General features: G+C 38.4%; 10 protein-coding genes and 1 long non-coding RNA gene across 17 annotated transcripts; 2 read left to right on the top strand and 9 right to left on the bottom strand.

Moving 5' to 3' along the window:
- Window positions 1-3,641: 3,641 nt before the first annotated feature.
- LOC118827228 lies at window positions 3,642-14,853 on the bottom strand. Its single transcript, XR_005008848.1, has 3 exons — window positions 14,731-14,853; window positions 8,004-8,131; window positions 3,642-7,867 (listed from the first exon to the last, which is right to left on the bottom strand). It is a non-coding gene; the product is annotated as an uncharacterized LOC118827228 (long non-coding RNA).
- Window positions 14,854-17,113: 2,260 nt separating this feature from the next.
- Window positions 17,114-30,708, bottom strand: ckap2l (cytoskeleton associated protein 2-like). Of its 2 annotated transcripts, none has more exons than XM_036599016.1 (9): window positions 30,527-30,708; window positions 28,747-28,813; window positions 28,548-28,611; window positions 27,356-28,449; window positions 25,880-26,078; window positions 24,349-24,504; window positions 18,527-18,584; window positions 18,168-18,327; window positions 17,114-17,839 (listed from the first exon to the last, which is right to left on the bottom strand). In XM_036599016.1, exons 1-9 carry the CDS (start codon window positions 30,570-30,572, stop codon window positions 17,539-17,541), a joined length of 2,145 nt encoding a protein of 714 aa, XP_036454909.1. In that variant the 5' UTR covers window positions 30,573-30,708; the 3' UTR covers window positions 17,114-17,538. The 2 variants fall into 2 exon arrangements, with proteins under 2 accessions (XP_036454909.1, XP_036454910.1); XM_036599017.1 differs by having other exon boundaries at window positions 17,551-17,768.
- Window positions 30,709-40,559: 9,851 nt separating this feature from the next.
- On the bottom strand, window positions 40,560-91,651 carry LOC118827161 (metal transporter CNNM4). Of its 2 annotated transcripts, XM_036598401.1 has the most exons (8): window positions 90,114-91,651; window positions 64,901-65,044; window positions 63,509-63,643; window positions 60,766-60,935; window positions 50,033-50,129; window positions 48,332-48,394; window positions 42,346-42,521; window positions 40,560-42,122 (listed from the first exon to the last, which is right to left on the bottom strand). In XM_036598401.1, the coding sequence occupies exons 1-8, from the start codon at window positions 91,528-91,530 to the stop codon at window positions 41,856-41,858; spliced, it is 2,469 nt and encodes an 822-aa protein (XP_036454294.1). In that variant the 5' UTR covers window positions 91,531-91,651; the 3' UTR covers window positions 40,560-41,855. The 2 variants fall into 2 exon arrangements, with proteins under 2 accessions (XP_036454294.1, XP_036454295.1); XM_036598402.1 differs by lacking the exon at window positions 48,332-48,394.
- A 3,928-nt stretch (window positions 91,652-95,579) lies between these two features.
- LOC118827103 (SEC14-like protein 2) lies at window positions 95,580-117,041 on the bottom strand. Of its 3 annotated transcripts, none has more exons than XM_036598317.1 (12): window positions 116,686-117,039; window positions 116,202-116,277; window positions 110,849-110,892; window positions 108,077-108,139; window positions 107,462-107,650; window positions 103,692-103,787; window positions 103,445-103,505; window positions 103,229-103,312; window positions 102,849-102,955; window positions 100,561-100,700; window positions 98,276-98,445; window positions 95,580-98,181 (listed from the first exon to the last, which is right to left on the bottom strand). In XM_036598317.1, the coding sequence occupies exons 1-12, from the start codon at window positions 116,737-116,739 to the stop codon at window positions 98,036-98,038; spliced, it is 1,230 nt and encodes a 409-aa protein (XP_036454210.1). In that variant the 5' UTR covers window positions 116,740-117,039; the 3' UTR covers window positions 95,580-98,035. The 3 variants fall into 3 exon arrangements, with proteins under 3 accessions (XP_036454210.1, XP_036454212.1, XP_036454211.1); XM_036598319.1 differs by lacking the exon at window positions 116,686-117,039 and adding an exon at window positions 116,554-116,661; XM_036598318.1 differs by lacking the exon at window positions 116,202-116,277 and having other exon boundaries at window positions 116,686-117,041.
- Window positions 117,042-117,740: 699 nt separating this feature from the next.
- Window positions 117,741-139,671, bottom strand: LOC118827481 (SEC14-like protein 2). The gene is made up of 12 exons (XM_036598851.1): window positions 139,502-139,671; window positions 138,936-139,011; window positions 133,429-133,472; window positions 129,627-129,689; window positions 129,000-129,188; window positions 127,838-127,933; window positions 127,592-127,652; window positions 127,336-127,419; window positions 126,923-127,029; window positions 121,566-121,705; window positions 119,802-119,971; window positions 117,741-119,507 (listed from the first exon to the last, which is right to left on the bottom strand). The coding sequence occupies exons 1-12, from the start codon at window positions 139,553-139,555 to the stop codon at window positions 119,362-119,364; spliced, it is 1,230 nt and encodes a 409-aa protein (XP_036454744.1). The 5' UTR covers window positions 139,556-139,671; the 3' UTR covers window positions 117,741-119,361.
- A 542-nt stretch (window positions 139,672-140,213) lies between these two features.
- Window positions 140,214-155,056, bottom strand: tctn2 (tectonic family member 2). The gene is made up of 18 exons (XM_036599158.1): window positions 154,930-155,056; window positions 152,494-152,607; window positions 151,931-152,004; window positions 151,454-151,646; window positions 150,227-150,327; window positions 149,612-149,811; window positions 149,379-149,499; window positions 148,385-148,523; window positions 148,185-148,265; window positions 147,924-148,064; window positions 147,639-147,713; window positions 146,090-146,179; window positions 145,758-145,875; window positions 144,876-144,979; window positions 144,446-144,593; window positions 143,680-143,823; window positions 141,493-141,581; window positions 140,214-140,807 (listed from the first exon to the last, which is right to left on the bottom strand). The coding sequence occupies exons 1-18, from the start codon at window positions 155,024-155,026 to the stop codon at window positions 140,686-140,688; spliced, it is 2,151 nt and encodes a 716-aa protein (XP_036455051.1). The 5' UTR covers window positions 155,027-155,056; the 3' UTR covers window positions 140,214-140,685.
- Window positions 155,057-159,936: 4,880 nt separating this feature from the next.
- Window positions 159,937-164,272, bottom strand: LOC118827540 (C-C motif chemokine 20-like). Its single transcript, XM_036598937.1, has 4 exons — window positions 164,117-164,272; window positions 162,090-162,213; window positions 161,571-161,685; window positions 159,937-160,913 (listed from the first exon to the last, which is right to left on the bottom strand). Exons 1-4 carry the CDS (start codon window positions 164,211-164,213, stop codon window positions 160,875-160,877), a joined length of 375 nt encoding a protein of 124 aa, XP_036454830.1. The 5' UTR covers window positions 164,214-164,272; the 3' UTR covers window positions 159,937-160,874.
- Window positions 164,273-168,360: 4,088 nt separating this feature from the next.
- Window positions 168,361-175,896, bottom strand: LOC118827646. Its single transcript, XM_036599082.1, has 7 exons — window positions 175,791-175,896; window positions 174,642-174,762; window positions 174,068-174,176; window positions 171,017-171,161; window positions 169,792-169,915; window positions 169,356-169,470; window positions 168,361-168,672 (listed from the first exon to the last, which is right to left on the bottom strand). The coding sequence occupies exons 1-7, from the start codon at window positions 175,849-175,851 to the stop codon at window positions 168,634-168,636; spliced, it is 714 nt and encodes a 237-aa protein (XP_036454975.1). The 5' UTR covers window positions 175,852-175,896; the 3' UTR covers window positions 168,361-168,633.
- A 28,781-nt stretch (window positions 175,897-204,677) lies between these two features.
- Window positions 204,678-209,625, top strand: ube2l3b (ubiquitin-conjugating enzyme E2L 3b). Its single transcript, XM_036598239.1, has 4 exons — window positions 204,678-204,807; window positions 206,422-206,517; window positions 206,816-207,002; window positions 207,926-209,625. The coding sequence occupies exons 1-4, from the start codon at window positions 204,781-204,783 to the stop codon at window positions 208,078-208,080; spliced, it is 465 nt and encodes a 154-aa protein (XP_036454132.1). The 5' UTR covers window positions 204,678-204,780; the 3' UTR covers window positions 208,081-209,625.
- Window positions 209,626-212,646: 3,021 nt separating this feature from the next.
- ydjc (YdjC chitooligosaccharide deacetylase homolog) lies at window positions 212,647-223,839 on the bottom strand. Of its 3 annotated transcripts, none has more exons than XM_036598237.1 (7): window positions 223,759-223,839; window positions 217,866-218,155; window positions 217,047-217,225; window positions 215,972-216,128; window positions 215,074-215,173; window positions 214,704-214,881; window positions 212,647-213,689 (listed from the first exon to the last, which is right to left on the bottom strand). In XM_036598237.1, exons 3-7 carry the CDS (start codon window positions 217,208-217,210, stop codon window positions 213,356-213,358), a joined length of 933 nt encoding a protein of 310 aa, XP_036454130.1. In that variant the 5' UTR covers window positions 217,211-217,225; window positions 217,866-218,155; window positions 223,759-223,839; the 3' UTR covers window positions 212,647-213,355. The 3 variants fall into 3 exon arrangements, with proteins under 3 accessions (XP_036454130.1, XP_036454129.1, XP_036454128.1); XM_036598236.1 differs by having other exon boundaries at window positions 217,047-217,222; window positions 223,759-223,838; XM_036598235.1 differs by having other exon boundaries at window positions 217,047-217,271; window positions 223,759-223,837.
- sdf2l1 (stromal cell-derived factor 2-like 1) lies at window positions 223,377-227,607 on the top strand. The gene is made up of 3 exons (XM_036598238.1): window positions 223,377-223,670; window positions 225,164-225,360; window positions 226,798-227,607. Exons 1-3 carry the CDS (start codon window positions 223,493-223,495, stop codon window positions 227,074-227,076), a joined length of 654 nt encoding a protein of 217 aa, XP_036454131.1. The 5' UTR covers window positions 223,377-223,492; the 3' UTR covers window positions 227,077-227,607.
- Window positions 227,608-244,812: the final 17,205 nt, after the last annotated feature.

Genomic DNA, 244,812 nt, shown 5'->3' with positions numbered 1-244,812 from the left:
CTCCACTGATCCACTGACGGAGAGGCTACAGCGGAGAGGACAGTTCAAGGGCATGTAATACCGTGCTGGGCAGCGTGCCAGTGGCAGAGGAGATTATTTCACATCCTGTGGCCTCCTGCCGAGATGAGGATAAGATACGAACTGACCAGCACAGCTGTCACTTATTCGTCCATTTAGATATAGACCCAGAGGTTCTCACTACACAGGGCTCTACAGTAGCGCTGTGCCTGATCCAGGATCAGCTTTCATCAAACACATTCTAGCCTTAAAGGAATACTCCACTTTTTCAACCTAATCTCTATTTGATGTACCTGTAGCTTACAGCCAGTTACCACAGCCAGTTATTACCCTGTACTTAGAATACAACAGAAAACCTTTATCTCCAAACAGGCTTTACAATCGAAGCAGGTGCTGAATCTATTCTATTACATTGTACTCCATAGTAAACGTGTATTGAGGCAATGGTACAGGGAAATGCATCGGTAAGGGTGGACAATATGACAATATTTTATTGTATCATGAGAAGTCAAGCTATGTTATATACTTTTCTGAGCATATTGTGGATATTGTTTGTACTTAAAAATGCTGACCAACTACATATTTCATTAAAATCGAGCAGATTGGGTCGTGTTTAATAGGATTTAATGCAGCATAGTATATTAAATATAGAACCCTCAGGAAAAAATTATGCTGGGATGTATGTTGTGTATAGTGAAAATGTCTGCATGAAAAGTATTGTGATATTATTGTATTTTGCCATATTGTCCAACCTTACGGCAATATTTTTCTCCTTGACAACTGATCATATGCTACAGAGTCTAGAGATTGAAAAATGCTGGAAAGTTTCTTTATACTTAATACACAAAAACATGACACCCAAATCACCCATTTTTGCAAGACTTCTATGTCTCAAAATATATAAAAAAAACACTGTTGATCTCAGGTCAGTGCAAAAGAATACAATCATACCTACAATATGAAACACTACAGCATTTCAATACTGAACTTCAATGCTAATATACATTGGCTATCAGTTAAAATGCAATGACTAGCCTGAGTCAAAATGCGGTAGCACTATTTAGATTTACAGCAATGATATAGGGCTGGAGTCGGCAACATGCTGCTCCGGAGCCACACGCGGCTCTTTACTGTCCTGTTGCGGCTCCACAGCAGAACTAGATTTTTAGGTAAAAATAAAATAATCCTCCTTTGCAGTAAAATAAAGCTCTGCTGATCTTTCAACACAGTTTTCACAATAAATGGCCTTAAAAGCTGGAGTTAATGTAGAACTGCTAATTCATCCTTTAATCCTGAAGGTTGGCATAAAGACTGCTGGTCACATAGCAACACAGACAACAATCTCACCTAGCTAGTAGGTAACGAAATGGCAAAGAGAAATATTTAAGAAAAACATGGATAATTTAGAGACAATTGGACTTATTTCCATTCATGAGCACTTCAGCTGGTTTCCTGATACATTTAATCTGCAGCGAGAAACTGTCAAACACTAAAAAGTTTCCTGCTGGAGATGCGAGAAAGCAGCTATAGCTGAGCTAAAGCTTAAAGCAGAGCAAAGTAAGTCTGCGTTTTCATTTATTTTATATTTTTTTAGCCTTTTCTAGAACATTAGCACATACTGAGAGATTTTTACAGCCAAGATAATAAAATGGACATAAAATGTTGTGGCTCCCAACTTGGTTTGATTTTTGTTGAAAAGACAAAATGGCTCATCTTAACATTTGGGTTACCATGCCCTGATATAGGGGACAGTTCATTCTGTCCTAGCTAGTTTAGCTCTTTAATTCAAATTAATCTACCATGCTGTAGCAACTGATGTTGATGTGCTGATGCAAATCATTTTCCCCTCATGAATAGTTAATGCAAATAAGTACTGCCATGATGCACCGCAGTTTTTAATCCAGTATTTGTTACCTATTTTCTGGCTGCTCAGCTTTATACAAAATACATTGCACACTGTTTTTATTGATGAATGTGTGCTTGAGTGAATGTTCATTGGAACGGATGTCTGAATGGGTGACTGCATGAAGCATTCAGGAATGGAAGTCAATATGACTGCACAAGTGAAAAAAATCCTATTATCAGCTACTGAGTGATTCTTCTATGTGCAGAGATACTTGGCCTGATGCTGATTCTGACTGCTCTGCTGTGAAACATGAGAATCTCCGCATCAGCAAAAAGAAAGAAAGACCCAGAGACACGGGGCTACTCGTTTCTTGGAGACTGTTTTATTCACAGGAACGAGTGAAAGAGCAGAGAGGTTTCCCTGCTGAGTCGCTTCTGTGTGTCCCCCAATTACGGCTCATATAAATCTAAAGCTACCCATGGCAACAAGGTCACCAATCCGCGCTCTGGATCAGAGAGAGAGAGAGATAGAGAGAAAGACGGGGGTGTAGAGGAAAGCAAGATGGAGAGAAAAAGGAAAGGAGAGAGAAAGACAGGAAGAAATGGAGACAGAAAAAAAGGAGAAACAGAGGGGAAAAGAACGATAATGAGTGAGAGAAAGGCAAATAGAAAGAAAGGGAGAAAAAAGGACAAAAATGAAAGAGAGAGAGAGAGAGAGGGAAAAAAGAAAGGAGAAAGAAAGAGAAGGGACAAAGAGAGAAAGAGGAAAGAGACATACGGAAAGAGAAAGTGGACGGAGAGAAACAGTGAGGTGGGGAGAGAAAAAGAAAGAGGGAAGGAGAGAGAGGAAAAAGACAAAGAGAGGAAACAGATAGAAAAGAGAGGGAGAAAATAATGAAAGAAGGAGAGAGGGAGAGGTGAAAGAGGGAAGAAGGGAGAGATTTGAAATGATGAGAGCTGAAGCAGGGGGGCGCCAGAGGGGGATTTTGTGTGGTAGAAAAGATTTGACTCACATAGCAGAGAGAGAGAGAGAGAGAGAGAGAGACCTATATTTAGACTCAGTGTTGCTATGTTGCCATAGGAAGCTAAAGATATACTTATGTGTTTCTACACACAACTTACACACTAATTTTTTGGGTATGTGGAGGAAAAAGATAACTCCCTAACGGAAGACATTCACAGAGAAAGCACAGAAACACGTCAATCACAATTAACGGTGGTACATGCTGAAGGAAGGTACTGCTGTGTAATCTGTTTAGTGCTGTGTTATATATTTGTTATTATATTCAGTACTGTGTGTTGAACCATGTATTGTACCTGGAACATTCTGTTCTGCCTATTTTTGTCTAGCCCTATATGGTCATGTCTGTCACACCTGTCACGTGTCATGTATACGCTGGGCCTAATCTTGGCATCAGTCCAGCCTATATAATTGTGACCATCTACTGTTTAACAGGCTGGCAAATGTGTGGTACCTGCGTGCAAGAAATAAAAATTCAATTCCCCAGACATCAGACTTTATGGTTTCCACCTCTGTGTTTTACAGCAGCCTTAGTGCAGTCTGGTTAGAGTTTTTCTCCAGACTTTCTCCACACAAAGAGTCCACCATCTACTTGATGTGCTAAGTGTTTTCTCTGAAACAAATATCATTTTCTTTAAACATTTTATCAAGCAAGCTAAAGAACTTCATTACAGAGTTTACCAACAGTTCCAGTGTCCAAATACTTTGTTGTGCCACTGTACACAAAAAATAAAAAGGCATTGTAAAACACTGTAACTGTATTTGCCTTGTTTAATGCATTTATGTAGACTCAAATTAAGCATAGATGGATAAAGATGAAAAAGGTAAACACATAGACCTCCAAGCATAAAGTGCTGAAGTTAACAGATTTGGGTCATATGGTCATATCAGCAAACCAATTTTCCCTCGCTTTCTAAAATATAGGTAAGTTAGTTGTAGTATGTAAACACTTATAAAACTTAGTTAACATTTTAAATCGTACCATTCACTCCCCAGTCCATGTACGGAAATTTGTCTGCGTGATGTCATAATATAAGACATTTGCATATTTGTCTGTTTAACCCATTTAACCCAACATAAAGTTTTTAGCCCCGACTTCTTTTTGAGCTATGAACAATGCAGGACAGCCCATCAGAACAGACCTTGATCTAAAAGAAGACCAAGAAGACAGTAAATGCAAGCAAGCAAAATGTTGCAGTACAAAAAACCCTCAATAAACAATCAATGAAGTGATTGTTTATTTAGTGAATATATATATATGGGCTTTTTTCAAAACCAATAAAACCAAAATATCAATGATGTTTTATGAATAATTGCTTTATTAGAGAAATAATATTGTGTTTTCCACTATACAACAGCTGTTATTCCAGCTGTTTCCTTCAAAAACTACAAAACTATATGCAAAACAAATAGAGAACACTAATTACCAGTGGAAGTAGACCAACCTTTATCAGACAATAAACTGCCATCAATGGAATAACTCACAACGTTTATAACAGGAAAAGATAAGCCAAAGCCAAGCCTTGTTCTTAACCTTCATATTACTTGATACTATACGTGCACTAAAAAGGTGCTTTATCAAACCGCCAATAGTTTTAAGCCTCTGATACTGTCCATCTCAACAGGCATTCCTTTCATGTTTACCAAAGTGATCTGGTTGAGTAGTCTGAGAGCCTATATGTTTGGGCTCATTCTCAACGTGAGCTGAATCATTCCCATCAATCTACGACAGCACTACCAATCTGAAAGGACAGAGGCAAATATACAGCTTCTCTGAAGTGTATGAAACCTGCCACTGTGTCTATTTAAAACTACAATAACGTATTCAGTTTAGTAACCCCTGAATCAGTGTAATTACCTTTGAAAGCCTATCCCCTTATTGTCATGTCTTTACCATGGCATGTAGGGCAGTGGGTGAAGTCTGTGGAACCTAATAGAAAGCAGAAATACAATGATCACTTTTTGGCAAAGGCCAAAATGTTGGATTATAGTAATGCTCTCCTTTCTGGGCTTCCCAAACAACATCAATCAAGATTAAGCACAAACACTGTGGGCTGGTTTCCGGGACAGGGAGTAAACCTACACTTTAGACTCCAAAAAGCCGTGTGTGTGTGTGCAATTAAATGCCTGTGTCAACAATGGGTGCACCTTAAAGTGACTGCTAATTGGAAGTGGTTTCAGGATCTATTTGGACATATCGTATATCAATCCTGTGTTGAAAGATTTACACTGGTTGCTTGTGTTTAAAAACACAACGATTCAGCACCTGCAAACTTAACTCCAAGTCTGTCTGCACACACTCCATTACATGATCACAGTTTAGTAAATGCTGGCCTACTTCAAATATCCAAACTAAAAAACAGAAGTAGTGTAAAGGTAGCTTTGTTTTTCTGCACCAAACTATGGAATGCACTGCTTCTATTTATCAGACATTAATCTGTAAGCATGTAAAAAGGCAGCTAAAATGATATCTCTTCAACTACTAATATAGTTGTCTGCAAAATGTCAGGCAGCCCTGGGCAAATACTGGGCAAATACTCCATACTTTTCTGAAGTGAAAAGAAATAAATACATCCTCTGCAGCAGACTATTAAAAAATAACATTTTTCTGCAAGTGTGAATCAAATATATAGTGACTGCTGCATTAAGTTAAAAAGAAAAAATGGCATGTGAAAACGTTTAGACGCTCTTACAGTTGTAAAGTCTCAGAACGTAACTCAATAGGCCTTCACTGACTTGTTAGGACTGGTTAGCCAGGCCAGGAATTTTTACCTGAAAACAATTTCAGAGTGTAATAAATTGTCTGATTCTTCTCTGATTCTCTGAATCTTGTGCCAACACTCAACAAGAATGGGCATCTCTAAGCAGCAGGCTCAGTCCCATTTCACCCCTTGCCCCTACCCCTCCGTTTTGCGCGTTCATGCCTAGGGGTAGGGTTTCCTGATTTTTGTTGAGATAGAGAGGCAGGGTGAAGTGTTAGGGCTACATGGCCCTCCAAACAGACGTTTTCCAGAGTTACACTCCAAACAGAGTGTTATGAGAAAAAAAGAAAAACCGGCAAGATGGCTGCGCAAGCGACCAAAGAAACCCACAAATGTGAGAATTTTCTCTGTTAAAAAAATATGATAACCATTATATTATCTTAGGTTAATGTCGTTTCAATATCTTATGGCCCTTTTCTTCAAAACAAGCATAAACAATTGCTAATATTATGCTGATGTCTTGGTAGCCAACTGCCTAAATTTCCCATTCCACCTTAAATAGTCCAGCGGTACTGGCACCTGAAGCACTAGAATGTAACTTCTGGAATAGGAAAATTCATACGAGAAGCTGGCAAATAGCTGACTTCAGCTTCATATCACCGAAGAATTAGGGGTGGGCGATAATAAATAACTGTCATATCCCCCCTCTTTGAAGGCATATGATTCCCTAAATGTAACTAAAGCCCAGCAGCGAGGTTGCTGAACTTCACCCTCCTCTGCTATCACTGAAGACTGGCAGGGTTGCCTACAGGGCACTGCTAGTAGCCTGTTAATGAAGTAATGCTCTTTTTATTTGTGGGTCGTCCCATTTTGTAGGGGAAGATTTCAACCATTACCCCTTGTACTCAGTTCCAAGGGACAAGGTGACACTCGGAAACAAGGGGTAGGGGTAAAAATAAGAAATGGGATTGTGCCTAAGGATCTGAAAACGAAGCTAACTGATGCTTATAAAGAAGGGTAAGGCTATAAAAGGATCAAAGCGCATCCAGTTTGCGATATCCACTGTCCGAAATGTCATCAAGAGGAACTGCGGAAATAAAGGTAAGATCTTGAAGGCTATGAAAATTCTCAGATAAAACTGTTTGTATGCTGACCAAAAAGGCAAAGAACAACCCCCTTTTGACAGCATGAATTAAACCTTACAAGCCTTAGCAAACCTTACTGGCGACTTCTAGACATCTAGGACTGATGAAGTAAAAAAAGTAACCCTTTGGCCACAATCACCAGACGTATGTTTGGGAAAAAAGGAGCGGTGCTGATGAAAAGAACAACTTGCCAGCTGTTAAGCATGGGGTTGGATCTATTATGCTTTGGGGTTGTGTGGCAGCCAGTGGCACAGGAAACATTGCATGGGTAGATGAAAGAATGGATTCCACTAAATGTCAGCAAATTTTGGAAGAATTCTATGACACAGCCAGTCAAGAAACTGAAGCTCAAAAGAAGTTGGCTTCTACAACAGGACAATGATCCAAAACATACCTCAAAATCCACCATGAACTACTTCTAGGCTGAACACAAGCTGAAGGTTTAGAACGGCCCTCGCAGTCCCCCGACTTGAACATCATTAAAAATCTGTGGGTAGATCATTTATACATGCTGTGCATGCAAGATGGCCCAAAACGACGTAGTACTGACTTAGTATGGCATTCAAACAGAGGCTGTGTTTCCTTCTTTTCACTTGAAAAATCAGCCAAAATTTGGTGAGGAGTGCTTAAACGTTTGGATACAACTGTTTATACAGTGAAAAAATGAAAATATGGTATATGAATACGCTTGGCATTTTTGTCTGGCATAGTAGAGACAGCTAGTCTCTTAAAATCTACAATACAAAGTAAAGTAAGTGTGCATTATGTGTGGTTAGTACAGAGGCCTACTTGTGAAAATAATCTTCAGGTTAGATATTTTCAGGAGTTACACTGCATATAAACCTGTTAATAATGCCGTTACATGGTTACATGTAAAGATGTACTGACGTGCTGGCTAGCAACAAAAGAAAAAAGAAATTAATCATTTTTTTCTCTTCATTTGATTCAGGCGGATGCTGGATTTGAATCTGAAATGAATTGTTGGTGTGGTGGTGAGGGTGAACTGGTTTCTATAGACAGACAAGTACTGGCTAGGGTTCTGCCACAGAATTCAGGAATTTCCAGCCTCCTTTTGCCTCAGTCCACCTGAACAGGAACGAATCGTCTAAAGCGTTTTCATCATTCAGCAGTTCCACCTGTTAGGGTGGAGAAAGGAGCACTGTAATAAGCAATATTTCAAATGTTAGTATGAAAACTATTTATTAAAATGAGCAATGCACAAATGAAAAATACACACTAGAAATAAAATTAAGCAACAGAGGCGTAAAATACCTGGAATTGGACAGGAGCTGTTGAGTCTCCTTGCTTCTTTACTACAGGAAAATACTTCTTGTTTTTCAGTTCAAAGCAGAACGCCACGTAGACGTTGTTATCATTCTCGCAACTCCTATAAACAGTAACTGAAAAAAAATGTAAAAATTAAATTGAGAATTACTTTGCAAGAAGTACAGAAAAGTACTTACAATTGTACGCAAAACTTTGGGCACTCCTAGCCAAATTACACATTTTGTTGATTTCTGAGGCAAAATGACACAAACTATTCTAAAAATATATTTTTTCCTGCAAATGTTGAATGTAGTTACTTTATATTTAGTATAAAAAATAGAACAATACATCAAAAACTAGTAATTGTGGCATTTGCAAAACTTTGGAAAGGCCACTAAATCAGTAATTACACTATATGGCCAAAAGTATGTGGACACTTGACCATCACTCCTATATGTGTATGTTTGACATCCCATTATAAAACCATGGGCTTTAATATGGAGTTAACCTCCAATGACTAAATGTCTAAAATGTCTTTGTATGTAATAACATTAATATTACCTGTCACTGGAACTAAGGGGTCCTGCCTAAACCCTGAATAGCAGCTCCAGACCATTATCCCTGCTGCATCAAACTTTACTGTTGGGACTATACATTTCAGTAAGCAGCATTCTCCTGACTCTGTAGTGAGAGTGATTTGTACATGCTACGCACTTAAAAACTTGGCAGCCCCGCTCTGTGTGTTTGTGTGTTCTACTGCTTTGTGACTGAGCTGTTGTTTTTTCTAGATGCTTCCATTTCACAATAACAGCATTTACAGTTGACCCAGGCAGATCTAAGAGGGCAGATATTTCACAAACTGAATTCTTTTACAAAGATCATGTTCTGAAACACCACATTAAAATCCCTGAGCTCTTCAGTACGAAACATTCCACTGCCATTTTGGTGTTTTGGGGGCAAGCAAATGATGTGTAGTAAGGTTAAATTAAAAATGGTCCTTATTAGCATTTAGCTCATATGATTAGTTTTGTTTTGTTGCCCCAGCTCCTATCTTGTTGGCATCCAACTGAATCTTAAACAGCCGATCAAATTGTGGAGGCTTCAACACAGAAGCTGAAGCAAGAAGGGTTTTAACAGTCTCAAAAGCAGACTGACAAGCCATGGTCCAAACAAATTTGGCACCCAACTTTAATAAATCAGTGAGAGGTGCAACTAGTGTTGAAAAACGTTCGCAGAAACCCCTGACAGTATCCCACCATCCCAAGGAAACGTATCAGTTCCCTTTTGGTCGTTGGAGGTGGGTACTGAGCTGCAGCCTGCACTTTAGCCTGCAAAGAAGGCACTTGGCCCTGCTCTACCCGTTTGTGTAGACCAGTCACCGTTGCCATGGCAAACTCACTTTTTGCCAGGGTAATGGTAAGATGGCGTCAGCCAAATGATTAAACAAAGAATGCTGTAAATGTTTCTGCCATGTTTCACTGAATATTAAAACATTACACTTTTCATCCCTGCCACATGAATCATCAAGGGCTGAAATGTCATAAATTCATAACAATGTATAAATGCAACACCACAGCATAATAAAAGCAGAAACATCATGTGCAAGCTCAGATAAGGGTCTTGCCAATAGCTTGTCAGGAAAACAAAGCTGCTGACAAACATTTTGTCCTATCTTTATGGACTTCCCAGGACTTGGGATGTGAAGAATGATGGATGGGACTTCACCAAGAACAATAAACAGTACATTTCCTTTGCACATTTGCAGTGGTTGGTGGTGTATGTGGTTCATTTTTGTGTTAGGTATGCCAATACTTTTTTTGAGGGAGGGGGTGTGTTTGTTGCAGGCGAAATTCGAGCCCTTTTTTCTTGGAGCCCTTTTTTCTTTGTCTGTCATTTCCGCAGGTAAAATTTCCACCCATCTTGGGGTTTATGCGGTCAGGAACCCAGTGAGTTGGCTTTGCTGGAGTAGAGTTGAATCCCTTCAGTAGTGCCATCTTTACAGGCTGCAACCTGTTTTTAAATAACCTAATATTTACATTTACAGCATTTGGCAGACGCTCTTATCCAGAGCGACTTACAATGTGATCATTTTTACACAGGTAGGCGAAGATGGTGTTAGGAGTCTTGCCCAAGGACTCTTATTGGTATAGTGTAGGGTGTTTGCCCAGGTGGGGATTGAACCCCAGTCTACAGCGTAGAAGGCAGAGGTGTTACCCACTACACCACACCAACCACTAATATGAAAAATAAAGACAAATTCTTTCATCTCCATCAATTGTGTGTTATGAAGTGGCTTGTAATGAAAGTGGTCTGTAACCACATAATCAGCCTACAGCACTTCCCAACTTCCAAAATCCCTCTGGCTTATCTAAACGATGTTTTGCATATTTCAGATGTTGATTTTTCAGATGCTGAGGTTGCAGGTAAGGTTTTATTCTGATCACTTCCATGCAAATCGTGTATGTACTTGCTGAATTGAACATAATGGAAAATATAAAACACAACATATTAGATGTGCCATAACTTTCATGCCACGTTTTTCCCCCCAGTGTGTTAAATTCAGCAAATAAACAGCAACTGTGCATTGAAATGTGCAGAAGTATGTTCTTTGTAGAGAATGTGTACTTATTGCCACAGACAATCAACAAAAACATGACCAAGGGTGCTCACACTTTTGCAAATGACTATATAAGCAGTTCCAGATCTTCGAGATCCTCCCTTGACTTCCACAGTTCCCCTTAACAGCCATTTTCTAGTAAATGACATTTTAGATAGTGGTTCAAGCACTTTACAGCCTACCCCACTTGTGCAAGTGCAAATTTACTTCATTTTCAGTTCCTTAGCCAGCTGCTTAGAGAAGTCCATGGTTGTTGACTGTTAGCAGAAGATTTGAAGAGTCAGAGAATTTAATTTACTCTGGAATTGTCAGTAGCCGACACTTTCTTATAACGATTCATGACCTGCCTAACCAGTCCTAATGAGTCAATTAAGTTCTGAGACTTGACAACTAGAAGGATGTCCAATTTTTTGTATATGTCACAATTGCTATTTTATTAATAATATAAAGTAATTAACAGCAAGCAAGCAAGCAAAGTTTATTTATATAGCGCTTTTTACAACAGGTGTTGTCACAAAGCAGCTTTACAAGGAAATCAACATTACAGAAAGAAATCCGGGTCCAAGCCCCCATGAGCAAGCCAGAGGCGACAGTGGCAAGGAAAAACTCCCTAAGAGAAACAAGAAGAAACCGTGAGAGGAACCAAGACTCAGAAGGGGAACCCATCCTCCTCTGGTCGACACCGGATAGTAAACATTGTTAGTATAAAGTATTATAGCACAAAAACAGGGAAAACAGGTGGAGCAAATGATTAATTTGATTAGTTTAGTTCATGCAGCATCAGTGGGGTCAGGTTGTGAGGGTGAGGTTTGCACGGCGAGCAGTGGCACCTGATCAAGGCAGAAGAGGCAGCAGCATCAGACTCACAGGATGGGCAGCTGTTCAACTCGGCAAAGAAAAGAAAGGAAAAACACACAGAGAGTCGGTTCTGTAATGGGTGACTGATCACAGATTACAGTGTTAGCAGAGCAGCGGAGACTCCGGCAGGTAAAGAACTGACAGGGAAAACGAATTACCAAAGGCTTGACTATACAATGTAAGTTTTTAGCCTAGACTTAAACACTGAGGCTGTGTCTGAGTCCCGAACATTAACAGGAAGACTATTCCAAAGCTGGGGGGCTTTGTATGAGAAGGCTCTCCCCCCTAACGTAACTTTATTAATTCTAGGTACTAATAGTTAACCAGCACCTTGTGATCTAAGTAGGTGTGATGGTTCATAGTGAGAGAGACGTTCACTCAGGTACTGAGGGGCAAGTCCGTTTAGAGCTTTATAAGTCAGTAAGAGAATTTTATAATCAATGCGAAATTTAACTGGTAACCAGTGTAAGGTTGATAAAACTGGGCTGATATGGTCAAACTTTGTGGTTCTAGTAAGAACTCTGGCTGCAGCGTTCTGGACTAACTGGAGCTTGTTAAGGCTTTTGCTCGGACATCCAGCCAGCAGGGCATTACAGTAATCTAGCCTTGAAGTAATAAATGCATGAACTAACTTTTCTGCATCCTGTAGAGATAATGCATTTCTTAATTTAGCAATATTGCGGAGATGCAGGAAGGCTGTTCAAGTAATATTAGTTATATGTGCGTCGAAGGACAGATCAGGGTCTATAATGACACCAAGGTTTTTTACAGATGAACTTGATGCAACTGAGAAATTATTGAGTGTAAGTGTTAAATTAGACAGTCTGTTTCTAGCCGCTTTTGGACCAAGAAGCAGAACCTCTGTTTTATCCGAGTTTAGAAGGAGAAAGTTACTCGACATCCAGTCTTTTATGTCTTTTATACAGTTCTCAATCTTGCTAAGTTTAATTTTATCATCCGGTTCGCTTGCTAAATATAACTGAGTGTCATCGGCATAACAGTGGAAATTTATGCCGTGTTTACTAATAATGGTGCCCAGTGGTAGCATATATAATGTGAATAATACAGGTCCTAAAACAGAGCCTTGCGGAACACCATACTTTAATTAATTAACATGAACATCTGTGGAACAAAATCTACCAAATTTTTTTTACATCACTTTTAGCAGTTCCTCTATCTGTACTACCAACTATGATGATATTAATTTAAATGGTTATTTTGATTTTTGTGTCGATTTGCCCATGGTTTTCTGGCTGTTATTTCAACCTATACTACGAAAAATCTAAACTTGATTTCTCAATAACGTCTCACTTTAGATCAATTTCAAATCTGTCTATCCTGAGCAAAAGTAGTAGTTTTGAAATACTTATAGAACCATGGTGGACTACTGTAATGGTCTCTTAACAGGACTTTCCAAAACGACTATTAAACAGCTGTCATTCAATCAGAATTCAGAGTTTTAACCAGGATCAAGGGAGCAGAACACATTACTCCAGTTCTACAATCTTTAGATTTTCAAGTCTCTAAATCACTGAATGGTTTAGGCCCAGACTAAATCTCTGATATGTCAAAAGAACGTAAACTGAGTAGGTCTGTAACATTCGTAGATACAGGACAGCTAGTAGAACCCAGAGTACAAACAAAACGCAGTGAAGCAGTATTTAGCTGTTAATCCAGGTTTTAAATATGTGCCTGTAATTGAGCTCTAAGACTTGCACTTTATTCTTACTGCACTTTATTTTTATCATTGCGCTTTTAATATCTTTACTAACAATATTATAATTTCAGTAACACTTTTACCTTTTGTCTTTAATTTCATTTTTATGCTTCCTCGTTATTTGTTTTATTTACTTTAAGCTATGGCACTTTGTATCTCAGAGGCACTACATTTTTTATTTTTATTGTGTTTTCTCTTAGGCATTTCCTCTTTATGTGTTCCTTTGATGTTCTTTTCCGTTTTTTTAAGTAAAGAACATTGAACTGCCTTTGTGTATAAAATGTGCTAAATAAATAAACATGCAGCTCTTCTGGGGTACAATGAATACCATTCATCAAATATCACTGTAAAACATCTGTAAAGTCTACACAGCTGTCTGATGCTGATATTTTTTCATACACTCTTGGTTCTTTAAGGGTTCTTCAGCAAAGAAAATGGTTCTATATAGAACCACGAGCACTCAAAAGACCCTTTGCATGATTAACCCCTTAAAATCCCAGGCTTATTACATACTAAGGCTTCATATTCAGTAACTACAGGGAGTTCAATGCAAACTGGCTGAGCTATTCTTAGGTTATAGAAATGTGAAATAAAACTGGGCCCTGGCCTTTTAAAGGGTTAAAGAGTTCTTTGCATCATGAAACGGTTCTTCAGATTGATGGAGGATGTTTTGTTTATGGTTCTATACAGCACATTTTCGAAAAGGGTTCTATACAGCACCAAAAAGCGTTCTTCTATTGTTACAACATCAAGCTTGCAACAACAGAAGAACCCTTTTTGGTGCTGTATAGAACCCTATTGAAAGAGGTTCTACACAGAACCACCTACAGCACATCCTCCAGCAATCTGAAGAACCTTTTCACAATGCAAACAACGTTTTAATCATACAAAGGGTTCTTTGAGTGCTCATGATTCTATGTAGAACCATTTTCTTTGCTAAAGAACCATGTTTTTTAAGAGTGTAGGCAAATATCTGCCGACACAACATCACTGTACGTCTCTAGGTGACACCCCATCTCTAGTGTATTTGCTCCAGTGGCACTGCTGACAGCCAAGTCAGGTTACACCTTCTACAAAAATGTGATCAATGACTCAAGCAAGAAGAGGAAGAACACCCACACTTTTCTTGCATCATTTCAATTGTTGCTTCATCTCTATATAAGTGATTATGTGTTGGAAGTTTTTAAGGCTATAAGGAGTTTGGGTAACACTGTATTTGGATATCTGTAGATGCTTTGTTGGGGCTCAGTAACTCTTTAACTAACATTCAAATAAATATCTACTAAATGCAACTAAACTTGAAGTTGCATGTGAAAGATACTATTAAATCTGTCCCTAACCCAAACCCTAACCCTAACCTCAAGGCAAAACCTACACCTACTCCTAAACCTAACTCTAACCATAACGTTGATGATAATAAACTGAGTATCACCAGAAGGTATTTATGTACCATAATCCACTGCAATGATATTTTCATTGTAAGATAGTTGTAAGATAAGTCTTATCCACACAGACAAACAGAAAATTGCACTGTTACTTACTATTAGACTGATTTCCTTGATTTTGTTTAGCAACTATTGTCGCTCCCGTCCTCTTTGTTTCAATCCTGGCATACTTTCCAGTGCTGGTTTCCAGCTGGCCCTTCTCCGTGAAGGTCCGCTTCATGCTTTAGTGGGACAGAAAGTTAAAAAACCAGCGGTGCATGGTAAGTTTTTACATTTATGCAGTTATCTGCACTTAAGTATTTTTTAAAGAGTTCTTTTGGAGTTGTACTCTAGCAAATTATGTTCAGTTCTAATAAAAAACTAATGCAAGTAATGTTTTTTTTACACTCCTACACATTCCTAATTCACTTTCATTTAATATCATTCTGTTGGTTTAGCTTCTGCATGGCTTTGCTGTTGCTCTTACTTCCACCTCACTATATTTTATTTTATTTCAGACCAAAAGCTCCCCCAAAAGAGAAGAAAGGAGTCTAACACGTCTCAGTTCCTATGCTGACAGATGCTGGATGCACTACAATCTTCCCCTGCAGCTTTTATTTCACTTAGAGGATGGATTTAGGGTGAAAAAGATGGTTCTACAGTAAAGGCAATGGCTCTATTTAGAATGGTTCTTCAAGACTGATGGAGAATGTGTTGTATAAGGTTCTATATATCACATAGAGCCACTCTAAATGGCAAGCTTGTAATAATGGAAGAAGCCTTTTTTTGGTGCTATAGAATAATTTTCAAAACCATACACAACGCATTCTCCATCAATCTGAAGAGCCATGTCACCATGCAAAGAACCATTTAAGCACTATACAAATAGTAGAACCATTCCCTTTACTACATCTTTTTAAAGAGTGTACCCCACACAGTAGTAAATAAGCAATCATACATCAGCAGCTGAGCTGCTTCACAAGTAACAAATGCGCGCTGGACATCGAGTCTCTTTATTTTATCGGATAAAATCATTATGCTTGCTCTTAAAACTGCCCGAGACACCAGAGCTTAACTTTAGTTTTACTTGCCTTGTTCCCACAGAATCAACACGGTATCAATATGGTTATGAACGTGTCCGACGGAGGTTTCTCTTCAGGACCTGCAGACCGTTCCGACGTGCCAGCAACACCGAGTTCATCAGCCGGTCCTGAGCCGCTGACTTTGCCTCTGCAGGTTTTATGATACTGCGCGTGCGCATGCGCACACCGCCGCCCCCCTCACATAGACACACTTACCACTCAGTTATTTTCATGGCCCGTAAACTGGCAGCGTTGCCTAATCCAGCTTTCCTTTTTTGTCCCCCACAGCCCATCCAAAATAACACATCTTTCTCGTCAGAGATTAAAATGTTTATTGGTAAAAAATAAGACTTTATTTACTGTAGTGAATAAATACATAAAATCCCAAGCAGTACCAGCAATCTGAATCTTATCAATACACTGATTGCTTTCTCGCCTCAGTCCACAGTCCTTAACTTGGAAGTTAACTTGGGTAAATCTTTGGCGAATCCAGTCATCCAGCCTGCTCAAGGTGTGTCCAACGAGGGCCTTCACACATGCCTGCGAGGACGAGCACTTCTGTGGTGCTTGGAATTCTAGATAATTGTTTTTAAAAGCCAATATTGCTAAATTGACGGCTCAAGAAGGTGAATTTGTAAAATAACTGTTCTATTTTAAAAAATAAATAAATTGTAACTCTTTTGTATTTTTTTTTCCAAGTGTAATATATCTGTAAACACTAGGGACACAAAAATGGATGTTTCTGTAGAATGACCCCAATACCAACACAATAACACTACTGAAACTTTTCAGTAGTGTTTCAGTAGTGAATGTTTCAGTAGAGGCAACTGGAGCTCACTCTGAGCAGAACTTAAGCAAACAGCTTTGAACTGCTGCACACACACAATCATCAATCTTAATAACAGAAAATGAAAAAATGCAGCTTTTTTTGTGAGCTGGGTCAGACAAGTGAGAGATAGATCTGAACTTTATACTATGATAAGCTAGTGAATGTTAAATCCAAATCTGTTAACTTCACTTTAAAAGAAATCAAAAAGATCTTTTTTAACTTCAGGGGTTAGGGAAAGCACCCTATAAATGATTTTGAATATATTTAGCTTATTATTATTATTATTATAATATGTATTAATGCACTTAATTCAAATAGATTATACAATTTTTGCAAATATCCAAGGTCTTTCTATTTTTTTTTTTACTCCACTATGGGACTAAATAATTTGGCAGAAGGGACCATATATGACAATTATTTAACCAAATATAGTCAAATGTTCTTAAATGCAAATACAAAAATCTTGATTTGAAGGCTGTTTACTTTATTTGTATATGGTTTTGTTTTTCACCTCATTCCATCCCCCCCCCACAGCAAAACGTTTGGCCACCCTGACCCTTTTGGGTGTATACATGGTCTCAGACAATTGTTCGTTAGTGAATATTGTTTATTGATTAACTACGACATACACTCAAACACTACCACAAAAGAAATCACAAAAAGCACTGTATAACCATAAAAACATTATTTATTTCACTCAAAAGTGCACTGTTGTCCCACAGACAAGTCACCCCCAAAGCTTTGTACAGAATTACATACTCCCTGTAAAGGATTAAAAGAAATCAACAATGTACAAGACCCTCCTCTTTCCCATTATTGCTCTGAGCAAGACTTGGGATATCTGGGCTGGTTACGACATGACCTTTCACTCATTACCGCTGAATGCGAGTCACTAGGAAGTATGAATCATTTCCCTCCTTCAGTGATTGTTCAAACCTACTGCTTAGTTCAGACATTCAGGCTGACGTAGAAAATGCAGTTTTAAAGCAGGATGACATCTATTAGGAATCATAGTTACACCTCTGCCTCCTCATAAACCAGTTCAATCTGAACATGCTCTTTCAGGGCTTCGTTCTCACGGTACACATAGAGCGGGGAGTCTGGTGGCTCTACTGCATGTGTGCCGTCAACCTCACTTTCACCATCAGTCAAAAGGTCTTGGAGAGAGGTCACGCAGGGGTCGTGCTCCTGCAGGGCCGCTGGGTACCGAGGACCAGTTTTCTCGATTCGCAGTGAACGGCGTACTGGAGTAAAGAAACGAATTTCATGGCCATTAACCCGCTGCAATTTCTCCCTCTGCTGACTCCTTTTTCCGCTGAACACAAACCACATTCATATTAGTTATGACCACTCATACAATACAACCCTTACAACTCCAACAACAGGGACTAAAGGAAATGGCAGAAGACTAACATGCACTGAAAAACCACTTCGTATGTAGGAACCAATTCTGTGTCCAGTAATCCTTCATAAGATTGTCAAACACTACGAAATGTGCTGTTCATTTTTAGCAACTCTGATTTGCATTTATGACCATGATCTTTTATGACTATGGCCTTTTTCATATTTCACCAATGGTTCAAGCAACATGATCTACAAAAGAATGGTTCATATAAGATATCAGTGCACAAAATTAGACATACCCTGGAGTAGCTGTGATCTTGTATTTTATTACAGATGAGTCTCCCTTTGCACCACGGATCAATGCACCAACAGGTTTTGGGGTTTGCATGTCACAACGGGACTTTCCCTCTTCCTCACTATGCACTTCCTTCTCTTTCTGTACCGGAGTGGAACATGAACCTGCAAAAAGGAAGAGCAATACAATAGGATTAGCTTCTGATCTTTTTTTTGGGGAAAAAAAAGTCACACCTATAAGGCAAACTATAAAACTTCTAATACTTAACACTGAAGCTGGATAAGTTAATTTTCCAGAGAAATTCAGAACAAAAAGAGAAATGGAAATGTAGATTAAAAATTAAATATTCATTTCCCTCATTACCTTCTGCCTCTTTCTTTTTCAGGATCTCAAAAACCACAGAGCGCAGTTCGTCCACAGGCTGTGGATAAAAGGCAATAAATTTTATTATTCACAGTGCTGTAGGCAAATAAACATCATTTTACATCCAAAAGTACTCAGACTGCCTTTCATGTTAGTGGATTCAAACTATTTAAGGTAGACCCCTTTCTAGCACGTGTTAATCTGCATGCATGCACGCACATGTAATTGAAGAACACTGGCAGCAGAATTCAGCATTATAGTTAGATTACTGATTTTTGATGCAGTAACATAATACAAGGTCTCCTTTTCAATTTTTTTTGCTGCTACAGCTGCACATATATTTCACACGTCTCTTTAAACAAATCACTATATCATTGCAAACTGCCTCTGGGAGCAACGACAGCGAAAAAAAAAAAGTTATAGAAAGCTAAACAAAATAGTTTTTCATTATTGTAAATGTGACGTCAAAACCTAATGCTACAGTATACAATAACATTCTGGACATCATTGTTCCTCATACTTTGTGGAACCAGTTTGGGGAAGGGGAGAGAAGGGGGAGGGGGGGGGGTTCATATACCCTTTCCAAAATGTACAATACAGAGGCCTGCACTGAACAAGGGACTAAACAAGATGTTATAGCCGCTTAAACCATTTTCTTTGATTTTTGAGGCTGACACATTAAACAAGTGTCAAACCACTTACGAGCTATGAGTTTTATGAGCAAAACTTGCAGTGACAGACTAAGGTGAAGGGTTAAACAAAACATTTCATATAATGCAGACAAAACAAACAGAATATATTAATCATAATTGTCATTTAATATAATTATATAATATAATAATACACAATGGGAGTAAGGTTGAATTAATCACATCTCGTATGAATTCAAAATGCTTCCCACTTTGGGGAACACCTTAAGCTGTAGGCTTGGGTGAAAATCAATATTTTATATATTCATTTTTTCATACTTTCCTATCTTCCTGACATTACACCGGGGAATATGGTATATGAGGGTATTTGTGGAAAAACAACCAAACAAAAATATATTACAGCTGAGCTGCTGGTGACAGAAGTCACTTAAAGTGCTTTTTGCCGTTTCGTCTAGTGTTATTTCAAAATTAAAAAAAAAAAAGGGAATGGACGATTTTCAAGCCATCATTCAATAAATGTCAAATCATCTATCAAACTGCTAAATGTTAAACATTAAAAATGATTAAAATCTGAGAGGTAAGTCAAGCTGTTGAAGGGACAGAAAGACAAAATTGTACCTATTCTGTGGTGTGTGGCATTGTTTGGATCTGTAGCCTGATAGGCTACCTTAACATGAACTTAGCGAGCTGTTGCTCACACACCACCAATGAGCCCTCAAAAACAGAACTTTGACGTCATCATTTTTGAATACCATAATTTTTAAATAATCATTACATACCGCGGTATACTGTATTACCGTCATACTGCCCAACATTTACTAAGCTGATTAAGCATAGCAATGTATACGTCCAGAAGTGATGTCCCTTGAACACTGAACACAGCTGGGATTAAACTGGGAGCTGGCACATCTAACTGACCAACATTTGTACTAGATCTCACTGAATGCTCCTGCAGCTGAAAGGAATCAAATTGCTGCAACAATGTACTCCAACACAGACAAATACCTTCCCAGAAAAGTAGTGGCTCATACTGAAACAAACTGAGAAACTGATCCCCTGAAGACATAATGCACAAATACCCATTTGGATGTTCGTTACAGACCATTATCTGCAAAAGCTTGGGTGCCCCTGGACAAACTACATGTTTTGTCAATTTCCAAGTCAAAATAAGTTAATAGATCCTCTACAGTGTGAAACCAACCAAACCAAATGAAAAAGATACAATGCCACAAAAACCCAAACACTGCTGTGGACTTTAGAAAACAAGTTAAGCGTGAAAACAGCCTTAGCTTACTGGTATGATGTCCCCTCATCCAATTTCTTTCATTTTCGGTCATTGGTCACATTTAAATTTTGCAGATCAAAACAAAAAAACAAAAAAACAAAAAAAAAAACACCAACAGTAAACACAAAATGCAGCTTTTAAATGATCTTTCCATTTAAGACAGGTTTTAAATAAATCCTTACCATCCTTACCGTGTGAAAAGGTATTTGCCCCCCTAAACATAAAAACTGGGTGTGCCATCCTTGGCAGTGACAACTGCAAGCAAATGTTTGTGATAACTTGAGATGATTCTTTTACATTGCTGTGGAGGAATTTTGGCTGATTCTTCTTTGCAGAACTGTTTTAATTCAGCCACATTAGAGGGTTTTCCAGTATGAACTGCCCATTTAAGGTCTTGCCACAAGATCTCAATGAGATTTAAGTCGGGACTTTCTCAGCCACTACAAAACCTTAATTTTGTTTCTTCTGAGCCATTCAGAGGTGGACTTGCTTGTGTGCTTCAGATAATTGCCCTGCTGCATAACCCAACCATGCTTAAGATTTAGGTCACAAACTGATGGGCGGACGTTCTCCTTCAGAATTTTCTGAGAGCAGAAATCACGGTTCTATCAATTATGACATGTTGTCCAGATCCTACAGAAGCAAAGCAGCCCCAGACCATCACATCACCACCACCACCACCACCACCACGTGTGACTGTTGGTACGATGTTCTTATGGTGGAATGTAGAGTTAGCTTTATGCCAGGTGTACTTTGTACATGTACATGTCTTCTAAGAAATTCCACCTTTGACTCATCAGTTCACAGAATATTATGTGAGAAGAGCCTTTGTTCTTTTTGGTCACTAGTGGTTTGTGCCTTGCAACTCTCTCATGAATGCCATCTTTGTCCAGTGTCTTCCTTACTGTGGAACCGTGTACACTGACCTTAACTGAGGCAGGTAAAGAATGCAGTTCATTAGATGGTCATCTAGATACTTTTGTGACCTCATGGATGAGTCACTGATGCATTCTTGATGAAATTTTGGTAGGCTGGCTACTCCTGGGAGGGTTCACCACTGTTCCCAATTTTCTCCATTTGTGGATAATGGCCCTCGCTGTGGTTTGCTGGAGTCCCAGAGCCTTAACAATGGCTTTGTAACCCTTTCCAGACTGGTAGATTGTAATTACGTTGTTTGGCATCTATAATTGAATCTCTTTAGAACGTGGTATCATGTTCTGCGGTTTGAGACCTCCTAGTCTGCTTCACACTGCCTGACAGGTTCTATTTAAGTGATGCTTAGATTCAACAGGTCTGGCAGTAATCATGCCTGGGTGTGGCTTCTGAAGATTCGTTTGAAGTACTGACCAAATTATGCCAACAAATAGAGGAAAAATCTCAATGGCTGGCAGATTATAAGAGGTCAGTTTATATGTAATAATACCAAAAGATAAAGTGTGGCAACTATTGCACAATTTTACACCACACGCAGTAAAATTATGCTTAAGATCATTCAATGAAGATTAGAGTCTTACACTGAAAGAGAACTGCCAGACATGCAAGCAGAATTCAGGAAAGGCAGAGGAACAGATATTTTTGTGGATCTACACTGGTCACTGAAAAAGCCAAGGAGTTCAAGAAGGAAGTCAACATGTGTTTCACTGACCACAGCAAAACCTCCAACTGTGTTGAGCACGTTAAATTATGTAATATCCTCAGGACAAATGGGAATACCAGAGCATCTCTAGTGTTCTAATGACGAATCTCTTCACTGATCAACAAGCTACTCAGGACAAAAAATGGACAAACAGAATGGTTCCACATTGGCAAAGGAGTTAGACAAGGCTGCATACTATCACCATACCTGTTCAATCTGTATGCAGAACATATAGTGAGAAAAATATGACTGGAGAAAGATGATCAAGGTTTCTGGATTGATGGAGAAAACGTGGACATGGCAAACAGCTTTTGCCGACTTGGATCAATTATTAACACCACAGGATCCAGCACTCAAGAAACGTGACACAGATTGGCGCTCTGCAGAACTTGGATGAAGGAGCCTGGAAAGATCTTTGAATGTAACGTTTTCTCTCTAGAAAGATCACAATTGTCCAGGCTATGAGTTCCTCTGTGGTTCTTTATGGATGTCAAAGCTGGACAATAAACAAGCGTGTCAGGAAAAATATAGATGCCTTTGAACTTCAGTGTTGATTAAAGACTTTTGAGAGTATCTTGGATGGCAAAGAAAACAAATAAATGTATTCTAGACCAATCCAGCCTCAACTCTCACTCGAACCCAGATAACCAACTGAAGGTCTCTTATTTTGGACATATTTTAAGAAAAACTAGTTCATTGGAAGAGACCGTTATGCTTGGAAGAGTTGAAGGTAGAAGAGGAAGAGGATGATCAGTTACAAGATGGATAAACACAATTAGAGGAATCATGAGCCAGCTACTGAGAAGCCTGAAGACCCAAAGAGAAGACAGGATATTCTGGAGAAACACTATCCATACCGTCAGTTTCCCCACCCCTCCATACAGAGTTCTTTCAGCCGTGTGATGTTTGAGGGGTTTCTTGTATGCACAGCCCATTAAAATCACCCCAAAGTATCTCAACAGAATTAAGATTAAGCTTTGACTTGGCCATTCCAGCAATCTCCATTTCTTTCTTTTGAGCCATTCCTTGGTGGATATAGTGGAATGTTTTGGGGCACTGTCATCTTCTTCTGTCCACCTCAACTTTAGCTTCAATTTTTAGACAGATGGTCTCACATTTTCTTCAGGCACCCTCTGATAATAATAGATATATATAATAATAATAAAGAATTCCTAGCAGATTCTACCATGGGGAGCTTGCCAGGCCCTGCTGCAGCAAAGCAGCCCCTAACCATGACATTTCCAAACCCCACGCTTCACAAGTGGTATGAAGTTACTGTGCTCAAATGCTGTGTTTGGTTTACATCAAACTACTGCTACCTGTAGGTCCGGTGATGACATTTTAGGATTGTTCTTCACACATCTTGCAGTCAGCTCTTGAACCTGCAAGGATGGCCTGAACTGGCATGTCATATGCATCTACAACCTTCTTTCTGAAGGCCTCAAAGAGATCTTTGGATTATGCCATGGTGATATCACTCACTTCAACAATCAAGAGCAAACCAAACTAAATGTCTGAGGTTTAAATTAGACAGGGTCCTCCAAAATTCTCTCTTATGATGTTCTGATCATTTGCAGCTGATATGGTGCAGCTGATTCTAATTTCAGGCATTTTAAGTAGGAATTACTTTCTACAAATTGTTTTTCTTCAGTTTTATTTGTTTAGTTACATTACCACCATCTCTCAATGTTGTTAAATAGAAGATCAAATGTCCATATGTTAAAAAAGACCAAGGTTTTCATGGGGTGTCCTATTTATTTCACAACGCCCAAAAGTATCAACACTGGAATTAGGTCATTTATTCAGTAGGTGTGTCTCTTTCTGCTTGCTGCGCTGGACTTTGCTCCGTCTTTGAGAAGCACTGTTACCTGTTGTTTGTGGGAAAAGTGATGCATTCAACCTTCAGTTTTAGATTTATTGCTATTATGTGTGCTATGCAGATAGATTCAACCACTGCCAAAACAAAATGCTGGTCTGAAAAACTGCAGTTTTCCCAAATAATACACCACTGTCTGCCTTTGAATTCTTCATTTCAAACTGAGCCAAGATTTGGCTCAAGAATACACTGGGCTGGAACAGTACAAACCATTATTGGTATCAAGGGAAAAGGAAAGTTCCAGTACTTGGCAGTTCTAGGCCTGATGGAAAAGTTGAAAAGTCAGAAGACAAAGCTATGCTAAGAATTTTTGTGCGAAGGAGAGGCCATATGAGACTTTACGAAAAAGAATAAAAGGAGATTGATATAGCATACCTCTCTGACAACACGAACAGCCTCCTCAAACGTTGGCAGAACGTCAAGGTTTCCCTCTCTCTCCATCAGCCTGACTTGGACTATCCAGTATTTGGCAAATTTCCTTGCCATTGGCAGCCGAGTCACAACATCTCTCACTTGGTCCACAGGACAACCCTGTTGTATAGCACACCAACACAGAGAAGGAGAGAAAATTACAGGAAAAAGGCACAACATGAAGCAAGCAACAGACTTAACCTGACAAGACTTTGAAAGAACTAGACCTGGGTCAGCAATAACGTTCTTTAACCTCATGCTATCTTTCAGGTGAAATGCTAAAGCAAACCACTTAATACATATTAAAACAGTGATTTTACGAATCACTGTTTTTCATTAGTGTGATAGACTGGAATTCCAGTGCAGTTAATCGTAAATCTTTAATCATGTATTGTCAAAGAGGCTGCATCAGTTTAGGGAAACACTTCTACTGTTGAATTGCAACATGATGTTTAAATGACGTAAACAGAGCATTGAAAGTAGTTGAAATGCACTCAGAGTCAAAACTGTTCCCGGTATTAGTGACAGGAACCAGATGTCTGAAATGTTTTAATACCTCTCAAAGCTACATCACGGAAAGTTAATATATGAAACGATTACAAATACTTTGCCTGATATCCAAGACATTGCTTTACAAAAGTTTAGTTATAAGCTTCTGGCCAAAAACATAGTGGTACATGTACAGTAAAACAATACACAAAGAAAACATCTTCATTCTGCTTTACCAATGAATTATCATAAACGGCATTATATGCACACAACTCAGAACATGTGTAGGTTCAGTAGTCATTTTGGATAAGAAATAACAAGGCTTTATTTGCATTGTAGACACTGATCCTGGGCCTCATCATCACCAATGTAATGAAATCCAAGCTGGTAAGTTTCTCTACAGCTCACCACCGACGGTGTTGCAGCAGCATACTGCTTTCATGGTATACCATGGTATGAAAATTGATGGTTATCATACCATGTAGATTGGCATATTACTGGTATTGAGGGTTTGTTTAGTCATTACAATAACTAAAACTAATATTTAAAATAACTAAAGTAACTACTGTGATAATCATTTAGAGCACTTGTGATGACATTTTTCACTATTTTCAGAATTTTTAAAAACCACCAAAATCAACTGATTAATGGAGAAAACAAATCAGCAGATTAATCCATAATGACAACAACCATTAGTTTGGTACAGAATAGTTTAAAAATGCTCCACCTCAAGAAACTACAACAGTAAAATCCTGCTTTTACTAACTGTGAAGTACCATATTCTGTGATGTTTTCTAAGACAGTTATTATACTACAAAAATCTCATACGGTTGCAACCCTAATCACCACATCAAACCACTCCAAGTTATTTAGGTCAACAAATTGAATTATGCATTTTTCTGTGGCATTTCCATGCAATATATATTTTTTTACATTAGCTATCCTGAATACAAGCAGTTACCTTGGATGAAAATTCCTTGAAGTCACAAAAGCAGCATAATGTTACCTGCTGTAGAAGTTTGATGCAGTCGTTCAGTGACTGGTCCACAGCACAGACGAAGCCGTGGACCTCATCTTCCTGTTCTATAGTAGTCCAGTAACTCTGAGGAAGAATAGCAGTAGTCTTCCTCCTCACTGGCTTAACAGGCATCGGAGGACGCTTATATGTTATGCCTCTTGATTCTCGCCACTCCTGCAGTTTACGCCTGTTTAAGATGTAGCAAGTCACACAATTAAGAATTATGATCTCTTTATACACATTTAGAAATACGATCTCTTTATACTCTTTATATCATATTTGATAAAGGATGGGAGGGTAGTTTCTAGAAGAAAACTTATGCAGTATTAAAAGGGTAATTCCAATGAGTCTCAAGATTTTGGCATAATTAAATGCTTAAGGTATAAACAAAGGCGTTCAGATTGGTACAACATGGAATGGTGCATTGCAGAAGATAGTTCCAAGTCAGAATTGTCCACAGTTGTGGTAATACGAACCAGATGTCTGAAGCATTTAATTTCTCTAAAAGCTGCCTCACAGAAAGCTATTACAAAAAAAAGGGTTATAAATACTGATATAAATTCCTGATATCAGACACATTGTTTTATGGTTGTTTTAAGACCTTCACAGAAGTACATGCAGGGCATTGTAAGCCAGTCCCCAAATAATATAAATATTAATAATATTAATAATAATAACGACAACAACAACAACAACACACCCACATCTTTCTGGGTCACGGGGGTGCTGGAGCCTATCCCAGCAGTCACTGGGCAGATGACAGAACACACCTTGGACAGATTGCCAGTCCATCACAGGGCAGACAGACAGACATATACATTCACACTCTCACACACACTCATACATAGGGGCAATTCAGTATGTCCAATTGGCCTGACTGCATGTCTTTGGACTGTGGGAGGAAACCCATGCAGACACAGGGAGAACAGGCAAACTCCACACAGAAAGGACCCTGGCCACCCAGCCGGGGAACTGAACACAGGCCCTCCTTGCTGTGAGGCAACAGCACTACCCACTGCACCAACATTAATAATAGTAATAAAACACAATAATAATAATAATAATAATGATGATGATGATGATACTACCACCACCTCAACCCCCCCTAGAAAACCTTTCTTGGATTTACCAATATCTACTTTAAATATAAAAAAACTTAAACAGCACTTGTAAGTTCACTGATAATTTTGGATGGTAAATAAAATGAATATATTTGTGTTGTAGGCATCACAATTCTTGGTTCCTTTCAACACCACTGCATCATTTCATACTAATACATTTCAATGTTTGTTTACATGTTAACTGTTAAATTGTGCAGAAACTTTGAAACAAAGGTGGAATTCCACTTTAAGTTCATGACAATTCATTTACCCTTATCCCTCTGGATTTATAAGGAAATAAAAATAAAACAAATTAAGCATGGTCCAATTGGAAAAAAAAGTCATTATAAAAACCTAAACTCACAGTCTTTCTTCCTGAGCAGCAGATGGCTTTTTTCTTCCATCCAGAGGGACAGTCCTAACACCCTGGGTCCCAGGGTTGAACCTTGATTTGGGGGTCTTGAGCTGCTCTGTCCCCTTGGTGTTGCTGGAGTCCTTGGACTGGTGTGGAAAACTCTGTGGCACTGAAGCGTGAACAGTGGGTTTTGGGGGCAGTTTAGCCGAGGTGCACTGTTGACGTGGAAGTGCATTTTTACTGTCTGCTGCGGTCAATTTTGTTGTTTTGGAAACAGCTGCAGTACTAGAACCTTTTTTCGAAAGACTCAATCTTTGCTTATCTGTGGTAGATAATGTTATTTGCGAAACAGTGCAACCTGTTTTTTTTCCTGGCTCGTTTGTTTGAGAAAGTGACTTATTCCAAGTTGTTTTTGACCTGCCTTTTCCTGCCTGTGAATTCCTGACCAGAGGTTTATTGATCTTTACAGTGCCACTGCAATCTTTGCCTAAATCATGACTAACCCATGGTCTTGCTACACCCATCTTACTGGTGGACATCTGTGGGAATCTAGTCTGTGCTTCTGTCATTGCTTTTGCCTCAGTCCTGCTTGACGCCATGTTTCGCAGTGGCTCTGCTGCTGTGGGACATTTAATCTGACTTCTGGAAGTCACTTTATCAGAACAAAATTCCTTTCTATGAACAAACTGCTTCTTTGGCTGGTCTGTCTTGGCAGTGTTTGTATGTGCTCTGATAGAAGAGATCCCATGAGTGGTTTCTGCTTGTCTAATCTGTGATTCTCGAGTGATCTTAACAGTCTGAGAGTGTTTGTGTGTCCCAAAAACTGTGTGAACAGTTGTTTTTGTTTGCTGGTCTTTAATAGAGATATTCCTGATAGTAGATGTTCCTTTGGAATGTGTTCTGCAATGTTGCATGGGTCTTTTAGACACAGTGGATTTGAGGGTGGAATGCTGAAGAGTGCCAGAAGGAGCTTTGGACAGGGTTCTCAACTCCTTTTTTGAAGCATCAGTGTTTTTATTCTTCTCCGTCAGGGCATCTCTCATCTTTACATCTTTTTTCACACCTGTTTCACTTGGGGCATTGTTCTCCTTTCCTTTGCCTGACTGAGAAAAGCAGAAAGGTCACAAATGGTAGCTGAAGAACCTACCTCTCTATCAACCAAAACAAGAACAGCTTTCAGAACTGTGGTCTGTAAACTTACAGCCTGAGACCTCTGCATAGCTCCTGGAGGCTTCTTCAGAACTGCACTCTCCTTAAGATAAGGCCTTGAAGAAAAATGAGAAAAATCATTCAATCAATCACTGGCCACTTCTCTGTTCTATTGTCTAAAATTCAGGTTTGACATCTGGGGAGAAAAAGAAAAAAAAAAAAAACTCTTAATAATGTGAGTACGGACTTACTTTGGATTGGGTGGTTTAAACCTGCCTTTCGCCAACAAGTACTCTGCAAGCTTCTGCTTGCGTAATTCTGTGAATTAACAAATCACTTGATCACACAATTAATAAAACTTTATCCAGCCAACACATTGAATATCAAGGCTGTGAAATGGTGAAAAAGGGTGCCTGAAGTAAATTCAATACAGCTGTACTCAAACCGAAATAAAAGGAGTGGTGATGACACATTGGGTAACAGCAATAGTGTAAACTTCAGATTAGGCAATATCACTTGTAGCACTGCAATCTGAACTTTGCAATCTGAAGTCTTTTCAAAACAGTCATGTTTCTCACTTGACATCGTAAAATGTGACAATTTCTTTACACTCTTTACATGGGTGTGATGTTAGACTCAGCCTACAACTTGATTCAATTCATTATAGTGGGTTCACAAATCAGTATTTTCACAATATTTTGAACAAAATTCAAATGAAGAAAATGATGACTATATCACATTGTTGTACAACTTAGTAATGACACGACTGCTGAAAGAGGGGTGTTGGAGAGTGATTAGTGCTAACTGTCTGCAAATGGATGCCATAAATAAAAGGCCCATGTCATGAAAAAACAAACTGTCCTTGCCTTCTCAATATAAAAAGTCTGATGAAGTATGTTAACAATGCAAAATATTAAAAAATGTAATGTTTACTCCCCTAGGAATATTGTACATATATAAAAACTAAGCTGCAAAAATGACCCAGTTTAAATTAACTGTTTTTACTGTTTTTTTAAAACATATATCAACAACGTTTTCAGCCTCAATCATTTTAGCCTCCATACAGACGTAATACAGAGTGTTTCAGCCTGGAATGCTTTTATAAATGAGGCACAATACAGGGCATCCAGTTACACCAGAGCTCATTTACACATACCAGTCAGCATATTTATTTATGAAGGTAAAGTTGGAAAAAGGTCATGTAAAAAATAATTAGGACTGTTTCTGGTACATAATCTCACACAAATATCGTGAGCAGACCTCAGGGGAAAAGACAAACAAACAAAACAAAACAAAACTATCAAACAAGATACATGTAGGATGTGGGCCCATTAATATAATGTCCATACTCCACGATGCACTGTCACAGTTCTGCATTGGGACATCACAATGCAGACTGTGTATCTACCGTGAAGCAGCAGTTAACTAGTTAGTTAAACTAGCTCCACCAAATTTTCAAAATTTCTACGTCATTGAATGGTTAAGATGTAAACAAAGTCATTCGGACTGGTTTGGTAGGTTATGAAATTCTTGGTTCTAGAGAAACATACCAAATCAGTATAACTTTCTTTACAATTTCCATTTTACATCAAACCACTCTGATTAACTTTGTTAACATGTCAAGGACGGAATTACGCTACAATTTTAAAAAATCGGTAGAATTTCCTTTATAATGCAGGCGTGAAATAGTTATTTAGCTACATCCAAGAATAAAGAAAGGGCAATAATAATGACCTAAGCTAACATAAGTCTAGGCAGCTAGGTTAGTTAACGTTAGCTAACTAACGTATTTGAGGCAAGGCAGTCTTCTTTTCATTTTCAGGGTACGACTTCAACACGTCATTCCATATAAGGTTCTTACAAAATGATTTTCATATGTTCTGTACATTAGAAATACTATCTGTAGTCACATATTTAAGCTAAGGAGCACTGATGAGACCTGCTAAGGTAGCTAGCTAATGTTAGCACTAAGCGAAAAGACAGCAAGCCGCAGTACAAACAGTTGAACAGATAAAGGTATATCTAACTTACCTATCCGGGATAGTTTGGATGCGTCTTCATCCGTTAACGTTCCCATCGTTGTCCTGAAAAATAACGTTATCGTACTTATATTTTGTCTTATTTTACTGAGCAATTTACGATTAAAACAGCCGAAGCGAGGATTTCTTCGCCAGCACGAAATCGCCAAAACAACTGCTCACGGCTGCTTGAATGTTGCGGGGTTAACGCCCCCTTCAATCTCATTGGTCCGTTCAAAGATTTGAAAATAACGGTCACTTCCGTGCGTGCCGGACTTCATTCACGGTTTTCGGCTCCGACTCTGGATTTCTGTTGCTGGAATCGCTGGAGTCGACTCCTTGATGGAAATTCGTAAGAGTATAACCGGTATCAGGTGGCGTGGTAAATGATTACAGCTAATTTTATTTCAACACATATTCATTGAGCCAATTACAACGAAACAGCCACGAAGTCTGTGGAAACTACGCTGAGTCGATAGAGTCGACTCCAGCCATTTCGAGTCCAAGAGTCATTAGCCAAGAAACGATCCTGACTTCCAGTCGTGCTGGAGTTGAAGGATCGATTCTTTTGGAATCGACTCCTCATCATCTACACTAGAAACATCACATTGGCATTAGCAATGCTGAACTAATCCCAGTGGTAAATAATAATGTTCTTTCAACTCGTGGGCAAAATTTGTTTAAACAAAACTTAAGGATTCTGTAATTCTGTTTTGTATGTAATTGATAACCTTAGTTCCAACACGTGCTGGGTCCTAAATGGCTTGCTACTGGACACATAGTGCACTTGAGACTCAGCCTGAACTATTAAGGGGGAATTTCATCGTTTTTTTGTTTTTTTTTCAAAATTCTTGCATAATTCAGTCATTTAGATGTGAACAAAGTCATTTAAGTGATTGGTGCTGATTCTTTGCAAACTTTGGTGTTCAAACAGTGCAACAGCAGTGGATGGCACAAAGAGCCTACGTCATGGAAAAAGAAATTGTCCTCACTTTTTCAATATAAGAATTTAAGGTATTATGTGAACATTGCAAAAGTTTTAACAATGTAACGTTCACGCCCCAGTCCACACAGTTCATACGTGAAAACTGCAAAAAGAGCGCAGTTTTAATTAATTGTTTTTGTGATGTCACAAAAAAATACATTTACATATATGAATCTATCCAGCCTACACCAGTTTAGCCCCACCCATACAGAAGTTTCAGCCCGGAATGGCTTTTCAATTGGGCGCAATGTAGCCTAAATTATTAAAGATTTTTTGAAATGTTTGCATAATTCAGTCATTGAGATGTGAACAAAGTCATTCAGAGTGTTTTGAAAAGGAGGCAAGAGGAGTGTTGGAGAGAGAAGTGATTGGTGCCGAGCATTTGCAAACTTTGGTGTTCAAACAGTTCAACAGCAGTGCATGGCACAATTAAAGAGCCAATGTAATGGAAAAAGAAGTTGTCCTCTCTTTTTCAATGTAAAGGAGTTTGATGTATTATGTAAACATTGTCAAAGCTTTAGCTGAACACTCTCAAGACTTTGAGGATGACTGTGGACCCCCGTCAGCACTGCTTCCCCTCAAAATATCCAACAGCCCTTTGTCGGCTATGGAGACCTTCAACTTTCCCATTTTCCAAGACAGCAGAGGTAGTACTTTCTGCGGCAAATGAGAAAGTTAGGTCTACCTCAGGAGCTGTTGAGCCAATTCTACACTGTGGGCATTAAATCTGTCCTGTGCACATCCATTACGGCCTGGTTACGAGCAGTAACAGGAACAGACTGAAACAAACAGAAAGCAGCTGAAAAAATCATTATTACTCCCCTGCCTACCTTTCAGGAGTTGTACTCTTCAGGAACCAGGAAATGCACAGAAGAAAAACATTCTTTCTTGAGATTGTTTAAGAAAAATAAACCAGATCTCAATATTATATTAATGAAGAAGCATTGATTTCTGAGCTGTTTCTCCTGGGCACCCCTTGGGAGAAAAGAGGAGAATAACATCAGCATTTCACTGTGAGAAGTTCTGGTGATAAATGAGAAAAGCATGAGTTCTCCTTTTGCACTGACAACCTGCTGAAAGAGTTCTGTGACAGAGAACAGAGCTGTATAAGAAAGCAATGAGATCTCACACTTTTCTTATGGAAATATTACTGAGCTGAGACTAGTGTCTGACTTATCTCAGCCCAAAAAGTTAAGCCATGTGCATGACAACATTTTGATCAAAGTGAGAAAATCTGTGTTATTTCTCAGGAGCCAAATTTCAGAAACAGGAGAAAACAGCTTGAGTCTCACTCTGATTTCAAACGGGAGTTAACTGTGTGTAGGAAAAGTCCCTGAGATGAAGAGGAGATCTCATTTAGAACATTCTTTCCCCTAGGATAAGCAGGGAAAATCATTACATTCCTTTTTCAACTTCTCCTCTCCAGCAGGCACTACAGAACCCTGTATACTAAGACTACCAGACACACGAGTAGTTTCTGTCCTCATGCCATCGCCCTCATAAATAGCTGACCAGTAATATTATCTGCTGGGCCATAGCCACTCCTGTTATATCCAGATAGTTATTACACTCTGCTTCACTTCCATACCAATATTATACACCACAGTTTCATTCCCATACATGATGTACACTACTGTTGTTTGCACTACCACACACACTTATGTACATTGCTTGTGCCTACGTAATCTGTATGTTGCTTCTATATTGTGTGTACTGTCTGTAAATTATATGTACATTGTCTGTTTATTGCATATAATACTAGAGAGATACCATCAGCCAGAACCAAATTCCTTGTGTGTGTCAACATACTTGGGCAGTAAATCTGATTCTGATCATTTTGGCTTTGAACACCTTGCATGCACCTTTCTGCCATGAGCTGATTAAAAAATTTTAGGCTAAAACGGTCATAAAACGACATTTCTGGCATCAGGCAATGTCTTATTCATAACCATAGGTAGCTTTTAGAGACAAACACTTCAGATGTATAGTTTCTGACACCAACACTGTGAACAATTCTGACTCAGTAAGTTTCTCTAGAATGGCACAATTCACCACAACCATTTCAAATCACTCTTATTGATTCGTTGACATCTAAACTATTAAATTATGCTGAAATTCTAAGAAAGAAAAAAAAAAAAAAAAGTGTTTTGTCGCTGACCTTTTATTCTGAAATGCTTTGAAGAATGAGGTCACACAATTCTGACTTTTATTAGAATTACGCAATTACATTGTTTTGTTGGTTAGTAAAATTATATTTTATTATAATCATTAAGTTAAAAAGCTACCACTTGTGACTTAAAGCTAAAAAGTTGCTTGATGCTAATTTTATGGCCTATAATCTACTGTATTTTTGTACTTTTACTTTTTTTGTAGTATATTCATTACTTGAAGATTGTGTACCGTCTATTTAATGTGTCTGTATGTATATATATATATACACACACACACACACACACACAGTCAAATGTAAAACCTTGAACACCCCCTGGTCAAATTACACATTTTAACTCAGAAAATCAACAAAATAAGTTAACACATCCTCTACAGAGAAAAACCTTAAATATGACACTTCTTATTCCCCCCAAATTCTATTGCACAGTTTCTGTTTATCTGCTGGGAACACATTTCTGCATATTTTAATGCACAATTACTGTTTATTTGCCAAATTTCTAACATATTGGAAGTAGAGAAAACATAAAATATGAAATGTGCAATAACATTTGCATAGGCCACATTTTGTTAAAATTTGGCAAATGAACAGTAATTCTGCAGGGGCGCCAAAACATTTTCATGTAACTGTGTGTTTGTGTATATACACAGATTATGTCATTTTATATTGACACCTGCACCAAGAGAAATTCCTTGTACATCTTGTGATTTTGATAATAAAGACTGACTAAAGTATTCATTACATTTTTACACTTTTTACACAATTTCAAATCTGTACTATTAATAACAGACTTTATGGCACCAAGGCACTTTCATGCATTAGACTAGAATCTACATTAATTTTCACAATAAAGGATTTCATGGTTTTAAAAATTCATTTAATAAATAACTGGTATCTGACCAGATATCTCCCACCTAGAAATAAATGACAAAACTAAACAATCAAAAACAAAGGTAAGGTGAGAAAGAGAAATGGTGCAGGAGGAAGAAAACGTGCTTTGGTCTGTTTTCATGAATTGGAAATCTTAATGCATTTTCCTTCCATTCTGATTTCAAATTTGACTTCATACCAGCAAGCGTCATCAGCAACACTAATTCTTATAAACAGTCAGTAAGAGTGAAAATGACAATACCTTACACACAGAGCCCTAGCAGCAGCCATAACTCCTAGCCTCCACACACACACACACACACACACACACACGTTTTTCTTGCTGTGCATATGAGGACATTCCTAGATTTCTATTGATTTTTGTGTCACTGTAGCTAAATAATACTACACCTAAACCTAACCCTAACCTTAACCTCAGTATGCAAAAGGCAATTTTTCTGCTCTTTTAGTTTTTTAAATAAAAAAGTAATTGTGGTGAAATCAACACATGCTCAAGTGAGGACCAGCAAAATGTCCGCAAAAATTTCATATAGTCCTATCGTAGTGAGGACATGGGGTCCAAGTATACAGTGGGGCAAAAAAGTATTTAGTCAGTTCTCCTACTTAGAAAGATGAGAGAGGTCTGTAATTTTCATCATAGGTACGCTTCAACTATGAGAGACAAAATGAGAAAAAAAATCCAGGAAATCACTTTGTAGGATTTTTAAAGAATTTATTTGTAAATTATGGTGGAAAATAAGTATTTGGTCACCCACAAACAAGCAAGATTTCTGGCTCTCACAGACCTGTAACTTCTTCTTTAAGAAGCTCTTCTGTCCTCCACTCGTTACCTGTATTAATGGCACCTGTTTGACCTCGTTATCTGTATAAAAGACACCTGTCCACAGCCTCAAACAGTCAGACTCCAAACTCAACCATGGCCAAGACCAAAGAGCTGTCGAAGGACACCAGGAAGAAAATTGTAGACCTGCACCAGGCTGGGAAGAGTGAATCTACAATAGGCAAGCAGGTCGGTGTGAATAAATCAACTGTGGGAGCAATTGTAAGAAAATGGAAGACATACAAGACCATTGATAATCTCCCTCGATCTGGGGCCCCACGCAAGATCTCATCCCGTGGGGTCAAAATGATCATGAGAACGGTGAGCAAAAATCCCAGAACTACACGGAGGGACCTGATGAATGACCTGCAGAAGTAAAGTAACAAAGGCTACCATCAGTAACACACTACGCCGAGAGGGACGCAAATCCTACAGTGCCAGGCGTGTCCCCCTGCTTAAGCCAGTACATGTCCAGGCCCGTCTGAAGTTTGTCAGAGAGCATATGGATGATCCAGAAGATGATTGGGAGAATGTCATGTGGTCAGATGAAACCAAAATAAAACTTTGGTAAAAACGCAACTCGTCGTGTTTGGAGGAAGAAGAATGCTGAGCTGCATCCCAAGAACACCATACCTACTGTGAAGCATGGGGTGGAAACATCATGCTTTGGGGCTGTTTTTCTGCAAAGGGGACAGGACGACTGATCCGTGTTAAGGGAAGAATGAACGGGGCCATGTATCGTGAGATTTTAAGCCAAAACCTTTTTCCATCAGTGAGAGCATTGAAGATGGAACGTGGCTGGGTCTTCCAGCATGACAATGATCCCAAACACACCGCTCAGGTAACGAAGGAGTGGCTCCGTAAAAAGCATTTCAAGGTCCTGGAGTGGCCTAGCCAGTCTCCAGACCTCAACCCCATAGAAAATTTGTGGAGGGAGTTGAAAGTCCGTGTTGCCCAGCGACAGCCCCAAAATCATCACTGCTCTAGAGGAGATCTGCATGGAGGAATGGGCCAAAATACCAGCTACAGTGTGTGCAAACCTGGTGAAGACTTACAGGTAACATTTGACCTCTGTCATTGCCAACAAAGGTTATGTTACAAAGTATTGAGTTGAACTTTTGTTATTGACCAAATACTTATTTTCCACCATAATTTACAAATAAATTCTTTAAAAAATCCTACAAAGTGATTTCCTGGATTTTTTTTTTCTCATTTTGTCTCTCATAGTTGAAGTGTACCTATGATGAAAATTACAGACCTCTCTCATCTAAGTAGGAGAACTTGCACAATCAGTGGCTGACTAAATACTGTTTTGCCCCACTGTAGCACTACCAATCACACACACACACACACACACACACACACACACAGTGAAACTCTTTTTCCTCTTTTATGACAAACAGACGCTGCAGATTCCAATTCAGAGGCTTTCCAGTATTTGGTCACCCACAAACAAGCAAGATTTCTGGCTCTCACAGACCTGTAACTTCTTCTTTAAGAAGCTCTTCTGTCCTCCACTCATTACCTGTATTAATGGCACCTGTTTGACCTCGTTATCTGTATAAAAGACACCTGTCCACAGCCTCAAACAGTCAGACTCCAAACTCAACCATGGCCAAGACCAAAGAGCTGTCGAAGGACACCAGGAAGAAAATTGTAGACCTGCACCAGGCTGGGAAGAGTGAATCTACAATAGGCAAGCAGGTCGGTGTGAATAAATCAACTGTGGGAGCAATTGTAAGAAAATGGAAGACATACAAGACCATTGATAATCTCCCTCGATCTGGGGCCCCACGCAAGATCTCATCCCGTGGGGTCAAAATGATCATGAGAACGGTGAGCAAAAATCCCAGAACCAACAGGAGGGACCTGATGAATGACCTGCAGAGAGATGGGACCAAAGTAACAAAGGCTACCATCAGTAACACACTACGCCGAGAGGGACTCAAATCCTACAGTGCCAGGCGTGTCCCCCTGCTTAAGCCAGTACATGTCCAGGCCCGTCTGAAGCTTGTCAGAGAGCATATGGATGATCCAGAAGATGATTGGGAGAATGTCATGTGGTCAGATGAAACCAAAATAAAACTTTGGTAAAAACGCAACTCGTCGTGTTTGGAGGAAGAAGAATGCTGAGCTGCATCCCAAGAACACCATACCTACTGTGAAGCATGGGGTGGAAACATCATGCTTTGGGGCTGTTTTTCTGCAAAGGGGACAGGACGACTGATCCGTGTTAAGGGAAGAATGAACGGGGCCATGTATCGTGAGATTTTAAGCCAAAACCTTTTTCCATCAGTAGCCACGTTTACATGCAGCCTGATAATCCGTTAATAATCCGACTAATAGCTCAATCGGAATAGAACACGTCCATGTAAACACCTCAATCGGAATAGACTAGTCCGATTGAAGCCATTCGGAATACAATTTCTATCCGATTGAACGAGGTGGGTAAACCTCTAAATAATCCGTTAAATAGAAGAATAATAGCCATGTAAACGCCTGAATACGATTACATTCCAATCGGAACGTGTAAGTATGTTCTGCGCATGTGCGTCGCGTCATGGCGAAAGTTTATACCGTTCAGCATGGCGGAGCAGAAACTGGTCTGCAGAGGAGACGAAGTTTATGCTCTGATCTTTAAAAGACGGCGGTGGGACGGACGTCTAGCTTATGAGTCTCAGAACACGACGTCTTCCTCTCGCCGCTTCCTTTATAAGCACATCTGAAGCACGTTTTCCTGAGTCTGACATCATTTTAAAGCAATTAAAACACAAGCGCGCCAACTGGAAACTCATATCACGCGGACTGGACCTCACGTGATGTTCGCTGTCATGGTAACGTTTACTCTAAACGCTACTTCACGCATGCGCGTCATTTTGCATCGGATTACTTGTAGTGAGCATGTAAACGAAGATTTTCCATCAAATCGTTGAATAGAGTGTGCATATAAACACCTCAGTCTGAATCTGTAATCGGATTGTATTCAATCGGATTGGCAAAAATCTTTGCATGTAAACATAGCCAGTGAGAGCATTGAAGATGGAACGTGGCTGGGTCTTCCAGCATGACAATGATCCCAAACACACCGCTCAGGTAACGAAGGAGTGGCTCCGTAAAAAGCATTTCAAGGTCCTGGAGTGGCCTAGCCAGTCTCCAGACCTCAACCCCATAGAAAATTTGTGGAGGGAGTTGAAAGTCCGTGTTGCCCAGCGACAGCCCCAAATCATCACTGCTCTAGAGGAGATCTGCATGGAGGAATGGGCCAAAATACCAGCTACAGTGTGTGCAAACCTGGTGAAGACTTACAGGTAACATTTGACCTCTGTCATTGCCAACAAAGGTTATGTTACAAAGTATTGAGTTGAACTTTTGTTATTGACCAAATACTTATTTTCCACCATAATTTACAAATAAATTCTTTAAAAAAATCCTACAAAGTGATTTCCTGGATTTTTTTTTTCTCATTTTGTCTCCCATAGTTGAAGTGTACCTATGATGAAAATTACAGACCTCTCTCATCTAAGTAGGAGAACTTGCACAATCAGTGGCTGACTAAATACTGTTTTGCCCCACTGTAGCACTACCAATCACACACACACACACACACACACACACACACACACACAGTGAAACTCTTTTTCCTCTTTTATGACAAACAGACGCTGCAGATTCCAATTCAGAGGCTTTCCAGTATTTATTAGGCTAATCTTCAAAAAGGCTGCTTTTCGTCCATAAAATAGTGTTCATCTGCATACGGTTCGTTGAAGATGATTTCCAGATTTGGTATAAAGCAAAACTCCTCACAGTGGAAAAAAAAAACAGAAAAAGGAAAAAAGCTCAATATCCTCCAGGACCCCTGTCATATTTTACATAGGTAAAAAGTTTGGCTTCGAGGAAACTACAGATTGTCTGAAAACTGGAGCACATTCTTACACATACATGAATCAGTACCGAGACACGCTTCTTGATTTAAAAGCATTAACCATGAAACAGAATTAGAGATTATAAAACACAGACAAAAAAAAAGGTACATTTCACAAAAAGACCTCAAAAATATACAACTTGAATCTTATGCAAAATAAATACAGTATTTATATATATATCTTCTTCTGGTTGGTTCACTTCAAGTCCAATAGCTAGTGAACCACAAAGTCTTAAAGCTTTTCGCACACACGCAAACGTTTTCATCCGAAGTGGAGAAGAATTCCACTTCCACAGAGACTGCCTTACTAGAATGGCTTGTTCACTTTGGGGTATTTACAATGACCGTAAGTTACTTCATAACGACTACGCACAAGCTCACACATACACAGACACTGATTCACACGAGCATGACTGCACAGAAAGCCAACAGATGCTCAAAAAACCATTAGATAGTTGACTTACAGTAATAATACGTGGAGTCAATATGCTACGTCTTTCTCTATGTCTTGAAACGAGATGAAATTGTACAACATGCTTCAGTTTTTTTGTCATTTTTGGTCACTTGTCCTCTGGTTGTACATTTATAAACAGAGAAAGGTCAAAAGTCCTTTGAAAATTTTTAACATGTTGGTTTGTTGTATATGGTGCTCAGTGTCTCCCTGAGATGTGTCTTGGTACGACTAAAATGATAGGTTAAATAATCTGTTGATTCTTTAAAGCAGGCTTTTCAGGAACACATGGTTTTATTAAAGGGGAATTCCACCGATTTTCAAAAATTTCTGTGCAAAGAAGTGGTTAAAACCTTTTTAACTCTGTGGAACCACCGGTGGTTGACCCATTTTTCCACAAATCTGAGCTATAAACTGGATCTCAGATGGTGTCTCTTCAGTGATATGCACTGTAAAAAATTATTTTTATAAAAAAAAATACAAAGAGCATCTTTTTGGGTTCAGCAGTAAATTGTAAGCATATATCATTATGTTTATGATCATAAAACACATACCCTGGAGAATAACTGGTTACCGTGTGAACAAAGTCATTCGGGGAGGTTTGATGGGAAATGCTCTGTTCTAGAGAAACTTCGAGTCAGAACCTTTTACAAAAAACTAAATCCTAGGAATTCATTACATGAAATGGTTACAGATGCACTGAATAATGCCAAAGACATTAGGAGGTCTAAAATATATTTTTGAAATCCATTCATGGTGGAAAGGTACATGCAGGGTGTTGTAAGGCAAAACGGTACACAAAGAAAGTCAGATTTACCACTATTTTACCATTATACATATAAACTCAGAGGACAGTTGAAGGGTCACTCGTCGTTTTGGATAGTAAATAAAATGGCTATATTTGCATTGTACACACTGTGGCACCTGGTTCCTATCACCACCACTGTAAAGAAATCAGTACGTCACTGAGTTTCAATACAATGGACGCATCAAATAAAACCACTCTGAATGACTTTGTGTACATCTCAGTGAATAAATTATGCAGAGAGAAGATAAAAAAATAGTGGAATTCCCCTTTAACTTACTTGTATGCACTCTTTTTCGCTCACTTTCACCTACTCACACACTTACTTTGCCTCACTTGTCCGTCCCACACATGCATGCACGTTTTCCCTTACAGTTTAGATTCAAAGCGGTTTAAAGCGATAACTTAAATAATCTTCATTTTACCCCAAATGTAGTCGATTAGCAGTGTTTGCTTCTTTAGTTCTTCACTGGAGCTATAAGGCTAATGTAGCTAACAAGCAATGGAAGATTATACAGCACCAATTTGCACTGTACACACTGCATCATACACTTAACTGTGTCAAGCTGTTAAATAATCTTAAACAGACTTGCTTATGTGGTTTCAGACACTGTATGACAAACACTGACAGAAATTAGGCTTCAAGGTTGCTGGCATAAGTTTCCATTACTTACTAGCTGAAGTGTAAAAACTAAATAAGCAATTTCGGACATTAAACATGTCAGATCGGCTATGTTTGACGAAGGAGGAAAACTGTGTAAATTTGACTGTTGCTTTAATGTTAACAACTTGTCTCACGGAGAATCACATTGACACTCTGTGAGCATTCTTTTTTTTAAAAGTGCGAAAAATAAAATATCTATGTTTTGGTTTATAAAGAAGCATCCCTCCTCCAATTTGTGCAATTTTTAAAAAACGCCCCAAGGATTGTGTTTGGAGAGGGAACCCTTTCAGTTCACACTAACACTGGTCAGTTAAGTGGTCATCTCTTCCAGGACCAGAAAACACACACTCTTTCTCTCTCTTTGTCTCTCTTGCACACCCAGACAATTCTGTCTCCATCCTTTTGTTGGCAACTGTTATGGCGCATGTACTGTGAGTTTGTGTGGCTGGAGAATATCAGTTGTCAAGGTCTGAGTGAGTGTGTATGTATGTGAGTGAGTAAGTGAATAAGTCATATCTTCTCCTGGATCTGCCAAGCTGCAGACACAGTACGTGTATAGCAATCACTGTTATTGACGTCAGTCTCTGTGCACATATAGCAGTCTGTTTGAAATGTGCGTGTAAGTAAGTGTGCGTCAGATGGCGCTATCGCTGTGTATATTGTGGCCCGCCTGGCGCGCAGGCAAGCAGTTCTGCTCGTTCAGGAGCGACGTGTGTTCGTCCGGGGGTGTGTCTGTGAGGGGCAGTGTGAGCGTGTGTTCTGAAAGAGACTGAGGCACTACAGGTGTGTTGTTCTCCACAGGTGTGTTCTGGTCCACTTGTGCGTGTCCGCTGTCTGGAGACTGGGGTGAGCTGTCCAACCGTGACGCTATGAGACCATTCTGATACTGTGATCGAGTGATCTGAGTGAGAGAGACAGAGAGAGAGAGAGAGAGAGAGAGAGAGAGAGAGAGAGAGAGAGAGAGAGAGAGAGAGAGGGGAAGAGTGAGAGAGTGTAGATGCTGAATTGATCCCTCATCCCTCTGAGGTGTCATCTATTAAACTTTACTTGAGCTAAAAGTAACGGAACAGCCTTTAACGTCAAAGTGAACTGCACTGTACAGGGGCAAAACAGAAAATTCTTACCTTGACAATCTGAAGGTCTGTCAGTGCGCGTACGTTGAAGTCGGGGATGTACTGTGGAGAGGGGGCACTGTTGAGCTGTGTGTTGCTGCCGCTGATGGACTGTGACTCAGTGCGGTCAGTGTAGTTCAGAGATGCTGAACGGTTCAAACCGCTGAGATGAGATGGCGAGCGGAACTCTGAAATACACACATATACAGAAGTGCAGAATGGTGTGACACCGAAATAAACACTATACTCACCTGCTGTATAATAATACTACTAAAAATTATTTGAATTCCAATAACAGCAGCAACAATAGAACTATATTTGCACAGCACATTATAACACACAGAAATTGGATTAACCAAAGGAAGAAAAAAAAAAATCTGCATCCACACATGCATGCAAAACAGACAGAACAGGCCCAATATATATATGCTCTGATGTGTGAGTACGTATGACGTTAACTTTTTTTAAAGAACAATAAATAAATAAATCAATAATTAATTACATGAAATAAAACATAAAAACTTGCCACTTATGGATAGGAGAATGGGGTGAGGGGATGAGGGGAATGGGGTGAGGGGAGGGGAATGAGGGGATGAGGGGAATGGGGTGGGGTTAAGAGAAAATGGGAAAATGGAATGCAACACCATTTCAACAACCATTTTATGATCTTGTGGAAGAAGGTCGAAAGATATTAACTCAGGTTAGGCATTGCCAACGTACCAAGGTTCTCGCATCACATCCCACCAACACACGAAAATATACACTGCCCACCCACTTCATTAAGTACACCTCCTTGTTTCTACTCTTTGTCCATTTTATCAGCTCCACTTACTATATAGGTGCACTTTGTAGTTCTACAATTACAGACTGTAGTCCATCTGTTTCTCTGCATACTTTGTTTCCCCCTTTACCCTTTTTTTGAATGGTCAGGACCCCCACAGGACCACCAAAAAGCAAGTATTATTTGGGTGGTGGATCATTCTCAGCTCGTGGTGGTGATGTTTTAGTGTGTGTTGCGCTGGTACGAGTGGATCAAACACAGCAGTGCTGCTTGAGTTTTGAACACCTCAGTGTCACAGCTGGACTGAGAATAGTCCACCAAGCAAAAATATCCACCCAACAGCTTCTTGTGGGCAGTGTCCCGTGACCACTGATGAAGGACTAGAGGATGACCAACACAAACTGTGCAGCAACAGATGAGCTATAGCTCAGTAACCACCTCCAACCACCAAAAAGGAACTGATGCGTTTACTCGGGATGGTGAGAGAAAGTGGGGGTTTTGTGAAAATGTTTCAACAGTAGTTGCACCTCTCACTGATTTACTGAAGTTGGGTGCCTAATTTGTTGGGGACCATGGCTTGTCGGTCTGCTTTTTTGTTAAAACCCTTCTTGCTTCAGCTCCTGTGTTGAAGGCTCCACAGCTAAATCAGCCGTTTAAGATTCAGGTGGATGCCAGCAAGATAGGAGCTGGGGTGGATTTGTTAGAGGCAGATGATCAAGGTGTTAAACACCCAGAATGTGTTTTTATCAACTTCATTACTTGATAATTGAAAGGTAAGTTCTTGCTTTAGTCTGGGTTCTGCAAAATTCCGATGTCTATTTTGGACGAGGCTGGTTTCTGTTGGTGGTCTTCTGTGATTACAACACTCTAACATTTCTTTTTCCTCTGCAGAACCCAAATCAACATTTGATGCGCTGGTGTCTGTTCTTGCAGCCTTTGCTCTTGAGATTTACCACATCAAATTGTGGATAATGTAATAGTGGACGCATTGTCACGGGTACCAGTGTCTTCATATTAAAGTCAGTTCATTACTGCTGTTTTGGCCTGTCTTTGTTGTCTTTAAATTTCCCATGGCACGGGTTGTGAAGGATGCACTGGATGGGGCATGATCAAGAATAATAAACAATAAGTTTCCTTCACACATTTGCAGTGGTTGGTGGTGTATACAGACCATTTTTGTGTTTGGTATGCCATTTCTTTTTTTTGAGGGAGGTGGGTGTGACGACCCTCTTGGCTGTCTGGTTTGTTTTGCTCTGAGTTTGTTGCAGGTGAAACTGAGAGGCAGAGCATGGACCTGACTGGCTACTGAGACACACCAGTGTGCAGGTTTTTGGTCTGATTTAAAAGGCTTTCTGATGTGAATAGCTGGAGCCCTTTTTTTTCTTCATATCCCTCTTCTGCAGGTAAAATTTCAGACCATCTTTGGCGAGTTGGCTTTGCTGGAGTGGGCTTTAACCACTAGTAGTCAACTCACTTTAGTAGTGCCATCCTTGTGGTTTGCAAACCATTTTTAAACAACTTAATGTGAAAAATAAAAGATACGTTTTTTGCTTCCACTCGCCGTCTCCCTCAATTGTTTGTCATGAAATGGCTGAACGAGGACCAGCAAAGTAGGTGTGTCTAATAGAGTGGACAGTGAGGTGATAGTGTTTAAAAACTCCAGCAGCACTGTTGTGTCTGATCCACTCATACCAGTGCAACACACATGAACACGCCATCACCACGTCAGTGTCACTGCACTGCTAAGAATATTCCACCACCCAAATAATACCTGCTCTGTGGTGCTCCTGACCAGTAAAAAATAGGATAAAAGGGGGCTAACAAAGTATGTAGAGAAACAGATGGACTACAGTCTGTAATAGCAGAACTACAATGTGCACCTATATGTTAAGTGGAGCTGATGAAATGGAGTGCAGACACAAGGAGGCGTACTTAATGCCTCATGAAGTATCGGTTTGATGTAAGTACACCAACATAATACATACAGATATATTTCAGGAAAAAAAAATTAAAAATACAAAGCAGTTTGGCCAAAAATCAAACTCAATTAGCCCAGACATGTTAAGTGTCTGAAATATGCTTCTTTATCTTTGCATTGGAATGAGCATGTTGAAACACTGTTAAGCAACAGTTGTACAGACGCCCGATTTTTTGTTCTTTTGTTCATTTCTATAGATAGCACTAGATCATATCACAAACCACATAAGCACACCCACTGAGATTACTCAACAGCTCAGAGGCTTATGTGTAATGAATTAAGCATGCAGTTTGCACAAGGTTAACCGGTTGCCATAAGCTTCCATTAATTATTAGCTACATAGTCACATTGTCACAGATGCCATTTTAGTCAACGTTATAGCAACACAATTTTCCCTTACTTCTAATGTGGTTCATCAGCCAAGATATATTTGATGTATGAAGTTTGCACTGAAGCTACAAGGCTGTGAGGAAGTGTTCCTGAGGTCAGCTCTTTATATGATACATCATACCTCAACACGATACATTAAAGGAGTGTTTTGCTGCTGTCGTAAGAAAACCTCCATCTCCATTTTTGTCATTTTTCACAGTTTTTGACATAATTTGAAAATGCCTGTTGCCCATACAATGTGTGTAAATTTCATGAAGAATGGACCCAAAGAAACAGCCCAAAACGACTTGGGATAACGTCTGGTTCTACTGACTTACATTAAAAGTAAAGTATGTTTTTTCCTTCTCCTGTATAGTCATCATTTATTAGTCATCAGCGATATGAAGGGGTACCTAAGTTCATAATCAATGACAATGGGTCATCAAAGCTAATATAGAGAACAATGAGGAACAGATTTTTCAATAAGAATGCACTTCTTATTAAGCAAACTTGTAATTCAAACCATTTTTCAGAGTGCAGAATACAAAAACTTGGTTTAGGTGTGGTTCACTGCCCTTCTTTTGTTGTTGTGGCTGGTTGTGCAGCAGTTAGCTTGCTCACTAGCAAGTTAGCAGAATAAAGTAACAAGCCTGAGACGGGGGAATGGTGAGGGGCAAGCTGACAGGGGCTGGAAGATTCCATTGCTACCATGAGTGCCAACTTTTGTAATACTTTGCAATGTTGTTAATATTGTTTTCACTCTTGTTCACTGAAGTGTTCAATCAGAAAAGCAATTTGTCTGAAGCAATTACCAAGATGGAACACAGAGCCTGGGAACATAAGGACCTGAGATGACCTCTAACTGCATGATGTTAACCAGTGGCTATAAGCTTCCATTACTTGTTAGCTACATTAGCCTCACATAGCTTCAGCTGCAAAACTAAAGTAGCACATTTTGGACACCAAATATGTCTTGGCTGATGAACTATATTTATTTTTGATATTTTGAAACCTCATAAGACCTTTTGTACATGCAGAGCAGCACTTATGCAGAGCAGGCAATCATTTCAAACACAGGAACACGCTGGATAATTAGGAGCCTTTCACTGTACCTGTGATATGGGTGAATTTGAGATAATGGGGAAAATGTGTATTTTAAAGGGGAATTCCACTTTTTTTTTCCAAATTTCATTGTCACGCGGAGTGATTTGCACTGCAGAGAAACTACTCCATTTTTTTAACAATGGTGGAGACAGGACCCAGTCCCTATTTTATTTGCCCAAATTTACCCAAAATGACCACAAAGTCATTTATTTGGAATGTTAATAATGATAACATATGGTAAACAAGCTTTGTTTGTGTACTATTTTGCCTTACAACAGGTTTTAGGCCAAAAGTGAACACAACACAAGAAAACAAAAGTTAAAGCAACAGTCTTCTAGGAGAACACTTTATATGGGTCAGAAAATAGGTCACAACTATATTTACACAAACCATTACGCATAATGCAACATATTGGCAATTATTTCTATAATAGCTTCCTGTGTTTCTATGAGATAACTTTTCGAAGCACTAAACGCTTCTTGCCAATCACCTCATTGTGAAAACTAGTGGAATTCCTCTTTAATCTAACAGGTAGGAGTCTAATTAAACCTTTAACTGGCATGTAAACAGTGAATCGGTTATTGCAGTTGTCAACTGGCTCCCCCTCCTGGCAGACTCCTGATAAACAAGCAAACTGTGGACTTGACCTTATTAAGTCACAGGGCACAGACCAGGAAAACTTATCCAGTCACAATTTTAAGGATCCATTTAAGTCAAACTATGAGGAGGCTAACTAATGAGGGGCACTGGAAAGTTCAGTGATTTAGCTCAGATGGAATGCTCCACTGTGATGGTCCTAGGGGTCAGATTTAAGAGCATGACCAGAATTTTCCCCTCTATAATTACAGTGGTCTGCACCATCACCTCTTAGAACTGGTTACAGGGGTATTCCACCCATTTTTCAAAATTTTTGGTTAATTAAATGGTTAGGATGAAGACAAAGGCATTCACAGTAGTTTAATGTGAAATGCTCCGTTCTCGAGTCAGAGTTGTTCACAGTGGTGGTGATAGGAACCAGATGTCTGAAGTGTTTCATGCGCCTAAAAGCTCCATCAAAGAAAGTCATTACATGAAACAGTCATTCTGGCTGAGACATTTTTTACAAGAGTTTTGAGGTTTTGGCCTAAAAGGTTTTTTTTTTTAGGGTGGAGAGGTACGTACGGGGGTGTTAAGCAAAATAGTCAGCAAAGAAAAGTGAATTTTTTCAGGTTTTCCACTATTTTATCATTATCAACATTACATATAAAAAACTCAAAAGTCACATTCTTAGGTGGTTTTGCATAGTAAGTAAAATGGCTATATTTGTGTTGTAGACATCTCGACTCCTGGTTCCCATCACCGCCACAGATACAGTAATCTAAGTCAGTAAGGCTCTCTCAACTGTCACGTAAACAGTGAACTATTTCACATCAAAACACTCTGAATGCCTTTGTTTACATCTCAATCATGTAATGATGCAGATACTTTGAAAAATCAGTGGAATTCCCTATTAAGGAACTAACCATTGCTCTAATAAACACAACTGAAGTCAAAGCAACAATCCTCCAGTAGAAAACTTGATATGGGTAAGAAGATAGCAGTGTGGCCATGCTAACTGCCTGTCTTCCATCATTCACATTTAATTTAAGTTACTGACATTGCTTAATGCCGATTTAGAATCATCATTCTAAACCTTCATTGCCCTTGTTACTAATTTTAACCATTAGGTGCTGATGCAACAGTTATTTCAGCCTGGGGTTAGAGTAACCCGACATGCCGATGGTTACCTGGGAAACGGGAGAAGAGAGAAAGCCTCTTTAGAGAGAAATGACGAGGGCGAGAGACTTTCACTGGGGTGGAGGTGAAAACAAAATGACAAGCCATTAGAAAGGGTGGATGTTTAAAAGAAATAGAAGTGAGGAGAGAGAGAGAGCAGAAAGTTTAAATGAGAATAACACAAAGCAAAACAGACTGTGGAGCTTGGAAAGAAAGAGAAGAAGAAAGAGGGAGAGAGAAACTTAGAGCATATGAGAATGAGAGAGGGCAGAAAGACAGAAAGAGAGAGAAAGAGAGAGTGCATGAAAATGAGTCAGAGCACAGAGAAAGAGAGAAAAGACACGAGAAGAAAACAAAGCAAGACAGACTGTGTGTATATGTGAGAGAGGGAGAATGTAATATATATATTATATATATATACACATACACATATACACACACACACACACACACACACACACACACACTGATCAGGCATAATATTATGACCACCTCCTTGTTTATCAGCTCCGCTTACTATATAGGTGCACTTTGTAGGTCTACAATTACAGACTGTAGTCCATCTGTTTCTCCGCATACTTTGTTAGCCCCCTTTTACCCTGTTTTTCAGTGGTCTTGACCCCCATGGACCCTCACAGAGCAGGTACTATTTGGGTGGTGGATGATTCTCAGCACTGCAGTGACACTGATGTGGTGGTGGTGTGTTAGTGTGTGTTGCGCTGGTCTGAGTGGATCAGTGGTCACAGGATGCTGTTGGCTGGATATTTTTGGATGGTGGACTATTCTCAGTCCAGCAGTGACACTGAGGTGTTTAAAAACTCCAGCAGCACTGCTGTGTCTGATCCACTCATACCAGCACACCACCACCACCACATCAGTGTTCCTGCTGAGAATGATCCACCACCCAAATAGTACCTGCTCTGTGAGGGTCCATGGGGGTCCTGACCATTGAAGAACAGGGTAAAAGGGGGCTAACAAAGTATCAGAGAAACAGATGGACTACAGTCTGTAATTGTAGAACTACAAAGTGCAGATAAAATGGACAATGAGCGTAGAAACAAGGAAGTGGCCATAATGTTATGCCTGATCGGTTTATATATATATATATATATGTGAGATGTAAGAATATACCCAAGAATAAAATACAGAACCCAAAAAAGACAAGCACAACCAAAGAAACAAAACTAACTAAAAATACAGTGCTGACCTCTCTGCAATGGAGAGCAGAATGTAAAGAGTAACTATCACCACTAGGTGGCAGTGACACAATATGATTTCATACATAAACATTTCCAGCACTGTGGTTCTTCCCATGGTCTGAAGCTGGGTGGCCCTTTGAACGGATTACACACGTATTATTCTATAAAATTACTGTTGTAGGTTGAGCTCGGCAATATTGACATATGCTTTAATCGCCTACATAAAAACTTTCTGATCTTATTTTAACAACGGACGTGCACTCAGTTGACTGAGTCAGATAACCGTTAGCGATGCACTACAATTATACGATCTACTTCAAATAATGTTTATGTAAACTCTTTGCTTTTTGTCTCCAATTTGATGCAATTTTTGTTACTGCTGTTGACAACAGGCTTTAATTTTTTGTTGTCCTTTCTGTTAAAAAGCAATAGAACACATTTTTTTAAAAAAGGAAACAGATTGTGACAAGACAAGGTGAAGAAACGTTGGATATCTGTGTGTGAGTGTCTTACCTAGTGTGGGGGCACTAAGTGCCATGACACCGTAGTAGGAGAAGGGACCTGTCTCAAACTTCATATTTTCATTACCAGCCTCCACTTCCACACGACCCTGTGGACCACACAGAGAACACAACACAGTTTATCACAAACAACTGAAGTAAACATCACAACACTCACATCTGACTTTGCTGAGATAAACAAAAACAGCGTAAATAAAATGAAACTTTGCCACTCTCCTTATGATGTCCTGAGATAAAAGAAAAAAAAAAAACGTGCAATTGCAATTTGAGGATATTTTCCATGACTTTCAGAGCATAAATAAATTAAAACAAAACAACATAAAAATAGAATAAAATATAAGGCAAACAAAACCATACTACTGAAGTGTACCTCAAACACTATGCATGACTATGCTGTGATAAAAATCCACACAAACTGAATACAAATATTAATAAAAATGTATAAATAAAGAAAATTTTACATAATGATAAGAAAAAAGGAACATGCAAATTCGCCATTTTACATAAATCTCAGTGCATAAATAAAATAATGTATAATATAAATAATAACATAATAAGATGAATAAAATAAAAAATAATAATAAAATAGTTTTAAATACATAATAATAATAATAATAATAATAATAATACTAAAACAAATATAAATAATAAACAGGAAATAAAACCAAACCACAGAACACAAAGCTACCACAATACTGTGCTGAGATCATCAACATTCATGCTAAAAAATTAAGGATGTTTTAAATAAAGCTCATGAAAAATCCCACAGGCTGTGCTAAGTGACCAGCAGAACACAGTGGAGCGGAAGGAGGGATAGACATACGGATGGGTAGACAGAAGAAAGAGATGGGTGGATGGACAAAGAGGCCATTGACTGATTCAGTAGGGGTCTGTGTGTGTGTGTGCGAGTTTGATTCAGTTTGAAGGGATTGTGAGAACTGCAGTTAGGAATGTGAGAACTGCAGCATCGACACAGCACAGTTAATCCTTACTGAGACAACACACTGCTCTCTCACTCACTGAGAGAGAGAGAGAGTGAGTGAGAGAGTGAGAGACAGAATGATCTCTGTCCTGTCATCAAAGAAATGACCACAAAGATCTTAGACACTGTCAGAAAGATGATCACAGCTGGAATAATGTATACATGTGCATAATATTCATTAGCACAATTTACCATGACCTGAACTTAAATATGTAAATACTGACCTGCTTTCAAGCACACATAATAAGCTTAATGTAGTTTAAGTCTATTGTAAGCTTTGTAAATTATATACATTTTTATAGTTTTACATCGTTTATACACTTTGTGTAGCAGTTAAAGGGGGATTCTACTGCTTTTTTTCCTTTTTCCCAAATGTCTGCATTGTTCAATCATTAAGATGTAAACCAAGTCTTTCAGAGGGGTTTAAAGTGAAACATACCGTTCTATCCAAGTCACAGTTATTCACAGTGCTCGTGATGGGAACCAGACTTCTGAAGAGTTTAATACCACTAAAGGAAGGTTATCACATGAAATGGTTAAGAATATGTTGCCTGGAGCCTGAGATATTGTTTGAAGATAGTAAAACATATTTTTTTTTAAAACACATTCATGGGTGAGAGATACAAAGGGAAAAAACAAATCATTAACATTACATAAAAACACGTGTAGGTTTACTGTTTGATTTGTACTGTAAATAAACTGGCTATTTTTGCACTGAAAACACCAGAACCCCAGTGGTTCCTATCAGCACCACTGTAAAAATCTGAATAAGTTTCTGTACAATGAACCGCTTCGCATCAAACCACTCTGAATGATATTTTTTTATATCTAAAGATCTGAATTTTTAAAAATGGTGGAATTCCCCTTTAGGGCCAATGACAATTTTTGTCAATATTAAGAATACAAAGCAAGGTATAACATTATCCAATACACCTACAAAGCAGGCTAAGGCCCAATCCCATTTCACCCCTGGCCCTTACCACTTAGTCCTCACCCCTTTGTTTTGCGTGTTCGTGCTTAGGGGTAGGGTGTCCCGGTGGTTGTTGAGATAGAGGGGTAGGGCGAAGTGTTAGGGCTACATGGCTCTCCAAACTGAGTTTTTTTTTTTTTCCCCAAACGGAGTGTTATGAGAAAAAAGAAAAAAACAGCAAGAAGACTGTGCAAGCGACCAAAGAAACCCATAAATGTGAGTATTTTCTCTGTTAAAAATTCCAATATCCATTGTATTATGTTGTCTAATGTTGTTTCAATGTATTATGGCCCTTTTCTTTATAACAAGCATAGAAAATCGCTAGTAGTATGCTGATGTCTTGGTAGCCAGCTAGCTAAATTTCCCATTCCACCTTAAATGGTGTATCAACTACATTCTGGCGCCTCAGGTGTCAGAACTGCAGCGTCATTTAAGGTGGAACAGGAAAATTTGATTGAGAAGCTGGCAAATAGCTGACTTCAGCTTCATATCACCGAAGAATTAGGCGTGGGCGATGCTAATTGTTGTTGAATCCCCCTTTTTGAAGGCATATGATGCCCTAAATGTAACTAAAGCCCAGCAGCGAGGTTGCTGAACTTCACTGTTCCTCTGCTATCACTGCAGACTGGCAGGGTCGCCTATAGAGCACTGCTAGTAGCCTGTTAATGAAGTAGTGTTCTTCTTATTGAGGGTCGTCCCATTTCATAGAGGAATATTTCAACCACTACAATTTGTAACTCAGTTCCAAGGGGCAATTTGACTCTCGAAAACAAGGGGTAGGGGTAAAAATAAGAAATGGGATTGGGCCTAAGTGACCTCTACTTTTCTCACCCACCAAATGCTTAATGCTATGCTGAAAGTGTCAGAATAAGCTGTCACATACATATCCACAGAGGCCTGGAGTACTTGACATACTGTCTGTATGAATAAGGCAGCGAGTGTCCTTTAGGTTTTTGGTGCGTCACCTCAGCCTGTGAGCCCTGAAGTCACAGCATGTCAACTGCCCATCAGTCAGCGAGACAAACAACAGGGGGCCGAGCTAGCACTAAACACATAGGGCACAAAAAATGTGTGGCTTGTGTGCATAACATAAGCTTTTATATGAGCACCATATTTATAATAATATAATCATAAAAGCATTAACAGGCCAATAAAATCTATTCCAAGCTCAAGATGGTAACTGATGTACATAGGTTTGACGTATGTTAGCTACACTGGCCTTGTACTGCCAGTGGAAAACCGGCTATGTCTGAATGACTACAATAAACTCGAGTTACCACTTTAATGCCAGAATGTGCGATTTTATTGTTTGTGAGCATAAAAAAGCTTTTATATGAGCCCCATATCTATAGCACTGCTGTCATAAATGCATTAATAGGCCAATAACGTCCACACCAAGCTCAAGATGCAGCAAGCCAAACTCTCTATATTCCTGGCTTCTCTCTCACTCTTCTCACTCTCCCCCTGCCTTTTCTCTTTCGCCTTTCTCTTCTGTCTGTCTCTCCCTTGCCCTCTCTCTCACATTCCCTTTTCTTTCTGTCTTTCTCACTTGGTCTCACTCCACACTATCCCAATCTCCGTCTTCCGTCTTCTCTCTGTTTTCTCTATTTTCTTGTCTTCCCTCTCCCTTGTCCTCTCGCTCCACTTTCCTTCTCTCTCACTCCTCTTTCCTTCTCTCTCTCTCTGCCCCTTGCTTTCTCTCTTTCTCCCCCCCTTGCTTTCTCTCTTTCAACCCCCCTTGCTTTCTCTTTCTCCCTCTTTCTTACTCTCTCTTCTTTCCTTCTCTCCACCTCTCTTTCTTTTTCTCTCGCTCCCCCTTGCTTTCTCTTTCTCCCTCTCTCTCCTCCCCGTCGCCTTCTCTCTCCTCTTGCTTTCTCTTTCTCCCTCTCTTCTTTCCTTCTCTCTCTCTACCCCTTGCTTTCTCCCTCTCTCCCCCTCACTCTCTCCCTCTCTCTCTCTCTCTCCCCCCCTTGCTTTCTCTTTCTCCCTTTCTCTCTGTCTCCCCCTTGCCTTCTCTCTCTCTCTCACCTTGCTTTCTTTCTCCCTCTCTCCATCTCTTCTGTTCTTTCCTTCTCTCTCTCTCTACCCCTCGCTTTCTCTCTCTCCCCCTCGCTTTCTCCCTCTCTCCCTCTCTCTGTCTCCTGCTCCCTCTTTTTCTCTCTCTCACTCCCTTGCTTTCTCTCGCTCTCTCTGAATGCCAGTAAAGGTCAGTGTGAGAGGTTATTAAAACTCCTGAGAAGCACCGCTGTGAGCTGCTGCTGCTAAGCTCCTCAGCCCTCCACCCGTCTTCCTCCTGTTCCCTCGCTCTGTTCTTTCATCCTCTAGCTCACTCCTCCCTCACTTCTGCTCATGAAGTAATTGACCTATCCATGCCCCACCCACAAATGCATTTATATGTAGCAAAAGCTGCTAGTTGGACACGCTTTAAAGAATGTTTGCAAAAATCCCATTAACTGTAATGAGAAATTACAGCTCTTTGTTTAGAGCTGCTACATAACGTTATGTTTCCGGTTTAAAGTGCTACATTACCGAACTGGACTAACAGAAACTGGGCAGGTTGGAAACGAGAAATTTGCCAGCATACTAACATTAGCTGGATTACACAACAAAAAGACCACTCCCAATCTATCCTAAATGTGTGACCGTTCACATGCACACAAACCAAAAATTATTTAAAATGAATAACACTCCGCGTCATGTATTCTAAGACAGTCACACGCTGCTATTCCTCACACTGCTAAGTCTGTCCAACCTCACAGTGGTTGCTATAAAAGAATGCATTTATGGACAGTTCAATTCACAAAGCACCTCCATTACGAACCCCCTAGCTTTGCCTTTCATTTCTCCTCTCACCCATTCATTTTGCTCCTTTCTCCCCCCCACAAAGTTTGTTATTCATTTTCTCTTCCTCCTACATTCTCCCTTTCTACTCTCTCAAACCGACACATAAATATACACCTAAAATGAATAACAGTGGAAATAAACAGTTATCCAGATAAGTGTTTCAGGAAAGCGGTAATTACAGACAGTTTAGACCATCTCAGTGCTTTATTCCAGCAGGCTCTCCCATTCAGGGTATCAGCGCATCAGCCAGAGGAAGTATTAAACTCGGCGCAGCCCAAAATAAACATCAGCCTGGATCAATTTTCTCCTGCTGCTATTTTCGTTTGACTACAAAATGCATTTTTGCTTTTGAAGAGGGGCTCCGTAGACAGAGCAGCAGCCCACTTGAAACAATGTCTGAACGAAAACCAGGGGGAGATAAAAACAGCTCCTGTGGATCTTTTTCACAAGCTTTTTACTACACTTTGATTTCTGAAGGGATACTATTGCAGGCCTTCTTCTTTCAGCCACAGAGGGTCCAGATTAGGGCGGTCATTGTTGATTATATTAGTAATCGAGTAAGCTAGTGATTATTTTGATGAGTAATTGAGTAATCAGAGGTTTAAAAATGAGGCCAAACTATGAAAATGAACACAATTGAGGGATAATAAACAATGCATACCCTTTCAAAGACTGCAAAATGCTTTATAAATGAGGAAGCCTTTAAAAAAACTTAATATTCATGCACTTTTTACCACTATTTAGTTAAAAAAAAAGCATGTAAATGCATCATGTAAGTAAGTATATGCATTAGCATTGGACAAATTGCCCACTAATCAGTGCAAATCCATCAAGAAGATAAATTTTAATCAGTTTTCTTTTTCCCCAGATTGAGTTCAAGTGAGCAATCACAGCAGCCCTAGCCCTCAGATCCCCAAAAAAGAAAAAAAAAAGTACATGAATCTTTTATGAAGGTCACTCAGAAAACAGCAAGAGTGCGAGCTAATTGTCTTCCTTCTCCCAGGGGTCTTACGAAAGTCATATGGGAAAAATGAGCAGGTACTGTACCTGCTAATAACTGTACCGAGCCATAATTGGAATAAACCTTCAAGAGCTCTCAAATCGTCACTAATTAGTCTTACCCAACATACCCATTAACTCTACGCAGTTTCTACATCGTACATCAGTATTACTGTACCCCAAAGAGAGATAAGCAATGATGTAGGCACTAATTGAGCCCTATCAGGGCGTCACCTTATAGCTTGACGATGACCTCACCCCGCCGAGTAAATGATCAACAGAGGGGCACGACTCAAAGCAGACATTGACGGCTCTTACGCATGAGGACAGACACATCCGCACGCAAACCATGTACATGTGTGAATCTTCGTCCCGCTGCTTAGGTCAGACCTGTTTACACTTTAACCAGAATTGTGGTGAAGGGACTTCGGTGCTTTGCAACCTTGTTATTAGCCTGTTGTGGGGTGTCTGGCTCTGGAATGTTTACATGTAAACAGCCCAGCCCCCTCCTCCAGAGTCTACATGGAACGCTCCATCTGTGAGGTCTATAATTTACCCCCCAGCTTAAGAGCAGACCACTAACACCACTTAGGGGGATGGGGCTTTGTGGCTAATGAGTATTTATAGGCCAGTATTGACATCACAATCCCCATGGTAGAATGCCTGTGTGTGTTTCTGTATATTTTCATGACTTTGTAAGAAATTCATGAAAGAAAACCAGGAAAAACAGGGCTGACCTGAAACAGAAGATGTTTTTTTTCAGTCACTGAGGTTAAAGGGCACACATTACAAAAAAACTGAATTTAACTTGCTTTTTTGGAATAAATGAGTCTGAAATAATACATAAACACACCAAAGTTTTAAAACATACAGCTCATACAGCTCCCCAGTCCATACAGTCCATATATGAGCTGAAACACTCCTATAAAAAACAGCCTGTTTCTGTTACTGTTCCTTAAACTTGTATATGTAAATGGACTCTGACTGACTGGCTCATTCACAAAAACAGGCAAAAACAGGGACAAAGAAAAAATGCTCATGTAAAAAATTAATTATGGCCATTTTTGGTAAATAAAACCACACAAATGTTATAATTGGAAGAGAAAAACAATAAAAATAAAATTCAAGAAAAAGCAGGATATGGGCCCTTTAAGGTTAAGGTAATTTTAAGATTACACTCAGTAACACTTTACCAAGGGCCAGTATTTGGAAGGCTACCTGACACCAACATAAACCTTTAATGAGAACATAAACCTAAAGTAACATTTATAAAAGGTGTATGAATTATTATAAAGGCTGCTTTTGTCAGTTTTAAATGTCATTTCACTGCAGTAACTGTTATGACAACTGTTGGAATAAGCCTTTATGAAGGTGTTAGTTGTCATGAAAACATCTGTAGGTGTCACATATGTAGGTGTTGTGTAGCCTTACGAATCCTGCCCTTCAGTAAAAAATAAATAAATAAATAAAATATACATATATACATACACATACATATATATATATATATATATATATATATATATATATATATATATATATATACACACACACACACACACACACACACATATATACATACTGACATTGTTAATATATATATATATATATATATATATATATATATATATATATATATATATATATGTATTTTAACAATGTATGTCATGATATTTTTTTTTCTGACATCTGATAAGTTGGAACATACAAAGCAGTCCCATATTTAAAAACACCAAAACTGAATCCAATTATTTGTATTTAATATTTTACATACTGTGCTGAACTGTTTCCAATTAAACAGGGCTAATTATACATTCTTTGTAATAAAACATGTAGTTGGAAAGTGTTGAGTACTAATGATATCCACAAAATGCTCAGAAAAGGATACTGTGACATGTTGTGACATAATTTATCACAAGAACAATTAATATTAACATACTGCCCAGCTCTACTTTGTCAGTTCTAACTTATCAAAAAGAAATTTGTATCGTGAAATGCTCTTAAAATATAGTTTTATTATGACACTATGTCATGGTGTCATGAGGAAGGGGGCAGACAGAAACACATGAAGAGCTTACCTTAAGAAGGAAACACGTACCAACATGTGTGTAAATAGCAGCTCTTCTAAGTAAAGCAGCAGCCCTTCTTAGTCAACCAGTATTACTGCCCCACGAGATTGCTTTATACATATACCATCACTGACAGTCCCTCATATTTCAAAATGTAACAAGGTTTATGATCATTCCTGCTGATCCATTCTTTGTGAAAGGTTCTTTTCAGCAAAGAGTGAAACCTTCAGGGTGAAGGGATGAGGACATAGAACCACTTCTGACTGACATCTACTCAGAGGGAGTGATTAGGAATGAGCAGTAGCAGCACCCATAAGGGCACATCACACTTAAGGCAAGATACTTGTGATTTATTTATTAGACTTCAGAGTCTGTTGAGCCAGTGCACAGCTGTTCTGTACCTACTGCGAGGCATTTAACAGCGGAAATGCCCCTTGTCTCTGCCCAGGCAGTCTGGGACTCTAAGAGAGGGCAAACACTTTCTACAGGCTCACACCACAGGACTCCCCCTGCTACTCATTCTGCCTTCAGAGCAGTCAAAGGAATAGTTTGGTGAACAATTAAATTACTTAATTTTCCCCCTTACCCCAATGTAGTAGCACTGAGCAAAATGCACGCAAGTAATAAAAAACAGATTTGTTTACATGGCATCTGACCCTGTACAACAAACTGTGTACAAAATTTATATTTATCAAAAAATCTGTTTAGAATTCATGTTTGCAACTACTGCCAACAATATACAATATACTTTTGTCCATTTTTACAAGAGCACTTAACATCTATACGCAGTTTAAGGCAAGTGTGTGATAAATTTCGAATGCAGTTTGATGCTAATAGGCAGGCTCTAAGCTGCTATTATTTGTTAGCAAAAAGTCTGTGACTTGGACTCACACTCACCCTTAACTGACTCTATTATCAAGACCAAAGACTTACTCAACCAGAGGAAATAAAAAAAACACAAAAAAAAACACAAACAAAACTGACTACATTGGCACTGCCAACCTTAATGCAGCAATGAAACCTTCTGTGTCCAACCCTACGTGCGTAACCATGCCAGAGATTGGAAAACTCAGCTCGCATTTTCATGAATCAACTCCTGACCATCTCTGATTGTTAGCTACCTGAGCCTCTTAGCTCTAAAAAAACTAAAACAAACAAACAAACAAACAAACTTTAGACACCGAACAAATCTCAGCTGATTGACTACATTTGAGGTAAAAGTAAATTTGAGGAATTGCTTTAATGCCAGTTTCTGTTTCCTAAAATTATTATTATTTTTTTATTTGTGTTGGTTTAACCTCTATCACAACTTAATTAAAACATACCTGTTTCTATCGAATGACAAGAAAGTGCATTAATGACCTTTATTTCAAATGCAGAATTTCAGCTCCACTTATTAAGGTTAAATTAAGAACCATGTATTAAAGCCAAACAGGATTACAGACCATAGATCCAAAGTCTTGCTACAAGGAAACTTGATCTTCAGGGCTTCATCTGCTGGAAAATCTGCTGATTAAGAGAATGGTCTTCCTTCTGACTGCTGAGCCAAAGTGTAATGTTAACCCCTCTATCTGGGTCCAGGCCAGAACCTGCTTTCTTAACCTGCCTGCTCAGGGCATCCCGTTGCCTAACTGGCTCCGAGTGCTCTTCAAATGTTGACTGGCAGATTGGCTCTTAGGTGGCTCTTGGCTTGGATGTCAGCTCCAAGAAAAACCTTTAATAGGAACCCTTATATTAAATATGAAATATTCTAACTGTGAAATATTCTGAGGAGATTTTTTTGCACACAAGATGCAACACTTTTTTTGGAATTTCGGATTGTTGTTTGCACTGCAAAAGAAACTATCAAACTGGTAAGATATCAATTGCTCACAAAAAGGGCAAACAGGGACACTGAGCAGGACACTTTCCTTTTTGGAGAAGTGAAAGTCGAACACCTCATTCAGGAGCTAAAACAGAATGACTGCTTTCACGCATAGCTCGGACATCCCCAGCCCATTCTGAACTGATTTTGGAGACGATAGCACCACATGTGACAAAGCAGAGTACAAATTAATCCTTGTGATGCTTGTCAAAAAGGTTCAGTTGCTGATCGGTCAGCTGGGTTGTTGCTATGCCAACAAAAGAACTGGATAGCAGTGATGGGTCAATGTTTATGTTGCCTGAGAAAGAAAACTGCGGCAAAAACTGAACAGAGGGCGAATAATGTAATGCTGCGCTCTCGTCTATCTGAAGAATTGCATATCATATGTCAGGTATCATCAGTCACACACATGCACACAAATTTAATGACATCCAAATAAATTGCACAAATAAAAGAAAAGTCTTAAAGGGTTTTAAGCAGCCTTCATTTATCAAGAAAAACAGGTTTCGTGCATGCTGCAGCCATTCACCTGAACAGAGACAGGGAACCGAGACAGGGGACACGCAAGCCGCACCACACAGCAGCAATGTAGTTTCAATTGACTAAACTTTGACTTGAAATGCACAGTCATTGATGGCAGGCATTACTTTTGCATCTTAAAAATATAGGGACTATGGAAAAATGCCTATTCTGTAGATCAAGTTTTTTTGAATTATACACTCTAAGTACCACACAGCGTTTGGAATACTGTTTTGAGTTCTGATGGGTGGCTCTGAAAGTAAATCTGGCAACTTTACAAAGTGGCATTCAACAACTATTTTCTGTGAAGTGAATGCTGCTTTAGTCTGAAGCTGGTGGCACACATGGGTCAAGGTGTTCTTAAAACTAACACTAGCAATGTCTCTGTCAGGCCAAAAGCTCTGATCCTCTGAAGCTCTGAGTCACGGAGGATTAGGTAAGATATAGGTAAAGGCAGTTTGTGTGTGTGGGCTGCTACCTGCAGTATGAGGACGAAGTAGTCGACGGCTTTGCCGCGCTGGTAGACGTAGTGCTGGGGCGACCGTTTGTCGTTCTCATTGAATTTGATATCCTGGATCACGTCTGGGTGCTTCAAGATCCTCAACAGAATCTTCTCTGAGATCTGAGACTGACAGAACAAATTCACCTCTGTAGGGGTGAGAGAGAGAGAGAGAGAGAGAGAGAGAGAGAGAGAAGAGGAAGATGGAAAGAGAGTGAGAGAGAGAAAGAGAGAAAAAAGATGAAGATGGAGTGCAAAAAGAGGAAGATGGAGAAGGGAGGGAGAGGGAGAGAGAGAGAGAGAGAGAGAGAGAGAGAGAGAGAGAGAAGGAAAGAAAAATGGAGAGAAAAGAGAAATGGAGAACAAGAAGGAGGAAGATGGAAAGAGTGAGAGAGAGAAAGAGAGAGAGAGAGACACAAACAGATAGAAAGAGAAAAAGATGGAAAAAGAGAGAGACAGGAAAAGAGAAAGCAAAGAGAAAAAACAGGAAAAGAGAGAGAGAGAGAAAGTAGAGGGAGAAAGAGAAAGAGACAGAAATAAAAAAGGAAAGGGAGAAAGAGGTTGACCGATAGAAAGAGGGAAAAACAGGAAGAAGAGTGGAGAAATGCATGTGGACAAAATTAATGTTGGTTGAAATTCATTAAAACACAGACACTTTAAAAGACTCGTGTGGTTTCTGCTTTGTCTGATGGGCCTTTTTCTATTCACTCTTCACTCAGAGCCAAGATGCTGACCTCACACTCCTGACCTCCTCCAGACCACAGAGCCTTTTACCCACACTGCCTCCCTCTTGCCTGCACCAGTCCACTTTACTCAGCACCATGACTCCATCTAACAGACGGCTTGTTACTGCCAGCAGCCCACTAACCATCTAAGGCTCAGCAGGGGACGGCGCTGCATGGGAGGGCCTCATAAGCAACGGCCACAAATACCACAGTGCTGCTGTAGCACAGTAGTGTCCCCTGGAAACTCCTATTTTCCCAGGTGCCGTGGCTGAAAAGTAGACTATTCATTTGCATCAAGGTCAGAACTATTATGTTAAAGGGTCCATATTCTGGAAAAGTTATTTCTCAGCAAAAGATTTCACTGCTTTGTTAAAAGAGTACTATGTAGGGCCCGTCAGAAAATTTTAGCCAATGATTGTCAAATGCATAATTACGATTAACAATTTAATTGTCTTTTCGTGTTCCTTGTATGTATCTATTAAAGTAACCAAACTTTAATAGCTTTCCTTAACTTAGTAGCTAACATTGGTACTACCATTGAAAAGACACACTACACTGTTTGGCGTGTGCACACACTTTCACACACGTCTCAGATACACAGAATCAAAGCTTCTGTTTTTTCTTTAGAGTAAAATTATATTAAAAAGCACTTATTCTGTTGGCATGCAGGCAAAAAAACACCAGAATTAGCTACACAGCTAACAAATAAACAAACATTACTTAGACTGCCCCCTAAATATGTTAGAGCACCATTAGAAGTCAGATGTTTTTTGGTTTCATAAGCCCCATAATGCATCTCAAAGAATGCATTTAGTGCTTTTTTATTTACGTTTATTGGCCAAACACACACAATTCACATTTTGTTTGCTATGGCTTGTTATTGTGAAAATCTAATAACTGCAAAATGATTGCAGTCAGCTTAAATAACTGAAACCATCTCAAATAATTGTGATTAGGCAATTATATAATTTTTAGGTCTAGTACTATATAAACATAGAAGCAGAATTATTGGAGTGAAACATGGTGGAAGAATGATTAAACATTGTGCTGTTCCTGACTGTCAGGAAAAAAAGTATCACTTAAGCCAGATCCAGGATCTGGACATCCAAAGGAGAGGATGAAGTTTATTTTTCTTGATGTTGTTGAGAAATTCAGTTTAAACTTATAAACATTTACGGTTACATTTTTAGCCCAGACAGATTTTTGAATGAAGCACAATACAGCGCTGGCAGTCAGAACAGAGATCACTTACAAACAGTGTCAGTGTCACTGCAGTGCTGAGAATGATTCCCCAAAATAACACCTGCTTGGTGGTGGTCCAGTGGGGGTCCTGACCATTAAAGAACGAGGTAAAGAAAGGCTAAAAAGTAATGCTGAGAAATGGACTACAATCTGTAATTGGAGAAATGTAAAATGTACTGCCTTTGTATGCAGATGTTTGAATAAATTACAGGTTTTGTTGATTTAAGTTAAAATAACATAGCATTTCTCCAGCGAATAATGCAACAAGTAGTGCACAACTTGTATTTATTTGCTGAGTTTAACATATTGTAAAAAAATTAAACATAAAATATAAGATGTGCCATAACAGGCCATATATTATGTTTTAATTGGTTCCTCAATGTATTAAATTTACCTAATAAACAGTAACTGTGCATTAAAATATACACAAGTATGTTCTCTGTAGAGGACGTGCTCACCTACATTCACGTAAAAAATAAGCAAAATGTCATTTGATCTGGGGTGCACAAACTTTTGAATATAACTGTATATGATAAGTGGACCGGATGAAATTTACGATGAGCGTATATACAAGGTGTACCCAATCAAATGGCCAAAAATGCAAGCCCTTTTTTCTAAAGCGATTCCTTATGTGAATAAAGGCTGATTAACATTTTCACTCGAGTGGAATCGGACCACCGCACTCCACAAGCTCCCCCAAACTCCTATCTTTTATGGTATGCAGTTCACTGTGAGCCCTGTGATTAGTTATGTACCTGTGGCTAGGAAGCGGTGGGCAGCCAGCAGCAGCTGAGGAGAAATCTTGACTTTAGATTCACTCTCGTGCTTGAAGGCGGAGAAGTCTCGCTTGTTCTTATTGGGCGCCACTTTTTTCCTGGTACGATTGTCAGCTAGAATTGTAAAAGACACACGAGTGTAAATGATTGAACACATTTCTCAAACACAGATCATAAAACATCATTCAGTAACAGGTGCTCAACATGGTCAGGATATTAATTATCTATAAGAACCAGTCAGGCTACAAAAGATTAAGGGCAGCCAGTCGAGCTGTAAAACACTGCTAATCACTAAATATTAACCTTTCATTTTAACTCTGCAGCTTAAACTTCAACCACTGCAGTGAAAAACTGTTTAAAAACAAAACATACAAAGATATGAGTCAAAGGTCTGTTTCACCAAACAGTCAACAGCAAAACATGAAGTATCATTGCTGAGGGTTTTTTTAAGGACGTATGACACCACAACATACACTATTGTTTGCGATTCTTTGTTTGTGGAGGTGTGTGAAAGAGGTGTCTTTTCATGATGACTGAGTAAATGAAGTATGGTATTGAGTGTTGCAAGGGATTATGCAAGAAAAACAGGCTGTGGGCTTGTGTGCAAGCTTAAAGGAGACCAAGTTATGCTTTGTCATTATCAGATAACATATGCGTTACTAACCACTGTGTATTCCATTCAAGAAATCGTGAAACGTCTCTGCTGTTTTTGCATATACTCCTTTCAAAAAAGCAATGCGATTCAACAGGCCATTGGGATTTCTTTCTGCTTTCTTCACAGCCAAGTACAGCATCCCAGCAGAATAACCACACCCACCAACCCCGCCTTCTTCACAGTAAACAGTATTTCAGACATAAACAAGAATAACTGTGTTGTTGTTGGAGGCCAGGTTTCCAGAGAATCATGTTTTCAAGCACAGGCAAGTGAACACCTCAGTTTCTGTACTTCTAACATACCACCATACAAACTCATGTTGGTACTCTGCGACTGACTGCAAGCACCGTTCAGTTTCTCAGCACCTGACTCGGCATTTTGTCATTACTACATTAAACTGAGGCATATTGAGACCACAGAAAGCCACAGTAGATCACATATGGCTTGAATACTACACAGAGAAAGGAAGTCTGTCTTTTAGATAAACAGACAAATGTTAATGGCCTGTTATCTCCACTAATGTTAATAGGTTAGCCCCCAAGAAAGACCCTTTCTTCACAGATGAGAAAATTCTAGGTTAAAACACACTACACAAAAACTGAATTAAAGAGTTTTGCCCCCTCAGTCATCACAGATGTATTAAAAGTGCAGAAGGAAGCATACTGAACTGAAAAAAGGGGTCTCCTTAAAATGTTTTCTCTAAAAGAGTCACTCACTGTAAAGGTCCGATTCATCCAGGATCTCTGATTTGATGATCTCCTCGATGACGTCCTCCAAAGTGACCAATCCCAAAACCTCATAGAACGGATCCCCCTCCCCCTCATTATTCACCTTCTGGACGATGGCCAGGTGGGATTTACCTGTAAAAGAAATACAGATCATTGAAATCAATCAGTCTGTCGTCACAGTCCTCCCTTAGCAGTGCGATTTGTTAGGGAATGATTTAATGCAGAATAAAATCTCAAATTTCAGCACGACTTGATTGAAATATTTTGAATTGTTTTCAGAATTATCTTAAAAATACACTAAAGACACAAATGTGACTAAAGGAATATTTTACAAAGTGGTGGAATACAGCCAAAAATAATACAAAGCATTTTTCCCTCATCTGAAAATAGCCTGAGAATTTTACTATGGCCAAAAAAAGATAGCAGCAGATAACATTATTAAAATCCATTACATTGTTTGTAACATTCCAAATTTGATGCAGTTAGATTATGACCTTCAGATATATGCATCAATGCATTTTCACTTGTGGCAACTACAGACTGTCAGTTTGGGTCATAGATTTCGAAACTCATTCAAAAACAAGGAAAAAAACATTACATTTCAAACTTTTAAAAGATATTCTATGTTATTTTAACATAGACAATTATGTTATTTATTTGAAGTGTGTAACATACATTAACATTTATTTTACCTTGTAGCACTCTGACAGTGAATCTTTCAGTAAAGAGCTCTGGCTCAGAGCTGCCACTATTTTCTGTTTTCCATTCATATCTGACTGAAACACATTGGTCGGGCTACCACACATGATCAGTCAGTGACGTATCTACTTCCAAAAGCACTAGAGTGATATTTTTTCCCCTCGCATAAATGGTCCCACCTTGTAAATCAGAACGTTATTAGTTGATTCCTCTGTCAGTTTCTGATTATTTTAGTTGTAAATCTGACACATTTGGCCTTCATTTCAGCTCTTTAAGGCCAAACCAACAGGGGAGCATACTTGGCTCTATACAACAAGCATGATGATTCTATAAAATAAAATGGACTTAAAAATTACAGCTATGTATTTTTTTTGTGTCACAGAAATTATTAGGCCTTCCCTACAGGCTTAGGGAGTGCTGAGGATTTCCCATTGTGTTTTACACCCGCACATCCTACAGTTGAGATTCAGGCTGAGGTCCGGGATGTGCTTACTGGCCAGACTGATAAGACAGTGCTTTTCCCAGCTTGGTGATAACATAGCAGGTTTGGCTAATACTCAGCTCCAACAACTAAGACACATCCAGCTGCAGCCATTATCACTTAAAGAAGCAGAGGCATCCAGTCCAAAAATCAGTTTTTAAACTTTCACTATTCATCAGTATATATGTTACGTTCATAAGTAGAAGAGGAGATATTTATTTTTTATTTGAGTTACTTTGAGTTGCATCTTGTTTTGTGGAAAGAATAGCCACTGCATGTTTATACTTACAAAAACGCACTAGACTCTAACCTTTCAATAAATTACATAATTATATTTAAATATTATAGGAAAAGGGAAAAGGTAATACCTAAGGGTTGAAGATACTAAACTGAAGTCTGTACATGTTACATGTAATGTAATCTAACAGTGAGCATTCAGAGGCGTGTCTCTCACATTGGTTATGGCAATTAGGCTTCTGATTCAAAGATGATGACAAAACTGCTTACTTTATAGAAGATAAGCTCTAGCAGAGACTTTATGTATTGTTTTCAATGATATATAAAGCAACCATTTACTATGTACAGCATAAGGCCTGAACATACTATGTATTATTATCTACATGATAGCACATACTTACAACGGAAAGAAGAGGAAAAATCAAAAACAAAACAGGCAACTTTTCCAGTAATACAAAATAGAGTGCAGATAAACATAGTTACAGCACAGTAGCAGCATGTGGCCTATTGGAAGTATTAATAGCAAGCAGGTCAAATTGCCTGAGTTTTTCTGGCTTCTAGTACATCACTTAAGTGTGCACTTTAAATGTCATATTTGTTATTAATCATATTGGCCGTTCTTGGACTTTGGCCGCTGTTTGAAACTGTAAGTGCCTGATAAAGTGGAAGTCGTCAGAAATGCTTAATGCAACTCTGTGCCTGGATACAGCTTATCAGGGCTGGGTGAGTCTCGCTGTCACATACTCGTTTGACACATACACTAACACACACAGACACACACAGACACCAGACTTGGCGTCACAATTATTAAAAAGAACGGGCCTCAGATATTTTTTGAGCTGACACATTACGTTGATTAATATTTTCCCAAGAATAACACGATCTATCCAATGTATTTTGACACATTCAGGATTAGTAGGCTATCAAGGCCTATAGCTTTAGCAGACAGAGAAATAATGAAGAAAATAAAACAAACACTTGGTGTAAAATTACTTCTAGTAAATATCAAAAGTGTTCAGTCATGTCTTGCTCATGCACTTTCAGTTTAAATGACCAGACCACTGAATAACTTGTACATGTTCAAATCAGAGTCTTGAACAGAGGTAACTCTGCAAACATGACAGCGTTAAACTCCTCCTCTTCAAAACAGTGATCGATTACAGGCTAAAATTAAAGACAAATAATGCACATTACACCAACCAATACTGACACCAATACAACAATATCAACCAATATTTTTCAGCTAGTGCTCACCACATCAAGGATGGGTCATACTGGGTCATACACCAACTTGACATACCATTACATATGCTTCTGCTATTTTATCATTATCATATTTAACCTATTTTTTTTTAAAAGATAAACAGAGAATTAAAAATAGAGACTTGTCAAAGTCTTAAATGCATACAAATACTGGGCTACAATCGTAATAATATGCTGATAATTATTAGGCTACTAAGCCTATATAGTTATAATTCTGAAGTAACTGGAGAAACAGAATATGAGCACATTTACCATCATTTGAGTGAGAAACGTACTATATGCACATGTAGGTCAGAGTGTTGCAAGGTAAACAAGTTCTACTCTACATTAAATCATATAACAGCTGATTTTACGTATTATTGTAGTATGTTGTACTACTCGATTCTCTGATCTCCAAATGTGATGTGTGTAAATGTGTTTGATCATGTTGGCTGCTTTGAGTGAACTCATGTGAGGAGTGAGGAGTGAGTTGTGAGGAGTGAGTTGGCTCGTGTAACCCTGTGTTCTCATTAGCGATAGCATGACAGGCAACCAGTCATTTCCTATGGAAGTAGGCGATTTGTAACTGCAATTTAGCAACAAGGGACACAGTGACAGGGCGACAAGCGACAAATCGAGTTAGGATTTTCTCAGCGCTGAAGTGATAACCTAAATGATTGGCTCGTGAATCGTAGACGCTGGGGTCCGAGGTCCCCTGCCTCTGCTCTCTGAAATTCTGTCTCTACAGACGTTCCACTTCTTGTCCTAACAGTATCATGCAAAAAATGTAAGAAAAACAACTATTTTTCTTGTCAGTAGCTGGACAATGTACACCCTCACACACGACAACAAGCACTCCTCGCGGACTCCCGCTAGAGATAAACTTGGGTTGACATTAGCAACTTCTCACCTCCTAAAGTGAATATATGGTAAGAGAATCTGTCTGACAGAGAGATTCTGCTGTACTGTCAGGCAGGAAATATCAGTAATGTGTCAGTAATATATCAGTTTCAGTGCATGCAGCAAACTAACGAACAAATCTGGAGGTACTCATGCATGTGATCACTATAAATATTCAATATTAATACTGCACATTCACAGACAGGAACCCTGAGGGCCTTCTAGGCCATCAGATGCCACCTAATGATTTCTGGGAAGTAAACAATGCACGCCTGTCATTTTTAGTCTAGTTCAACAGAATCATGCTTGTATTTAAACTCATTCATTGTTTAGTACAAGATGGAAACAAACGGGTTAAATTCATAACAGCCAACGGAAAATTGTTCCATCAAGGATTGTGTTCCTCTGTGGTATCTAGGTAGAGTTAAGTGAGCTCTCGTATTGGTTTGGACTTTAAGAGCTGAAGAGAAGAACTTTCAGCATTTTTACAAAGTGACAAAGGAATCAGTGAATCATGTTTTCATTTCTAACGATTGGGACCAATTTCATAAGAAAAAACAGCACTCTAAGCCTTCTGGAAGTCCTAGATACGTTGCTGACTGTATACTGTAAATGACAGCTTAATCAGTGGATTGTTAGAAACCGAAAACAGCAGCAGCAGCAGCAGCTCTGTACCAGGCCTCTTTACTGAGTCACTGTGATACTGTGTAAAATATTGCCAAAATTTGTCTGTCACAAGCTTTTAGTAAAACACAGTGTCTTTTAAAAGCTTCAAATGTCCGTGTTAAATCTACACTCTTAAAAAAGATGGTTCTTCAAGGGTTTTTTAGTAAAGAAACGGTTCTCTATAGAACCATGAACACTCAAAGAACCGTTTGCATGATTACAGGGTTCTTTGCATCATTAAATGTTTCTTCTTTAAATTAATGGAGAATGTGCTGTACATGGTTCTATATGCAACCTTTTTTGAAAATGATTCTATGAAGCACCATATAAGATTGTTCTATTGTTACAATATCAAGCTTGTAACAACAGAAGAACTCTTTTTGATGCTATATAGAACCCTTTTGAAAAAGATTCTATATAGAGCCATCTATAGCACATTTCACCATCCAGAACCATGAACACTCAAAGAACCATTCGCATGCTTAAATCGTTCTTCAGATTGATAGAGAATGTGTTGTATATGGTTCTATATGGGACCTTTTTTAAACATGGTTCTGCATAGCACCAAAAATGGCTCCTCTTTTGTTACAAGCGTAACACTGTAATAATAGCAGAACGCTTTTTGGTGCTATATAGAACCATTTTCAAAAAGGTTCTATGTAGAATCATATACAACACATTCTCCATCAATCTGAGGAACCATTTTACCCTGCAAAGAACCATATAAGCATGCAAATGGTTTGAGTGTTCATGGTTCTATATAGAACTTCTTTACTAAAGAACCTCTGAAAACCTCTTAAGGGCGTAGAACTTTTTTCAAATTTTCCGTCCCACCTGAAATGGTGCAGGCCTAGCTTTAACAGTCACGGTTTGCCACTGCATTTTCATTGCCAATTAATTATTCTTTATATTTTAAATAGACCTTACAACACAAAATGATGCAAGGCTGTGTGTATGCATGTTTGTACATTATAACAGGCCAAATATTGGCATATCTTGAAGATGTCCCCCAAAAGCCAGGGTGTCATTCAACCACTGGCATCTATGCATCTACACACCCTTCCTTTTATGGCTTAAATTTATGTAGGTCAGAATTTAAAATAAGAAATATAGAAATAGACGCCTCACACTGATGCACCTTTTCATGCCACTAAAGCTCTGAAAAGGAGCTCAGTGTTACTTCGGTCTGAGAGACCAAGAGAGGGAGAAACTCATAACCAACCTGACAGAGGAGGTAACAACGAGAGGCCTATTCTCTTACTGGAAAGGATGAAGAAGAGATAAAATGCAGCTTTGTGAATAGTGGGCAGGATTTAGTTTTCATTTACCGAATCCCCCCCAGCCAAGTCCTTATGTTTCAAACCACCGTTAAATCATTAACGAGACAACTACGCTTGGCGGCAGCATTGTAAACTATACAGTGGCTTAAGTATAAAGTGATTTATCAGACAAAGAACGTTTTCTTCCAGAGTCTTGTTATTAGCTTTTGCTGCTGTTTTGCTAGTGCAACAATTAGCCCATGTCTTAACAAGCCTGCTAGCTGCATTCCTGCGGTATAAGAGCAAGTAAGCGGGCGAGAGACAGACAGACAGACAGACATGCCTAGCTGTCCTAAACTTATAAGCAACAGTCAACTCAAACCATCAGGTTCTGGTAAATTACACCGTGAGGAGATTTAACTACATCCATATGAGCATCATTGAGGTCAGGTACTGATGTTCTTGATCACAAACAGCACGAACACCAATTCCAAAGATATTGGATGAAGCTCCATCACTCCAGAGAATGCAATTCCACAGCTTTACAGCCCAATGCTGGGGGGGCTTTATGCCCCTCTAGCTGATGCTTGGCATTGGGCATGGTGAACTTAAGCTCATGTGTGGCTGCACCAGTGCACCCCATTCTACTGATATGAAGATTATATAAGCGGTGTGTGCAAAATCTGAACAGCTATAACAGCGATGGGAGCACCCTAAAGTACTAGGGTGTAGGGTGTAGATACCTTACTACACATTGTGCACACATCTGCTCACTAATGACAATGTATGTATGAACGCTGGGTGAAAACACCCATGCAGGCATATGCGATATGGACAACATACTAGCACTGCTTTATATTGCAATATTGTAATATTATAACACTATTAAAATGCCTTGCAATATACTAAAACACGTTTGTGAATGAATAATGTGATCTACTTAAAAAAAAAGGCTAGCCTGCATTGTTTTGACCAAAATTAAACACCATTTTTGACCACATTTGACCAAAATATCCATGTTTAACTCCACTAGCTAACTAGGTTTCCCCATATCACATGATACTACCAGGCTGGGAGGGTGAAGGCTAGCAAATGCTTCCTCCAAGACACATGGAGCACCATCACATCCTTTAGAACTGCCCCTAACTGGCTAGCATCACACTGAGTGAAGCGGGGGGAGATGGAGGGACGTCCTGCCTGGGCAGAGGGAGTAAGGCCATTTATACTCTCTTGGACTCCCGACCACAGATAGCTGTGGCATCACTAGGCTTTGAATGCATGATTTCCTGATGACAGGTCCAACAATTAGACGGCTGTGTCACTTGGGAGCCCAGCCCAGTATCATGAATCAGCCCAGTATCATTGGAAAAATAGTGATAGGTCAACACTGCGATCATGGTCAATAAACAATATATTGTGTGGCCCTACAGCTCTGCATTTAAGGGTCACGACTGGCTGTGGTGAAGAGGTTTCAAGCAGTAGACGATGCACCTCATGCTGCGCAACTGCGGATGAGGCAACGTCCTGACAGCATTGCTGTTGGGCTGAGAGTGACTAACCACTGGGCCAGTGTAAATCTGAATCTGACTCCGAGAGCCATTACTTCATCTGCGCGCACACACACACACACACACACACACACACACACACAGCCTTCTGTAAAGCAGATATGAGTCAGCCGTTTGTAAGTAACTGCTGATGTGAACTGATGCAAAGACGTGCACGCTCGGGTCACGCGCACGTCCGAGCACATACACAAGCCAGTTTCCACAAGCCAGTTCTTGCTGAGTCATCGCTCACTCTGGTTAAAACAATGTTGGTCTTTCTTCTCCCTCCTCTCCTACACACACACTTCCCCTGTACCCTCCAGCACTATATACTCAGTCCTTCAGTATGCACCCTAATTGCTTTTCCTAGACATCTTCACTAACCCACAAACATTCACAAACTAAATCTGTCCCCATCACAATTGGCTGAAATCGGTTACTCAGTTCACTCTAAAGGTTGGCAGTTTGCACGATGATAATGTATATTTTGAATATCGGTCTCTCTCTTACAGTAAGAAGCAGAAAGACGGGGCTATGTATATGTATTTTTGGCCACATTTGTTTTTATACAAATTGCTTTGTATGCAAATGTTTGGGCACCCAGGGCCAAACTGCACATCTTGGTAATATCTGATGAGAAAAAGAGTAAACAATTTCTGCAGTAAACTATGTTAAAATGATGTTTTTTCTGCCAATTGCATAGTTCCTTTACATTTAACTAGCTTTAAAAAAATTGTAATTGTGGCATGACCAAAGGTTTAGACATCCTGTACTTAAGTCAGTACTTAGTAACATCCCCTTTGGCAGATTTCACAGCTTGAAAGCACTTTTGGCTGCCAGCTATGAGACTTTCTGTTCTCATTTTAAGATTTTTCACCCTCTCCTCCTTGCAGAATGCTTCTAGATTTGCGATGTTCTTGGGCCTTCCTACATTCACAGCATGTTTAAGATCTACCCACAGATGTTCAGGGGCCTCCGAGGGCCACTTAAAAGCTTCAGAGCTTACATTTCTTGTAGTTCATGGTGGATTGAGGTGCTGTTGATCACTGTCCTGTTGTACAAGCCAGCCTATTTCAGCTTTTGTTTCGTGATGAACTGTGTCAAATTTGGTTCCAGATTTTGCTGATGTTTAGTGGAATCCATTCTTCCATCTACTTGTGAAATGTTTCCTGTGACACGGGCAGCCACACAACCCCAATGCATGACAAATCACTCCCATGCTTACCGGGCACAGTGATCTTTTCAAACGCTGCTCCTCTTTTCTCCTAACATACATTTTGTGATCGTTCAGTTATTATTTCATCAGACCGCAGCACTTGTTTCCAAAATGTCTCTGGCTTATCTCGATGTTTTACTTATTTTAGGTGTTGACTTTGTGATGAGTTTCTTTCAGACTCTTCCATGCATATCAAGTGTAAGAAAACACTGCATAGTAGATTGGCGCACCAATGCCGCAGGTCCTTGCTTTCATATGGGGGTTTTGCTTTGCCTTTCTGGCCAGCATACAAGCAGTCTTATTTGTCTTCCAGATTTTACCTTGACGTTCACAGCTCCCCATAACTGCCAGTATTTAATCACATTTTGGACAGTGATAATTGTGAGCTGAAAATTTTTTGATAACCTTCCTCTGCTTTGCAGGCATCAGTTAGCACCATTTTCAGAACCATAGCCAGCTGCTTAGAGGAGTCCAAGGCTTTTGAGCATTAGCACAAGGTTTGAACAGTCAGAGAATTTATTATGAATATTATTATGCCAGTCCTAAAAATCTATTAACGCCTAATGAGTTAAGTTCTGAGACTTTACAACTGGAGGTCTACAATTAGTTGTTTTACATTTTTTAAGTTTATGAAATATAAAGTAACTGTGAATTAACATTTTCAGATTTGTTTTAAATAGTTTGCTTCTGAGATTATGCATACTTCTTTTCACATTAAACAAAATGTTATTTGGCCAGGGGTATCCAAAACATTTTTGTTTGCATACAAGAGTATATATTTTAAAGACATTTGAGAAAGAGGAGAACCAGCCTACAGGTGTTTCTGTCCATCCTTACACTGTGAGAAGACAATTCAACACTAAGACTGAAACGATGTGTTTAAAGACTTCTTTGTTCTTTGGAATCTGAAAGTCTATTACATGGTTTGTTATTGTTCAATAAAAAGTCAGTTTCCATTTTTGGCTTTTTAAAAACTATGAATTGCTTAATTATTTGTCATAACAGTGGGCAGATTACAATTGCTAATATAAATCAAAAGTAACAGCCCCAGTCTTTATCTAGCTATAGAAGCTCTCAAATACACAACGACCAATGACCAGCATTGTGTTTTTTTACTCAGCCACAGTGGAAACAGTAGGCTGAGGGTCAATGAGACACTGAAAGCCAATTTCTTGCCCTCATGAAGCATAAAATCTAAGAGTAAAGGTAAAGTCAAAAATGAATTCATACTGTAAATGCCAACTACTTTGAATGTCCAGTCTTTTTCTCTTTTCAGTACACATTTAACACTAAAGAGGAACCATTACAACATCCTCTACTTATGACACACATAAGTGAAGGCATTTGATATTTACAAAGTTCAACGATCTAACTGAAGCAGATAAATAAGCAAAACATGGCACTATAACTTCACTATAAACAGGTCAGTTGAAGTTCTGCTGCTGTAGGGTTTGCGAAATCTCGTTCACTTGCAATAATGAGGTGGAAAGGGTAGATTTTTAAACCTGCTTAGCCAGTTTCACGGCTTCCATAACAGTTTAATAAATCACTAAGTTTTGGAGTCTGTAAATACTAGATGGCATTTCTTAAAGACACACAATAGTTTACTTCTGTTAGAACTATGAAAATAAATATTAGGCCTTGTTACAGTGACTACCTATCCATGCTCCGCCGATAAACACATTTTACCACGAGGTTTGACGAGCCTTACAGCACGCTGGCAAAATTCCCATTGAACATATTAACTAATTGTGACTTTTGTTTACAGTTGTTACATGACAAATTTTCCAGTATAAAAGGCTACACTACCGAACTGGAAATGACAATAACAAATTGGCCATCAGGCCATTGTGAGCTTCATTACAAAACAAAAAAATCCAGTATGACCTTTCACATGCATACAAACTAAACATCACTTACACTCTCAGAAAAAAAAGGTACTAAACTGTCACTGTGGCAGTTCCCCTCTTGTCACTGGGCTGGGACCCTCAAGGGTACATCTCAGTACCTTTAGTCAGGGAACATAACTGTACCATAATCCATTGAAATTATATTTTCTAAATTGTACTGACTCCACACACCCCGTCTCGTCTCCAGGCTTTCATTTTGTTGTTTTGTTTTAAAATATTAGATTATGAAAAGGTACAAATATGTACTTTTCACCTGGAAAAACTTAATTAAAATACTCAACTGGACCTTAAAACCACTGTTATGCCTTCCTTTAGAGGGTACATTTACATCGTTTGTACCTTAATGAACCTTGATGCACCCATATTTCTAAAAGTGTAAATTGAATATTTGATACATATTGGAGGTATTTTGACATAAAATAGTTGGGTGCTACCATTTCTCATTAAGATAAATAAGATTTTTGGCAAAATTCTGCACAGCTTGTTCATTCTAGCAACAGCTGCTATGAAAGAACACATCTGTGGGGAAAGAATGAACAGGTCAATTAGAAAAAGCTCTGTAACTTCAAGTAATATTTATTTAACTACACCAGTCTACTTATAGGACCTCTGGCTGACCACACGTTTTGTTATAAAGAGAACATAATTAGTCCTGTTTAGGAGGATTTACTGTAGCATAGTATGTAAAATGTTGAATAAAAATCATTATCTTCATAGTTTTTGACAGTACTTTTTTCCCAAATGTGGCACTACTGGGGCTTTTCCTCAAGTTCCAACTTATCAAACCTAAGAAAAATAGTACAAAGTGCAATGAGACACATACCGTGAAAATTTCGTCAAATATCATGATATTTTTTTCGTCTTATTGTCCACCCCTACTTTCAGCAGTGTTTTGCCACATACTAAAATTTAAGCTACTATTGAAAGTGATGGTTACATTTGCATCTGACAAAAGCCTTCCTTTAGAAAAGAACTGAAAGCTCCATCAAGTCTTTCAGCAAGAAAATGTGTTTCTGAAGAATAGGAAGTAATGTTGTAACAAGCTAGGCAGTCATGTGAGTACACGTGAGCAGCATGTCAGTCAGATATGACCTACAAGGAAAAAGTAAATAGTGCTTATTGTACCTTTAATATTTGTGGACCACCTTTCATGTTTTCAAGACAACTAAAAATACTCATAAAAGGCAGCCTACTCTGCACAGAGATATTAAAGTCAGGACATGATTTGCCAGGAAATGAGAGCTATAATCTCTCATTGATCTTATCTTTTGGAAAATAAGGCCCAATCATTCTCAGCATTAACTCCTCTAACCAGTGTCAGCCGCTTAACGTCACTGCATCATTCCAGGAATGTCCAGTTCACACAAATATCCAAATTAGCAAATAACCCACGAAGACACAAATCCTAAGAGACCACTGATCTCAGCCTTTGATAGCATCACTGAGAGTCCAGACGCTAAATTTAGCATGTGTGATGGCATGCAGGAATCTAGAAGAAAAGAAGAGCATTCAACGCTTTAAAAAAGAGATAATTTTACATGTTTCTATTTGAAGGTGTTTACAAAACAGCATTTCAATCCAACATAGTGTTTGCAGTCTTTCTTGACATTAAAGTACAGTATCTGCTCATTGATCTGTTCTTCTCTTCAACCCCTGCTGATGCACTTCAGACAGTGCAAGGACTGCGGCACACCACAAATCGCATGTGTCTGCTGTCAGCACGCAAACAAGTGAGGCTGTGCGTGCATGTGTGTGTTTGTGTGAGAGTGTTTGTTTTCATACATTTTCAGGACAAAAATATCCTCACTTTGTAAGAAAAACAAAGAAAAGCAGAGCTAAGCTTCAACACCAGCAAATGATTTAGTGAAGTGTTTTTACAAAAGCTACTTCAAATTTTTGGAACTGAAAAGAAAATATACATAGTGTTGAGCTTCCTGTTTTAAATGCAATGCTACCGAGCTGGACTACAGTGCTGTAGCTAATCAAATTTAGGCAGTTATATACACTCCTTAAAAAGACGGTTCTTCAGGGATCCTTTAATAAATACAATGGTTCTATATAGAACCTCAAACACTCAAAGAACCATTTGCGTGTTTAAGTGGTTCTTCAGGCCGATGGAGAATGTGTTGTATATGGTTCTATATGAGACCCTTTTGACAATAGTTCTATATAGGGTTCCCAAAAGGGTTCTTCTATTGTTACAAGCTTAACATTGTAATAATAGCAGAACCCAGTTTGGTGCTATATAGAACCATTTTCAAAAAGGTTCTATGTAAAACCATATACAAAACATTCTCTATCAATCTAAAGAATCATTTTACCATGCAAAGAACCATATAAGTGTGCAAATGGTCCTTTGAGTGTTCATGGAACTAATGTGTATGTATGTATGTGTATGTGTGTGTGTGTGTGTGTGTGTGTGTGTGTGTATATGTATATATATATATATATATATCTTTGGGAGAGAGGAGAGAAATCAGCCTACAGGTGTTTGTCCATCCTTACACTGTGAGAAGACAATTCAACACTATGAGTCTGAAAGGACGTGTAGCTGTCAAGAGGCTCTTCCTGGGAAAAAAAAATCTGACAAAAAAGAAAAACATTTGCAAATCAAGCAAAGAACTTGCTGGTGATCTTAGAACAATGGACTGCCCACCCCAGAGTCCAGACCTCAACATTACTAAATGTGTTTGGCAGAAAATACAACTTCTAAGACTGAACTTTGTAGGTGTGGAAAAATATCCCTGCAGATTTCTTTAAAAACTAAAACTAAGTCTGCTGAAAAGAATGGGACACATTAAATAATAAAAAGCTAAATAATAAATAGCTGTTGAGACTTCAGTGTCATTTTCTGTTAAATAATACATGTTTTCTGCTTTTTTTCCTGATGCTAACAAATGAATAACTTATACTTAATTGTGGTTTTGCCTGGAATTTCAGTAAATGAAACCTAGGCTTTTGCACAGTACTGTACGTATGACCTCCTGTCCAGACACTGCACAAAAACATGAGTGAGTGACTGAGGGTGTGTGTGTTAGATGAGATGTTAGAATTGTCAGCCACTCTGATAAGTGCAGACAGGCGGATGGCACTTTGCTCCTTTCTTAGACAGCTGTCAATCATTCTCCTGTCTCTCATTCTTACTCTATCAATGCTTCAAACTATTCTTCCATCAACCTTTCCTGTCTCTCTCTCTGTCTACATGCAGTGTCAGCACAGGAAGAGAGAAAAAGGAAGAGTGTGTTTGAGAAAAAAGACTGCTGTAAAACAGCTACTAAAACACACACACAGACACAGATCCTATTACGCACTGAGAGGATTATGGCATGACGGTCCCGAACACGAAGCAGAAGGAATCCACTTAGCGGGACCGTGACAACAAAACAAAACGCCACTTTGGCCAGAGCAGTGGGCCGTCTCGTTTGCTGAAACACATATTTCAGCTTATCGGTTCATTTTGGGGGGTAATTATGAATGCTGAAATTATGTCTGCCCGTCTGCAGGTGGGCGAATGGACAGAAGACCAGACGATGATGTAAAAAGACAAGGGGTCATTTCTCACAAGAAAAGACAATAGTCACAACAAACTGTTTAAAAAAACAGTTTAAAATAGGATCATCTTGCAAACATAGTCTGAAAATGCTCACAAACAGTCAAAGGTTTGGGCACCCCTGGCCAAATGACATGTTTTGTTGTTTTCCCAAGTGAAAGTAAGTTAACACACCCCTACAGAGGTGTACATTTTTATGCACAATTCGTTTATTTGCTGATTTAACGCACTGGGGAAAAAAATAAAAGATAAAACGCAGCCTGTGCAAAAGTTATGGCACAGTTTATATTTTAGGTTTTATTTTTTTCAAATATTTGAAACTCAGCAAGTGAAATTGCACTTGCAGAAAAGCACCATATATAAGTTTGTTTACTGTACAGGCTGTCTTCACTTACTTTCACATGGAGAATCAGCAAAATGTTTAATTTGGCTGGGGGTGTTTAAACTTTTGCAAACAACTGCACATATTTTTACTGTTCTGTCTTTTTTTTCAAAATTCTGATTATTGATTAATCAACAATAGGTAGTTTACATGATAACTAACATAATCGCTACTGACACACATCCTGGCATGCACTCCAATCTTGGTTTGGTTATGGTACAACTCAGAGAATGTTTTTCCTTTTAAACTCTGACACACCTATGTCTTGGCTAACAAACAACCTGCAGACGCACACACACAGTCAAACACTCGTGCTGTGTACATACACAAATACAAAAGCACTTAGCACACAAAAAAGAGAAAAGAATACTTAACAGTTACTGGACCGACAGGGAAACAGTTTAGACAGCAGAACCAAAACCAGCTCCACTACTGGCATTTGAAAAACATGTGCATATTTGCTTTTTATCTTGGACATGGGATCATACACAACATCTCATATGCATTTCTCATATTGTCACTGTCGGAACACAATCTCGTATCTCCAAAGCGGTAACTTTCCAGGAGGAGGAAAAAAAAAAAAACTTCTATTAAAAGTTAAGAATGTGTTAACATAAAACTTTTTCCACATAATTTTGTAAAATTTTTGTGGATCATGAAGTGTTAACACAATCCAAAGGGAAACTAAAGTAAAAAAAGTGATAAGGTTTTTGCATGAATGATGATATATAGTTACTTATATGCAATCATATCTCCCATATGCATTATGTAAGCCTCTGTACATAAGAATAATAATGATAATCATACTACTACTACTACTACTATTACTACTACTACTACTAATAATAATAATAATAAGCCCCATACAGTAATGTGAAGAATTAAGTACTCCCCATGAAATGTTTCTCTTTTGACATACGTGGATAAACCAGTCTTCGATCTACAGTTAAAATCTCAGCCTTATTACATATTAAGGCTTATTATTCAGTAACTACATGGACTTCTATACACTTCTATAACCTATAAGAATAGCTCAACTGTTTTGCATTGAAGTGTATAATAAAACTCTGGTCCTGTCTGCGATAAGGGTCACAAAAGGGCTTAAACAGTATGTATAGGTAAATGTTATGTAATAGAACAAAAAACAAAGCAAATGTGACTTGGCAATCATTTATTTTTATTAAAAAAAAAAGCACATCCCTGGCTTCAGTAACTGATACTGCTCTGTTTCACAGAAACAACTTGATGTAGGTGTTTCCTATAACTGTCTACCAGTGACTGATGTCTACTGGGAGAATTTTTGTGCCCACATCTTTATGCAGAATTCTTTCAAGTATGCAATGTTTGAGTAGTTTCTTGCACGTACAGCCAATTCAAATGCCACTACAGCATTTCACTGGGTTTCAGATCTGGGTTTTGACTGGGCCATTCCTTAACCCTCAACCTTGGTGGATTTACTTTTTGGCAGATGGCCTCACATTCTTCTCAAGCACTCTCTGATATTAAAGAGATTTCACAGTCGATTCTATGACTGCAAGTTGTCCAGGCATCAAAGCAGCTCCAAACCATTACATTTCCACCACCATGCTTTACAGGTGGTCCTGGTCCTTGTATAGATTTTCAGTAGCAAACTTTAGTCATGCCCCAATGTTCTTTTTAGACAGCAAAGGCTTCCTCCTGGCGCATCTCCCATGTAGGTCAAATTTGTGTAGTCTTGTTGTAGTGGGTGGTGCATGCACTTTCACATCCACAGCAGCAAGAGCTTCTGCAGATCCTGTGATGAAATTTTCAGGTTCTTAGAGACTTCTTTTAACATCTTACAGTCTGCTCTCATTAAATTTGCTGGGGTGGCCTGGCCTGGACATGTTGGCAGTGGCAGTGTATTTTTACCCGATTTTCTCCCCAATTTGATCGTCTCCAATTCCACCCGCTAGTTAGGACTCCCCCAATCACACGATGCTATCAATGCTAGGAGGGTGAATGCTAACACAGGCTTCCTCCGAGACCTGTGAAGCCAGCCACCGCTTCTTTTCGAACTGCCGCTCACGCAACGTCATTGGACAGCCGAACGCGCTCGGAGGAAAGCGCCAACCGCCAGATCTGTTACGTCAGCTAACAGAGGCCTGCGCTGACTAGCATCGCGTTGGGTGATGGGGGGAGAAGGAGGGGCCATCCTACTCTTTGGCAGTGGTTTTAAATCTTCTCCTCTTGTAGATGATCTTCCGGACACTGGATTTCCAATTTCCAGGGTTTTGTATATCTTCTTAAACTCTTTCCCAGACCTACAGTCATCTACAACTTTCTTTCTGAAGGCCTCAGAGACCTCTTTTGATCTAGGCATGATGACATCACAAACTCCAACAACAAAGAGCAGACCAGATATCTGAGGTTTAAATAAGACAGGTTTCTCCAAGATATTTTCTAATGGTGTTTTAATCATTAGCATCTCACTGAGTGCACCTGATTTCAATCTGGCACGTTTAAAGTAGTAATATGTTGGGGTCTACTTATTTTTTCCACATAAAAAATTGCATTACTATTTATTTCAACTACATAAAGGAAGACAAAAAAGTTACTTTTAAATGTCACTTAAATTACATCAGCTTTATCTATCAACACTGAAGACTTGATATCTGTGTCTCCAAATATGTTAAAAATTCAAAACTTTTCATGGGTGTATTTACTTCTTTAAAGGACTATGTATTACTGATATGCAAGTAACTGTATATAATAATAATATCCCATATGTACTACATATATATAAGTACCCATGTTTAATAACCTGTCCCATATATATTACATACAGCACTGAGCAAAAAAACTTTATTAAACATATTTAAAAAGCTCTTTATCTGGACAGAAAGCATTTATTTGCTCAAACAATGCTAATACTAAAATAAACACAAACAATATTAGTGCATTTAGTATTGATTTTATGTATGCTAAAGTTTTCATTTAACCATTTTTTCACCAAGGAAGCACAATATTAATTGTAGAGATCACCCCATGTGGTTTTGTCTAATTAACACATCATTAAATTAACTCAGGTGTGCTGGTGAAGGCTCAGGCATCGAGAAGAAATCTGGAACCAAACCTGTGCTCTTCTAGCTAGCTCACAACAGCTCAAGAACTTGTTAAAAAACAAGAAATTATTGTTATTAGTCTTTTTACTGTATTTGTTTACTGGCATTTATTCTGAAGTCATATACAGTTTTTACTGGCAAAAACACACTTACTGGAAAGATGCCCAAGACTTCTGCACAGTACTGTACAGTTCTATGAAGAAGCTTGAACACCCCCTGGTCAAAGTACATGTTTTGCTGATTTTCTAAGTTAATGAAATAAGTTAACACACCTTAACAATAACACACTTAAATATGTAGCTTTCTGCACATTTAGTGCACAATTTCTGCTTATTTGATTTGTTTAACATACTGAGAAAAGAATATCAAATCTAAAAATGTGCCATAACTTTTGCACAGGCCACATTTTGTGTTGTATTTTTCCTATATGTTAATCTGAGCAAATAAACAGTAACTGGGCATTAAAACGTGGAGAAGTGTGTTCTCTGTAGAGGACTTATTTTCACTACAAAGTCAGGACATTTTCGCCCTGAAAACTGCATGAAAACAAACACACACACCCATAGGAGTTATGGGATTGACAGTCAGCCGACCCGTCTATGGGTGTGGACGACAGATTGCTATGGGCAGGTAGGAAGGGTAGAAGGAGAAAAGGTCAAGGGGCATCTGAATGAGGAAACAGCAGACAATGGAGTTGTTTTAGATCAGGGACAGAAAGTGCACAGAGAAGAGACTGCAAGAAACCACAGGAGCGGCTCTGGACTTGACAGCTTCTCCTCAGCGGGTTGCCTTCATGCTTTCTCACAAAGCAGCCTACGTCCAGATCAAAGTGCTGATCCAGGATCAGGTTTCTCTCTCCCCTACCTAGATCTTAATCAGTCCAGGCTAAAGAAAGAAACTGACCCAGAAACAGCATTTCAGCTCCAAGATGCTTTTTGAATCGGTTCCAGGTTGGTAGGTGGAAGGTCACTTCCTTACGCAGGCCTTAAGAGGAGAGCAGTTGATCCCCAGTAAAGGCAATTACGAGTACTGCTTTCACAAGCCAAGCAGATTCTTAAGGGGCAGAGGTCAAAGCAGACCCACACTAAATGTCCAAAAGATTGTAGACACCTGCCCCCCTTTGCTGCAGTAACAGCCTCTACTCTTCTGGAAAGGCTTTACGCTACATGTTGGAACATTGCTGTGAGGATTTGATTGCATTCAGCCGCAAAAGCACAAGAGAAGTCAGGTACTGATATTGGATGATTAGGTGTGGATCACAGGTGCCACTCTAACTCATCCCAAAGGAAGGATGGAGCTCCATCACTTCAGAGAAAGTAGTTTCACTGATCCACAGCACAATGCTGATGTATCTATCTATCTATCTATCTATCTATCTATCTATCTATCTATCTATCTTTAAAACCACTCTAGCTGATGCTTATCACTGGGCATGGTGACCAAGGGCTCATGTACGGCTGCTCCACAGCGTCCCATTCTATTGGCAATGCTTTTCTATGGAGATTATACAAATGGTATGCACAGGTGAACATTTGTGTCAGCAGTGGGTGCACCTTGACGTTGCTGAATTCCTAATTAGAAGAGGTGTTTGGGTATTTCGCACATATTTTATTTGAAATTAATGAGCGCAAACCTAAATTGGTGCTTACTGTTTAATACATTTATTTAACCATTTATTTACTTTCCATGTTAGAGGCAATTAAGACCTTTGCTTTGCCCCAAGTGTACACTAAACACAAAATGTATCTGTTTTTTAAATATATGTAGGACATTTACAAGCATCAAAGCTTAGTATAGCTCAAAAAAATCTAACAAACAATTAATATTGCTCAATTTTTGAGTATGGAAAGGTAGGCGCTACTCACTGCTGGAATATTTTGACAATATGGTGGTTGAGAAGAGTTGAGAACTAGCTAGCTAGCTAACAGGATTAAGCCAGAACTTAGTGTAAGGTCAGTAAATAAACCAGCACTGACAGCACATTAGCTCATCTGAAGAGGCAGCCTCCACTACTCACCCAACACGAAAACCTACCAATGTCCCTCAGCTATTTTTGAATAATGATGTGTTTTCAAATCTATTCCATTTTTGTGCAACACCATGTCTGTCACCAAAACTGTCAAGCCTACATTAGTCATTTTCACCCTTGTTTTCACCTTCACCACAGTTAACCAATTATACATTTAATAACCCTTATGATTATTCATATCAAAACTAGTCAAAATTCATATCCTTAGCAAATACCAGTGCAACAAGGGAACTCATGAAAATGTTTTATTACACAGTTATAACAAAAGAATATCCAGTTTGCATTGAAGTTCCTGTAGTAACTGAATAATAAGCTTTAGTATGCAATAAGCCTGGCATTTTAAGGAGTTTACCAGCCCAGCCCTGATAACAAACCTTTTACTTTTTTTTGGCTGTTCCAAAGAAGCAGCTTGACATGATGCATGTTGCCACAGCAACATAACTTCCCATTAGCCCAAAACAAAACAGAATGTTAGTATTGTGTGTACCACCCAAAATCTTCCACTAAAAAGATTAGTACAAACGCATACACATTGGTGTTCCCTGCAGTGTTAGCCTCGTGCTAAGCTAACTCTGTCACATCACCATTGCTTGAGCCGTTTGGAACCAGAGCGCTTGAAAATACTTTGATTTTGCTTGTCGCTGCACATTACTCTGCAGATGACCTACAAGCAGGAAAGCTGAACTATTACATAACACACAGGGAGAGAGTGAGAGGGATGAGAAAAACATCAATACAGCAATTTGAGCCTAGAGACACACCAGAGAAACACAAACACGCTTAACACGGCTAAAGTAGCTAATGTGCTCACACGCTTGATGCCACAACAGAAAGATTACAACCACTATTGTTCATCTAATTTCAGACGCACTTAAAGTGTCATTTCAAAATGTCATCTAGACTGTATTAAACTGGGGGAACATTAATAAAAAGACTATGGCATATTTTCAGAAAACCTAGGGATAAAAGCTTTTTCGCTCCCCATTCAGAGTCAGAAGGACCTGACACGAGCGAGTGTGCAGTCACCTAGGAGAGTAACAACAAGAGCCCAACTCCTGCAGCCTCTGTACTCTACTGTATTGTTCTTATCACAAAATACAGTTGAAGGAATACTCCAGTGTCTTTCAACCTAATCTCTATCTGCTGCACCTGCAACATATGGTCAAACACTGTAGAGAATAATAGAAACACATTTCTCTGACCTTAGTACCGTCGAATCAAAAGCACTTATAGTGGAAGCCAATGGGTGGTCGCTGTAGCACCTTCCCACTGTCATGTTTGAGACAAGGGGATATAAGTTCTTTTCTTAGCATAGATATATTACTGTTCCTGGTAATCGACTGTATAATGCAGACAGGTTGAAAAACTCTGGAGTATTCCTTTAAAGAAGTAAAAGGTCACTACATGACCCTCGTCATTACGAAAAGGCAAGGGATGGGGGTTTGCATGGGAATGAAGGCCTGAATTCATGCATGCAACCACAACAAAAACAGAGCCAGTAACCCTAGGATACACAACGCTTCTCATTTTGTCAGTGCATCTTTCTCACTAAGGCCATGTGTCAGCACAGAGCGAGTTGGCTGCAGCCCACTGTACACTGCGGTAACAACAGTTGCATCTCACGCTGAATTAGATGCTGAGACAGAAATCTTTGCCTAGTTCTGTATCAAACTGCGTGAATTCAGTTATTCTCGTCTGACCTGCAGCACACTATACAAATAAGATGTTCTCATAGTCTTATGATGCAAGAAAATAAAAACGTCTTTTGGCCAAAAAATGCTGTCATGCAACCAAAAAAAACAAACGATGGCAGATCAATGTTTTACCTGGAAAAAAGCATGTATCAAAAAGCAAATAAGGAGAGTCTGGAGCCGTTCATGGCTTTACAACAGAGGGCAACATGGAACATGAGCTTGGGTCAGTAGGCCAATTTATGTCTATTAGCACTCTATATGTAAACTATAGGCAAGTCCAGGCCAAGTGGGCATTCTGATGACGCCTTCCCAAACCCTCAAGCGCGCTCCTTTTCATTGTTGTGTATGAAGGATTGCGCACCATGACTGACAAGCACTGCTCTAGCCTGTTACACACCAAACGTGACACAAATACATGCATGAAAAAGCTAAATATTCTGATTCTTCGCATCAAAAATATACACACCTGTTGCAATTTTTTTAGCATCATTTGTGCCACCCAAAAATATAATTTGCTTCCTATAAAACCAGCAAACTGTGCAGGAGGCTTGCCACATTGGAAAAGTGAATGGAGAATGTAGAGCTTCTCCACTACATTCAGCAGCTACAACTTTATGAGTGCATTCACAAACAGCTGGGGTCGCTGTATCTTTGAAGATGCAACTCCACACATGACGAAGCAGAAAACAAGTGAGTGGAATGCCTTTAAGTCCAAATCTTTTGCTCACAGAATGAGTAAACAGTGACACTGGACAGGCTACTCTCTGCTTTGGAAACGTGAAAGTAGCACAGAGATCTTCAACACATCTTGGTTGTCGCCATGCCAACACCAGAGACGATCGTGACTGTTCTGAGTTCATGTTGCTGGCAAAAGTTTGCAAAATTGTAACAGTGGGCAGTTTAATTAATGCTGCACTTCTGCCATCAGAAAAATCGTCTTTGGTGTCCCAGATACCATCAGTTGTATGTGTGCCCAGATCACTATATGGGTGCTATACATCACCCACAGCTGATCAATCAATATCAAGGATGCCTTCTCTCTAGTCACTCATCAAAAAAAAAGAAAAGCTGGTTTAATCTTAAAGTTTCTTAACAACTGAAACTTTACAACACTAAACTTTTTATTCATTATTATATATTGCAGTTTCAAAATATTTATCAATCATCTGTGTCATTCTTTAAATTCTATTGTGTAAACTTTCCTTACCACTGCCATACTTTAAAGAATGTGTAAGAACAGTAAGGACAGCACTGCTTGCAGGTGTAAAGCACCAGGCCAAAGGCTGTTGACTGTAAACTTGTGCCCTCAGGTCAAATATAATGGACTTAGCCTCTTTACTGTGAGCCATGCCTGGCTGTGAAAAAAACAAAATCAGCTGAGCCAAAACAGACCCAAGAGGTTATGGAGGTATAAGACACAGTAAAACAGCAAGTGAAGCTCTCTGATGACTTCAGTCCTACATGAGAGCAGTGAAGGAGAATTGTGAAATAAGAATCAAGGTCAATAAAGTACAAGAAAAAAGTAAAAGGGCTGCTGGCTGCTCAGGACATCTGGCACAATTAAACACCTTCCTCACACCAGCTCCCTGTAGCGAGAGAGAGCCTCAGGAGTGGAAGGCACAAGTCACCTATTGGGAGCCATGATTACTGATTGTTAAAAGGCCCATGTCATGGAAAACATCTTTTTTTTTAAATACAACAATTTTATGTGATATGTAAATGTTAGTTTTATAACACAGTTCACTCCTCAATCCATAAACTCTATATATGGAACCAATGCTGCAAAAACAGCCATTTCCAACGCCCCCGACCTCATTTGGTTTGACAGTTTTTTGTGTTTTCGTCCATCAGTGTTCTCACCAAAATACCCAACATGCATTACAAAAATGTGTCATACAGCCATCCAGGACACCCCTAACACCACTAACATAGCCAGTGATGTACCACTCCTATGTTGTACCAATTGGGCTTCCTAGCCATGATGTTAGCTATTCAAAATCCAGCCCAAAGCAGTTGTAGTTTTTCAAAAGTTCCTTCCACCAGAGCGGGATTTTCCGTTTAATGGCTAGGAAGATTCTCACTCTTGAGACTACTGGGGCACTGAGGTAGGCATGTTTACAACAGATGAAGCAACGGTTAAGTTATTTTTACTTTTTGACCAGAGGACCCCTTTAAAAGTTACTTTTTTATGAATCAGCAGTGATTCATTTTCAATTTACATAATAATGCATATTTTAAATTCTCCTACTGGTCTCAGAGTAAGAAACAGAGCCTGACGGACACAACCGTTTATGTATTTTTAGCCAAATATTTGTTTAAGTAAATGCGAAGGGAGTCTGGTTTATCTTTTTCAACTGAAGTGTATTTTGTAACCATTGATTGATGGCTGTTAATCGGTCCATTTATACTGCTTTATTTTTTTCTTATACATAAACTCTGATTACTCATTTAATCATCAAAATAATCACTACTCGATTACTCGATCACTTACATATTCAACTGTGACCACCATAGCAACGATACAGAAATACAGCAGTTATAAACACAGTATTGGACTATCCTTTTTGGAGTGTGCACAAACCTTGAGTGCGTGTTTATGTGTATGTGCTTCAGCAGTCACAGATGCCAGTAAGACCTGCACCATAAAGGATCAGAGCATAGATTTGAGATGTTTGTTCTAAAAGGATTTTAGCTCATAGTTACTATCGCAGAGAGAAGAAAGGTGCTGCTCTCGTATCGTTGCTGAAGATCTGTGGCTGCTTTAATGTGTCGTAGCATGCCTTCGCTGTGGTACTGCAGGAGTGTTTATGCGAGTCTGGAAGTTTGTGTCCAAGCAAGTGTGCGCAAGTGAATAGGAATATGAGAGAATATCATAAAGGTTAAAGAGAGTGCTGCATTTCTGTTCGTGTCTGTGGGAGGTGTATCCATTAACTCAGATTAGGAGAATGGTGAGGTCCAAGGTGAAAGCTTTCATCCCTGTTATGAATCACTGTGGAATATTTATATTTACTCTCCATCAGTGCATATTAGCGCTGCATTTGTTAATCATTGTGATACTGGCCTTTGCAAAACCAAATGCTTTACTATGTATTATGTATATATAATACCTAGAGTGTTCTATTATGTGAGCACCCTGACCCACCTCAGACACCCAACGTGAGCTTCTGGGAGTGTTTGTATGAATCAATGCTTTCACATGGCCCAACTAGTCTTTTAGGGCAAAATGACTGGTTAATCTTTAAACTGTGTTTTAAAATATGTAACATAAGTTACAATGTAAGTAAAATAAGTTATTTAATTCACAACATGGACTTCTGTTCATATTGTGCAACCCCAATGTATATAAAATGACTTAACACATGCATGCTGTGCATGAAGGAGAAAACCACCAATTTTTCAAAATTCAATGATTCAGATATGTGTAGAAGTCATTCAGTGGTATGATGTAAAGCGCTCTGTTCTAGAGAACCTTACCGTCAGAATTACTCACAGTGGTGGTGATAGGAACCAGATGTCTCAAGTGTTTCTCAGTGCCTCTAAAAGCTACCTTAGAGAAAGTTATTACGTATAATGGCTATAAACATGTCGCCTTATGCCTGAGACATTACCTTACAGTTTTAAAATAATGTTTTGGCCTACAACATATATTTTTCAGATCTGTTCATGGTGGAGAGTTACATGCGCACACACACCGTCTAAGCCGCTTATCCTTCTGGGTCACGGGGGGGAGCTGGAGCCTATCCCAGCAGACATTGGGTGGAAGGCAGGATACACCCTGGACAGGTCACCATTTTACATGCATTTTAAGACAAAATAGTACTTAAAGAAAACTTTTCTCCAGATGTAGTACTATTATGCCACCACTGACAATACATAAATAGTAGAGGTTTACTTATGGGTTTGGATACTATACAAAATTGCTATATTTGCACTGCAAACATGGCAACCCTTGGTTCCTATCGCCACCACTGTAAAGAAATCAGAGGCAGAAAGCTTCTCCAAAGTTACCATTTCATATCAATCTGCTCTAAATGACTTTGCTTTTCTGCTTCTGAATTATATAGAAAGTTTGAAAAAAATTTGGTGAAACTCCCCTTCAAACCAAAAGGAATTGAGTTTCAAAAGCATCAACTTGATGCTTGACAACTTTGGTCCCTAAACTGACAGTTATCACCCATGTGTGACAGGTTTACAAGCACCCTTTGAATAACATCTCTATTCAGTGTAAATAACATGCAACTTTAACCTGCACTGATGCCCCAGGCCGACCCAACCTCCCACCACAAACACTGCAGTGCAAACAGACCTTTCTTAAACTCCTCCAACATGGAATCCAGCTTGGTGTCGTGGAAAACAAAGTGGACCGGGTGGTTGTAGAACTTGGTGATGGTCTTCAAGGTCGTGCAGTCATCTGGATCCACGAAGGCCAGGTCTTTCACAAAGAGGATGTCCACAATGTTGGTGCGCTCATCCTCAAACACAGGGATGCGCGTGTAGCCACTCTCCATGATCTCCGACATGGTGTTGAAGTCCAGGACGGCGTCGCTGTGAATCATAAAACAGTTACTTAGAGGAGTCATGACGTCCTCCACGGTCTTAGTCCTGAGCTCCAGTGCACCCTGGATCATGTTGAGCTCCTCTTTCACCAAGTCATTGTAGGGCTCTGTCACTTTCAGCATCTCCACCAGCTTCTCGCGGTTGTAGACCGTGCCCATCTCCTGGCCCAAGACGCAGTCCAGCAGTTTGCTGATGGGGTAGGACAAAGGAAAGGTCAGCAGCATGAAGAACTTGGTGAGCAGGATGGTGTTGGCACCTACTGCCAAGCCATGGCGAGAGCACAGGGCCTGAGGCACAATTTCACCAAATATGACAATGCCAATGGTGGAGGCCACCACAGCACCCACACCTGAACCTATAAGGTCATCCAGGAGGATGGTAAGAGTCGTGTTGACCAACACATTACCTAGAAGGAGTGAACAAAGCAGGTAGTTCCCTTCCCTTCGAATAGGCTCAATCTTTCGAGCATACTTTTTCTCCTTGTCCGTGCCACAGCTCTGTACAATGCGCAGCTCCATAGGGTCCAAAGCCATGAGGCCCAGGTTGAGACCACTGAACATACCTGACAGCATCAAAAGGCCAGAGATCAGGATCACCTGGAACCACAGGGGGAGCAAGGACTTCTTCTCCTCCACCACGCGCAGCATGCCGTCCTGCTCGCCCAGCAGGTACCACTTGCCATCCCTCTCGTTCCTGATGCACACCCCGTAGTCCCTGTGCGTCTCGCCTTTGCGCAGCAGTTTGACTTTTAAGCGCAGCACCGCGGAGGTGCCCTGCTTACTCACGTTCAGGCTGCCCCTCAAGAAGATGTCTTTGGTGAAATCGGCGCAGGTGCCGTTGAGCTTCTCCTCGTCGCCACCTCCTCCACCACCGCCACCACCGCCGGCGTCCCCCCCGAGGTCCACGAACCTGATCTGCGCCCGGGTGTCGTTGCTGAGGTGCAGCCCGTAGAAGCGGAGAGACACGCTGCTCTCCTCGGTCACCTGGATCACACCGTCCTCGGCGGTCGTGGCCGGCTTGTCGCTGCTCTCCAGCCGCATGCCGAGGACGCGACTCTCTCCTGCGTCCCCCGCGCCGCTCTCCGCTGCGCTCGTGCAAACTCGGGTGCAAAGAAAAACCATCAAAGTTAGCGCGCTCCCCTTCTTTCCGCACCATCCTGTCGCCATGTTTGTTATACACACACACAGACACACGCGCGCAGGCTCGCTCTGTCCGCTGGACGAGCGCTGACGTCACCTACTCATTCCGCACTAGCCGCCCCTTCGTTAGCATAGCACCTATGAGGCTGCTGCGCCTTCCTCCTTCATCGTGACACCAATGAGACTCTTATATGCGTCCGCTATTTGCATAACGCCAATGAGAGCTCTAGTTTCGCTGCCTTATTAGCATAGCGCCAATGACGTTCCGATATAGAACCCTTATTTGCATAACACCAATGAGATTCCGACGTGAGACCCGCGTTAGCATAACACCAATGAGATCGTTAGGGCTCTGCGATTGTTACGTCATTGAATGGAACGGGGCAAACCCCCCCCCCCCGGTTAGTGTGCTTTTTAAGGAGGACTCGGTTTGTTTTTAAGGTGGACTGGAGGAGTTGTGCCAAATCAAGGAACTTTTTAAAGGAATAGTTCACCTAAAAATAAAATGTACGCAATTTTCCTCCTGCATCACCGAAATAAATTACTGAATTAATAGATACATACATATGTACACATACAGTACTGTGCAAAAGTTCAGGCACCTGAGAATGATGTTAAGAGTGAACTGCTAGTCTTTATTAAAATATTGGCGCCCTCTAGTGGTCAGTTATGATGGAATTCTCTAATTTCATAATCTTTTTGTGCTTGTGGTAAATACTCGCCAAGTGGCGCTGTTGGCTAAGTGATTAAATTTAGCTCCACTCATATTTCGTGTGTGTGTGTGTGTGTGTGTGTGAAGTGCCAAAGGCAATTTATGTATTACAGAAGACACAGCAATGAAGACACAACAGACACTGATCTACTGGTCCTGTATGAAGCAGCAAAATAGCAAACAATACTTCATTCAGTGAAACACAAATACATTATAACACTGCAATTTTGGAAAAAAAAAAGTTTGCGTTTCAACAAATATCTGACAAAACATTTGCATGGACCATTGGAACAGCAATACTCAATACACAAAAAATCTTTAAAATATATATTTTCTCAATACACAGGCCCTTAAGTAGGTATGAATAAAAACATGGCATTAATAAAATAGCTAAGATCTACAAAATGGTTCAGAATGCGTATTGGTGGCTGACAGTAAATCCATCAGTAGGAATCTGTGCAAAGCTGATAAATGCAAGAAAGACTATTTACTGGGAAAACATCCCACCCTTATCAAATGTTTAGGATACTTACAATTTTTAATTGAAAAAAAAAAGAAATCTAAGGTAGCCACAGTCAGGCCTTGTGAGTGCCAGTGTTTACATGTCAGTCTTGAAGTCATCAAGAATCACTATACACATATGCACACATACACACACAGACATACACACACACACACACACACACACACACATATATATATATATATATATATATATATATATATATATATATATATATATATATACATACATATATAATATTTGTATATATATTTGGGGCTAACAAAGTATGCAGAGAAACAGATGAACTAATATATATATTATTTCTGTTATTTCTCTTCTGTTGACCCTTGTAATGTGTAAATATTTAGACATCATGACCTCTTGCTGAACATGGCTTGTAAATATAACCTTTTGAGCGATGAGAAGACTTTTTCTTTAATAGATCCTGGCTGTGTTTGAGAACAACTGTGCTGAAGGATGCAAGAGACTGTTTGTTATAAAGTTAAGTTTTAATTTCCAGCTCAAAATCAGCACAAAATGCAAATAACTGAGACACTGCATTTATGATAGACTTACATAATAAGTATCGATTGAAATGAATATACTGTTCTGAGTGATTGCTGACAGCTTGTACTGTAACTTAATAAGTCATATCTCACAGTGTTTTTTGTTGTAGCAGCACGCAAACTGTTTTCTGTGGCCTACAATCTGGTAAAGCCATATTGCCAAATTGGATCATATGGCAATATTAAACACAGAAAAAAATGATAATTTCAAGAGAGATATGCCAAAAAGTCCAAGCATTAGTTTATATTATGCTAACAAGTGATTTTACTGAAGCAATAATTGGCAGTCTACAATGTCTCACCTAAATTAGTCTGTTTTTACTAACTTTAATGTACTTATTGTGTGTACTGTGCAAAAGTATTCCCCACAAAAACAGTAAATATCAAGCAAATCAGCAAAGAAACCTTTGATGAGTGTAGTTCAGATTTGTTAATTTGGGTCGAACACCTCTTACACACACACACACACACACACCACACACACACACACACAGTGCTCCCCACAAGGAAGAAAGGACCCCACAGTGAATGGGTCCCAACAATGTGGCATAAACCTGGTACACACACACATACACAGTGGTCCCCACAAGGAAGAAAGGACCCCACAGTGTGTTGGTCCCAAAAATGTGGCATGAACCTGGTACACACACACACACACACACACACCAAGAATGAACCCTGCTGCAGAGCTGTTAACTGAAATGGATGCTAAGTTAATTAGTCCAGCAGCTTTGGGGGTCTTTGGAGTGGGCTTTCATTTATTATTAATAGTTACTGATTTAGGTCTTGCTTCTAAAATTATTCTACAAGTGTGAAGTGAAGCAGCACTCAAAGTGCTGCTTGCTCTGCTGACTGATAATGATTGAAAGAGTCAACACAGCGTGGTACTTTCTGAACTTTATATCATATCTCCGATCTGGACAACCTCATTTATTTCAGTCTAATTTTAGCTCCTATAAAACATTGAGGCAACTCTTGAGAAAGACCATTGGCGAAGTTGATCACATAGTAAAATATTACCTCCACATGCCTTCAATAAAAAAAACACTCAGGCTTACTGTTCAGTTATTCATCTTAAAGTGAAAAGCAGAAAAAGCAGTGTGTAAGATGTGGAGGGATCTTTTAGCAGAAATTGAATATAGTATACAAAACCATGTTTTCATTAGTGTATAATAACCTGTAACTACGAACAGTTGTGTTTTTGTTAGCTTAGAATGATCCCATCATATCTACATAGTGAGCGTGTCCTCTTCCAACAGAGGCCACCATGTTGTGCTGCAGGTTTCTGCGGCAGCCCAGAGCAGACAAACCAAACACGGGCTCTAGAGAGCGCCTTTTGTGCTTTTACGTTGAAGCAACAGCTTGAACTTGGTGGCACTATTGCTCTGGTTGGAAGAAACAGAAAGAAGAATTAGTGGTTGCTGTCGGTGCTGGCTGAACATTTTGTGTTGTGAGAAGTTTGAGTTAACTCAAATTTTGACAAATGGACAATCATTACTTATTATTCAGCACAAGAAAAAGCGAAGGAGGGTAAATCCTCATCGTCAAAGAAGAAAAACATGAAGGAAAACAAAATCAGGACAGGAGACAGCAGAAAACTTGATGGCTGCCATAGTTTCTACTACACGTTTGGAAAGGGAGGGATGAGGGAGGGGTATTCAGTTGGTTGCAGTCAGCAACCTCACCACTACATGCCACTAAATCTTACATGCTTTTAAGCCTTATTATTCTGCAAGTGCTATGAATACGTACATTATTATGTAAGTCAGGTAACAATAAGAATGAGTAACTGAAATGTGGACATAGGAGCCTTTGCAGTTACATGTTTTGTGGATTATCTAAGTGGAAATAAGTTGACACATCCTCTACATCAAACACAGTTCTGCACATTTTATTGGACAATTATTGTTTCAAAAACAAAAACAAATAAGAAATAAAACAAAACATCAAATGTGGCATGTGCAAAAGTTATGGTGCGTTTTATATATTTTTTTCATGTTCATTTTTTTGTGCACTAAAATTCCATATATATATATATATATATATATATATATATATATATATATATATATATATGTTTCCTTTAGAGGATGGATCTAACACTGCATGTTCTTATGTATGGTATGAAGGAATACTGAGTAATACTGCTCACCTTTATCAAAACATTGGCACCATGTAGTGGTTGGGAGCCCACATGTAGGTCCTTAATATGGTACACAATCATTAGGTGGCAGTATCAGTTAAGTGTTTAAATTATGCACATCATATGCAAACACATGCAGACTCACACTGCTGTGATTTAAATATCAGCATTTAATTTGTTAATTAATCCAACATAAGGCAATTTGTGAGTTACCAGAACACACTGCAAGATACACATTAAACAGACTGCAGGTCTGCAGACAATAGGCACTAATCTATGGGTCCTGTTTTAGGGACAGGCAGTACTCAAGCATTCACTGAATTACTAATACCTGCAATTAAAAAATAAGTGTTTGCATTATCAGTCTGTTTGTAATGACACCTGATGATTAACAAAACAAAAGACAAATATTCGCATCAGCCATCAGAACGGCAATACTCAGCACATTAAAATACATTCTTTGTTCACTATTCCAAAGGAAAAAAAGAGCCTTATGTAGTTAAAAATTGAACTTTAAAAAGGTCTGATTAAAATAGTCAGTATATAGAAAATGATTAACTGTGCTTATTGAACCATTAAGTAAATAAAAGGCAATATTTTCATTCACACTGCTTTGGATGGCCTGAAGCTCACTATGATGCACCCATCTGTAGGGATGGCTTAAAAAATGCAAACATTACTTTGTTCTTGTACAACTTGCTGTAGAAAAACTGGGCAATATGTAAGAGCTAGTATAAGAAAATAACTAACTAAAAAATAAAATAGACCATGTTGTAATTCTATATTTTGATGTAAAGCTGTAAAACAGCAAGCGGCAGTGACTCACTGCCAGTACATGGGTACGTAAATACTCCTGTCATCAAGATCACTTCAGTCAACCTGTAATTTCCTTATTCTGGTATATAAACCTTGATTTTTCTTTCTGATTAAGGAAACTGGAATGAGCTTCGGGAATCCTAATCTCCATCAGTACCTCTATTTCTGAATGTTCTTTTCCAGGTAGTATTATGTTTGGGGATAAAACCTGACACTTTAGATTGTTCCTATGGAGTACATAGTGTATATTAAAGACTTGGAGGAACTTTAGTATTTTTTATGTCCATGTTGAATACGACTCTGAACTTTAAGCTTTTAGTTACTTTAGGATTAGCAGCTAGGAGCTCTGGCCCACTGTACAACAACACTGGCCCAATGGAACAACAAAAGAATATAATTATCAAGTTCCATTGTAAATATATCAGTGTATATCCAAAGACTTATATTCCTCATAATTAATAACACCAATTATTAATAGATACATTCATCAAAGCATGTGTAGAACGGTCTATATCTCTGCGCACTAGACAACAGCGGAAAGCAGAAAAGCAGTGAAGGCGGCAGAAGTTGATCTGAAGTGTTTTTTGTGATTTGAAGTAATGAAAAATACAGCAATTGTTCATCTTTCTTCATTTCTTCATTTTAGTGCTTGTTACCACATTAAGTATGTTTTTTAGCTTGAACTGACAACACGTTTTACAGTGTAAGAGCACCGAAAGAGCATTCCTGAGTCTAAGTTTGATTTTATTCATTTTCTCTTCCTGTATAAAAGACCAAAAACAGCTGAAGACGTGTTTCCAGCATCTCTTGTAAAATTTTAGCCATCAAAAGCCTAAAAAAATCCATTACTGGCCTACACTTAGCATGTTTAAACACCCCTAGGGCAACGGTTGTTTTTCTCTTAGCTCTTTGAGGACTAGGTGAAAAAAATATTGCAAAAATATCTGTAATATTATAAAATTACTTGGCATTGGCGCACTACTTGTTAGTAAGTTAGCGCCCCAGTTTTTGTTTTTTTTTCCACCCGAACCCCTAAGTGTAAGGGAAAAAACAGTGCAGCATGCAAAGTGTTAGCCAGTTTATTTCCCGATACGTTAAGCATCTGGCACACCGCAGTTGTTGAATAAAATCATGAGGAATAAGTGGAACTTATGGAATGCACTTCCATTTTTATCTAATTCTTCATGGTTTTGGTACAACAGACATAAATCAGGAACAAAAATAGCAGATAATTACTGGGAGTTTGTACATTTCAAAATGGGTTTACCTGTAATTATAATTTTCTACCACTAGGGGTAGCATTATCATAGTCAGGAGTAGTTCCAAATATAAGAATGTTCACATTGTATGTGTATAAACGTGCATGTAATGCATGAAACTGTGCGCATGAGACCCCGGTTTTTGTGTTTCTTTACATGGGCTATACAAGAAGTAAATTTTCTCTTCCTGTCTTAGCAACAAAACATGCAGGGGAAAACCTCTATCAGCACAGCTGCATAGAAATCTCTCCAATTCAAATAAACACGGTGTAAAATGTATCTGGACTGTATTAGCAGGACAATAATGCTGTAATTAATGCAAATTTTGTGCAAATTTTCATTAAGACAAGATTTAGAGAAAATTATGTCAACACGGGCATATTCTCTGCAGCATTTTTGTTACTTCATCCACTGTGTAGCAATTACAGCTTTAAAACTCTTTTCATTTAATGTCTTGTGCAAGACATGCTGCTTCAAATGCTGGTTTGCTTTGCAGTTATAGTCTCAGTCTCCAAACCAACAGTTCTACAGTCACATCTTATTGGCTGCTTCCTGCTCTGATGCTTTGCTCATCTCAGGCTCTGATTGACTGTCATTACTGGGCAGGAGGACCTCCACAGTGAAGCTGACCTTTTTGGACTGAAGTATGCTATAAGTGTTGTCAAATCGTATCACATCTGGAGAAAAGAAAACAATTCTATTAGTAATTCCATTATCAATCCATTTTCATTATCTCAGACATTATTCCCTTTCTCTTTTTTCTGTACTCACACACTCCTGGTTCTGTGCAGGTGAGGGATCCATCTTCAGGTACCAGGTGTGCATTGTAGCGCTGACTGGGCACAACCTCCTGCATCTGACCCGCCTTCATCCTCTCCCCCAGCTTCTTCTTCAAGAAGACTCCAAAGCCAATATCTGCTCCCTCAGAGCAGAACTGCCATCTGCCAAGACAGGAAGATGTGGAGAAAGAGAGGAAGAGAAAGAGAAAGAGACAAGGGGTTGAACAGAGAAACACAAACAGAAAAAGTAAAAGCGATAGTTCAGAATAAAATCTAATTTCTAATACAATCTAATTTACACAATTTTCTTCCTTTACGCAAATGTCAATTAGTTAAGACATGTTTGGTGTCTGAAGTTTGCATCTGTAGTTTTGCACTGAAGCCAAGTAATGTAGCTAGTACGTAATGTCATGTAGCTAAAAAGTAATGGAGGCTAAATCATCACACGTTTACCTCAAACAGAGTTGTTAAGTAATCTAAGACAGACTTGCTGATGTGAATTCTGACACTGTATGACATAAAAGCTGTATGTAAGCTTCCTTTACTTTAGCTACATTCGCCTCGTAGCTCCAGCGCAAAACCAAAGAAGCAAAGTTCAGACACCGAACCTGTCTACCTATCCTACTAAACAAGCTATGTTGTCCAGTGCATTTTTCTTTTCTCCTTTTTACTATTAGCATCTGCTAACTATGTGAAATTCACAGCATCTTTAAACAGGCAGCAGTTTGTGGAAAGAATGAAGCCCTCATTCTTGTAACACTTTTATATTGAAATCACAGTTTGAAAGAGGGCAATTTTCAAATCTTTTGAGCTGCCATTTTAATTATGGCCTACATTATCAACAGTACTGATATGTTTTAAGTGAGGAAAGAACACAGAGCTTGTGAACTGCCTGTACATGAGTTAGACCAATCAGACATAACTAAACACTCATGTGTTGGTACATGACAGCAGAGCCACAGCTAACTGGCAGTCTGAAACACTATGGTTATTGTTTAAGTCTTAAGTCTGACAAAGTAGATATTCTGATCTTTTTGGCTAAACAAAAAGCCTGGAGCTTAAATTAAAGAAAACAGTCACAATTTAAATAGCAGTCGCGAAATAAGTCAGGTAAATTGCAATTAGATATTTTCCCCAAATAATTCAACCCTATATAGGAACATGTGACATTTCACACAGCCTATGCACAGTTTAAAACTTTTTTAAAGCAAAACAACTAAAAATGTAGTTTATGTAAAAATACATAAACAACCAATAGGAGTGTGACATCTGATTCAAAATGTGTGGTATATTAGGCTGCTGTTGGTTTGATAGACTATAATTATGCACAAACATTACAGGAACATTTTCCCACTGTCTTTGTATGAGTACTATCTGTTGAATGCCATGCTTATATGTAACCATAATCTTAAAAGTGTCAAATTAGTGCATTTTACTACTACATACCTTTGTACTGATTATTGTACATAAAATAATTTGAACATCAACAGTTTATACAATGTCTATTTTTGTATGAGCTTTGTGATAAAGTGCGTCCCTCGATCTGGCAGTATGCTGTGGCAGGGGACACACCTTATGGGTAGCGTCGGGCAAGTGGTCCAAGTAACTAGAAAGGATTAAGCTGTTACAAGAGTTCTTCTCCCCATCACCTTTATTTACACCAACATTTAGGATTATTTACATATTTACACGCGCACACATAATAAACGAAAACAAAACGAAGACAAAATGAAAATGGTCTCTGCAGCTATGAGACTGACACTCGCATCACCTTCAATCTTCCACCAAGCTGAAAGAAGCGATCCTCCTGTAGCCCCCAGTAATATTTGGGGTGCTCCTCCCTAGGATATACCCATTACTGGCCCGGGTTAAAACAAGTGCTTGATATATCCAAATATATATTTACATGCAACAGTAAATAATTCATGTTCTTCCTTACTGATCAAATTTACATTCACAACATCATTAATATTCATTTACAACTCAGTGTACACTTCTTAACCAGTTTTACTCTTCTTGCAGTTTTTGTCCTCCCCATCCTCTACAGAGGATGGACTCACCCTGGTAAGTAAATCGCAGGTGAACCCATTCAGTTCTCTTTGTTCCCCAAAGCAAGGATAATCAGTCTTCAGGTAAGTACAGGTAAGTGTTTGCAATCAATCATTATATTGTGATGCGTAAAGGGGTACTTTACATTATCACAAGCTTCTTCTATAAAATAAGTTTACTAAGATGGGTGCCATCTTATTTAAACGCTATAGTTTTCCGTGTTCTCACCTGAGCACGCAGCCCGGTGCCAGGATCTCATACTCCAGCTGCTGGGAGGAGCCGCGGCTGATGGACACACTCTGGTCATACTGTACCTTGATAAACTCCCGCGCATAGTAAGACCTGGGCACCTGCCCTCCTTGCTTAAGCTGTGCAGAGACGAACAGGTTAGAACATTAACATGCGGGTGATTCAGTTCAAACGTAAGATAGAAAGAAAAAATGAAACTTATTCAAAATTAGGAAGATTAATGGTAAGACTGCTGTGGTTAGTATGATACTTTGGAGATGTAATATGCTTTAGATAAAATCTACATTTATGTTCACAGTATACATTACTAAGAATGAACATCTCCGCACAGAAGAACCAGCAGATTATCACGAAACAGAACACCTTCAGTGCATTTCTGTAACGTATTGGGAATCCTCTCGGTATAAAATAAAATGTTAAAGCCCAATAGTGCGAGTGTGAGCAACAGCAAAGCAACATTTAAAAAACCTCTACATAATGTAAATGTTCTAGAAAAAAAAATATTAATAAAAAAACCTTGATATTATGGTTCTCTGTGCCAATATCTGTAACGGAAAGACTGATATTGATTGACTTTCACTGCCAGCACTAAAAAGTGATCAGACTGCTTAATCACTGCAGTGCGTCAATGCAATCTGTAATGCACAGTTGAGCAACAAACTGCATTTAAGGAGATGCTTGCCGATGCTACTGCTAATGCAGTGAGAGCTCATACTGGAGAACAGCTCTTCTGAAGTGCATAGGCTATTTTCTACAGCACTACAGCATCAAGATTCTAGGCCTAAAAGGCTTATGGTAAAGCTGCCGTTGCCTGATCTTAAACAGAGGCTTGATGTTGTAAATTCAGCTTGATCTGTGTAAGCAGGAAGCATTATATCAGCAAAGGCAAAGATGATGCATCTCAGTCTCACTGAAACCCCGTTAGAAGACAGAAAACACTGCTTTAACCAACTCTGAACAAGGCCTGATATTTAACAATCTAGTATTCGATTTAAATCAGTACCAGCTGTAGTTCAGATCAGCAGTTACAGATACAGCCATAAAAGACAATAAGTCACTGTAAACTGGACCATCCTGTTATGAACACAATAAACACTGTTCAAGCTCAGCTTGACTGTGTTTGCTGCAAGAGCTACAACTTATTATTAACAGGGTCAATATCAGGTGATTTTCAACACAAGCCCTCAAAAAGATATTACTATCTTCTTCTTCATTTTAAACCAGGTAACAAGGGACTATATGTCTATTACCATGGAATAATGCATTTAGCATCACATCAAACTATGACACTAGAACTACATTAATTACAGGGTAGTACGGCACAGCACAGTTAGAAATTATATTTTGTTATCATTTCCTTTGCTAACTGACCCATACTGTACTTCTATAAGTCTATAAAACAAGGCCATGAGTTTAGAGCCAAAGGTTGGTTACTACAAATGCAACTGACCGTTGCCAAATCCTGGTAAATCCTGCTTATGGATAGTTTTTGTTAGGTCCATCAAATTTTAGCTCAGACCACATTGTGGCAAACAGACTAAAAAGTAGCGCAAAAGAAAATTAAGAAGCACACAACGTAGAGTACATCCAGGCAGAGAAAAACAGCACAGACCAGCAAGAATTCCATGCTGGTCTAAACTGGTTTATGCTGGTTTGGTGCTGGTTTAGCCGGTCACCCAGCATGGTCATTTCCAAAACACAACATATGCTGGTTTTGCTGTTGACTGGCATTTTAAATTCCATTGCTGCTGACCAGAATACCGAAATGCAACATATGCTGATTTTTCTGGCACAGACTCTTACTAGTTGTGAGATTGAGCTGTGAGTGTGTTGTCTGCTTAGTTGTACCCAAATTATTTCCAGCCTTCAGGAATGAAATAATAATAAAAAAAACAGTATGTGTCTGAATTACAAGCTCCACAATAACATTTCTGCACCTCTCTTAGCCTAATAATTCTGACAAATTTACTGTCACAGACATTCTGACTGGTTTGTTTTGAGGACTTTTGTCAGATTTTTTTTCCTTTGCATGATGACAGAAACAGCACAGAGATGGGTGTGATTGGCTGAGAGGCACATCAATCTTTTATTTATAAATGATCAATTGACACAGAAGCTACAGAACTCACAGATATCGTTATCCGATGGGAAACGGACACAGGTACGCACAGTTCTACGTTCAGAGTAGTAAACATACCATGGCATAAAAACAGTGCTGTTAGGTAGTGTGACGACCCTTTCTGTCCTCTGAGATCTTCTTCTCTCACCTTAGTTCTGCAGCGGGGGTCTCCGTCGGGGTCAGTCATTTTTCCCCCATAAATGGCCGGGAGTTCATCTGGGTCGATATGTTTCAGTAACACTTCCTGCCAATTCGCTGAGTAGGCACAAAACAGATTAAATTTACATTCCAATGTGTGCTTAAACTGCATGACCTCAGTATTGGACACTGAATTTCTAGATATTCGTGACAAATATGGCAGAAGATCATTAGTACTCTACTAGAACCCATATCAACCAAAGCTCATGTTATATGTTTATTATATTTAAATTAAAAGTTAAGTGAATTCATTCTTAGCCAAAGTCATGTGTGCATTGGCTATCTGAGGGACAGATACTAGAGACAGGCTGATCTGTGTGTTTATCTTACATCCCAGAACGATGACCTTGCGTCTGGTCTCCTCACTCAGAAAATGCTTCACCAGATTGTAGGCCACAGAAAACAGTGTGTGTGCTGCAACAAAATGAGATATTTTCAAGTCATCAAGTCACACAACACAAGCTGTCAGAACAATATATTCACTTCAAACAATGCTAAGCAAATTGTGTTTGTGTAACTGTATATTAACTGGATATTACAATTTACCTTTTATTACAAATAACCTCTTGAGTGTTTCAGGATAGTTGTCCTCAAACATGGTCAGGATCTGCAAGATCGAAAATATGAGTTCTCAAGAGTTCTGTTTCTTTACGCCATGTTAAACAAAGGGTCATGACATGTAAATATTTACACATTTCAGTGGTCAGCAGAGGCTCTTTTGAGGCAAAGCAGATAGTAGAGCAGTAGAGTATAGAGTACACACAGAGAAGAATACACAGGGATATAATCTTACCTCTCCTCCCAGGTCTGCAGCAGGTTTCCATAAATGCTTCAGGCCCATATCATCACAGTCATAGATCATCGTTACGGACTCCACGTTTTTCCCCAACTGATATGCAAGAGAGAGAAGAGCAGAGGAAAAAGAAAATAGGAGGTTGCCCATAGCACATAGCACAAACAGTGAAGGAACAGGAGACAACTGATGTAGAAGGATGTAGACATGAACACAAGCATGGGAAATGATAGTTCTCACTTTATTAGCTGGTTTGACTTGGCTATAGAAAGAGACAAGAGACGTTTGTACGGAGCAGACAATAGTGCAGGACATAATTATTGCTTTTCTGAGAGCAGTAATGTGTGTTGATGCCTCCACCAAACAAATCAGACCATGCAAACTTCTGTTTTCTATTTTACATTTGAAATAAAACAAACTATGTAAGCTGGGAACTGTGATTTCCTATACTTGTATTTACTATTGATTACTCTTGTAATTATTCATAACATAGGGGGTGACACCACTGCTCTCCATGTGGCAGACAGAGGTTGGATCCCTGGTTTGATCCACTGTAACAAGCCGGTCATCATAACAATAGTAGAACCCTTTTTGGTGCTATATAAAACCCTTTTCAAAAAGTTTTATATAGAACCATCTACAGCACATTCTCCACCAATCTGAAGAACGCTTTCATGATGCAAAAGTGCATTAATTAAGCAAAGCGTTCTTTGAGTGTTCGGGGTTCTATATAGAACCATTTTTTAAACTAAAGAACCGTTAAAGAACCATCTTTTTTAAGGGTGTATGAACCTCAGGGTCACTGAACTCTACGTAAGAGCTACAAAGAGCCTGGCATAAATATACCTGTTTTTACATTTAAAACTTGATTAAGGAAGTTATCCACACCCTTTATTACTATTTGTTTGGATGCTGTTCAAAAGAAATAATAATTATGCAATGTGATGCTTTCGTACAAATAATATCACTGCTTTGGTGGAACTTTCAGCGATGCGGTAATGCATCATATCGATAGTCCTTCAGATAGTAATGCATTAGAATTCATTAGACTTCTAGAGACATTTGATTTGAAGCAGCACGTGGGCAGCTCTACCCACAAGCTAAGTCACATCCTGGATCTGGTCATCACTAAAGGTTTAAAAAACAAAGGTGTCTCAAATCTCGGATGTTTTCTTATCAGATCACTTCTGTATTTTCTTTCGAATCAATTTAGAAGTAAAGAAGAAAGTACCTGAAAGTTACTTTAAAAAAACGTTACATTGACTCAGAAACAGTTGAGAAGTTTAAAACTGTTTATAATAGTTCAGCGAAATACAGATACGACTCCATCCTGTAATGATCTAGTCTCTGGTCTAAGTGCTAGATTACGGGAAAACCTTGACCTTCTCGCCCCAATAAAAAGGTAGAAAAGTTCGCGCACTCTTAAAAATCTATGGATGAATGCGGAAATACGCCAGCTTAAGAGAAATTGTCGTAAATCAGAGTGCTTATGGAGGAAAATTAAACTGTAGGTACACTATGATATTCTCAAAGAGCAGATCTCAGTTTATAATAATGCTATAAAAATATGTCCAGACAGTCATATCTCTCTATAATGTAATCAATAGAGACAAAAATAATACCAAAATCCTTTTTTCCACTATAGACCGACAAATAACCCTAACTTGTCTGCTAGTGCGTTTAATGATGATTTATCTTCTAATATCTGTGAAGAGTTCGCAATTCATTTCCAAAATAAAATAGATCTGATACGACAGGGTGTAGCTCAGCAGACTCAAACAAGCTCCTATAATGTTCCTGATAGGTCACCTACATCAGTAATGACATCTTTCTCTGTTATCAACTATGAGGAGCTCACAACTATTTTAAACAAACTAAGTTCATCCACGTGTGATCTTGACCCGGTTCCTACTTCATTCCTTAAGATGGTTTTTGATTGTGTGCACAATGATGTTTTAACTATTGTAAATTGTTCTCTGTCAACAGGTGTTTTTCTAGATGCTTTCAAAAACTGCCCTGGTGAAGCCTCTGCTAAAAAGAGCAGCATGGATCCTTCCATACTAAACAATTTTAGACCGATTTCAAATCTACCTTTTCCAAGTCAAGTCTTAAAAAAAGTTGTTTTCAAACAACTAAATACGTATCTAATATCGAACAATTTATATGAGAAGTTTCAGTCAGGTTTTTGTTCTAACCATAGTACAGAGACAGCACTGATTCGCATTATGAATGACCTCAGGCTCAGCACTGATGCACAGAATCCTTCTATTTTGGTTTTATTAGATCTTAGTGCAGCCTTTGACCACAAGATTTTACTCCAGCGTCTTGAATGCTGGGTCGGCCTCTCAGGCATAGTTTTAGAATGGTTTAAATCATATTTAAGTAATAGGCAGTTCATGATTTCACTTGGAAATCATTCATCAAAATGATTTGCCGTTTCTTATGGAGTCCCCCAAGGTTCAGTCTTAGGGTCTTTGCTTTTCTCTTTGTGCATGCTACCTCTAGGTGATGTTATTCGGAAACATAGTACAAATTTTCATAGCTATCCTGACGACACCCAGCTATACATTTCTATTCCTCCTGAAGATCAGGACTCTGTAGACAGACTAACCAGCTGTGTGTCAGATATTTCTCAGTGGATGTCGTAAAATTTTCTACAATTAAATCATGAAAAAACTGAATTACTGATTGTTGGTACAGAAACAGAAATGATTTTTGAGAAACCTCGTTCTTTAGCTTCATCTATCAAACCTGAAGTACAAAACCTGGGTGTGATCTTAGACTCTGAGCTCTGTTTTGCTCCACATGTAAACATGGTCACTAAAGTAGCTTTTTATCATTTAAGAAATATCGCTAAAGTTCGGCCTTTTCTATCTCAGAGCGACACAGAGAAACTTGTTCATGCATTTGTTACTAGCAGTCTCGACTACTGTAATGCTCTTCTTGCTGGACTTCCTAAGAAAACTACACATCCCTTACAACTTGTACAAAATGCAGCAGCGCGCATCCTAACAAAAACAAAAAAGAGAGATCACATCACTCCTGTTTTGAAAGAGCTGCACTGGCTGCCTGTATCATTCAGGATAGATTTCAAGGTTCTGCTACTAGTCTTTAAAGCTCAAAACAACCTAGCACCTGCTTACATCACAGAGTGTGTGTCTGTTTATGTTCCGGCACGTAATCTAAGATATGCAGATAGTGGCCTTCTACAGATACCCTCTGTAAAATACAGAAAACATGGAGGGACTCATTCAGTTATTATGCTTCTAAACTGTGGAACTCAATTCCACCTTTTATTAGACAGTCAAGCTCAGTGCTCACTTTTAAGAAGCACCTAAAAACGTATCTATTTAAATTAGCATTTAACTAAAACTGAATGTCTCGTGGTGTTTATCTTGTAATTTAATCTTCATTTTCTTCTGATTCTAATTAAGTACTAATAATCTCTTTTTTAACTGTGTTTTATCACCTGTCTGTAAAGCACTTTGAGCTGCCATCGGCATGAAAAGTGCTATATTAATAAAATTATTACTGAATTATTATTACGAATCTGTGACATTTCAGAGGTACTGAATGGAAATCTTCTTACTAAAATGGATCTTTAAGAACTGCCAAAACACAGTTATAATACATGGCAATCAAGAAGGCACTTGTACAGTCTGAGAGCAAAGGGAGAGGGGCTCAAACGTGCCTGCTGTTGGCCACTTCCTGACCCACCCACTTCACAGGTAAGACAGGTGAGTATGGACAAGGTAGGTTAGAGAACATACCCGGACGCTCTGTAAGTCACACTCTTTCCACAGCATCTCGCAGTCTCGAACTTTATACTTGAGGAAGTCCTGCTTGGAGACAGACAGCAGGATAGGTTTGGGATCCACTGGCCCGACGACATCATAATAAACAGGGCTGCCCTCTCGGTCATGGCCACATATGCCTCCAGCAAGGTACTTATCTAAAACCTGGACAAACAGCACAATAGCAACAGGCAGCAACAAAAGGATAAAGTTAAACATTTGAACTATTTTAAGAGTTAGGATTAGTGCAACTCAGCAGCAATCTCAGTTTTTACTGTTAGCTTTGCAGTGTATTGTACTATGAAGCACAACGTTTGACTCAAATACTGTATAAATGATGCTCCAGTCAACAGCAAAGTTGAAACATTTAATTTTATATATCAAATCAATACACCACTGCACTGAATTTGAATGACTGATTTTGTAATTCGTTACATCTATTGATTTCTCAAGTAACTTCTGTTATGTTCTACAAAGCCATAACAAAAATTTTGCAAACATTGGACACCCCAGGTCAGTTTATGCTTTGGTTTTCCAGGTGAAAATTTAGGTGTTCAAATTTTTGCATAGGAATATATGTGTGCATTATACCTCAGGAGGCGTCCATTCAGTCGTGATAGTGTCGGCCTTGATGTGTTTCCGGAACTCCAAATGCTGAAAAGTAAAAGCAGACCATTTCTGAGATTCATACTTCTCAAACGTCTCAGTTTGCTGATGCTGATGTTGAAGAATGCTGATCTGGGATCAGTCTTAGCCTTTTACATAACTGTCTGCACCAATGAGACCTGATCTTAGATCAGTGTTTTTGCTATTATACACTATAAATATGGACCCTCATCTATAATCTATACTCAGTTTTAATGTACAAAGTGTACAGTAGCAGGAACAAAGTAGAAATTTCTATTAAAAAATATGTAAACAAAGTGAGAATATACTGTTTCAAAAGAGCGACCTTAACCTGGAAACACTACAGGAAACTAACAGAAACTATGTTCTTAGCTATAAAGCATAAAAATGCATAAATGTCTGCATATTGTGCATCAAATGCATCTTAGATTCTGGCATATGAGGAAAAGTTTTCCAAGCAGAGAGTAAAGCACTTCAGTAAGTCCATCTGCTCCATGTAAATGTAAAAATCTTCCTAGATACCAGAGTTCTTTCGTGTTAGTGATACTAGATGTGTCTGCATTCAAATGTAGCAAAGAATATTTCAAATATGGTCTGTGTTTTGACACGAGGAGCAGTGGAAAAACAAACAAATGGTGTGTACTGTGGCTCTTCTCATCAAGCTACAGTCACTAGATTATCTCTTTCAACAGGTGGAAAATGGCTTTATGGGTATTCTGTGTGCATTCACTTTAAAATTGCGGAGTCCTTTTTTAGATTAAGCTAACAAGAAAAGATTTTAAATTATTGCCACTAATGGTTTCAGGCTATTTTTGTAGTTTCTAATCATTTAAATCCAATGTTTCCATTCAAAACACATGCATTTACAACCAAAGAAATAAAGTTACTCCTGTGATGTCAGATTTCTCAAATCTAGCCTTTTACTTGTAAAGCTCCCTTTTCTCAAATTCATAAGACCAATGCAGGGATGAGTGAACTCAGTCACCTTCATTGATATTAAAGTAACAGATGATGACAACTATTAGGGTCCAATCAGCAGCAGGGTCCCGAGTGCTGCTTAGTTTTATTGGCTAAAACTCTGACTAATCATACTTAGTGTGCTGCATGAATTTCAGTTCCCACCACACCCTCAAAGGAATTCATACGGGTTCAGACACAATCTTAATGGGCCACTTTATATTAACCCATTCATGTCCAACAACTAAATCTGTGTAGTTACACTTTGGATGAAAACCTAATAGTATCTATTTGAATTTTTAAAACACATTCAATTTTTATACTTATATATAGAATCAAATTTGGATTTTCTATTGTGTTGTTAAAATCATTACTCTAATGTAACCAAAAGAGTAGGTAATATGATAAGTTGAGTAATTAAATACTCACTTTTTAGACAATTGGTTTGAAAAACTTGTATGCAAATCTGTGCACAGATAAGCTTAGAGAACATACAGACCACAGCTTGACCAGACTACAAAATACAATATTCCATCTATTCAACAGTGTGACCTTCACATGTGTTAAAAATTAAAATAATTTGAAATTAATAACGCACTTTAAATGTAAGGCATTTTAACAAAACTGTTGTGTGCTACAATTCATCATTAAATGGGATTTTTCCCAACATTCTGTAAGGCTTGTCAAACCCGACAACAGTTGCTGAGAAAGAATACTTTCAGATTACACGTTTTGTAACAGTTGAAAATATGTTTGTTTTTTTTATAAAGCATGTTTTTGTGTCTGACATTTCACAAGAATACAAAAAATGGACAATATACGTGAAGAGAAATGCAGGACTAGTAAAAACATACAGTCTTGCGCAATGTTTAAATACTTGTGGTCAGATTATGTTTTGTTGATTTTCTAGGTAATAATAAGTTAACACACTGTAGAACCAACAAAAAAACAAACTTAAAGGGGAATTCCACTAATTTTTCAAAATTTCTATATAATTCAATTATAGCCATTATATTTACTATTCAAAATGACTAGTCAACTTACACGTGTGTTTTAAGTTTTTATATGTAATGTTGATGATGGTAAAATAGTGGTACATCTTCAAAAATAAGTTTTCTTTGGGAATGATTTTGCCTCACAAGACCCTGCAGGTACCCCTCCTCAACTGATAGTAAAAAATACATTTTATGGCAAATTCTTCACTCACAATTAACATAAATCAATCAGCAAACCCATTACTAATTTTAAGTAAAACCTTTCTGTAATGTAACTTTTAGAGCCACTGAACTCTACAGACATCTGGTTCCTATCACCAACACTGTGAATAATTCTGACTTGGTAAGTTTCTCTAGAACGGTGCATTTTACATCAAACCACTGTAAATGACGTTAATTAAATTATGCAGAAATGTTTATAAATTGGTGGAATTCCCCTTTAAATATGGCATTTTAGTGTACAGTTTCTATGTATTTATTCTAGTTACCATATTGGCCAAAACTAAAACATAAAATATATAATATGCCATAACTTTTGCACGATATGTCAAACTCAATAAATACATAATAACTGTACATTAAAATGTTCACAAGTGTGTTCTCTGTGGAGGACATGCTAACTTATTTTTACTCAGAAAATCAACAAAACATAATTTGACCAGGGGCGACTGTCTGCTAGTCTATTTACAGTATTTATATACAAGTCTACTCTATTTGCAATGCAACAATATAATTATAATCAAATAAATAATAATAGTATTTGTATAAAAAAACAGTGAAATACCTTCCGTAGCATTGCTTCAGCTTTCTGCACATTGAAATTTCTGGCTGAAAAAAAGGAACAGAAGAAGAAAAGGAGTGAGTACAGCAGAGAAGGAGAAAGAGGAATGTGTGACTACTAAAACTCACACAACAAAGATAAAAAGTGAAAATAGTTCTACTGACGGTTCAAAGTCAGAGGACTTTTTGGACATATTGGACTTTTAACTGACTTGGACCTTAGACGAAATTCTTTTGCGTTGAGTGATCCTATACCTTAATAATATTGACAATAATATTCGACATTTCACTTTGTCATTACCAAAACAATCATAACACAATTTTGACAAATTTGTGACAATTTTAACTCATTTTGAGCAGAACTCAAAAACGCTAGCCAGTACATGACTAGTAAACACAGCTTCGAACAGCTGTACGCACAAAAAACAATGTTATTTTTAATAAAACACAACAAAAGTTTACTTAAACTTTGAATTATGTGTTGAAATACGTGTTTTGGTAGTGACAATTCTTAATGTTACACACAAATTTTAAGACTTTGGGACACACTTTACTTCAAAACAAAGGGATCTAACTGCTCTGAATGTGGTTATGAGGGACAGGGATGCAGTCTCACATCCTGCTCTAAAATGCAGGGGTGTGGCTAAGACAAGGTGTTTTGGGACAGACACCTCCCAACAGAAGTACCCTATAAATTATGATTTTGTATTTATCTTATTAATATCTCTATTATTGCCTTGGGTTTAAATAGATATAAAATACATAGATAAATATAACATAACACTTATAAATATCTAAAGTTTGAATAACTTTTTTTTTTGCTTTTTTCAGTTTGTTTGTTTTTACTGTGGGACAGTTTGAATTAATTCAGCAGAATGGTCCATATATATATAAATTGATCCTTTGTTTCGATCTAGAGTTGGTTAAACTGCAGGTTTATTATTTAGTAAATACTATAACTAACAAACTTACAGTAAGTTAAATAGTTACGAGAGAGTGGAACTGAAGTGTGGGCCCATGTAAAGATCCTTAGAGTTTAAGGAGTTTAACACAATGAACACTGGACCAGAGGAGACCATCTGTGAAGCTGTTTAGGAATGATTTGGTAACATATTAACCATCCAATTGAACAGAACAGAAGGAGTGCAAGGTTCACCGAGTCTATTGATAAGAAAAGTGTGGTCTTGTGCTACTGAGAATTCTGCAGTAACCACTGATATTGGATCACTAGTTATTTAAATCAAACTCTCTTGTAGAGCTGTTGCCATGCAAAGACTCATCACAGTCTTATTCTAATATACAGCTGTTCCACAGGTAGCTACTTTACAAAAGTGGAGTCCTGGAACTAAACTCGGCAGGATGTTTGATTTCCTGAAATAGACACCCATGATTTATTTCCCTATTGTTAAGATTAACTGCTGACACACATTAAAATGTGACGCAGATTTTATAAATATTTCATGTTCTAATGAGGGGAATGTGCTCCGGCCTTCAAAACATGAGCACAACAAACACAACATTTTTCTTTTACCCTTAATCCTAGCCAGTATGGGTGTAATGAATGATTCCTAAAATTCAGAATTCAGTTTAATTCTATTTGGTCATGTCCTGATTCAATACATTTTTCAATGCAGTGAAAAAAAGGAGTGCCTGAAAAGTAGGGATACACTGATACTAGAACTGTGGGCTTATGATGATATCCAGCATTTTTCAAGTAGGTCTCTGCCAAAGAAACTATAGAGACTATAAACCACCTGACTTAGCGCTACAGAGAAACTCAATGCATTAAGATAGAATTAAACTGATGTTGAGTGTATGTTGAGTATTTCACCACAGCCTGGTTGGACGTTTAAGAAGCAGTAATCTTCTTAGTATTCTTTTGTTACTAAAAGATGTACCTGAACCTAAACTTCATCAGGAGAGTAACATGATAACATATGGAAAAAACGTTTTTTATGAGGGTAACTAGGGGTGGGAATCTCTAGGCACCTCACGATTTGATTCGATTACGATTCAGAGGGCTGTAATGCGATTATAAAACGATTATCGTTGCATCTAAACCCAATTATCTCCCCAATTTAGTTGTCGCCAATTCCACCCGCTAGTTAAGACTCCCCCAATCACACGGTACTATCAACGCTAGGAGGGCGAAGGCGAACACAGGCTTCCTTCGAGACCTGTGAAACCAGCCACCGCTTCTTTTCGACCTGCCGCTCACGCAACATCATTGGACAGCTGAACGCGCTCGGAGGAAAGCGCCAACCGCCAGATCTGTTACGTCAGCTAACAGAGGCCTGCGCTGACTAGCATATCGATGCATCTTGATGCATCTTTTTTTCTATACAGGATTTTTATTTTCTCACTGTGTCAGGACTTAAAGCTAAGTATTTGTAATGATCCATAATGAATTTACTTCCAATATCTTTTACTAATAAATCAAATGGAAGTGATGTGGCAAGTGAACTGGAAGGCTCTCATTCACTGCTCTTGTTTTGGAGCACATCTGCGATAAAATGCACAGTTACGGTGAAATAAGATCCAGTGGTAATGGATGTCCACGCAGCACGTTACAGCTGTCCTACTAGTTTTCTTTAGTGATTTTATAACTTCGGTTTTGGTCTTGTTCGTTGTAGAGACGGGAGGGGAGGTCCACTGTGTCAGTAAAATATCTTCGAAACGGGACGTGTGCAGCATAGCGTGAAAGCCCTGTTTCGCAACGACTGAGAACCGCCGTGCAGACTGCAGGTCACATAGCAGCGATGCGTTATTCGCATTTATAAGCAGCGCAGTTGGTTTCCTGATAAGTTAAATCTGCAACGAGAGTCTGTCAAACACAAAAGTTGCGAAGATGTCACTTCTCTTTCGAATTTTCCCGTTCCACCTTAAATGGTGCCGTATTTACATTCGGCGCCGACAGTCAGAATTTAAGGTGGAACAGGAAAATTCGAACAAGACGCAACTTCAGACTCGGAAAACAGTTGAACGTTGAAAGACATTTTATGAGAAACTGATCTACTTCTGAAAAAAAGTTTTCTGGCAGTAATTGGAGGAAAGCGGCTGTAGCTAAAGCTTAAAGCAGAGCAAAGTAAATCTGCGCTCTTGTTCAAGTTATATTGTTTAGCCTATACCAGGACATTATCACATACTGGACAGAAAAAAGTTGTGGCTCCCAAGGTGGTCTGATTTTTGTTGAAAGGACAAAATGGCTCTTCTTAACATTTGGGTTGTGACTCCTGATCTAACCTGGCTTTAATACAGAGGGAGCCAGTCGGATTTCTCGCTCATCCATGTGTGTTTTTGTTATGTGCCGCCACAGACTGTACAGGCGCTGCACTTCTACACTTCCAAGTTCTGCCTTTTGCGTTCCGTCAACATTACGTTATAAATGAACTATTTAGAAAATTGATTTTTGAAGTTTGTAAATCGATTCAGAATCGTTCACGTCCGCATCGCAATGCATCTGAGAATCGATTTTTTCCTGCATCCCTAAAGGTAACTACTGACTAATATGAAAAATAAGAGGTAATTAACAGACACCAAAACTATAAGAATTATGGGTTGCTCAACCCCCAGTGCTTAAGACTTGAGTTTCTGCTGTTTATTTAAGTCATAGAATTTTGAAGTGACAATAATAGTATTTGCCAGTAAACAGAACCATTGGGGTATTAAATTTGAATCTAAAATATAAATATAAAATTATATCTGCCAATATTGTCAACCTTTTTAGGGGGCTGATATTAGGGGGCTAAAGACAACCTTAACTTTTAGAAGTACTCAAAGTAAAACTCGCTCTGCCACCTTACAGTGATCTTTGTGCTGAAAGACAGTACAGACATGAGCCCTCATTCAGTATCGGTTTCATCTTATCTCCCGTAAAACTTTCACCTAATTTAAGCTGCACCCACTGCCATCGCACAGTCATTCAATTGCACACTCCACAGAAAGGCACTACCAAGAAAATGGTGCGCTTTGGAGCAGTCGCACATGAGCCTAAGGTCACCATGCCTTTCAAAGAACCAGCTGGATAGATATACAGCTTCTCAGCATTGGGCGGTGGAGCAGTCAAACTGCGTTCTCTTGAGTGATGGAGCTGGAGTGGCGTTTGTCATCCAGATCTAATCATCCAACATGCTCTCCATTAATGCTGACCAGACATAATCAGAGCCTTTCAGAGCTGCTGGCTCTGAACACAGACATCCACTGTCACAGGGCTGAAGTTTTTAGGAAAACAACCCTGGTACCTTTGGATAAAAGTCCCTTGAGCCTTAAGTACTGAAAGTTTACATTGTGCTGAAATGTGTAACTGACTTTATAAAATGCCTGAAATGGACATTTAGCAAACACATATTCCCAATACTGTTCTGACAGCCACACTGGGAAACTGCAGGCCTATTTAATTCCACAAATATGTTTATGTTTTACAGTTTTATATCAGGACAGAACAATAGATCCTTCCATGGGAGCCCACTGCATGAGTTTATGTGCAACTGTGGGACAAATAGAGTTTGTGTGAGAGGGTATATTTCATAGACCTTTCATTGCCTTACAGAGGTTAGCATGGTAACTAAGCTAACACAGCATCTCAGCTACACTCTTATAGCAATATCATTGTTACAGCATGCTTATAAAACATGCCACACAACTGTATCCATGACTCTGCTTTTCTAAAAACGGCCTTTTTAAGTCTACACTGACTCAAATGTGTGATTTAGTATGTGGCATCAACACTACTGCCATACTGTTTACTTAAATCGGCAAGAAATGTGTTGATTTAAAACATTTTTCCCAACTGATTGACATATTTACATTTATATATCTATTTTTTTAACCAGTCTACCATCCTTAATTGTACATATTGTAACTGTCAATTGTCAGTTACTTTTTCTGCACTTTATATGTGAATAATACTGTATTTTGCACTTCTGATTAGATGCCAACTGGGCTTTTCATGGGCTCTGTACCTGTACTCTGCACAATGACAATAAAGTTTAACCTAATCTAATCTAATCTAATCTTGGACCCATAAATTAAAAACACTAGTTTTGGACTACACTGTAAAGTCTTTGTAAAGGTTTAAGATTAACGTTGCTTTGGGAAGCCAGCACTGTTGTTTTGTTTTACTGAACACAGTGCATTTTAACATCTGGCAAATGACAACATATACAAATTTGCCTCTTGGGTTAACTCTGACTCATTTATGGTCCTGTAAATAGTGTTTAGGTGTTTATAAGTGACAAGCAATTTAGTCAAAACATTTCAAAAGATCCATCTGGAGATGTACTGGTAGTTTTAATAACCACTGAAATATATGAAATCTGCTACAGACTCACAGTCCTATAAATCTATCTTGTTCTCACCTCTAAGCCAGCGCAGTAAGAAGTGGTCACTCTGAAAAGGACACTGTGGCAGAACATCTAGTATCCTCTCACGAAACTGTCCAGCGGAAAAGGTTTTAGAAAAAGATAGAGGGCATTTGGTGAGATGACTGGCAAAGACTTATATCAACCCACAAAGTCAAACAAGAAGGGAATTGAACAGTGCATTAATATCAAGATAACAAACAAGACACCAGTGAAGAGAACAACTTCATAACAAATATCCAAAACATCTGGATTTGGCAGCAGCTCCAGGCAGAACATGAAACAGAAACAGTCCTGCTTCAGGACCAACTTCAAAACAGTGCATTAAGACTCAGTTAATGCATCTCACATGCAACTCCACACGTCTCTCCCTTTGGCCACCCGGTGAGAGGAAGAGCAGCGCGTGCTTGTCCGAAACCGTTAAGGCTTGAAAGACAGCATGAAAGCTGCACAGCAAGAAGCAGCAGCTGAAATAACTCACCTGCGCTAAAGCCTCGGCCTGTTTGGGGCTGAGGTCTCCGACTCTGCCGCTCATCTCGCCTTCATCCGCTTCAGCTAACAAGCCCGAATGAACGGATTTGAACCGGAAACCGGGTTTGGACTACGCATGCGTAGCAAATGTACGTTATTCCGATATCAGAAAACTTGTAGAGGATAAAACGGCTAAATAAAGAAACAATAAACTCATAAAACGGCTCTGCCCATTTCGTTTCACTACGTTCCTGCGCATGCGTAGTCCAAATCGGGCAGGTTGACGTACACTTTCTCATACGCGTAGCCCGAATCGGGTTTCCGGTTCAAATCGCGCACGCCAGAGCCGGTTTTAGGAGAGTCTGGCCAGAGAACCTGTAGAGCAAATAAACCGGCTCTGGTCTGGCCTGACAGGCACTCTCAGCCTGACATGCACCGCCAGAGGGCGCCCGCGAGCGAGTCCTCGATGAATGGGGGTAAATGAGCTAAATGGCTAAAAACTTTTACTATATTTTTCTGTGTTTTATAAATACTTACATTATTATGAAAGTCAGGTAGCAATAAGAGTGAGGAACTGAAATGTGGACATATGAGCCTTTGCAGTTTAATGGGGTAAAAATCTTGGCTCATCCGGTTCCTTCTGTCAGGACAGAAAACAAACTTTCACTTGAACTCACTGCATGAATATGAAGTCTAATGCTCCCCATTACATGGTTTGATGATTTTCTATGTGGAAATAAGTTAACACATTCTCTACAGACAACACAGTTTTGCACATTTTATTGCACAAATACTTGTGATTTTAGAATTTATGCACTAAAATTTGCTGAAAAATTCCAGATTTACATTTGTTTCCTTTAGAGCATGAATCTAACACTGCATGTTCTTATGTATGATCTGAAAGAATGTTGAGCAAACTGCTCACCTTTATCAAAATATTGGCACCATGCAGTGGTTGGGAGCCCACATGTAAGTCCTTAATATGGTACACAATCACTAGATGGCAGTATCAGCTAAGTGATTAAATTAGGCACATTAAACACAAACACATGCAGACTCACACTGCTGTGATTTAAATATCAGCATTTAATTTGTTAATAAATCCAAAATAATTTAAGGCAATTTATGAACTACCAGAACACAATGAAAGATACACATTGAACAGACTGCAGGTCTGCAGATGATAGGCACTGATCTACTCGAGCATTTACTGAAATATTATTAATAACAACTGCAATTAGAAAGTAAGTGTTTGCATTGTCAGTCCAACCGTATGTAATGACACCTGAGGACAAACAAAACATGACATCGGCAAATATTCACATCAGCCATCAGAACGGCAATACTCAGCACATTAAAATACATTCTTTGTTAACTATCCTGAAGGAAAAAACAGCCTTAAGTAGTTATAAATTAAACTTTAAAAAGGTCTGATTAAAACAGTAAGTACATAGAAAATTATTAACTGTGCGTTTCGAACCATAAAATAAATAAAAGGCAATATTTTGCTAGAGTTCATTCACACTGCAGTCCTCTAGTAATTTTGGCAGCTTTGGATGGCCTGACGCTCACCATGATGCACCCATCTGTAGGGATGGGTTAAAAAAATGCAAATGTTACTTTGTTCCTGTTCATTTAACGTGGAAAAACTGGGCAAGAGGAAAGGGCAAATATAAAAAATGACTAACTAAAAAATAAAACAAAATAAAATAAAATAAAGAATCTCCTTGGACCACTTTGTGTCCCAGTACGTGGGTAAACAAGTACTCCTGTTGTCAACAGTTATACTGTCATGCTGAGTCAACCTGTGATCTCCTCTTCTGGTATTTAAACCTTGATTTTTCTTTCTGATTAAGGAAACTGGAATGAGCTTCGGGAATCCTAATCTCCACCCGCACCTCTATTTCTAAACGTTCTTTTCCAGGTAGTATTATGTATGGGGATAAAACCTGACACTTCTTTAGATTGTTCCTATGGAGTACATAGTGTATATTAAAGACTTGGTGGAATGTAGTGGTTTTTAGTAAATGGCACTATGTCCATGTTGAATACAACTCTAAAACTTCAGCTAGGAGCTCTGGCCCATTGTATTAATGGAACAACAGAAGAATATAATGATGAATTATTTCATTTCCCCATACGTTAACCATCTGGTGCACCACAGTAGTGGGAAAAAATCACAAGGGATGAGTGGAAGTTAGACACAGGAATACACTTTCATTTTTTATCTTACCCTTCATGGTTTTGGTACAATAGTCACCAATCAGGAACAGAAACAGCAGATACTTACTGGGAGTTTGTGCATTTCATAATGGGTTTACTTGCGATTATACTTTTCTATTTCTGTATAATCATGGTCAGGAGTAGTTCTAAATATATTTCATGTTCACATGCACAAAAAAAGTTGATGATCTGGACTCTGGAATGTATTAGTAGGACAATTATGCTGTCATTACTTTTTAAGCTTGTGCAAATTTTCATTTAGACAGGATTTAGAAGAAATGACGTCAACACAGGCGTATTCTCTGCCCAAAAGCAACGTTTTCGTTACTTTATCCACTTTGTAGTAATTACAGCTCCAAAACCCTTTTCATGTAATGTCATGTGCAAGACACGCTACATCAAGTGCTGGTTTGCTTTGCAGTAATAGTCTCATTCTCTAAACCAACAGTTCCACAGCCGCATCTTATTGGCTGCTGGGGGCTTTCTGTTCTGACGCTTTGCTCATCCCAGGCTCTGATTGGCTGTCATTACTGGGCAAGAGGACCTCCACAGTGAAGCTGACTTTTTTGGACTGAAAGATGCTATATGTGTTGTCAAATCGCAGGACATCTGGGGAAAAATGAAACAATTCTTTTAGTACACGTGTCAGGCTCCGGTCCTCACGGGCCAAAACACTGCAGACTTTAGCACAGTGCCTCATTAAACACACCTGGTTCAGCTCATCAGCTAATTAGCAAGGCCTTCATGAAGTGAATTCAGAGTGTTAGATAAGGGTAAAAGCTAAACTCTGCAGCACTTTGGCCCAGAAGATCCCCAGTTTGACATGCCTGTATTAGTAATTCCATTATCAACCAATTTTCATTATCTCAGACATGATTCCCTTTCTCTTTTTTCTGTACTCACACACTCCTGGTTCTGTGCAGGTGAGGGATCCATCCTCAGGTACCAGGTGTGCATTGTAGCGCTGGCTGGGCACGACCTCCTGCATCTGACCTGCCTTCATCCACTCCCCCAGCTTCTTCTTCAAGAAGACTCCAAAGCCAATATCTGCTCCCTCAGAGCAGAACTGCCACCTGTCACAAGGGGAAAATGTGGAGAAAGAGAGTAAGAGAAAGAGAAAGAGTTGGGGTGTTAAACAGAAAAAGTAAAAAGGTTACCAGTCATTTAAAGTGATATTTCTGTATAAAATCTAATCTACACGTTTTTTTTTTTCCTTAACACAGATGTATTCAATTAGTCAAGACATGTTTGGTGTCTGAAGTTTGCATCTGTAGTTTTGCACTGGAGCCAAGTAATGTAACTAGTATGTAATGTCATGTAGCTAAAAAATAATGCAAGCTTATACCTCAACAATTAGCACTGTGCTAAGTGTTAAATGCTTAAATGCTTACATATTTACCTTGAGACTTGCTTATGTGACTTCTGACACTGTTTGATATTAAGGCTGTACATAAGCTTCTGTTACTTTAGCTACATTAGCCTCATAGCTCCAGTGCAAAACCAAAGAAGCAAAGTTCAGACACCGAACATGTCTAGCTATCCTACTGAACAAGCTATGTTGTCCAGTGCATCTTTCTTTTCTCCTTTTAACTATTAGCATCTGCTAACTATGTGAAATTAACAGCATCTTTGAACAGGCAGCAGTTCGTGCAAAGAATTATGTCCTTACTCCTGTAAGATTTTGAAACTCCTTCAATACAGCAAGTAACTGTTGCGACTTGTAAGTTGCACGTTCTTTCCAGCATTTTAAGAATAAATTCAAAATGATGTAACAGTACAGTTGTTACCATCCAGCAGTTCTCTGGTTAGTCTAAAAGTGTCTGCTTTTCTCTAGAGTGAAATAATGCAATGTAGATTAATCCACTTTGCAAGCACAGGAACAAGGTTGAAAGATTCACCGTTTTTATAAAGAAATCACTACTTGAAAGAGCTGCCATTTTAATTATGGCTTACATTATCAACAGCATTGATAACACGCTTTAAGTGAGGAAATAATACGGAGCTTGTGAACTGCCTGTACATAAATTAGACCAATCAGGAGCAACTAAACACTCATGTGTTGGTACATAACATCACAACCACAACTAACTGGGAATCTGAAACACTATGTTAATTCTTTATGTCTTAAGCCTGAACAAACAGATACTCTGAACTTCTTGGCCTGGAGCTGGTTTATAGAAAACACAATTTAAATCCCAATCACAATATAGGTCAAAAAAATTGTAATTTGACATTTTCCCCAAATCATTCAGCCCTATACAAGAACATGTCACATTCATACTGCCTACACACAGTTTAAAAGATGTTTTAAAGCAAAACAATATAAACTAAAATACACAAATAATGAATAGAAGTGTGACATCTGATTCAAAATTTGTGGTAAATTAGGCTGCTGTTGGTTTGCTAGGCTATTATTATACATAGACTTTAAGTCAACACTGTCCCACTGTGTTTGCACATGTTGAATGCCATGCACATATGTAAACATAGCCTTAAGTGTCGAATTAGCGCATCACACTAAACTACATACCTTGATACCTGTAAATAAACTAATTTTAACATCAACAGTTTGTACAAGGTCTAGTTTTGTATGAGCTTCTTCTATAAGATGAGTTTACCGAGAAGGGTGCCATCTTTTTTAAACACTATAGCTTTACATGTCCTCACCTGAGCACGCAGCCCGGTGCCAGGATCTCATACTCCAGCTGGTGGGAGGAGCCGCGGCTGATGGACACGCTCTGGTCATACTGCACCTTGATAAACTCCCGCGCATAGTAAGACTGGGGCACCTGCCCTCCTTGCTGAATCTGTGCGGAGACGAGAGGTTAGAACTTGAACGTGAGGGTGATTCAGCTCAGATGTTAGAGTAAACTGTTCTTATGAGGAAATGAAAGATAGAAAGAAAAAAATGAAACTTACTCAGAAAACAGGAAGATTTGTGGTAAGACTGTTGTGGTTAGTATGATATTTTGCAGATGTAACATGTTTTAGTTAAAATCTACACTTATGTTCACAGTATACATTACTAAGAAAGCAAAGTTCAAAAAACCTCCACATTATGTAAATGTTCTAGGAAAAATAAACTTAAATGAACATAGAACATTGATGTTACAGTTCTCTAAGCCTTTAAAAGGTTCTTCACAATCATAAGCCTCTTTCATCTATGGTTCTTTAGGCAACCAAATTGGTACTTCTATTGCTCAAAGAACACTGTGTGGCACCAAGAGTGTAGGCTTATAAAGGTCAGTAAAGCAATGATAAATGACAACACAGCGACAACTAACTGCCCATCTGGCCCACTATGTTGACTGTTAAAGCCTTCAGCCTGGAAAAGGAGATATTCTGATCTTCTTGGCTAAAAAAAACAGGCCTGGATAGCTAAACAGGGTCACTTTTAGACCTCCAGTGGGCCCCCTATTCACACACCCCTCCTCTTTTCCTCCTTTACTCTCTGCTGCAGTCCCTCAGCACCATGGCAACTATGCACAGTGTGGAAATATTTCATTCAGAAGTGCTTTGAAAGAGTATTTCACTCTCTTTCTCTCGCTGTCCTTTAATATTAAGCTAAGATACTTCTGTACATGCCACTAGAGTTGGAAGTTGAAGGTTTTCAGGAAAATGGAAAGCACTGTCAGATGCTCCCCCACCATTAAAAAAGAATGTTTCAGTCAAAAAAGTGAATTTTGCTCACGATTGAAAATAAATAGCCACCAATTAGCAATATAACTGTGATAATTGACATCTACTACCTTGTTAGCCATGTTAGCATGTCAATCTATTCCTTTGATCAATAAGACCATAGCTACTAGAAGGGCCATATAAACATTTTCAGAGTATATTAATAGAGCAATATTAAGATTGTCAAAATAACAATACAACAGTATTATTATTATTATTATTATTATTATATTATTTTACACGGGTGGAATTACATTTTGGTAAAGTATAAGAGCTCTATTTATATTTTTATATAAGTTAAAGTACAAAAGTACTTCACAAAAGTACAAAAAATTAAATGTATAATTACATTTAATTAATTATAAATTTATAATAGTACATATAATTGAAAAATGTACTGAAGTAATTAAGTACATGTACAATGAAAAAAGTGTTGCTCTGAATTTACTAGATTCAAATGTGTACATCAGTTTCACATTAATAAAATATATTACATCAACACAGCTCAAAAATGACCAACAGTAACGGTGCTGATGTAATATATTTACCGTCTACAAATAAAAGTCACATTTATTTACTAATTCATCCCAGTCTATACAATTTATAAATGCATACATCAGCATCGACAGATACGTTCATGGAAAATCTTGGATATCTCACATGAGTGCATCCCTATAAATAATGATAAACTATTTAAAATAAACTATTTGTTACACAGTTTAATGTGAAGATAAATAGTGTAACTGGTCAGACTGCTAATACAAATGCAACAAGTAGAAACACAAGCTGGTGAATCCTCCATTTATTGCAGCAGATGAAGCTGTACGGAGTCAAAGACCAGAACAGAGATGAGGGTATTTAGAGAGTTGCTGAGAAGAACTGAATCACCAATGAATTCACACACTGTCTACAGATGCCTTAAGGAGCTGTTAATGGCTGACGTGCACTGGACATCACAGACACAGACTGCCCATCAGATTGAAGAGAGAGATTTCCAAAAGAGAGAGATTTCCATTCCATTCATTTCCCTTCAACTTAAACAAAGGCAAACAAAACATATCCCTTTCTTAGGTCAATGCTCAATTTTAAAGGGCCCATATCCTAAATTTTAACTGTATTTTATTTTTTTCCATGAGTTTCACTTATGATGTTTGTGTTGTTTAATATTTCAAAAACATTAGCAATTTATTTTTACCATTTTGCATTCTCTCTTGATCCCTTAGAATTACACACACTATATTGGTTACTGTGCCTTTAAGACTGAGATATGTAAATGACCTCTGTTCTGACTGGCTGCACTGTATTGTGCTGCCTTCAAAAAGTAGTCTGAGTTGAAAACACATTATAACTTCAAGATGAATAAGCATATATATATATATAAATGAGTTGTTTTTGTGACATCACAAAAACAACACATTTAAAACAAGCTGCTTTTGCAGCTTAGTTTCCATGTACGCACTGTATGGACTGTGGAGTGAAGGGTAACTTTTAAACCTTATCTGTGTTTACATACTACATCAAACTATTTCATGTAAGAACGTGAGGAAAATTAAGTTTCCCATTATATGGGCCCTTAAAGTTTGACCTTGCTATCTAAAAGCCCCAGCTGTCCTCATTAACACAGATAAACAGGCTTTCTCTTATCCAACTTTCATTTTCACATGGTTGAAGGAAATGTGGAGGCCCAGTTGAGGATGGATTACTGGTTCACCAGCAAAGAAACATCTTGCACAAATAACAGCTATGAAATATGGTATTATTTACAGCCTATCTATATACCCCAAGACCCTGGAGAGAACAATAGATTCAATTCTCATCTGGTAAAATCTCAGTCCAACAAATCTAGGCAATCCCCCCTCATACTCCCCACGCCCAAAAAAGTCCAGTTGGTCCAGTTGGGCTTCATAAAGGCCTCTCCTCCTGTCCTGAAGAGGGCAGCATCTTTATCTAAGCATATATGGACAGACAAAAGGTCAGATCATATCCGATCACTACTAGGCCATAATAGGCATATTGCTACTTCTATAGCATCCTATGGTGCAGTGGCTAATAAGCTGTATTATTTAGTTGCAGTGGAAAGCTTTAGAAGCTGCATAGTTTGGAAACTAACTGACCTCAAAAGTAGAATTTGTAGGGATTATACGTGCGCAGTGTGAGTGATTACTAAACCCAATCTTTGAATTAAATCCCTAATTGTGACTATTTTTATATGAGACGGCTCATGTGAATATAGCCAGTTTAAGTACGCTTTATAGGCCAGATGTATGTATGAGGGTTCTCACTAGACATGATTTTTGTGGACCAAGGTGCCTTTTTCTATTGTTTTCAGTGGGAGAGATGTGTTTTATACACTGTTTTCATGCACTTGGCACCTGTGCTCTGCACGGCTGTTTTTTTCTGAGTAACGTTCCGCCCTGAGTTGAAAAAAATTACATTTGAAGCGGTCAAGTATCCTATGTCACAAACTGACCAATCAGAATTAAAAGGTAGATGGGCTTCAGAGGCAGTTGCAGTCTGTGAGTACCCTGAACTATATAATTTCAAAATCAAAATTAGCATGACAAAAAAGTTGCTTTTACTAGTAGTACAACATTTCTAGTAAATAGTACACTGAATTGCTTTCTAAAGGGGTGAGTGACAGAACTTTTCACCTGTAAGAGAGACTGAGAAACTGCATGCCACAATTTTAGCTGCCAGCATTCATAACTGATAAAACTGCTTAGTCACTATAGTGCATCAAAGCAATCTGAAGTGCACTGTGGAGCAACAAACTGGGCTCTGTTCCAGACAACACCACAATGCTTTCAATATCATTACACCATTTATCTAAATATTTTTCTTTCATGCAATATGGCAAAAGCCATTTAAAAAAAAAAAAATTGAGGAGATGCTTGCTGATGCTACTGCTAATGCAGTGAAAGCTCATACTGGAGAACAGCTCTTCTGAAGTGCATAGGCTATTTTCTACAGCACTACAGCATCAAGATTCTAGGCCTAAAAGGCTTATGGTAAAGCTGCCATTGCCTGATCTTAAACAGAGACTTGATGTTGTAAATTCAGCTTGATCTGTGTAAGCGGGACGTATTATATTACCAAAGGCAAAGATGATGTATCTCAGTTTCACTGAAACCCCGTTAGAAGACAGAAAACACTGCTCTAACCAACTCTGAACAAGGCCTGATATTTAACAATCTAGTATTCGATTTAAATCAGTACCAGCTGTAGTTCAGATCAGCAGTTACAGATACCGCCATAAAAGACAACATGATGAGTCAATATATACTGAACCAACCTGCTATAAACACAAAAAAACACTGTTCAAGCTCAGTTTGACTGTGTTTGCTACATAAAGAGTCAAAGAACGTACAGTGCTAACTGAAGAAGAGGGCATTCAAAGTAAGTAGCTGTTGCAACATCTGCTGATTTTCAACACAAGCCTTCAACAAGATATTACTAACTTCTTCATCATTTTAAACCAGGTAACAAGGGACCATATGCCTATTAGCATGGAATAATGCATTTAGCATCAAACTGTGACACTAGAACTACATTCATAGCTACTAACAAGCCAACTTCTTATAGCGACTTTCCAATAAACAGAGCAGTACGGCACAGTACGGTTAGAAATCATATTTTCTTGTCATTTCCATTGCTTTGTGACCCATACTGTACCTGTGCTAAATTTACCGTTTTGGTAAACATTTGGTATATATAGTTCTTTTTTAAGCCATGTTCAACAAAGGGCCATTTCAGGGGTCAGCAGAGGCTCTTCTCAGGCTAAGCAGAGGGTAAGGCAGTAGACTTGGTACCAAGTCTTTTGAACTGGTTTATGCTGGTCTGGTGCTGGTTTAGCTAGTCACCTAGCATGGTTAGGTTGTTGACCAGCATTTTCGCTTCCATTGCTGCTGACCAGAATACCAGCATCCAAACTGCAACATATGCTGATTTTGGCATAGAGTGTTACTAGTTTTGACTGAGTCTGAGCTGTGAGTGTGTCATTGAGCTATGAGTGTAATGCAAAACATTTCCAGCTTACAGGAATGAAATAAAACAGCATATGTCAGAATTACAAGCTCCAAAATTATACTTCTGCACCTCTCAGCATATTAATTCTGTCAAATTTACTGTCACCAACATTCTGGCTGGTTTGTTCTGAGGACTTTTGTCACAGAATCTGCAGAACTCACAGAAACCGTTATCTGACAGGAAATGAACACAGGTACTCCACCAGGGTACACATAGTTCTACATTCAGATTAGTAAACGTACCATGCCGTAAAAACTTTGAAAAAGCGCTACTAGGCAGTGCGGTGACCCTGTGTGACGTTTAAGATCTTCTTCACTCACCCTGGTTCTGCAGCGGGGGTCTCCGTTGGGGTCGGTCAGTTTTCCCCCATATATGGCTGGGAGCTCCTCAGGGTCGATATGTTTCCGTAACACTTCCTGCCAATTCGCTGAGTGGGCACAAAAACAGGTTAAATTTACATTACATTCTGTCTTAAACTGTGTGAACCTCAGTATTGAACACTGAATTCGAGTGCATTGTCATTTAAGCACCAGTCATTATCTAGATATTCATGCCAAATACGGCAGTAGATCATCAGTAATCTATTAAAACCCATATCAACCCAAACTATGTTGTTTATTAGATATTTATTATATTTTAATAAAAGGTTAAGTCAATTCACTCTTAGTCAGAGTCATGTCGGCTATCTGAGGGACAGATACTAGAGACAGGCTGATCTGTGTGTTTATCTTACATCCCAGAACCATGACCTTGCGTCTAGTCTCTTCGCTCAGAAAATGCTTCACCAGATTGTAGGCCACAGGAAACAGTTTGGGTGCTGCAACAAAATATGAGATATTTTTAAGTCATCAAGTCAATAAAAGCTGTCAGAACAATAAAATCACTTAAACAATGCTAAGCAAACTGTGTCTGTATAACTGTACTTTAACTGTCATTTACACATAAACTATGCATGTTGTGGCAATATTTAGCTGGATTTTACAATTTACCTTTTATTACAAATAACCTCTTTAGTCCTTCAGGATAGTTGTCCTCAAACATGGTCAGGACCTACAAGATAGAACCCTGCTAATTACTCAAGAGTTCTGTTTTAAGCCATGTTTAACAAAGGGTCATGACATGTAAATATTTACACGTTTCAGTGGTCAGCAGAGGCTCTTTTGAGACAAAGCAGAGGGTAAAGCAGTAGAGGACAGTGTACACATAGAGAAGAACACCCAGGGACATGATCTTACCTCTCCATACAGTTCTATAGCAGGCTTCCATAAATGCTTCAGGCCCAAATCCTCACAGTCATAGATCATTGTTATGGACTCCACATTTTTTCCCAACTGATTGCAAGAGACAGAAGAGCAGAGGAAAAATGAGATTACAAGAGGTATTACAAGAGGTACCCATAGCCCACAGCACTTGATATAAAAAACAGCAAAGGAACAGGAGGCATCTGCTGAAGGAGGATGCAGACATAAACACTTAACTTAGCTTCAGTGACAGACAACAGAAGTTTCTATGGAGCACGCAATATTGCAGGAGATAATTATTGTTTTTCTGAGAGCAGTAATATGTGCTGATGCCTCCACCCAACGAATCAGACCATGCAATCTTCTGTTCTCTATTTTTATATTTAAATACACATTTTGGGAGACTCAGGGTAAAAAGGGCAATATGAACAATGAATTAAAATTAATTTATAGCATTCTGCACCAGTCTCATCAAGGTGGGCAATGTAATCATGTTTCAGAGGAAAACAAACAAGGTCTTAAAAACATACTAGTTTTACCGCCCAGCATATAAACCTGTACCACTATCGAAAAGGTCCCCAGATGGTCCATTTTTTGCATGTCACAACACATAGGGACAGAGCAAAAATAAGGTCTGTCTTTGGGGCCTTGAGGGCCTGTTTAAGAACCACTGGTCTAAATAATACTATCTAATCTAACCTGAGAGTTACTGACCTCTATGTAAGAGCTACACAGAGCCTGGCATATATCCCTGTTTTTATAAAAATTACAAAAACTTGATTTAGCAAGTTATCCACATCCCTTACTACCATTTGTTTGGATGCTGTTCAAAAGAAGTAGTAATAATGCAGTGTGATGCTTTCTTACAGATAATATCAGTGCTTTGGTGGAACTGTGGTAATGCGTGAATCTGTGACATTTCAGAGGTACTGAATGGAAATCTCCTTAATCCTGAAATGGATCTTGAAGAACTGCCAAAACAGTTATAATTCATGGCATTCAAGAAGGCACTTGTACAGTCTGAGAGCAAAGGGGCGGGGGCTCAAGCCCCCTGAGGTCTATCTGTGCATGTGCCTGCTGTTGGCCACCTCTTGACCCACCCACTCCTCCACAGGTAGGACAGGTGAGCATGGATGAGGTAGGTTACTGAACATACCCGGACGCTCTGTAAGTCACACTCTTTCTGCAGCATCTCGCAGTCTCGAACTTTACACTTGATGAAGTCCTGCTTAGAGGCAGACAGCAGCAGACCTTTGGGATCCACCGGTCCGATGACATCATACCACACAGGGCTGCCCTCTCGGTCATAGCCACACATGCCTCCAGAAAAGTACTTCTCTAAAACCTGGGCAAGCAGCACAATAGCAACAGGCAGCAACAAAAAAGATAAAACACTTTTTCTCTTTCAAGAGTTAGAATTAATGCAGCAAACTTAATGTAAATCTCAGTTCTTACTGTTAGCATTGCAGAGTATTGTACTGTATCATTGTATTATGACCAGCATGTTGGCTTACGGCTAGTGTGTTGGCTTGGGGCTAACATATCAGCTTGTGGCCACAGTGTTAGATTTTTATGTATCGAATCAAGACACCACTGTATTTAATTGAATAATTAATTTAGTGCATATTTACTTCTCATAGTAATTTCTATTATGTTCTAACTTCTGTCATGTTCTACAGAGCCATTCCAGTTGCATGCAAAAGTTTGGGCACCCCTGGTCAATTTACGTTTTATTCATTTTAGGCATTCAATTTTTGCATAGGAATATTTGTGTGCATCATACCTCAGGAGGCTTCCAGTCAGTAATGATAGTGTCAGCCTTCATGTGTTTCCGGAACTCCAAATGCTGAAAAGTAAAAGGAGACCATTTCTGAAATTCATGTTTCTCAAATTTCTTGGAGGCAGTATGCAAACTTGGGAGCAAATCAGATCAAATCACATTTATTGTCATATCACATTTACACAGGTGAGAAGGTGAGTGAAAATCTTAGGTGTGTAACCCCCTTTTAGAACTTAAAAACAAAAATTATAAGAAAAAAAGAATAAAAAGCTATGATATGTGCAGTTTTACACATTTAGAGCAGTCTATGCCTTTTACATACAACTGCACTCTCAGAAAAAAGGTACAAAACTGTCACTGGGGCAGTTCCCCTCTTGTCACTGAGGTGGTACCATCAAGGGTACATCTCAATACCTCTAGTCAGGGAACATAATCGTACCATAATCTATTTGAACCTTTTTTTTTAAATTGGTCGTATTGACTCCACACACTCCGTCTCGTCTCCAGGCTTTTTATTTTATTGCTCTGTTTTAAAATATTAAGTTATGAAAAGGTATAAATATGTAATTTTCACCTGAAAAAACTTATTTAAGGAGCACAATTGGACCTTAAAACCACTGTTGTACCTTTAAGGGAACATTTACATTGTTTGTACCTTGATGAACGAAAAATGTACCTGCAAAAAACCTTTATTTCTAACAGTGTGTGTGCATTAATGAGACCTGACCTTAGATCAGTGTTCTTGCTGTGAGACACTATAAATACGGACTCTGATCTATACTAATCTATAATCGGTTCTCTTAATGTATAAAGTATACAGTACCAGGAACTAAGAAGAAATTTCTATTAAACATATGTTAAGTGAATAAATTGAAAATATACTTTTTCAAAACAGCAGTCTTAACCTGGAAGCACTACAGGACACTTACTGAAACCATGTTCTCAGCTATGAAGCATAGAAATGCATAAGCGTTCCTTTTATAATGTGTATTGTGTATCAAATGTATCTTAGACTCTGGCATATGAGGAAAAGGTTCCCAAGCAGATAGTAAAGCACCTCTGTATAAGTGCAAGTTGTTCTGTATAGGTGCATCTGCTCCATGTATATGTAAATGCAAATATCTTCCTAGATACCAGAGTTCCTTTGTGTTAGTGATACTAGATGCGTCTGCATTCAAATGTAACAGAGAATGTTTCAAATATGGTCTGTGTTTTGACATGAGAAGCTCTGGAAAAACAAACAAATGGTGTGTACTGTGGCTCTACTCATCAAGCTACAGTCACTAGATTATCTCTTTGAACAGGTGGAAAATTGCTTTATAGGTATTCTGTGTGCATTCACTTGACGATGGCGGAGTCAATTTTTATATTAAGCTAAAAGACAAGATTTGAAATTATTTCAAATAATGGTGTCACACTTTTCTTTGTAGTTTTTAGTCATTTAAATCCAATGTTTCCATTTGCAACACATGCATTCACAACCAAAGAAAGTTACTCCTGTAATGTCAGATTTCTCAAATCTAACCTTTAATTTGTAGAGCTCCCTTCTCTCAAATTCATCAGAACAATGTAGGGATAAGTGAACTCAGTCACCTTCATTTATATAAAAGGAACAGATAATGACGCCTAATAGAGCCCAATCAGGAGCAGGGTCTGGAGTGCTGCTTTGATGTTATTGGCCAAAACTCTGACTCATCATACTGAGTGTACTGCATGAATTTCAACCCATATTCTAGTTCCCACCACACCTTAAGTGCTGTCTCCCCTCAAAGGAATTCATACAGGCTCAGACACAATCCTAATGGGCCCTTTTGTATTAACCCATTCACATCCAACAACTGAATCTGTGTGGTTACACTTTGCATTAATACCCAATAGTATCCATTTTAACTTTTGATTACATGTAATTTTCATAATTATATACAGATTCAAATTTGGATTTTCTATTGTTGTTAAAAATCAGTACTCTAATGTAACCAAAGGAGAAGGAAATATGAAAAACTAAGTAATTAAAAACTCACTTTTTAGTCATATGGTTTGATCAATTTGATACATGTCTTCAAATTTGTACTCAGAAGAACACATAGATCATAAACTTTCAGATATGGAAATCAATGAGTTATCTGCATCATCTCAGTCATTTTAGTATCTATTTAGTATTTGAAATTTTAGCTCATACACTGGACTACTAACAACCACATATGATGTATAAATTCTGTTGATTTTTACAATCACATATATAACAGTCTTAATTCAACATCAACCAATATAACAATTATTTTTCGCTCAGTGATATTCAATTGGCTTATGTTTTGCAGGTTGGACAAGCTTTGCAGAAAGCTGGAAACATAATAAGAAATTGCAGCATTTAGAGTCATTACATAACATCAATATTTCAGTTTAAATTGATTCACTACCAAGCTTGACCACACTACAAAAAACTACATTCCATCTTTTCAAACAGTGTGACCTTCCAGACTCACTAAACAAAAATAATTTGGAATTAATAACGCACTCTAAATGTCAGGCATTTTAATAAAACCATGTTGTGTGCTACAATTTGTCACTGAAAGGGATTTTTTTGTCAAACCTGACAACAATTGCTAAGAAAGAACAGATGAACTCCACATCACACATTTTGTAATCATTGTAAATATGGTCTTTTATAAAGTTTGTTTTTGTGCCTAAAATTTCACAAGAATTTTACAAAAAATTGTACATGTATAAGTGAGGTGAAATGCAGGACTAGTAAAAATATACAGTCTTAGGCAGAGTTTGAACATTAGTGGTCAGATTATGTGTTTTATTGGTTTTCTAGGTGAAAATAACACATCCTCTACACTGTAGACTCTACTGGGAACAAACTTACAGGGGAATTCCACTAATTTCTCAAAATGTCTGTATAATTCAATTGTTGAGATGTAAACAAAGTCGTTCAAAGTGGTTTGATGTGAAATGGTTAATTGTAGAGAAATGTATTAACTCCAATTTCTTTATATGGGTAGTGAACCAGGAACCAGGGGTCATGATGTCAACAACGCAAATATATTTTACTACGATCCAAAATGATCAGTGGACATATGTCTTCTGAGTTTTTATATGTAATGTCGATGATGGTAAAACAGTGGTACATCTTAAAAAATATGTTTTCTTTGGGCAGGTTCTTTTGCCTCATAATATCGTGAACTAATCATAAAAAAAAAAAAACATTTTAGGCCAAATCTTTCTCTCAAAACTAACATAAAATTATGTCTAAGGCATCAAGCAACAAAATCATAACCAAGTTTATGTAAAACCTTTCTGTGATGTAGCTGTTTGAGCCACTGAACTAGAGACGTCTGGTTCCTATCACCACCATTGTAAGTGATTCTGACTCGGTACATTTCTCTAAATTGGTGCATTCCACGTCAGTGTCTCCACTTTGTTTACACCATAAAAAACGAATTATAATCAGTGGAATTTCCCTTTAATTTTAGCATTTTAGTGCACAATTTCTATTTCCCTATTCTAGTTACCATATGGGTAAAATGTACAAAAATCAAATGTATCATAACTTTTGCACAGTATGTTAAATTCAGTGAATAAACAGTAATTGTGCATTAAAATGTACAAATGTGTGTTCTCTGTGGAGGATGTGTTAACTTATTTTTATATAATTTTACATAATTTGACCATGGGCGACTGTCTGCTAGTCTGCTTACAGTATTTACACACAAGTCTACTCTATTTGTAAGGCAATAATATATAATCATAATCATATAAATAATAATAGTCATCATACAAAACAGACAGGAAAGTGCAATACCTTTCGTAGCATTGCTTCAGCTTTCTGCACATTGAAATTTCTGGCTGAAAAAGAGGAATAGAAAGAAGAAAAGGAGTGAGTATAGCAGAGAAGGAGAAGGAGGCATGTGTCACTAGTAAAACTCACAGTACAAAGATAAAAAAGTGTAAGCATTACACTGGAGCCTATCCCAGTGCTCATTGGGCAGAAGGCAGGAAAAGCCAGTCCGTCACAGGGCAGACATACATACACTCACACCTAGGGGCAATTTAGTATTAAACATTTTCTGAATAAAGTTTTTTCTTTAAAAATTAAACTCATGCTGAAGTCTAAATCTTTGAACTTCACTTTAAAATAAATAAAAAAGATCTTTAAAAAACATTGCAAAAAACTACAAATAAACTTAAGTATTGTTTTCACAAGTATTTTGTATATAGCTTATAGCCATACCTATTAATTAATGCCTTGGGTATAGATTGTGACATAGGCCTTGTAAATATCTAAAGTTTGAATAACTAATCTATTTTATTTTATTGTGGGACCCCAGTTTGAACTAATTCAGTAGAATGGTCCATATATATTGATCCTTTGCAGAGATCTAGAGTTTCTTAACCCCTTAATTTACTATTAAGTAAGTATTATAACCATAAAACTAACATTACGTTAAATAGTTACGAGAGAGATGAACTGAAGTGTGGACCTATGTACAAATTCTAAGAGTTTAAGGAGTTTTACACAGTGAACACTGGACCAGAGGAGACCATCTGTGAAGTTGTTCAGGAATGCTTTGGTAACACATTAACCATCCTTTTGAACAGAACTGAAGGAGTGAAGAGTTCACTCAGTCTATTGATAAGAAAAACGTGGTCTTGTGCTACTGATAGGAAAACTCTGCAGCAACAACTGATTCTGCATCACTAGTCATTTAAAATCAAGCTCTCTTGTAGAGCTGTTGCCTTGCAAAGACTCATCACAGCCTTACTCTAATATACAGATGTTCCACAGGTAGTTGTTTTACAAAAGTGGAGTCCTGGAACTAAACTCTGCAGGACATCTGATTTCCTGAAACAGATCCTCTGACTTAATTTGCTGTTGTTAAGATGAGCTGCTTTGAAATGTGACGCAGATTTTATAAATTCTGTATGTTCTAATGAGTTAAATGTGCTCCGGCCTTCAAAATATGAGCAAAACAAACACAACATTTTTCTTTCACCTTTACTCCTGACCAGAAAGGCTGTAACGAATGATTCATAAAATTCAGAATTCAGTTCAGTATGGTCGAGTCCTGATTCAATACATTTTTAAATACAGTGGAAAAATACGAGTGCCTGAAAAGTAGGGATGCAGTGATACTGCACTTGTGGGCTGAATACGATATCCAACATTTTTGATTAGGTATCTGCCAAAGCTGAAAAAACAATTATATAATTTAGAAATAAATTGAGACTATATCCATCTGACTTGGCATTACAGAAAAAATAACTGTATACTTTGTAATAAATAATAAATCATGCATTCCTACTGAAACGTGCCTTAAGCTAACATGTTTACGTTCATTTTTTTTTAATTTATTAGGGCATTACAACTCAACATTACAAGTGTAATATTTAAGACTTCAGAATGGCATCGTGCCATCTTGACTGATCTATTCAGTTTATTAGCGTTATAAAAATCCAGTGCTTTTTATAGTGCCCCGGTCTAATTCAGCAGCCACGTGCTAACATGTTAGCCTTGAGCTAACACACTATCCACAAGCTAATATGCTAGCCAGAAAGCAACAAGACAATACTATACATTACAATACAATACAAGGTGTTGTACTGTTACAGCCCTACTAGCTAAAGTTGTTCCACGAACTTTTGGGCACTGTGCAAATGCGGTTTCTGCAGGCTCCCATCTCAACTTCTGAAAATGATATAATCAGCTATATTTGAAAAAAAAAAACATGTATCCTTATCGTGCTACTGACAGCCAATTGAAGACGTTTCTTCTCTTTCCTTTTTTTGTCACCCCAACTTTATCTCACTTTTCATGTTTCATGGTTTTTCTCTGTCAGCAGCAGCCACCACGATTATCTGTGATCAAATCTAGATGCTGTGTGGACTACACCATTTGAGCAGGGAGAGGCGGGGGAGTGTCTCTAAAGGTTATGTTTGTATTTATATTGTATTCATTCAGTTCATCACACTAATTACTTCACAATGTAAAACTGTACACCAAAGCAGACTTTTTAGTCTTCACCCCCTAATAGCTCCCTGTTAGAGGCCCTGGTAGTCAGTTCTAACATTCAGCTGTGATGCCTCGACCCTTACAAACACCATCTCGAAAAACATGCCTCTTCACACGGTATTTGCATCAGCCCTGAACGTGTAGCTCAATGAATTAATGTCCACTCTGTGACACATGTTTGCATGTGACTGATCCGGTGGCAGACCTGATCCACAATGACTATGTCATACAGTAGTATTAAGAAGTGTAATCCGCATTAAGGGGATTATGTTATACAGCTGACAGCAGCGGTCACTGGGTTAAGACAGATCTGACACCTGTCTCCAACCAATTTCTGCTCACTTCCTGGGTCAATCCATGCCACAGGAGTGTTTAACACAGCAACAAGAGTTACAGTGATTTTACCACGTTTAAAAGGTGTTGTTAGGCAAAACATGAAGCAGTGGGGAAAATAGTACATAATTCATTAATACTCAATAAATTATTCACTGTATTTTTAATAATAATCACAAAAAACAATTCTATGTTTATTATAATGCAGTTTAGTAATGCAGTTCAGTAACAGTAGGCTATGGCTGCCAAACAACAAACAAAACAACACAGTGTCTTTTTAATAACTTAATGCATTAGTATAGAATTTACTTGTTTGTGTATTTTGAGTATTTCACCACCACTTGGAATGTGGCTCAGCCAATCAGATTTTAAAATCAGAGCTAGTCAACTTATTTGTTTTATTTAACTGGGATATTTAGGAAGCGGTGATGTGGCATTCTCTTGTTACCGAAAGACGTACCTGAACCTAAACTTAGCATGAGCATTACATTATAACACACAAAAAAGCTTTTTTAAAGAAGATAACTAACAACTAATACAAAAAATAAGAGGTAGATTAGCAGAAACCAAAACCGTAAGAATTATGGGTGTCTCCACCCACAGTGCTAACAATACTTATATAATGAGTATCTACATTTTCTGCTGTTTATTTGAGTTAAATAATTGTGAAGTGGCAATAACAATATTTGCCAGTAAAGCACAGTAATTAAACCATTGGTGTATTAAATTTGAATCTAAAATATAAGTATTAAATTACATCTGCCAATACTGTCAACATTTTAGGCCCCTAATATCAGTATAGGGATGGACCATTAGGGGCTTCTATTAGTCATTCCTCCAAACACAAATTTGCAAAGAAATTTCAGACATCAAATGTTCCACAATTTAAACTCAATTGTCCCGTCTCTAGGATGGACTGGCCAGGCTAAAACAGTTCATCTGTGATAACCCAAAGGCATAGTGTCAGCCTTGTTTCCCAATACATAAGATAATCTTAACTGTTAGATGTGCTCAAAGTGATACTCGCTCTGCCACCTTACAGTGATCTTTGTGCTGAAAGCAGACTCAGCACAGTACACGTCTGAACTGTATCTCATATCTTTAACATGGGCAGTCTCATTCAGTATGAGTTTAATCTTATCTCCCATAAAACCATGAGGTAACTCTTATAAAACGCCACTGACTGCACCAAATGGATGCACCAGTCACAATAAATGATGTAGACTCACTCGGGCACACACTATCATAAAAACAGCCAAACATCAATACTACATCCTTCTGGACCTCGATAATAACCACTGCAGCAGATGGGATTTCAAATAAGATTATGTCCAAAAGACGTCACACAGAATTACTGACTTCACCTACGTGAATCTGCACCCACTGCAGCCACACAGTCATTCAACTGTACACTCCTTAGAGAGGCATTGCCAATAAAATGAGGCACTCTGGAGCAGCCACACGTGAGCCTAAGGTCACCATGCCATTCAAAGCACCAGCTAGACAGATACATAGCCCCTCTGCTTTGGGCTGTGGAGTACCTTGTACCTTTGGGATGAGTTGGAGTGCCTTTTGTCATCCAGATCTCATCATCCAACATCAGTACTCAACCTCAGTAATGCTCTTGTGGCTGAATACAATCAAATCCTCATAACACTGTCCCAACATTTAGTGTAATAGCCTTTCTAGAAGAGCAGAGTCTGTTGCTACAGCAAAGGGGTGACAAATCTCTATTAATACTCTTTATTTCAGCAGGAAATCTGGATGGACAGATGGACATACAGTGTTCTTAATCAAGGGCACATATCTTAGATAAAAGCTGTGATCATGTTATCATTAGAATGCTGATATATCTCTCGTCCTTTGCTCTCCATTAATGCTGACCAGACATAATCAGAGCCTTTCAGGGCTGCTGGCTCTGAACACAGACATCTATTGTCACAGGCCCCAGGCTTCTAGGAAAACAGCCCTGGTGCCTTTGGATAAAAGTCTCTCGAGCCCAACTGATGTAGAAATAAAGTACTGAAAGTTTACATTGTGCTGAAACCTGTGCATGGCTTTATGAAATGTCTGAAATGGACATTTAGCAAACTTATATTCCTAATATTGGTGCTAATATAGTCTGCAGTTCTGACAGCCACATTGGGAAACTGCAGGCCTACTTGAATCCACAGAAATGTTTTGTTTCACAGTTCTAATCGGATTACAGTTGAGATTAATCTGGTTCATTCTGCTTGCTGCTGCGTCAGGACAGAACAATAGATCCTTTCACTGGGAGCCCACTGCATGATTTTATGTGCAACTGTGTGACAAATAGATTTGTGTGAGAGGGTACATTACATAGACCTCTCATGACCTCACAGGGGTTTGCATGGTAACTAACACAGCAGCTCAGCTACTCTCTTATTGCAATATTACTGTTACAGCATGCTTATAAAACACTGGACATGAGGCTGCTCATGTGGTTTTGTGGACACAGGCCTTATTTAAGCCTACACTGACTCAAATGTGTGATTTAGTTCCTCATTTAGCACGTGAATATGTGACCTCAACACTACCGTCTTACAGTTTAATGAAATTGGCAAAAAACGTGTTGATTTAAATATTTTTTTTCAACTGATTCACACATTTGAATTATACATTCAAAACACTAGTTTTGTACTACATTGTAAAGTCTTTGTAAAGGTTTAAGATTAACGTTGCTTTGGGAAGCCAGCTTGTAAGTCCGCAAGTGTTTTGTTCCACTGAACACAGTGCATTTTAACATCTGGCAAATGACAGTTTGCCTCTTGGGTTAACTCTGACTCATTTATGATTCTTTTAATAGTGTTTATTAATAGGTACTCTCCCTGACAAGTTACTTAGATAAGGATCCATCTGGAGATGTACTGGTAGTTTTTAATAACCGCTAAGGCACAAGAAATCTGTTACAGACTCACAGTCCTATAAATCCGCCTTGTTCTCACCTCTAAGCCAGCGCAGTAAGAAGTGGTCACTCTGAGAAGGACACTGTGGCAGAACATCTTGTATCTTCTCACGAAACTGTCCAGCAGAAAAGGTTTTAGAAAAAGATAGAGGGCATTTGGTGAGATGACTGGCAAAGACTGATATCAATCAGTCAAACAAGAAGGGAAGGGAACAGTGCATTAAATATTAAGATAACAAACAAGACACCAGTGAAGAGAATAACTTTATAACAAATAATCAAAACATCTTCTGGTTTTGGCAGCAGCTCCAGGCAGAACATGTGCATGATTCAGCACGAGGCTGCATCAAATCAAACCCTCCCTCCATCTGCAGATGCACAGCCAGAAGCAGCCAAAACAGATACAGTCCTGCTTCAGGCCCAGCTTCAAAACAGTGCATTAACACTGAGCTGATGCATCTCACATGCACACACGTCACGCCCTTTGGCCACCCGGTGAGAGGAATAACAACGCGCGCTTCGATGCTCTCCGACGTCTGAAACCGTTAAGGCTTTACAGACAGCATGAAAGCTGCACAGCAAGAAGCAGCAGCTGAAATAACTCACCTGCGCTAAAGCCTCGGCCTGTTTGGGGCTGAGGTCTCCGACTCTGCCACTCATCTCGCCTTCATCCGCTTCAGCTAACAGGCCCGAATGAACGGAGGAGAGAGTGAGAGTGAGAGATGGAGCGACTGTCGCTCACTCACTCACACTGCCTGACAGAGCCACTTCCTCATCCCTCCCACTGGGGGCGTAACGGGGCGGAGTGTACAAGACAACAAGACACGCCCATGTTAGACACGCACGACTAAACGCGCCAGTTCTAATGACGTCACAGTAATTAGAGCCCCGTCATAGTCTTTTGCGCTAATAAACACATTGGGGGAAGCGTTTCTTTCCAATAATAATGATATTTATTATTTCAGAATGCCACTATTACTATATGTTACTATTATTATTACTATTTACTTCAGCATCAGGGCCCAATGCAATAGGTGTCTGTCCATCACAAGACGGTTTGAAACTTCAGCTGAATGAAAAGTCCTGATTGCTCTTAGTTTAAGACAGATTTTAAGATTTACATTTTTGACAGCATGTGTTCTTCAAGAGGTGCTAAAATTAATTAAGTGGTGCTAAAATTAACTAACGCTAAGGCCAAACAAACAACGGAACTGAAATTGTTTGGATCAAGGGGTAGGTGGATTAAGGGGAGCTGCCCAGTCTATGGTACATAGGATTTACAACTGGCACAAGCTTTAAACAGGATTTTAGGCATTAAGAAGGTTTTAAGAGTTTATTAACAAATAATTCAGTCAAAAAGAGAACAGAACACAACACAAACAATAAATAACATTATATACAAATATCTACTAGCTCTCAGTTTAAGAGAGCTAAAATCTTGTAGAAAAAAGTTCTCAAAATAACAAATCAAATACATTGATGAGGAAAAACTCCATTTCTCATAGTGTCTACAGCACGTCAGAGCAGTCCATCAACTCCAGCTGAAGCTGAAGGTATTGGTTTATAAAAGCAAGAGAAAGCAGCATAATAAAATACGTGTCTCTCTCTCTCTTTTACAGTCATTCATAAAGTCACACTCTGTAAACATTTACAGAGACAGTTACAGCATATTCTCATGGAAACTTTCTCTCTCTCTCTCTCTCTCTCTCACACACACACACACACACACACACACACACACACACACTAACACTCACACTCACACTCACACATACACACATATACAGCTGTCAGAGTGAAGTGTTACTCCACGCCTGTCTGATTTGTCTCCATGGTGTTCCTAACACAGACGCTGCGATGAAGAAGAAGACAAGGATCAGTCCTTTAGCCAGAGCCTGCGAGTACGGCTCACCTGCAGACACATACATTCACACATGACTAACCAGTCCACTTATTCATACAACCAGCCAACTAAACCCTCAAACACTAGGCTTATTACTGAGACATTAATGTTAAGGCGTATTGTCTAATAACTCCTACAAACTATTTGATAACTACTATGAAAAACAGCTTTCAGAGTGAGGAAATGAAATGTAGACCTATAGAACTTCAGAAACGAAGGGGTTAAGCAAGCCTAAACTTTAAACCAGTGTAATTTCATTAGGTTACATTAAATTTCAGTATTATTTTAATAAGAAAAGTAGGAAATATTGCATGATTTAACCATCTTTTTTTCCGCAGCAGAAAACACACTCCTTCACATTTTATTGCCCAATTACTGTTTATTCATAGAATTTAACATATTAGGAAAAATGCAGCATTAAATGTGGCCTCTGAAAAAGTTATAGGCATATTTTGTATTTTTTTAAAACATTTTTGTATTTTATTTTTTCCAACATGTTAATGCGTCAAATAAACAGACATGGCTAAAAATGCCATATTTAAGTTTGTTCCCTGTAAAGGATGTGTTAATTTATTTTTTACGTAGAAAATCAACATGTAATTTGATTAGGCATGTCCAGGTTTTTGCATATGATTTTATGTCTGATACCTTCTCTCTCTTCCGATGTAAAGATGTTAAAAGAATTAGGCCTCACCAGTATAGTAGGGTGTCAGAGGAAATGCCAGCTCGGGCCAACACACATCATTCCTCTCACAGTCAAACTCAGTGAAGTTAATGCGGAACCTGTGTGGAGAAACAGGAGAAGATTATTAAACTGTTTAAAACATGATTAACATTTTAAAAGATATGATTTACTGTTTTACCTCAACCTTAACCAACTGCCAAAGTGAGGAACTCTCACTCAAAATGGATGTTAATACCAGGTATGAACAGGGACTAAGATTTATTTACACTATCATTCAGCATGTCCACACCTACATGCAGCACACAGTGATAAGTGTAAGAGCTATCAGCAGCAATAAAAGCTGTGATAATGTGATGTGTGCAGCATTTAATGATAATGTGTACTTAACTGCACAATAGTCCCTGTAGATACATGTGTACAGATTACGTTGCCAAGAGCAGACTGAGCACAGGATCAATAATCATCTTTCAACCACAATACAAAAAGTAGCCGCTTCTTCTGCATGTCTACCCTGACCTACCCTGACACAGAGTTCCGGTCACCTCTAATCTAACACCCCTGCCTGTGATATTGAGATGCCTCAGATGAACTTGATGTAGCTGGATTAGGTGTGCAATTTTAGGTCTGGAATTAATCTCAGCTAAAGGATAAAATCTCAGGAGCAGGCATCAGCATCCCTACGACAACGAAATCTTTCACTTGTGCGCATAATAAAGGGCAACGCATCAGGCCAAATGCCTAGATTAAAATTGGTATAAATATCCAGACATTGTAATAAATGTTGGATCTTCCAAATAACACATTTAGTCAAGATTTTTCAGAAGTAAAGATGTTCTGTAAGGCACATAACTATTTTACTGTTTCAAAAGATAAGGGTTATCTCCATGCATTATCACGAAACATGTGCATTCTAATAAAGTGTGTGCTCTACACATGAGTCCTAGTCAGGGGTGCAAATTTGGTCTGACCGCATCAGACGGGCCAAAGCCCACATAAAGCAATTCAAACGTAAAACTAGGTGAAAACGTACACCTGCAGTTACCATGTTGTCATACTTTTTTATATATATAGAAAAAATTGAACAGGAACACTATCATATATACATACATATTCAGTATATCACTTTTTTGTCCTTTACAGTGACTGGTTTTTGTACCTGCTTGTCACTGAAATACACTGAAATAAACTATTTATCAGATCTGCATGCTATGATACGTATTAAAAATATTAAAAACTCAATATAATGATAATACAAATTAATGCAATAGGACAAATCAGCTGATGATTATATCGTTACAAAAAATGCATTACATACAACAGAATTCATTTCTGAATTCTGTTGCATGTAATGCACACAAAAACATCAAGTGCACATTCAACTTCAGTTGATTTACATCAGTAGCCTACCAGACTAGAACTGCTAGTTTTGCTCAGACTCTGCAGAGTAAACAGCCAAAAAATATAAAAACAGCAAACACCACGGCTACAGTTCTCAAACTTCTGGACCCGCAACCCTCCAAAAATGTAGTTTCTGGTTCGCGACCCTTGACTGCCCCAGAAAATGATATCACACGCCACCAAACACGTGTACTGCCTAAGACGAAACAAAACAACAACTACTTGTGTTTGGCTTTAACCCCTTAAAATCCCAGGCTTATTACATACTAAGGCTTACTAAACAGTAACTACAGGGACTTCAATGCAAACTAGTTGAACTATTCTGAGGTTATAAAAGTTAATTATAGTTAAATTGGGAATATTTTAAAAATGCGATAGCTCTTTCACAACGCCATTTTAAATGGTCTACACAAGATGACTGAAGGTAAAAATAGGCAGAAATGTGTTCTGATATGTGATAACTGAATGGTCTGCTTCAAGTGACAAACCTTTTCTGACAAACCACTGCTTCAAACTGTAGTGTAAAAAGACAGTAATCATGTAATGTTGATAGAAGTAAAAGCTATTGGAATTAGAAGCTGCTAGACTAACTGAGTGCTGCTGTTCACTGATAGAGGCTGCTTTCCTTACAGCTCAGTGTCACTCAATGCAATCTTCACGCAGCCTCTGTTTTAGCTTTGTGACAGTGCAACAACACTAGCGTGGGAGACTTTAAAAAGTCTCAGAAATATGTCATGTGCCAGCGGTCCTAGTGATAAACCACATGCACTGCAGGAGAGGCTGGTGTTTACAACTCACCTGGACTTTGGCGGTTGTGTACTGATGGGCGTATCAGTAAAGGTCACAGAAGAGGTCACAGGGAAAGACTGCGTCAGGTGTGGAGTCACACAGGGGTTGCCCTCAACCGCATCACACTCCAAACTCCATGTAGTTTCTCTAAAACTTTAAGCGTCAAAGAATAACAAAACTCAGCATTGGCTTAACCTCTAATACATGCATAATGTAGATATTATAAAAGTGTTTATAATAGGAGCTCTTTATTTTTCTAAAATTGTTCATGAATATCAAGTCAAATCAGAACTGATATTTCAAATTCATCTACAAACAACAATACCAAACCACGTATCTTCATTTTTGTCCATTTTCATTTTTCGACATCATTTCAACACATCAGCTGTCCTTAAAGTTGAGTGAACATTTCATGATAAATGGACCACTAGAAATGCTCAAAAATCACTTGGAATAAAACCTCTTTACATAAACTTACATTGAAAGGTAAGGGTGTTTGTGTTCTCCAGTAAAGTTCCTATTTTTGGAAATACTAGTTTTTCTTTAGACAGTGACGAAATATAATTGTGTGCCCAACAGACCAGAAGGAGAACTTAAAATATGCATCATCATCATAAAAACTGCCAACTAATCATTGATAAACTTTAATCAACAATTCTAAATTCATCTCCCTGAATAAAAGAGTGTCAGTTAAGTCATGTAAAAACACAGCTAATATTATCTTGTTTAAGAGAAGAAAAACTGGACTAAAATGTAGATGAAGTATTCACTCTACCTCAACTCTACTGCTTGGATCATCTTCTGTGCCACACCCCCCACTGTTCCCATGACCACGCTCCTGATGTGGATGTGCAGATGAGCTGGAACTCCAGAACAAACTCCACTGAAGCCCCCTGCTGGCTGACTGGAGTTCTGCACTACAGCTGCAAAGGAGAGAGGAGGGTTTTATCTGTTTCATACAGCCCAGTTCAAAGAAAAAAATACATTGCTGACAAATTCACATGTCATGCAAATTGTTTTAACTTCCTCAACAGTTTTAAACTTGAATTGTGTCAAGTACTTGAGGGTGTCTTCCAAGATTCAAAACTATTTGGAGCTTAAAATCACACCTTTAAAATAGCACCACAGAATTTAGGCCACTATGAATCCATAAAGAGCTCTGAATGGCTCTGCTATAGGATGGTAATTATGGACAGATTACTCACTGGTGATGCTGGTCCAGTTGGCCAGAGAGGAGAAATCAGGTTTTCCTGTCCTGGAGACCAGTGAAGCAGGTACCAGCCCAGCCAAAACATAGCGTACTGTTTCTCTGTAATAAAACAGGTAACAACAGACTAACTCTTAAAGCAAAGGCAACCAAAAGCTCTCAATCTCTTCTTTCTTTATTAACAAAAACAATAGTTTCAACAGTGTTGTCGCATTTATTTTGATATGTAAAGAACACAAACATTAGAATATTTAAATTTTCATAAACTACCATTTGAACAAGAAAACAACGCATAGGAACGGACTTCACATATCAGGTGCATAAACAAGTAAATCCCCATTGGTAATCTGAAATGAGTTCTGAATGTTTTCACACACTTGCCCAGAAACATCCAGCAATAAAGGCACACTGGAAAATGAATGGTGCTTTGAATTTACATGATTCAAATGTGTCAAACAGTTGCACATGAATAAAATGTGCTACATCAATGCAATAACTGTCAAAACAAAGTAAACTGAAAAGCAGTAGCTGAGGTGCTGTATTTCAGTTGCACATTTGAATAATGTAAATTCAAAGCACAGTGTTTTTCAGTGCAACGTTGTTCTTTGTTCTTTAATAGTTAAACATAGTAGCACAGAAAGAGCTCCAACGATACATGCTTAGCATCACTAAGTGACTGCGGACATGAATGTGTCACAGTAACTCTCAAAGAGGATCTGAATGTATCACTGATTATAGGTATGATAGAGTTAACCCACAGCATGTGCTTAATGGGCAATGGAATCGTGTTTACACCTAACCAAATACATGTCCACTGAGATGCATGCACACTTTTGTGTAAAATGCAATTTGAGGGCAGTATATAGCTAATAGTACTCACCTGAGCTGGCTGCATTGGGTGAGATTGAGCAGACTGACAGGCATCAGACACCCAGACGTTGAGTTCAGTCCATACAGAACTGGTCTCAGGTCAGCTGAGGAACACAAGCCATCTCCCACTGCACAGAAGATAAGAGGAGAATGTTTAGAGCTAAAACAAAGAGCTCCAGAGGCTATAGTAAACTGCTTCATCTATGTAACACAATGTCTTATGTCAGGTTCACTTTTTTGTTAAAGGAATGCACCAGCGCTTTCCAACCTCATCTCTGTCTACCAAATCTGCACTCTCTGTAGTCTATATGCAGTTCCCTGCGTCTATGTTTGCTATGTTACCTGCTGGCCAGAGGCTGACTGGAGCTCTCTCTATGGCTCCTGTAGGAGAGTCTGAAAATCCACCGATCACAGGCCTTCCCACCTGATAACCTGAGAAGAAAAATCAATAAAAGAGGATTTCACAAGGTCAATCATATTCATACTGGCTTCTGAAGTATGACCCCATGGTGCATGTGCCTTGAACGTCATTAAACGTATTTGTAATCAGAGACCAGATATTTTATTATGATTTGAATTAGATAATACTCTACCAAAGCTTGGAATCATTTGTCATGTCGATAATTTTTGTCATTTTTTTTAAATAGTAAGGAGTTGGTGTAGACTTATATGGTGTATATGGTGTAGACTTATTATAACTAAACACCTTAAGGTATTTTTAGGCATTTTATTCAATATTGCATGTATTTTCAGATCAACAAGACAAGATTTAAATGATTATCCATTTCCTGTAATTCTCAGCTTACAGTCATTTTTATAAGGCTTCTTTGAGATTTAATCACTACTTTTTAATTATGAGTCATTCTTGACATTAATTTTATAATAACTCACAACCCCGTCTTCAAAAAAGTTGGGACGGTGTGCCAAATGTAAATAAAAACAGAATGCAATGGTGTGCAAAGCATTTAAACCCTATATTTCATTGAAAATAGTTCAAAGACATATCAAATGTTGAAACTGAGAAATTGTATTATTTTTGAAAAATATATGCCCATTTTGTATTTGATGCTAGTAACACATTTAAAAAAAGTTGGGACAGGGGCAACAAAAGACTGGTAAAGTTGTGTAATGCTAAAATAAACACCTGGTGGCTAATTGGCAATAGGTCAGTAACATGATTGGGTATAAAAGGAGTATTCCAGATATAGTCTTTCAGAAGTAAAGATGAGGAGGGGTTCATCTCTGTGTGAAATAAAATAAATTTCTCAATGTAAAACAGGAAAGAACTTAGGGATTTCATTATCTACAGTGCTGTAATGCGCCAGGGGGTTCGACCCTTATGTTAGCAGTTGGGGGTGCTGTCTTTGATATGCTGTCTTTGTGTTATTTTCAATTAAATGTGCGGTTTACATGACTTACAAATCATCGCATTCTATTTTTATTTATATTTTGCACAGCATCCCAACTTTTTTGGAAACGGGGTTGTATTTCTTGATGTTCTACAGTTTTCTCAGTCATTTCAGTATAATCTACAGCTGTGTTCATCATTCACCTAAATACAGCTAAATTTTTGACAAGTTTTTGTACTATTCTTTTTCTACTATTTATTTGAAATATGTGAAGTTGCACAGGATTAGCATATTAGAATCATTTCATCCGTTTATCTGCAACAAAATTTGTTTGATTTTAATGAAAACACTAATTTCAAACTTTAGTGTAACAGTAGTGTAAATCAAATTTTAACGTAATTACAAAATATGTACTTATTACGTAATTACACAATTACCTATAAATAAGTACGCAATGTATACAAATGTATTGCTAAACAGTAATAATAACTAGACTTCAAAGGGTTGATATGACAGTGTATGATGTTGAGATGTAGTCAGACCTGGGTTGCCTGAGTTTGGCTGAGCTGTTACATTTCCATTCACAAACACTGCAGAATACCGACTGGTCAGAGACACTGAAAAAGAGAGGGTGAGAGAAAAGAGTGCAAATTATAAAGTGACACAGTGAGCGAGTTACGCAGAGAGAGAGAGAGAGAGAGAGAGAGAGAGAGAGAGAGTGAGTGAATGTAAGACAGAATGCAATAAACTAGCAAAACCTTTTAGAGCATTATGCTATTACGCCAGAGCAAAGTGACAAACTGAAGCTGTGCTAAGGTACAACTTACCTGCTGCATCGAGCGTGATGTTTCCAGTGCGTCGGATCACACTGATGGCAGTGAGGCCGTTCCCTTTCCAGTCCAGTGTGTAACTTAACGCAAGGACCACATTTACACACAGCTGTCTTTCAGCCACCAGCTCTGGGCCCGCTAAAACAACATAAACAGCACAAACAACACACAACAAACAGGAGAGTCAATACAGAGAACCACAGACATCACACAAAGAGGACATGATGAAGTGACGTGGGATATTTTTCAATCACTGACCAGAGTCAAGTTTAGCAGGACTGGACACAAATGAGCTGATGTCTGTGGTCACTTCATCCACAACATTGACTGTAACCACTCCTGGAATGCACACAAGAACTTCAGTGTCTGAATAACACAGCAGGAATTACAGGCAGGAAATGAAACTGTTCTGGCACATCATGTTTATATCACATACCGACAGCTTCAAGTAAACCCACCTCCCAGGCCATCTCTCACTGCCACCCTCAGATCCGCTGGAGCAGCAGGACAGGCCTGAAGAGTCCTCACACACACAGCCTCAAAGTCCTGCAGGAATGCTACTGGAGCGCTCTCTAAACACTGCCCCAGCAATGACACCTGAATAGAGATGTACACAGGAGTATGGCAAATATGGATTAGAAACAGCATAAAGAATGAAAATGAAAACAAAAAATGAACATTATCTTTCACAAAATGATTATTTCTTTACGTTCGTTTTTACAGAATAAGAGCTGAGAAATGACAAATTAAACATTCTTCATTTTGGTTCATTCTGAGTAGAAACAGCATTTTTCCATAAACAATTAAAACAAACACAACAAACAGTGTGTGTACATGAGGTTATTAAAGGAGTGGTCTGACAAAAAAACAACAATCTTCCATTTTTCCCAGATTCAGCTGATCAGCCAAGACATGTTTGGCGGTTCTAACTAACTGCATCCTGTCTCTGTCCACTGTGTTAAGATACATTTTTGTAGTACCCAGTAAATCATACTGTGTTTTAAACCACATCGACAAGTCTGTGTGACCTTAATAAAGACCTGGATGCCGTTTGAGCAGCTAAGAGAAGTTTTGGGGATGTATTTTATGGAAACGATTTGGGTGACTGCTAACTTCTAACGTTTGTTAGCAACATTAGCCTTGTAGCCCCACAGCTACACTAAAGACGCAATATTTGGGCACCAAACAAATCATGCATGAAGTGGAAAATTATGTAAATGTGATTTTTTGACAATCTATTCCTTTAAAACAAAAATAACACTAACCATCATATTACACCATAAGTGATTTTGTGATCTTGTCATTTTGTTCCAGTTACCTTAATGACAAATAGTTTGTGATATATGACACAGCAATAAGAGCTGATGGTAAGAGTATAAACATCATTCACTGTTGCTCATTTAACACTTTAATGCACTGCAATAAACACACAGTAGATTAGTGCAACACAACCTGTGGGATTGTAAAATACTGGTTGTCTGTAGTGAGAATTGGCTCCCCCTGGCGGTAGTATGTGGAAGGTACAGGAGGTGTCACCTGCTGAGCCAGGAAAGACGGAGCAGGTTTTGGAGTACTGGAGAAGAAAGAGAAACATTCAACACCATTTCAAAGTAACATTAAAAGAGCATTTAAAATCTGCTGAAAAATTACATGATACTGAAAGATATATTTTTTGATAAACCTACACGGTCTGGCCATCGTAGAAGAGCCCCAAAAAGGGGTTGTTTTCAGAAGGGGAGGTGACGCAGAGAAATGGGAACCAATCAGGAGCATTTTCAGCAGACTGGGTGGCACAGTCGTATTCTGCGGCAAGAGTAAAACTCCCCCCAAATGGACCAGGGAGACAGTGACCCGCAAAAAGCCACAGCAACTCAGGAGTACAGTCCTGTAGGAATTAGGCACCAAAACAGATAAGAAAAGGCAAAATGGAAATTCTGGATTTCAATGTTTAAGTTTTTTTCTACACACTCAGACAACTCAGGGATATATGCTCTGTGCACTAATTTTGAGTAGTTAATAAGAGGATTTCTTAAAATTTTCTTCATAGTTCACATACTGCTTCTTGTTGTGCTATGTAGTTTAAAGCCTTCATTTAAAGCTCTTCATCAGGCAGGCGAAAATGCAACAAATACTAAAGCAGGAAGGCTATTATTGATTAATGCACTACAATTATATAAATATTTTCAAGCTACTGCATGGATACCCAAAGTGGGTACACCCCCTATTGTACAGTATAAATGGGCTCATGAACACCAGATCACTGGAAATTGGTTTGGGACTTACTGTTATATGAAACATACCTGGTCACAGCAGCAACGTACGTCACACTCTCCTGGTGACAGATCACATGGGCAGCGTCCCAAAGGCTGGAACACTTGATTAGGAATGACCGTCTTATTCTCTACAAGAGCAAACAGAATCAGTCAACCACAGTGCACCTCACACTAACCAAAACCATTAAAAGAATAGTTTGGTGAAAAATCAAATGTACACAATTTTCTCTTACCCAAGATGTGATCAATCAGTCAAGCTATCAGGCTAATGTAGCTAACAAACACTGCAAGTCAACAGTCACCCCAAACATCTCACAAACCACATCCAGATCTTTATTAAAACTTGCTGATTACTGTGAACTTTAAAAAATTAACAAAACTTCACTGTGTAGCTGAATGATGGGGTCAGCTGTTCTACAACATCTGTTCAAAATGGATTCATGCTGTGTTCATCTATGTGGTTAAGTTTTGTTCATTTGCATAATTCACAGTAGGTCAAGTAGGTCATATTTAAACAGGCTTTCTGACTACGTTTTAGCTGTTAACTTGTTTTACTATTAATCGAGGTTTAGATTCTCAGGCTGTGATTAATGTTCATGCTCATGCACACGAAAGCCAATTGTGTGAAACATGAGGAATTGTTGTCAAAAAAGGAAAAAAATCATACTATCTAAATATGTAGGGAAATAAAGCATTTACAATAGTAATTAGGCAACACTGTCACCACTGCCACCAGGGTTAGACCTGGTCATGTGTAATTTATACTGTAATAGTATTAAAACCCCAAATGAGCATCCAATCATCAGCAATATACAAATCAGACCGATATGAATGTATATTATTTTGACAGCTTGTAGTAGTCATTGTTATCAGCTAGCAAGATGGGGAGTTCCATAAATCCTGCATAGGGACCCTAAAGGCTAGAGCCAGCCCTGACTGGAGCTAAAAAGCTAATATAATACAAGCAGATGCCACCAAAAACATTTTGAGTGACAGAGTTGAAATCACCTCTTTACTGGCCTCAAAGCCCCAACTAAAGAAGTAAACTTCAGACAGTAAACATGTCTTGGCTAATCACATAGTTTTGGGCAATGAGGACATTGTGTAAATTACATTTTTCGGTTTTGGTTTTCGGTTAAAGCTTTTTCACTGACATAGAGAGCACGGACTAGCTGCTGTTACTGAGATCAGAAACAACTGCTGGAACACACTGAAGGAAAAGGCAGGGGCTGAGTGGAGCCAGAGGGCACTGACCTGACACAGGGCCAGCAGGGGGCAGCTGAGCATAGATCTGAGCCTGAATGATGAGAGAGGCCAGAGGAACATTGCCCAGACATGCAGACACCCTCACAGTCTCTCTCACACACAGTGGCTGGGCACAGCACTCTGTCTCGTTCCCACATAGCTGCAGAGTCCGGTTCAGGCTTACATGCACCAGCAGGGCACTCTGAAATTCAAGCAAACATGCTGTTTACTGGAAAGCTGAGACAGGAATGCTTTTATGCACTATGATAATAAACATGAGCTATAGAGAATGAACAAGGTTTGTATTAACAGGTTGGTTTTGTATTACTGCATCAAACTTAATGATAAATCTCTGAGGGTGGAAAGACTGATGATGTCCAAGGAAGAAAACACTGAGCACTATTTTGGTGCACTAAGTGATAAATACAGTGAGGAAATCTTTAGAAACATACTCAGTGTAGATGTCGCAGATGAGGCCTTACATACCTTTCCTGTTAGCTCCTGTGACAGATTCCACTGAACCAGAGAGGACGGCATGCAGGAAGGAGGAGGGAGGCGCCCTATGGGACAAAGAAACCATACAAAAAACCTGTAACTTTGTGACCACTTGTTTTATTACATTTGGAGACACACATAGAAACCTTACACACAGTGGGGAAAAAACAGAGATGAAAAGAGAGGGAGTGTGTGACAGAAGGAAGAGAGAAAGAGGAAAGCATGGATTGAGAGAGATAAAGAAAGACAAAGAAGAGAAAGAGAGAGGAAGAGAAAAGGGAGGGACTATAGTGTGAGATGAAGAAAAAATTAGAAAAGGAGAGGCAGAGAGAAAGAGAAAAAAGAGAAAGTGGAAAAGAGAAAGAGAGAAAGTGAACAATGGAGAATACCAAAAAGAACTTCAGACCTCAACCAGCGATGATGAGGAGGGGTAAAAAAACGAAAGAAAAAACCCCCACGAATTCCAGTGTGGCAAAACCCAAACTTACCCTTGTTTATTACTGTCAGTGAGAATGTGGAAAGTGTGTGGGTGATACTGAATGTTCTGGTCATACCTGTTGTATTGGAGGGTGTGACACTGCTAATGGTCAGGGAGATGTCAGACACGTTTCCAACCAAAAAGGCAGATGCTCTTGGGCCAGACGTAACAAGGAATGAAGGCTGAAACACTGTAAAGTACCACAGACGTAATAGAAAATTTTTTAGTTGAGTTTGTTTTTCTTCTATTATTGTTCCTTTTCAGTTTCAGTGACAGCAATATTTAGCGTTGCTTTCTGGCAGTGTCTTGTTTCTTATTAGACATTTTTAACCTAAAGTATACTGTGTGGGGTAAAAAAACACATTAACACATTTCCAGTACTTTCCTTAGCTGAAGTCACAAACTACGTAACCTTATTTGCTCTTTTATGGGTCAAACAAACAAAGTGGTACATCAAAATGAATAGACAGCTGGTAATTACCACAATGAGTCATGTATGGTCATGTTCAGTACAGATGTAACAGCAACATTCAAATACAGCACGAAAGCACTTACCTAGCTCATGTTACTTACCCCATAAAATAAAACGACATCCTGGCCAAAAAATTAACCGAGATTTTGGGGTAAAAATCAGCTGTTTCTGATTTTGGCTGATTCTAGTCGTGCATCTCTACTTAAAAAGCTATTTTTTGATTGAGTTCATTTTCATAGAATAAGGGTTGAGCAAAAATAGAAACAGTATTTTTATTAATTTAATATTAAAATAAATATTATATGAATACCCTTGTTTTAAAAAAAAAACTGGACAAGCAGTTGTCTACAAACTTTAGGACATACTGGGTCAGTTTCCCGGACAGAGACGAAGCCTAGTCCCGGACCATACAGCATTCTAAATGGAGACCCTCCAATGAAAAGAAAAGTAGTCCAGGACTAGGCTTAACCCCTGTCTGGGAAACTGACTCATTGTGTATCTCACTAATCTTTGCTCTGTTAGATCCCAGGGCCTCTGTGTAGTCTTCCCTACTACTTATATGTACACCTACCTTTTATCTACACTCACTGTCCATTTTATCAGCTCCCCTTACCACATATGTGCACTTAGTAGTCCTAAGATTACAGACTTAACTCATCTGTTTCTCTGAATAATCTGTTTTCCCACCTTTACCCAGTTTATCAATGGTCAGTGTGACTGCAGTGCTGAGAATGATCCACCACCCAAATAATACCTGCTCTGTGGGGGCCCTGACCATTGAAGAACAGGGTAAAAAGTGGCTAACAAAGTATGCAGAGCAACAGATGGACTACAGTTGGCAATGTGCACCTGTATCATAAGTGGAGCTGATAAAATGGACAATGAGTGTAGAAACAAGGTAGGTGTACACACTTAAAAATGACTCTTAAATGGTTCTACAGTAAAGGGAATGGTTCTGTTTAGAACTATATAGAACTATTTCATGAAATGGTTCTTTGCATGGTAAAATGGTTCTCCAGACTAATGGAGAATGTGTTGTATATGGCTCTTTGTAGAACATTTTGAAAAGGGTTTTATATAGCACCAAAAAGGGTTCTGCTATTGTTACAAGCTTGACATCATAACAACAGAAGAACCCTTTCTGATGTTATTTAAAAACATATATATATACACACACACACACACACACACACACACACACACATATACATATATATATATATATATATATATATATATATATATATATATATATATATAACTATATACAACACATTCTCACCATGCAAAGCATTTAATCATGAAATGGTTCTATACAGAAACTCACGGTTCTAAACAGAACCATTCAATTTACTAAAGAACCATCTTTTTTAAGAGTGTACCTAATAAAGTGCTCAGTGAGTATATGCCCACTATAGAGGGCAGAGGACGGATGGTTGTTCTTTTCGATCTTGCATGCTCTTAGCGTTTCTTCTTCATGCTGTTGTCGCCTTTGGTTTAATTATTAGGGGGCTCAGATTTCAGTAAAGCTGACAACAATTGAACGTCATCTGAATAAAACTGTGAAGTGAACTGAATTGACATGAACAACTGAAATGTCTGATTCAAAAAATGCCAGTCTCGAGCAACTTCATCCAGAAAAACACACGGAAAATACAGCGCTGGATCCATTTAACTATGTAAAATACGTATTTTCTTTTTTTCTTTCTTTTTCTATGGCAAAAGAATCTGTTAACTAAGGTGAACTAGGCAACCTGACTAAAGTCTCCTTGCAACTTAATGCTGAAGTCAGTTTCACGTTCGCCAGCTTCTTGTTCGAATTTTCCCGTTCCACCTTAAATGGCGCAGCGGTTACCTTCAACGTACAATGTCACTGTTACCTGCTGCAACATTTAAGGTGGAACGGGAAAGTTCGAACAAGAAGCTGGCGAATATGGAGCTGACGTCTCCCTGGCAACGAGAGCGCGTTGTGCTAACCGCTACGCTCACTAACAGCACTTGCACAAACGAGCCTTCGCCCTGACCAAAAACAAGTCTTACCAACACTGCATACGGCTTCTTCTTTCAAAAGCAGCACGAAGACAAATAAAGTCTGGGATACAACATTCAAACAGGCCGGGGGTCGATTTGTTGACATTGTTGAGAATTGTGTGGTGTTTTTCTTCCGTTAAAACACTGGAAGCCGTGGGTGAAACCATTACTGTATTATCGCCAACTGGTGGCCTGGGGCTGTATTACACAAACTCGTTAAGTCTGAAATCTTATCTGCTGAGTTACAATGCCAGCTTCAGTTAGGACTGAAATTAGCACAGAAGCTGCTACAGAACACCAGTTCTTAAGTTCATCTTATGCTAACTCCAGAAAAGAAAACAGTATTACAGAAACAACATGGCAAAATTTCCTAAATACTGTCCTAACTTTAAGACAACCCCAAAGGTGTGTTAACGTCTGTTTTAACCGACTGTTTCCATCGTTTTGTGCAGGGACAAGCAGCATAGTTCACTATAACTAGCGTAATGACATTACATTTATGAAAACGGTGCTTTTACTTAAGTGGGTTTATTTTTCTACCAGCGTTTTAAAAGCCCCAGACACTGCAGACACTCCAGTCCCCTCCTATTACCTTTGTGTGTTAATGTTGATGAAAACTCATCAGATAAAATATTACAGTGTGGTGGTGAATAACGAGGCAACATGGCTGAACATGTGTCTGCTTATTGGGAGGAATAAGGTTAGCACAGTCGGCTAAAGCATTTGGGAAACTGAAACTGAAACTGGAGACGCTCTGATAAACAGCACCGAGCGCTGTCAGAACATCCTTGACTTCTTGACTTAGTTTTCTTTGATCTTTTTTTTTTTTTACCTTAGAAACAACAGTAAACTTTAGCTCTTTGGCTGACTAATAATTGACATAATTTTGATTACGTGTTGATCTTTCAGCTATGCATGTATGGTAGGTTGCAAGGTAACAGACATGACAGTTGATTGTCGACTTCGATCCAGGTTAAGATTTCCTGAATGGAGGTGAGATGAGATGCTGTGAGATAAGATAGGATTCCGTGAAAATTCTTATCTGGACCTGTCAAATCTTTTACAAGTGTCTGTAAGACGGTCCACGGTCCCCATCACCACCACTGTGAACAATTCTGACTCGGCAAGTTTCTCCAGTACGGAACATTTCACATCAAAATACTTTGAATGGCTTTGTTTACATGTGAACCATTAAATTTTGTAGATTTTTTTTTTAATTGGTGGAGTTCCCATTTCAATTAACTGAAATTATGAGAAGCTGGTGGAATTTCTCCTTAGCTTCACAGGCTGCCCTGTGATCCCAGACATCAGAAGTGTTTAAGGCCTCTGAAAGCTCCCTCATACAAATTTACTACAGAAAATTGTTAGATAAATAATACACCTGATGTCTGACACAGTGTTTTATGATAGTTATGTGATAAAGTTTTGGCTTAAAATGTATTTTTATCCATTTATTTCAATCCGTTCATGACAGAGTGGTGCATGCGGGGCATTCTGAGGCAAAATAGTCACCAAAGAAAACTTATTATATTACACATAAAAACTCAGAAGGCACATGTGGGTTCACAGAAGTTGACGTACCTCCACCCAAGGTACAACAAAGCACAACCTTTTTTTTTCATATCTTTGATATGTCAGTTTTATGAAATTGTTGGCTGTATAAAAATATTTTACTGCGAAAACAGTATTTGGATGATATTTTGAAAATTTTGGATTTTACAAAAGGAACAGCATCTGCTTTTTCACATGTTTCTCTGAGAATAATGTTCAGAAACTCACCAGATTTGGATATCCACAGGAAATATGAAAGTCACCAATATATCTGACAATTTAAAAAATATAAGCCCTTAAATATACATTTAATATATGTGGAAAGTGAATAGACTTACTTGTACCGCTAATACTTATAATAATTCCATGTATATGCCTGTAATTTAAAAAAAAATAAGGACAACAATAACCATATAATGTAATTATGAAGTACTACAAACTGTTATCTTCTCATGAAAATACAATGTTTGACTATTCAGTTAACCTTCTGATATCACTAGCCCCTAACAGACATCCAATGCCACCAGCACTGAACAGTGAAAAATACAAAGGGCCCTACTGGGGTACATACATTGAGAGAAGGACACAAAACATCCAAAAAACTACATACATTTAATTTTAAGATTTTGTTTCCTTGGAGATACATTGCAGATCTACGTAAATATTAGCAACAGATAGATCTGTTTTGACAGATATTTGTAGTATTTTAGTAAAAGTACTAAAAGATTAATTATGACTTTATAGTCCTATTATCATATTTATAACAAGACTCTTGCTTCATTAACCCATCTTAGGTGAAAATACTCCACTGTAACTCTTGGTAAACCAATCTTTTAACTGAATGTCATTAATTAGTATCACTGTTGTCTATTAAAATTATCATAAGCACAAAACACTGAAGGCAAACAATTTCCATTAGGTAGAACCAAGTGGCTCTGAAATAACTATAATTTTGCAAACAAGCAAAGTTTCGGTTTAAGATTTATTGGCAACTTAGTTACAAGTTTAAGTTTAATAAAAACTTGCCTTAAACTCAGGTTCACAAATGTGTCCTCCTTTACTAAATTGCATCTGTAGGTTTCTGTTCATAAACATAAACTAGCAAAAACAAATTTACCATAAAATGAAATAGTGTTTATATAAATTCAGAAAAAAGACTCATGGCAGTCACAACTGCACATGTGTACATATTTCTATATTGTGGTCTATGATGGTTAGGTCCATCATTTAAGTTTTAAAATGTAAAAATTTTACGCTGCTGCACTGACGTTGAACCATATGCTTGCACCGGGTTGGTATGTCCAACAGGTCAAAAGAAGCTCAAAACAAAATGCGTGCTGTTTCCTGATTGGTGTGCTTTCTTTGCGCTTCTTTTGTTTTGACATTATGTTTTTATACACACATAAGCCAAAAGGAATGACAGATTTCACATAATGTAGTGGAGTAAAAAGCAAAATATTTGACTTTGAAATGTGGTGAGGTGAAAGTTAAAAGTCGCCCAAAATGGAAATACTTAAGTAAAGTACAGATACAAAAAAAAACTACTTAAGTACAGTAACGAATTACATTTACTTAGTTACTGTCCACCACTGTGTGTCATATGTAACAGGCTCCATCATTCCTTCTGTCAACCTCCAGTCCTTCCCCACAGAACTCCAAAGCACTGGCTTTTGGTTACAGTGATGGCTGTGGCACCAAATAACAGTTTGATACATGGGTTTCAGTGCATGCTGTCTAAATACATCCTCTGTGGGGTGAAGATGAGAGGCAGGCATGTCAGAGGTGGAAGCATCAAGAGTGATAGACATTTTGCCTTGCTTGTTTTTCTTTTGTCCATACAGCATCAGAATGTATAGTCTGGCCACAGGCAATAAATGAACCTCCAGGTTTCCACTCAAACCAAAGTGACTTAAGCCAGTCAGCTCTCCCAAGTGCCTCTCAAGTGTTGTGACAGAAGTTGCTTTTTTGTGACAAGCAAAAAAATTGCTTGTTGTGTCTCATCCTATCAGTGCATGGCATGCAGGAAGACACTGGCAGAACGCTTTTCCCAGGTGTTTGTAGACTGTACTGACTGGCACTATCTTCTCCTTGCCAGCATGGCCTTTGTGCACGAAGACCAAAGTGGAGTCAAACGTGCTGCGACTTGCTTGTTATCACACCTGATGAATATTCTCGCATGTGTCTTGGAAAGGTGGATGGCGTGTATCACTACTTTTATGTCAGTCTCCTCATTATCGCGGCTTAAATCAGGTAGGTTCACCACTTTGTCTTTTGAAATACTTTTAGTCTCTTCGACTTTTTCAAAACCTCCAGCCCAGACAGTTGTCTGGTCTTCATTGATCTACGTGGTCCTGAGATTGTGTTGTAATGGCAAACAAATGCAGAAAGCATAGCTTTGTTACTGCCACTTGTCAGAAATGTCCTGTGGTTTGGGACTTCTGTACTTCCTGACGTTATATATGTTGGTCCATCCCCGATTGCTTCACACCTTTGTCTCTCATGTTGCTTAATGGAGTTTGGATGATCATGATAACCAGAGTAACACAATTGACTTTCTCTACGCCAGATAGCAAGGAAAGGATTTTTTTCATAACTCGGTTGTGGTTTGTTCTGCCTCAGGTGGAGGTATCACAAAATCTAAGGCCTTTTGGGGGATTTTTTTTCTCTACTAACTGGGTCACACTTTATTTGGATGGTCCCCTACAGATGATCTACAGATACTTAAATCATTAAAAACCTTTCTGGTAATGCTCAGTTGAATATCAACAACATTAGGGGTAGGGTTAAGCTTAGGAGTAGGTGTGGGTTTTGCTTTGAGGTTAGGGTTAGGTTTAGGGTTGGGGATCGATTTAATAGAATCTTTCACACTCAACTTAAAGTTCAGTTGCATTTAATAGATTTTTAGTTATATGTTACTTAAAGATATACTGAGCATCTACAAGCCATCTACAGTGGATCATCCAAGTAAAGTGTCACCCCTAACTGTACAGAAATCAGAGTCTGTAAGTTTCTCTGTAATTAACTACTTCACATCAAATCACTCTGATAGAGCGTGTTTACAGCTCAAGGACTGAATTATTCAGAAACTTGGTGGAATTATCCTTTCATGCTTCTAAAACTGACATTATAGAAAGAAATGGTTACAAAGACTTTGTTTCATGCAGGGCATTGTTAAAAAAGTACACAAAGACAACACTTTTTTGCCAGTGTTTTACTATTCTGTCTATATTATAAAACTCAAAAGACATGCAGGGGATCACTAATAAAAAGTGTACATTTGCATTGTAGACATGCTTCCTATTAAAACCATTGCAAAGAAATCAGAGTTGAAGTTCCTCTGCAATGCACCATTTCATGTCAAACCACTCTAAATTGCTTTGTTTACATCTCAATTAAAAGGTGGGAAAAATCTCCTTTAAATATTTCTTCTGTGTAAAGCGACAGAATGACGCAGACGCTCGTGGGTAAAAAGTGAATGAGAGGCTTTACTAGTGCAAACAGAATCCACAATCATAGTCAGGTCACAGGCAATGGTCAAATCCAGAATAGGCAATATACACAAAAACACAAACATAACCAGGTGAACAGTCCAAAAGGGATAAGGCAAAAGGCAGGTCAAAAACAAGGCAAAACAGGTCAGAACAGGAATACACAATCAGGAATACACAATCAATCAGGAATACACAATCAGGAATACACAATCAATCAGGAATATACAATCAATCAGGAATACACAATCAAGAATACATGGCTCTGTAGAAAGAAGCAATACCTTGCAATGAATGTATCTACAAGCCCGGGCTTTAAATTAAACTAATCAGAGAAGACCAGGTGTTACAGATCAGTACTCTGGGGAACTGGAGCGCTGGATCTCCCAGGGGATTCATTCACGTGATCTCCCAGGGGATTCTGGGAGATTGAGTCCAAAAAGAGTTCAGAGCCAAAGGGAGTCGTGACATTCTGAGGAAAAAACACATTTATATAGCTATATAGTTACTACTGTATATCGTTATTACCATAAATATTTTTGTTTAGTAATTTGTATTATTATAAATTACATTACACCATAACAGACAGTATCTAAACATGTTTATTATTATCAAAGAGAACAGAGCAGAGACTTGCACCTTGCTTAAACTTCAATCATTTATTAATTCACCTACAAGTAACAGAACAATAATGATGACAATTCTTTGGAATTTCTTAGAAAACAGATAATGGAATATGAAAGTAGTTAAAAAAGCTTATTTGTACTACAGAAACATAAAGTGAAACATTGCAATGCAGAGCAGAAACATTTTTTTTTCAGGTACGTCATTAAAGAAAAGACAACATTGATAATTTAGCTGTTTAACTGCCATGATCACTTTAACCTCCAGCTTTGTTCACCACTGTGCGTTCTTTCAAGCAGATGTGGGTTTCATGGCTTGACAGCGCTTCCCCTGCAACACAGAGAAACAGAAGAGGATCAGCACACTGACTGACGCGTGGGGTCAGTGGTTTTCAGTGGTGAAAAGTTATGGCCTGTGGTCTGCAGTTTACAATTTAAGCATACAATGGTTTCTATGTGAATGAAGTTAAGTCAGATTGAAACCAATATAAATGTAAACAATGTGGAGGTTAATCTGGTAGAAAAATAAACCAAGACGCAGTTCAGATAAAACAAAACTGGATAATGGATAATGTCTTTCATGGGCTGAGTTTCTCCTCTACTGATTCATACTCAAGCAGTATGTGCGAATGTTTTGCTTTACACCAATTTATGTATTTATTATTAAAAACAAATAGCTCTAGTACATAGAACTCAAATGAAAAAATAAAAGAAAGGAAAACAAATGAACACAGAATAGACTTTTTTTTAAAGAAATTCTCCAGCATTTTTCAACCTAAACTCTAAGCATCTGTTCATTGGTTTTCCTAATAAGCATTTGCCCATTGCCTTCCATGATAAGCATCTGTCCTTTGACTTCCATCATGAATTACTAGGTTTTCTATCACAGAGAAATTGTCGTGTCTGGTAATCAGCCACGTGCTACAGATGCAACATTGACCTATTCATTTAACTATGACATAGGCTTGAAATTGAGCACATTATGTACCTTGAACCCATTCTTTTGGCATTTCTTCAGTTCTTTGTCCAGCCAGTTCATCCGTTCTTTGACCCACGGGGCATCAGGGGGAGCGCACAGAACCTTGTTCTTCTTGGTTTGGAATCTAAAAGGTAAAGACAGTCACCCATTACTGCCACTGCTAGAACTGGAAAGAAAGTAATACATTCAGATCTAAGATGTTCTTCATCAGGCACAAAACAACTAGCTTTAACGGTACATCAAAACAGGTTCTAAACACTTTTCTGTATCACTTTTTAAACGTGTTAGTGTTTAGTTATTGGACCAAAACATTACAGAAACTGTGAAGAGGACAATTAATCAAGTGGAGTTGAGGATGTAAATGGTAGTGTTTAGATTATATATGGGTTATGTGTTCCATGGCTTTACAGTGTTCACTTTGTTGCATTTCCCATCTGTGGGGCATGTTGTCACTAAACTTAGCCTGTTATCCCATAGATTAAACTGTTTAATGAACATAGAAACTTGTATTCTGCTCGAGATACACACAAGACAGCGTCGATGGAGCATCCTTGCTCTTTGAGTTGCTTGTGGTAGCCGACAAGAACTTGATGTGGAATAGAAAGATCGTTGACTGACAAACAGCATTCCACTGCCTGATCTCCCAAGGGCACTGAGACAGAGAGAGAGAGAGAGGGGGGGGGGCAGGGAGTGAGAAAGCGAGAGAGAAAGAGAGAGAGGGGTGAAAGACAAACAGGGAGAAATAAAAGACAGTGAAAAAGGAGGAGATAAACAAAAAAGGAGTGAGAAGAGACAGACAAACAGACGGTGAGATTGATAGGAGCAAGAGAAAGAGTGAAAGTTGGGAAAAGATAAAGATAGAGAGAGAGCAATAAAATAGAGAGACAGAAAAGAGAGAGGAAAGAGTAAGACATAAAGTGAGAAATAAAAGAGAGACAAAGAAAGAGAAAATATAATATAGAGAGAAGCAAGGAAGAAAGAAAGAAAGACAAAGAAAGTGAATGAAAGAAAGCAAGAAAGAAATGAGAGAGAATGAGAATGGAAGAAGACAGAAAGGGAAAGAGAGAGAAAGAGAAATAGAACATATAGACAGAAAAGAGAGAGAGAGCAAGAGAGAGAAAAACATAGCTATAGGAATCAGCTTTATCTGTGTGTACTGGTTAGTAATCTAAAGGAGGAAAATTGCTAGGACTTGTGATTCTTGGAAAGCAATTTTAATTCTTTTTAAAGGAAAGCCATTTAAACATATTAAAATAATGTTATTAAATATAAACCAGTATATGTCATAAAATGACTTAACTGTTATTATTCTGTATTTATCTTATTACTAATTACAGTTCCTACTTGTTACATGGTTCTCAAAATTACATCTGTTATAATATCAATATTATGTTTGTATTATAACATCTATATGTTGTTATATGCAACTATGTGCCATCTCTGAAGGAGAGATATTATATTGTTATTATATTGTTACAATACAGACGTGGCAGCATTCAAATGCAGCGCGAGAGCACTTACCTAGCTCATGTTATTTACCCCATAAAATAAAACAACAGCCAAAAAATGTATTAGCCATCTGCGTTTTTGCAGCTGATCTCTACTTAAAAAGTTATTTTTTAATTTAGTTCATTTTCATGGAATAAGGGTTAAGCAAACATTTTTCATTTTGGTTCATTCAGAATAGAAATATTGTTTTTTTCATAAACAATTAGGATGAAATTGATATTAAGTAATATGAATAATAATATGAATATGATATGAATACCTTTGATTTCAAAAGAAACATCGAATGAGCAGTTGTCTGCAAACGTTAGGACATACTGGGTCAGTTTCTGTGACAGAGATGAAGCCTAGTCTCGGACCATACAGCACTCTAAACAGAGATCCTCCAATGAAAAGAAAATGTAGTCCAGGACTAGGTTTAATCTGTGTCTGGGAAACCTGCTCTGTGGTGGTCCTATTGGGGTCCTGCCCATTGAAAAACAGTGTAAAAGGAAGCTAGCAAAGTATGCAGAGGAACAGATGGACTACAGTCTGTAATTGCAGAACTAAAAGGGCTCCTATATGGTAAGTGGGGTAAGATACAAGGTGGGTGTAAAGTGCTCAGTTAGTGTATGTCCAATATAGAGGGCATGGATGGTTCCTCTTTTTGATCTTGGAACCTCTTACTGTTTCTTTTTCGTGCTCTTTTTTCTGTCACTGTTGCCCTCGGTTTAATCATTAGGGGGCTAATCTCGGATTTCCTTAAAGCTGAATTAAACTGAACGTTATCTGAACAAAACTGAAGTGAACTGAACTGACATGTACAAGTGACAAACGACTGACCAAGGTCAAAAATATCACAAGCAATCAATGTAACTATGTAAAATTATTCAACATCTTATTCTGTTTAAAAATAATCTGTTAACTAAGGTGAACTAGGCAACCTGACTAAAGTCTCCTGAAGTTGACATCATGTACGCCAGTTGGAAGGGAATGCATTTCCTGTTCCACCTCAAATGGTGCAACAGTTACATTATGGCACCTTTGCCCAAATCAAAAGCATATCTTACCGTCACTGTATGCGGCCTCTTCTTTAAAAAGCAACAAAAAGACAAATAAAGTCTGGGACAGAATATTAAAACAGACAGGTGGTCGTTTTGTTGACATTGTTAAGATTTGCGTGGCGTTTTTTCTTCTGTGGAAACACTGGAAGCTGTGGGTGAAACCATTACTGCATTATCGCCAACTGGTGGCCTGGATCAAGGGATAGCCTGTGAAGCTCAAGAGGAATTCTCCCACCTTCTCAGAATTTCTGCTTATTTAAATCGTTCACATGTAAACCAAGCCATTCAGAGTAGTTTGATATGCCTGCTGAAAAAAAATCTATAGAAACCTATAAGTGTTTCTGTTGGTTCCTGTTGGTTTTGTAATGTGTTTTGGCCAGTGGCGGTTCTAGACCATTTGAACTGGGGGGGCCAGGCTGGGACCAGTGGCTATGTTAGAGGGGCCAATTACTTTTCACCTTATTGTGCAATGCAGGCATTAAGATGCAAAAGTCAGTGTTTGATACCATTCAACATTTTATTTATGCAGTTTTCAGTTACATTTTCATTGTGTTCTGTAAGCTTTTGGGAGGACTAAATGTCTGCATGCAAAGCTGTACGCTGAGTCAGTTTTTTTGAATATTCAAGTCAGGGGTGGATATTGTACTAGGCTGCCTTGAAACTCCTCCTCCCTCAAATTTCTCTGTGTCTCACACTCAGCCTTACTTCCAGAATGTCTATCTGTCTCTACCCGCTACTTTGTCCTCATTGATCACCAGTTTCTCCAATTGACCATTCTTACTGCTCAGCCTGTGTGGTGGCTCTTCCCCACCTGAAAGATCTGTTTCTGTCTGACTTCCTGCATGATTGTCTGTTTTCTGGAAGAAGCGCAAATAGCACTTTTCCTTTTCATTTTGGAAATAACTATGGAGCACAAAACAAATGTCATGCCACCACTAGGATGGGATTTCTGCGTTAGCTAGCTAACATTATACATGTGCGTAGATATATAACGTACTTTGGAATGCAATACGTTCTCAATAACTCTAGCCTACATGACTGTTATTACTATACAACTAATGTAGCACACTTAGACAGACAGCTTTGACAAAACATTTTACTCACCTCTCTTTTTTGCTTCTCTCTTTAGTGCTTTCTGCCCATAGATATACTTACCTATGTGCCACATTGTCTATTGTTCTCTGTCTGAGGCGATATGTCTTGCGGATCTGCCATGTTGGAGCGGTCAAGATCCGCCTGTGAACAAATTCACTTGTTTAAACGAGGGGCGTTGGGGAGTTCGTAGGGTTATAATTTTGTATTGATTTCTCCCATAAAGAAATATTCAGTCTTCTGGCACATTAGCACCAGATTGTTATTAGTATAAGAAACGTCTAAAACGACAGAAAACTGTTTTTACTTAGAATAAAGAACCAGACAGACTCGGAGGAAACTGTCTGTTTTGTTGAAGGAGAATCGCAGGCAGGATCATCTACACGGCTATTGGTGGTTACATTTCCGTGCCATTCAAAGAGAGCATGTAGTTTCACAGGAGACAATGAGAACGATAATCAAAATGATCGATCTCGAAGGAGTGAGTGGAACTCCGTACGCGCTCAGCATCTTTGTCGTCGCCAGTACAGCAACTGAGACCCCAATGCGTTATTGCAGCCCTCCTACAATTAGCCCACTTTATCCTCGAAATACAGCAAGTTTATTCATGTAATTTTACGACTTTATTGTCAAAATATTACAACTTTATTCTTGATATATTCTTTAAAAATGCTTTTTTCTCAAATTTATGACTTTATTCTCAAAGTCTATTATTTTTTTTATTTTTAACAGTAGCCCTAAAATGCTGTCGTACAGAGAAAATGTGGGGGATCACTGGTTGTTTTAGATAGCTAATAAAGTTAGAACTGTGGCGATGGCCACGAGGCACACTGCCAACCAGGAGCTGGCATAGCATGAAGAGGCTCATGGGAGGCATGCGGCCTACTTAAAAAAGGCACTATTCATGTTCATTTAATCATTTAAACCCTATATTTCATTGAAAATAGTACAAAGACAACAAATCAAATGTTGAAACTGAGAGATTTTATTGTTTTTTTGAAAAATATATGCCTGTTTTGAATTTGATGCCAACACCACGTTCCAAAAAAGTTGGGACGGGAGCAACAAAAGGCTGGTAAAGTTGTGTAATGCAGAAAAAAAAACACCTGGTGGTTAATTGGCAACAGGTCAGTAACATGATTGGGTATAAAAAGAGCATCCCAGAGAGGCTGAGTCTTTCAGAAGTAAAGATGGGGAGGGTTCACCACTCTGTGAAAGACTGCATGATCAAATAGTGCAACAATTCAAAAATAACATTTCTCTACATAAAATAGCAAATAACTTTTGCGTTTCATCATCTATAGTACATAATATCATTAAAAGATTCAGAGAATCTGGAGAAATCTCTGTATGCAAGGGACAAGGTCAAAAACCAGTATTGGCTGGCCATGATTTTTAGGCCCTCAGGTGGCACTGCATTAAAAACAGACATGATTCTGTAGTGGAAATCACTGCATGGGCTCAGAAACACTTTTGAAAAACACTGTCTGTGAACACAGTTCATCGCTGCATCCACAAATGCGAGTTAAAAATCTAAAACGCAAAGAAGAAATCATATATAAACAGGATCCAGGAATGCTGCCACCTTCTCTGGGCTCGAGCTCATTTAAAATGGACTGAGGTGAAGTGGAAAAGTGTCCTGTGGTCCAAGAAATCAAAATTTTAAATTCTTTTTGGAAGTCATGGACACTGTGTCCTCCGGGGTAAAGACCACTCAGCTTGTAATCAGTGCACAGTTCAAAAGCCAGTTTTCATGATGGTATAGGGGTGCTTTAGTGTGCATGGCATGGGTGACGTGTGGGCACCATTAATGCCGAACGATATATACATGTTTTGGCAACATATGCTGCCATTCAGATGACATCTTTTTCAGAGAAGGCCTTGCTTATTTCAGCAAGACAATGCCAAACTGCATTCTGCATGTATTACAACAGCTTTGCTCCGTATTAAAAGAGTCTGGGTGCTAAACTGACCTGCCTGCAGTCCAGACCTGTCACCACTGAAAACATTTGGTGCATTATGAAATGAAAAATACAACAAAGGAGACCCTGAACTGTTGAGCAGCTAAAATCCTATATAAAGCAAGAATGGGAAAACATTTCACTTTCATAACTACAGCAGTGTCTCCTCGGTTCCCAAACCCTTACAGAGTGTTGTTAAAAGAAAAGGTAATGAAACACAGTGGTAAACATGCCCCCCTCCCCACTTTTTGTTGGCATCAAATTCAAAATGGGCATATATTTATCAAAAAAACAATAAAGAAAATCTCAGTTTCAACATTTGATTTGTTGTCTTTGTACTACTTTCAATGGAATATAGGGTTTAAATGATTTGCACATCATTGCATTTTGTTTTTATTTACATTTTTCACAGCGTCCCAACTTTTTTGGAAATGGGGTTGTATTATATGTGTGGTGTGTGTGTGTGTGTGTTGGGGTGGGGGACAACGGTAGAGTAGAGTGTGCTGTTGGTGGTGACCTCCCCCACAGGTTGGCTGGATATCTGGATATTATGTACTTTTCTGCTTTAAGTATAACAAAACTACTGTTCTCTGAACAGAATCATGGCTTCACACAGCTTTCCATTTGACTGCCATTGCAGTGTTGTAGCGTATTCAAGACATGTTATGCATGAAAATTCTGGGTTTTTATTCTCTAGCAGTTATTTCCTGTGTCTAGTCTGACAAAAATTCTTACTGTGAAGGCAGGGCTAGCTTTCCATGTTTATGCGTTACAATACGAAGGATGGTGTGAGTGGGAACTTGGAAGCGGAAAGTGCAGACGTCAGCCAATGCTAGACCAAGTAGTTAACCTAATCAAGCTTATTGTATGTTGTGCCTGTGACCGACTTCAGCCCTTAATATAGCACAACGACTTGTGCAGAAGCGGTGTGTCTCCTTTAATAGCGGCAAACACTACAATCTGTGTGGAAAGACATGCTTTCCATCATCTTAATTGAAAATGTGGTGGGAAAATTGTCCTTTGAACATTTCTTCTGAGGAAAAAACACATTTATATAGTTATATCGTTACTACTGTTTATCGTTATTGCTATAAATATTTTTGTTTAGTAATTTGTATTATTATAAATTACATTACATTATAACAAACAGTATAAACATATTTATTATTATCAAAGAGAACAGAGAAGAGACTTGTGCCTTGCTTAAACTTCAATCATTTATTGATTCATCTACAAGTAACAGAACAATAATGATGACAAATCTTTGGAGTTTCTTAGAAAACAGATAATGGAATATGAAAGTAGTAAAAAAGCTTATTTGTACTACAGAAACATAAAGTGAAACATTGCAATGCAGAGCAGAAACATTTTTTCAGGCATGTCATTAAAGAAAAGACAACATTGATAATTTAGCTGTTTAGCTGCCATGATCACTTTAACCTCCAGCTTTGTTCACCACTGTGCGTTCTTTCAAGCAGACGTGGGTTTCATGGCTTGACAGCGCTTCCCCTGCAACACAGAGAAACAGAAGAGGATCAGCACACTGACTGACGCGTGGGGTCAGTGGTTTTCAGTGGTGAAAAGTTATGGCCTGTGGTCTGCGGTTTACAATTTAAGCGTACAATGGTTTCTATTTGAATGAAGTTAAGTCAGATTGAAACCAAGATAAATGAAAACAATGTGAGGGTTAATCTGGTAGAAAAATAAACCAAGATGCAGTTCAGATAAGCATGATGGGGCATGACTTAGTACTCTGAGCTCTAGACAAAACTGGATAATAGATAATGTCTTTCATGGGCTGAGTTTCTCCTCTACTGATTCATACTCAAGCAGTATGTGTGAATGTTTTGTTTTACACCAATTTATATATTTATTATTAAAAACAAATAGCTCCAATACATAGAACTCAAATGAAAAAATAAAAGAAAGGAAAACAAATGAACACAGAATAGACTTTTTTTTAAAGAAATTCTCTAGCATTTTTCTACCTAAACTCTAAGCATCTGTTCATTGGTTTCCCTAATAAGTATTTGCCCATTGCCTTCCATGATAAGCATCTGTCCTTTGACTTCCATCATGAATTACTAGGTTTTCTATCAAATTGTTGTGTCTGGTAATCAGCCACGTGCTACAGATGCAACATTGACCTATTCATTTGTACGTTATGTACCTTGAACCTGCACATTATGTACCTTGAACCCGTTCTTTTGGCATTTCTTCAGTTCTTTGTCCAGCCAGTTCATCCGTTCTTTGACCCACGGGGCATCAGGGGGAGCGCACAGAACCTTGTTCTTCTTGGTTTGGAATCTAAAAGGTAAAGACAGTCACCCATTACTGCCACTGCTAGAACTGGAAAGAAAGTAATACATTAAGATCTAAGATGTTCTTCATCAGGCACCAAACAACTAGCTTTAACGGTACATCCAAAAAGGTTCTAAACACTTTTCTGTACCCCTTTTTAAATGCATCAGTCTTTAGCTGAGTTATCAGACTGAAGCATTATATAAACTGTGAAGAGGAAAATTAATCAAGTGGAGCTGAGTATTTAAATGGCGGTGGTAGCCTTTTATCCCATAGGTTAAACTGTTTAATGAACATAAAACCTTGTTTTCTGCTCGAGATACTCACAAGATAGCATCGATGGAGCATCCATTCTCTTTGAGTTGCTTGTGGTAGCCGACAAGAACTTGATGTGGAATAGAAAGATCTCTGACTGACAAACAGCAGTCCACTGCCTGATCCCCAAAGGACACTGAGACAGAGAGAGAGAGAGAGAGAGAGAGAGAGAGAGAGAGAGAGAGAGAGAGAGTGAGAGAGAGAGTGAGAGAGTGAGAAACATAGGTGTAGGAATCAGCTTTGTAGCTCTGTCTGTCTGTACTGGTTGGTAAACTAAAGGAGGAAAATGGTTAGGAATGTTGTGATTTATCTCAGGATGAAGGTGAAAGAAAAATATATGCCTCTGCCAGTTTCTGAATTCTTGTTGGTCAGTGAAAATGAAAGTGTGTCTGGGTTTATGTATGTGTGAGTGTGTGTGTCTGTGTGTGGTCAGTGTTTTGCAACCCTATATTCAACATCTGTAGTGCAGATTCATGGTGGGGGTGGTCTCCCTTTGGCAAAGCAGCAGCCATTAAAATTATATCAGGGCTCTCAATTCCACAGCACTGATAGCTCTGCTTGACTTTCATGATAGCCACAATATTCCATTGACTGCACCAGAGCAGTTAATGTGATGGGACATAAAGGCACATAAAGACTCCACGTGGCACAATAATGTTCTCCTTACAGTAAACATTCCACATAGAAACAGACTTTCTGTCTAGGTTTGAACTATATATATTACAAAATATGAGAGCAGTGAAGAAGGAAGATTGATATTGATGAAACCTAAATCAATCGAAGAGATGTTTTCTTGTTTTTTCATCCAAGTTGCACAAAATATCTTTGATAGAGAAATAAAGCCAGGTTAGACTAACCTACAATGTCTATGCAGAAAGTCCTATGCATAACATAGAACATAACAGTAAATGACAACAAATTATTCTGTATTATATTGTTACTTACAAAGTTCTTACATAATGTCATAGTAATATATATATATATATATATATATATATATATATATATATATATATATGTATATATAGTGTCTGATAACTATAGTATATATAGTGATGCAACATCTCTCTCTCTCTCTCTCTCTCTCTCTCTCTCTCTCTATATATATATATATATATATATATATATATATTTGCAACAAATACATAGGTATGTTGCATCACTGATGGATAGATATTCAGATATTCACTACACTTATACCCCGTCGTATATGATGGATGGGTGTATTAGAGCTCACCTGTCCAGTTGCTGCTTAGGAGTCCAGTGAGCCAGAGAGCCACACACAGACTGCTAACCCCCGTGGAAGACATCGCAGACAGACAATGAAAGAGGATGTTGCGTATTTCAGCACAGTTCAGAGGGGTCGTCTGCTGCTGAGGATGTTAGCCTCCTATTGGCTTGCTCTGTGAGGTTTCCCTCTCTTCCTCTGTCTCCTCTCCTTCACAGTGTCTCTTTTTATAGAGCAGTAGGTTTCGTTTTATGTACAGTCCCTCCCTTAAATTCTCTCACATGTACTTTTCTTTGAAGTGAGTGGGGATTCCCAGTGCTCTGGAACAAAGGTTAACCGATTGTCCCACTGCACAAGACACAATAAGTGGCTGTTAATAAATAGTGGCTCTTTAAAAGCACCAGACACACACTTGCTTTGATACAATTTGATATTGTGGACTCATATGCGTGCATAAATGTTTAAATACATATCTAAAATAACGTATACCTTGCATGTTATATTGGGGGGTTGATAATAGAGGAGTAAACACAAAAGACGCCACACTTCTTCTGCGAGAAAGCACTGCATATTATGACCACAGCAAGAAAGGCACATGCCAACACGCTGAACTTGCAGTGGAGGTCACTTCTAGCTACACACTTCTCCCTGACGGTGACCACCCCCACACAAAACACCTACACAACCCCACTTCCCAATAGAGAAAAGCTGGCATTTTCAAATTAGGAAATAAATAAAGAAGAAAAAAGTTTGTCTAGACAGCAATGTTACGCAATTGCCTACGAGTAAAATTAATTTAATTTATCCAATGTGTATTGCATATATATATATATATATATATATATATATATATATATATAAAAAATAGTTCAAATAGTTTGCAGTGAACTTCCTGTAGTTACTGAATAATAAGCCTTAGTATGTAATAAGCCTGAGATTTTAACCCCTTGAAATCCCAGGCTTGTTACATACTAAGGCTTATTATTCAGTAACTACAGTAACTCACTGGGTCCTGGCCATTTAAGGGGTGAAACTCAGCAAATAAACAGAAAATACCCTGATTAAATGTGTTCTTTATGTAGGATGTCTTAACTAATTTTTAATTACAAAATCAACAAAACATGGCATTTGACTGGGAGTTTTAAAACCTTTGTACACCACTGTATATCGATCGCACATGTACTATATAGCTTATATGTAAGTAAATGTTTGTAATATACTTAAACCCAACTCTATCCTTAACCTCAGGAAAAAAAACAAATGTTTTTTTTTTGTTGTTTTTTTTTTAACATGAAACTTCTGGCTTAGCTCTGGTTTTCTCTGTTTATTTAGGCCATTTTGTCCTGAAAATGTACACAACAAGCACACACACAACACGTTCATATTTAACAGCGATTGACGCTCTAGATGAATCCACATCACAGTGACACTGGGTAGCACCAGTGAGTACTGAGCACTCATCTTTCTCTCATGCTACACACTCTGAATGCCAGTTTGTTGGCTTAATTACTCACACACCTCAAGAGAACTGCAAAGTTATGCAAAAGTGCAAAGCAAGTATGCCAAGTACATATAACCACATCTTGCATAAAAATGAAAGAAAGTGTTTTTCACACTTTCTCACTCATGTATTGAGTAGTTGTCCAGCTGTCTTATAAGTTTCAGATTTAAGCACATTCAGTATTGCTTATTGTGTGTCGAATGCATTTTTCCAATCAAGACCAGATGGTGTGGTACTTTTTCTCAAATTATAATGCCAGCTCTCCAAAGGAATGCAAGGCTCTATGAAAGATGCTTTCGATTCTCTTAAAGAATTAAAGCAGCGCTGGTGCAAACATCTATTTACTCTGTAATTATCAGTTACAATCTCGGTTTCAGCATCAGTGTATTAAACACTGTTGTGACACCTTTTCCTTGAAGACAATTACTGTTTGACTTTGGGAATTCCACTGTTTAGAATGCATACTTTATTATTACGCGCATGCAGTTTCGTTCCCTTTGGTTTGCCGTAACAGGAGTGCACTGTTGTTTTATGGAAATTGTGAGTGATGTTGAATTTACAAAATGCAAAGTAACTTGTATATTTTTCATCTTTATTTAATAAAGTGCAAAAACAAACTAACTTTATTTAAATTCACTCATCTCAAAACTAAATACACACAATTCATGAAAAACATATACAATTATTTATTGCTTAAAAAAGCTTTGAGGTGTGCACATGGACACATGCACACGCACCAACTCACATACAAGCTTAATTTCGGTTGTGATAATGATAAGGACATTTGTGTATCACTGCTGAAATGTGAACAATTAAGAGAAAACAATCGGAAAAGTAAAACAGATAAAGTGTTGCAGCTTCTTTCACTTTGTGATGACGGCACAGAGCATATGGACACAAAGGCCTGGATGTTCTTCCACTCAGTTTAGGCCGATGTTTCGATCCTGTTCACTCACTGTCTTTTGTTCTGCTATAGAAAGAGAGAGACAGAAAAACTAAGTCACTGCAGCCAGGTAAATACAACCTTGTTATAGCAAAAAAGCATTTGTATCTCTGAACTGGTAACCTTACAGGGGAAGGAGAAGAAAAATGGTTCTAACATAATTTACATTAAAGATTCACTAAGTAGGTTTGGGGGATTTTGGGGACCTCTCTGGTGAAAATGAGTAATTGCACACAACGTGCAAAAGAAGAATTTGTAATGTCGGTAGTGTTTCGAACTCCTTCTCTGAGAGGATGAATCTGATGCTTGAGAGTGCATTGAAAGAGTATTCAAAGAGACTTGGTGCAGATGAATCATCCAATGGTTTTAAGCGAATTATTTACTATTGTCATCATATCTTCATCAGCATAATATTTATTTTGCATTTGAGACCCAAACATTGAGGCAGACCTTCTTTTTAAACTGTATGTGTGACGATGATATGTAAAGATGTATGATGTGGTCTGATCTACTTTCCTGCAAAATGTTTAGTTCCAATCTGCATCTAATTTAGAGAACAAGGTAGCTCTCCATGACAAGAGGTGGTGACCACTGCTTTAGAGGATAGTGTGCTCACCTTTTTCTCTTGCAGCTTCTCCAGGTGTGCCATGAGTTTTGCCACCCAAGGATATGCTTTGTCGTCTGCAAGTGGAGAACATAGCCTCTTGCCTTTCCTTGTGATGAACCTAGACAGAGAGAAAGAAGGTGAGTTTTCATGCACTCTTTTGATGAACAGAAAGGTTTGTTTGGACTGAACTACTTTTGGTTCCATAAAGAACCTTTCAAAGGATGGTTCTGTAATGGGAAACTGTGTTTTTCAACCTGACCTCTATATGCCGCATCTGCAGCATACAGTCAATTATCACAGATTATCACCTCTACTCAATACAAGAGTAGAAACCTGAAACAGCTGCCCACTGACTTCTATTATGAATATGATTTGAGTCAGTTAATGTTCTGTTCATTTACTATGTACAAGTAAAAGTGTGGTAGGTGATTGTTTGCTACAAATACAGCAGAGATGGAGGGCTGGAGAATTCCTTTAAAGTACCATTGCAAGTTTCTCCAGGGAACCAAAATTTTCTAATGGCATATTCAAAGGGCAATATTTGCTAGGGCTTCAGTTTGTGTGGAGGCGTGGAACTACTTACACAGTAGCTGATAGGGAGCAGCCAGTATCTGGGCCTTGCACAATGTAGGACACTGCAATGTGACGTGGAACCAATTGTCCTGAAGTCGACAGACAGCAGTCCATGGCATCATCAGAGAACGCTAGAGAGAAACCATTGCAAAAGTGTAGTTCAGTGGATGCTCAGTTATTCTGTTAGTAAAGACTACACATCTCTGAGCACGTTCATGGGGTCCAAGAGAACCAAGCAGACAAAATCTGGAGAAAAGTGAAAGCTAGACTATCAGTTCCTTGCAATTTCATGGATTTCAAGGATTTCTGGAACGCTGTGTGGGAATTAGGAAATTAGGATTACAAGAAATCCGTCAGCTGGAAGACCCATAAAGAGGTCTTTCAGTACACAGCCAAGTGCAGAACATGGAAATGTTGTTGACCTTTTCGGCCTACGTGGATGCGCTGTGCCAAGTTCATGTCATGTACAATAGGGCTTCAGTTTCAAATGCTGTTGCCAGCAATTACTGGCCTGAGAAGTAGCTTTGTATTAGGTCAGCATTTATTCAAACTCACATCCCTTGTCCTTGTTCTCGAATGAGATATATTGAAAATACATGACAATATATTTTTCATATATATATATTTTTTTTCAACCTCTCATTCTGCCTTAGAACTAAAAATGCTGGTTTTGCTACAGTCGCTTTAAGAAATATACTTGAAAAAAATCTCTGCTCTGATTGGCTGCACTGTACTGTAGTTGTAAAGAAGTTGGAGCTGAAACATTTCCTATAGCTTCAATGTGGATGGGTGGAGCTAAACTGCTGCAGGCTGAATAGGCAAATATATGTAAATGTGTCAGATTTGTGACATCAGAAAAACTTCAAAATGAGCTTTGTTTACACATATGGAATACATGGACTGATAAGTAAAAGGTAAGGCTTTAAAACTTTAGTAGTGTTTGCATACTGCATCAAATTCTTAATCAGTTTTCAGTGATATGGGCCCTTTAACATCATTTTGTCTTTCAGTTTACCTACATTGTACAGTACGTGCAGACATAATGTATTACATTCATGTGGAAATGATGCATACTTTTAAATAGAGTAAATCCAAAGCAGTTGAGTGCATTCAAAAACAAGAACATGCAACTGTTTGTAAGTGTGTGTGTTTGCCTTACCTTCCGTCTTGCCCCAGAACACTGCTGAAAAGAGCAGGAGAGCAGCCACTGTAGTAGACATGCCTGTCTGTGTGTTCTCTGAGCGTCAGGTGCAGATGTGTGCAGGTGCTTGTTCTCAGGTGGCCACATGCAGCTCTATTTATACACCTGCTGGAAAGCAGCACTGACTTTCACTTTCAATATCTTATAAACTCATCAACCCTGAAGGTATCTTCAATCTCCACCTCTCCAGCAATCCTTTTTTTTTCTTTCCAATCGCTTCCCGTCATATTCCCTCCCCTCACAAACCTTTTTTTTCCTTTTTCCCACACTCTCAGAAGGCTTTTGATGCTGCACATGAAGTTGTAATTTCTTCATGCTTTCATAAGTCCATGGCAGATCTGCAAATCTGGTCATGGTTTTGCACAACGGCTATGCTTTTGTTGAATTTTAAAAAGCGAAAGTAAGTCAGCACATCCTCTGCAGAGAATACCTTTATATATTGCATTTTTTTCTGCAAATGTTAGTGCACTACTTCTATTTTTTGCTAAGTTTAACATATGTGAGAAAAAACACATAAAATATAAAATGTGCCATAACTTTTGCACGGGCCACATTTTAAGGTTTTTTTTTCCCCAATATGTTAAATTCAGCAAATAAACAGTCATTTTGCATTAACATCTGCAGAAATGTGCTCTCTGTATAAGTCAGGAGACAAACTTGCGCTTGTCTAGCTGAATTCTTCCAACCAAGATATCAATAATTTCTTTCAAAAGTTTATACAGACAAATAGTTTTAAAGGTGATTTCCAGTGATTTTTCAAGATTTCCCAATACTTCAGTTCTTCAGATGTAAACAAAGTCATTCAGAGTGATTGAATGTGAAATGGAGGCCTTGTAGAGAAGCTTACCAAGTGTGATTTCTTTGCAGAGGTGGGGTTAGGAACCAGGGGTCTCCATGTCTACAATGCAAATTTAGCCATTTTATTTACCATACAATATGAACTGGACCAGCACATGTTCTGAGTTTTTGGCAGCGTATTCGTAACCATTTCATGTAACTTTCTGTGAGGTAACTTTTACAGGCTTTGGACATGTGGTCCCTATCACTGCTACTATAATCAATTCTACACAGCGCATTTCACATCTAAATATTCAGAATTACTTTGTTTACATCTTAATGTTTAATTACGCAGAAATATTGCAAAATCAGTAAAATTCCCCTTTACACAATTTTCAAACTACGACTTTTGCACAATACTGTAACTCTACTGTTCAAATGTTTGGTATCACCGTTTTTACACATTTTTCTACATATAAAACCATTTTGTTGTAAATAAATATATAAAATGATTCTGATATAGCAGTCTTGTATACACTGTTTGTCCTGTGCATTGCAAATTCACATGTTTCAAATAAACTGTGAAGAAATTTCTTGTGTCCAGAACGATGAATGGAGCTGGAAATGATTTTAAATTGTTGATCAACGTCTGAGGCAGATAAGTTGAGGAAAAAAAGTATTTTATGATGTTAGATTTGCATTGCATGAATTAATGTACAATGTGACTCACTGTGAAAAGTGAATTGTTGTGTATTGTCAGCTCTAGCACAAACTAAAGCATTGCTTTCTTAAACGGGAATTAATTAAAGGGGACACATCTAAGCATCATTAAATCTTTAGGATGCAACAAAGTCATTCAGAGTGGTTTGGTTTGAAAAGCTGTGTTTTAGAGAAACTTATCAGGTCAGAATTGTTCATAATGGTGGTAATGGGAACAGGACATCTGAAGGGTTGAATGCCACTAAAACCTCCCTCACAGAAAGTTATTATACAAAATGATCACAAATCTGTAACACTTTATTTTGATAGTCTTCTGTAAATGTTTTGTAGATGCTCAGTCTGTCTTTAGCTAACGTTAAAGGATTATTAATTATTAAATATTTATTAAATATATAAATAATATAATTATTAAATACAAATGAACATGAGATTGAGTGTGACGGAATCTGTTCAGTCTAACCCTAACCTTGACTTCATCCCGAAACCTAAACCTACTCCTAAACCTAACCCTTACCCTAATGATGCTAATAATCAACTATTACCAGAAAGTTTGTTAAGAATTTAAGTATCTGTAGATGATTTATAGGGCCATCAAAATAAAGTGTGAACTTTTTAAAATCACTTTATTATCAAGAGGAAGGCGAGGCAGGAGACTGTGCAGGTGATCGTGCATAGGCCCTGTTGCTTAAAACATCACTACCAGTTGTCACGTGTGAGACTGAGGCCAGCCACTTTCTCAAGAAGCAGCGGTGAGTTCCTAAGAACCTATGTCTGGTTCCTGTTCCATTTTGCACTGCTAAGCACTTCAGTGTTGCTCACCGGACACATAAGCATTTCTTCCTTTTCTTTGGTAATTTAGAATTTCCACCTTCCTCTCATGTTTCTCACATGTCAGCTGCATGTATGTGGATCCTTCTTGAGTTTCGGGAGCTGAAAGGTCAAACTGAGTCTGATTAGCATTATCTAAATTACATGTCTAATTCACTGCACACTGGCTTCAAACTGCACTAAGTTGTTAAGTAATCTCAAATAGACTTGTTCATGTATAGTATGTCATACAGCAACAAGCTGCATCACCACGTCAAGGCTATTTGAGATTACCTAACAACTCAGTGGTATGAAGAAAGAATGCAATGATTTAAGCATGCAGTCTGCCAATTGCTAATTGGTTGGATTCAGTGGCGTAACTACTAGGGGGTAATGCACTGTGCTCATTGTGCAGGGGTGCTGGCAGCAATCTTTATGAGGCCCCTGACATAATAACAACAAATAAACAAATTATGTTATCCTTTTGACAATATAATAAAAATATTGAAAAAATATAGAAACTCATTTTTGTAAGGGACATTACTCATATATATATATATATATATACATATATCTTACTCCACTCACGAGACATGCGGTCATATGCAAAAGTCTGGGCAAACAGGTCAAATGACGTGTGGTTGACTATGAGTGAACATAAGTTAACACATCCTCTACAGACAGCACACTTCTGCACATTTTAATGCACACTCACTGTTTATTTGCTGAATTTAACATTCTGAAGAAATAAAATATCCCTGTGCAAAAGTTACGACACATTTTATATTGTATTTTTATTTTATTCCAAGATGTTAAACCTAAATAAATATTTAAAGTTGTTCTCTGTAGATTATGTATTACTGTATTTTTACTTAGGAAATCAACAAAACATGTCATTTGACCAGGGGTGTTCAAACTGATGCAAACGACTGTAATTTTCCACTACTTTCTAGCTGTGTTAGCCTTGCAGCTCCAGTGTGAGAACTAAAGAAGAAAAATGTCTTTCCTGATAAACTATATTTGGCGTAATGGGAAAATGGTGCGAATTTGATTTTTTGCCAAGTCATTCATTTAAAGATGTAGAAATGTCATGTCGAAAGCGTCTTCTATCCATGTGGCTTGGTAACCGATCTGAGGATGCGCTGCCCAAAACAACAAATGCTTGACTTTATCTTGATGGTAATCAGCACGTACCTGACTAAACTTCAGGTTCTGGCATCAGCACAGGGGTTTGTGTTTCCTTGATGCATGTACCACAAAGACAAGAGCGATAATCTTTTGAGCCAAAACCAATGCTATTGTTGTAGCTGCCAATAGAATTTACCCCATTAGTCTCCAGGAATTGATTGTTGTGTCTGTTGTATTACTTGAACAATTTATGCACATTTCCAGAAAAGATCATACACGCATACAGAAGAGTTTGTTGTTAGGTGTTTGTATAGTCATCGTCTGCATTTGTTGAATTTATTGTCTGTTGCCTGCAGCTGTTTTATGTTCAATGTAGCACATAGTCCTGGAGAAACTCATCTGTGATGAGAAGAAATGACAATAAAGCAGACTTTGACCTTAATATCTGTGATATTAATAATATTTGTGAAGGTTGTGCAACATTTGGTTAGGTTTGAGTGACGTTTTACAGAGTATACAACTATAGGACATAAGGTCCAAAAGTTTGTAGACACCTGCTCATCCAGTGTTTCTCCTGAAATCAAGGGTATTAATAGTAAGTTGTCCCCTCTTTGCAAGATAACAGCCTCTACTCTTCTGGGAAGGCTTTAGACTAGACGTTGGGACACTTCTTAGAGAATTTGTTTTCATTCAGCCACAAAAACGCTCCAACTCATCCCAGAGCTCCAACTTATTGGATAGAGCACCATCACTCCAGAGAACGCAATTCCACTGCTCCACAGCCCAATGCCGAGGCGCTTCTTACCTCTCTTGCTGACACTTGGCATTAAACATGGTGATATTTGGCTCATTTGCTAATGCATTACTGGCAATGCTTTTCTATGGAGATCATACATGCTGTAACTGCAACTGAACATGTGTGTCAGCAATGGGTGCGCCTTAAAGTAGGTGAATTCACTTATTAGAACGGGTGTCTGGACATAAACATCTCATTTGTGTTATATAATGCGAAACAAGACAGTCTACCAGGACTGTTTTATCACATGAAACGAGTCAGTGCTTGACATCTGATAGAGAAAATACACAAGAGTAAGCTTGCAAGCAAAAGAGTAAAGTAAATGATGCAAAAGTGGAAATTTGTTTGTATTTAAATGCTCCTTGCAATTCAACTCCTCAAAATCCTTTTGACTGAAACAGCCTTCAACGATGCAGTGGCCTAGAAATGCAGCCCACCTAGGCCGCGGCCTAGCTCATATAGTGCAACTTGAGCCTATAACATTAGCATTTTATGCACATTTCTAAAAAAGCACATATGCATTCATACATTGCTCTTGCATAATGACATTTTCTGCAAATCGTATGACAGCTTTGTTGGGTTTGTGAACTTACCCTTAGTATGTGAATATACATACGTGAACAGGTGCTGTGAGAGCATGGGGACAGTGTGTACCTAAGACATGTCTACACGTACTCTTAACTCAATTGCACAATAAACTATAGTATTTCAAACTGCAAAGTTGATGTTTATTTTGGCAGAAAGGGTTTATTCAGAGTTTCATCCATCCCTGATTGCATAATCATCCTATCGGACAGAGAAAAAAAAAGGACAAATACCGTGGAATGCAAAGGGTTCTGAAACTACTTTTTCTGCTTTGTAACAGAGAACTTGACAAAAACACAGAAGAGGAACCATTGAAATGAGAAAGCCCCTCTGTATTCAGTGGTGAAGTATCTCTGTCACAACAGACCACAGATGGCACTTTGACTGCATTAAACACGCAATCAAAACGTTGAGTGTGAGAATACAAACTATTTCATTATGTGTGAAGAACAGTGCTCGACTAAACAATGACGCAGGAGTGGCCACCAATGTCCAGGCCAGCCTCGCTGCTGCAACGACTTGTTTCACAGGTGAACGCTAACAGGTTTTTTAGTTCCGTTACTCTTCCTGGAACTGTAGATGGTTTGAACTCCAGCCAAACATAGAACTGAAAGCAAATCTGGTTGTGTTTGCTGTCATTGGCCTTTTCGTGAGCTAAAGAAAGTAAATAAAACCGCAGTAATCTGAGACCTGCACAAGAGAAGTCCGTCTAGGGTTAGAAGGAAGAGGAAATATGATATAGTAAAGCTACAATGCAATCACTGCACTGACGCTTCATTAACCTGTATTCAAAAGCCTTAGACAATATAAGCGATACATGATAGGCCAGTATGAAGACCTTGCTGCTGAAAAGTACCCCCTGAGGTGTTGGTAAAATGCAGTTGGCCTAGTGTAAAGTAAGCTGAAGCATGACCTGAGTCACCCTGTCGAATCACTCTGCAGTGTCAAAATTGTTCAATTTAATGCCAGGTGATATGCACTACAGTGGTGCTTGAAACTTTGTGAACCCTTTAGCATTTTCTATGTTTCTGCATAAATTTAACCTAAGACTTCATCAGATTTTCAAAAAGGCCTAATAGTAGATAAAGAGAACCAAATTAAACAAATGAGACAAAAATATTAGACTTAGTAATTTATTCATTGAGGAAACCGATCCAATATTATATATCTGTGAGTGGCAATAGTATTTCAACCTTTAGGATTAGCAGATAATTTTAGTCAGGTGTTTTCAACCAATGGAATGGCAATCAGGTGTGAGTGAGCACACTGTTTTATTTAAAGAACAGGGATCTGATCTTCACAACACATGTTTGTGGAAGTGTATCGTGGCACGAGCAAAGGAGATTTCTAAGGGCCTCAGAAGAAGAGTTGTTGATGCTCATCTGGCTGGAAAAGGTTACAAAACCATCTCTAAAGAGTTTGGACTCCACCAGTCCACAGCCAGAAAGATTGTGTACAAATGGAAGAAATTCAAGAGGGGACTGTTTTGCTGCATCTGGGCTGGGATGGCTTGCCATAACTGATTGAACAATGAACTCTGAATTATGCCAGCAAATTCTAAAGGGAAATGTCAGGACATCTGTCCGTGAGCTGAAACTCAAGAGTACGTGGGTCATGCAGCAGGACAACGACCTTAAGCACACAAGTTGTTCTACCAAAGAATAGTTAAAGAAGAATAATAAAGAAAGTTCATGTTTTGGAATGGCCAAGTCAAAGTCCTGAGCTTAATCTTATAGAAATGTTGTGGAAGAACCTGAAGCAGTTCATGGGAGGAAACCCACCAACATAACAGAGTTGAAGCTGTTTTTTACAGAGGAATGGGTTAAAATTCCACCGAACCGTTGTGCAGGACTAATCAAGTTACTGGAAACACTGAATTATAGTTATTGCTGCACAAGAGAGTCACAACAGATACTGAAAGCAAAGGTTCACATACTTTTCCGATCACATATATGGAATATTGAATCATTTTCCTCAAAAGACAAATGACGTAGTCTAATATTTTGTCACATTTGTTTAATTTGGTCCTCTTTATCTACTATCAGGACTTACATGAAAATCTGATGAAGGTTCAGGTCAAAATTATGCAGAAATATATAAAATTCAAAGGGGTTCACAAACTTTCAAGCACCACTGTATATTGTTTTACTATACACTAAATAGGAATAAAAACTACTTTCTGGTTCCTCACATCACTGAACTGCTCCTGAATAGTTTCTAAATGAATACCGACCACTTTTAAAATCAAGACATCTTACTTATGTATGTTTGTCCACTGGGGCAGCAGTGTTGCTTACAGTGTTCCACTGCTCCATAGTCCAAAGCTGGGGGGGGGTTTATATTTCTTACTGATGCTTGGGATTAAGAATGGGGATCTTAGGCTTATTTGCTGCTGCACTATTGGCAATGCTTTTCTATGAACATTATACAAGCTGTATCTGCAAGTGAACACCTGTGTCAGCAATAGGTACCTTAAAGTACATGAATTCACTAATTCGAAGGGGCATCTCGACATAAACTTCTCATATAATGAGAAAGGGGATAGTCTACTTGGTGCTTTGGCCATTGAGAAAATTTTAGCCGCCTCAGAAGGCTTGTCTCCTTCTACTACATATGGCAGCCTGTTGCTGAATGAAAACAGTGTGGAATGTTTCACACTACAGTGGAGCTTCATTGAGTGTCACTGGTGCTGCACACCCACAAGCAGCTATGCATTGATGCATAATCATATCTTGATAACAAGAACACAGGGTATTGCTAGCTAGCTAGCACTTCAGTTAAAGAGTGCTGCAGCTGAGTGACCAGAAAACGTAATTTCTTTGAAAATTTGGTTCAATTTTTGCTTCAGAGCTGCAAAAATCCAGAGGTGTTTCTGTCCATTCTTCCACTGTGAGAAGAGAAATCAATGCTATGGGTCTGAAAGGATGTGTAGCTGTCAAGAAGCTGTTACTGAAGGAAAGGAAATAAAGAAGAGAGAATAGATGAAACTGCTGTTCTCAAAGAAATGAACTGGCCACTCCAGAGTCCAGACATTATTGAATATGTGGGATTATTGGATTGTGAGAAGCAGAAAATGCAACCAAGTACTAAGACTGAACTTTGGAGGTGTGGGAAAGAAATTCCTGCAGATTTCTTTAAAAACTGAAACCAAGTCTTCTGAAAAGAATTACAGGTATAATAAAGGCAAAGAGTGAAAAACTAAATACTGAAAAAAGGGAATAACTTGTACTGAAGGACTGTTAACTGGTAATTGAGCGAATGAAGGGTGATCTTTGACTTTTGTAAGATAAAAACAGACGTCTGTCACGGCTCATCTCATGTTTGTATAGAGAGAAGAAACAGAAAATGTTGAGGATCCAGAAAACTTTACAAAATTGAGAACTGCAAAGATGAAATGTGGAAAAAAATCTTTTGAAGGCCTGATGAATGTATGTGGTGTATATATATATATATATATATATATATATATATATATATACTTTGTTGTTTTTCACACAGGCAGTAACTGCATTTATTCGGTGATTGGTTTAATTTTTACATGTTACTGTGCTTACACTGTGCTTACACGCACAGTTGTATGTATTTGATTGCTGTGGGCTTAATCCTATTCCTCTAGTTTGCACATATACAGAAAAGCTCTATGATGCAGTTCTTAACAGTACACTACAACCATTTCCTATTATAAACACAGTACTTGCACTAAAACTGGCTACTTCTCTACAGAAGTACTTGACTTAAGACACAGCATCTGTCTCATGTCTCATTTAAGCTGCTGTAAATTCTCAATACTTTGTAAGGGGCCGTGTACACATCTAGATAAATTATCAGTGAGATGTGGTGACATGTGAATGAAAGTTCAACAGACAAACCACTAATTCTACTCTAACCAGCAGGCAGTGATTTACCCTGTTTCCATAAGGCATTAAGTGATGATGCAATGCACACTTTGTCAAATGCTGTTTTCCCATGCTAGACGAAAACTGCCTGAGGGTCGAGTTTAAGGAGGCGGGCCTTCATATCACTCTGAAACCGTTTACAGTAAGTGCTCCTGAAAGGGACTTTCACTGCACAGTCAACATTCTTGTTTTGAATATCAGGCACTTGTGGTAAGTCATAAGTGATAAGAGTGACAACAGAAATGCTCGGCAGCTCTTTCAGGAAGTGCTGCGTTATCCAGGGATATATGTTATCCCATAAGCTGGACAATACCGCTGTGCGTGCACTACTGTGGGACAAATGCACTGCTAGGTAAATTCCCACACCTCAGCTCAGTTTTAATGTGGTTGACCCCGATTGAATATCTGAAAATATTTGGAAAACATTCCATTTGAAAATTATGATAATAGCCCACCAGGTAAAAATAGAAGACCAGGCCTCAAACAGAGATATGTGATAAGAAATATCCTTTCAGGACACTGTAAAAAAATACTGTAAAATTTACAGTGGGGCACAGGCAGGTTATTTACTGTAAGACATTTACCAGTAATTTTACTGTAATTCTAAAGCAAAGAAGTCATAGTCTCTCTGGACGTGGAGAGGTGGGTACCTCTCAGATTTAGTCACGGCCAATCCCACCCGGAAACCAAGTCTCTCCATCGCTCAAAGCTTGGAGAAGAACACTAACTGTCAATTCTGCAACGTTAGCTAACGGACACATGCATAGACTCATGCTGCAACCTCCAGAACAATAGGACCAATTCCTAGTCAATATTCAGGAACCCCCTGGCTATCTTTTTACAGCTAAACAGAACAGACACTGCTCCCACCACTTACATATGCACCGTCTAAGCCATACTAATCTACTTGACATGCACATAAAATGTTATTTTTATGAAATCTTGCATGTTTTGTGTAACTGCTGTGGAACTTTAAACAATGTCTTTAATCCTTCCATTTTACTGTTGTAGAAATATCAGAAAATTCTGGGATATCTATACAACAAACTGTTAAGAACGGACATCAAATCACAGAATTCCTAACAAAATGCAAACACGTTCCATCATTTAAGAAAACAGCATGTTATCACAAATTGTATTTCAATATACTGTAAAAATGCAGTAAAGCAGTGAAAGAAAATGGCAAATTTAACATCCCAGGACTATGAAATAATTTTCTAAACCAGAGCAAACAGCTTTAATTTAATAATGTATGCCAGCCTTTTTTTTTCTCTGTCTCCACTCCAAAACAATTACATTTTTATGCACGTAACATGTAAATCAAGTAAATCAGGCCTATGCTCCTTCATTTATTACTATATTTAAGCCAGTAAGCACAACATAACTGCAATCAGATCTTCTCGGGTGGTCTGAAGGCTTATCTTGGTCACACCAACTTTCTTCAGAAGCATTCACCCTTCTGTGATTTCCCTGGCTGTCTTCTGTGGGTCAGGCTTGTTTTGTTTAGGCCAAAAGGGTGTGTACTATACAAAGGAGCAGACTTTCCTTTGTATAGAAGGGAAAGTACAGTTTTCCCGAGAAAGAACCAATACAGGAGCACAAATAACAAATTTACTAGCACATGAGGTAATCATATAGCCCTAAAGGGAAAGGCATGATGATTAGCACAACAGCTTCCTGCATCTAAGGTGTTTTTCTGTACATAGTTGTGACAGTATGAAGTATGCATGGTTATAATCCATAGTTCTAAATACCATGCAGCGCGACATGCATCTAATCAGTCCAGTGGTGTTATCTCTAATGCTGCACAGTATAAGCACACATTCCTATTAAGCCACAACACTGAGAAACTCTGTATGGCTGTAAACAACATAGTCTTTTGGGAATTTTCATACATCATTTTGCTGTCCCTATGAGCTCATTTACAGTAGCTACTACAGCACTTTAAGAAATTCCACATGCACAACATGCTTTATTTTGTTTTGATATAAAGGCTACGTGTGCAAAATGGGAACAGGCGATCATGCAGGCTCACAACGTTGTTTACAGCTAGAATTACCAACTATGGCAGATTTTAGGCAACATGTTGAACTCCTCACTATCAGATGATGATAATCACAGAGAATTTTCCATATCTTGAATCCAGTTTCCAGTTGTGTGTTTTGAAATCACTGTCAGTTAACTGAACTTTTAATGTAACTGGTTGGGCCACCTAATGTTATATCTACCAGTGATTACAAAATTTGGCACTGGAAATTGGATACAAGGTTCAGAATTAAAGATCCTTGGTATGTTCCAACATGACAAACTAAGGGCCTCCTTTCCGATCAGCAATACTGGTTTTATCCATATTAGCCTACACCAATGTACATGTAACCTTTGCTTTGATGTAATATGCAGTTAAATGTAATAATTGTATGCTGCTCCAGAGGACACTGGCTTATGAAAATAGGATAACGTGTACCTACATTGCTGTGAAAAAGTATTTGCCCCCTCCGAATTTCTTCTTTTTTTGCATATTTGTCACGCTTAATAGTTTCAGATCTTCAGACGACATTTGATATAAGAAAAAGACAAGCTGAGTAAACACAATACAGTACAGTGCAGTTCAGTCATTGAAGCAAAAAATATAGCACCCTATGGTTACTCAATCAACCAATTAATCAAAGTTAGTTGGTAATTGGGAACAATGAAACTAGACACAGCCAGGCTTGATTACATCCTAACATCATTTAAATAGAAGCCTTCCATTAATGTGAAGTAGGACAACATTTCTTGTCAAGTGGCATGCGATCAAAAGAAATTTCAGAAGAGATGAGAAAGAAAACGAAACACAGCCATTTCCAAGGATATGGGGCTCCAGTGAAACCCTGCAGGGGAATGTCTGGTCATTAGTCTGTGATCTAGGGCTCAAGTGCAATTTGGTTATGCAGCATATAATAATCCAAAGCACAAGAGCTGAAGCCCACAGCTGAAAGTCTTAAAAGAAATAAAATTAAGCTTTTAGAGTGGCCTAGTCAATATCCTGACTTGAACCTCAAGTAAAATCTGCAGAAGGACTTTAAACGGGCAGTTCATTCGCAAAAGTGCATGTGTGTCTGAATTAAAGCAATTCTGAAAAAAAAAGTGTGGGCAAAAATGTATGCGAAAGTCAGATCTCTGGTTATAGGAAATGTTTGGCTGCTGCTAAAAGGGGGCACAACTGTTTTTTAAGTTTAGGCCCCTATTATTTTTTCACATGAGTGATATAGGGGTTGCATTGTACCATATAGGTGCACAACATATGTACGCAATTACCTACTATAGTCTATCTGCTGCTGCACAATGTAACAGTCCCCATTTACCCCGTCCATCAGTGGAAAAGGACCACCACTGACCATTGAGAATATATGGGTGGTGGACCATCAAAACACAACAGTGATGGTAGTATGATGTGCTAATACTTGCAGCACTCACACTACAATGCCACTACCTCATCAATTTCTCTGCTGTGCTGAAAATGGTCGACACGGATAATATCTAGTCAGTGGCGGTTCTATGGAGTTCTGTTTGAGATGAGGTAGAGGGGTGAATAAATGTTGCAGCAACAGATGGGCTACAGTCAGTAACTGTTAACCTACACAGTGCACCTATATGTTAAGTGTTCCTAATAAACTTGCCATTGGGAGTTGTATCAAGGTATACCCAAAACAAGCCACTCAGAAAATGCCCTCTAATAGCTCCAACTCATAAAGTCAGTCTGGCTGAATTCTCAGAACTTGCCCTCTAGAAAGTAAATGTGAACTTGTTTTGTCAGTTTTATCAGCCTTGACCTCACACAGTGATGCATTGCTTTCGGTAGGAGAGAGACTTTACAGACCCCCAAAGTTATTTGTGAGGGGTTTTCCTTTCAAGTATTTCTGAGTGTCACAGTAAAGTAACAGAGTGTCCAGTAAAGTAAGAGCAAGAGCAGTTTCATATTGAGAATCCCAAGATTCGGGGAAAGAAGTGATTGAAGAGCTTATCATCCACTGTTCCAGATCCAACATGAGAGTAGCAATAATTTTAGGTCTTTGAAATATAAACATTCTATGATACACTCAAATGAACACAAGGGATACACAAACATGCAAAAAGCAGCTTGTGCTTTCACTTTAATCTTCTTAAAATGCAGGTTTTGACATAAAAACTGCAGTCCAACAGAAAAAAATCCAATTACTGTAAGTATTCAAACCTTAGATATTTCCAATGATTATGTTATAATCCCTTTAATATTAAGGCATTAATTGACATAGTAGCAAGGTAAATACATATAAAATCATTTATAGGGTATTTTCTATTGGGAGGTGTCTGTGACAAACCATAACAAATAAATTTCAACTTGTAAAAATAATGCTTACATTCTTTTGAAGATATAAAGTTGAAAGATTTAGATTTATCATGAATTGAGACTGCATCCCTGTCCCTCATGGTCACATGATCAATTAGAACCTATTGTTTTGAAGTAAACGAGCCCCAAAATCTGAAAATCAGTGTGTAATATTAAGTATTGTCTACTGAAAGACATATTTTCTTCAATTAAGTCAACTTTTTTAATGTTTTAATGAAAAATATTATCATTTTAAGTGTGTACAGCTGTTCAAAGCTGTGTTTGCTTGTGATATATGGGCTAGTGTTTTTAAGTTTTGCTGAAAATTAGAATTAAAAAATTTGAATTTAAAACTGTCACTACTGATACAGCCACTACCCAAAACATTTGGTAAAATTTTGGTTGTGTTATGATTTATTTGATAGTGATAAAGTACAACATTAAATCGTTTACTTTAATAAAATGGACATAATTATCTGTATAGGGTCAAAGCAAAAGAATTTTTAAATGAAGATTTTTAAATACATTTTTTTTTAATCAAGGTCCTAAATGGTTCTTAAGCTGAATATTTAGTTCTAGGAAAAGCCATAATTAACATATACATTTTGCATTGTGTGGAGGTTCTTTAACTTTCAAAAGGCTCTTCACATTTCAACATCTCATTAAAAAAAACTTCTTTAAAGAACAAACCATTGAAATGTTCTTTAGGAAATTGAAAGTTGATCTTCTGTGGCATCACTCCAAAGAACTCATTTGGCACCTTTCCAATGAGACTGCACGCACAATTAGTAAACATTTTTATGTAAATATTGAATTTACCCTGCATTACTAACTTTCTGTAGAAGTGTGACCGAAAAGTCATTGACATTTGAAAAACCATTTCCTCTTTTCAAAGTTGCATCATCATCAGTCTGCAGATGATATAACTCACAAAGGAACTTGTTGCCACTTTCGCCTTTACACTGAAAAATGTGCCACAAAACGTTCTTTGAACAATCCCATAGAAAAACCACTTTTGGTTCCCTAAAGAACTATGTTTGAGATCTGTGAGTGTGAAGAACCTTTCAAAGGTTTAAAGAACCTTCACATATTAAAAATGTTTTAAACCAGTTTAAAGATTTTTCCTATTATTTTAGCTGCACTCTTTAAAATAAAGGATCCTAGATGGTTCTAGGCTTGGATATACAGTTCTAGTTAAAACCTCTAAGTGCTATTCAAATTCTACATAACTTAAAGGTTCACTTTAAGAGTTCTTCCTTAATGCTTTACACTATGCTGAGGTTCTTTAAACTTTAAACACACACTCACATGTCTCATTTACAAAAATGCTTATCTAAAGAACAATTCACTGAAAGGTTCTTTAGAGAACCAAAATAAGTCTTCTATAGCAGTGTGTAAAGAACCCTTTTTTTGCAATTTTGTTTTAAGAATGCAGTCTTACAAAAAGGTGCCACAAAGTGTTCTTAAAGCAAAACCATAGAAATGGTTCTTGGCTTAGATGAATGGTTCTAGTAAAAATTTTAAACCAGTCATTGAAACTTTCATAATATAAAGGTTTTATACCAATTTAAAGTTCTTCCTTGAACCTTTACATAAAGCTGAGGTTCTTAAAACTTTAACTCTTTCACTTTTTAAAAAATATTTTTCCCTTTTTAAAGAGATTTATCTGCTCAAAGGTTCGTTATGGAGGTTCTTCTAGGGCAACGTACTTCAAAAATACTACTTTTAATAAGTTATATAAATAAATATGTTTGTTCTCCTATTGGGTGCGAGGGTGGGGTTAACTTTCTGACAGGCCAAATCAGACATTTTAATGGGCCAACTTTGGCCCAAAGGCCACACTCTGGACAGCCCTGCGGTAGAGAATCCGCTGAATTTGATCTTGTTAATAATTCTAATATGTAGATAATCTATACTGGACCATCTTTCCAAAATGTAAAGACTAGAATGATCAGCCATACCATTAAAAACCACCTCCTTGTTTCTACACTTATGGGCCAATTCATCAGCTCCACTCACCATATAGCTCACATTGCAGTTTCACATTTCTTTCTATGCATACTTTGTTAGTCTCCTGTTGCTCTGTTCTTCAATGGTCAGGACCCCCCATAGTACCATTATTTTGGTGGTGGATCGTTCTCAGCGCTGCAGTGACACTGACATGGTGGTGCTGTGTTAGAGTGTGTTGCACTGGTACGAGTGGATCAGACACAGCAGTGCTGCTGGAGTTTTCGAAACACCTCAGTGTCACTGCTGCACTGAGAATAGTCCACCAACCAAAAATATCCAGCCAACAGCATCCTGTGGGCAGCGTCCTGTGATCACTGATGATGGTCCAGAGGATAACCAACACAAACTTTACACCTAATCTACAGGGTGGTCCAACAAGGTAGGAGTGTCTAATAGAGTGGACAGTGAGTGGATGCAGTGTTTAAAAACTCCAGATGCAGTGCTCTGTCTGATCCACTTGTATCAATGCAACACTAACACACCATCACCAAGTCAGTGTGACTGCAGTGCTGAGAATGATTCATCACACAAATAAGACCTGCTCTGTGGTGGTCTTGTAGGCCAAAAGTTTTTATAGGATGTTTGTCTCAACTTTGCTGCAGTGCCAGCTGTACTCTTCCAGGGAGACTGCTGTGAGGATTTGATCACTTTCAGCCATGAGGACATTAGCGCGGTCAGGTACTGATACTGGATGATTACCTCTGGATCACCAATGTCACTCCAGTTCATCCCAAAGTTATTATATGGAGCTCCATCACTCTAGAGAACACAGTTCCACAATGATTGGGATATATATTGTATATATATATATATATATATATATATATATATATATATATATATATTTACAACTTATGGTGCAATCCTCTTACAGAAGTAAGCATTAGGAGTCTTTCCCAAAGTCTCTTACTGGTGTGCTTACACAGGCAGATAATTGAACCCTAGACTGCTGCAAGGAGGGCAGATATATTACCCACTATGCTGCCAACTACAGCCTCCAGAGCATCCCATTACATTGGTCAGTGCTTTTGCAATGGAGGCAATGCAAGTGTGCACGCACTGAACATATGTGTCAGCTGTATGCGCACCATAAAGTAGCCGAAATTACTATTTGGAAGTGGTGTCTGGATACTTTTGGACATATGGTGCATGTCATTGAGATTGAGACATCATAAGATGGAAATGAAGAGCAGATTCAAACTGACTGAAAACACTGGAGCAGTTCCCATCAGCTCCTCGGTATCGTTGTAGCTTACCTACTGGAAGCGAAATGCAAGCAAGTCTGTTCATGCTGTTTCAGTCACATGGGTTACAGTCAAAAAGAAAGTTTGTTTGTTTGCACGTGCGTGTGTGTGTACAATAACAGGTTATTGTAAAAACTGGAAAGGTCATGCATGCATACACAAACACAGGCTTTCAGTAAGCACACAGCTGTAAGGACATTAACTGGGTTCAGTGCAGAATGTTGTAAGCATCTTTACACCCTCCCCCTCTTTTGGGGGGCTCTAATTCCTACAGTTTGTCTAAGGGCTTGTCTAAATGTATGAGGAAAATTCTAGTCTGAAGTGGTGAACAACAGATGTTGAAATGTGCCATCCCAAACAAAACAGCCATTAAGTACAAGGCATTTATTTCCGGTGTCTGAAAAAAAACAAGAAACATAGGAAAAAATATTTCCTTTAAGAAACATATTTAGCAGAAAATTACACAGAAGCCTCAACAACTAATATAATATCACTTTTTTGTGTTTGCCTTTTGCCTCTATTACAGCTTCCATTCTTTTCAGGAGACTTGCTTTCAATTCTTCAAACAATTTGCATGGATATTTTTCCATATCTCCAAAGTTCAGTCTTAGAAGTTGGCTGCATTTTCTGCTTCTAACAATCCAATTAATCCCAAACACATTCATGTCTGGATGTTGAGGTCTGGACACTGGGGCGGTTAGTCCATTGTTCTGAGAACAGCAGCAGCTCATAGTGTTGAGTTGTCTTCTCACAGTGGAAGGATGGACAGAAACACCTGTGGATTTTTTTCAGATCTGAAGAAAGAGTGGAGCTTGATTTTCTCCTCTCTCTCAAAGATTAAAAACTACTGTTTATCTGATGGGAACAGTTTTGGTTGTCTATACCAGTACTGTTGCACAGGAACAGGAAGAATGGGAAAATATTACACCTAAAATGCTTCAGCGCTTGGTGTCTTTAGTCCTTAAACACCTTTTTAAGTGTTGTCAAAAGGAATAGCAACAATACAAAGTGGCAAATATTTTACTGTTCTTTACTGTACTTTTTTTGAAATATGCTGCAAGAATCAAAATTAAAATAAGGGAAAAAAATGTATTGTTTTGAAAAAAAAACAAACAATAAAATTCATGAAGTAACACATACAATACTATGTTATGTTGTTTTAATATATCAGGTCAAAAATAATTCACAAACCAATACTTTCAGTTTTAATTTTGCACACTGTCCCAACTTTTTCTGATTTGGGGTTGTAAAATGAACTCTGCAATCTGCTTCAAGTTAAACAAGTGGAGAAAGTACTAATCACAAAGCATGCATGCCCACTCATTCACCACATGAGCTAATGCATCATCCTGACTGTGCTAACTGGAGGCCAAATGCTAATCGAACCCATCTGGTAATTTTAGGGTAAAACGGTCCATCTGCTTCTTTTATTTATGTGAATAACATCCCTCTTTGTGGTTTGATGATTAAAGCTGCTGATGGTAAGGACTTGCCAGTGTTGGTCATTTCACTTCTGTGAACAAAAACATCCTCCAAGTAGCAGTTGAGTCAGTGCTCCACACTCAAGTTTTACCTCTGACACTGGAGTGCCATCTTTTGGTCACAGAATAGAATTCATTTTCTTTAGATCAGAACACTTTGTTTGTTTAAAGTCAAATACTATAGTGTCTAAACAGTGTACTGTGCTATAAGCTGTGAATTCACTGTTATTACTATGTTATCTAAACAGCATACTGTGCTAAAGGTTGTGAATTCACTATTATTACTATGTTATATAAACAGCAAACTGTGGTATAGGCTGTGAATACACTGTTATTACTATGTTATCTAAACATCATACTTTGCTATAAGCTGTAAATTCACTGTTATTACTATATTACCTAAACGGCATACTGTGCTATAAGCTGTGAATTCACTATTATTACTGTGTTATCTGAAGAGCATACTGTACTATAAGCTGTGAATTCACTGTTATTACTGTTATCTAAACAGCATACTGTGCCATAAGCTGTGAATTAATTGTTATTACTATGTTTTCTGAACAGCATAATTCACTGTTATTACTATATTATCTAAACAGCATACTGTGCTATAGGCTGTGAAATCACTGTTAATACTATATTATCTAAACAGCATACTGTGCTATAAGCTGTGAATTCATTGTTATTACTATGTTACATGAACAGCATACTGTGCTATAAGCTGTGAATTCATTGTTATTACTATGTTACATGAACAGCATACTGTGCTATAGGCTGTTAATTCACTGTTATTACTATATTATCTAAACAGCATACTGAGCTATAAGCTGTGAATTCACTGTTATTACTATATTACCTGAACAGCATACTGTGCTATAGGCTGTTAATTCACTGTTATTACTATGTTATATGAACAGCATACTGTGCTATAAGCTGTGAATTCACTGTTATTACTATATTATCTAAACGGCATACTGTGCTATAAGCTGTGAATTCACTGTTATTACTATATTATTTAAACAGCATACTGTGCTATAGTCTTTGAATCCACTGTTATTACTACGTTATCAGAACAGCATACTATGTTATAGGCTGTGAATTCAGTGCTATGACCATATTGCCTAGTTCAAATAGCTTGCTATAACATAGGCTGTGAATTCACTAATACTATGTTATCTATATAGTCTATTATGCTACTATGTTGTGAATTTGCTGTGAAGTTGGCTTGTTAATTTTTGGTCATTGTTGAATCATGCTAACAAAAACACTGTACATTGTTATAGAGTAGTTTATGGATTATTAATTCTTTCAAGGGTCATCATGGAAAAAATATATTTCCTCACTTTCTTTAAAAAAAAGCTACAGTATGTAAGGTATTTTGTTAAAATTGTAAGAAGCAGCATTACTCAATCAGGAAAAAGAAAACCAAGCTAAAACATGGCATGAGTGAGACACCCTGTAAAGCCTGAAATAATCATTTAATTCAGAGATGTTGGGTTGGATTTTGTGGGAGTTTTACATCTTTGCGTATTAACGTCACAAGCACAGGCTCAAACAGAAGGTCCAGCTCGGTGTTTAGGTCCCAGAGTCAACGTTATACTGATGAAGTAAATAATTCACTTACATCCTCAGAAGGCATGTCCCTCATCAAGTTTTAAATTCTCTTCTTTCAACACACTCGAAATCATCAGATTCATCCGCGGTCTGAAGAACAACCCAAGTTACAAAATGTTCTTCGGTATGTTATGTAATTACAGATTTCCATCAGAGCGGTTTCCAAATCTCCAAAATGTACAAAGAGAAGCTTTAAATAAAAGAGCTTTGGTGTAGTGCATAAACACTGTTCACTCCCCAGCCCATGCAGTCAGTACACTGTAAACCCGCATTTTGTTTTAACTCAAATAAATTAAGTCAGTTGTACATAGAACTCAGTATATCCCACACATTGCTCAACAATTTTAAGTTAAGGGAACGTTTTTGGTGATTTTGTACACCCCAATGACATTTTTGAGTTGAATTAACTTTTTGCTATTTTGGTTAGTCTGTTGCTATGGCAACTTTGAAACCCCATATTCAAAAAATTATGATATTTCTGTTGGTTTTAATTGTTTCTCATTAAAGTTGCTGAACAAATGTGTGAAACTGAGTGAAACTAAGTAAGCTGCACTGTAAAAAAAAAGATTTTTTTTACAGACATTGACCGTAAAAAAATACAGGTTTTTTCTGTATTTTTCATGATAAGAGAATATACCTGTAAAATACAGGAGAATCACCTTTTTCAATAAATCTGCTGTAAAAATACAGTCAAAGTCTGTTATTTTAAATTATAAGAATCCACCGTTTTTTTAAACGTGGTTGTACCATTTTTTAAGAATTTTGAGTGTGGATTTAGTAGTTATCATTGTAAAAACACAGTTAAAAGGGTAAAAAAACAGTTATGTAAGAATACAGACCAATATAGTTGTTTTACCTTTTTCCTGCTCTGTGTGTGTTTATTTAAAAATACAGAACATTTTTTTTTAACACGTTTGCTGTAATTATAAGTAGTAAGCATATTATAACACCTAATGAACATTAACTAACAGAACTGTCCTATAAAACTACTTTCAATACAGGGTAATAATAATATAACAAGTCCATTACCTGTTGTGAATTAACAGTAATTTGTTGCTTTAAAACAGTAAATGTATGGTAAATTAATTTAAACTTCCATAATATCAACTGGCATACAGCATCAGACCAGATATTTTGACTAAAATGATGAGGTTTAAATAATTCAAATAACTATCAAACCATTTAGTAATTCACAACATTTCTCTTTAAAACAGGCCGTAAATTGTAATATCAGCTCAAAGGTATATTGTTGTCTTAGATTTGGTGGAACTAAAGTTTTGAAACCACAAAAAATAAGTTTAGCAGACAGTTGTGTGTTCATTGGACAAAGTCGTGTTTATGGTCTGTTTAGCCAACGAATGTCGAGAATCCCTGTTTGAATCCGAGCGCGAGCTGCACCGGGAGCGCGTTCACACTGAATCGTAGAGGAAGAAACCAGCCCGGCTGAACCGGAGTCCCTGTTCACACCATGTCTTCATGTTCAGCTCCGAGGTGATGACTTGGTTTTAGTTTTTCACATAGCTGCCGCTTTACTGCAGTGAAAACGGCACACTTTGCATTTAGTTTCTTTATTACGAATAGTAGTCTTAGTAGCAGTGAGCTAACAGCAGTGAGCTAATTTAAGTGATTTAGTCCAAGCTAACAGGAGGGTCAGCTGAGTTGGCTGAGTGTCCGTATTTAACGGTATCAAAACACAGCTGAGGACTTAACTCCAGAGTCGCCAGGGTCGCTGGTTCGCCGCCAAATTGGGCTTGTTTGAAAATGTAGTCGTGAGTGAAGTTTTGAAAGTGGCGGTGCTTTCAGAATGAACCGAAGCCGAGGAATCGCCGTATGAATGACTGAATAGCCGTAAACTTGAGGACACACAGGCAGGTAACTACAGTGGACAACAGCAGAGAGAGTTATTCACGATAATGAGGGAGAACCGGCGCTACAAGTAGAGTCAGAGAGAGAGAGAGAAGTGAACCTGGAAGGGAACCAACTGCAAATGACCTCAGTTCGTTTTGTGTTCACAATGTAAGTGAACTCTAAAGAGGACTCAGTTTTCTTTCTGGTCCATTGAGATCTCAGACCACTTCTTGTTCAGACCACAACTCCGTTAGAACTCAGACCCCTTTCACAGCACTGTCTGTGCGCACAGTATTCGCAAAATGGGCAGCGTTCTCTGATAAATCCGAGCTATCAGGTGACGAGAAGAACCACCAGACCCGCCTTCTGCTCTCCTATTGGCCGCGCTGAAACGATTGGACGAAGTGCATCGCGCAAAATTGGAAAAATGGCCTTGCGGGTCTGCCGCGGTGGGCTCCGTGTTCAACTGTGCTCCTCACTGAAGCTCCACCCGGCGAGTTTTCATTCATTCAGCGTTCAGAGTGAAAGCAGCTGAAAACTGCGCTGTGTGCCCAGCACGAGCTTTAACGCAGTAAAATCACGCGGGCTCTCGCATCTGATCGCTTTAATAAGTCAGCTCTGCTGTCTGTCTCAGATCACGAACAGACTCGAGAGGTGGTCTCGGTTCGGTTCGTTTTTGGGGCCGTTTAGGGGGGTCTGAGTTCGTTTGGCGTGTTCACATATGCAAAAGAAACCATGACTCAGCGGTCTGAGTCCACTTCAGACGCTGAAACGGCCCAAGTGTGAAAACGCCCAGAGAGAGAGAGGGAAGTGCAGTAATCGTTAGCTAGCTTGTCAATGCAAACAGAAACAAAGGAGAAACCTAAAAGTTTACTGACGTCTATCATCAGTATTTGGACAAGTTATAATACTCAGTGTTTAGTGAAATAATCTCTGCAGTAAAGTACCTTAAATAAATAGATTTCTCACTGCAGTTCAGAATGGATCTGCTGAATTCCAGCGCTCCTGATTTAATTTAAAGAAGGATTGATCAGATAAGCTAGTGCTGAATCTCAGATGGCTGTCTATGTAGTGCACTATGTGAATTATGGAGTTTTGATGTCCTGTAGTGAATGTCCTGTAGTGAATTGTGTGCAGGTAGTTCAATCACCAGTATCTCTTTGTTATAGTATGCAGTGTGTGAATGCAGGAGCTATAAGTTAAGGCCTATGTTGTGCATTATATAGGGAGTAGGGAGCCATGTGAGATTCTTTATTTGTGTGTTTGTATTTCATGGGTTTTTTTAAACAATAACATTTACTGCCCAGATCAATAGATTTACATATAATACATATAATTGGGAATTTCGCATAGTATTGTTTATATGCAATTTACAGTTCCTTTTGCGGTTGCATTTGCTGGACCTGGCAAACCTGGTTAATCCCTTTAACGAGTTTAGGTACATTAGTCTTAGAAATGTAATGTGACGGTGCATCTGTTAAGTTCAGTTTATGCAAACAATATCAAACATTACTTTGTAGTGGCCACTATTGTATTACTGAGCTTATTTAATATGCTAACCTGGCAGTAACGGTAAAGGTGAAAGATGTTAGCTCTTGATAGAAGTACAAAGAGCTACATGTGATTATTATTATCAGCCCGACTAGGGTAGTAATGAAAACCCAGTGAAAATGTTTGGGAACTCTACTTAAACAGTAATTACAATTTTAACTCTTGTTTTGTTTCTTGTGCTTTTTTCTTTTCTTTTTTTTTTGGTCACTTCTGCCCCTGTCAGAAAACCTCCGTTCAGTGCTGCATCAGGGACACATTTTGCTGTGTTCCCACGTCTTCAAAAGATTCCTACAAGCAAAGGGACATGACCAAGGTATGTTTTTTGGTTATGTTCACATAAAATTAGGAAGTTAAGTAATGATGCAGTATGAAGGCTGGAATGTTATTGTTTGTGCTACAGCTTGGCCTGACAGATTAATCGCTTTTATATTTAAATCACAAGAGCTGCAATATTTATTATAGAAAATATATATTAAAGAGGTTTAAATGAGGAAATTTCAACAAATCATACAGAGCTTGTGAACTGCCTGTAGATGAGTTTGATCAATGCGTGTGCTGTGTATGTGATAACCACTAAATGGTAGTCTTGCTCACTCAGTGTTCCAGCGCCTCAAGCCAGAAAAAGTGGATATTCTGGTCGTCTTGGCCAAAAAAAAAAAAAATTATATTAATTTATAGAAGATAACTGCACTTAAATCCATATTGCAATATTGGCCAGAAAAATTGCAATTAGATATTTTCCCCAAATCGTTCAGCTCTCGCTACAGCTTGCACATACTATGATTCAAGATTTTATTATTTTATTTTTTTTAGAAATTATCAGACAACAAAATCTTAAATCTTGTTAGAGTTACAATGACATAGAGCAGAGAAAAGTGGCAAATCAGTCATCAAAAGTCAGTAACTTCCAGTTGATCAGCTAATTCAGATATTAATACTACAATTACAGATGATAGCAGTAACAGCAACAGTTATCATGATTTAAGATTTTTTGCATTTTACATTACAGTGGTATGCATCCTAAATTGATTTAAAAGTGCACAGGATGTGTCAGGTTACAGTCTAAAACAGAGAAATGTTTGATTTTCTTTTTTCACAGGTGAGGCAGTGGTCACTGCTTTAATGGTAGCTAACAAGATCATTGAGAGATCCCACAGTGTCCAAAGCCTGGAATTATATTCCTTATGGATGCCTCCTCAGATGACTGTCATCTTTCTATGAGTTGTTCTTTAAACTGAAATGTAGAGAGGGTTAAGGGTGAGTGGACTGAGACTGAAGAAAACAAAAGTGCACAGTGAGAATGAACAGTGACATGTTGTTCTATGAGATATTTGATGAGATCATGAAGTCCCATTCCTTAAAATACAAACCCTATTTCCAGAAAAGTTGGGACATTTTGTAAAATGTGATAAAACAAGAAACTATGATTTGTTAAATCTCTTGAATCTATATTAACTGACAAAAGTATAAAGAAAAGATTTCCAGTGTTTTCATTGACCAACTTATTTAAAATAATTTTAGAATTTGATGCCTGCAACACACTCAAAAAAAGTTGGGACAGAGGCATGTTTACCACTCTGTTACATTGTCTTTCCTCTTAATACCACTTTTTAATTGTTTGGGACATGAAGATGCTAATTGTTACAGTTTTGTAAGTCGAATTTTTGCCCGTTCTTGCTTAGGACTCATTGAGTTCTGGCTCAACAGTCTGTGGTTGTTGTTGTCTGATTCTGCTCTTCATGATGTGCCATACATGTTCAAAAGGAGACCGACCCCAGTTTTTTGGGGTTTGTATTGTCAGCACACTTTCCATCTTACTGTCATTGTTGAAAATGCCCCTTTTAAGGACTGTAATAACTGTTGCAGTACTAGGTTCTGTTATTGACACTTGTGCTTTGTATTAGCTAAAAGTCCTCATTCTAGAGGCATATTCAGTGTAGCTGAGTCCTGAGTGTAGTGTGGTTGCTTAGTCCTTCAGGTTGCTGGCTTTGTTTTGAGCATGTGTGAATGAAATCAAGAAACTTTTTTCTCTTGCAGTTCCAATCTGAATCTTTTAATAAGCACGTGCTGTTACAGTCCAAACTACAGATAAATCAAGAATGATACAGGAGGTAATTAGTGCTCTAATTCACATTATTGTTTGTTTTAGACAGACAATATAAATCTTTAAAACTGTAGAAAGATTCACAGTAGCTATCTTTTTGCCCCCATTTGGTGTTTATTTTGAATGCTAGGTTGCTGGGTGATGTTATGATTGTTAAAGTTCAACTGTCAAAATAAAAAGATTGAAAGTATGTATTATTGTTGAGGTTTTATTGTTCTGGCCAAAGGTTTTACATTGTTTTAAAAGAGCAATAGTGTATTGGCTGTTGTGTATTTATGTAAAATTAAAGTACACCATTCTTATATCTGCTGAAGTGAAAGGTAATTGTGCAGAACGTTCATGTAATTGAGTATATTGACTCCTGTATAAAAACTGGAATATAACAAAATGACCACAAAATTATGGTATATAATTTTTTGATAATGGCAAATTTCTGTGAATATACTGAACGATAAAATGAAAATGTTAACCATCTACTTTAATATTGGGGTAATTACATGTAATTTTGCATTGTATTTCTGTATTTAACCAGTAGAATCCAGTGATGTAACAGGGGTGTCTTGTGGATAAACAGTACATTGTGATAGTTGGTAGGTGGATCAACCGACATTTAATTGTTATCCACTGTAAATTTGTAGGATAAGAACATTTATTGACAGATTATGTCTGTTGATAAATGTTTAATAGGATTGAAAAGACTTTTTTTTGAAAGTAAAATGACTGTTAATTTAAATAATGTTTCTTTATTTTACTTTAAAAATCTACTTCGACAGGTGCATGTTGTAAATGATTAAATAATTCTATGAAATAACTTAATTACACTGTTATTTAAAAGATAGCAACCCTCAAGTTGCAGACTTTAAGTGTATTTATGCAGTATTTCCATGATTTTAATACATTCTAGAGATGTTTTTAACGATAAAAATTTGTAATTCTACTAAACTTTGGCCGTAAAATTACACAGAATATTTACAAGGAAAAGCTTTAATTTTACAGTCATCTACTGTACAGAATTTTACTGTAAAATTACAGGAACTGTTTGGCAACTTTTGCTGCCAGACATCTTACCGTTTTGCAGTGTGTGAAATACAGTTACATGTTTGTTTTGTTAACACGATTTTATTAGATAAAATGTATATTTCTTTCCCATTGGCTCTGGGCTCCATCTATTTGCATACTGAGTGTTTCTTTCCCTTTGTTTTACTCACCGTCAGTGTGCTTTCACTCCACCCAGGCTGTCTTTCCTCAGGCAAATGTTTTTTATCTATGCTTTATTCAGCTGCCTGACATTGTGTTGTTGGCTAAGAGTGAAGGTTATCATTTTCTTTGCTAATGAGTGGGCATGTTGGTCAGTGACCATGTTCCCAGTAAAGGTTAACCCTTTGGTGTTTGGCAAAGTGGTTAATATCACTTAAGTATAAAAAAAGTCTCAATTGCTTAATGAAACATATAGTTAAATTGCAATTTCAAGACGTTAAATTAAAATAATTAGAATTTACGAGTTGTGCAAACGTATGTTTATGTTAGCCTAACTCAAAAATTATAGTTATTCTAACTCAAGTTTTCATTACACATTACTTAATTTTTTTAAGGCAACCGGTTTCCTTAAATTTTTTAAGTAAATTTAACTTATCCAAGCTCACAGTGTATATGGAAACTAAACAGTTGGGTTTCAATTCATTATTTTTGAAATGTCACCATACCTAACACATTAACAAATATCTACCCATTGACACTGAAGTTATAAAGACTGTTTCAGCCTGGACTGTTTTTTGAATGAGACATAACAGAGTACAGTCAATCAGAACAGAGCTCATTTGCACATATTTATCTTAATGGCACAATAACAAAAATAGCCTGGGGTAAAGAGAGGTTGGAAAATGGTTGTGTAAAAATGAATTGTGCCCTTTTTTGTACAATTAAACCATACAAACATTATCAGTGGACCCACAGGGAAAAAAGTAAAGTTCAAGAAAAATGCAGGACAACAGTGTGGATGTGCTAACTAACTACTAAAATAAAAGTATCAGGTCAAAAAACCTTACAGAACTGCAGTGGAACTTCTTAGTACATCCACCATCTATCAGCATAAGAAATGAAGGTGTTGGGGTTGTTAGGAGTGCTAAAGCAGCCTCTGAAATTCATTTAGCATCCCCACTAGCGCCCCCTGTAAATTCTTCATAGGACTATTCATATCTAAATATAACAAAAGTGTAATAAGGCTACTAGTTCCTAAATGATTTATGCAAAATATGAGGCTGAGAGGGCAAAAAAACTACTGATATAAGATCAGTCTTGTTTTAGCCTCTCTTAATCAACACAAACAGGACTGCTGAGATCTTGAATGTGAGATTCCAGTTTGAGCAGAGATGTTTCTGATACTAGAGTGACATCTTTTGGTCAAAGAATAGAACTCAAAACCAAATCATGAACTAGTTTTCATAATGTTGGGGAACAGGTTCGTTTGTTTAACGTGATAACGTCATTCACAGCTATCTTCACATCTTCTAAAGCCAAAGAGAAACTGATTGGCTGGCTTCATTATAAATCTGGACTCAATAAAAATGCTGTAAATGTTTCAGTGAAGTTTATGGTTTAGCATTTCAGTAATCAGTAATGTATCAATGTGGGATTTAGGCCTGAACTAACAAATTGAACAGGAGTATAAGTCAAAAAAGTAAAAAAAAATAAAATAAAGGGAGAAATAGTGAGTTCCCTATATAACTTCACTGTAATATTTTAATACACCCAGCACCCATCAGCACAGGAACTAAAGTGTATTAGGAGCTATTCTTTCTTTTAGGGAATTCTTTTGGTCTAAAATAAAATGCTGCACCCCAAAAGTGAGAGGGAACAGCAGGAAAGCAGCCCATATGTTGTCACAAGACAGAAAATAATGAAATTAAAAAAGGAATTAGGGATGTGAATAAATGTGAACAAATATAACAAAACTTGAGAACTAATACTTCAGAATTAAACACAAATATATTACCATTTATGAAGGAATTCCACCAATTTGTCAAAATTATGCATAATTTAACCATTAAAATGTAGACAAAGTCTTTCAGAGAGGTTTGATTTGAAATGGTTCGTCTAGAGAAACTTACAGTGTCAAAATTCTTCACAGTGGTGGTGATAGGAACCAGACGTCTGAAGTGTTTAATGTCTCTGAAAAGTGCCACACATAAAGTTATGCTGCCTGACGCCTAAGACATGGTAACTATAGTTTTGAAGTTTTAAAAAATTTTAATACATGCAGGACAAAGAGGTACACATAGGCTATCGTATGGCAAGGTAGTACCCCAAGAAGATCAACATTGCACATAAAATCTCAGAAGACATGTGCAGGTTTAATAGTTGTTTTGGATGCTGAATAAATGGCTGTATTTTGTGTTGTAGATATCACGACCCCTGGTTCCTATCACCATCACTGTAGATACATTCCCTACATTCCAAGTTTCTCCACAATGAACCATTTCACATCAAAACACTCTGAATGACTGTTTACATCTCGATAATTGACTTACATGGTTTGGAAAAATCTCTGGAATTCCCCCTTAAAATACAGCCCTTTAAATTAATATTTCACTTCAGTACATGTGACTGATGCTTAGAGGTCATCACATCTACTCTCTCTCCCTCTCAGCAGGTCATCAGAACTGCTTTTCATACAACTGAAGGTTGACGGAATGAGAAACTGTTGTATGACAGTGGTGTAACTAACAACATAACATTAAGCCAAACTGCAGAGAGTACATTTTTTTATTGCTTTGTAATGGAAAGTACCCACAGTCCCAGATCTGGCATCATGCCTCCTCCAGGTCCCTCTTCTGCAGCACTTCAACGAGTTAAAAAGCAGACTGCAGGGCAAAGGTGAAACTAAATAACTGATTGCAGATGCAGATAAAAGTAAAGAGCTGACTGCACGTAAAAAAAGATTAAGAAAACCAGTTTGTAGTTCTTCCTGCTGAAACTAAACCTCACTTTTGAAGAGGCCTCGCGGCCGCGGTGCACTGTGGGAGCAGTTGGACGATCCAAGATGGCTGCGAGCAGGAGGCTGCACAAGGTAGTACCCCTTAACTCGCTTTTAAAATAAATATTTTAGCATGTATGTGAGTTCAAACGACATCTTTGTGTTACATTAAACGCCCGGGAAGCGAAACCCACGACGTGTTGCCCCGTTCGCCCGCTCGTTCGCGATTTAGCCGCGTTCGAAAGAAGTGCTCCGCCGATCCGCTTCATATTCGCCAGCTTCTTGTTCGAATTTTCCCGTTCCACCTTAAATGGTGCAGCAGTTACATTCTGGCGCCTGAGGGCTCAGAACGTAACTGCTGCATCATTTAAGGTGGAACGGGAGAATTCGAACAAGAAGCTGGCGAATAGGAAGCCAACTTCAGCCTCGTCAACAGAGACAGAGAGAGGGCAGAAAAGCCGGGTTTGAGGGACGGAAAGCCGTAATATATTCTGTCTCCTTGCTGTTTAGGTCTCATCTCGTTGAATATGAATAACAGAAGTCTACAAAAAAGGGCTGAAAGTCTGCGACTTGGTGGCTTAACAGTATTGTGGTATTATAAACAGGGCCAAAGAGCCCTTGTCAGCTCGGCGTGTTGAACTTGGCTGCTCGATATCCGTGACATTTAGCGCTGTCGGTGGCGTAGACAGCTATCAGCGTGACCTTTTTCGCCACAGTTTTGGGCAAATCAGCCCTTTTTACCTTTTTGTTTTGTAGTTTATTATTAACTTCAAGTGGCCGGACGTGAAAGCAGCCAAAGCCGCCCGGCTGGTGGTCGACTAAAAACAAAAACATTGGCATTATTAATATAATTAACGTTGTTGGTCTGGTCCACGGAGGCTAAAACGTCGAGGCTGTTTAGCGAAAGCCGGTTTTTTGTAGCTGTGGGGTTAGCTTTAGCAAGGTGGGCTACCTAGGTTAGCTAGCTAACGCCCTTACGAAAAACCGAAAGCGCAAGTTTGGCATGCTTGAAAAGGTTTCACTTCAGGAATCTTTTCGTTCGTCAGCCACCCACAACTATGAAGATTGTCGAGTTTGTTCATTCATTCCTGAGAACTGATATGTCTTATGTTAACGCTGGTCCTGTTTGAGACGGCCTTTTCACACGTTTCTATGCTAGAGAGGCCAGTTTTTCTTTAACCAGCATGGTTAAGAGAGACTTGTACATTCACACAGTGTCAAAGTGTTGTAGTTGCAAGGAGGACACTTCCTCATCTGATAAGAGAGGCTGTAACTGCTCAATTAGGTCTTTGTAGTGAGGAAGGGAAATTACAAATCACAAGATTATCCTTATGAGGGGATATCTATTTATAGACCCCTTGTTTAACACTAAATGGTGCTGTCTTCGTACTGACAGGATACATGTGAAAATACATAACAAATCGCATGCATGTGGATGTTGTGGAGATGGGTCGTCTTCGCTTTAGGAATGGTGTAGTGTTTAAACTCGCTCGACGAGTTTTGTGGACGCAGATTAAGAATAGTCTAGAACAACTGACAAACTGCTATCAGTGGGTTAATTCCGTATAAAATTTTGGTGTCTGGGGTAACCTCTATGTGGAATTGCTTGTTGTATACCACAGAACGATCCATAAAGGGCTGGCCTTAATGTCCAGCAAACTGACCAGTTCATTACAGTCACACTTTCCTATCTGTTCACCTTTGCAGGAGCTTGAAGAAATCCGCAAATCTGGAATGAAAAACTTCCGTAACATTCAAGTCGATGAATCGAATATATTGACATGGCAGGGCCTCATTGTTCCAGTAAGTGAGTTTTTTAGTTAAAGAGTCAAATATATATTTTTTGTGCTTAATTGACAAGAGAAATGTTATTCCACCATAGCTCATTTTGTTCAGATCTGATACTTGACTGAAAGTGATTTTCTTGTGTTATTGTCAGTAAAATTTCACTTCCAGTTTGTGCATGTTGTACTTCTCTGATGAGAGATACAGGTTTTTAGATGCTTTTTTTAATATGCTTTTGTTTTTTAACATTTATGAGGTCTTGGTTATGAGATTGTTTTGGAGATTTATGACGAACATCAATTTCCTTCGTCTCCAGGATAACCCTCCATACGACAAAGGGGCCTTCAGGATCGAGATCATCTTCCCTGCAGAATATCCTTTCAAACCCCCAAAGATCACGTTCAAGACGAAGATCTACCACCCCAACATTGATGAGAAAGGACAGGTCTGCCTGCCTGTCATTAGTGCAGAGAACTGGAAACCAGCCACCAAAACTGACCAAGGTGAGCGACCCCTTTGCAAATGAGCTGGAAGCAACAGGCCGTGTTATAAAGCAGCCCTGAGTTTTGTGCTGTACAGTGCTGTCACTATTGATTATATTAGTTGAAGTATTCAACAAAGATTAAATGGAATTTTTGGAAAAGGCCAAACAGTAGAAATTAACTGTTGGTTGTTTTCATTGAGAGATTCTAGCACTGTCATGTTTCCTCTGCTGGATTTGAGTTGGTGGGGACTATATTGAAAGAGACTGCTCCCTTGTACCTGTTGTGGGGTGGTTTACATTGCTGTGGCTACTTTCAGTCACTTTGCACTCTAACACGCTCACACAGTCCTGATCCTGTGGTTAAATCTGAGTTACGGTTAAGGCTTTGGTCAATGTTCATCGAGTCATAAATCTTAAAGAACATTGAGATTTTTAATATTTGCAGTTGACTTGATGGTCCCTTTAAAAAGACTTACATTTTTATATATATGTATGTATATGTGTGTGTGTGTGTGTGTGTGTGTATATATAATATATAGTTTATCACTGTAAGAGAAAGATTTTTTAAATATACATTGTCATTGTGTAAATTGCCAGCTAATCACTGCTGATAATGAGAAAGCTTTTAATCAATTTTAAATCCAGTAATCAGGTTTAATTGATGAGTCGTGACAGTCCAAGTGTTGTGCTTCCAAGCCTCGCAAATCAGTAAAGAAATGAGATACAGACCATGTCATATCATGGCAATTGTTCTGTGTATCGTGAAATGAGATTACAACATGAAAAGCCAAAGAACCATTTCCATAGTTTGTATAATAGATTATGAGATAATTTATTTTATGTTAACTGTCATGAAAAAGCTGGAATCAGCTCATATACAGAACCGAATACATTGTTGGTGTTTCTGCCTAAAGGTGTGTATTTGGCTGTTTTGTTTTTCAGTAATTCAGTCGCTCATCGCCCTGGTGAATGACCCACAGCCAGAACACCCCCTGAGGGCCGACCTAGCAGAAGAATACTCAAAGGACCGTAAAAAATTCTTTAAGAACGCAGAAGAGTTTACAAAGAAACACGGTGAAAAGCGGCCAGTGGACTAATGATACCTGACAAGTGTGTAGCCCCTCTCCTCCCAAACATAAATTCTCCTCTACTCCCCTCCCCTTGCCTCCCCTCTTCCCTTTTCCTTCTTTTTCCTCCTTCTGCTCCCACTCCAATTCCCTACACACGTGTCATTCTAGTTGAGTTGGAGAATTGCACCACAGCTGCAGCCTCCGTTTTAAAGCAGGACTCCGTGTGGATATCTCACCAGTTTCTCTGCCTGGTGTTAGCTTGAGGCCCTTACTAACTTTCTACTGTCTTTCTGTTCTTTAAGTTTAAAGTTTAAACATGTCAAAATAATTGGATAGGGGAGAACATAAGACTGGAAAGGTGGTAAAGGAATTAGAAATTGTATTGGGATATCTCAATATCTGTATGCTGTTATTGACCTTATTATGAGTGAAATCATCACTGCATTAGTACGCACTTCTTTGATCTGACTTCGGAAGTGTCAGCTTATTCAAAAAGAGGAAAATGTGTAATTTATCATGTATAATATTTTTTTTTGTTGCTGTTGTTCCCTATTCTTATTTGTGCGCTCCAAAACAAAGATACTGTTTGATGTTTGAAAATGAACGAGGTGATGGAGGTTACACAGCTTGATACTGGAGGAGTGTGGCAGTAATTTTTTTTTCATACTGATCTTTTTACTTTCACTGCGCTTCTTGAGTTGCACTGTATTCTGTGGGACGGCTTCCTCTCCGCCCCTTTGCAAACTTCAGATTTGCAGATCCACTGAGTAGTCTAACAAAGGCAGCCTAGACACCAATATTGTTATCAAGTTCTTTGTTTCACAAATGGAAAAAAAAAGAAATGGAAGGATAAAAACGGTCTTTGTGTGAGTGAACATACTTTTATGATGATTACTAATTTTAAAAACACCTTTTATTTTAACGTTTCACAGAAACATCTTTTTTGTTCCTTCATTTGGATTTGGCCATTAATGGAAATTGTGCCTCTAGGTGTACAGATCTATACGTTCCTGAGGCTAAACAACAAAAAAGATCATTGTTGCTCATTTCTCCTAAGAATAAAGAGTAGTTGTCAGCAGAGGTCTTTATTAGAATATGCTCTTGCAGTTACTTTCATGTATTCAGTCTATCAAACAGACTGTCATGACCTACTCGTCTCTTCTCTCACCATTTTAGCCGAGATGTACTTGATAGTGAAGTAGGTATTACAGAGGAGGTGTGATTTCGCACTTTTCATTAGTAGGCCTGTAAGTAGACATTTTGGCCGATTATGTATTCAGAAACTTTAGCCACTGGCAGTTTGCCCCTGTAAGCCACTTTGCACCTTTCAGACAGAAATATCAGCGGTTCTAGGAGCTGAGGCTCATTTTCACAAAATTGTATGAATTCTTTTACAGCCACTTCACATATTTTGTGTATTGGAATTAAAAGGAAAAGAAGTAAAGGAAGACCAAGTGTACAGTCATGAGAATGACGTTATATACAGAGCGGCTGACTCTGATTGGTCACTCTGAGTGTGCTGACTCTCTGATTGGTCAACGATTTCCTAATAAAGCCAGCTAACCAACAAGACTATTTGTCTGGGCCTCTCCAGTCAAAAAGAGCTTTATAAACAGAGATATTGAAAATGGCATGAATGAATTATACTTAAAACTTCACAGCTTACATAAATTTTTTCACAAGAAGTATTTCTGACATACATTGAGAGGTAGCCTATTGTAAAGGTGGGTGGAGTAGTTTAAACCCCTTATTACTGATTTGGTGAAATAATGACTTAAGTAGGAGTGAAAGTACCTTTCCAAATAGCAATTTTAGAAGAACAGATGTTGCAGGTCAAAAGACTACTGCGTACTGAGCAACATAGGGAACTGCAGCAGAACTTCTTAGTACATACAGCATCTATTTGCATAGCAACAGACGTTTGTTAGGTGCTTTAATTCTATTTTGTGTCCTTTGGTCTAAAATAAAATGATAAACCTCTGAAGTCAGAGGTGTGACCAATCACAAAGCAGTACAGATGCTGCCCCCAACGTAACAGAATGAAATTAAACATGAAAAAGTAATAAAAATTTTGCCTGTGACTACATGGTACCCATGGCAGCATTGGTCATCTTTTAAAACAAGACTTGTGAGTCTTTTTATCTCACCATGTAGAACCACAAGGTGGCAGCATGTCAGAGAACCATTGGTGGATCTCGGACTATAAACCAGTGGTAGGTAAATGAGGGCTGGAGTTTGGCAGCATTTGGTGATTTTCCTGCTCTAGCACACTAACCAAACCTGCCGGTTAAACAGATGGGTTGCATCAGGTGTGCTTGAGTAAAGAAATCACCAAAATGTACAGGAATCCAGCCTCCCAGAACCTCGACTCATGCTATAAACAGCAATGCTACCACACTTGGGTCCAGTTTCCCAGACCCAGACTAAGCCAAACCTAGACTGAAAAGAATGTCCAATGGTGATTCACAATCAATAATGCAAATTAGTCCAAGACTAAGCTTAATCCATGTATGTGAAAACGGGCCTAGAATTGCTTGAGTGTGCTAATGTATGACTACTATGTTTAGTGCTGGCCAATAGATCATCTACACTAGTATATAATATCAGCATATAACTATTCATTTTTTTAAAAAATGTCATTATTTGCAGTGTATGCCATTTGCTTGGTACATCAGTTTTGAAAGCAGTTTGAAACACATATAAACTAAATTAGAAAACTAAATTTTCTTTATGGAAGCCTAGTCTATGTCAGGTTACCACCTACAATACTGTTTTCTTGGTGTAATTTTAACAGAAGAAGAACAAAATGGTCCAATCAAGACAATCTATGTCAAGCTTGTAAGACATTTTAGTACAGAGCACTCAGCACTCAGAAACCAGGAGATCATTTACTTAATTAAACAAACTTAAATATCTTCTACAGGTATAAATGAAAAACATTGTGTTTTTAATCGCCCAGCATGAACTACACCAGCTGGCCACTTCATTAAGTACACCTTGTATCTACACTTTTTTTCCATTTTATCTAGTCCATTTGCCATATAGATGCACAATTACAGACTGTAGTTCATCTGTTCCTCTGCATACTTTGTTAGCTCCATTTTACCCTGTTCTTCAATGGTCAGGACCCACACAAAGCAGGTATTATTATTTAACACTGATGTTGCGCTGTTACGAGTGGACCAGACACAGCAGTGCTGCTGGACTTTTTAAACACTCAATGTCCGCTCTGTTAGATAAACATACCTTGTTGGTCCGCCCTTGTAGGTGTAAAGTCATAGACAGTAGCTCATCTGTTGCTGCACAGTTTGTGTTGGTCATCCTCTAGACCCCATGTGTCAAACACAAGGCCCGCGGGCCAGATCAGGCCCGCCACACAATCCTATCTGGCCCGCAAAAGTATTTTACATTTGTTTATATTAGCCCGTTTCACAATGCACTGCACTACAGTCCCCAGCATGCACTGCAACGTAATGTGCTCCGACTCTCTTACCCCAACAATAGTCTATGGGACAGCAGTTACACCTCAATTCTACACCAGTCATATCACCAAACACACTAGCTGCATTTCAGCTGCAGTTCAACCAATATAAACCAATGTCAGCTCATCAAATCAGAAATCAGCCCAAGAATTAATGAAACTGCAGCAAATAAAAAGATGCCAGGTGTTTAGTTCAAGCAAATAGCTACCTATTTAGAAGACTAAAAGTCTACTGCTGAAGTTTTGGCATATTTTGAATAAACAATGGCCAGTTTGGGTTACAGCACAACATTAATTACAAATAAATAAAAACATTTTTTTCTCTGGCCCACAGATTTGATGCATTTTTTTTTATATGGCCCTTTTAGTGTTTGAGTTTGACACCACTGCTCTAGACCATCATCAGCGGTCACAGAACGCTGCCCATAGGACACTGTTGGCTGGACATTTTTGGTTGGTGGACTATTCTCAGTCCAGCAGTGACAGTCAGTAATTGTAGAACAACAAAGTGCTCCTAGATGGTAAGTAGAGCTGATAAAATGGACAAAGAGTGTAGAAACAAGGAGGTGTACATAATGAAGTGGCCCGTCAGTGTATTTTCCAATAAACATTAGGGTGGCAAATTCTAGATCTTGGCCCATATTCATGAAGATTCGCATAGTAAGTGGGCTACTCCTACTACTATCACCTGTTTCCTAACAGAACCTTTCTTTAATGCAGATTGTAAGTTGATAGCTAAGAGGGCTTACAGAGCATGTCTCTTCTAAGCTCGCTTTCCGATTCTGTTTTTAACCTCCCAGAAAGCATGCTGGCTCTCATTAGGCCCTGGGTAACAGCTCTGTGTACTGATCAGCTGCTTGAATTTATGTGAGTGCTGTGAACAGGTTCATTCTGAGAAGCTTATGGCACCACACTGTCTGTCTTCATCCATTTAAAAGCTTCACAGGTCATCAGCTATTGCAGGAGAATCAGCTGGATTCAGCTGTCCAGTAATACTAGTTTGCTTTTTATACAGACGTGTTTTGCAACAGTGATCTCTTCCCTCAGCTCAGACTACAAAACTGTGTTTAGTGCTCGTATCTCTATCTGGACACAATAAAATATATCAGCTATCGTGTGGAATAAAAGGGTTGTGATTTTAATTCAAATAATGTTACACCAAAAATATCATAAATACATCTGATACAGTACATGTAAGAAAAATGTGCAAAATATATACATATACATTTTTTTTAAAAAATACAGAGTAATTGCTACATGCTCAGTTGGACACTGCCATCTTCATGTGCAACACAATCACAAATCGGATGGTTCCAACTTTTGGGAATGGCCCGGTTTAGTTAAAACGTCATAAAACTTTCCAATAATCGGTAATATTTAATAAAAATACACACCCTTAGGGGTGGTTCCCTATGGTTTTCTACTGAGGTTGTTACCTAAAAACACCTTCATTTTGTAATAAAGAGAACTACATGAAGCATGACCCCTGACTGAGGACACCTCTGTCACAGTGAACAATGTGCGATTTGATGTTGTTCCTAAGCATCTTATCTCCAATGTCTGGTATTAAGATTTGGACATTGATCCAAGACCAACGTATCCAAAGCACAAAAACAACATTGCACTTCGACACAGGAGGATGTAAACATCTTCCGTTACCTTTGCTAACCAGGTCTTGCACCACCTGACTATGTAACCGATTTATCCTTTGAGGATCTGGAGAAAAGCTCATTAGTTAAGTCAGGTGTTACATTCTATGTCTCTTGTAAACCCCTTGAGACCAGCAGCACCTGAGGACCCGGTTAAGTGGCCTTTAAGTGTTTAAAAGTCGTTGAAGGCACAGAGGAGGATTCTCTGCTGCTTATAGTAGCTGAGCAGCGCTGGGTCCCTCAGTGTGTTAAGCTCATGCAGACGATCGGAGGACTGCGAGAAGTCATCTGGCCCTTCGCCACAACCACCTTGCAGAGGATGACTCGGATACCCAGGGTGCACCATCAGCTCCACCGTGATTGGCTGATACAGGTCAGAGGCATCGAGGTCATCGTCCTGCGCTATGGATGTCTGTGCTTCCATAGCGAAGCCCAGTGCTCTTTTGAGGTTTGCAAAGGACATGTTCTGCCCCATTGTAGTGAGGCCCAAATACACATCTGGCCATCTGTAGAAGCATATCAACAATTATTTTAATAATTATGTGCTATGGGTCCTGTAGTCTCATTCACATCAGTAATTATAAAGCTTTTCATAAATGAAGGTTATTAACACTGATGAAGGTTCTTCTGTACAGTACTGTGGAGAAGTCAGATACCATCCTTCACTTACTTAATGTCCAGTCAAAACAACCATTAAGTACAAGCTATTCATTTTTCAGGAGATGTTTGGGGAGATTAGATACAAGATAATCCATTTATGAAAGAAAGGGGAAAGTCAAAGGAAAATAAGTGAAAAAACAGCAACTGGAGTTTAAAAACTTAGGATATAAGGATATAAATAAACTTTGGATATAAATAAAGGATACAGAGACTGGGACTCCCCACAACCGTGCAATACCTGATGGACCACAAAAACTGTCCCCATCAGATAAACAGTAATTAAAGCTTTTATCTTTTCAAGATAAGAAAAAAGTCCACACACTAAATACTGAAAAACTGGACACACTAAGTACTGAAAAGCTAAAAAAAAAAACATTTTTTTCAGATGCTGAGAATTTAGTAACTCGTACTAAATGGCTGTTTTGACTGGAAATTGAATTAATAAAGCTCACTGATTTTTGCACAGTACTGTTTGCACAGCAATAAAATCTAAAATACAAAACATTTCAAAGTGACATTGTTTTTATATGTTTGTTATTTTTAATTTGGTTGTTGCCATGCAGGACCACATACTAAATAACCTTTATTTATGTTCTTTCATGCACCATGTTTTTCTAACTGTTTGCTATTCAGAGACAAACCCTCTAATTCCTTCAGGAAAACATAGGCATTTCACGCTATGCCTACACTGTGTAATTCATGTAATTAGGATTTTCCATGATTACATATAACAGTGCCTAACCACTTTGGTAACACATCATTAACTGACTATTGTACTTTATTACAGATCAAGTGTTTCCTGCTTTTTATTCATAACAAAACATGATTGTGTTGTTATATCGTGCGTTTTTGTGGCACACCTGATGCCATGGCGATGGAAGACCTCCACAGACTGGAGGGCGTCTTTCTCAACTTGCAAGTAGAAGTCTCTGAGATGAGGAGGTAAAAAAGGACACGAATGGAGACCAGGCTCCACTGGGACGCGTGTGTAAGAGATCCCAAAGTCAGAGAGTACCTGCGCGAACACTTCTCGCACCTCTGAAAACATCCAGACACAAAGACCAACACCAAGTGAGACACAGATTTGCCTGTAGCTTTATCTGTATCTGTATGTTTTTGTGAGTTGCAAACTGGAGGTATGTCATTTTTAACCAGGCTGCAGCAAGAAACATAAAACCTTAACAGAAGTTGTGGGAAAAACAAGATAATATCAATGGCAAGTGCTGTTACCTGGCAACACGTGCACGTGCTGGTGGCCGTCCATGTGACCGGGCAGGTGACCAGTGAGCTCACAAAAACGCTTAACTTGAGCCCTGAGCTCCGCCTCCACCTATCAATCAGAGAAAAGAAGTTTTCTTAGAATGAGAATGATTCACTGTTTGATTTTAGTGTCTAATGTATCTGTAAGGTATTTTAACAGCCCTTCTTAGGATACATGCCTAAAGAACTTATTGTGCTGTTACATTACAATATGCTTTCCTGAGCACATCATGGATATCGTCAGTACTTAAAGAACAGTGAACAACTGCATATTCAATGCTAAAACAAAGCATATTTAGGCATGTTTAATTTGATTTAGTGTAGTGCGCTTGAATAAAAGTCAGTGACACAAATCATGTATCAAAAAAATGAGTATTGTGATGTTATATTTTTGCCATACCTCCCTCTCCTAGTCTCAATACTCTCCAGTATCAAAGTACCACTTTCATCAACCATTTAGATTAACAGTACTGATCTAGGATCAGTTTTTACTGTTTACATCCTGATGAACACAGTGAGTTTTTACTGTTTACATCCTGATGAACACAGTGATGTGGACAGGAACTATTGGGAAATGGGAAAGTCACAGACAGCGTCACTAGAACAAGAACTATGACGTTTATTTGAGGTTCTCACTCAGCTTTATTTGAGGTAGCGACCTGTGTAAAACTTGTCTTAGCCTCTGCTGTAATGTTTGTTTGCCACTTTCAACTGTGGTCATATCTAGATAAACCAAGAAGGAGAAGTCTAGAGACAGATTAATGTATGTAAATAATGCCTCCCACAAAGTTGATCTTTGACTTGTGTGTAAATGCCCACCAGGACATCCTATTTTGTGAGAGTGCCAGCATGTGCCTGTAATGCATACCTCTGCCATGTTCATCTGTCCACTCTGTAAAACTTCGCGGAAGCCCATTTTGCCATGAAAGAAGCCATCTTTGTTAATGAGTGTGGATCTCTTCAGCTCCTGACACACTGGAGCACCCTCTGAGAGGTTGGCATGGAGTCCAATAGGAATGTGATGCCTGAGGCGAAAAACACAGGTCAGAGTAACAGGACCCATTTGTATTATTCATGTGTGATAAAGAACCACATGAGAGTAGTAAGACAAGACTGTATGAACACTGTATGAAAATTACTGGAAATTTCCCCTCTTATCTTTCTTACACTTACTGTGATTCCCATAAGTGAGTACAGTAGCCTACACCTAACTCAAGTGCTTGTAATAGCATCAGAAAATACTCCAAAAAGAATCAGTGTATGGAATTAGGGACTGTGATGGTCTACTTTGTTACAGTCTACTTGAAAGTAGCCAGAAATTCACAAATTCAAAAAGGAGAAGAAGGGAAAAAGGAATATTCCTCAAATTTTGCAAAATTAGCATAAGTCACTAAGAGTGTTTTGATGTGAAATGCTCCGTTTTATAAAAACTTGCCATGCAAGACTGTCACTTCACAGAAAGCTATTACAGGAAATACCTTTAAATATGTGGCTTGATGCCTGAGATGTTGTATAACAACAGTTTAGACAAGGTTTTGGCCTAAAACATATTTTTCGAAATACACAGAAGCCGTTGTAAGGCAACGTAGTGTCCAAAGTATTTTTTTCTTTACCACTATTTTACCATAATCAACATTACAGATAAAAACTCAAAAGACATGAATAGGTTCTGTTAATAACTTAATATGCTATATTTGCATTGTAGACCTTAAGACCCCTGATTCCTACCACCAACACTGTGTCAGTAGGTTTCTCTACAATGAACTATTTCATATCAAAACACTCTGAATGACTGTTTACATCTTTACAAGATTTAACTACACAGAAATTTTGAAAAATCAGTGAAATATCACTTCAATGTAGATGCATTTGAGTGACAGTCACCCATCTTTGGTGATGACCTCTTAGCCCTGGGAAGTCTCTTCTGGTCTACAGCTCCTCACCTCTTGGCCAGCTCAGCTGCGTGCTCCGCCGAGGCGGCGTTGACCAGCAGGGACACGTTGGAGATCGCTCCGTCCTTGAAACAGTCCACGATCCCCCGGTTCCTCCTCTCGCAGTACCCAAAATCATCTCCGGTCACGACCAACTTGACTCTGGGCTGAGGCATTTTCACGGGCTGCTGCTGGACGGCAGAGACACCAACTGCCCTCCATGAACGTGCAAAATGACTGAATGGTGATCATAAAACAGCGTGACGTTACTAACTGACTGTACACGTCGCTTCCTTGAACGCCTAGTCACGATGGAGAATTGCTCAATGGCCGATGACTAACGTTATGTGACATATAGATAAGATACCTTATGATACACGTCAGATGTGCTACTGGTTTATATCTATACATTACAGTCACGTGGTTAATCCAGGCGAGATGCCAGCGTGAGGTGGAACTACAGCATACAAGGACAAAGCTCATTGATAGGATGCAGAACCTGTACATCCTGGCTGGGTTACATACTGTAGCGGTCAAAGGGGAACGGTCTTCTTATAGGAAGCTACAATCTATAATGTACACCATCAACATTTCATCCCAACGTCCCTCCACTTTCTACGTTTGCCGACCTACATCTCGGTAAACAGACCTGTTTTGTAGCCGTTTATACCACGAAAGTTGGATTCATTTTGAAGAAATCCGAGTAAATGAACATGAAACCAACTTTAACGCAGTGAAGAACCGTATTCCGTCATTTTTTACTCCAACCAGCTTTGCCCCATGAAAGAACTCCATGTATGAGACGGAGGAACAGAGGAAATGATCACTCACCCATTTCACTTCTGTGCCATTGGTGCCGGTTGAGGTTGACTCGCCGCCTTGTCCTCTTCTGCTTGAGCTGTTTTGCCTCCACCCTTATTCCTATAAGCCCCGCCCTCCTGCACTACGATTGGCTACTGGTCCATGCCCATAAGTATTTTGTCAGTGGAAGGGGGAGGGGCTTCACACCAGCCAATCGCAGTGCAGAATGACGAGGTTCGTCTGAATGCAGGTGGGAAAATGACGCATGGGAGCTGTTCATGAAACGGAATGACTGAAAGCCACTTCCTTTCCGACGCCCCCTGTTGGTGAGATATGAAAACGACCCGTGTAAGATGAGTATTTGTTTTTATTGCAAAAATATTTATTTGAACGCTTCTCCGCCCTGCGCATGGGGTGATGAAGTGAAAAGACGAGATGATAAAGAGAACAGTGAGAGTATGTGGCAAAAGAGTGATGAAAAAACAATTGTAGAAAAGTAGAAAAATGATTTAGACGTTTATATTTGTGAAGAACGTCGCCTACTTTTTATTTAAAGAACCATCTGTTGAAATGTTCTGTAGAGAACGAAAGGTTTTGTTGGTTTGCACCAAGGAGCACCTTTGGCACCTTTATTTATGAGAGTGAAATCAATGTCCAACCCCTTCAGATGAGCTCACTACTAAAAATAAAGGTTCCTAAATGGTTCTTGTCTTGGATAATTGGTGTAGGACCTTTACATTATGTGATGACTCTTTAAAAAGAATCTTCACACTATAACATGTCATTTACAGAGAAAGGTTCTTTAAAGAAGCTTCTACTGAAAGGTTTGTCTGGGAACCAAAAGTGTTTCTTCTCTGGCATCACTCAAAGGAACTGAATGTCCAACTCCTTTAACTGAATACGCTCCTAAAATTAAAATGAAAAACATTCCTAATTCTAAACGGTTCTTTGCTCGGATGTTCTGTTTTGGGAAAAATCTTTAATTAGTGTGGAACCTTTATATTATTTGGAAGCTCTAAAAGAAGGTTTACATTTACAAAAGTGATTCTTTGAAGAAGCATCTATTGAAAGGTTTTTTTTAGGGAACAAAAAGTCGTTCTTCTCTGGCATTGCTCCTTTATTATCAAGGCTGATTGCAATGCCCAACCCCTTCAGCTAAATACTCTTAAAAAGAAAGGTTCCTAAATGGTTCTTCAGTTGGATGTACTGTTCTAGTAAAAAAATCTTTAAATGGGTCATATATATTGGAAAAACGAATTTCTCTCACTTTTTTCAAATGAAGTCTAAAATAATATATAAGCATTGTTAAAGTTTCAAAATGCACCGTCCATTACTCAGTCCTTGCTGTTCATATATGGACATTAAGCTGCAAAAACAGCCTGTTTTGAAATCACTGTTTCTGTGATGTCACAAGAACCAGCTCATTTACATATATCCACCTATTCAGCCTACAGCTGTTTACCCGTTCATGTTGAAGTTCTAAGGAGAGTTTCAGCTTCTGAGCACTTTTTGAACTAGGCACGATACAGGGCAGCCAATCAAATTAGAGATTTTTTGCATATTTAAGTTATGAAGGCACAGTGACAAAAACAGCCTGTTTAATTCTAAGTGATAGAGAGGCTGAAAAATAATCATGTGAAAATGAATTATGACCAATTTTGTACATAAACCAAAGTTTCAAGTGGATCTCAAGGAAATAAATGAAATACAAGAAAAAAGTAGGATGTAGGGCCCTTTAAATGCTCAGTATTTCCGTCTTAACAGTAAAATGTGACACTGCTTATTCACAAGCATGTTTGACTAATATATAAGGAATCTTCTTGTTACTCACATCATTTTAGGGTTGAATTTCATTCTGTTCTGTTGGCTCAGCATGTGTCACATTTTGCTGTTGCCTCTCACTTTCCAGCTGTAGCAGTTTATTTCAGCTCAACAACACGTAGAGCATTTTATGTGTTTTCTACTTTTTTATTTAAAGTGTTTTTGGCAGGTAGTTTTACTTCTACTTGAGTCATGAGTTGCAGTCTTTTTTTCTGGTTTAAAGCTACTCTGCCCAAATTTGATAAGGCACCACACATCACTCATCCTGGGAATTGACCAGATTTTGCTTTCGTTTAAGAGTGACTCAACAGGCAAATGTGTGGCTTTTCCCACGTGTGTGTGGGTGTGGTCTTTTCTCTTGTGTTTAACCCATTGAGATCACACCACACCATGCCTATTACCCCTCTCTTATGATCTTCAGCTATTGAGCTAGGCCTATGAATATGTATAGAGCCTAATTTCCATATTTTTCCATTCAAGACACAACAATGGAAGGACATCACAAAAGAAATTTTAGAGTTCTAGAACTCCAAAGGAAACAATGTAATGAGCCATAAAGTCGCCAGATGATTTTTGGTGCCAGATAAGATAACATTCTTCTGATTAGCCTATAATTCAGTTTTAAACAAGGACTCGTAAAGAGTCATATGCTGCCTGATTATAAACTAGTTCTCCAGCAGAGCTCGTCACTGAATGTTAGCTCTTATCAATTTGAGGCTGCTGGAGTGGGTTGTCGGGGGAATTCCCAGTGGGCCAGTTACTGTGAATTTGTAGCGTTCACTGCTATTAAAAGAGACACCGCTTTCGCACAAGTCATGGTGCTTTATTTTCCAGCTGTTGTTGGCCACAGTTGCGCTGAACACAGTGCATGCCAGTGGAGCAGAAGGGGCAGCTCAGATCATTAAGCGCTCAAAAGCATTGCACACCACCTTCCTCAGACCAGATCTGAAGGGAGGAGGCTGCCTGCATCCAGCAGCCAGAGACCATGAGCATCCCACAACCACAGCAACACCGCACATGTGGAGGCGAGGTGTTACTAACAGTTCAGCTTAGCCACCTTCATTAGATTCTGACTTAAAGGGGACTTCCACCAATATTTTAAAATTTCTCTATTATGAAACCCTTAAGATGTAAAGTAAGTCAGTAGTGATTTGATGCAAAATGTGATATTATAGAAAAACTTACAAAGTCAGAACTGTCCGAACCAGACATTCGAACCTTGTAATGCTTATAAAAGCTATATCACAGGAAAGTGATACACATAATTGCTATGAAAAAATGTGGCCTGATGCCCGGAACATTGTTAAAATAATTTTGAGATAAGATTCGCCTAAATTTTATTTTTAAATGCAATTATGAGAGAAAGGGCGTTGTAAGGCAAAGTAGTCCTCAAAGAAAACTTTTTTTTAAGGTTAACATTATTTTACCATTGTTAACATTAAATGTAGCAACCGTAATAAGTCACATGCAGGTTGTCTGGTGGTTTTGGATAGTTAGTAAAATTGCTAGATTTGTGTTGACACCATGATCCCTGCTTCCTGTCACCACCACTGTATTGAAATATGAGTTGGTAAGTTTCTTAAAAATGTACCTTTCGACATCAGACCACAGAACGACCTTGTTTTCATCTCAGTAAAGAAATTATTCAGAAATAAACAGTAGAATTCTACTTCACTACAACCATAATATTAGAAGATGTGATCTGTAGGATGAGTTCAGGTTAAGCAGGGCAATGCAGTGGCACTGTCAGTTGTCTTTGTCATCCCATGACATACACAGATGTCGTTATATGTGTGGTTAATATTAGTGATGTAACAATACAATTATTTTAAAAGAATGCCCTTCCTGATTGTTTGAGGGTTCCACAGACACTGACTGGTTTTTATAACCAGCTTAAAGACATTTTATGTAGAAAGGTCTATTAAAATGTTATAGTGTGACATTAAACATGGTATAGAGGTATTTTATTTTGAAGCTTGCTGCTTTTTTGTTATTTATTTATTTTTTATTTTAGCTTTGTGCTCTCCTTTTCTAAATGCTTTGCTTTTATCATTGTATTGAGCTTACCTTTGTAGCACCTTGATATTTCTCCTAAATGAAAAACACATCATTTATTATTATTATTATTCAATGTTCAGGTTTTATGTATGAGTTATAGTTACTTTCTAATTTTCAGTGATCTACACTTCTGCAGCAAGTAAAATGAACTCAAACAGCCCAATCATTATAAATGTTTTTTATTGAGCTGGCAGTACTCTACTTTCTCCAGGGCTGCTTACTCTTGAATTAGTTAGATTAACTTGAACTAAATATTCTTCCTTGTGTAATGTACTAGCATTCATTAAAGAACCCTAGTAGTTTAGTGCATGTTTGCCACACTGCTGGTGTGTATGGCTATAGGATGAACTGGTAAACCTGAACACAAAACACCCTCATGGTGAGAATAATAAAAACATGTAAAATGCGAACTTCACATTTAACATGAGAGTATGCTATAACACAAATATAACATTTCACAAAGAGAATTATATTTATAAATCAGAAAAATAAGAGTTAATTAACAGAAACTGACAAAACCGCTAAGAATGCTGTGAAGCTTTTTGCACAAAAGACTTTTGAGTCCTTAGGACTTATCCAAATGAACTGATCTTAGCCAGATTTACCCAAGTAACTGAGGGTTATACAAGAAATTGTATGTGTCACTAAATTTTATATGAGTAATTTCAACAAATGAGTTGATGTGAGACACCCACTCATTAGCAGGGAGGGGATGTAGTGGAATGAAAGTATTAGGAATACGTATTCAAAATACAGAAATTAAGTATCTGTATTAAGTCCAGGTTACATTTTGTAAAGGCGGTATTCAGAATACAGCTACTTTTTACATTTTAGGAGAATACTTCAAATACCCACAAAATAAAAAAAAAAAACTTCCAATCTTCAAAAGAAACCCCACCAGTGCTTGTTTATTAACTATTTTAAAATCAGTGCATGCAATGTAGCAAACATGCTGGTTAGATGTGCTCTAAAGAGGACCTCATTTAACGTCTCCTTTACAAACACTGAAGTTCCTACTAAAGCCTGAGTAGACTGATAAACCAAAGTGTTAAGCCAGTTAATCCCAGTGTTACTGAGCTCTATTGGTTGACGATCAAACCAGTGATCTCCTCAGTAGTGTAGATGTTTGCGAGGGTTTAGTATCAGAATTGTACTGAACTTCTGCTTGGGTGATTGTGGGAGCAGCAATAGATTAAAGAAGGTGATGAGAGAGAAAAAACTCATTTAAATTATGTGAATGAATTTCTCATCAAACGTATCACAAAGGATAATTTCATGAAAAAACCTGCCAACCAGTAACAGCGAAAAACAGTGAGTCCATGTGTCTAATCAACATGTATTCTAAATGCTTTCTGAATATGTTGCTTATTTATTTATTGTAATGGAATACGTTACTGAATACATTTAGGACAGTGTATTCAGTGTTCAGTCATCACTCGAAGTATTCAGCCCAACCCAGCTCATTAGGCAACACTTTAACGGCTGCAGCGTTCTGCTTTGGTTACGTTGGCTGCGTCCCAAACCACATACAACTGTACTATACGCACTATATTAATACAGGCACTATAATATAGTAGCGCATGTGTTTTTGGACGCAGCCATTGATTCGTCATTTCATCCTCAACCAATCACGGACCTCCGTGTGTGCGCGCGCTGCTTCCTTGTTTTCGGACTTGTCGTGCCGCGATTGGCTCGCAGCTGCCCTGGTGTGTGAGTGCGGCTTGCCTGTCTTCTTTATCTCTCTTAGCTGTTATGTAGAAACAAATCCCGCTCACAGCATGGACCCGTTAAAGACCACCCGCGTCTGCTTAGATGTTATTGTATTGTTTGTCGTGTTTGGCGCGTGTCAGGGCCGCGACCCGGACTCCGGTTACGTTACATGTGGATCTTTAGTGAAGCTGCTGAACACACGGCACAACGTCAGGCTGCATTCACATGATGTCAAATACGGCTCAGGTAAGGTAAACTCACCTGCTGGACACGTTCACTCACCCCAACCTGCGAACACGTGGAGCACGAGCAGCATCTCTGAACATCAATTTACCTTCAGCTGTGATGAGCTTTCATGTTACAGGCGGCTGTGTTGGACCAGCGAAGCTGAAGCTGGCTTCTTGTTCGAATTTCCCCGTTCCACCCTAAATAGTGCAGCAGTTACGTTATGTCGGCGGCACCATTTAAGGTGGAACGGGAAAATTCGAACAAGAACCTGGCGAATAGGAAGCTGACTTCAGCCTCGCGTTGGACCAGCCGGTTGGTTTTCTTTTTAGCAGCGATGCTAATGGCAGCCAATAATGGTCATGCAGTGTAGTGTTTCCTCGCTTGAATGCAGACAGGTTTTGGTTCGAGGGCTGCAAACATTTCTTCCTGTCTTTAATCTTTTACTGCAGATTTCATGAACTCTTCATTATCAGTATATTCATTTTCATAACCGAAGCGTAGGGAACGTGTCGTTTTTGCTTTAACTTACCGTCTTGTGTCTTAATGGAGCAGCATGATTCAGGTCAACAGGGAAGAGTTCCACTTTTGTTGCGTACAGGCTATACGTAAACCAAATCTCTGACCCAAAACTTAAATCTGGACTTAAAGTGTCCCTTACAAAAGGATAACTGTATTACTGTTAAAAGAAACTAGTGCTGTATTATACTTTTATAATGTTCTACATTTTTGCCTCTGTATAATATTTCTGTAGTACTGTCTTATAGTAAACTATTAAAATTGTGTAGTGTCCTGTAATAAACTAATTGTAGTTGTCTAGACTTTTTTTGCACAAATCTGGTGAAACTCTTAGCTCATTTTTCATAAGAGGTCACTGAAGAATTATATTTTCAGTGTGTGTTACCACATTACTTGTCATTCGGGGGAAGAATGGTCTTGAAGACCTTAATCATTACACTGTTAGAAATAAAATAAAGTCAGTTACATTTTTGTTTATCAAGGTACAGACAATGTAAACGTACCCTCAAAGGTACAACAGTGGTTTTAAGGTCCAACTGTGCACCTTAAATACGTTTTCCAGGTGAAAAGTACATATTTGCACCTTTTCATAACTTAATATTTTAAAACAGAACAATAAAATTAAAATCTGGAGACGAGACGTGGTGTGTGGAGTCAATACAACTTAAAAAATATATTTTCAATGGATTATGGTACAACTATCCCCTTACTTTCCCTGACTAACGGTACTGAGATGTGCTCTTGAGGGTAGACAAGAGACAAGAGGGGATTGCCCCTGTATCACTTTAATTTTTTTTTTTTTTCTGAGTGTGTAGATCCTCTATTGTTTACATCCTCTATATCCTGATGACACATCAACCCTGTAGACTTACTACCACTTGCTTGATAGTAGTAATGTATCCTGATAGGAAGTGATGTTCTTATTCATGTCATTTTTAAAATTTGTAAAAATTTTTTTAATATATATTGTGGTTTATTGTAACTCAATCCTGTAGGCAGCGGGCAGCAGTCAGTAACTGGTGTGGATTCAGCGGACGATGCAAACAGTTACTGGCGTATCCGTGGTAAACCAAATGAAACGTGCCAGCGAGGAGTGCCCATTAAGTGTGGACAAGCCGTCCGTTTCACTCATATGAAAACAGGACGCAACCTCCATACTCACCACTTCAGCTCTCCCCTGTCCAGCAACCAGGTAATTTGGTTATTTCTCTTGTCTGTCACTGTCTCTCTCTCTCTTACTCTCTCTCTGACCCACCCATGCACAAACACACACACAAACACACACAAAAGAAATGTAAAAATTTGGCCTCGGCTCTCCTTACAGCCAGATAACCATTCTCTCAAATGGATTTATGGTATAACATTATCCAACGTTAGGGAAGGGAAGTAGGAAAGTGACATTGAGAAGTCTGCTCAGTCCCACTTTAAAAGTAAAGGCTCCTAAATGGTTCTGGGGAAAAAAATCATTTTTTGGTCTAGAACCTTAACATTATTACATTATCACCCTTTTAAGGAATTTTTCAATAATACAATAAAGTTTATACAGTACATGCTTATATGGGACTCTTATTTTGATAGTGGAATCTAGTGGGTGAAGCAAACCTGTCTGTCAAGTATGTATATAATAATTTTTTATGGGACTCTTATTTTGATATCAATATCTGGTGAGTGAGGCAGATCTACCTGTCAAATGTAAATATTTCACTGCAGAAAAATAAAACATTTAAACACGCTTGTATCAGACTCTTATTTTGATATCAGTATCTGTATCAGCAAGTCTACCTGTCAAAGTTAATATTTACCTGCAGAAAAATGAGAAATTGATTTGTGGGCTTTAATTTTTTTTTTACACACATTTCTTTTAAAAATGAAACCATGCATTTAAAGGTTCTTTAGGGAAACAGAAGTGTTTTTTCTGTAGTAAATAAACACGTTCAAAATGTACTTGTAAAATATCTCTTACATGCTCATGTCACTTTATTCTTAAAGAAGTGATTCCAGGGTTCTTTGGTACAGGCAGTGGTAATATATACCACTGTGACTGCTCAAATAACTATTTAATGTGTTAATGGCTCTTCTCTAAGATATAAAGCCTGTTGTATATGGATGTTTAAAGGACCTTTTAACAATGGTTCTGTATAGCACCACAAAGGGTTTTGCCACTGTTACAAGTGATATAACCTTTTTTTGGTACTATGTACAGTCAAATGCAACAGCTTGGGTGCCCCTAATAAAATGCCATGTTTTGTTGGTTTTCTAAGTGAAAATAAGTTAACACATCCCCTACAGAGGACATACTTCTGCACATTAATGCACAAGTACCATATATATATATATATATATATATAAAAAATGTGGGCTGTGCAAAAGTTATGGCATATTTTATGGTTTATGTTTTATTTTTTCCAATATTTGAAACTTGGCAAAGAAATAAAAAATTGTGCAAAATTTGCAGAAAAATTCCATATTTAAGCCATATTTAAGTGTAATTTGACTAGGGATGTTTAAACATTTACATGCAACTGCAGAATCCTTTTTACTAAGAGTGTTGCTGTCTGAACTGTCTTGTTCTCACGTACTGTGTATTATGTCTTTAACCAATTTAAAACGCTTTGTTTTTTGCACGCAGGAGGTTAGTGCTTTTGGGGAGAACGGCGAGGGGGACGATTTAGACGTGTGGACAGTCCAGTGCAGCGGCACATACTGGGAGCGTGATGATGCCGTTCGGTTCAAACATGTTGGCACCAGCGTCTTCCTCAGCGTAACTGGAGAGCAGTACGGCCATCCAATCAGAGGTCAGAGAGAGGTCCACGGAATGCCCTCGGCCAATCAGCACAACTACTGGAAAGTGATGGAAGGAGTTTTCATCCAACCTAGCAACGAACCTCTGCGTCACGACGAGCTCTGATGCTCCAGAGTGCACTGTATGACGAGCCAATAAAGACTGTTCCACCATTTTCTCTCAGTCTTTTAGTTTCTTCGTTTGTACACCTGTCATGTGATTGGCCAGTTCAGCTTTATTGTCAGTTTATTTTCTGGGTTGTTTTTTAGTTTCTGTGTTCCATGACTGTTTATTTTGTAATTAAAGAACACATATACCAAATAAATTATAAATTTAAAAAAATATACTTTGAGTTAGTTTCTCTCTCTTCTTACTTGTACTGAATAAATGGATTTTATGTGGTTTTTATTGGTGAAGAATTTTAGTTGGGAGTTTGGGATCGCAAAACGGTGGTGTTTTATTTGTGTGTTATTTATCTGTGGTACCGCAGTGGCATGACAGTCTGTTTGAAGGATTAATGAAGAATTATACTGTAACAGGATTCATTTTTTTTTGTTTTGTTTTAACAAAAATACAGTTACAAATTGGCTATTAAAAGGACATAAGAGGTGTTTAGGTTGTCTGTTAAATAAAGTTTTGCTACCTTTGTCAATCAAACATTGTTCATTGTTTTGTTTATTTATTAAATAATTATCATTTGCATTGGAGCAAGTGTAGTTTGTCAAATTTTCCCTGCTGTCAACACATGTAAGTAACTGTACTGCTTGTTACTGTATCCATATTATGGATAATAAAATAAGGATAATAGTAATAATAAAATTATGTACTTAAATCAGTAATAAGTACGTATACTGAGTAAAAATACAATAATACACTGAAATAGACACATCAGCGCTATATATATTTTTGTTTTGTTTGTCTAAGGACAAATATCAGTCCAAATTAGTTCTGGAACCAGAATCAGGAACCTGTAGGTCAGGTTATTGCTGCAGATTTTTTATCTATTTATTTATTTTCCAATAAGCAGCCTATATAAGAAAATACAACACAGGTACACACTGAGCTTCCTGTTTTTCAAAGAAATCTGCAGGGATATTTTTCCACACCTCCAAAGTTGAGATTTAGAAGTTGGATGCATTTTCCTTTTTTTCACGATCCAAATGAATCCCAAACACATTCAGCGATGTTGAGGTCTGGACTCTGGTGAGGTCAGTCTATCGTTTATCGTTATTTGCAAGTTCTTGCTTTTCTCAATAAAGACTTCTTGACAGCTACACATCCTTTCAGACTCATAGTGTTTTGTTGTCTTCTCACAGTGGAAGGATGGACAGAAACACCTGTGGATGTTTTCAGATCTAAAGCAGCTTTATTTTCTCCTCTCTCTCAAAGATGAAAGCTTTAAGTGCTGTTTATCTGATGGGGACACTTTGAGTGGTCTACCAGGTCTTGCAGGTGGTTGTTAGGAGTCACATTTTAACTGTGTATTTGAATCACTTTTGATCTTTTTCAATCTCTTCTTTTTTTCCACTTCTGTCTATTTGACTTTCTCTTTCCTTATGTAAGTGGAGTATCTAATATCTGATCTCCTCAGAAATATCTGCTTAAAAAATTAATGACTTCATGTCCATTTTGATTGAAAAGTAAATAAATTAAGGTATTTCTTAATCTGTCCATGATAGTCTCATACCAAAGTGTTATCACAGATCAGTCTACATAATAATAACAAAAAGTAATGATAAAAACAAACACAGCTGGAATACATCAGTTTCAAGACTGAGAAGGTCACATACTGTCTCAGTCTATTTAATCCATGTCTTTTCATGCTTTAAGTCTTTATACTACAACTGTGTTTCTTACTGTTCACTCTGTACAGATCCCTTTTGTATGGCTAATAAAGGTATCCCAGACTAAAAGCCCTGACATTACTTGTTCAAAATAATCAAGTTATAATTACTTATTTTCTTGCAAGGAGTTACTATCATTAATCCAGGCAAGTTGTTTGTTCTACCTGGCTGAAAATACAACTGTAACTATTTTATTGAGAAGAAAAAAACTCAAAACAACAACCAATAGGAGATTACAGGGTGGAGTCACTCAGAATTCCTAGAGTTCGAATTTCAGTTTATTAGCTCTTATTTTTTCTTCAGATATTTTTTTAAACAGAAAACACTTTCACATGTATATGCATAATGATCAAACATGTTTTCATGTTTTACTGTAAAAATGGCTCATCAGGTCAACCTGAAAACTTACCTCATGTGGAAACAAGTAACTTAACTCGTTTTATTCACTTTATAGTATAACTAGTTTATATACTTCGAAAGGTTCTTGAAATCAACCAATTCAATCAATTTTGAGTTGAACAAAACTAATCCCATTGCTTGTTACTACATGAAGTGATTTTTTTTGGTTGATCTGATGAGCCTTTTTTTACAGTGTAGTAATCCTGACCATAAATCTGTTTAGTGTTTGTGCTTAATAATCAGTTTGGTTGTAATAAAATAAATGACTCAGTAGTGTTTCTCAAAGCTATGAGAGGATATAACTCTTTTCGAAAGAGTTTTATTTTATATCTGAGTTTGTGTTTATTACAATTATGTCAATGTTGTGAAAATGAATAAATTACATAATATGGTAGTTACTTAAAAGATAACAGACAACCTAAAAGATTAAGTTTCTGCAACACTAAAGTTTGTGTCATGTGTGCTTATACTTTGGTAAACTTAAAAGTGCAAAAACTCCATTCATAATTTCAGACAACTAAAATAAAAATAATTCATTTGAGGCAACTAGTTACCTCAAATAGTTTGAGTAAACTGAATTTAGAGTTTAAAAGTATTATATTAATTCAGTGAGAGGTATTTGATGTGCATTGCATCACAGAAATCATGAATAGGTGTTTTTCATTCATTTCTAAATTTTAATCTTAGTTATGCTGTGATAAATTATCCAACAATATAATATAATGTAATCCCTGATGAATTAAAGAATCATTAGAACCATTAAGATTACATTCTGATGGTTTTGCTTTCTAAGGGGAATTGGCTTAATGGTTTCCATTAGAGACCACTAGTTTCCTGTAGGACACCTTTAGATCCCATTAGGAAACCATCAAATGCATCTGGAATCAGTCCCAGAACATCTGTTGAACTATTAGAGCCCTTTACACTGTGACATCAACCCATCAGCAACACTCAAAATATGTTTAAAAATGATGGCTCTTCAAGGGTTCTTTAGTAAAAGCAATGGTTCTTTTGGGAAACATGAGTTCTATGTATGGTTCTTTGCATGGTGAAATCGTTCTTCACACTGACAGAGAGTGAGTTGTATGTGGTTCTATATAGAAACTTCTTGAAAAAGTTTCTTTTATTGTTACAATGTCAAGCTTGTAGCAACGGAAGAGCCTTTTTGGGTGCTGCATAAAACCAATTTCAAAAAGGTTCTATATGTAGAACCATACGCAACACATTCTCCATCAATCTGGAGAACCATTTCACTTTGCAAAGAACCATATACAGAACTCATGGTTCCAAATAGAATCATTGCCCTTACTAAAAAACCCTTGAAGAACCATCCATTTTAAGAGAATGTGTTGTATGTGGTTCTGTATAAAACCTTTCTAAAAAGGGTTCTTTTATTGTTATAATGTCAAGCTTGTAACAATAGAACCCTTTTTGGTGTTAAACAGAACCAATTTCAAAAAGGTTCTATATGTAGAACCACATACAACACATTCTCCATCAGTCCGAAAAACTATTTCACCATGCAAAGAAGCACATATAGAACTCATGGTTCCAAATAGAACCACTGCCTTTACTAAAGAACCCTTGAAGAACCATCCTTTTTAAGAGAATGTGTTATATATGGTTCTAAATAGAACCTTTCTGAAAGGGGTTCTTTTATTGTTACAATGTCAAGCTTGTAACAATAGAACCATTTCTGGTGTTAAATAGAACCAATTTTCCAAAAGGTTCTATATAGAACCATGTACAACACATTCTAAATCAGTCTGAGGTACGATTTCACCATGCAAACAGCCGTATATAGAACTCATGGTTCCAAATAGAACCACTGCCTTTACTAAAGAACCCTTGAGGAACCATCCTTTTTAAGAGTGTACCATTAGTGGACACCATCAGAAACCGATAGAAACTTTTAATGGCTTTCATGTTTTTTACTAGGGTTATTAAAGGCGAACTGAAAAGATAAATTATGCTTTTCTAAAAAATCAATCGTTCAATAGAAAGCAAAATACAAAAAAGCGTAATTGATTGAACAGTTACGAAGGAACGATCATGAATTTGGGTTCTAAAACAGTTACACAGCTCTCTTTCAGTTTTAATTTCAATCTAATTCAGTGTAAAGTTAAACTCCTGTATATGCACGATCTAAATTAAAGAACGCCGTCCTATAACGATGACACGTCTCGAATGTGATCCATTAACGTTGCGCAACACTGTAGCGTTTGCGCCAGTAGATGGCGCACTAACATAACGGCACTGATGACTCCTCTGGCCGTTTGGGCACTAACGAGGTCCTCCATGTTGTGATTCAATATGAGCCGAGTTATTAGTGTGATAAAGTTTGATGAATCGATGTAAACTGAAAATCGTGGTGCTAAAATTCACCCGGGGAGCGGAAAATGCTGAAACTGAACGCTGACTTTCGTCAGTCTTAGAGACACAGTCCAGACTAGACTCTTTCATCATGGCGCCCAAAGTTACCACAGAGGCAACCTTCAACATCCAGCTTTCTTTACACACCTAACTGTGACTGCAACTCGAATTGTCCACAGTGTGTGGCCAGTTAAAACAGTAACTGTGATGACGAAGGGTAAGATTTAGATTAATTCGCCCGTAATCATCGATTGCTTTGCTCTAAATGGAGGCTGAAGGAGATCACGAACTCTGAAAAAAACACGCAGGCGAAACCATCTTAAGCACCCATGGCTCTGTCTGACACTTCCTTCATAAATACTGGTTATTTGTCAATCTAAACAAACTTCATGTGCTACACTCAAAGCCAAAAAAGGCCCCATATTGTACGAAAAAGGTTCTGTGTCTTGGAGAAATTGGAGAACTCTCTTTGTGCTATACAGAACCATTTCAAAAAGGATCTTTAAAGAAGCATGTATAGTTTTCCCCCAGCACTTAAACATGCAAAGAGCAATTTGTGCATTCAAATGGTTCTTTGAGTTGTAGTGGTTCTATATATACCCACTGCCTTTCCTGAAGAACCTTGAAGAACTATTTTTAGGTTGTAACAAGCAGTTTAATTGGGTTCACTCAACTCAAAGTAAATGCTTTGAATGACACAATGCAAAGCAAAATTTTTGTTTACATCAACATAAATAATATTCTACATCAACTTAAACCTAAAACTCTGTCACTCGTGCCCTGTTCCACTTTTCACAGTGCATGTGTGATTTTTCCTGTCATATTTCATCATTTCTTTCTCATATTTGTGTAGATTTCTAAAACTGGTACCCCACTAACTTCATGTTACTGCTCTGTTTTTGAACACTCAACATTAATCTCACTAAACCGTAATTTAAAGGTCAGGACTCTTCTGCAGATATGATCTTGCCATAAAACGTATAGGTACTAAATGTCCACATAACCAACAGTGTGTTTTTTTTAGAAAAGTTTTGTTTTGTTGCTATTTAGGTTCTTTTTTGTCCACTATGTTCAATTCAGCAAATAAACATTTAATTTACATTGCGGATGCAGTTTAACTAGGGGCGCCCAAACTTTTACACATGATGGTATGTACAAATAATTTTTTTCTTAAAATAATCAATGAAGACGGGCAAACAATGTGTTTTCAGAGAGCTACTCTCTGCTCTTCCATTGGTTCAGTTCTCTACATTCCAACAAATTAATGAATTATAGCCCTCATTGATAATACACAAACAATCACCATTGCAGAAATTTGGACTTTGGTTAAAACAACTACATTATGACGCTGTATTTACCTTTGAGCCAATATAAGCAATTTACAATAACAAATTGTAGTGTATACAGCAACCTTCACAACTGTGTAAATCTAATGGATCAGACTTCAGTTCTGATTACCGATTCTTGAACCTTGTATTAACTGCTGTTTATTTATTCCTTGTTTATTTGTTACTGGGATTTCAATCAAAAAACAATTTAAGTGCATATAAAAAGCTTGACAGTGTTCTACATACTCTCCTAATGAACTGGACACTGTTGTTTTTTTCTTAATATCAGTTTGCATCATGTACTTTCAAGAGAGTTCAAAACAATCTTTGAGATAAACAATTATAGACACAGACAACAAAAAACAAAATAAAAACACCAAAATAAATCTTCTAAGCCTTTATTTAGACATCTAAAGTACCTCAACTGCACAGTGAACATTGCAACAAAGAAGAAAGAGGACACAGACATTCCTACATACATAACTGTGGAAGTTTTGGTTAGATTAGTGGTTGGTAGCTCAGCCTGGTGGCCAGCTACATGAGTAAAAAACACACACTTTGCGGAGGAATAGATGGGTAGGTGCGCGCGTGTATGTATGTTTTAGTCTAGTGGACTGATGCCCTTTCATTATTGCACTGCTTGCTGCATCTCCCACAGTAGTGCAACAGAGAAAGAGTGTCAGGCAACAGACGACTACTGGCCAACGGGTACAAGATCTAATTCACACATACATATGCTCTCTCTCTCTCCCTCTCTCTCTATACATACACACTGTTCTTCACCTTTTTGTCAAAAACGCATAAGCAAAAGATATAGCTCAATTAACCTTTTCTTTTACTACATGCTAACTGTTAGCACAGGCTGTAAAGGCTTTAAGTACGCCTGAAGCTCACTGTGTGAAGACACTTTCCATAAAGCAGTTTGTCAACATCGCAAACCAATTCAAAATGACAAACATGGGCCATAAGCTCAAGCAACCTTTTTTAATTGAAACCCAGCCTTACAGTAGCCCGCACACGAGCTCTCATTTACAGACTATAATTGTACATCCATTAATCATGAGAGGCTATTGAAAGATGAACAGTTTGAAACCTCAGATATGGAATATCATCCACATGTGGTACATTTCATGTTTCACTGTAACTTTAATTCGCCATGGGGCTGGATTTAACTAGATAAATCACTGCTAACTAAACCATTAGCAGAAGAACATCAGATCAATGTGCTAACATGAATCCAGAGATGTGTGTTATAAAAAATACATCTTCGCCACATTCATGGTCAAAACGTGAACTGAACCCTACAAACGTTTAGCCTAATAGTTTGATGTTTGACCTAATTTTCCTCTGTTTCTGAAATCATCTTAAGCATAATTATAAACCCTGAATGAAAATGTGAAGAGCTGCATCTCCATCAAGACCCTTAAAGTGCTCTATATTCCTGAGAATTAACGTTCAATCCCAGTAATTGAAAAAACGTAAAAATGAACACCTGCACTTTGCTGCCAAACATTATAAATGCTTTATGAACCTGTTAGGCATCTAGCCTACCCCTCAGGCAGCACCCTTTACACAAAAACACATCCTACTAACTGTAATATTCCTCTTCTCATTTATCAAACTAGTTTTTTTTCCATGATTCTTTTCTCATGTGTACTGGAAATATATGCTGTCCATAGTCTGATATACTATGTGATCTTCATGTTTAAATACAAAAGCTGCTAAGTTGCATATAGCTGTTATATATGTAAGTGCAAGGCTCCTAATGAGGTGTGCAAGTCTTACCTGTAAGAACAATATGCATAAGTAATATGCAACAGTTTGAATGTTCAAATGACATGTTGATTTTCTAAGTGAAAACATGTTACATCCTCTACGAGGAACAAACTCGCAAATTTTACCATGCAATTTTTATCTTTTTGCAGATTTTAACACTGTATAAAAAAAAAAAAAAGACACATTACAAAAAGTGCCATTACTTCTGCGCTGGCCAAATTTTATGTTTTATACCCCCCCAATATGTTAAATTAACCAAATAAACAATAATTTTGGGTTAAAATGTGCAGAAATGTGTAGAAAATCAACAGAACATGCAATTGAACCAGGGGTGCCGTTACTTTTGCATACGACTGTACTTACTATAGACGGTAGCTTCAGATCTACTTTTACTCTCTACCCAATCAGCCTCAGATCTACGCTGAGACAACACTTCTTTGATAAATCTCAATCTATGGTTTTCTAAAACTATTTTATTACTATTATTTGTCAGTAAAACAACTTTTCCAGTTTATCTTTCTATACCTTTCATCTCCTTCCTTCTTTTTGTTATTTAAGTTTTGCATAATCTTTTCATTTCCTCTTACTGCTTTGAAAAAGGAAAGCTGTACTGCTAAATTTAATCTGTTTGTACATGTACAGTAAATGAACTGTGGAGTTGTGCCTGTTCACACATTACATGTTGAAAAACACTTCTGTATCTTTAGGGTTAAAAGGTAACTAATTGCAGTTTGAACCTCACAAGAGTGTTTAAAAACACACCTTAACCTTCGTATGTTGAAATCTCTCTATCTTCTCGAATTTCTATAACCCACAATAAACCAGATAGTAAACGTGAAGGCAGATTTGTCTCCACCCAGATGAGGAAAGGCCTGATGAGCTCAGGACATCACTTGTGTGAACCCACATCATTCTTCAAAAAGTAATACTATAGCCTTCCAGAAATGAAAATGAAATGATTTTCATAAAAGCAGAAATTCTCAGCGAAACAGTGGCAAATCTTACACAGCATATCATTACCTCAATGATACAATGAAACCTGCAGGGACTTGCCATTGCATGTTTTTTAATGTAGCACAAAAAAGACCAGAAATCCCATATAGGTGAACATTTGATATTGCAGATATCCCTTAAAGTCAAGACCCTATAAGCAATATTGCACTACTCCAGTTACAGTTGAAAAAGCAGAGGCAATATTGATAGGGTCTCGCCTGCAAGGTGGACTTACAAAGATACAGTAGTAAACATATGACAACACTTTATGTTAAAGAGAGCTTTATGTTAAAGAGGTTTATATTAAATAGAGCTTTGTAAAAAAAGGCACAAAGAGACCAAAGAGACTTTTAAGACCCTTTTAAGGGACTAATAATGGGTTTTAAGCCACACCCCCTTTCCCCACCACCCACTACAGCAGGGAACACAGGCCTTGACTGCAACCTGCCACCAGCCTGACCAAATACATTTATACCAAGTCCATTTTGTACAAGCAGCACATTAAAACATGACATGTGCTCATCATTGTGTATCCAAGTTCACCTGGCCTATTCAACCATCCATATTCATAAACATACACACAGGTATTCTTAGACCATAGGTTTCATATATTATGGAGATCAAATTATCATGACCTCTCTCACCTTTTGGCGAGATCATCGTTTCAAATCAGATTGAATAACATTTGATCAAAGCAAAACAACCAATGTGGCTCATTTTGTAATGAAATGCAGATCACACCACCAGTCCTCTGCGTCTGTACGCTGCAGGCCTGCAGTGGCCTCAGTGAGAGACACCGTATGGAAAATGAAGAACAAATTTACAGCAAATACTGAGATAGTACTGGCAGTATGTACAGGTAAAGCTCCAGTTCATATCAACATACAAAAATACTAAATATTTCACTAATACTAATGGCTTTGTGGTAGAATATGTAGAACAGCAAACAAAAAAATGACAGAACAAAAATTAATAGTACAAAATGGACAAAGATCACAAGGAATGAGTGAAAGAAAACAGCCCTAAAAACAGAAATAGATAATGTCTCCGTCTACCTAATCAATATTTGTGAAGCATGTGACTGCAGCACTTTTGGCTACATTACACTGATCAAAATATATGTTTTTAGTGATATTAAAATATAATAATTAACTCTGTCAATACTGACCTAACTATTAAACTATTAAAAAGTATTTGTGATAATGAAGTAACACATGTAATTAACTAATTATTATGCAAAGTAGTTGTGGTTAGTATATAACTAAGCCCAATAATAAACGAACAATTATAAAGCAAACCATTTGTGATTGGTATGAAACAAATATTCTGAAGTGTTAAATTATTACTGATGAGGTGGTTTGAACAATATGTAATGCAGTAATTATTAATCTAAGTTGTTGTGATTCATAAGTAACCTAACCCAATAATAATGGACTTTAATTTAATTATTAAGCAATCTAATTGCAATTACTACACAACTTGGCTCCAAATAATTTCTGATATGGAAATTAATTTTAAAAATATGTAACGAAGCAATTATTAATCAAGGTAGTTGTGAGTAGTAACCTAACCCAATAATAAGGGGCTAATTAGTAGGCAGACTATTTGTAATGAGAAAGCAACTTAGCGCCATATACACTGAGTTAACTATTTAATTGTTTTTGATTAGGAAGTTGTTTTTGATTAGGAACAACATGCAATTAACTGCTTTTTTAAAATAGGTATGAGTACATAACTTATCCCAATAATAACTGACTAATTATTAAGCTATTTGTAATTTGGAGTAGCATACTTCGTAAATAACTAAGCCCAATAATAGTGGACTAATGATCAAAGAAACGGTTTGTGATTATGACGTAACTAAGCCCTATATGCAATTAACTAATTCGTAAGTAACTAGGCCTAACAATAATAGACTAACAATAAACAAACTACTTATGATTATGACGTGACTACGCCTCATATACACTGAAATAATTCGTACTACGCCCAACTACAATCGACTAATTATTCAAAAAACTACTGGTTATGACGTATCTCAGCCTCGTCTGTAATGAACTAGCGGCTGATATTAATATGTGGATCCTTGAGTGTGAATCATAGTCCAACAAGTGAAGAAACATAAGCCAAAATGCTGAAGTTCTTATGGTTCACTGTGTGTAGCGCAGCCTCCTGTCGGTACACTGTAATTCCACGCATACCAGCTTTTGCCTGCGAGCAAATGACATGCTCCAACAGAATGTGTGTGTGAGCGCTTTTTTTTCCTCTTTCTTTTCTTGGGGGATTTCACATTTAAGTGACATGCATGATCGTACTTGTCCCTCCCTTGCTGACGACTAGTTTAAAAGGCTTTGTGGAGAGAAAAGCCAAATGAAGTGAGTAAACTGTGGAAACGGAGACGAGAGCTGCTCCCTAAAAATGGACGGCTCTGCTCAATACACCATCCATACATGCAAGTAGTGGTAAAATACAACAGCCTGACCACGTTAGAACAGCCAGTCCCTCAAGACAGGCTACGGCACAGCCCCACAGCATCTAAACCAGCCTTTTTACAGCCCAGCTAGAAAAAAAAATAAGGTTAAGGTCTGATTGTTTAGCTGATTGCATGCGTTGGCTAATTCTGCTCTGTGGAGCCATTAGTTTCGTAGAACAACAACAAAAAAAGCACAGCACAAATGACCTTTTGCACTTACCACCAAAGAGGAGCCAACACACTGGGCCTTCTACTAGAGACGAGCCTGGATCCCGAGGAGGAGCGAAAAGGTGTAGGCCCATGTGAGGGTGCTGCGCATGCGCGTTGGGGGCCATGCAGCCAACACGATGCTGTCATTTCTAACATGGCCATACGTGGGCTGCTCATACGAGACCCCCAAGACCACCACATGTTGGTGTGCAGTGGGAGGGATGTGCTATTAGGCTTACTCAGCCAAATGTGTACAGCATTTCCACGCGAATAAAGCGAGCAAACCGCATCAAGACAATTTGGCCTTTCAGTTGAGTTTTAACTGCGTGCATGTGATGCGTTTTAGTCGTATGGAAATGATGCACACCAACTGAACCAAGCAAAGACAATGCCTCGCTTTTTCCCCCCCGTTTAAACATATACGCTAGTGCTTGGCCTGCATGCGCAATAAGCTACCGCGCGCGTGCTCTTGGTAGCAAGGCGTGGGCTATACGGCCTTGTTATACATTGACGTATAGTGGTCTGCACGCCTTAAGACGTGATGAAGTAAAAGTTCAACTTGCGTAACCTTGCAGACACTGACCAGGAGTAAAAATGTCACTCCGGCTGATGTCCCCTCCTTCCTTCACTCTTATCCCTCCCTCCCTTCCCCTCCCCTCCTTTCCTCCTCTCGCAGAACCAGACCTGCCCCCTGCATTCCTTACAAATAGTCCCATCCCCCACCGACCTGCCTCAAATAGGAAATTTCATCCCTCCTCCTCCTCTCTTCCACAGCCTTCTTACCATATAAACCTTTAAAAAAATATATGGCTTTGCTCAGTTCAAGTCCTCACTACACAGATATTTAGCTAGACGCAAACAATGCCAATCAACAACGCAGCCAGGTTCACATACAGTGGCGAGTGCTGTAGCTATCCTACATGACGAACGTGACGAGCACAAAATGGGCCTGTGTATTTGTGGGCTGCTGTGTTTGTGGGTTTGGCTTATTTTATTTTTTTTCTAAGAAAAAAAGCACCATTCATAAGCTCAAATTAACGTTTTAGGTGTTCACCTACATTAGGACGCTTAGAAACGCCTATCACTCATTCTGAAAAGCTGCTAGTAAAAAGCGTGGGGCGAAATCCCTTCATAGCGAGCTTTAAAGCTTTAAAGCTTGACTTGACCATAAACTTCTTCCCTCCACTTTTTATTTTATTCATTTTTTTTTTTTTGGAAAAAAGAGGCCACTAAAATCGCAATCCTACTCACAGGGCGCCATTAGGAAAATAATAACAATTAATAAAGCACATGTGGGTGAAATGTATATTTTGAAAAAATGGTTCTCGGAAGAGCTTCGTATTCTCAGATCGCGAAAAGTAACAAAAAAACATGGCATGCGTTTAATTAGGACCTACACCGTTTGACGTGGCTTTTAAGAAAAATAAACGAAGGTAAGGGAACGTAGAGCACGTGCACTGAAATGTTTAGGGAACACCGAACAGAATAGGGTATCTGAATTTATGAGGACCTCACTATTATTTTATATAAAGTGTAAATAAATAAATAACCCAACGCATGTCCAAGTGGCATAAAGCACAGTGTAACGTGATTAGCCGCTGGTGTATGTGGTAGGCCTCGGCTATACGTTAACGTTAGAGAATTTCCTCAAATGTGCGCAAAAGTTGGGAAACGTACTTCAAAGCATTGCTCAAATGTTACTTAATCTAACACGTGGGTAATTTTTTTTCCTCAGTGCAAACGAAGACGACCTCTGAAGTCCCGTCGAACAAAATGTTCTTTCTGAGGAGGCGTGGTGTGGAGGCCTTTCCAGACACGGGGAGAGAGCATTTACCATAGGCTAACTGCTATATCACACACACACACACACACACACACACACACACACACGGTTAGCTTGTGCTATAGCTCACACACACACTGTTCACACACACACATGGCGCATGGCTAGCTGGGGTAGCTCACACACACACACACACACACACACACACACACACCCTATAGCTCACACACACGGCGCAGGCTAACCCATTCTACAGGGCACGCACGCGCACAGAGCCATTGCTAGTCATGCTATATCCCCCTCACATGGCACATGGCTAGCTGTGCTACCTACACTGTCCCAGAAAGGGGGGTACATTTTCGTTCACCAAGGTACAAACCATGTAAATGTACCCTCAAACGTACAGCAATGGTGGCACGATCCAGCTGTGTACCTTAAACGAGTTTTTACGCTACACTCACTTTCTCAAAGCAAGGGTGCTTATTTGTACCTTCTCGTAATCCAACGTTTTAAAATGGCCTATCACTAGGCCTGAGTCAAGGCGAGGCGTATAGAGGCAATGAAACTTAAAAAAAAAAACGCTATGGCTACGGTGTATCTTAAATGGGTTTTAAACGTAGGCCTGCACTACACTCACCTTCCAATGGAAAAGGCGCTTATTCATAACCTAACGTCTAAAATATCACTGAAAAAGCCTGGAGTCAAGGCGTATAGAGGCAATGCATCTTAAAAAATAAAAACATAAGGGCAATGGGGTTAAAAAGAAGTGTAAACGTACCCTGCATTCATTTTCTCTGGGAAAAGGTGCATATTTGTATTAATATTTGTTTTAATATAAAAAGCATGAAGTCAAGGCGAGGTGTATAGAGGCAGTGCATCTTAAAAAAACATCAAGGCAGTGAAGTTATGTACATTTCGCTTTCTCAGTGGAAAGATGCACATTTGTACATTTTCATAACATTTTAAAATAGCCTGAAAAGCCTGGGGTCAAGACAAAGTATATGAAGGCAATGCATCTGAAACAAAACAAAAAAAAAAACACACACAGTGTGGCAATGGAGTTGTGTACCTTAAATGAGTTTTAAACGTATACTGCATTACACGTTCCCAAAGAAAAGGTGCATAGTTAAGGCATGGTGTTTAGAGTCAATGTATCTAAACAAAACATATATGCAATGGAATGTGGCACAATCGTGTTGCCTAACTGAGAGGACGTGACATCGAGGGTACCACCCCAGAGTGCACGAGACATGGCTGTCCTATTGCACACATGGCACATGGTTAGCTGCTCTATAGCACACACGGGCACTCATAGGGCTCGGCTAGCAACCCCACAGCACCCTCACTCACTCACAGGGCACATGAGCTCACATATACACATGGGTCAATGACACTTGGATTGGCTACGTGTTAAGGCAGTGTCAGTGTAATGTTATGGCCCTCTTTGGTAAGTCAGTCAGCAAGTAAATAAATAAATAAATGAATAAATAAATAGACAGCACACAGCCTATTGCTAGCAACTGACCCTAACTAGATCCTCCGTGCATGAGTTTGCGAAAGTCGAATGCAATGACAATACTATTGCACTGCTTGATTAGATGGTTCAGTAGTGCAACATCGTCAAAGCAAAAGACTTCAGCACATTCTAATAAGAGAGCACGCAGATTCCAGCCAACGTGCATCATGTTATACACGTCATACATTCCCTTCCCCAAACGTTTGGTTTTGCCTATAAATTGAAATCAGGTGCTCTGAGCGTTTATGTGACCTGTATTGTACTTAAATGAATATTACAATCATAATAATTCAGTTATTATAGGATTTCTCTGCATTCATAGACTAATGTGATTTACTATAAAAGGAAATCATTCTGCCCACACAACACGAAAAATATGCATAAGTTAAGATTTTACACGTTATAGATCCAACGGTGGTTTAAAGCAAGGTTTTGAAAGTTAAACACACACTGCTTTTTAAAAATAAAGACGTTTTAAATCGCTTGATAATAAACTAAGAATCTGATCGATAGAAAAAAAAACGCTGCATATATGAATCACAGCAATTTGGAACAGGAGGTAGTACGTGTTGAATTTAAAGGGGAGGGGTGGAGGTTTTTTTTTGTCATCCAATGCCCTTTTAATATTGCACTGCTCATCTGATTTCACAGTAGTACAACAGAAAAAGGGCCCTGGTTAACAATATCAGAGGAGGCGACTAGAAACTGACAATCGCAGCTTATTTCGTGGCCTTTCGTGGTTTCATCGTCAACGTGCTGCCTTTGCTTGGTAGTGAAAGGACGAGGCAAACTCAGGGTTTAATCGTGGAAAAGGCAGCAGAAGTGCTGTTAGGCTTTCATTTTGCCAGCGGAGTTAAAATGCATTACAGCGTTTTTAAATACTGCTAATTAATTATACCAGTTCATGCTTATAATACAACAAAACCACGACAAAGGTCACGAGTTAAATCATTAGAAGTATTTTAAGGCATTTACGAAAAGTTAATTAGAAACATTTACGCTGCCTATTAATAAAGCAAGACAAAAATCTTAAAATAAGTGTATAAACTCTCGAAATCAACTTTCAAACGCCACACAAATTAGGCACAACCATTTTCCAAACGATATGACCAGTTTAAAATCAAACATCTCAGTTATGGAAAAGAAAGAAAACTCAGTGCTTCTCAATAGGAAACAGAGGGAGAGGAAAACCAAAAAACGAGGGCAAAGAGCACATTCCGCGATACAATACCAGAAACCTTCATTTAATATGTACTATTCTTATCCCTTTTGCCAAAGTGGCAATTTGAACCCCCCCATCCAACAGGAGGGGGGGATGCAGTGAGGGGGCGGGGGCTGCACAAGGCTCTTACTCTTCACTATAGTGCAGCTTCTGACCACTTGCAAAGCCAGTGGAGGACATTAATATGGCCTAAGCCTGTTAGTCTTCTAGGCCTTCGTTTGATTAGATTAACCACGTATTAGACTTCAATATCTGCTGTAAATTCTTTAACGCTTCACAAACAACAAACACACACACTCTCCTCTCTCGCACAAATACCAAAGCATTAAAATAAACATCAGGGATATACTTTTAAAATGTTAAATCTGTTGCTTTTTCTTTCTTTTCTTTTCTTTTTTTTTGTATGTTTTGTTCTGCATGTCGTCTTGCAGCCTTCATGATCTCCGCCGGCTACATTGTGTACGCTTTTAGAAAACCAAAAAGCTTCCCAGCCAAATGACACCCTACAAAGCAAAAAAAAAAAGAGTCCCCCTACAAATAGAAACTATTGTTTAAACTGTAAAGAAAATATACGAGACTCATGCGTGGACTTCAGCAGAAGTCCTGTGAAAGAAACTAAAACCCAACCAAGTCTGGTGCTAATCTAACTCCAACAGGCAGGCAGGCCTCGACTGCTGAGCCTGGGGCCCGTTAGGCCAATTAAATCTTTTGCACCAATATATTTTTGGAAGTAATAAGCTAAACAGTCTACACGTAGTCTGTAATTTACGTGCACACTATTGGTTTGTAACCCAGAGTCTAGTTTAAACAATTTACACTGACAAGTCCACACTAATTGAGCCAGCAGCTGAGGTCTGATTTCTATAAGACTCCCAGTGGCGAAGCGAGACTGGCAAAGTCTTCTGGTGAGAAGGCAACTGAACTGTGCACGCCGCCGAGGGCCCAGTGCAGCGTAAATGCCCTCCTGCTGTCCAACATCTCCAAACTACAGCCGTGGTTCAGATCTTCGAACTCCACCACCCCCCAGCCACCCAACCACCCAACCCAACCCAACCCAACCCAACCCAACCCATCCACCCAAAACGATAGGATATTGTCGTTTTCTTTTCTTTTTTTGCCTTCAGCTCCCGCCATTTCCACGAAATCACCCGGATGCTACTCACAAGACAGAACGAAGACCCCCCTCCCAAAACATGAATGGTACCTGGCCAAGGGAGGGACAATCCTTGGAAAGCAGAAGAAACGACAAAAAAAGAGAAGGGAGAGGGAGAGAACGGAGAAGAGAGAGAAAAGTTGGACCAAAAATGGGAAAAAAGAGCCATAAATATCTCCAACCCGTCTCCTTCGTATTCGTCCACTTTTAACACTATGCCGTCTTGCCATCCTCGCCCACTCTTCCTTCGCCTCGTCCTGCTAATGCAAATTGTAATTTATCCATGACCAGCCTGACGGCCTCTCGGCTCCAGACTCCATCTTTGACTAGTTGACATTCAGCTCTCGCTGAAGCGAATTCCTCATTTGCATACTCCGGCGCCGATTGGTCCGTTTCTGCGCTAGTCTTTGCCGCTCGACGAGCCATTGGTCGGCGTCCGAGGCATTTAAATGCCTCTTCCGCGCCGCGATTGGTCCTCCTGCGCGCAACGTCACCGCGTAGTTTTTAGTTTAACAATGAACGCTCGAAATTCTGCTCTCCATTCACAAAAATGTTTCCCTTCATTTATCCGTCGTATTCAACCTGAGCATTTCGGTCTTTTTCTCTTGTTTTAGAGATCAGTGCCCTGATGCAGAGACGTAAACACAGAATGACCAAATCAGCTCAGTTCAGTACATTTCACTGGGCTTCTCTGGCATGAATAAATAATAAAATATTGCCAAACCAATTACATGACAGGTAATTCAATAAAGCAGATGTATTTTGAGATACAGCAAAACAAAATCCATTAAA

Source organism: Colossoma macropomum, unplaced genomic scaffold (assembly GCF_904425465.1).
Source record: "Colossoma macropomum unplaced genomic scaffold, Colossoma_macropomum, whole genome shotgun sequence".
Taxonomy (NCBI): domain Eukaryota; kingdom Metazoa; phylum Chordata; class Actinopteri; order Characiformes; family Serrasalmidae; genus Colossoma; species Colossoma macropomum.
This window is presented reverse-complemented; position numbering and strand designations above follow the sequence as displayed.

Excerpts from the sequence above, each read along its gene's own strand:
- LOC118827481 (XM_036598851.1), bottom strand. The coding sequence starts at position 139,555 with ATGAGTGGCAGAGTCGGAGACCTCAGCCCCAAACAGGCCGAGGCTTTA. Across the intron at positions 139,012-139,501 it reads AGGCCGAGGCTTTAGCGCAG|TTTCGTGAGAAGATACAAGA; the intron begins GTGAGTTATTTC and ends TCTGCTGGACAG. Across the intron at positions 119,508-119,801 it reads CTGCACAGAACCAGGAGTGT|ATGTCCTGCGATTTGACAAC; the intron begins GTGAGTACAGAA and ends ATTTTTCCCCAG.
- ydjc (XM_036598237.1), bottom strand. The coding sequence starts at position 217,210 with ATGCCTCAGCCCAGAGTCAAGTTGGTCGTGACCGGAGATGATTTTGGG. Across the intron at positions 215,174-215,971 it reads GACAGATGAACATGGCAGAG|GTGGAGGCGGAGCTCAGGGC; the intron begins GTATGCATTACA and ends TCTGATTGATAG. Across the intron at positions 213,690-214,703 it reads TTCCATCGCCATGGCATCAG|ATGGCCAGATGTGTATTTGG; the intron begins GTGTGCCACAAA and ends ATGCTTCTACAG.
- ckap2l (XM_036599016.1), bottom strand. The coding sequence starts at position 30,572 with ATGGGAACGTTAACGGATGAAGACGCATCCAAACTATCCCGGATAG. Across the intron at positions 28,612-28,746 it reads TTTAAACCACCCAATCCAAA|GCCTTATCTTAAGGAGAGTG; the intron begins GTAAGTCCGTAC and ends TTTTTCTTCAAG. Across the intron at positions 17,840-18,167 it reads AAGATCACAGCTACTCCAGG|CGGAAAAAGGAGTCAGCAGA; the intron begins GTATGTCTAATT and ends GTTTGTGTTCAG.
- sdf2l1 (XM_036598238.1), top strand. The coding sequence starts at position 223,493 with ATGGACCCGTTAAAGACCACCCGCGTCTGCTTAGATGTTATTGTATTG. Across the intron at positions 223,671-225,163 it reads TGATGTCAAATACGGCTCAG|GCAGCGGGCAGCAGTCAGTA; the intron begins GTAAGGTAAACT and ends TCAATCCTGTAG. Across the intron at positions 225,361-226,797 it reads CTCCCCTGTCCAGCAACCAG|GAGGTTAGTGCTTTTGGGGA; the intron begins GTAATTTGGTTA and ends TTTTGCACGCAG.
- LOC118827540 (XM_036598937.1), bottom strand. The coding sequence starts at position 164,213 with ATGTCAACAAAACGACCACCTGTCTGTTTTAATATTCTGTCCCAGACT. Across the intron at positions 162,214-164,116 it reads AGAGGCCGCATACAGTGACG|TGCCCTTGGGAGATCAGGCA; the intron begins GTAAGATATGCT and ends TCTCTGTCTCAG. Across the intron at positions 161,686-162,089 it reads TGCTCCATCGACGCTGTCTT|ATTCCAAACCAAGAAGAACA; the intron begins GTGTGTATCTCG and ends TTTACCTTTTAG.
- LOC118827103 (XM_036598317.1), bottom strand. The coding sequence starts at position 116,739 with ATGAGCGGCAGAGTCGGAGACCTCAGCCCCAAACAGGCCGAGGCTTTA. Across the intron at positions 110,893-116,201 it reads CTTACTGCGCTGGCTTAGAG|CCAGAAATTTCAATGTGCAG; the intron begins GTGAGAACAAGA and ends CCTTTTTTTCAG. Across the intron at positions 98,182-98,275 it reads CTGCACAGAACCAGGAGTGT|ATGTGATACGATTTGACAAC; the intron begins GTGAGTACAGAA and ends TCTTTTCTCCAG.
- LOC118827161 (XM_036598401.1), bottom strand. The coding sequence starts at position 91,530 with ATGGCGACAGGATGGTGCGGAAAGAAGGGGAGCGCGCTAACTTTGATG. Across the intron at positions 60,936-63,508 it reads CCACCGCTTCCTAGCCACAG|AGGTGAATTTGTTCTGTCAG; the intron begins GTACATAACTAA and ends TCACCCCTACAG. Across the intron at positions 42,522-48,331 it reads TCTCTTCTCCCGTTTCCCAG|AGTTCCGCTCGCCATCTCAT; the intron begins GTAACCATCGGC and ends TGTGTATTTCAG.
- tctn2 (XM_036599158.1), bottom strand. The coding sequence starts at position 155,026 with ATGTCAACAAATCGACCCCCGGCCTGTTTGAATGTTGTATCCCAGACT. Across the intron at positions 152,005-152,493 it reads CACACCCTCCAATACAACAG|GGCGCCTCCCTCCTCCTTCC; the intron begins GTATGACCAGAA and ends TTTGTCCCATAG. Across the intron at positions 144,980-145,757 it reads ACCCAATGCAGCCAGCTCAG|AGAAACAGTACGCTATGTTT; the intron begins GTGAGTACTATT and ends GTTTTATTACAG.
- ube2l3b (XM_036598239.1), top strand. The coding sequence starts at position 204,781 with ATGGCTGCGAGCAGGAGGCTGCACAAG. Across the intron at positions 206,518-206,815 it reads GGCAGGGCCTCATTGTTCCA|GATAACCCTCCATACGACAA; the intron begins GTAAGTGAGTTT and ends CTTCGTCTCCAG. Across the intron at positions 207,003-207,925 it reads AGCCACCAAAACTGACCAAG|TAATTCAGTCGCTCATCGCC; the intron begins GTGAGCGACCCC and ends TTTGTTTTTCAG.
- LOC118827646 (XM_036599082.1), bottom strand. The coding sequence starts at position 175,851 with ATGTCTACTACAGTGGCTGCTCTCCTGCTCTTTTCAGCAGTGTTCTGG. Across the intron at positions 174,177-174,641 it reads TGCTCCCTATCAGCTACTGT|GTTCATCACAAGGAAAGGCA; the intron begins GTAAGTAGTTCC and ends CTCTCTGTCTAG. Across the intron at positions 169,916-171,016 it reads CCTAAGCAGCAACTGGACAG|TGTCCTTTGGGGATCAGGCA; the intron begins GTGAGCTCTAAT and ends TCTCTGTCTCAG.